The sequence below is a fragment of the Falco peregrinus genome, chromosome W (assembly GCF_023634155.1).
Source record: "Falco peregrinus isolate bFalPer1 chromosome W, bFalPer1.pri, whole genome shotgun sequence".
In the NCBI taxonomy this organism is placed as follows: Eukaryota; Metazoa; Chordata; class Aves; order Falconiformes; family Falconidae; genus Falco; species Falco peregrinus.
In genome coordinates, this window is record NC_073743.1 from 26,912,964 (window position 1) to 27,173,253 (window position 260,290).

The 260,290-nt window shown below is 40.5% G+C and overlaps 1 protein-coding gene and 1 long non-coding RNA gene across 7 annotated transcripts; both read left to right on the forward strand.

Moving 5' to 3' along the window:
• Nucleotides 1-80,317: 80,317 nt before the first annotated feature.
• LOC129783015 (single-stranded DNA-binding protein 2-like) lies at nucleotides 80,318-240,071 on the forward strand. 6 transcript variants are annotated; one of them, XM_055792629.1, is made up of 9 exons: nucleotides 80,318-80,439; nucleotides 98,182-98,254; nucleotides 122,472-122,533; nucleotides 124,295-124,379; nucleotides 204,952-205,041; nucleotides 232,535-232,594; nucleotides 235,794-235,860; nucleotides 236,052-236,122; nucleotides 239,690-240,071. In XM_055792629.1, exons 1-9 carry the CDS (start codon nucleotides 80,381-80,383, stop codon nucleotides 239,783-239,785), a joined length of 663 nt encoding a protein of 220 aa, XP_055648604.1. In that variant the 5' UTR covers nucleotides 80,318-80,380; the 3' UTR covers nucleotides 239,786-240,071. The 6 variants fall into 6 exon arrangements, with proteins under 6 accessions (XP_055648604.1, XP_055648605.1, XP_055648606.1 ...); XM_055792630.1 differs by having other exon boundaries at nucleotides 239,714-240,071; XM_055792631.1 differs by lacking the exon at nucleotides 239,690-240,071 and adding an exon at nucleotides 238,874-238,979.
• Nucleotides 105,381-106,509, forward strand: LOC129783016 (uncharacterized). Its single transcript, XR_008745048.1, has 3 exons — nucleotides 105,381-105,867; nucleotides 105,965-106,061; nucleotides 106,388-106,509. It is a non-coding gene; the product is annotated as an uncharacterized LOC129783016 (long non-coding RNA).
• Nucleotides 240,072-260,290: the final 20,219 nt, after the last annotated feature.

Below are 260,290 nucleotides of genomic sequence, written 5' to 3' on the forward strand. Positions count from 1 at the left end.
ATATCATCACTTATCCCTGATCTCTTTATTCGTTTTAATTCTAGATTCCCTAGAGATCCTTTAAATGGTGATTTCTTCCAAATCAGACACAATGTTGGCATGCCCAATGTGATTTGTTTCACCTTACCATCTAATGGTAGGTGTGTTGTCCAGGTTCCATCACTTAATGCCCAAACTAAATGTCCTGGACTTCGAATAGAAGATTTTCTACAACTAAACAAAGTTCCTCTTCTGACTGTAAAGGCGCTGATTAAATTGAGAGTATTCTTAAGACCTCGACAAAAACAACCATATTTCAAAGCAGCAGCCAACGGAGGAATTCTTTGAATTACTAAGTCTGCATTATTACAATCATACACTTTTTCACATTTCCACCATGGCACTATTTTATTTTCCTTCTCTCCCGATGTAGTTGACCTATCATCTACCCAGGGTAATACTGAAAAAACCTTTCCATCCCAAGTAAAACACCAAGAAATTCTTGCCATATACTAAAAATGGGAAAATATGGACATAGACCATATAGAGTCCCACTGGTCTACTAACTGGGTGCTCTGGCCAGTTTCGTTACACTTCCATTCCATAACACTTTTGCTCACGTTGATTTTAAATTGTTCATCATAAGAACACCATCCCACAGTCTTAAATCTTCCTATTTTGGTAAAAACATAATTTAACAATTTTTCACAATCCGCCAGATTACCTGGAGTTTTCCACTGTTTTCTAGTGACTTTTACTTGCTCATACCATTGAGTCACTGGCCTCTGTTCACAATAATTGGTTTCATTTTTATGTTCCAGGTTAGTCAAATTCATAGTTAAAATTCCCCATGGAATAGATTCACCTACTGCCTTCGGTATTGGCAAACAAGCAGTAATCTGCGTGATGTTTTGTAAATTGGCAAATTCTTTAATCAATCCTACCATCAAATTTTCCTCAGCCATCTGTTTGGGAATGTCAATTACTTGTTCTGTTTCTATTTGTCTTTTGTTCCTGTCCACCAAGTCAGCCCATGATCCCACCAACACTACCAACCAAAAGAAAATCCAAAAACCAATCATAACCTGATATGCAAAATTAAACATGTTTCAAAGTCAATTTTAAGTCTCTGAGTTACGTTTCACAATCTTCCACGGAATAGATGCTTTCTTCACGGTGCTTTCTTCACTCGAGTATAATGTATCCAAGCATCCGATTCTGCAATTCTGATAGCTGTAAAGGTGGTTAGCAGTATCTGGAAGGGTCCTCTCCAACGCTCCTGCAAAGGTTTGGAGGTCCAATTCTTCACATAAACATAGTCTCCCGGCTGGAAATCATGCACTGAATTTTCCAGAGATAAAGGTCTATTCCAAATTACTGCACTCCGAATTGCAGTCAAAGTTTTTCCTAGAGAAAGCAAATAGTTATATACATCCTGCTTTCCTTTCACGTGTATGTTCGGATTTGGTTCTGGAGACTCATATGGTTTTCCATATAATAACTCATAAGGACTGACTGAGGTTCCACTCTTTGGTTGTACTCTGATTCGTAATAACGCCAATGGAAGTGCCTGAGGCCACTTTAAACTGGTTTCTTGACAAATTTTACTTATTTGTCGTTTTAACGTTTGATTCATCTTTTCCACTTTCCCACTAGATTGTGGCCTCCAAGATGAATGTAAATCCCAATTAATACCCAATGCTTTGCTAACACTTTGGACTACTTCAGCAACAAAGTGTGGACTTCTGTCAGAGGAAATTCCAATAGGAACACCAAATCTCAGAATTATTTCTTGTAATAACCATTTTACAACCTCTTTTGCTTGTGTAGTGCGACAGGGAAGGGCTTCTGGCCATCCTGTAAAAGTATCAACCCCTACCAAGATGTACCAGTACCCATTGTATCTAGGCAACTCTGAAAAATCTACTTGCCAGTAATCTCCAGGTTCTGTACCAGATTTCAGCCTACCCATTTGAACCTTTTTCTTAATCACTGGATTATTTTTCAAACATACTTTACACTTTGCAGTTACCATTTTGGCTATTCCTAACATCTTAACTGATATTACTTGCTTTCGTAAAAATGTTACTAAGGCTTCTGCCCCCCAATGACATTCTTGATGTCTCATTTGAATTATCTCTCTCATCAAAGGAGGTGGAATTACTACTTGCCCGTTAGGAGTTATCCACCATCCAGCTAAGTTTTTCTTAGCATTTAATAACTGACCCAATTTGTCATCTTCTTCTGAATATCTCGGTTTTTCCCTGGGAAGGGTTACTGTTCTAGAAGGAATTATTGCCATTTGCAATGCTTGTTTCTTTGCTACCCTTTTTGCAGTCTTATCAGCTAAATTATTCCCAGCTATTATTTTTGTATTCCCACTCTGATGTGCCTTACAGTGCATGATTGCTACTTGGTCTGGCTTTTGAACTGCTTGCAATAATCGTAAAATCTCTGCTTGATGCTTAATATTTGATCCTTGAGAGGACAATAACCCCCTCTCTTTCCACAAAGCTCCATGGACATGCACTACCCCAAAGGCATATTTCGAATCAGTCCAGATATTTACTCTCTTGTCTTTGCTTAATTCTAAGGCTCGAATTAAAGCGATGAGTTCTGCCTTTTGGGCTGATGTGGTACTCGCCAATGCTCCCGCTTCTATAACTGTAGTCTCTGTTGTTACCGCATATCCAGCGTATCGAACTCCTTGTTCCATAAAGCTGCTTCCATCAGTATACAGTTCCCAATCTGGTCGTTCCAATATCACATCCTTCAGATCTTCACGACTGGAATAAACATACTCGATGGCAGCCAAGCAATCATGTTCCAGTCGTCCTTCTTCCTGTATGGAACTTAAAAACACTGCAGGATTTACCAGGTTAGTTGTCTTTAGAATCACATCATCTTGTTCAGTCAATACCACCTGGTATTTCATCATTCGGCTGGGGGACAGCCAATGTCCCCCCTTCTGTTCTAGGACAGTTATCACCATGTGTGGAACATAGACTGTTATTGTTCTTCCCAAAGTCAATTTCCGAGCTTCTTGTATGAGCATCACTATTGCGGCCACTGCTCAAAGGCAGTTTGGCCACCCTTTACTCACTGTGTCCAGTTGTTTAGAGAAATATCCGACTGGTCGTTTCCAGCTTCCTATCCTCTGGGTTAACACGCCCAGTGCAAGGTGTTGTCTTTCATGAACGAACAACTGGAAATCTTTGGTTAGATCCGGCAGTCCCAAGGCAGGTGCAGACATTAAGGCACGTTTCAACTCTACAAAAGCCTTTTGTTGTTGTGGGCCCCATACAAAGGGAGAGTTCTTTTGGGCCTCATACAGCGGTTTAGCTATTAGCGCATAGTTCATGATCCAAAGGCGACACCACCCAGTCATTCCTAAAAATGCTCTGAGTTCATGGATATTTCTCGGCTCAGGTATACCACAAATAGCTTCTTTGCGATTTTTCCTAATTGTCGTTGTCCTTTTAAAATCTCAAAGCCGAGATATATCACAGTCTGGCAGGCTATTTGGGCTTTCTTCCTGGATACCTTATACCCATTTAGTCCCAGGAAATTCAAAAGGTCAATAGTCACCTGTATACAAATAAATCTTTCTTCTGTAGCAATCAATATATCATCCACATATTACAAAAATAAATGTCCAGGTATTGGTTTGTCCTGTTTCCAGATTTCAAATTCCTTTGCTAATTGATTTCCAAAAATAGTTGGACTGTTTTTAAATCCTTGGGGTAATCTAGTCCATGTCAGCTGCATCTTTTGCCTGGTTTGAGGATTTTCCCATTCAAAAGCAAACAGTTTTCTGCTTCCCTTTTCCAAAGGTATACAAAAGAAAGCATCTTTTAGATCAAGCACTGTAAACCACTGATAATTCTCCCTCAGTGCTGTTAACAATGTATAAGGGTTTGCTACTACAGGATAAATATCCTTAACTATTTGATTTACTGCTCTCAAGTCTTGTACCAGTCTATATTCACTCGAAGGTTTTCTGACTGGTAAAATAGGAGTATTATACTCAGATTCACATTCTTCCAAAATTTTATACTCCAAAAATTTATCAATCAATTTCTTCAATTCCTGTCTCACTTCTGGTTTGATTGAATATTGTTTAATTCTCACTGTTCCTGCGCCTTCCTTCAAATCTATTTTAACAGGTTCTGCTAGTTTCGATTTGCCAGGAATATTTGTTTCCCATACAGTAGGGGTCACTGCCAAATCCACCTCGAGTGGAGTTTCTTGTTCCTTTACCTTTTCTTGTATCATCAGGATTTCTCCCATTTGTGACTCAGGTATTTTCAAGAAAAGTTCTCCTTCGCCAAAAACAATCTGTGCATTTAATTTAGATAACAAATCTCTTCCTAAGAAGGGTACCAGACATACTGGTACATACAAAAATTCATGTGTAATTATCTTATTTCCAAATTTCAAATCCAGGGGTTGCAGGAATGGCCTGTTTTTGTTCCAGTTTTTCCTTTACAGGTATTTAATAATAAAATGTTGCTCCTGTATCCACTCCCAACCTCACAAGTTAAACAACATTTTTTTTCCACTTTCTTATTATCAGAAGTTATAGCTATTACCAAAATATCTCTAATAGTTAGCTTACATTCATCCTGCCAATCCTTTCTTTGTCTTAAATAAAAAAAACAAATCCACATCTGGCATTTTATTCCATTTCCCTTCTCTTTTACAATACAGCATTAACTGCAAAATAGTGTTATAATTCAGTGTCCCGTTCATGGGCCACTTTTCCTGATCTTCTAATATATATAGTGGCCACCAATTATTACAATATTCAATCATCTGGCTCTTTGGCAAATCCTCATATAAATCCCCCCAATGCGCCAATAAACATCCCAATGGAGAATTTTTCGGGATTTTATCATTTAACACAAGATTACCCAAGCTTTTACTTTTAAACAACCGAGTTAACTTAGTTGCCATGGTGTAATTACCCACAGTACAATACACAATTATTCAACTCTATCACTCCGATCCGCGGATCCACACTCCACAGTCTCACTCTTACAGCCACACTCACACTTTCCCACAGTTACTTTAAACAAACATATAACACAATATTATACCTCTTAATTTTCTTCTCAATACACAAACTCACAAAACAACAAAGAACACCAAAAACTTCTAACATCTTGTTAGAGGCACTACCTTAGAGAACACTATAGCATATAGTTTCTCTTGTCTACACTTTTGTCCAACCCTGCAATAGCTTTCGCTTATGTCTTACAGGCAGACGCCTAGGCTTCCACTTCCACAAGGATCCTTTTAGTCCAACCCTGCAATAGCTTTCGCTTATGTCTTACGGGCAGACTCCTAGTCCTACCCTGTGCAGCTCTTTCACCGCGTCTGACAGGTAGACTTACTCAGTGGGACTCCAACCCACTGGTGGGACTCCCTCCCACTCTTTCCCATACAATTATTATAGTGGGACTCCCCCCCACTTTCTCCAGTGCACGCACTTACTTACTTTAGTGGGACTCCCACCCACTTACTACAATTACAAAAAGAAGTGTCTTATCAAATATCCAGGGAACGTCGCGAAGAGCCTTACGGATGGGGGATCGATGGGTGTCCCCGAGAAATCCTCGGTGCCGGCCGGAACCGATCAGGTCCCCGACTCCTCCGGTCTCCTTCAGCGAGGTCCCATCTGGGTCGCCAAAACTGTTACCGAAATCTTGGACTGAAGAACTTATCGACACCAATGTGATGTAGATAAGCAGACACTTCTTTATTGACGGCCGGGTGCGTGAGCGAGTCCTCTCACGATCAACGCACACCAGGTCCCAAAATCAGATTCCATATATAGAACTTATTCATACATATTCATTAATTATTCATACATAATCATAACATTTCCAGTAAATCATTTACATACTCTCCTCCTATATCCGATTATGTGCAGCAAAGCTTAGAAAGGTCTGGAAATGGGTCTGGGGTACGATTTGGGTAGGTGGTATATGAGTCGGTGGTCGCGATCTCCCCCTGCCGGAATTACCTTTTACTAAAGTTCACAGTTTCTTGGCAGGCACCTACAAGCTGTTCCAGTCGACTCTCCCCAGTTCCCATTAATCTCATATTCTGACATTTCAATACACCTCTGCGTACAGAAGACTGGTTAAATACAATGGAACCTTCCAACCCTAGAGTTATTGCAATAGTTCCAGGCCCTTCTTCTAGTCTTGGTACAAGACGTACAAAAGATTCCATAACGTCTCTTATTGCGTAGATGCAAGTTTCCTATACATTTTTTTTTCCTTAGCCTTCTACATTTTAATTCTATTAAATGATTTTATAAAATCAATTAATTAATCAAATAGAATCAATCAATTTTAACTTATTAACTAATCGGTAACAGTATGGTTTGAACGCCCGGGAATTTTGTAAATAGTCTTTGTTTTGTATGAGTGTGCCATGTTTTAATAGTGTATGAATGAATTAATGTCTCTTTATGCTGATAACGGGACAAGACAAAGAGAATCACTCCTCCATTGGTTTGGGTTGGAACCCTGGGAATAATTGAACAAGGGAGGACATTGGATAAATAGGGGGAACGAACGATATTATTTAAAAGGAGCTGTGATTCCCTGTCTGGTGTGCGGTAATATAAGAAGCTGTAATAATAGGTACAATGGTTGGCACCCAGACTGGGTCTTACTGAAGTGCTGTCTTGTGAAAGGTGCTGGTATTGTAGCTCTAAAAGGCAGAAAGTAGAGTGCTCGAAGTGCTCTGGGTATCATCACCTAACCCTACCACCAGTCCTACAAAACTTCTAAATAATTTAGTGTGTGGAAGAGAAAATTTAATTTTGGAAATTTGGGACATTTGGGAAGAGGATTGGGACAAAATTATAGAGAAGTGCAAGAAGCGGTTTATGTGGAAACTTATTAGAAGAGTAGCTGGAATCTGAGTAAAAAATAATTAATAAAAGGTTGCAATATGGGTAACACTCAAGGAGAAATTTTGAAAAAGAGTCCCTTGGGTTGTGTGCTTGCTCATTGGAAAGATATTGTCAGGGCTGGAAGTACAGAAAATAAAAAGACCCTTATTAAATACTGCATTGGAAATCTTATGTATATGCAACATTTGATTGTATAAATTGAGGCAAGCTGTTGCCCCAGCTATCCACCCCCCCTCCCCACCCCCCACCCCCCATGCTGAGTCTGATTCCGCACGTCAAAGATTGGTGGCAGCCTGGGCTGCAGTGATCATGCCCTGGTGGAATTCACAACCTTGAGGGATATGGGCCAGGTGATGAGTAAAATAAGAATCCTGAATTTTAGGACAGCAAATTTTCAGTTGTTTAAGGAATTAGTGGATGGGACCCCCTGGGAATAAAACAGCATAACAGAGCTGGCAGCACTTTAAGGATGTTTTTCTTAGAGCTCTTGAGCTCTCGAGTCCCATGCGTAAGAAATCAGGCAAGGAAGGCAAGAGACCAGCATGGCTGAGTAAGGACATCCTGGTCAAACTAAAGTGTAAGAAGGAAATGCACAGGAAGTAGAACCAGGTACAGGTATCCTGAGAAGAATATAGGGATGCTGCCCAGGTATGTAGGGATGGGAGTAGGAAAGCTAAGGGACACCTGGACCTGAATTTGGCAAGGAATGCAAAGAACAATAATAAGGGCTTCTAAAGGTCAGAAAAGAAAGATTAAAGAAAATATAATCCCCTGATAAATAAGATAGAACTGGTGACAAGTGACATGGAGAAGGCTGAGTTAACTTTTTTTTCCTCAGTTTTCACAGGCAATCTTTCTTCCCACATCTCTCAAGTCCCTGAACCTCAAGGCAGGGACTGGGTAAATTAAGTCTCTCCAATTGTAGAAGATCAGGTTCAAGACCATTTGAGGAACCTGAACATACACAAGTCATGGGACCTGACAAGATGCATCCCAGAGTCCTAATGAAATTGGCTGATGTAGTTTCCATGCCACTTTCCATTATATTTGAAAAGTTGTGGCAGTCAGGCAAAGTCCCCAGTAACTGGAAAAAGGAAAACATCACACACATTTTGAAAAAGAACTGTAAAAAGGAGGACCCTGGGATCTACCGACCTGTCAGCCTTACCTCCATGCCCAGTAATATCATGGAATAGATCCTCCTGGAAGTTCTGTCAAAGCATATGGAAGACAGGGAGTTGATTAGGGACAGCCAACAAGGGCTTCACCAAGGGTAAATCTAGCCTGACCAATTTAGCGGCCTTCTATGATAGAGGGACTGCATCAGTAGACAAGGGAAGAGCAACTGATACCATCTACCTGGACTTCTGTAATGCCTTTGATACAGTCCCCCACAGCATTATTGCCTCTGAATTGTAGAGCTATGGGTTTGATGGATGTGTAGTCAACCGGCTTGCAGATATGTGGTTAATAGGTCAGTCTGTTATTTAACTTGAAATTTAGACAAAATATGTTACAAATACTTAACAAAACATGGCCTTTGGAGAAGGAATGGACACCATAAATATGTCAAGCTGAGGCACAAGATAAACTCAAGGAGAACCAAATGATTAATGAGACCAAGCAGAAAATTACTGGAACTATGTGTGAACTATCCTAACTAGCATACTAAAAGATCCACCCTCCAGCAAAGAAAGGCTCCTACTAACAAAGCCCCCTCCCCACAGAATATCTGAGGTGAAAAAAAAGAATATTGTACCTCTTAATGGAGATGAGGCTCTTAAGAACCAATGAGAATTAAGTGTGACTAAATGTAATTATAAACAATTGCTCAAAGTGTATAAAATATTTTACTATGTGTTAAGAGGTGTGCTAGCTTTGTGGATTCACCACCTAACATCCATCTCTGCACAGACATGCAATAAATGATATCTCAGCTCTGTGTGTGAGATTGGTTTTTTGCACACCAGGTAACAAACTCCATTTGTGAGACAACAGATAGACTGTTAGATGGATAAGGAACTGGCTGGATGTTTGCGTCCAAAGAGTTACAGTCAAGGGCTCAATATCCAAGTGGAAACCACTAACGAGTGGTGTCCCTCAAGGGTCTGTACTGGGACCAATACTATTTAATATCTTCATCAATGACATAGACAATGGGATTGAGTGCACCCTCAGCAAGTTTTCAGATAGAATTATAGAATCATTTAGGTTGGACAAGAACCTTAAGATCTTCAAGTCCAACTGCCAACCTAGCACTGCCAAGTCCACCATTAAACCATATCCCTAAGTGCCACAGAGTGGTGCAGTTGATATGCTTGAGGGAAGGGATGCCACCTAGAGGGTCCTGGACAGTCTTGAGGAGCGGGCTCATGTGAACATCATGAAGTTCAACAAGGTCCTGCACCTGGATCAGGGCAATCCCGAATATCAATATGGACTGGGGGATGAATGGATTGAGAGCAGCCCTGAGGAGAACTCAGGGATACTGGTAGATGAAAAGATGGACATGAACTGGCAACGTGTGTGTGCAGCTCTGAAAGCCAGTCCCATCCTGGGCTGAATCAAAAGAAGCATGGCCAGCAGGTTGAGAGAGATGATTCTTCCCCTCTACTCTGCTCTCGTGAGACCCCACCTGGAGTACCACATTCAGCTCTGGAGTCCACAGTACAAGAAAGACACGGACCTATTAGAGCGAGTCCAGAGGAGGGCCACAAAAATGGTCAGATGTCTGCAACACCTCTCCTCTGAAGAAAGGTTGAGACAGTTGGGGTTGTTCAGCCTGGAGAAGAGAAGGCTCTGGGGAGACATTATTGCAGTGTTTCAGTACTTAAAGGGGACTTACAAGAAACACAGTGTCACGTTAAGAGGGGGAGTTTCCTCAAACCATTTATATTTGATCAACCTGTCAGTTTCCCAAGAAAGACAAGACCCTTGTGTCCAACCAGCTTGTCCACTACCTGTGTTTTGACAGCCCACTGTATTAGAGGGTGATTCGACCAACCTATTCAGGCAACCCCACTGACAGCATCACTGAGTCAAATCCCTTATAACAACTACTCAGATCTCCAGAGACTTATACAAAATGAACTTCACCTGAAAATTTTTATTATACAAAATGCAAGTTTGTGACAGAATAAGGTTCAAAGATTGCCAGTGATAATAAACTGACTGCAAAACAAGCTTAAAGCAATGCGCCTAATAACAGCTAGCATGAGTTAGTCATAGAATAAAGTCCTTCCCAATAGGCATCCCTATGGGAGAAAAGACAGGTTCAGTCCATTAACTGATCCCAGAAGTTACAATGGAGTCTTCCCTAACTTCTCCCTTCCTTGGTTCACTTTTTATACTTCATAGTACATTGCATATTCATTATCATACACAGGATTAGTTACAAGTTTCTTGCTTCTAATGCAAATTAGTGTGCATCCTCAGATAGCACTACTGAAGTTTTTCACTAACTATGCATGCTCCTCAAGTAGGGTTTTGCCCTCTTTCAGGGGGGCTATTTGAGTTGGAGGTTGTGAACTCTACTACCACAATTACCTTTGTCCCATTTTCAAATAATTTTCTGTGGATTACAACACCTTATCAACTTGGCCAGAACTTCTCACTTGGAGGCTTCTTTCTGCATAATTTTGATAACGGTTTTCTTTTCCTCATCTGTTCTTTGTTTCCCAAGATTCACTTCCTTGATTAGAAGTAATTTCATTCATTAATTTTGATGACTTGAAAGGGTGGGTCAGCTTGACCCAAACTTTGTGCACAGATGTGTTTAACATATAGTTAAACACTAAATCAGAGTTTGGTAATTCAGGAGTTTAGACAACAATTCCCCCCTTTTAGACTTATTTCAGTCCAAGAACAGTTCATTTTCTTTACATTTAGGTGGAGCTTGAGTGATTCTAGTCATACACATTTTTGTTACTGACTGGTATTGTGTGCCCAGTGAGGTGTAGTAGTACCTTGGAGGCAGGCAACTTTGGGATGGAGGTGTACGTTAGTAGTACGAGATCATCTCATCCGAGGAAAGTAATTTCTCCACAGTTGTTGGCTCAGCAGTGGACATCTCATCTTATCAGCTGTGTGGTGCCTTCAAGTTCCCATTCCTGCAGGGAGTATAACAGAGCTTGATTGCAGTGTCCCCACTCTGCTCCACCCTCTATTACTCCTATCAGCATGTGCTAAGATGGCGGGATGTATTACTTAAGGAGCCATGGTAAAGTAGATTTTGTGCATGTCAACCATCTTGAAAGTGATAACTATATTTTATCATAAAAAGCTTTCTGTAACACTACGCTTCTATTAGGTCCCAGTTTTCTCTAATATCCCCCCCGAGTAATTTTCCCACACACGGAGAAAGACTTTTTACCAGGGCCTGCAGTGACAGGACAAGAGCAAAGGTTTAAACTGAAAGAGGGTGGTTTGGATTGGAAATAAGGAAGAATTTTTTTATGATGAGGGTTATTGGGGTCTGCAGTGGGTCTGCAGATGAGTTAGTTGACTTCAAAGACTTAGCCGTGTACCTTTAAGACAGCCACAAATTGTCGGGTATGTAAACAGGATGTGAAGAATCGGAACTTAGAACCGCAGCATACGGGCACCTACAGCAACAGCAAATAGCAAGCAAGAAGAACACAAAAGCCTATCAGGGTCTGACACATGTACTGTCTAAGATATGTAAGCAATTTGTATAAACAATAAAGGCCATTTTGCCAGAACCCAGCCATGCAGATATAGTGTTTTTCAGTCTGCCTCGACTTGCATCACCACATTTGGTGACCCTGACATGCAGATGTGATCCCAGAAAAGGGTATCAAAAAGAGACCCTGAGACTGTGCTGACGTGACCCCGGTAAGGGGTGTCAGGAGCAGATCCTGAGAATGACCAGCAGGTTGCTGGGGAGGCGGAGCCTGGTGAAGCAGAATAGCGCAGTGGGCGGCTGCAAGATCCCAGGAGAAGGTAACACTGGTAAGGTGAGCCACCAGGGACAACATGGGGGCTAAGTTATCTAAAGAAGATACCATGGTGCTATCAATGTGGAAATTAGTATTAGAGAAGCGTGGAATTACTTTAGATGGGCTCTGGTTAAAAAATATGTTATTATGGGCCAAAACACATGGAGTAGAAGCATCCCCCACGACTGCTCTTACCTGGAACAATTTAGGATCAATACTGTCAGAAGTTCTGGAGATGTCACCGAAATCGGGAATCAAACCTTTTAACACCAATGTAGCATTAAGAAGCAGGCACTCCTTTATTGCAGCACTGGGTGCTCGGTGGCATCTCAACAAATCAAGCACACCTGTGTAGATTTTACCATTACATTTATACACAAAATTACAAAGTCGTACACTCCCAATTACAATGATTGGTTAGAAATTTGCATAGAATTGTAATATTTGCTGTATCATCCTTTTCTGTTACTACGCTTGCGCAGGGGAAGGGTCTTCACCTGGGCAAGGGTCTTCTTGACCTGTGAGCATGATTTTTAGTATTATAATGAAGGTAGTTCACTTCAGGACACCTTAAAAGTTAGTTTTGTTGCCAAGTTGGACGGCTGGATATTGGCCTTGCCAAGCTGTCCAATAACTCATCCTATACACAATAGAACCTGGTTGCACTGGTTATGGTCTAGAGAGTAAAGACTAAGGGTATTATGGTCTATAGCATAGGGATTTCATATAACAGTCTTGGATAACAAGCAGCACAGTGATTCATACGTCATTGGTTAATGTGTTAACATAATTCTATCATGAAGGTTAATTCCTTAGAATCATAATGTTCTTATAACTAGCTGTTACATAAACACAAAATATAGGAAGATTCAGTAAAATTTTAAGATAATCTGCAACAGAGAAAGGGGACAAAGAGGCGTCGGGGCTTTTGCCTACATGGGGACTGCTTAGACATGTTGTAGGGGGCTTCAAAAATCAAGATGTGAGTGGGGGCTTGCAAAATCAGCAAAATGCGAGTGGGGGCTTACAAAGTCAGCAAAATGCGAATGGGGGTGTATCATTAAAACCTCCCCTGCATCCCCCTCCAGAATACAGACAAAAAGATGAGGGGGTGGGGGAGGGGGAGAGTCTGTGCCCCTTACCAGACGCCACTCCCCAATGCCCCGAATCCCCTACATCTTTCCAACTGCATCGGCCTATACTCGATACCGATTCCGATTCCGAGAACGACAAGCAGAAACCTCAGCAGATCGATCCCAGCCCCCCTCACTCCCCCCGACATTTGTGCCAGCCCATACTCCTCTCTCCTCTGGCTCCTCCTCCTCTCCCTCCCACCCCCTCTGCTCCTCCCCTGCCTATGCCAAAAACCCAGAATCGTGTCCAGCTACGACAAGGTCACAGGAAATGAAGAAGGTGGAGGTGGTAAAAATCCAGTTTGCAGTGGTATGGTAATGCCACGCGAACCTCAACGATTTTGGCAGGCTGTAAGAGATGGGGCACTAAAAGAGGGAAACTGGAATTTAGTAGAACAGATAGGTGGATCACTCCTTGATCTTACTACTCCTTCCACCACTGCGCCGCATGCATATCCTATTGTAATGGGAGATGCGGCTGCTGGTAATCCTAATGTTCATACACCATTTGCTTGGAAAGTAGCGCAGGACTTGGAAAAAATCGTTTCTTAGTACGGGGTGACTGTGTTCTGTCACGCAGAAAAGCTGTTTATAATCTACTGTATTACAGCAGTTGAAATATATTTTGTATTAGAAAAAAAAAAAAGAAAGAAAAAAAGACAAAAAGAAAAAAATAGGAGGAAAAAAAACACCGGGGGGGGGGGGGGGGGGGGGGGAATGAAGGGAATGATCCCAGAGGCACGATTAGAGAAAGCATGTTATGTTTTGAACTTTCTGAAAATCCCTGCCGACCATCCAATTGTGTGGCACTTTGTGTCAATTGGTGATAAGCAGCAAAAGCACAAAGGCATCTTAGTACGCATGAAAGACCCTCGTACCGGGCATTGGTCGGGACCGCATGAATTGTTAACTTGGGGGAGAGGTTTTGCTTGTGTCTCTACAGATGAAGGTCCACAATGGATACCTGCTCACTGTGTACGGCCTGAGCTTAGCATGCCAGATCATAGGAGCACTGCTGCCGCCAATCAACCCAGTAACTAATGTGTGGCCTCCTTACTGAACCAGTCCTTGTTTGGTGTGCCCTTCCTTGAAACTGACTTGCAGACATTATTGCAAAAAAGTGAATGTACGATTTTGACAAAGAGTTTGGGGAATGAAGTATTTTACTGAAAGCTTTGATATTTGGGATAATTGGTTATCTCTGTATAATGTTAATTCACAAGAAGTTGATATTGTTTGCACTTTGAATGTCGATAGTTGTCTTTATGTAGATGCTAATGTAGTAGGAGGCTATGATGGGACCATGACACCCGCATAAATCAACACGTGAACATGTTGATAAGCATAATGCACTTAAACGCAATATAATTTTGGATGAAGCATGTAATGATGTAGTTGATTTATGGAACTGATGGGAACGTACTGCAGTGGTTCTTCTCTTATCCAGAGCAGCAGCAGGGAAAGCATTAAAGAGTTAAATCACCTTGTTTGTTAGGCAGTTAAGAACGTGAGTCAAATTTCTAGTGTTTTGGGATTGTTAGCTGATGATTTGCCACTATTACATACAAAACAGAGCAACTATTGGCTTTTTGTTGTTGGCTCAAGGACATGGCTGTGAGGATTTTGTTGGTATGTGCTGCATGGATTTTAGGCGCCCCATTGCAGCAACATGTTACCAAAATCTGAGAAAATGTCAGCCTTTTTGGCATTAATTCACTCAATTGGCAGTATTGTTTGTTTGCTATTGCCTTGTTTGCTGTTGTGTTTGCAAGGGCCCTGCAGCACTCAGCAAACCTGGTACTAGTTGTTCAAAAACAAAAAGGGGAATTGTTGGGGTGTGCAGCAGGTCTGCAGACAAGTTAGTTGACTTCAAAGACTTAGCTGTGTACCTTTAAGACAGCCACAAATTGTCAGGTATGTAAACAGGATGTGAAGAACTGGAACTTAGAACCACAGCATACGGGCATCTACAGCAACAGCAAATAGCAAGCAAGAAGAACACAGAAAGCCTTTCAGGGTCTGACACATACTATCTAAGATATATATACAATTTGTATAAACAATAAAGGCCATTTTGCCCGAACCCAGCCACTCAGACATAGTGCTTTTTCAGTCTGCCTTGGCTTGCATCACCACAGATGGTGGTGACACTGGAACAGATTGCTCAGAGAAGTTGTGGATTCCTCATCACTGGAAGTATTCAAGGTCAGGTTGGACAGAGCTTTGAGCAACCTGATCTAGTGAAAAATGTCCCTGTCCATGGCAGGGGGGGTGGACTAGATGCTCTTTAAAGGTTCCTTCCAATCTGAACCATTCTATGATTCTATGACTAATTTTGTTTGGAACTTGGAGCCTTCTGATCATACAAATTTACTGCTGTCACCAAAATCGGGAATAAGAAAACTCCTTAACACCAATGTAGCATTAAGAAGCAGGCATTCTTTATTGCAGTGCTGGATGTACGGGGGATAATTCCACCTAATGTGCATGCCATATGTTCCATTCAAACAAAATTATATAGTCCACACTTATGATTATGCATACATATTCATTTAACAGGTGGCACCATGTTGTGTCGTGCATGCTCTTTACAGGTATCTCAGAGTCTTCTAAGGGGTCTCAAACAATAGTCGACCCTATAGTTAGAACTGACCGATCACTCAACCTTAATTTGCTTCCCTTATATGGAGAGTCCAAGGAGAGTCCAAATTTGTTTCATTAGTTACTTATACAGCAGTCTCCTCAGTGATCCTAAGTTTTAAATGGCTCTTATATAACCAGGGTTGGTTAGCAATCTCTCCATAGTGATTACACTGAAACAAACAATATAGTTGCAAAGCTAAAACAGAATATATAAGAAAATCAGTTACACAGCTAAACGAGACTAAACTACATGGTAACACTACTCTATATTAAAATAACTTTTAATCAAAACAGTTGAAATTTTATGGTTTTTTTAAATGTTACCAATAAGGAGTCAGAAAAAATATTTGAAATCCAATTAAAACATACATTTTTAAAATACAATGGGCATAGGCAGAAAAAAGAGAAGTTCTGACTAGATATCAGGAAAAACTTTTTTCATCCTGTCGAGAGTTAAGCATTGAAGTTGGTTGCCTGGAGTGGTTTTGCAGTCTCCAGACTTGGAGGTTTTCAGGACCTGACCAGAAATATTCCTGAGCCTGGTCTGATCTCATAGTTGGCCCTGCTTTGGGCAGGAGGTTGGACTAGATACCTCCTGCAATCCCTTCCAGCCTGAGTTATCTTATGAGGCTATGAATAATTTTGGGTATCTATCTGAAATGGTTGCTAACGGTGTAAATGTCAGCACTCAGCGATAGATATGTGTTACAGTTCTGAACAACTACCAGAATAGTGAGACATCTTAAGTCTTTTGTCACAAATAGAGCTCAGTTCATCCGTACAGTTATATTAAGCAATTAAAACATACTTCATCAAAAAGGATCCAACTTTCAATATTATATTAAATCAATGCATCTGTCTTACTAAAACTTGACATATAACCACAAAATCAGCTTCATAACTTTTGCATTATCTGTATCTTCATATTTTTTCTGATCTTACATAAAGATACATTAAGATATTCTTATTATAAGGGACTGGGTAGTTTCTGCTTCCTGTCTGAATTCTTTCACTCCTTCCTCCAATTTCTTTGTTGAAGGACCAGCCTCTTGATCAAAACTTTCCTCTTCTTCCTCCTCCCTTACTAATCGATGATATGGACCTGTTCTCCTTGTCCACTGTTTCTTTTTCACTACTGGGGCAATTACTCTAGTTGTTGTTGTTTGGGTCCCTATCTCAATCATGGTATTCTCATATGTAGTTTGGGTCCCTGCCTCAACCCCAGTCCTCTGAGAGTACTGAACTGTGGCTCAATAGGCACAGTCCAGGCCCCAGTACAGTGCTAGAAGCTGCTGGTTTTCATTGGGGTAGGCAAGGCACCCTTCTATCAGGTGGTGCATCAGTGTGCCAGGGTTGCTTGCCTGTTCAGTTATAAAGTCCCAGGTTATGGGAGGTGATGACTGTCCTAGTAATCTGCCCAAATCCTTCCACACACCCTGCCACCCCAGGACCAGCTGCCTCAGGGTACATTTCAGTATTACCTCACCCAAAAGTTCTCTTCTTTTACACCAGGACAAGACCAGATTCCACAAAATCCATAGTATGCCAACAGTATTAATTAGTAGTATTAAACAGTTCACATAAGAGTGAACAAGGACCTGAGGAGCCTGCATAATAAAACCATCCATATCAATCCTGGGCAGGGAGAGGGAGATGCATTTCCTCACCTTCTATACAAGATAGCTCCCCCAGCGCAGCAAGGCCATCAATGCCAGAGCAAAGCACATAGCCATTATTTGAATTAACATGTTCCCACCAAGCTCAGCAAAATAGAGATAAGCAGTTCAGCCAACAAACTCCATGACCCACACAGGAGCTTGCCACTTAACAACTACTATAGCTATAGCGCACACAATACAAAACTGCTGTTGTCTCAAGCCCCACGTTGGGTGCCAAAAAGGGCTGTGAAGGTTTGACCTTGGCTGGATGCCAGGTGCTCACCAAGTTGCGCTATCGCTCCCCTCTTCAGCAGGACAGGGGGAGAGAAAAGAAGATTTAAAAAACCTCATGGGTCAAGATAAAGGCAGTTTAATAAAGCAATAGCAAAGGTCAAGCACAGAAACAAAGGCAAACAAAAGATGTTCTCTACTTCCCATCAGTAGGCAATGTCCAGACACTTCCTGGGAAGCAGGGCTTCAGTACACATAGTGGTTGCTCCAGAAGACAAACATCATAAATAATGAATGCTCTTAGCTTTTCTATCTGAGCAGATGTCATATGGTATGGAATATCCCATTGGTCAGTTTGGGTCAGCTGTCCTGGATATGTCCCCTCCCAAGATCTTCCCCACACCCAGCCTACTGGTGAGGTTGGGGGCAGGTTGGAGAGACAGCCTTAATGCGGTGGGAGCACTGCTCACCAGTAGCCAAACCACTGGTGTGTTATCACCACCTTTCTAGCTACCAATACAATGCACAGCACTATGAGGGATGCTATGGGGGAAAATTAACTCCATCTCAGGCAGACCCAATATATCATCCCACTGTGGGGGGACTGAGCAAGCTGCTGTGTGGTATTGAGCTGTCTACTGGGGTTAACCCACAACAGGAGGCTTCTTATAAACCTGAGCAGTCAAGGACAAGTATTCTTATTCACTCTATTGAATAGAGAAAGTATTCTTTGCTACTGTAAGATAAATATCCTTTGATCAACTTTGACATATGCGTTCAATATTTTTTTGTCTAGTATAGAAAATATAATATATAAATATTAATTCATTCAAAAAGTTCATGGTTCATAGCACAGCAAATGAAGCTGATTATCTTGCTCTCACCCTCATGAACTAGTGTCCCTCAGATAGTCCTCATAATACTTCTCCTTACACCTTCTTCCTCAATGCATAAACACCCATAGGCATTTTCATTTCAATATTCATCTTCTAGTTCCATTTCCCTTATTAGTGATGCTGGGGAGAAATGAACCACTGCTGTGTCCTTATTAGATACCAAGAGACTGCTGTAGACAGATTCTTAGTTTAGGCTGAAAATATAAATCATATTTCAGGCACTAGTACACTGAGATTAACATGGTTAATACAGAGAATACTGGTATTCTTTCAGGACCGCATCCTGCCAGGCACTGAGCCCTTCCAAAGTAACTAGGACTGCTCACTAGGGAAAATGTAAATGTGTCCTTTGAGCACTTAGCATGAGCTGCACTAATAACCAGCACTTCACAGTCCAAAGCTTTTTAGGTTTTAGATTTTTCTCTTTATGGATCAGGACACTGGTACAGGTATGCTTGCATGCTTTCTGGTCAGAGGTATTCTGATGCCGTAAAATATAAAATATAAGGTGAATGGGAGGCAAAAAAGAGGAGTTGCCAGTAGTTTTAGGTGTTAACACACAGTTTTGTGTTTTCTGTTTTGCTTCCTCTCTTTAGTCATGACCTTTATGTATGTTCAGGTTATGGCTTTGCTAAATAGGCCTATTATTTTTAAGAGGACAGCACTGCAAATGTCTGTGTGTGCATAACATGCATTGTGAGCCATAAAAGAGTTAATTGTCCTTTCAAGAAGTCTTCAGAGGACTCAGAGGGCATGAAGCAAATAAAAAACCCCGCCACTTCCCTGAAAACGACAAACCCTAAAGATGATGTAGAAGCAATTTCAAGCAACCTTGGTTCAATGTAAGGAAAAAGAATTAACTCAAGTTTTCACTGCATGACAATAAAGGTATCAAAATATCTGTTCATACATAGATATTTGTATGCATGTTTTTATATATAAAATTTCCACTCAGTATTTCTCAATGTAATCAGTTTCAAGAGACAAGGACTGACGCTTTTTGAGTCTCTGTTTAAAGGATGGACACTACAAGAGCAGAAGTCTCTGTGTGAACACTGTCCCTGACTTTGCCAAGCTGTTGTTTCCAAGTAACCTCTGTAAGACTATAGAAAGCCAAGTCACTCACTTTCCTGCCATATTAAAAAAAAACCACACCAAACAACCCAAAACATGTAGCACAACATACAGGGCAAAACTGGCATCCCTGCATTCCCCTGCAGCCACTGTTTCCATCGGCTGTCTCTGGCCTGGGAATGCTCACCAGTTGTCTTCCCCACTCACTGCCCCCGGTACTGGGGGAGTGGTGAGGCGAATGTATCCATGGCATAGCTGGTGGTTGTTTACTGGTCCCTGTTGGCAGTAGATGTGCAAATAGCACACAAGGCAAGTTTGATGTAGATAAACTACTTGTGGTAGTGAAAATATGTCAGCACAACTTCCAGGAGGAAAGAGCAGCTCCTCTCAGGGCTGGCAGGAGGCAGCTGCAGCGACAGAACAGCAAATGCTATTCAGCCCGAGCAGTTTCAAGCCACCCATGTTGGGGAATTACTGTAGTCTAGTTACTGCGCTTAGTGTAGGCACTGGCTGTGTGTGTCTGCATGCACCAGGAAGAGCAGAGGAGCTGCAGACCAGGGAGCCAGGTGGGAGTTTGCGAATTGAGCGGAGGCCAGTGGCAGCAGGGCGGGAGGGGGAGGTACGCTGGGCCCTGCGGGCACCCAGTTTCCCCAAACCCCAAAACTCCCTCTTTGTTCCCCAATAGGACTCTCCATAAAACCATCATCTTAGGCAGACTGACAACTGGGGTCAGGAAACAGCTGCTGAAGATAATGATTCTTCCTCCCATTTCATCTGATGGAGGTGCCCTATCAAAACAAAGTGGGGGCGGGCAGCGCTGCTAGTTCCTTCCTGGGCTGCAGCAGGAGCCTGAAGCACTTCAGCACACACAGTTTGTTCTGTGAGACAGCAGCAGCCTGGATGGTGCGGTTTCCACAGCACAGGCTGGATCTTGAACCCAGGTGTGGGGGCGGGAGGGAGAAGGGATCATGGGACAGAGACATATGCAGGAAAAAATTAAATCTATATGTTTAGAGGTGCCTTTTTTTTTTTCCTTTCTCTCCTCTCCTCCAAAAATCTGACATAGGAAAACAATGCATTTATCTGTAAGGGTCGATTCATGCTGCAGATCATTACCCAGAAAGGGCTGCCAAAGAATTAGCTTGTTTTTTGGACTGAGCTGGACCAAGCTAAAGAGTTCCTGCCTGAATCCTGATCTGTGCCATTGCAAAGTTTGCAGCAGTTGGATCTGGGCTTTGAAGGTGGCTGCCTGCCTGTGGCCCTTTGACTGACCCCGGCCTACTGCACACCTCCCTACCTCACCTGTGCCAGACTGGGGCTGCTCCATCCCTTGTGGCCATGCTCTCTGCAGGCAGCATCATCTCAGCAGCCCCTGTGGACTTGCTCTTGTTGCCATAGCCTCCCACCTTCCCTGGCTTGTGTTCTACCTTTCTGTTATAAATACCTGACCCGCCAAAGGTAGGTTCAGAAATCTTTTATTGTGAGGCAAAGTCAAAGAGCAAAAAAATGCAGCGCTGGGCATGTGACTCTAGTCAGAGACATGCCAAACAAGTTCAAATATGATCTACTTATACCATTGAGGTTGCATCAGCCATATACATATTCCTTGAAATGATTTAAATAACTCCACCCTCACTGCGCTTGCGCTTTTCAGTCCTCGGGGTCCTCTGGTAGTCGTGCAGGGATGAAGTCAGATATCTTCCTCATGGTGAACTTCGGACCTGAGGAGGGCAGCTTGTTATCTGACTAGCATAGCACTTAGTGAAAAGCCAATCTCTGTTTGTTTCTCACAATCCCTCCCTTTTGATTTTTTTATAGTTTATTTGGCTTGAGCTATTCTATACAGTCTGTTGTTTTGTTCATAAATGAGATTCGCTTTCTCCAGATTCTCATCTTTAATTGTTTTTCTCAATACCATCACCTTAGAGGTAGTCCTGGATATTGCTTATTTTGGATCTGTAGGTGTGGCTACTACATACATGCCTTGCACAACACTGGTTATTAGTCGGATAAAACAAGGTATTAGACAAGGGAGAAAGAGCAACCCAGTAACTGCACACAGCAAGAAGAAAACCACCTTCTTCCACCAAGCCATTCCTATCAAATTGTGCCACCAGTTCGCATCTAACATGGATTTCCATTTCTGTACAGAAATTTTCCTTATTTCTTGTGCTATATCCAGCACTGCCTCTCGTTATCATCGATTTTTAGACAGCAATCTGATGTATTCCATTTTCCACATACCCCACCTTCTTCAGCTAATAGATAATCCAGGGCCAATCTATTCTGGTATACAGCAGCCCTGGTTTGTTTTTGTTGTCTAACAATCAATTCTAAAGCAGTTGAAGTTTTGTTAGTTATTACTTCTACTACAGCCTGTAGTCTGATAATCTGGTTTAACATATAAATAGGGGTCTGATATCCCCAACTTCCATCTTGTGCCCAAGTGGCTGGCCCATAGATCTGTATAATCCTTTCAGGGGGCCATTCGTTCTCACCCCATCGTTGAGTTCCCCCTATATAATTTCTTTTTTTTGTTGTCTCAGTTCATCATATACTGGGACTTCAAGTTCTTCCCCCTTTTTATCAGGTAGAAGAAAGAACCCGGGTTGTATTATTCCCAACGAGCAACTACCCTTCCAGTCAGGAGGCAATCCTGAATATGCCCTTTTCCCACATATCCAAAATAATCCTTCAGGGGCCTTCCAGAACTCCTGTGCTGTATTATTTAAGTTTTCCCAATATCGGGAGATATCTGGTATCCCTTTATAGGGACCTTCCTTTCCTGTGCAATTATACAATTTGGTGAAATTATTATATTCACGAGTCACCTGTTTTATTCCAGTACCACGTAGGCTTATCTGGGAACCACCATTCATGAGTTCCATTATGGACCTTATATCTTGTGCAAGGTGAATCACCCACTCGTGTTTTCCACTGTTTTCCTTTTTGCCACAAACATTAATCCCCGATGGTTTCAGCACTTAATATCCATCCTTCTGGTCTATATGCCTTGGTTACTTTAGTACGATTCCAGAATAACAATATCTCGGGTCCTAAGAAACTCCCTTTCCATGGCCACTCTTCTGTTGTTAACGGCCCTCCACAAACCCAACAATTGGTCACATTCAACTCCCGACTTATCCGCTCTCCTAGGTCTACAAATAAGTTCTTTCCAAATTTTGGTAACTCTATTACATTCTCTAGTTGTTTTATGAGATTCTCATACAATTGCCCCGGCAGAAATTTTGATAACGGGGCAGGTTTCATTAGCGTCTTAATTCTGTTCTGTACTAACTCCCTCTTTACCTGGTCTTGAAGGCCTCCTCCATCTGATATGTCCCAATGTCCAGCCTTGGAAAAACATATCCATTCATCCCCTTTGGGGCATGTTAACCCATTTTTGTATCCTGTTCTTCCCAAATTCTTAGCTGCCCAATATTGCTGGTTCCCTACCATACAGGTGTCAGCCTGGTTTGACTTGTAACATGCAGCATTTTCAAAGGTATGAGTTGCAAGAACCAGCTGTCTTCTCCCGCGGAGAAACACATTTTGCATACATCGACTTTATGAACTTTCTCCGAGCACAAGTATATTCAGGAGAAGAATCACTATTAGAAATTCGAAGCAAAACATACCTTCGCCCACTTTCCTTGGCCTGTGAGGTTGCTTTTCATAGCTGGTATGCAGTGTCTTCATGGCGGCAAGTATGGTGATCGCTTAAATTTCTATTTTTCACTTGTTTCATCCTTGTGGTTTTTGAGCAAAATGCTGACAGCACTTGCTTATTACTGCATTCCAGTGTTCCTCAGTCACCTCCCATAACTGAGGAACCAGCAATTCCTACCTGCAGAGTCTCTATTCTACACTGGTCCCACCCTGCTCCTTCTAGTCGGTGGTTAAAGCGCTAGCACCTAGGGCAGAAACGACTTCTTTTGGTAGCGTGGAAATACCAGCGTTGACTACAATCTATACAGATACATCTTGTCCATGGCCCATGCTAAGCGTTTGGATGTAACAGGCAGGGTATAAAAGCAGGATGTGGAAAAGGGGCCAGTTCTTCCCGCAAATCAGGATACAGTGGGTGATGCACCTTATACAAGTCACAAGCAAGTGCAAACATTTGATTTCCTACTGCATATAATCCAGACCCCCCCGACTGTAAAGGTATCCTCCCCCCCCATGGGGAATGTCACAGCCTGGAAAGCTCTCCCACTTCTTTTTGAAACCAGTGGCAAATTCAAAACTCTATTTCATTAGGTTCTTCAATCTGTAAGTTTCCCAGATTGTTTTGATTCATCAATTGATCCTTCGTTTGAGGGTCACCTTGGTGTCACCAGGTGGGGATGTCACAACCCAATGATCAGGTGCAGCCACCGGTCCTTTTATGCGGCTAATGTGTGTCCATCCTTTTTCTCTCTTTCGTACTGCAACTTCAGTGGTCAGTAGAACCTGGAAAGTACCCTCCCATTGAGGGGTTAATGAATGTTCTTTCCAAGTTTTGACCAATACCAAGTCCTCCAAATTTATTTTGTGGATTTTAAAATCTAGTGGTGTGGATTGAGATATCAGCCCCTTTTCCCTCAAGTTTTCCAGATTCTTTGATATGCTTTCAATATATTTGCGGATTTCTAAACTTCCTCCTTCATAATTGGCCATCTCTTGCTGTGAGATCAGGAAGGGAAGTCTAAACATAATGGGAGACCCCTAAATCAGTCCTGGGCTGCATTCTGACCCTCAACAAAGCCAAGGGTAAACATTTCACCCAAGATAGTTGTGTTTACACCATTAATTTAGTAAGTGCTCATTTTAATGTCTGGTTCATCCTCTCTACTCGTCCTGAACTTTGAGGATGCCATGGGGTGTGCAGTTCCCACTTGATGCCTAAGGCCTGAATCACTTGTAATATTATCTTGGAAGTAAAGTGTTCCCCTGTCTGAATCAATTTGTTGTATTATCCCATATCTAGGAACTATTTGTTCTAATAAAATTTTTGATACTGCATTTGCAGTGGCCCTTACACTTGGAACTGCTTCCACCCAATGTGTTAAATGGTCCACTATCACTAACAAATACCTCCACCTCTGGACTTGAGGAAGCTCAGTAAAATCTACTTGGATACTTTGAAAGGAACGTAATGCCAAACTTCTTCCCCCTGTTGGGGTTCTCCTCATGGCCTTCTTATTGATGTTTTGGCAGATTATACATCCTTCAGTTATCTGTTTGGCTATCGTGAAAACCCCTATACACCCAAAATATATTAAAAAGTGATCACATAAGGCTTGAGTTCCCCAGTGAGTTTGTTGGTGTAATTCCCTTATCATTTCTCACATTATTTCTTTGTTTAGTATCTGTCTTCCATCGGGAAGGAACCACTTTCTGCAGGGGTCCTTTGCTCCCCCAGTTTTTATCAACTCCTTTTCATCCTCCTGTCCAAACCCAGGAATTCGGGTGAGTTGAATAGGTTCATGGGTTATTGCAAGCACTTTGATATTCCCGTGCTCAGCAGCATCCCTAGCTTCCTGGTCAGCTAGATTATTCCCCTTTATCTCAGGAGTATTTCCCTTTTGGTTTCCTTTAATGTGGACTACTGAAATTTCGGCAGGTAACTTTAGAGCTTCTAATATTTCTAAAATCAAGATCTCGTGTATCAACCCTTTTCCTTTTGAATTTAATAATCCTCTTTCTTCCCAAATTTTCCCAAATGTGTGTACCACCCCATAAGTGTAACGAGAATCAGTATATATTGTTCCTATTTTTCCAGTCAAGAGCCTAAGTGCTCAGTTTAGAGCATAAAGTTCACAACACTGGGCGGACCAGGATCTGGGGAGTTTTCCTTTTTCCATTGTTCTCATCAATTTCCCGTCGACTACGGCATATCCTGATAACTTTTTTCCCTGGATACATCGAGAATATCCATCTATGTATATTTGCTCTCCCTCAGGGAGTGCATAATCTTCTAAGTTCTCTCAGACTCTAGTTTGATAGTTAATCAGTTCCATACAATTGTGTATTAATTCCTCCTTTGGTTCCCCATATAAGAACTGAGCAGGGTTTAAAATCTTACTGGTCACCAATGTCAAATCCTCCTGATTGAGTAAGATGGCTTCATATTTTAACATCCTACTATCAGTAAGCCATTTTTCCGCCTTTTGATTAAGTATATTTCTGATAGAATGCGGGGTATGTACCATCAATTTTCCCCCAAATGTAAGTTTTCGACTTTCCTCTACTAAAATTGATGTGGCAGCTACTGCTTGAATGCATATCGGCCAACCTCTATTGATGGGATCCAACATTTTGGATCAGAAGGCCACAGGCTTTTTAATCCCTCCCCAGTCCTGAGCCAGTACCCCATGTGCCACACCACCTTCCACATTTACATATAAATAGAAAGGCTTATCCAAGGAAGGGAGGCTCAACACAGGTACTCGTGTCAATTTGGTCTTTAGTTGTTCCAAACTAGCCTTGTCTTCCTTTGTCCATGTATGATTTTCCTCAATGAGTTTGTCATACAAGAATCTTACTACCTGAGTGTATCCCTCAATCCACAACCTACAATATCCCAATAGCCCCCAAAGGTTCCTTATCTCAGTCTCTCAGTCTTATTTTGAGGGGGGGGGGGGGGCAGGGAAAGTATGCCATTTATTCTTTCTGGGTTCAGTCTACGACTTCCCTGACTAATGATGTGCCCTAAATATTTGACCTCAGGTTCCACAAACTGAAGTTTCTGCTTGGATACTCTCAGTCCCTCCTGTCCTAAAAAGTTCAACAGTCGTATGGTCATTTCCCGTACTTTTTCCTCTTCTACCCCTGAGACTAATAGGTCATCCACATATTGTATTAGCTGCAATCCTTCGGGGGTTTGGAATTGCTGGAGGACTTGCTCCAAAGCTTGTCCAAATAAGTTTGGGGATTCGGTAAACCCCTGGGGTAATTTTGTCCATCTATATGTTGTCTATGTCTGTTGTAGGGATTTTCCCATTCAAAGGCGAAGACATCTCTGCTCCGCTCATCCAGTGGGCAAGCCCAAAACACATCCTTGAGATCAATTACACTAAAGCACTTATTTTGGGGTGATACTTTGCTTAAAAAGGTATATGGGTTGGGTACTACAGGATGTCGAGTTATGGTTCTTTTATTTACTTCTCGAAGGTCCTGGACCAGCCAGTATGTCCCGTCGGATTTCTTAACAGGCAGAATGGGAGTATTATGAGGAGACATTACAGGGTTCTAGAGTGCTCTCTTTTACCAGAGCATCAATTATTGGTTGAGGCCCTTTTTGTCCTTCTAGTGATATGGGATATTGCTGAATCCTTATCAGATGCCCTTCATCCTGGATAGAAATGACAATGGGTTCTATACCCAGGCTTCCTCGGTTTCCAACCCCAGCCCACACTTTAGGGTCTATTCTCAACTCATCCTTCTGACTCAACCTCAAAATTTTTACCACCATCCTTCCATCAGTGGGAACAACTCCTATCCCTAGTTGAACTTGTAGGTCTCTTCCCAGTAAATTGCATCCTGCCCCTGGGACAAATAAAATGTTTCTTTTCCCCCTTTGGTTATTCCCTTTCATCTCTATTTGTCTAATTATTGGAGCTCTAAACCCCTTCCCTTTTGCTCGGATTATTTTTATGGTATCTTTGCTCTACTTCACACCCCAGAGGTACTTGACACACACATGTTTGTTCCGCTCCAGTGTCCACTACAAATTCTAATGTTTCCTCCTGGGGTCCTACTTGTAGATTTATCAAGGGCTCTAGGTGGGATCCTTCCCCCAGGAGGAAGAGCCCCTGACACCCCTAGTCCTATGCAATTTCTTCCTGGGTCATTTTAAAGACCTTAAGGTCTTTATTTTGTTTTGGACACTCTCTTTTAAAATGTCCTTCTTTCCCACAGTAAAAGCAGTTGCTCCTCTTCCCCCCCCCCCCCCCCACTTTTTGGGAATCCCTCTATTTCTCTGAAGGTCCCCGTTCCTCATGGTGGCAATCATTATCTTTGCTTTAACTTTAGCCTTTTCCTCATCCCATCTCACATACACTTTTTGTGCTTCCCTTAGTAGCTCATTTAGTCCTTTTTCTTGCTAATCTTCTAACTTTTCCAGCTTCCTATGGATGTCTGGCCAGGCATGGGTAACAGTGTACTTCCAAAAGGGTCTGCCCCGCTGTACTCTCAGGATCTACTCCCGAATATTGTTGCATGTTTTTCCGGAGCTTGGTTAACCATCCGGTAGGAGTTTCGTCCTTATCCTGTCGCCCATCTAAAGCCTCTGCGACATTCTGTCCCCGGGAAGTAGCCTCCTTAATACCTTTAATGATCAGGCTACGGTAATATGACATATTTCTCCTGTTAGCCATATTATTATGATCCCAGTTGGGATTTGTTAGGGGCATCTTCTGATCTCTGGGTGGTCCTTGTTGATTTTCCCTTGCCCAAACTCTCATGCCTGCTACCCTAATCATTTGCCTTTCTTCTGAGGAAAAGATAACGCTCAGTATGGACTGCATTTCTTCCCACGTGTAGATACTGGGCCCCAGAAACTGATCAAATTGTTCAGCAAGCCTCAGAGGATCCTCTAATAAGCCCTTAATCTCCTTCTTAAAGTTCCTCAGTTCAGTAGAAGTCAAAGGGGTGTTCACAAGCCCAATACCTCCCTGTGCCCCTCCCAATGGTACTTCTCTAAGTGGAAAAAACTCTGACTTCCTGCTCTTCACCTGGTGCTATCACTTTTAACAGTTTGTTTCCATCTCATTCTGGGAGTCCTGTCGGGTCAGGGTATACTTCCTCTTTCATCAGGCCCTCCTGTGTCCTCACTTGGAGGGGCATTAGGAACTACCGGGTATGGAGAGGGCAAGGACTCAAGGGGGTCCCATTTACGAGGTGATTCCTCTACCTCCTTTGCTCTGAACATTCCCACTGATCCCGGTCAAATTTTCCCTTTCCAGCAAGCAGCATATTCATTCTCCTCTGGATTAGGGGATTCTCGAGCATTCACATAGAGGTTTAATGCTTGACAACGCCAACCCTCAAATGACCCATAACGGGGCCAATACACATGATTTGGTCTCATCTCTTCCTTGGTCCACTCTAACATACAATATTTTATCATTTTCTTCTTATCTTTATCCTTAGGTCTCTCAGTACTTTCCTAATTTGCTAACATCAACCCCAGTGGACTGTCTGGGGGTATTTCATTCGGTATTCTCTGGCTCCCCTTTTTCCCGGGACTCGTTTTACTACTTCCCTGTCCCATATTTTCCCTGGGGCTGTCTTCCACACGGCTTTCCACTTGCTTCGTCTCCTCACCAGCCAAGTCCCTCACGGGATATTGTAACCATGGTTAGAAAGATTCCACACTCGCTTCCTGGAACGGGGCTACCCCGTCAGGTCTCACTCAGTCATGCAGTCAAGCCCCCACTTCCTGCCCAACCAAGTAATACTTACAGTCCTTCTTCTTACTCAAGTCTTCGTGCACATGAATTACAGGCAACCGCGGTTTTACTTCCCGGGGAGCTCCAGGTGGTTTTTGCTCTAAGAGTCTCTCTCTCTCCCGGGTGTTCGGCCAACAGTCCCAGTGGTCAGAGGCGTGCCGTCAGAGAGTTCACTGAAATCAGTGAGGCGCACTTCCTATCTGACGGTCACCAAAGATCCGGGGGCCAGGCAAACTAGTTATCCCGGACGACCCCCCAAATTTGTTATAAATACCTGACCCGCCAAAGGTAGGTTCAGAAATCTTTTATTGTGAGGCAAAGTCAAAGAGCAAAAACTGCAGCGCTGGGCATGTGACTCTAGTCAGAGACATGCCAAACAAGTTCAAATATGATCTACTTATACCATTGAGGTTGCATCAGCCATATACATATTCCTTGAAATGATTTAAATAACTCCACCCCCACTGTGCCTGCGCTTTTCAGTCATTGGGGTCCTCTGGTAGTCGTGCAGGGATGAAATCAGATATCTTCCTCATGGTGAGCTTTGGACCTGAGGAGGGCAGCTTGTTATCTGACTAGCATAGCACTTAGTGAAAAGCCAGTCTCTGTTCATTTCTCACACTTTGCCCCCTGCCTGCGTAGTCCAGGGGTCATACTACCTGGGACAGGTGCCACCAATGCTCCGTCAGCAAGCTTGTTTCACTCCTGCAACTCCCAACAGGACTGTGGGAGGAAGAGGATGCAGGGTTTTTTTCCTAAAGGATGGTGGAGGATTTGTTCTCACACACAGACTTTGTGAGGACATGGGTCCTCAGTGATGTCCCAGCATATGCTAAACTTCTGTCCTAGTGAGGTCCAGAGGCCAACTTCTCACACTCGCCCCTACCGCTGACTTAAACTGTAAACTCTGCCCTGCTCAGAGGTACAGCTGAAATGAGTCTGAAGAGCAATTGCCTTAAGCTTTGCTTTGCCAAGGAGCAGATCCTACACCTGAGCAAGTCAGTGAAGTATTTCTGAATTTGGTGGACCTGAAGATGGTTTCTGTTCAGATGTACTACTGGGTTGGTCCTCCTTGAAAGCATAGTAGTTCAGGTTTCAAAAATAATTTTCTAAATACTCAGAGGTATGTATTTGAATTTTAAAAATGTTCAGTACCTAGCCATTCCCACTCACTCAACTGCTCAGCACTTTTGAAAACCTGGCTTCTAAATAAGGACATAAGAACTTATGTTTGAGCATCCATTTTTAAATAAGTAGAGTGGCATTTGGCCAGTGATTAGTAATATTGAGTCATGTTTTTCCGACTAAACGCTAGGCTACCCCTCTGCTCACATTTTATGCATCTCATCTTGTCCTGGTTTCAGCTGGGATGGAGTTAACTTTCTTCTTAGTAGATAGTACAGTGATGTGTTTTGGCTATGATGTGAGAACAATGCTGATAACCGCACTGATGTTTTTAGTTGTTGCTGGGTAATGTTTATACTAAGTCAAGGATTTTTCGGTTTCTTGGGCCTTGCCAGCCAGAGTGCTGGAGGGGCATAAGAGACTGGGAAGAGGCACAGCCAGGTCAGCTGACCTGAACCAGTCAAAGAGGTATTCCATACCATGGGACGTCATGCTTGGTATATAAACTTGGAGGGTTAGCTGGCAGGGGAGATCATTGTTCAGGGACTGGCTGGGCATCGGTCTGCGGGTGGTGAGCAGTTGTACTGTGAATCACTTGTTTTCCTTTTTCCCTTCTCCTTTGGATTTTACCCTTTTCCCCACCTTTCCGTTATAATTGTTATTATTGTTATTGTTGTTATTATTATTATTATTGATGTTCTTACCTTTTTATTCTGTTTAAATTATTAAATTGTTCTTATCTTAACCCTCGAGTTTTACATTCCTTTCTGATTTTCCTCCCCACCCCTCCGGGTGGGGGGCACTGAGAAAGCAGCTGTGTGATGCTTGATTGTCAGCTGGGGTTAAAACACAACAGTCCATTTTGGTGCCCAACATGAGGCATGAAGGGTTGAGATAATGACAGGTCTAATCAGACTGTGTTAGATTGTTTGCAGTATTCATTGTATTAAATTAATAATAATTGGCTACAATACTGGCTTCTCTGCTTTCAGATTTGCTGCCCATGGTCCCAGGGTTGAATTGTCTTGTTTATTTACAGTATGTGCTCCCTTTTCTGTTGTTTGTTTATATTGGGACCTGGGCTAAAGTTATTGTAGTGTTGTACTATATAGTACTAGTCTATAATATGATGGGCTCATTGGTTATGAAACTAATCTGGTCTGTGCACTTGATATTGTCGCCTCTGTGTGTCTGGTGGCCACTGCGGGGGAATGCCAACAACTGTACCTTTGGCTTTGTTTTCCCAGAGAGTCAGCCTATGGGTGGGGTCTACACCTCCCCTTTCTTCTCAGAGCTAATTAATGAAAAATTTAGTATTCTAGAAGGCCTTGAGTATCTTTGGTCCAATGGCAGCTCCATTGTGTCAGTCCTGAACCTAGTGATAAGAATACTGAATGAGGTTTTCATGTCCTGGAACTGGTGGAATTCCAAGCGACAATCTGTAACTACTGCTCTAGCCCCTGCAGCAGCTGCTGCTCCACTCCAGCTGCTGCTCCACCCTCTGCTCCAGCTCCTGTGGCAGGTGCTGTGGCTGCTCCAGCCCCTGCTCCAGCCCCTTCAGCCAGCACTGTAGCTACTCTAGCCCCTGTGGCAGGCATTCCAGCTACTTTGGTCCCTGAAATGAGTGATGCAGAAGACCGACTGGTGTCAGTGTTAGTGGCCCCTGTAGATAAAAAGAAATGGAAACAGAAAGCAGCTTGTTTGGTAAAGGAAGATGAAGGAGCAGGCCCATCACGTGAACAAGATGAAGAAAGCAAACAAAAGGTAACCTCTCCATCCCTATCTCTGAGTGAACTGTGGGATATACAAAAAGTTTATGCCCGTCAACCAGGTGAACACATTATCACCTGGTTGCTTTGATGCTGGCATAATGGGGCTTATAGTATAGACTTGGAGGGTAGGGAAGCCAAGCAGCTGGGATCACTTGCTAAAGGAAGGGGCATTGATATGGCAATTGGAAAAGGAGTGCAAATCATCAGCCTCTGGAAGCAATTCCTGTCAAGCGTGAAGGAAAGGTATCCCTATAAGGAGGATAGTACATGTCGCCCAACCAAGTAGACTGCAATAGAGAAGGGTATTCAGTACTTGAGGAAATTAACTGTGAAAGAGATGATCTATTATAACCTGAATGATCCACAGTCACCCATGGATCCTGATGAAGTCCTATGCACATGACCTACGTGGCGGAAATTGGTACTGAGCGCATCATCAGCATATGCCAACTCATTGGCAGTAATGGGTTGGTCGGACACTGTAGAGGGATTTTTAAAGGACCGAGGACATATGTTACCATTGTCTGGGTTAGACAACCCAGGCCTGTTAGTTGAAACTGCAGAGCAACTTTAAATTGTCCTTGGAACAAGCAGTGAGAGAAAGAAAACAAGCTATGCACAAACAAGAAGCCAGGTGCAGAGCAAGTCCTGGGAATTGTTGAATCAACATACTCTCATCGGCACACACTTATCAGGCGCCTGCAGCATGCTCACCAGTCAGCGACACGGACACCTGCGTGCCCAGAAACATTTATCAAATCACCTGTGTGTAGAGTCATGTGAGCGGTTGGTTTAAGTTATAAATATGACCAGTTTGTTTAATAAAGTGAGCGCGATATGTAGCCATATTGGTGTGATTGTCGTGACTTGGCCGACTCTCCACGGGGGACCCTCTTCGAGGCACTGCACCACCAACAGTGGATGAAGCGATTCATCAGCTCTGAGACTATGAAGATAGTGTCTCTACCTCCATCATCTCAGCTGTAGAAAAACTGGTCCAGCAACTTGATGAGGATATATCCTACTCTCCACCAACATGGACCCGCATTTCAGCTATCAACCATAGACGCATATCTGTTTTGGAGGGAGAATATAGGAGATACATATCATGGGGTACTCCGTCCCTAGACCAGGATTAGAGGGACCCTGCCTCCAGCCAGGTGGAGGCCAGGGATAATCGGGTTTATTGGACTGTGTGGATTCGATGGCCTGGCACATGGGACCCACAGGAATATAAAGCTCTAGTAGATACAGGTGCACAGTGTACTTTAATGTCATCAAGCTATGGAGGGGCAGAACCAATCAGTATTTTGGGAGTGACAGGGGGATCGCAACAGCTAACTGTATTGGAAGCTGAAATAAGCTTGACTGGGAATGAGTGGCAAAAACATCCCATTGTGACTGGCCCAGAAGCTCCATGTATCCTTGGCATAGACTATGTCAGGAGAGGGTATTTCAAGGATCCAAAAAGGTATCGTTGGGCTTTTGGTATAGCTGCCCTGGAAACAGAGGAAATTAAGCAGCTGTCTACTTTGCCTGGTCTTTCATAAGACCCTTCTGTGGTGGGGTTACTGAAAGTGGAGGAACAGCAGGTGCCTATTGCTATTACCACTGTGCACCGGCAGCAATACCATACCAACCGAGACTCCCTGATTCCCATCCAGGAGCTGATTCACCAACTAGAGATCCAAGGAGTGATCAGCAGAACCCATTCACCCTTTAATAGCCCCATATGGCCAGTGTGAAAGTCTAATGGAGAATGGAGACTAACAGTGGACTATCATGGCCTGAATGAAGTCACGCCGCTGTTGAGTGCTGCCGTACCAGACATGCTGGAACTTCAATATGAACTGGAATCAAAGGCAGCAAAGTGGTATGCCACTATTGATATTGCAAATGCGTTTTTCTCAATCCCTTTGCCTGCAGAGTGCAGGCCACAGTTTCCCTTCACTTGGAGGGTCATCCAATACACCTGGAATCGACTGCCCAAGGGGTAGAAACACAGCCCTACCATCTGCCACAGACTGATCCAGGCTGCGCTGTAACATGGTGAAGCTCCAGAACACCTGTAATACATTGATGACATCATTGTAGGGGGCAATACAGCAGAAGAATTTTTCAAGAAATGGAAGAAAATAGTCCAAATCCTTCTGAAAGCCGGTTTTGCCATAAAACAGAGTAAAGTCAAGGGACCTGCACAGGAGATCCAGTTTTTGGGAATAAAATGGCAAGATGGACATTGTCAGATCCCAATAGATATGATCAACAAAATAACAGCACTGTCTCCACCATCTCATAAGAAAGAAACTCAGGCTTTCTTAGGTGTCATCGGGTTTTGGAGAATGCGCATTCCAAACTACAGTCTGATTGTAAGCCCTCTTTATCACGTGACCCAAAAGAAGAATGATTTTAAATGGGGTCCTGAGCAACGACAAGCCTTTGAACAAATTAAACGGGAGATAGTTCAAGCAGTAGCCATTGGGCCAGTTCGGACTGGGCAAGATAGAAAGAATGTGCTCTACACCACAGCCAGGGAGAATGGCCTTACCTGGAGCCTCTGGCAGAAAACACCAGGGGAAACTCAAGGACGACCTTTGGGCTTTTGGAGTCGAGGATATAAAGGATCTGAGGTCTGCTATACTCCAACTGAAAAAGAGATATTGGTAGCTTATGAAGGGGTTTGAGCTGCTTCGGAAGTGACTGGTACCGAAGCGCAGCTCCTCTTGGCGCTCCGGTTACCAGTGCTAGGCTGGATGTTTAAAGGGAGGGTTTCTTCTACACATCACTCAACTGATGCTACATGGAGTAAGTGGATCGTGCTGATTACACAACGAGCTTGGATAGGAAATGCCAATCGTCCAGGAATTTTGGAAATTATTATGGATTGGCCAGAAGGTGAAGATTTTTTGGGATGTCACCAGAGGAAGAGGTGACACGTGCTGAAGAAGCCCCTTTGTTTAATGAACTGCCAGAACATGAGAAGAAATATGCCTTGTTTACTGATGGGTCCTGCCATATTGTAGTAAAGCATCGGAGGTTGAAGGCGGCTGTATGGAGTCCCCTACAACAAGTTGCAGAAACTGCTGAAGGACAAGGTGAATCGAGCCAGTTTGCAGAAGTGAAAGCTATCCAGCTGGCTTTAGATGTTGCTGAACGGGAAGGTGGCCGATACTTTACCTCTATACTGACTCATGGATGGTGGCAAATGCCCGGTGGGGGTGGTTACAGCGGTGGAAGCAGAGTCATTGGCAACGCAGAGGTAAACCCATCTGGGCTGCTACATTATGGCAAATATCGCCGCTCGGTTGGAGAACCTGGTTGTAAAGGTACGTCATGTAGATGCTCATGTACCCAAGAGTCAGGCCACTGAAGAACATTTAAACAACCAGCAGGTAGATCAAGCAGCCAAGATTGAAGTGGCTCATGTAGATCTGGATTGGCAACATAAAGGTGAATTATTTATATCTCGGTGGGCCCATAACACCTCAAGCCATCAAGGATGAGATGCAACATATAGATGGGCCTGAGATCGAGGGGTGGACTTAACCATGGACACTATTCCACAGGTAATCCATGAATGTGAAACGTGCTGCAATTAATCAACCCAAGCGGTTAAATCCTCTCTGGTCTGGAGAACGATGGCTGAAATATAAATATGGATATGGTGAGGCTTGGCAAATTGACTATATCACACTCCCACAGGCCTGCCAAGGCAAGCGCCATGTGCTTACAATGGTGGAAGCAACCACCGGATGGCTGGAAACATACCCTGTACCCCATGCCACTGCCCAGAACACTATTCTGGGCCTTGAAAGACAGGCACCCCAGAAAGAAATGAATCAGACAATGGAACTAATTTCTGAAACAACCTCATAGACACTTGGGTCAAAGAGCATGGTATTGAGTGGGTATATCACATTCCTTATCATGCACCAGCCTCTGAGAAAACTGAACGATGCAATGGACTGTTAAAGACTACACTGAAAGCAATGGGTGGTGGACCTTTCAAACATTGGGATAAACATTTAGCAAAGGCTACCTGGTTGGTTAATACCAGAGGATCTGCTATCCCAGCTGGTCCTGCCTAGTCAAAGCTTTTGCATAGTGTAGAAGGGGATAAAGTTCCTGTACTGCACCTTAAAAATATGCTTGGGAAAACAGTCTGGGTCATTCCTGCCTCAGGCAAAGGCAAACCCATTCATGGGATTGCTTTTGCTCAAGGGCCTGGGAGCACTTGGTGGGTAAAGTGGGAAGATGGGGAAGTTCGATGTGTGCCTCAAGGGGATTTGATTTTGGGTGAAAAAAAGGCAATAAACTGAGTCATGTTAATTGTTACATAATACTATATATTGTCTGTTGCGACGGAGGGAAGACACAGTCACTCAATATGAGTGATCAGCAGACTTCGTTTATTGTCTCTTACAGTCACCTTTTATGCCTTCTTATAATTAGCTCATACATATTACAAATGTTAAGCTCATTATTGGTTAGTTGCCTAAATACCAAGCCCGCCCCTAGTTTCTCTTCTGTAGTTATCTGTTCCCACCTGCAACATTCTTTTCCCACCACGATCTTCCTGTTATTGTGTAACAAGGACAGCCAAAGACAGTGTATTTTGCTTTACTTCAGATAAGCTGAGAGCGATGTGCATTTTTGTCCAGCCAGCTGGACTATGTCTATGTGACCCTTTTCAGCTAGCCAGTTATCCACAATTGTCTTTGGTGGTGATGGTAGAATTTGAACCCTTGCCCCTGGAGAGACTGGATAATCATGTGGCACTATTTCTACCATTTTTAGATTTGAAGATTTGAACCTTATTTCTCTCCAACTGCCACACCAACAAAGATTGACTGGTGAAGCCAGATCAGCACAGCTGTAATAGGATTGGAACTGGCTTCAACATGGAACAGTCCAACACCTCGTACCGTCCTCCTTGCCCAGAGTGACAGTTATAACAGATGGAACCCAGCATCATGGATTAAATGAACTCAATGGATTTTAGAGAAATGGTCCATAGACTAAGGGTATGATATCTTTGTATTTATATAAAGGACAGGAGAGGTGATGATGATGTATTGGATAACGTAGAATGACATAAATGGTATGCAATAAGGGGTGGATACTCTCCTGGTTTCAGCTGGGATGGAGTTAACTTTCATCTTAGTAGATAGTACAGTGCTGTGTTTTGGCTATGATGTGAGAACAATATTGATAACCACACTGATGTTTTTAGTTGTTGCTGGGTAATGTTTATACTAAGTCAAGGATTTTTCGGTTTCTTGGGCCTTGCCAGCCAGAGGGCTGGAGGGGCACAAGAGACTGGGAAGGGACACAGTCAGGTCAACTGACCTCAACTAGCCAAAGAGGTATTCCATACCATGGGACGTCATGCTTGGTATATAAACTTGGAGGGTTAGCTGGCAGGGGATCATTGCTCGGGGACTGAGTGGGCATCGGTCAGCGGGTTCTCCTTTTTCCCTTCTCCTTTGGATTTTACCCTTTTCCCCACCTTTCCATTATAATTGTTGTTGTTATTATTATTGCTATTGTTGTTGTTCTTACCTCTTTATTCTGTTTAAATTATTAAATTTTTCTTATCTCGATCCTCGAGTTTTACATTCCTTTCTGATTCTCCTCCCCACCCCTCTGGGTGAGCAAAACAGACTCAATTCAGGGAAATTTAATTTATTGCCAGTCAAAAGTCAGAGTAGGATAATGAGGAATAAGAACAAGTCTAAAAACACCTTCTCCCCATTCCTCCCTTCTTCCTGGGCTCAACTTCACTCCTAACTTCTCTACCTCCTCCCTCTGACTGGTGCAGGAGGACAGGGAATGGGGATTGCTGTCAGTTCATAATGCTTTGCCTCTGCTGCTCCTTCCTCCTCACGCTCTTCTCCAGCGTAGGTCCTTCCCACATACTGCAGTTCTTCATGAACTGCTCCATCATGGGTCCTTTCCATGGGGTGCAGCCCTTCAGGAACAGACTGCTTCAGCATGGATCCCCCATGGGGTCACAAGTCTTGCTAGTAAATCTGCTCCAGCATGGGGCTCCTCTCCAGAGGCTGTAGTCCCTGCCAGGAGCCTGCTGCAGAGCAGGGTCTCCACAGGGTCACAGCTTCCTTCAGGACACATCCACCTACTCTAGTGTGGGGTCCTCCACAGGCTGCAAGGTGGATATCTGCTCTGACACGGTCGTCCATGGGCCACAGGGTGACAACTTGCATCATCATGGTCTTTACCACAGGCTGCAGGGGAATCTCTGCTCTGGCGCCTGGAGGACCTCCTCCCCCTCCTTCTGCACTGACCTTGGTGTCTGCAGGGCTGTTTCTCTCACATATTCTCAGTCATATCCCTCCCAGATGCTTTTGCACCACAGTTTTTCCCCCTTCTTAAATATGTTATCACAGAGTCGCTACCACCGTCGCTGATTGGCTCAGCTTTGGCCAGTAGCAGGTTCATCTTGGAGCCAGTTGGAACTGGCTCTGTCTGACAAGAGGGAAGTTTCTGGCATCTTCTGACAAGAGCTACCCCTGCAGCCCCCCACTACCAAAACCTTGCCACATAAACCCAATACAGGAGCTTCAGTTATCCAGGGAATTTTAATATTATTAAATTGCAAAGTTTACACATTTTTAATTATTTCCTCAAAATAGAACATTATTTTAACAGGTATTTCAAAAAACACCTTTCAAGTTAACCCCAAGGTCAGCTTCCATTTTTTCAGTTTTTTTCAGTAGAATTCTGATTAATTCTGGTAAAATTACATTATGTCGAACAAAAATCCCTATGATCAGTCAACAAAGTAATTAATATCAATGATAAAAGGGTAAGAACTGAGACCAAAATCAGGAGGACAAAAATATTGGCTACTTAAATAGCATTAGATGTATTCAAATGATCTGGGTCTGATGAAATACTGCCTGAGATATTTAGACATCCACCTGTAGCAGTTGCAGAATTATTACTGATTATTTCTGAAAATGCATGAAGGACGGTTGAGGTTCCAGAACACTAAAGGGCAAACAAGTGAGAGAGGAGAAACTCTTCAAAAGATCAGCCATCTTAACTTCAATCTTGGATGAATTAGTTAAACTATTTATATGCCTCTAGAAGACAACAAAGAGATAAGTAGCAGCCAACATGAATTTATCGAAAGCAAATTATATCAGATCAATCTAATTTTCTTCCATGATAGAGTAATGGGCATTAAGACTAGGAGGAAGTGATAGACATCATACATATTCAACTTCAGTGGGGTTTTGGCACTATATCATATAATTATCATATGCAAGGTAAAGAAACACATTAAACTACTAATGTGGTAAACAACTGACAGAAAATATATTTTCAGAGTATTATCATTATCAAATTAGAGATGTTGTATTGAGTCTGGCTGAGCCCCATAGCATTCCTCATAGTGCTATGCCTTGTATTTGTATCTAGAAAGGTGGTGATAACACACCAGTGTTTTGGCTACTGGTGAGCAGTGCTCCCACAGCATCAAGGCTCTCTCCAACCTTCCCCACACCTCCCTCTCACCAGTAGGCTGGGTGTGGGGAAGATCTTGGGAGGGGACATAGCAAGGACAGCTGACCCAAAGTGACCAATTCCATACCATATGACGTCTGCTCAGATAGAAAAGCTAAGAGAAAGGAGGAGGAAGGGGTGGGGCTGGGGCATTCATTATTTATGATGTTTGTCTTCTGGAGCAACCACTATGTGTACTGAAGCCCTGCTTCCTGGGAAGCAGCTGGACATCACCTGCTGATGGGAAGTAGAGAATAACATCTTTTGTTTTCCTTTTCTTCTGCGTGTGTGACTTCTTTTGCTATTGCTTCATTAAACTGCTTTTATCTTGACCCACAAGGGGGGTTTTTGCATCTTATTTTCTCCCCCCTGCCCCCCCTACCCCCGATTCTGCTGAGGAGGGGAGTGATAGAGCAGCTTGATGGGCATCTGGCATCCAGCCAAGGTCAACCCACCACAGATGCATATCATATGGGGTTTCACATAGGTCTTTTCTGGTCCAATGTTATTTAACAGTTTTAGTAATCAGTTAGATAACAGAATAGAAAAAGTTTCTTAAATAATAGCAGGCGGAGAAGGGCTGTAGTAATTTTCAAGGACAGGTTTAGAATTAAAAATGTTCTTGACAAATTCAAAAAGTTGTCTGAAAAACAGGATGAAAATTCAACAAGGGCAACTGCAAAGTTTTACTCCCAGGTGGTAGTAACCAGCTGCACATGGGAAGGAAAGACTTTGTACTGCAGAAATAAATACTAGAGTTGTAGTTTCACAAGACTCAACAACATCAGACTCTCACAAAAAAGACAGACATTATTCAGGGATGTATAATTGGTAGTGTCATCTATAAGACTTGCAAATTAATCCTTTTGCTTTACCCAGTGCTGATAAAGCCTCTACTGATACACTCTATATAGACTTGTGCTGTACAATTCAAGAACTAATTAGAGAGAATAAAGAGAAGCACACTGAAAATGAGGCCTAGAAAGCATCATCTCTGAGGGATGAGTGAAGGAGATAGGGTTTTATAATTACATAGAAAAGATGGAGAAATATGATAAGGGACTTAAAATGCTTAAAACATAGCTGCAAAAGAAAGGCAATGAATTATTTTCCATGTTTTCTGTTGGATTAAATTGCAGTTAGGAAAATATAGTTCCAGGAGAATCTTTCTAACAGTAAGGCTAGTGAAATACTGGAATAGATAGCCTAGGACCAAATCTTCATCACTAGAGTTTTCTAAGATCAGGTCAGACAAACATCTATACAGAATGATAGGTCTAGAAGTGAATCTGCACTGAAGCAGTAGTATGGTATATATAGTAGTATATATAGTAGTATAGTAGCATGTACTAGAAGATATTTCAGATATTTCCTATGATTTGTCTGATTTAACTTTAAAGTATTATAGGAGAGGTGGAGTTAGTCAATACAATTTACCTTCAGCTGCTTATTTCTTCAGTCATTTTCCTTTGAGTTAAATATTACTATTAAATATTAATTTAATAGTATAAACATGTTTATATTATGATATTATATTATATTTTAATATCATAAAATATTGCAGTAAGCAGATCAACATACAAGAACTACTGCAAAGCCTCTCCAAATCTGTCACAGCCCAACGAGTGATGCAAATTAAAATTTAAGTTTTATACTCATTTTGCCCCATACATGGGTTCTGAGGTTTTGATAGATTTACCTGAACAAATTCAGTACAGTTCTATATAATTTTGGCATATTAGTCTCATATCAGCGCTGTAGATCTCTACAGCTACTTCTTATTGACTGTGGTACATGTATTAAGGAATAAAAAGCTATAGGCCTTCTTCCTTGCTTCTTTTCCCCCTTCCTGTCAATGACTCAGCCAATGAGCTCATAGAAACTCTACTGGGAAACAGAAGCCTTCATGGAGGTAACTGCCAGTTAATTTTTAATATTCATTATTTGCGACACTCAACTCGGGTTCAGTGGAAGCCAGTATTAAAATAAATTTAATCACCAGTGTCTACAAAACAACATATGACTTACATTATATGTGCAAAGCCATTAGCCAGAAATATTTAGTTTGTTGCCTTTCTTGATTCAGGTAGTAGCTAAAGTTTAGAATCCTGCAAGTTTTGTCTATGAGGAGAGAAACATATGAGGGAGCTGGTAGCTATGACACTATCCAGTTTGTTTACCAAGAATGTATACAAGATTAAATGGAAAAAAGAAAGATTGCTGATTCACTTTGCCTTTGCAAGTACTCCTGATACTGTGCCTAGTGCTTTCTCACTCTTAGCTTCTCTGCTTTTTACCCATTGAATTCATAGACATGAAAACAAACATCAGAGATTTCTAACTTGGTTAATGTCTAACCTCCATGCCCCCTTGTATTTTTTATATATATTTATATATATATATATAAAAGCCACAATAGATGACACAATATAGCCTTATTATGTACCCGTGTTCTCCATAGTGTCCTCTATTAGTTAAATTATCATGTTGCACAGTGAACTCAACATCTTATTTACATTTATACTGCATGGAAGATGCCTGTTAAACTGACCAATTTTAACTACATTTAAAATAACCAATAACATCATGTATTATCTGTATTTGGATGTGTCTAACAACTATTCATGACACTGAGGAAAAAAATGTTGTGCAGGTTTGGGCAAATATACTTACACTGTTCACTAGGCCTGATCTAAAACTCACTGAAGTCAATGGACATGTTGCCATTGATGTCACTGGGCTTTGGATCAGGACCAAGGCTGCTTCAGTGTTTACTCAGATCTTGCTCTGGCAATTCTCCCATTGAAGTCAACGGGATTATACCCTGATATAATAGAATTCACAGCCAGGAAGATTTTAATGATATTCACTCTATATTTTCCATGTCTTAATATTGCCCCTTTAATCCTTGTTATATCACTATTTTCTTTTCAGGGACACAATCCTAACCTCCCTAGTGAGACAAAACACCCGCTGACTTCAATTAAGGAAGTAAGATCTCACTGTGATCTTTACTATATGGAAGCTGCTGTCATGTGCCCTCATGATGTCATATAGGCAAACCCTGCATGTTTTTTCTGCTTGCAAAGACTGCAGTATTGAGCTTATGGTAATACTGAAGAGGAGAGAAAGATTAAAAGACTTGTCAGTACATTTTCAAGACATACAGCAATATGAATTTTTAAATAACATTCTATCATTTTTCTATTGCACATCCTCACAACTTTTTAAAAATCTGTAGTAAAATTATTGTAAGTAGTTTCTTTGATTAAGAACTCAACATTTGTGGTTTAGAATAGCTTTGTAATTTGCTGTGGACCAGACAGATAATGTGAGATCTCTTTCTGAAAAATCATTTATTATGTATAATTTGGCCTTTTCAGATAGTTGGATTGAAATGTATCCTAAATTACCAGAAGTTAAAAATTTCTTATACATCCTAAAAAAGTTCATTTTCTATAAATTTGTATTAAAAGCTTGGATTTTATTTAGAATTAAGACATCATATATCTCTGATGTTTTTCATGCATATAAACTTTTGCACACTTATAATTCTATTAGTTTAAAAGGTTAAACTCAGGTAGTAGAATTTCATTAGTTTCTCTTCTGTCTGTGATGTGCCAGAGCTGTACTCTGAGAAAAGTATAGAGACCCTTCCCCTCCATCCAGTCACTAATCAAAAGAGTAGCAAGACAGCAGACACCACCAAGGCAACCTGGTTAACAAGGTACCTATGGCTAATAGGCTAAAACAATATAGCATGTCAGAACACTGCAACATCAAGCCCCTGGACAGATGTCATGGACAGTAATATCTTTGCCAGTTTTTTAAGTCCTGTAACAAGAACCCTCTTTTTGTCTGTGTTTGTACAGCAGTGGGCACTGAATGACTGGGATTTTATGGTAGTATAGTAACACTAATGATAACATTGATAATAAAATAATGAATACTACTTCTAATTAAAAGAAAGAGGGTGTGGACATTATACAGCACACAACAAATACTCTGAAATATGTTCCCATTCCTGATACTGTGTGCTTCCTTACTCTGTTCTAGAGAAACAGTATGAATTCTTCCAGAATGGATACATGGGACTCTCTAGTAAGGACATGATTTTGCCCATTAGGGATATCAATTATGCCCAACAGCTATGACAAATCACTTTTTCTCTACAAGCTAGATCTGCACTTTACTATCACATACTAGTAATTACTTGTAGATTTACGTATGTATTCCCTTTGCTATCAGTCATCATATACATTAAGTTTAAAAATGGAAAACATTATTGCATGTTCTGTGTTCAGCACTGCTATCCTTATTTGCTCCACCCACTCCCCTTGCTGGTTTACAGCAAATGGAGATACAGCTCTCAGGTGACAATTCAAGTCTATTTCTTTAATAAGATAAATACAAACACTCCGATGTTTGTGCAATTATGTAATTCTTCAGAAATGTTACACTGAAAATCAGCATATTCAAGAGATGTTTACTCATGATGCCGAAAAATCTTGGAGTGAAGAAAACTGCTAAGAGACTTTTTGTACTTTTAGCAGGAAGGTATTTATTATCTGCACAGGGGAGGAGGTGGTTTGCACCACAGAAACTCGCTCTGAAGCACAGGTGCAAAACAGGTCAATTTATACATTTGACATACATGATTGCAACAGCTCTTCACACATTATTCATGTAATTACAACATCTCATTGCATATTAATGATAGGCAGAGTCTAGGTGGAGCCTGGGCGGAGTTTAGGCAGTCTTCTCTTGGTATCAATTTTGAGAGGGTCGTTCCGGCCTTTGGCCCTGCTCAGGTAGTCATCCTCAGGGTTGAACTTTTCAGCTTTCTTTCATAAGTAACCCTGCCAGAATCTCGTACAAAAATCTTGGCTTGCTACCATTTTCTTCTATTGATGTGTCTAACTTTACTTAATTTATGATTTCTAGTACCTGCTACAGCAATTTCCAACAATGGCTTAGACTTGGGTACAGTGAGCAAGAACAGGGCGATTCATCACTACATGCTATGGTTCCTCAGTAACAAAAGTTGAGCAATTTTGCAAGGCAGAATGGGGCTTTTACAGAGCTGAGACTTCTCAGGTGAATCTTTAGGTTTTTAGGCCTTATTCCTTTTCACTCAGCAGCTGAACAAGTTTATTTCTTTATTTTAGTCCATATATTTTCAGATATGAGGAAGCACAAATAATTAAGATGAGAAAACGTATGTGAAAGAATGATTTGAAGGGATCGTTTACATTGTCATGTTTAGTTCAGAGCAGTTTGCTCCCAGTTATCCTAACTTACCATTCTTTTGTTTGCATTATGCAGCGTGCAAATTAGATTCCTTTCAAATTAAGCTAAATCAAAAGATGCACTATAAGAGCCCATCTAATTTGATTCAAAGGAGCATTCAGTCCATGGGACCAAACTGGAGTTACTCTAAAGTAAACCCCTCAAAATATATAGTGTGGTCCTCAGCACCAGCTCTGTCACTCTGTAGATCTGTAGATCTGATTCATTGCACTGCACTAATGGAGACATACTCTAATTTGCGTTTCAGAGAACAGTCCCTCTATGTGTCCTTTCTATTTTTTGTTTTCCTCCTAGTCTCCTGGTATCTAACCCAATCCTTCTTTGGCCATATACTGATGGTGCAGCTTTTCAATAAAAAAAATAGATAAAAAAATAGTAGATAAGGAAAAAATACTTGTCCCCAGAGTCCAGACAGTGTCTTAGCTTGTTTAAAGAACCTTCCTAGAAAGAGAATGGAGATCAAATTCACCCCTCAAACTTAGATATCCTGTATGAGAAGGACGTTAGCTTCTTCAGAAAAAGCGTCAGCTTGACCTCTTTCTGATGTTTAATTATAACTAGTGAAATTATACAGTTATAAAATAATAGAATCATAGAATCATAGAGACCTTAAAGATCATTTAGTTCTAACTCCCTTGCCATGAGCAGGGACACCTTCCACTAGACCAGGTTGTTCAAAGCCCCATCCAACCTGACCTTGAACACTTCCAGGGATGGGGCACCCACAGTTTCGTTGGGCAAGTATTGTGGTGAATGAAGTTACATCCAGTTGGTGGCCAGTCACAAGTGGTGTTCCCCGTGGCTCAGTATTGGGGCCAGTTCTGTTTAATATCTTAATCGATAATCGGGATGAGGTTATCAAGTGCACCCTCAGTAAGTTTGCAGATGACACCAAGTTGGGGAGGGAGTGTTGATCTGCTTGAGGGTAGGAAGGCTCTGCAGAGGGATCTGAACAGGCTGGATTGATGGGCCAAGGCCAATTGGATGAAGTACAACAAGGAGAAGTTCCGGGTCCTCCATTTGGGTCACAACAATGCCACGCAATGCTACAGGATTGGGGAAGAGTGGCTGGAAAGCTGCCCAATGGAAAAGGACCGGGAGATGTTGGTCAACAGCTGGCTGAATATGAACTGGCAGTGTGCCCAAGTGGCCAAGGCAGCCAACAGCATCCCAGTTTGTATCAGAAATAGCGTGGCCAGCAGGACTAGGGAAGTGATTGTCCCCCTGTACTCGGCCCTGGTGAGGCCACACCTCAAATACTGTTTTCATTTTTGGGCTCCTCACCTCAAGAGGGATGTAGGGGTGCTGGAGCATGTGCAAAGAAGGGCGATGAAGCTGGTGAAGGGTCTAGAGAACAAGTCTTACGAGGAGCAGCTGAGGGAAGTGGGGTGGTTTAATTTGTAGAAAAGGAGATTCAGGGGGGAACTTAGCACTCTCTACAACTACCTGAAAGGAGGTTATAGACAGGTGGGTGTTGGTCACTTCTCCCAAGTAACAAGTGATAGGACAAGAGGAAATGGCCTCAAGTTGCACCAGGGGAGGTTTAGATTGGATATTAGGAAAACTTTCTTCACCAAAAGGGTTGTAAAGCATTGGAACAGGCTGCCCAGGGAAGCAGTTGAGTCACCATCCCTGGAGGTATTTAATATGTGCAGATGTGGCACTTAGGGACATGATTTAGTGGTGGGCTTGGCAGTGTTAGGTTTATGGTTGGTTTCTATGATCTTAAAGGTCTTTTCCAACCTAAATGATTCTATGATAATAGGATTTTGTAATCAAAATGATATGAGTAATATTTTTTAGCTGATACTATATGGGTATGACAGAAAGATAGATGTTGGGCAGTCAGCACCTCTTATTTCCATTAACCTTCTTTTCTTCATTAATAACTGACCTAGGTCAGTAAGACCCAGTCATGAATTCAAGCAAGTAAAACTGTCAACTTTTCTAGGCTGTCGTGGTTTAACCCCAGCTAGCAACTAAGCATCACACAGCCACTCGCTCACTCCCTGCCCCAGGGGGATGAAGGGAAGGAATCGGAAGAGTAGAAGTGAAAAAACTCTTGGGTTGAGATAAAAACAGTTTAATTATTGAAATAAAATATAATAATGAGAATGAATTTTAATGAAAAGGAAAATAATAAAGAAAGAGAAATAAAACCCAAGGAAGAGAAGCAATGCAAATTAAAACAATTGCCCACCACCAACCGATCAATGCCCAGTCAGTCTCTGAGCAGCGACTCCCCTGACAACCTCCCCCCTAGTTTTATTGCTGAGCATGACATTATATGGTATGAAATATCTCTTTGGTCAGTTGGGGTCAGCTGTCTGGGCTGTGTCCCATCCCAACATCTTGTTCATCCCCAGCCTACTTGCTGGTGGGGCAGTGTGAGGAGCAGAAAAGGACTTGACTCTGTGTAAGTACTGCTCAGCAATAACTACGATGTGGTTACAGCTTTGGTGGATAAGGGAAGAACAAATGATGCCATCTACCTGGACTTGTGAAAAACATTTGACACTGTCCCACACGACATCCTTGTCTCTGCACTGGAGAGACATGGATTTGACAGATGGACTGTTAGATCAATGAAGAATTGGCTGGATGGTTGCACTCAAAGAGTTGTGGTCAGTGGTTCAATGTCCAAGTGGAGACCAGTGACGAGTGGCATTACTCAGGGTTTGGTATTGGGACTGGCACTGTTTAACATATTTTTTGGCAACATGGACAGTGGTATTGAGTGCACCCTCATCAAGTTTGCAGATGACACCAAGCTGAGTGGTGCAGTTGATTACTTGAGGGAAGGAATGCCATTCAGAGGGACCTTAACAGGCTTGAGGAGTGGGGTCATGTGAGCTTAATGAAATTCAACAAACCCAAATGCAAGGCCCTGCACCTGGATCAGGACAATCCCCAGTGTCACTACAGACTGGGGAATGGATGGATTGAGAGCAGCCCTGTAGAGAAGAACTTAGGGGTACTGGTAGATGAAAAGATGGACATAAGTGGGCAATGTACGCATGCAGCCCAGAAAGCCAATCATATCCTGAGATGCATCAAAAGAAGCAGGTCAAGGGGGGTGATTCTCCCCCTCTACTCCCTTCTTGGGAGACCCCACCTGGAGTACCACATTTAGGTCTGGGGTCCCCAGTACAAGAAGGACATGGACCTGTTGGAGCAGGTTCAGAGGAGGGCCATGAAAATGATCAAAGGGCTGGAGCACCTCTCCTCTGAAGAAAGGATAAGAGAGTTGGGGTTGTTGAGCCTGGAGAAGAGAAGGCTCTGGGGAGACCTTATAGCAGCCTTCCAGTACCTAAAAGAGGCCTACAAGACAGCTGGAGAGGGACTTTTTACAAGGGCATGTAGTGATAGGACAAGGGGGAATGGCTTTAAACTGAAAGAGGGTAGACTTAGATTAGATATTAGGAAGAAATACTTTCCTGTGAGGGTGGTGAGACACTGGTACAGGTTGCCCAGATAATTTGTGGATGCCTCATCATTGGAAATATTCAAGGTCAGGTTGGATGGGGCTTTGAGCAACCTGGCCTAATGGAAGGTGTCCCTGCTCATGGCTGGGATGTTGGACTAGATGATCTTTAAAGGTCCCTTCCAACCCAAATCATTTTATGATTCTGCAAAAACCTTAGACCTTTTAATTACCTTAGATCATGCCCTTTGCATAAGCTAATCTTAAAGTCTTAAATTTTTAATTTGTGATATTGTTAAGTAGATCAAAGGGCACAAGAAAATTAGACACTGCACAATTTCTAAAGAAGACAGAGAATCTTAAAGCTGGATCATGACATATGTAACAGAGATTTTTTTTTCTAATAATTTGGATTTTCACATATATTTCAATGTAATTTTTCATAATTTCTCTTATGGGTTTGAAATCTTACCTAAAAAAAAATCTTGTTTTTTAAAACCTCTTCTTTTACCTTTTAGAAAAGAAATAATATTTGTTTCTCTCTAAAATAAACATAATTAAAATCAGTGTTATATGAAATAATTTTTGTCTGTAAGGATAACTTCACAATTTAATCATAGATTTGCTACGGTGGAGTTTGATAATTTGAGTTTTGCTTACAAACAGTAGGTTTACACTCTATATTCGATAGATTCTCATTATATGTCTTGTGTCAGCAAAATTATATTAGACAATCTCACTATTGCATCAGATCATTTAATATTATTTATAAGACAAAATCATCCTTGATGTTAAGCTTCTACTCATTTTCAGAAATAATTTTGCTCTAGCATATTAATATTAAAGTTTATATATGATAACATTAAAAAAAATATTTCCCAATAACAACACCTACTGTTTTAGTGACTCATTTTACTTTCTTGTATTTCCTGGAAAGTATTCCCTTTCTTTTTAAGAAATACAAAAATAACTTGTTTACAACTCAACTCAGAAGTTGATTCTATAGGCTGTGCTTAGTGAAGGCTTCCTTTTAAACCACTGCCCTGGACAGGACATACAGGATTGGGTATCTTTCATCAGCTTCTAAACTATGCTCTTTTGTACTGAAACTTTATAAAACAACATTAATTAAAACTTCAAATATAATGGAAAACTAATTGAGAAATAAAAGAGAGCAAGGAAGAGAGAAAGGGGTAGAACACAGTCAGTCCCTTCTGTAACATGCCATATCAACTTCAACCTACAAAATGATAGATGCTTTGTCACGCAACACTACCCTAGAAATGCATTACCTAGAAAAATATTAAGCAATAACTACATATGTACAATATGCTACCAATTGCAGGTTTACTTCTCAAGGATAATTATAAAGAATAAAAAGTTCATATTTCATTTTGACAAAATTAAAGATACTTCAATTTCAAATTCAACAATAAATTTACTGTCCTTGAATAGCTAAAGCTCTCAGTGAATATAATGCATATGTATTGCCAGATCATTCTAAACTGCATATTTGAAATATTGAAGCCTACTTACAAAACAGGAAATAATGGAACATGTAGTTGTGTTGATGTATTTGGGGAAATAGAGTAACTTTTATTAATGTAAAAATGTAAACCTCATTATAAAAATATATTTCTTATTACCATCTCATCAAAAATATTTTAACCAAAGATTGAATTTCGGACCTTTGTAAATTATTTGTGGCCAGTTCAACATATTTGTTATTGGTCATTGTGGTTTAGTATAGTAAAGATTTTCACTATTACCTGTTTGTTTCAGTAATCTGCTTTGGCTAGTCTTCAGTTTATAATTCCACCTAAAAGGGCCAAATTCTACACTCATTTAGATCCACCCAACCCCATCAACCTCAACCATATTTTTATTCTGATTTACAGCTTCATTAGGATTGTGATGATGTAAATGAGAATGGAATTTGGTCCTAAACCTTCATTCAGAATTAAAGAGCATATTCATATTTCAGTACAGGATGTAGGAGTGTGTCTCAAACAGAGAATACACAGCTAAAACTTGACAGGCAAGGTCTCAGGTAGAGTGTAAAGGACAGAGACAGTGAGTTTGACATTGATAATGTGCAGCTGTGATCCTGCAGCAAAGAGGTAAATAACTTTGAGGGAGTATGAGAAGAAACCTGGATGAAGCAGAGACAAAAGAGGAATATGATCTCACCTCTAGAAGATAAGGAAACAGTATGAACAGCAGAGAGTAGCCTATAGTGAACAGCGGCTGGGCATGGACAGTAGAGTTTGACCAATAATAAAGCTTTTAGCAGTGTGTGTGCAGAGTATAAACTTATAAAAGCTGTAACTAACAATAAATGTCTTTGCCTCACAATCCTTGCAAAGTCCGTGCCTCATATGCCACAATAGAGGGCAGATTTTTTTTAATGTTAAGCTCATTTCTTTCCTTAAATAAGTAGGCACACATTCCCGTGTATTTTGTAAAATCAGTAACAATTTTGCACATGCATGTACAAGTGTAGTGCTGCTTTTACAAGTTACACAGCAATTCTTACTCATATATCTTTCTGATGAAAGAATCAGGTCAACAGTCTAAATATATTTGGTTTTACTTAAGTTGCAGGATTACAGAAAGAAGAGATGTTTACCAGCTCTTGGTACTTTCTTTGAGTACCTCTACTACAGCACCAAAGGTTTAGATGTAAAAATCTCTAATTTAGGTGGGCAGTGAGTGAGAAAGTACCTTTTAGAAGAAGTCTTTTTTTGGGGGGGAAATTTATAAATCTTAGTCTTCAAGCCTGATCCAAAGCTCACAGAAGTCAGAGGAAAAATACCCATTAACTTCAGTGGCCTGGATCAGGTTCCAAAAAAGGAAATACCATGTATCACTTTCAGTATCTTCTATAAAATTAAGCCAGAAAACCTCAACTGCTTCTAAACCATCATATATTAAAGAGTAACTCTGAAGAAGTTATTTTATTATTTATTGAAAGAATATATTATGCAAATCTCATTATATTTAAATTCATTTTATAGCACGTGGACTGAGAAGTACAATAAGTGACATATTTACTCTGACCTTATGCTGTTTGTAGCTTGGATGTATGTGTAACTCATAGCAGAGACACACATTATCCAAAATCATTCTGTTCTTACCCACAAATTGCACCTATCATGAAAAAAGATATTTGGCAGAACTTACTCCATAAGCATGATTTCCATATAGTCTTCTCTTAAAATCAAAATACCAGAATGTCAGGAGACTAGAATGACCCAGGGCAGCTGATTTTATATGCTAACCCTAGAATTCATTCAGCCATTGCTATCTCAATGCCAGTAAATTGTATACAGTGTCACATAAATAATACATCACTAATGGAGCATGATGGTGTGGCCAGTAATAACAATACCAATTTTGGGGATACTTGAATACGCACACAGATTCACAATTCCCAGCAAGATCACTAGTGCAAGAGCAGGTTGCATGTCACATGGACAGGTTTGAATACTTATGCACAAAAGGAAGAAGTTAAGAATTTCTTGCTTATGTTAAATTTATGCTGTTTGGTTTTGAGTTTATTTTAAAGTGTATTGAAGCTTGATTACTTTTAGTAATAGGTGAAGTACTATAGAGTCAAGGAGCAGAAGAATTTTTAAAGACCTTACATAAATCTAGTGATATTTTTAAACATATTAATCGGCAGGTGCTTCTCACAAATGAGGTGACTTTCTGAAAATATATCTGCCTCGAATATAGAATGACTTATTTTGTAGCTTTTATCAACAATAGTATTCACCACCTGTAAAAATGAAAAATATAGCGCACATTTTAGAATGCAATAATCAAGAGGAAGCTTTCCTCCCCAAAACAAAGTGAAGCAACAAATAGTCTGAAGAGACGGGACGCAGCTTGATGCAAGCAAATGTGAATTTATTGTACAGAAGCACGACTTTATATACACTTTCAAAAGCTGCGCGTTTTAAACTAATTGGTTCTTGAAGCTAAGCCTTGCATACTAGGCAATCCCTGATCGGTGGTTAACTACCAGCAATTAACAGCAAGGTGTTACCTTTCCTTGGCGCCATCCGTCTCCCACTCCCCTGTGCTCTGTAAACATGTCTCATCATGTTAATTGTTGTCTAGACAAGCTCGAGCACATTCCCCTCAGCTAACTGATTGCCACGCATGGTCCTAGTTTCCAGCCCGCTCCTGCATCTCCCCCTTCCTGTTGCACAAAAAGAACCCCTGAAATCGAACGAGTAAAAACAAGGTATAAGTAATAGAACAAATAAAAAACCAACTGAGACATATTATCAGAGTCAAAATAACCCACTGTCTCTGTTCCATACAATTTTACAATTTCCCCTTTTTGTTTTTGAACAGCTAGTACCAGGTTTGTCATGTTCTGCAGGGCCCTTGCAAACATGACAGCAACCAAGGTAATAGCAAACAAACAATACTGCCAATTGAGTGAATGGATGCCAAAAAGGCTGACATTTTCTCAGATTTTGATAACATGTTGCTGCAATGGGGCGCCTAAAATCCACGCAGCACATACCATCAAAATCCTCACAGCCATGTCCTTGAACCAACAACAAAAAGCAGTGGCAATTTTGACTCACATTCTGAACTGCCTACCAAACAAGGTGATTTAACTCTTTAATGCTTTCCCTGCTGTTACTCTGGATAAGAGGAGAACCACTGCGACACGTACCCATCATAGCCTCCTACTACATTAGCATCCACAGAAAGACAATTATTGACATTCAAAGTGTAAACAATATCAGCTTCTTTTGGATTAACATTATACATAGGTGGAAGGGCACACTAAACAAGAACGGGTTCAGTCAAAAAGTTCGAAACATAGCATGCCTTCTTTGAACATACCTCGGGGTCATTCCCTTCATTCCTTCTCTTTTTTATGCAAAGAGAAACACTTTTACCATAACAGAGAAGCCCCTATTTACATCTCTGAGCCCAGACACAAACTGCAGCTGTATGCTCCACCAGGCTCAGGGCAGAAATCATTCATGTAGTTACATAGCTATATATCACTACAAGCATGCAGACACCTATTAGACACTAGATAACCATGTTTATCTTTCCTAGTCTCCTTCACAATACCCAGCTGTTCTCTCATCTCTTCTTAGGTCAAATATGCTCCAGCTTCCTCTCCTATATCTCTCTTCAGACATTCTCTATCCTCCCCTTTTTTGCTTGTTAATTGCGACAAAGCAAAGGGGGTGTGTAGCTGGGTGACCATGACCTGCTTTATGTTACAATCAACTAAACACTGAATACAGGAAAAAAAAAAAAAAAAAAAAAGGCATGGGAGACATAAGGCAAACATCAATAAGGTGGTTAAAGATAATTATAATAAATCCTGTAATACTTTTGAGTCATGGCCCAAAGTTTCCCAGCCGTGAGAAGAGACCAAAGGCATCCCGCCCCTGGCTCTGTTGCAGATCTTTGTTTTAAGGCTTTTAAGTTTTGTATACTTTTGTAAATTAATTCACAGTGGTCACTCAGATTCACGTAACACATCCTATCAAAGTCTTCACACTTGTGTCCCTGTGCTAATAATAAAAATCAATAGCAACTCGGTTCTGTAGCAACATATGATGGACAGAATCAACATCTGTTAATAAGCCAGAAAAAAAATAGTATTTGTAGTATTACTTTGTTTAGCAAGCTAGCAGCCTAATTTACTAAGCAAGTTAAGAGCGTGTACTATTCTTACAGAAGAGATTAGAGAAGCAAAAATCTGTTATGCTGCATTCCAGAACTCAGCCTGAGAATTACAGTCTGCTGTGAGTTCTGCGTTACAATCATTTGACACATGCTGGGGTTGCGATTGTGAAAGTTGCCCGTTTACAATTTTCATTGCCATTATCACAGCTAGTTGTTTTAAAAGCAACCCTTGAGCTTCCTGATGTTCGACTTGTTGCAAAATATTCTGAAGCCAATCAATCAAGTTAGTATTAAAGTTAGTGACTCTCTAGGACCCTGCAAGACTGTGGCAAGACTCCCGCATCCTGACTGCTTTAATAGCCATCTCCTTCATTTGCAAACAGTTGTCCCTGGGATACCTTGCCTGAGTCACAGAATCAGCACAATTAATTTTCTCCAGCCAACTGCTCATAGTTAACAGCAATTCCCCGATTAAGGTTTTCAGTCAAGGCCACTACACATAGCTCACAAAAATCAAATAACCACATCATATACTGTATCAGTTAGTACCATACAAAGCAATAACTTCCAATCATGCAGTGTGAGTGTATAAGGCTCTGCCATCACTTCAAGAAGGGACATAGCAAATGTATTATGAATCCTCCCTTCCCGCACTGCTTTGCTTAACCCTTTAACAGCCTCGTATTGCACAGGCTGACACTCTGCAGGTTGATTTGTCTGACAAAATACTGAACATGCCATAGCGACTCCCAAAACCCATCACTGAAGTGTTTCCCACTTGCATTCCTGTCACCAATCCCTCAGACCCCCTTTCACCCTCCCCAAAAATACAATCAATGCATCAGGAGAGACAAGGGGATGGGGGGGAAAGGTCTAGCTCCTTTTCCAGATCTATAGGACCTGGATCAAAAGGTTTATCAGAGTCAATGAAATCATTGTCCGAGTTGTCCTGTTCCCGTGCTTGCTCCTGTGTTGTGAGGGTCGCTGCAATCAGTGACAGAAGCTTTGGGGGCAGAGGAGGTGTGGACAGAATCGCCATCGCTGACAGTGTCTTGAGAAGAGTCACGCTGTCGGTGGAATTTACAGCTTCCTCTGGTTTAGCACCGTTAGTAGAATTAGTCCACACTTGGCAAAGAGTAGTCAGAATTTGCCACCAAGATGTTAAATGCATTCCCGACACGGAGCTCCCCTCCGCGGCAGCATCACACAATTGGCTGCTGTATGTACACACTTTCATTCTTTCCAAGTCTCTAAAGTTTCTTGGCTGCTCACCTGTCTCGATGAATACAGGTGTTATCCTCGGGGTTTAGGTTGTCCGCCTGGTCCAGACAGCAAGACGATCGTTCAGCCAAGCCGTCTCCTCCGGAACGCAGCCCTCTTCCACGAGCTGTCTTTTTTCCGTCCTTATTCTTCCAAGGCTTCGGAACACCACCATAGGGGTCATCGTTTGAGGAGATTGAGGCACGGACTCCCTGATCTGACTAGAAGACCCTTTATGAGTCCATATACGTCTCTTTCTGGGGACGAAGCCTGATTCCCCGTTACGGATTTCCCACAGCTCACCTCTCAACTCCGGAGGGATTTCAGGCCAGCTCCTGCTTCCTTTCAGCAGATCATTCAAAGTTCTGTGGGATTCGCTGCATGTCGCTCAGATAGGCGATTCGAGAGCCTTTCACGTTAGATCCTTAAACGTATCACGTCGGGGTCACCAATTTGCGGCAAATGAAGAGACGGGATGTAGCTTGATGCAAGCAAGATGTCGATTTACTGTACAGAAGCACAACTTTATATACACTTTCAAAAGCTGCGCGTTTTAAACTAATTGGTTCTTGAAGCTAAGCCTTGCATACTAGGCAATCCCTGATCGGTGGTTAACTACCAGCAATTAACAGCAAGGTGTTACCTTTCCTTGGCGCCATCCTTGGCGCCATCTGTCTCCCAGTCCCTTGTGCTCTGTAAACATGCCTCATCATGTTAATTGTTGTCTAGACAAGCTCGAGCACATTCCCCTCAGCTAACCGATTGCCACGCATGGTCCTAGTTTCCAGCCCGCTCCTGCATCTCCCTCTGCTGCCTTGCCCTCACCTCATCCAGAGTATGTGTTCTATCTTCTCTTGCTTCCTCCTCAGCTGCTCCCTCTTCATTGGCTGCCCAACCACTTAACCAGCCACACCTGCACCTTATCTACATCAGCCAACCCACCGCCCCTGAAGCCAACCCACAGTTGTATATTATCCATGCTAGTTAACCCAGCTTCATTCTTCTACGATATGGTATGGAATATCCCATTCGTCGCTTTGGGTCAGCTGTCCTGGCTATGTCCCCTCCCAAGATTTTCCCCACATCCAGCCTGCTGGTAGTGGTGGGGAAGGTTGGAGAGACAGCCTTGATGCTGTGGGAGCACTGCTCACCAGTAGCCAAACCACTGGTGTGTTATCACCACCTTTCTAGCTACCAATATATGCACAGCACTATGAGGGCTGCTACGGGGAAAATTAATTCCATCTCAGTCAGACCCAATACAATTATAAGACTTTATACAATTATAAATTTTGATTTCAGAGATCAAAAACAATAAAAGAAATCTGTTTTAAATAACATGGTTCCCCTGAAATTTTAGGCTTCTTTGCAGCTATCCTAGGAAACGGAGATACTACCATGCCAGTCAGACTATCAGCAGTAAATATGTGAAGATTTCAACAGGAGAGAAAGGGATGGGAGGAGTACCTATTTCTAACGCAGCCCTAAGACATATCTATTCCCTTTTTCAGGACTCCATTTTGTAACCATCCCTGTTCCAGCTACTCAGACCATGACTTGATTGTCCTCACAGACACAATACTACCCTTCACTGGACAGAAAGGCCACTTGCAGAGAAAGCAAGTAGCTTCACTCATGGGAAACATTCTGTCTGAGTAAACAGATCTCTCACTGGCCAAAACAAGAGGTTAGAATAGCTCAATCGTTTCAGCTTCCTAATTATATCAGCAGATTTGAACATGGGAAGCATAATTCAAGAAACCAGCAGAGAACACAGGATGAACAGGTTGTACTTGGTTTCTCTAGTGTAATTGTGTTTGAAATACACAGTTGTAACAGGGACTGAATTTCCTTATAGAACTGTTCTTCATATCTCCCAGTTACACTTGAAGAGCCAAGTATATAGACTAGGTAAGTTCTGCAGTGCATATTAACTGAAACTGAGAAATAAAAAAATTCCACACACTTTTGGTTCAGTGAAATCCTGTGTAAGCAATAGGTGATATTATCTTCTCTTATTATCATTATTACATACACTATTGAGCATTTAAAATAATTTTTCCTTGTTATTTGCTGGGGTTTTTGGTAGGTTCTGAGGATTATATTCCATAATGCTTCTCTTTATATATGAAACTGTGATCTGTTGGAAGGTTAAGAGAAACAAAACATATATAAGTACAAATCTCTTCAAGTATTTTATACATCAATAAGTTTCTGAATGAATAATATTGTGGTTTTCTTTTTTACTTTTAACACTGCTATTGGCAAACTGTTAAACAGTCAGTCAGATCTGGTATACCTTTGATTTAATATGTGCCTGTGTTTTCTAATCATCATCACCCTTTTCCTGGGCCTGAGGCCCAAACCAGCATGAAATCTTAGCCAGTTTTCAATATATATATTCTTAACTGAACATGAAAACTTAAAATAATTTCTAAAAGTAGAAGCAGCAAATACTCAAATGTTGGTGTTAAAAACAAATGAAATTGTCCTGGTTTTGGCTAGGATAGAGTTAATTTTCTTCTTAGCTGGTACAGTGCTGTATTTTGGATTTAGTATGAGAATAATGTTGATAACACACTGATGGTTTAGTTGTTGCTAAGTAGTGCTTACCCTAAATCAGGGGTCCTCAAACTTTTTAAACACGGGGCTGGCATGCAGATGAAGTGGCAGGAAGTCATCTGCGGCTGCTTGGTTTCCCCCCCCAACCCCCGGCGGGGCGGGGGTGTTCTGTAAATACCAGGGGCTGGACTGAGGACCCTGGGGGGCCGTATCTGACCCGCGGGCCGTAGTTTGAGGATCCCTGTGCCTAAATCAAGGACTTTTCAAGCTTCCCATGCTCTGCCAGTGAGCAGGTGCACAAGAAGTCAGGAGGGAGCAGTCAGGACAGCTGACCTGAACTAGCCAAAGGGCTATTCCATACCACAGAATGTCATGCTCAGCAATATAAAGCTGAGGGAAGAAGAAGGAAGAGGGGGACATTTGGAGTTGCAGTGTTTGTCTTCCCAAGTCACTGTTATGTGTGATGGAGCCCTGCTCTCCTGGAGATGGCTAAACCTGCCTGCTGATGGGAAGTGGTGAATGAATTCCTTGTTTTGATTTGCTTGTGTGCACAGCTTCTGCTTTACTTATTAAGCTGTCTTTATCTCAACTCACGAGTTTTCTCACTTTTACTCTTCCGATTCTCTCCCTCATCCCACTGGAGGGGAGTCAGTGAGCAACTGTGTGGGGCTTAGTTGCCGACTGGGGTTAAAACATGTTTATTTAAACATTCAGATATTAGAGTTCACTTGCATACTTTGTACTTCTCAAAAAGAAGAAGCTCAAAGATGATGATTTTATTTTTCTGTGATTTTTGAGATCTAGAGAAATTAGCTCCTTTGCATAAAAGCCCATAATGCGGGCTGAAATTATCCCCATTTTTCCCAGATTATACACATCAAAGAAGGCAGAAAAGCTCCACAAAGCTACTGTATGTTTGAATGTGTTGATATGACATGGATGATGTGGTATACCACTGGCATGATATTTAATTTACCAATATGCACTAAATATGTGGACCATTTTATTCATAAAGTATGAACATTTAATGTTAAAGAACTACCCAGGAAATAGAACATCAAATGTATTTGTTTCATAGAACTGTGTAAAAGTTTGCCAAAGCTGTCACAGTATGATAGCTTTGGCTATTTATTTCCCAGATCTTCACCTTGAGCACTACTGCTTGCTTTAGAATCTTTTTTATGAACAGAGATTAACAAATGTAAAAATGTTGAGAGTTCTGAAGAGGTTAGTTGTCCTAGTCATGTTTAATTACTGGCAAAAGTAAAACTTTTCCATCTGATACACCTATGCAACCCCAGGCCCATGATATGTAACCTCATTGGTATAGCCTCACAAAATTACATCTTGACTAATCCCAATACCAAAAGAAACAAATGGCTATCATGTTAAATAAGCCTGTTGAAGTCACCAGCAGTCTGCATATGTCAAACTAACTCAGGAATTACCAGCTATTCCATATTGGGTTCGTCCTTTCTCTGTAACACTGCTGAGTGCAGGGATTCTGAACACAAAAGCAATTTTGATTCTGCTAAAAGCAGGTTAGATTCTACTAATGTAATTTCTGTTTGTTTGGCGGTGGTTTTTTTTTTTAGTATAGCACTACTGGGAGCTAAGGCATCATAGCAGTAAAGTACTTACCCACAAATCCTTGTATCTACATGATGCAAAGATAGATCTGCCCATGTAAAGCTTTGTGTAGGATTAGGGTCCAATTTAAAATCACATCCTCTTGATGAAGCGCCTATATTCCCCGTTTTCAAGCTGGGGTGTTTTGTTTTGTTTTTTTTTTTTTTCTCTAGTCCTTGGCACAGACAGTGCACATAATTGTGGATAACTGGCTAGCTGAAAAAGGTCTCATAGACATAGTCCAGCTGGCTGGACAAAAATGCACATCGCTCTCAGCTTATCTGAAGTAAAGCAAAAATACACTATCCTTGGCTGTTCTTGTTACACAATAACAGGAAGATCGTGGTGGGAAAAGAATGTTGCAGGTGGGAACAGATAACTACAGAAGAGAAACTAGGGGTGGGCTTGGTATTTAGGCAACTAACCAATAATGAGCTTAACTTTTGTAATATGTATGAGCTAATTATAACAAGGCATAAAAGTTGACTGTAAGGGACAATAAACGAAGTCTGCTGATCACTCATATTGAGTGACTGTGTCTTCCCTCCGTCGCGACACATAATCACATTCCTTATGTGACACAGCATTAAACCACCAATGATGTCTATCATTTATCCTTCCAATGATTAATAACTGAGGCTGACCTACTATTTTTTCACAAACTGGGTTGTCTGGTAACATACGGTTTCAGTCAGAGAGCTTAAAACACTCAAACCAGTTGGACAGAGCCAGGTCCAGCTGGCTCCAAGATGGACCTGCCACTTGCCAAAGCTGAGCCAGTCAGTGACACTGGTGGCTCCTTTGTGATAACGTATTTAAGAAAGGGTAAAAAAGGTGCAAAACAGCAGCTGGGAGAGAGGAGTGAGAATATGTAAGAGAAACAACCCTGCAGACACCAAGGTCAGTGAAGAAGGAAGGGGAGGTGGTGCTCCAGGATCCAGAGCAAAGATTCCCCTGCAACCCATGGAGGTCCACAGTGGAGCAGATATCCACCCTGCAGCTCGTGGAGGACCCCACACTGGAGCAGGTGGATGTGCCCTGAAGGAAGCTCTGACCCTGTGGAGAACCCACATTGGAGCAGGTTCCTGGCAAGACCTATGACCTCATGGGGAGGCCACGCTGGAGCACTTTTCCTGAAGGACTGCACCCTGTGTAAAGGACCCATGCTAGAGCAGTTCTTGAAGAACTGCAGCCCATAGGAAGGACCCACACTGGAGAAGTTCATGAAGGACTGCATCCTGTGGGAGGGACCCCACATTAGAGCAGGGTAAAAGTGTAAGGAGGAAGGAGCAGCAGAGATGAAGTGTTATGAGCTGACTGCAACCCTCGTTCCCCATTTTCCCTGTGCTGCTCAGTGGGAAGATGCAGAAGAGTCTTGAGTGAAGTTGAATCTGAGAAGAATGGAGGGGTGGGGGGAAGATGTTTTAGGTTTTTGTTTCTCACTATCCTACTAAATTTGTAATTGGCAATAAATTAAATTAATTTTCCCCATGTCGAATATGTTTTCCCTGTGATGAGAATTGGTGAATGATCTCCCTGTTTTTGTCACATATCATTGTCAATGAGATTAATAAACCAATTATGGTTTTATTCTAACTAAGTTGTTGTGGTTTAACCCTGGTCATCACCACACAGCCAATTGCTGATTCCCCCCCCCAGTGGGATGGGGGGGAGAATTGGAAGAGTAAAAGTGAAAAAACCTCATGGGTTGAGATAAAGGCAGATTAATAATAATAAAAAATACATTAATAAAAAGTAAAGAAAAAAGCAACAAAGAGAGAGGAAAATAAACCCCAAGAAAAACAAGCGATGCAAATGAAAACAATTGCTCACCTCCAATTGACCAATGCCTAGCCAGTCCCCAAGCAGCGCCCCCCCCTGCCAATCTCCACCCCTCTAGTTTTATTGCTGAGCATGACGTCATAAGGTATGGAATATCCCTTTGGTCAGTTGGGGTCAGCTGTCCTGGCTGTGTCCCCTCCCAACTTCTTGTGCACCCCCAGCCTACTCACTGGCCAGGCAGTTTGCGAAGCAGAAAAGGCCTTGACTCTGTGTAAGCACTGCTCAGCAATAGCTAAAACATGGGTGTGTTATCAACACTGTTTTCACCACAAATCCAAAACATAGCCCCATACAATTTAACTCTATCCCAGCCAAAACCAGTATACAAGTTTTATTTCTAAGCTAAATTTATTCAGATTCTATCTGGCCCTTTCATGGATGAACTATGTAACAGGAGGCTGCAAAGTACCCCTGCTTCCTTTCCAAAGATGGAAGGAAGTTTTAGACATGGTTCTCATTGGAAAAAGAAAATGTAAATAGGAAGCAGGGCCATAACTTAAGTTTCATAGGAGAATGAGAGTGAGAAAGCAAGGACAGACTGTGTTCCAGAAGGAACTGTAGCAGGTTGCAAATTCTTCCAGTTTCAGGGTATAGAAATACTTCTCTTCAACCTGTCCTGTAGCTTTGTGCTGAAAGATGTCCCCATCTCCCTTCACTGGACGACTCTGCATCTCACAGGACAAGTGTTCTTTAGCAGGAAAGAGTTCAGGCAACCAAACACTGCAGAGCAGTATTAACTATCTGTGTTGGTGGAGATCCCTTCCAGTGGTATTGCAGAAACACCTATAGAAAATACCATGGAGTAAAGAGAGCACCATGCTGACAGGAGATCTTTGAGACAAACTGGTTATTAATGAGACTTTGAGACTTCTCTTACTATACTGCTCTCACTAACACTGAGCTGTATTTACCAGGCCTTTATTTCCTCCCAACTGGAAGACAGGGACAAATAAAACTTTTGTTTTACACTTCTGAACAAAGCATTTCTCCTCTCTTCATTCTTCAGTAATGATTTAGGACTCATCTCACTCACCTAAGCAATTCTTATCCATCTTACCTGTAGAAGAATGGCTGCAGAAGCATGGCCTTAGAACTCTGAAGATCTGCACAATCCAGGCCTGGTATTAGAATAGGCCTGTAATCAGAACTGTACTGAAGTTGCTGTGCTGAAGTTAACAAGAAAGGTGGCCTTGAGCTATTCTTGAATCCTGAGACCAAGTAATTATGTTGTGCCAACAGGCCGTGGCTGTAACAAGATACAGCTGCTGGGAAAGCAGGTGCAGGGCCAAGAAAGGTAGGGAGCAGTATGGGAATATAGGGAGTAACAAACTACAAGGCTGAAGCATAGCAACACAATTAGCTACATGGATAGAATGCTTATTTTAGTCATGATAATTAGGGGTGTGAGAACCGCGCGCATTTAGAGACTACTAACCAATTATATTTCTGCTTTACGAATATGCATGTGTATCGGTTCTATATAAGTAGTGTTAGAAACTAATAAAGTTGAGCAAGATGCATAACTCATATTGAGCGTCTTCTTGAACTCCGGCGAACCCTTCTTCCAACAATTGGTGCCCGAACGACGGGAAAGCTGGCAATTGCTGGAAAAACTCTGCCTTTGCATCGCAACGGTGGGCTTTGCAAAATTGAGAGTCGCTGTGAAGAGTTCGAGCAGGAAGATGTCCGTAAGGAGTAAAGGCGTCTGAATCTGGCATTGATGTCGTGCGCGGGCCTGCAATGGTAAGACCGCTTTTTCCTCGATGATGGAAAGAGGAGCGGCACTCACGCTATTAACTGATGTTCTTGCTAAGCAAGAGGCTAGCGTGAGCACTAAGAAGCTCCATGAGCTCTGTAGGTGGGCGGCTGAAAACGGACACTTAAAAGACCTGCAACTGCTGTTTAGTGTGACTGAGTGGCGAGCGGTCGGGGATTCCCTTTGCGATGCGATCCTTAGCGGCAGCAAGTCGGCCAAGGACTTGGGGACTGCCTGCCGGGAGGTCATAAACCATTTACGATCCCTGGTTGAGGAGAAAAAAAATGGCTATGGCTGCCTCAGACCTCCTCGGTCGGGAAGCCGAGTCGGAGTCTACCCAATTATTTGGTCAAGGCGCTCCGTCTGCAAAAGGCATAATTGTGCCTATTAAAAATCTGCGACAGAGCTATTACACCCGACACTGCCTCCGGAGGGTGCCGCTGCAACGGGTGCTCCACGCCGACCTGAAAGCTACCGAGAGCCGCCCCCCCTGCTAGATGAGGACGAGGGTGTTAAAGCAGGTCCAAGCGCGCCTCTGAATGAGAGCACAGAGTCCGATAAAGAAAATGAGCCCACCCCACCTGCACCTGCCCCGATGCCCCGTCCCTGAACAAAACCCTCCGACCGGACTCTAAACTGCTTGCAGCAGCAATTGACTGAATGCCATCTGCCTACTGCCGGTCGTGATGTTCAGATCCTGACCCAGGAAGGTGTTATCCTCCACCCTGCCGCTCCCCAAAGTCGTTGGTCTGGGGTTGTAAGAGACGCTATATTGGAGGGAGAGTGGGAAGCTGCTTCTGTTGTTGCTTGTCCGGTGCGGACTACTGCTTTACCTACTGGTTCAGCAGCCACTGTGTGGAAACCTTTTGATTGGAAATTTATGCAGCAGCTGCGACAAGCTGTTACACAATATGGATTACAATCTGAACCAGTCAAACACTTGTTGAATTATTTGTTTGACTCTGAAATCATGACACCCAGTGACTGTACTTAGCTAGCCAGATTGCTTCTTACACCAGCACAGTTCCCCGCGACCCGCCAGCTTGCCGTGCCGTGCCGTGCCCCGCAGCTCCCCCCGCTCGCCTGCCCACCCACCACCACGGATCCCCCCAGCTGCTGGCGAAAAGCGGAGTCCAGAGTTCGGTGTGGAGCTGCAGATTGCACCCCCGATGGTGGTAAGACCGCGTAGAGTAAATTGCGGCAGGACTCTATGCTAAATTCCTCTCTGTGAGGGGGGGGGGGGCACTACGGAAGGCCGCGACGAGTAAATTGCGGCAGGGCTTCTCTGCACTGATATCCTTTCTGTGAAAGGGGAGAGCTCTGAGAAGACCGCGATGGAATTAGACGCGGCAATTAAACTGTTAACTGGCATCCTCCTTAAGAGAGGGGAGGGCGTTAAAGAGACAGAAGTGGAGACCTTAGTTCGCTGGGCATGAAAAAAGAATAAGATCCCCGAGCCCGCATTATTGTTTAGCATTGCAGAATGAAATGAGAAGTGGAAAATTGCCTCTGGCCTGGCGGTCGATAGTTAACACTCTGGAAATTATGAAAGCAAAAAAAAAAAAAAAAAAAAAAAAAAAGAAAAGTAGCGCGGCAGCCATAGAAGAGTTGGGGAGAGATGTGTAGAAAAGCCGGTGGAGCAGAAGCGTGATTCACCTAAGCCTTCTCTCTTGGTTACACTTTTCGCAGTTGGGCATACTTGCCCTATGAAGGGTACGTCCGCCCCTGCGTATTCGACAGTGCCGGAGCTTTTAGATAAGACAGCAGACAAACCAAAGTTCCTCCTCGTCCTGAAACATCATCGGACGGGTTTGAGGAAGAAGGCAGGGAGAAACCTTGTGATAACAATACAGGGAAATCCTTACAGGAGGTAATAGATAAATTAAGAAACCTGGTAAAGCGAGTTAAAATGAACCTGCCTACTACTTCAATACCTGTAATTCCTCCAGTTAGCCCAACTACCCCACCGATGCTGAACTCGAGAAAAGATCTGTGGATAACTGGCTAGCTGAAAAGGGTCTCATAGACATAGTCCAGCTGGCTGGACAAAAATGCACATCGCTCTCAGCTTATCTGAAGTAAAGCAAAATACACTGTCTTTGGCAGTCCTTGTTACACAATAACAGGAAGATTTTGGTGGGAAAAGAATGTTGCAGGTGGGAACAGATAACTACAGAAGAGAAACTAGGGGCGGGCTTGGTATTTAGGCAACTAACCAATAATGAGCTTAACTTTTGTAATATGTATGAGCTAATTATAACAAGGCATAAAAGGTGACTGTAAGAGACAATAAACGAAGTCTGCTGATCACTCATATTGAGCGACTGTGTCTTCCCTCCGTCGCGACAAATGGCGCCCGAACAGGGACCCTAGAGAGGGCTGAACCTGCGAGCCACGGTTCGACGGAGATTCGGGTACCGGTCCTGAAAGCAGCGCAGGAGGCGGAAGGGCACAGTCCCCGCGCCCGGGAGCACCTACAGAGGGTCCCGCCGGCCACGCGTCGCCGAAGTCTCGCAAAGGCTGCAACAGCGCTGACGAAGGTATGGAGAGACAAGCGACGTACGATTCGCTCATATGCTTTTTAGAAAAGCGGAGCATTCGGGGCATAGATTGTAAAAAGGAATTACTCGGGTTATTAGCGTATGGGATAGCGTCCGGGTCCCCCGCGGCAGCGGCGAGCGGCGGCGCAGCCCGGCAGGCCCCTTCCCGGCCGCGGTTTCTCTCCATAGGCGGCACCCCACCCCCCACCCCCCCCCTCCGATCGGCGCCATGGCGATGCAAGCGGCCAAGCGAGCTGACATCTGGCTGCCCCCAGAGGTCAATCGGGTCCTTTATATTCGGAACCTGCCGTATAAAATCACAGCGGAGGAAATGTATGATTTATTTGGGAAATACGGACCTATTCGACAAATCAGAGCTGGAAACACTCCTGAAACAAGAGGAACAGCTTAAGCTCCTCAAGGAAAAATACGGACTTGATTACAAACCCACCAAAAAAAAAAAAAAAAAAAGTGCTTCAGATGTCCCCTACAAGAAATGGGTTTCTGCCTTGACCTAGCAAACATCTCTGTGCTTAAAGAGAAGCCTTTTTGCCTTGATGGAGATAATTTATTCTGTATTCTGTATTTATGCTGTATTCTGAATGTGGAAATTGGTTGGGACTAGGAGGCTGGCTTAAAGGCATTTTGCAAACGGGATTATTATTTTTGATCGTTATTGTAATAATAGTTTCTTGATCAAAACCAGCCAAAATTATTTGTAAGCATTAGGCATATCTGAAGAGAATGCCTTTATTTGAATCAGCAGTTAAGGTGTAGTTTAGTCTGATGCTGTGGTTTTATCTGCTTCTGGTGAATTTTTGAAGTGATGAAATCAGAGATACTAAGAGTTATGAGGTAATAAGGTAATAATCTAAGTAAGGGTGCTGTCTTTTATATCTACAAGTGCAATATGCTTTTATGTAGCAGAGAGAAACTTTGACAATAATGTTGCTTGAGCGAGATGTGCATGTGACAACTTGGGAAAAGGGCTATCACAACTGGAGTGCAACAGTGTTTCTATGTCTGGCACAGTGAAATCTTTCAAGACCTGAGTTTAGACAGTCTAAAATAAATTGTTAGTATTCAGAAAACCCATCTTAAGCCTCTTTTGCTTACATAGTGTTATGGAAGTCAACTGCTATTGTAGAGAATTAATGATTTTTAATACATATTAACAAATACTACTATTTTAACTTGAGGCAGTTGAGTGAAAAATACTCACGTGTAGCATTTGAGGGAATGTCAGCATAAATCGCACTTACATTAAGACTGCATTTTTAATTACTGTACTCGTTAAGATTCGATGATGCCATAAGGCTAAGGCCTTATATCACAGATTGGTTCTGAACTAAAAGGTGTGTGCACATGTAGATATGCACATTTGTGTTATTTTCCTTAATTGGCTACAAAATAATATAATTAGGTTGGGGACTAGATCTTGGGAATTTGTCTATTATACTTCTGTTTGTTAAGGAACGTGCATAACACAGCACCCATGTAGGCTTGGCTTGTGGCACAGTTGTCAAATTTAGCATAGACATTCAGACAGATAAGCAACGTACTCTTCTTGTGTGTATCACCTACAAGGCATTATGGCTTAGTGTGTAAATCTGTATGTAACTATTGAAAAAAACACTTATGAATGTATATAGCTTAGAACTAATTTTTCCCCTTTGTTAATTCTTTGATATCAATGAGGTATTCTTCAGAAATTGTATGGACTGGTTGGTTGCATAAGGGCAGTTGTTATTTGGACAGAAAATTGTTAATGGTCAGGGATTTTCCACTAAAATATTTGCAAATATTCCTAGTCAAACATCAGTTTGGTTTCTTTTTGGGTTTTGAGCTTGCATTAGTCCAGGTTCAGAACTTTAAAATTACCTTTGAATTTTTTAAACTTTTTATATCACTGGAACAGAAAGAGCATCTAAATTAAAGCTTCAAGCTAACTTTATTTTTCAAGTATTTCAGGAATTATACTTCTGAACTGAGATTTTATAAGTTGGCTGTGTATGTTCCTGTGTTAAAACGCTGTTATTGAAAATGGTCAACCAGGCCTGTGTCGCCCAAAATAAAAACGGGGGAATTGTGGATAACTGGCTAGCTGAAAAGGGTCTCATAGACATAGTCCAGCTGGCTGGACAAAAATGCACATCGCTCTCAGCTTATCTGAAGTAAAGCAAAATACACTGTCTTTGGCAGTCCTTGTTACACAATAACAGGAAGATTTTGGTGGGAAAAGAATGTTGCAGGTGGGAACAGATAACTACAGAAGAGAAACTAGGGGCGGGCTTGGTATTTAGGCAACTAACCAATAATGAGCTTAACTTTTGTAATATGTATGAGCTAATTATAACAAGGCATAAAAGGTGACTGTAAGGTACAATAAACGAAGTCTGCTGATCACTCATATTGAGGGACTGCGTCTTCCCTCCGTCGCGACAAAGATCCAATTCTACAGCACTGGTCTGGTGTTATTCGTGATGCTATTTTAGAGGGAGAATGGCAGGTGACCAGCTCGTTAGCTTGTCCAGTACTGATTAATAATCTTGATGCACATAACTGGGACATGATTTATGGAAGATTAATGATCAGATTTTAGCGATGGGAGTGTTGCAACCTGCTCTTCCACCTTTTATGATGATGCCTCAGATTTGGCAAATTGTTGTGATAGACTTGAAAGACTGTTCTGTCTTTTTCATGATTCCCTTACACCCTGATGACACACAAAGAGACTCACTAATGATGATTTGCAACCATTCCAATCCTGGTTGCATGGCACCGAAGCCAACAGTCCTCAAACTTGTTCACCAGAACAGCGGGCTGCCCTGAAAGTGGTGTCCCCCAAGATTCAGACTGGCTGGTGTGGTCACCAAATGGCGAATCATCCATTATCTTTCTTGGTTTGTAATGTTGCCACTTCACCTTTTGCCCTTATTCTACAATGGCAAAAGAAAAAGGGGGAAAATACAGCGATCGTTTCAGACTGGTTGTTTTTGCCATTGCAACCCAGACATCATATTTTAAGACGCCCTGAAGCAGTAGCGGCCTTGGTGAGAAAAGGAAGAGACGGGATTGTTGAAATTGATGGGACTGAACTGGCAGATATCAGTATTCCAGTCCGGGATGATGATTATGAGTGGCTCCTGAGACATTCAACAGCCATACAGGAAGCCTTGATGGGCTATACAGATGTTGTACACAACAACCGGCCAAAAGGGCCTCTCTGGAAGATGTTAGAACATTACCAGTGGATTGCGAGACCGTTACGCTCAAAAAGACCAGCTGAAGGGCCAACGGTGTTTACAGGTGCAGGACAAAAGATGAAGAAGGCTGCGTGTGTTTGGCAATCTGATAATCAGTGGCAGAAACACATGATCACCGGTGAACCACGGGACAACCTTCAAACCTTAGAACTGAAAGCAGTTGTTGAAAGGGCAAACCGTACCCTGAAGGATTATCTTCAGAGACAGAAAGTATCGCAGGACATAGACGTAACTAAACGGTTGACTAAGGTGTTCTTTGCCTTAAACTATCTCTCCCTTACGGAGGATAGAGAGGGACCTCCTGCTGTTATACATCACCAAACGGCGTGAGAGAACCAAACAACTACAGTTCCTGGTTTGAATGTTCTGTATAAAAATATGGCTTCAGGTGTATGGGGAGGACCTAATCCAGTGTTATTTATCGGTAGAGGTTATTTTTGTATCTCCACAGATAAAGGACCTATATGGGTCCCTAGCAAGTTTGTGCGACCTGTATGTCAAGATCAGAAGACAGAAGGGAAGACTCAGAGCGCGCAGACGGAATAAAATGTCTATGTTGTAAGGGATGTAACCCGTGGGTATTGTGCCGATGTATGCTATGTGGGGTAAAACGGTTCTGTAAGCCAAAGCCTAAATGTAAATGGTGTAAAGAGTGTATGTGTTTGATTTGTAACCGGGCATGAAGCAAGAGAAAGCATACAACTAGTGTAATACCATGCTGATTGGAGACAGTATACATCATCAGAATCTGTGAAAGCACAGATTTGTGGGGTGGAATGAAAAAAAAAAAAAAAAAAGGTGGAAACTGTAGGACTAAACATGTTTAAGTGGAGGTCTTGGTTTACGGTCTTGATGAATTTTTTACCCATTGACCAAGGTATTTTTTGACATCTTGCCTAGAACAAACATATGGGTGACATGGGCAAATATCACGGGGGTAACAGACTTTTGTTTAAGTTTGCAGCAAGCAGACAACCCCTTTAGAACTTGTTTAATTGGTATTCCCCTGCAAGAGAATGAAACAAATTTTGATGGTTTTTTGAAATGTTAAAACAGTGGATCTGACTTCCAATCAGAATGTTACATGTATGAGTCCGAATGGGCAATTTGTTTGGCCTTCTATGTGTAATGCAGCGTGGCAGAAAACGGTTATTGAGAATTTGAATCGACCATATCATTTGCCATTGCAGGAGTTAGACCTATTAGGTAGCATTACGCCCGTTAAATACGTTAACATGACTGCAACGGGAATGCCAGAATGCAAGGACACGGTACCACCACTTCAACCTGTAAATGGCACTAGAGTAATTTGGTTTGGTGAACCGTGGCGATTGTGGCTAGCACGACAAGGTGAATTGGAGTTTGATACAAAGTTTCAAAATTTAACCGGTTTACCTAAACGGGGTGAACTGAAAGCTGGAGGCTTACATATAAATGTATCAGGGGGCTATCAGTTGCCACCGGGAGTCTTTTTGATATGTGGAGATAGAGCATGGCCAGGGATTCCTTTGAATCCTGTCAGTGGACCATGTTATTTAGGGCGTTTAACTTTGTTTGTTCCATGTATGAAAGACTTATTGAAAATGACTCCACAATCTCATAGATCACAGAGGGCACTGCACACCTTTGATGAAACATGTAATGACCGAGTCGATCTGCAGCCTGTAACAACAAATGTCTTAGCCTCCATATTTATGCCAGGAGCAATGACTGCATGCAGGAGTGGGCTGGAAACTAGGACCATGCGTGGCAATCAGTTAGCTGAGGGGAATATGCTCGAGCTTGTCTAGACAACAATTAACATGATGAGACATGTTTACAGAGCACAGGGGAGTGGGAGACGGATGGCGCCAAGAAAAGGCAACCCCTTGCTGTTAATTGATGGTAGTTAACCACCAATCAGGGATTGCCTAGTATGCAAGGCTTAGCTTCAAGAACCAATCTGTTTAAAACGCGCAGCTTCTGAAAGTGTGTATAAAAACTCGTGCTTCTGTACAATAAATTGACATTTGCTTGCATCAAGCTGCGTCCCGTCTCTTCATTCGCCGCAAATTGGTGACCCCGACGTGATCCGTTTAAGGATCTAACGTGAAAGGCTCTCGAATCGCCTATCTGAGCGACATGCAGCGAATCCCACAGAACTTTGAATGATCTGCTGAAAGGAAGCAGGAGCCGGCCTGAAATCCCTCCGGAGTTGAGAGGTGAGCTGTGGGAAACCCGTAATGGGGAATCAGGCTTCGTCCCCAGAAAGAGACGTATATGGACTCATAAAAGGTCTTCTAGTCAGATCTGGGAGTCCGTGCCTCCATCTCCTCAAACGATGACCCCTATGGTGGTGTTCCGAAGCCTTAGAAGAATAAGGACGGAACTGGTCGATAAAAAAGAAAGCTCGTGGAAGAGGGCTGCGTTCCGGAGGAGATGTCTTGGCTGAACGATCGTCTTGCTGGCTGGCCGCACCAGGCGGACAACCTGCATCGAGACAGGTGAGCAGCCAAGAAACTTTAGAGACTTTGAAGCTGTAAATTCCATGGACAGCATGACTCTTCTCAAGACACCGTCAGTGATGGCGATTCCGTCCACACCTCCTCTGCCCCCAAAGCTTCTGTCACTGATTGCAGTGACCCTCAAAACACAGGACCAAGCACGGGAACAGGACAACTCGGACAATGATTTCATTGACACTGATAAACCTTTTGATCCAGGTCCTATAGATCTGGAAAAGGAGCTAGACCTTTCCCCCACCCCCTCGTCTCTCCCGATGCATTGATTGTATTTTTGGGGAGGGTGAAAGGGAGTCTGAGGGATTGGTGGCAGGAATGCAAGTGGGAAACACTTCAGTGATGGGTTTTGGGAGTCGCTATGGCATGTTCAGTATTTTGTCAGACAAATCAACCTGCAGAGTGGCAGCCTGTGCAATACGAGGTTGTTAAAGAGTTAAGCAAAGCAGTGCGGGAAGGGAGGATTCATAATGAGAGAACAACTAGGTATTATGAAGGAGTATAGGAAAGATAAACATGGTTATCTAGTGTTTAATCGGTGTCTGCATGCTTGTAGAGATATATAGCTATGTAACTACATGAATGATTTCTGCCCTGAGCCTGGTGGTGCATGCAGCTGCGGTTTGTGTCCGGGCTCAGAGATGTAAATAGGGGCTTCTCTGTTATGGTAAAAGTGTTTCTGTTTGCATAAAAAAAGAGGGAATGAAGGGAATGACCCCAGAGGCATGTTCAGAGAAGGCATGCTATGTTTCGAACTTTTGACTGAACCAGTTCTTGTTTGGTGTGCCCTTCCACCTATGTATAATGTTAATCCAAAAGAAGATGATACTGTTTACACTTCGAATGTTGATAATTGTCTTTCTGTAGATGCTAATGTAGTAGGAGGCTATGATGGGTACGTGTCGCAGCGGTTCTTCTCTTATCCAGAGTAACAGCAGGGAAAGCATTAAAGAGTTAAATCACCTTGTTTGGTAGGCAGTTCAGAATGTGAGTCAAAATTGCCACTGCTTTTTGTTGTTGGTTCAAGGACATGGCTGTGAGGATTTTGATGGTATGTGCTGCGTGGATTTTAGGCGCCCCATTGCAGCAACATGTTATCAAAATCTGAGAAAATGTCAGCCTTTTTTGGCATCCATTCACTCAACTGGCAGTATTGTTTGTTTGCTATTACCTTGGTTGCTGTCATGTTTGCAAGGGCCCTGCAGAACATGACAAACCTGGTACTAGCTGTTCAAAAACAAAAAGGGGAAATTGTAAAATTGTATGGAACAGAGACAGTGGGTTATTTTGACTCTGATAATATGTCTCAGTTGGTTTTTTATTTGTTCTATTACTTATACCTTGTTTTTACTCGTTCGATTTCAGGGGTTCTTTTTGTGCAACAGGAAGGGGGAGATAGATGCAGGAGCGGGCTGGAAACTAGGACCATGCGTGGCAATCAGTTAGCTGAGGGGAATGTGCTCGAGCTTGTCTAGACAACAATTAACATGATGAGACATGTTTACAGAGCACAGGGGAGTGGGAGACGGATGGCGCCAAGGAAAGGTAACACCTTGCTGTTAATTGCTGGTAGTTAACCACCGATCAGGGATTGCCTAGTATGCAAGGCTTAGCTTCAAGAACCAATTAGTTTAAAACGCGCAGCTTTTGAAAGTGTATATAAAGTCGTGCTTCTGTACAATAAATTCACATTTGCTTGCATCAAGCTGCGTCCCGTCTCTTCATTTGCCGCAGTTAACCACCAGTCGGGGATTGCCTAGTATGCAATGCTTAGCTTCAAGAACCAATCTGTTTAAAGCGCGCAGCTTCTGAAAGTGTATATAAACTTGTGCTTCTGCACAATAAATTGACATTTGCTTGCATCAAGCTGCGTCCCGTCTCTTCATTCGCCGCAACTGCATTAAACACTAAGAATATACGAAGGTTAGCGTGTTGGGGAGAAAAGCAATTTAATCTTACATCACAGATTTTAAGTTTGTTATCGCTTGACGTAGATAGTGTTAGGCATGCTACATTACAAAATAGAGCTGCAGTAGATTTTTTGTTATCAGGACATGGACACGGTTGTGAGGATTTTGAAGGGACGTGTTGTGTGAACCTTTCCGATCATTCCATATCTATCCACAAGAAGTTGTCACAACTGCAGGGAAACATGAAGCATATTCTTGTTGATGATAATCCCTTTGATGAATGGTTGAGAGGATTGGGTATAACCGGTTGGTTAAAGACATTATTGATGGAAGGAATACGCTTTGTTATAATCATTATTGTAATGCTTTTAGTTTTTAGCTGTGTTTTTTCTTGTTTAAAGAGAGTAGTTTTTAACATAACCAATCAGGCCTGGCTTGTGCAAAAGAAAAAGGGGGAATTGTAGAAGAATGGCTGCAGAAGCATGGCCTTAGAATCTCTGAAGATCTGCACAATCCAGGCCTGGTATTAGAATAGGCCTGTAATCAGAACTGTACTGAAATTGCTGTGCTGAAGTTAACAAGAAAGGTGGCCTTGAGCTATTCTTGAATCCTGAGACCAAGTAATTATGTTGTGCCAACAGGCCGTGGCTGTAACAAGATACAGCTGCTGGGAAAGCAGGTGCAGGGCCAAGAAAGGTAGGGAGCAGTATGGGAATATAGGGAGTAACAAACTACAAGGCTGAAGCATAGCAACACAATTAGCTACATGGATAGAATGCTTATTTTAGTCATGATAATTAGGGGTGTGAGAACCGCGCGCATTTAGAGACTACTAACCAATTATATTTCTGCTTTACGAATATGCATGTGTATCGGTTCTATATAAGTAGTGTTAGAAACTAATAAAGTTGAGCAAGATGCATAACTCATATTGAGCGTCTTCTTGACTCCGCTTATCTCCACAGCATCAGAATAAAAATTGCAGAATGAGGTTCATAGTTAGAAACACCATACAAATATTAAGCATCCACTCCATAGAAATATTAAACATGCCATAGAAGGATTCTTGGGAAGATCTTCAAATCTGCCTAGTCACATACCTGTTGAAAAAGACCAAGCAAAAGCTTCTCTTTTCCATGATATCATGTCCAGTAATCTTTCCAGTTACACAACAATAACTATATATAACTAGAATTAAAATAAGGGAGTACCATTTCATGACATAAATTCCTGAACACACATTTGTTAAAAGCTGTCAGAAATCTGACAGTTATATTAATTTATGATTTTCAAAATCAACATAATGGGCAGAACCCTATATTGATTGTATATATTACTTTAAGTATATGAGGAAGGTCATGATCCTATATTATGTTACATTGTTTAAGTAATTGTTATACAGCTATGCAAGTAATGTTTCACTACAGACATTCTTAACATGAATGCATAATGTAACTAGCTACAGGAAGAGAAAATACAACCAGTTTGTAGCTATCCTATATCTCAAGCAGGGTAATAATAACATTTGTTTTACAATGATAAAGACTTTCAAGAATAAGATGCAGTATCCAGAAAAATATTCATTGACACCCAAACAAAAGCAAAAATCTTGTAATAACTAAATAATTGCAGCTTCCTGTACTAAGAAGTTATTTCAAAAAATAAAACCCATAAATAATATATTATAAAAATTATACAAACCACAGTTCTGTAATCTTCCTGCAAAGGCAGACCTCGCTTCCAGATATCGTACAATTTCTTTTTCCTCTTGAGCTCCACGAGGAGTTCACTGTTCAGTCAAGCTCGTCTTCTACCCTGCTTGCTTGACTTTTGACACAATGGAATTGCCTGCCCCTGTGCTTCTAAAAGGTGGTTCTTAATAACTGACCAGCACTCATAGACTCCTAAGCCTTCAAAAGCAGATTCCCAGGGGATTCTGCTAAATAGTTCCCTGAATAGCTTAAAGTTTGCTCTCTTGAAATCCAGGGAAGCAACTCTGCTGACCTTTTTTCTCATTACACTGAAAATGTTAATCTCAGACATTTCATGATCACTGTGGCCAAGACAGCCACCTGCCATCACATCCCCCATGATTCCTTCTCTATTCACAAACAGCAAGTCTAGGAGGGCATCTTTCCTAGTTGGCTCACAGAGTACCTATGACAAGAAGTTATCGTCTCCTACAAACTTCAGGAATTTCCCAGACTTGTTCGTCACAGCAGTATGGCATTCCCACCTGTTGTCTGGGAAGTTGAAATCTCCCATAAGGACAAGGGCTACCAATCCTGAAAATTCTCCTAATTGCCTGAAAAATAACTCATCAATGCTTGCATCCTGGCGGGGCACTCGTTAGTAGACACCCACTACAACATCTCCTTTGTTTTCCGCCACCCTCATCCTTACCCAGAGGCTCTCAACCACATCATCGCTAACTGCAAGGGCTGTACAGTCAAGCCTCTCCCTTACATACAGTGCAACTTCTCCACCTCACCTGCCCTGCCTATCCCTCCTGAACAGCCTGTACTCCTCCATCCCAGCACCCCAATCGTGGGACTCATTCTGCCAAGTCTCATTAATACCAATGACGTCGTAGCTCTGGGAGTTGACCAATGCTTCCAGTTCATCCTGTTTGTTTCTCATACTGCATGTGTTGGTGTGCAAGCATTTAAAACCTCAGTGTTTTGGTGATCCTGTACTGATATGTGTCAACTATCCTTCTAGCATTTCCCTAGGAATATCCATGCTCACTCTTTTTCTTCACTCAGCTACTCCTATATTTTACTCAAAACTCAAGTCCTTTGTTTTCTGTCCTGATTCTTTCTCTGCCTTTCTTTCTATAATTTTTTGCTACCCATATTCACATTGAATAAAATCAGTCACATGACTAGCACTCATGTGAACTCCATGGTACAATATACATAAATATTATTTAGTATGAATGAGGACATAATATGTCCCTTTAGTTCACTCTTCACTCTTTATCGCTTAAATTCATTGTGCATTATTCCTGGACTTTGCTTCCTTTTTTCTATTCTCACCTATAGTAATTTGCACTTATGTTTTTTCCTTTGTTAGCTGATCTTATCCTTCCTTTCCATGTTCTTGCTCATTTTCTTCTACCATTTTCCGCTTCTTTCTACCTCCACCATAACTCTTTGTTTCCACCTTGCTTGTCATTCTTTCTCTGGTTTCAGTGGTGTAACTTGCAAGTAAGCAGGAGCCTGGTCCTGCAAAGATATGGAGATCAGGGGTTAATACTGTTGGCTCATTTAACAGACAGCTTAATACACTTCTTTCAACTACTCTTTCCCACTGACCTGTTAATATAAAATAAAATATAATATATAAAATAAAATATAGTGGAGCAAAAGCCTAGGACAGACAAATCAATTTCACCTGACCAATTGTTGCTGTCATTCTAGCAGCTCAAAATCCAGAGGATATTTTTTTTTTGCAGCTCTAACAATGATAAGCAGATGCTGATGGTCTATGTCTTATACAATTTCCCTCCTCAAAGTTTGTGTGGCAATTGCTTTTAGAGACCTTTGCCTGTAAGCACAATGGGGAGGTGGGTATATATTGTCACAAAAATTTTGCAACTGGCCCATGCTAACCAAGGAGACAGGCTAGGATGCAAAGTATAGAATTACAAGAGTAATTATTTATTCCTGCACGTGAGGTGTCCCATTCAAATTGAGGCACACTGAATGTGGTTTTACTCATGGTTCTTATACCTTTCAAGTGTTCAGATGCAACATGATTTGACCAGTCACTACTCAAAACACACACACTACCATTTTGCAAAGCAACTATAATTCTGTGGCATCATCATCCATCTGCTTCTTTCTTGATCTAGATATCGTTGGAGTTGGTTTTGCTAAAGTTATTTATCTATGATGCCAGATAATGGGAGGCTTTCACAGAGGTGTTAGAGGGGCTAGAATGCTGGCATTATCTCAGTAGTTGGAGGGTATCCTTTTTTATTCAGGATGGGTGCTGTCATCCTCCTTGCAATGAGCTGGAGTCCTTTGGTCATGCTTACTTAACCATGACTATGCAGTATAAAATGTAAACTATATATATATGTATATGTCTTAAGAAAGTTCATACAATTTTATGCTATAAAGACTAACTGGTACAATAGTGAGGGAATGAGTTTTTCCTAACAATTTAAAATGTGGCTCAACTAAGAAGCACTATGAATGCTTGACATTAAACACTAAAAGCCCTCTTGGGTTACACAAATTAGTAGATTTCTTTGCATGACATCCTTGTGTCTACACTGGAGAGACATGGATTTGACAGATGGACCACTTGGTGAATGAGGAATTGGCTGGATGGTTGCACTCAAAGAGTTGCAGTCAACAGCTTGATGTCTGCATGGAGATCAGTGATGAGTGGCATTCCTCAGGGGTCGGTATTGGGACTGGTGCTGTTCAACATTGTCCTGGTTTCATCTGGGATAGAGTTAATTTTCTTCTTAGTAGCTGGCACAGTGCTGTATTTTGGATTTGGTGTCAGAACAATGTTGATAACACACTGATGTTGTTAGTTGTTGCTAGGTAATGTTTATACTGTCAAGGAGCTTTCAGTTTCTCAGGCTCTGCCAGCGAGAGGGCTGGGGGGGCACAGGAAATTGGGAGGGGACACAGCCAGGACAGGTGACCCTAGCTAGCCAAAGAGGTATTCTATACCATATGACATCATGCTGAGTATATAAACTGGGGGAAGAAGTAAGGGGGGAACATCTGGCATCATGGTGTTTGTCTTCCTGAGTAACCATCATGCGCGATGGAGCCCTGCTTTCCTGGAGATGGCTGAACACCTGCCTGCCAATGGAAAGTAGTGAATGAATTCCTTGTTTTGCTTTGCTTGCATGCATGGATTTTGCTTTCCCTATCAAACTGTCTTTATCGCAACCCACAAGTTTTCTCACTTTTATTTTTTCAATCTTCTCCCTCATCCCACTGTGGGGGGAGTGAGTGAGCGGCTGCATGGTGCTTGGTTGTCTGCTGGGGTTAAACCAGAACAAACATCTTTGTCAGTGACATGAACAGTGGGATCAAGTGCACCTTCAGCAAGTTTGCAAAAGACACCAAGCTGTGTGGTATGTTCAACATGCTGGAGGGAAGAGATGCCATCCAGAGGGACCTTGACAGGCTTGAGAGGTGGGCCTGTGCAAACCTCATGAATCTCAACAATGCTAAGTGCCAGGTCCTGCACCTAGATCAGGGCAATCCCCGGTACCAATACAGGCTGGGTGAAGAATGGATTGAGATTAGCCCTGAGGAGAAGGATTTATGGGTGCTGGTGGATTAAAAGCTCAATGTGACCTGTCAATGGGCTGTACAGCCCAGAAAGCCAACTGAATCCTGGGCTGCCTCAAAATAAGCATGGCCAGCAGGTCGAGGCAGGTGATTCTGTCCCTCTACTCCATTCTCATGACAGCCCACCTGGAGTACCACATTTAGGTCTGGGGTCCCCAGTACACGAAAGACATGGACCTGTTGGAGTGAGTCCAGAGGAGGGCCACAAAGATGATCAGAGGGCTGGAGCACCTCTCCTATGAAGAAAGGATAAGAGAGTTGGGGTTGTTGAGCCTGGAGAAGAGAAGGCTCCGGGGAGAACTTATAGCAGCCTTCCTATACCTAAAGGGGGCCTACAAGACAGCTGGAGAGGGGCATTTTACAAGGGCATGTAGTGATAGGACAAGGGGGAATGGCTTTAAACTGAAAGAGGGTAGATTTAGATTAGATATTAGGAAGAAATTCTTTTCTGCGAGGGTGGTGAGACACTGGTAAAGGTTGCCCAGAGAGACTGGATGCCCCATCCCTGGAAGTATTCAAGGCCAGGTTGGATGGGGCTTTGAGCAACTTGGCCTAGTGGAAGGTGTCCCTGCCCATAGCAGGGGGGTTGGAACTAGATGATCTTTAAGGTCCCTTCCAACCCAAACCATTCTATGATTCTATGATTTACAGGATTAACGATATTTTAATAAATATAAACATGTATCAAAATCTGAAAAATTTGGGATTATGCTTGAGTAGCAACAACAAAAGTCTTGAAACTTTGGGATACTTAAAAAGATCCCAAGGAATAAATGGTAGTAGTGGTTTCTCTCTTCCTATCACCTCTCAGGAGCATGCAATTATTTGAAATGTAACTTTAAAAAAAATCTTTTGGTTTTGGTGTTGGTTTTTTTTTTTAGCTTTTCTAAGACATACTGTTTTGATTCAGTATCCCTACTGTGATAAGGAACACACTCTCAGAACTGTTCCTACACTTCCTAGCTGTGGTAGAAGAAGGTTTCAAGCTTTGGTGGTCAAGGAATGTAGGAGCTGAGCAGATCTCTGTGGGAGGGCAGACAGAAGTAACTCAAGTAGTTTTGGGCCTGACAAAACCAGCATGTGTCATAGCTTGGGGGGTACTTGTGGGTATTAAAAGAGGATTTGAAGCCCAGCATGAAGGGGTCTAGGTGGAAGGGCCCATGAATTGGCCTCTGAGGTGCTCAGGGGAAAGGATGTTGCAGTGCCAAGGCTTGGTTCAGGCCCCCACATAGTGCAGGGTGTGTGGAGCATCTCCAGTGGGCCAGAAGAGTTACAAAAGGGGTGGCAGACCCTAAGGTAGTTTGGGACTGGGTGTCAGGGCCCTGCAGCTGCTGAGGGGACTTCTGCAAGGAGTGGGGTCACCGTGGACGCCGAGGGCAGTTGAGGTGGTGCGGAGGAGGGGGACAGAGGCAGCCACAGGGCTGCTCTAGATCCCAGGGGGACGGCAGAGGCAACTCCGTGCCGGCTGCGCCCCCAGCCTGCGGGGAATGGGAGGCTCAGAGCACTCCACAGCTAGTTGAATGGGCTAGGGGCAGGGAAGGGGTGCCGGGGAGGGCGGCAGTGCACGGTGGCCTGTGCAGATGGCTGAACAACGGGGACATTGGGCGCTATCTGGTGGTGCTAGCTGCGAAATCCAGTCCGCACTTTCCATCTCTCCTTCGTGCTCTCCCTTGCCGGTAGCAACGGAGGGCGGGCAGCGCGCGCTCGGAACAGCGAGTTGTTTGAAATCCTTCTAGAACCGTTTCTAATTCCCCTTTGCACCGGGGAAGGGAGAGCGCAAGAGGGGAAGGGGAGGGAGGAAGAAGAAGGAGGAGCCAAGAGGGTGGGGGGAGAGAGAGGGAGAAAGAGGAAGCAGTCTGTCCTGTTCTTTGCCTGTCAATCGCCGCGCGTGGGGTGTGCCCTCCTGCGCGGCGGGCCAATGGTGTGTGTGTGTGTGGGGGGGCGTCTCCATGGTGACGGGGCTGTTCCCGGGGAGGTTGTGATGGGTTGACAGGTGCGTGACAGTCGGAGCTCTCTGCAGACATGTATGGCAAAGGCAAGAGCAACATCAGCGTCCCGTCCGACAGTCAGGCCAGGGAGAAGTGAGTAAAACCTGCCTGACCGGGTGCCTACACACCCACATACCTTGCACAATGTAGCTTTCCTGCTCGCGGGTGATATGGCCGATTGCGCACTCCAGGAAAGCAAGGGGGAGTCCGTGGGGAGCGGAAGGGACCGGGAGGGACCGGGACGGGACGGTGGGAGGCAGGAAGGAGTTGGGTCGCGGGGGCACTGGCTCTCGCACCGCGGTGGGAAGGGAGACCCGACACGGGGGCTGGGGGCGATGTGGAGGGAAGCGATCGAGGTTGTCCTCTGCTCTGTGGGCGAGAAGGGTCCGGGAAGGGGTCCCTCAGCGCCCCGCGGCGGGATACGTGGCGGGACAGGAGGGGCCGGCAGGGACTGAGTGAGCGGGAAGAAGGGAAGCTGGTCGTGCTGGCGGGACCGTCGCCCGCCCCGCCTACCCCTTTCCTCAGCGCGGCGGGACGTGGGGTCATGGAGGGCGATCGTTGAGCCATCGGCGCGCTAGGGCGAGGGCGGAGGAGTGCACTTGGGCGCCCCTTCCTCCTGGCCACAGCGGGGCCAGAGGGTGTTTGTGGCAGTGCAAGGTTTTGGGACAAATTTGATAACAAAGAGCTTCAGCCTGGCTGCTGGGGACGGTGCTGCCGCCGGGTGGGGGCGGGGACATCGTTAGCTAACAACTGACCTACTGCTGCTTATTTGCCCACTATAGCATGCTTACCATAAATATAATATATTCATACAGCAACCTTGATTATTTTTCCAAATCAAAACTTTTACATGTAGAATGTGTCAAGCTGTGAGCACATGTAAATAATAGTCTGTTTATTGAAAGAACATGTAAACTTCAAGCTGCATCAGGAAAAGTAATTACAGAATCCATGACACTACTGTAGTATCACCACATCTCTTGAGCATAAACATATTTTTAGATTTATTCAAACGTACATCTTTGAGTCCTGATGACAACACAGCTACAAATTATTGTCACAGTTTCAGAAGGAGCTTCACAAAAAGTGATCTTCAGCAGACAGACATATCACCAAATAAATCAATAGAGCTGGCACAAGGATCTCATTGCAAAAAGAGGACTTATAATCTGAATGGCTATCCACTAGAGCTTGGGCTGAGAATGCCTTTTAAAAAAGCCAAGAACAGGTGAGCAGTAGCAAACAACAATTTCTATTAATATAGGCTAGATCTGAGTTAGAAAACTAAACATGTAGCTCTTCTTGTTCTGCAACTGATTCTCTAGAGATGTTCCTGTCCCTGCAATTTTCAAGTCTTTCAAAATGAAATCTCATTTATTGAGATTTTCATCGGTTTAAAATAATGATTTAATAATAATGCTTAGAAATTGTCTATAAAATATTTCAGTCCAAGAAAGAAAAGAAAGTCACATTGCACTTTTTAAAAAACTGCTAGCTGAACTGTTTTTAAGAACCAAAATCTATGAGTGTATTTTGTGATATACTGCTATTTACTATTTAAGCATATGATTGGTTTTAGTTTGAACCTTGAAGGGACCATACCCACTTTTTAATTCTAGCATTTTACAAAACAGTTGTCTATTAGTTTCTATTAAGCCATGAGTGTGATAAGGAGAAAGCACTTAATTTATTCTAATGGAGCATGGTACCATTCATTGCTCAAATGCCGAACAGCTCAGAGATGATACAGTGATTTGCTTTTTCTAAGTACTGTGAAGAGAGATGATCACTTATTCTAGCCTCTCATCTCAAAAGCACAACTGGATCTTTAAAAAAAAAAAAAGTCAAGTCAAATCTTGTTGACTTAATACTTTCCAGTTGAACTATGATTCAATTTTAAGCAATAAATGGTTACAGACAAAATCTAAGATCAGACAGATGTAAAAGGCAGAGGAAGAACTCTATATAATAACCAAGATGACTTACATACATAGTAACACTTTAAAATATTTAATTTGTCTTCCAAGGTGCACATTTTTCTTTTCTTATCAAAACATGAAGCCTGCAGTCCAGATAAAAGGATTTGTGTGGTCATATCCTTTCTATGCTGCAAAAGAAAGCAAAAAAGCACCAGAACCAGGCATTTATTGAAGATGCACACCTTCATAAGTCTGCCATGTATTAAAAACTTTAGCGAATACTGCACTATGATGCTCAAATTGACAGCACAATATTTTAATATCATATAAGATTTGTATCATCTAAGGACTCCTGGATTCTATCTGCAAAACACAGCACATGCCAGCAATGTTCCAGTTGGTCAGCATCTAAAAAAATCCAAGTTTTTTTAACAAAACAAAAAAGACAGCCCTAGAGGTTTGATATAAGCATATGGAATGTGCTAATTAAACTGTAATTAAAATTATGAAGTCTCCTACACTTTGACAAACATTATTACATCTTGATCTAAATATACTAATTATGAAATGAAATGGTGAAAAAACTTTGGTTTTAAGCAGAGGTTCGGAGGAGACAGATTTCAGGAAAAGATAAAAAATGTCACATTTTAGGCTTCCAAGATGATTCAACAGTGATAAATTAAGAGTGGAACCACATTAGCAAAGGGACTGCATAAATCTTCTAACAGAAAAGCCAGGACCATCTTCCACGAACAGATGTGACACAGAAGGCAAAGTATAAACTAATCTGATTGGCTCATTTTAAATCCAAATTCTTCCCCCATCCTAGTTATTATTCTGTAAGGAAATCTTTAAAGTTAACAACATTATCATTCCATTCAAAAATAAATGCATTTGCCACAAAGATCAAAAAAGATACTAATGTTTTACTGCATTAATCACAGCAAAAAGATCACTGAAAACTGATGGACTGAAGAAAGATAGCAAGGTATCAAAAAAGATTCAACACAGTGTAACAAGTAGGATTAAGGGTTATAGTGACTTTAACTATGACATAAAAAAGACTAGAATATAAAAAAAATGGCCACACTGCGAGTATGTAAAATTAGACTAGAACAAAACAGACCAGAACAAAACAGACCAGAACAAAACAGACCATTTCAGTTGGAAGAGACCTACAATGATCATCTAGTCCAACTGCCTGGCCACTTCAGGGCTGACCACAAGTTAAAGCATGTTATTAAGGACATTGTCCAAATGCCTCTTGAACACTGACAGGCTTGGGGCATTGACCACATTTCAGCTGCTCTCTTACAATTTCAGTGTCCACAAATGGAAAGTCACTGTTCCCACACTTGTGTTCCTCTGACTCAGGGGACCAGGCAGGAAAAGGTCTGTCAGTATTATTAAGGGCTGAGGGAAAAAAAGCATTGACTGACCCTGCTTTTTCTTCATCCCTATTAGTCAGATGACTGTCTGCAGCAAGTATTGGTCCAATGCCTTCTTTAGACCTCCTCTTGCTATTAACATACTTTAAAAAAAAGCAATTCTTGTTATCTGATAAAGCACTGGCCAGTTTTAACTCTAATCGAGCTTTGGCCTTTCGTGTCTTCTCCCTCATATATGAACCATGGCTCTGTAATCTTCCTGCAAAGGCAGACCTCGCTTCCAGAGATCGTACAATTTCTTTTTCCTCTTGAGCTCCACGAGGAGTTCACTGTTCAGCCAAGCTCCTCTTCTACCCTGCTTGCTTGACTTTTGACACAATGGAATTGCCTGCCCCTGTGCTTCTAAAAGGTGGTTCTTAAATAACTGACCAGCACTCATGGACTCCTAAGCCTTCAAAAGCAGATTCCCAGGGGATTCTGCTAAATAGCTCCCCGAATAGCTTAAAGTTTGCTCTCTTGAAATCCAGGGAAGCAACTCTGCTGACCTTTTTTCTCATTACACTGAAAATGTTAATCTCAGACATTTCATGATCACTGTGGCCAAGACAGCCACCTGCCATCACATCCCCCATGATTCCTTCTCTATTCACAAACAGCAAGTCTAGGAGGGCATCTTTCCTAGTTGGCTCACTGAGTACCTGTGACAAGAAATAATACTGGTTCCAGTACAAACCCCTGGGGGACACCATTCATCATTGGTCTCCACCCAGGCATCGAGCCATTGATCTCAATTCTTTGAGTGCAACCATGCAATCAATTCGTTATCCACCAAGTGGTCCATCCATCAAACCTATGTCTCTCGATTTTAGAGACAAGGATGTTGCATGGGACAGTATCAAATGCTTTCAAGGAGTCCAGGTAGATGACATCAGTCACTCTTCCCTTATCCACCAATACTGTAACCCGGTTGTAGAAGTGTCATGGTTTAACCCTGGCCAGCAACCAAACACCATGCAGCCACTCCCTCACTTCCCCTCACCCAGAAGGATGGGGAGGAGATTTGGAAAATAATGTAAAACTTGAGGTTTGAGATAAGAACAATTTAATAGGTAAAGCAAAATCCATGCATGCAAGCAAAGCAAAACAAGGAATTCATTCACTACTTTCCATCGGCAGGCAGGTGTTCAGCCATCCCCAGGAAAGCAGGGCTCCATCACGCATAATGGTTACTCAGGAAGACAAACACCATGATGCCAGATGTTCCCCCCTTACTTCTTCCCCCAGTTTATATACTCAGCATGATGTCATATGGTATAGAATACCTCTTTGGCTAGCTAGGGTCACCTGTCCTGGCTGTGACCCCTCCCAATTTCCTGTGCCCCTCAAGCCCTCTCACTGGTAGGGCCCAAGAAACTGCAAATTCCTTGACTTAGTATAAGCATTACCTAGCACCAACTAAAAACATCAGTGTCCTATCAGCATTATTCTCACATCAGAGCCACAGCACTGCATCAGCCACTAATAATAAAATTAACTCTATCCCAGCTGAAACCAGGATAAGAAAGCTACCAAATTTATCAGGCATGATTTACCCTTAGTAAAGCCATACTGACTGTCACGAATCACCTCCCTGTTTTCTATGTGCCTTAGCATAGCTTGCAGGAAGATCTACTCCATGATCTTGTTGGGCATAGAGGTGAGACTGACCAGCCCATAGTTCACCATGTCTTCCTTCTTTCCCTTTTTAAAAATGGGGCTATATTTCCCCTTTTCCAGTCCATGGGAATTTCACTGGTCTGCCATGACTTTTCAAATATGATGGATAGTGGCTTAGCAACTTCACCTGACAGTTCCCTCAGGACCCTTGGATGCATCTCATCAAGTCCCATGGACTTGTGCACCTTCGGGTTCCTTAAGAGATCAGGTTTGAGACCATCTACAGTGGGCAGTACTTCACTCTCCCAGTCCTTGCCTTAGGATTCTGTGAGTTGAGCAGCATGGCTAGAACACTTGCTGGTGAAGATCGAGGAAAAAAGTTGTTGAGCACCTTAGTCTTCTCCATGTCAGTCCTTCTCCAGGTCTCCCATTCAGCTCATGAGAGGGGGATACAGTTTCTTTCATCTTCCTTTGTTGTACTCTGTACCTAAAGAAGCCCTTCTTGTTATTGGGTAAGAATCGGGGTAGAGGACAACAAGGCAGATATCAAGGTGGGAGTCTGTTATAGACCACCCAAACAGGATGAAGAGGCAACTGGGAGAAGTCTCATGATTGCTAGCCCTTGTACTCATGGGGGGGACTTCAACTTATCAGATGTCTGCTGGAAATACAATACAGCAGAGAGGAAACAGTCTAGGAGATTCCTTGAGTGCACAGAAGATATCCTGACACAGCTGGTGAGTGAGCCAACTAGGAAAAGGGCCCTGCTGGACCTGTTGTTTGCTAACAGAGGAGGACTTGTGGGTAATGTGATGCTTGGAGGTCATCTTGGGCATCATGATCATGAAATGATAGTTTTCAATACTTGACGAAGTACGGAGGGGGGTCAGCAAAACTGCTTCCTTGGACTTCCGGAGGGCAGACTTTGGCCTGGTTATGAGACTGGTTTGACATAGTCCTTTGGGAGGCAGTCCTGAAGGGCAAAGGAGTCCAGGAAGGCTGGACATTCTTCAAGAAGGAAATCTTAAACATGCAGGAGTAAGTTGTCCCCATATGCTGAAAGACAAGCCAGTGGGTAGGAAGACCGGTCTAGCTGAACCGAGAGCTTTGGCTGGAACTCAGAAAAAAAGAGAATTTACCACCTTTGGAAGAAGGGGCAGGCAACTCAGGAGGACTGTAAAGATGTTATGAGGTTAAGCAGGGAAAAAATTAGAAAGGCAGAAGGTCAGCTAGAACTCCAGTTGCCCACTGCCATGAAAGATAACAAAAAATGTTTCTACAAATGCCTAAGAAATAAAAGAAAGGCCAAGGATAATCTTCATCCTTTATTGGATGCAGCAGGGAACATTGTCACATAGGATGAGGGAAAGGCTGAGGTATTTAATGCCTTCTTTGCCTCAGTCTTTAATAGTCAGACCTGCTACACTTAAGGTATTCAGCACCCTGAGCTGGAAGACAGGGATGAGGAGCAGAATTAAGTCTCCACAGTCCAGGAAGAAATGGTTAGTGACCTGCTGCTCCTCTTAGACATGCACAAGTCTATGGGGCCAGATGGGATCCACTCAAGGGTACTGAGGGAGCTGGTGGAAGAGCTCACCAAGCCACTCTCCATCATTTATCAACAGTTTTGGCTAAGCAGAGAGGTCCCAGTTGACTGGAGGTTAGCAAATGTGATGCCCATCTACAAAAAGGGCAGGAAGGAGTGTCCAAGGAATGTCAGACCTGTCAACCTGTCCACAGTACCAGGGAAGCTTATGGAGTAGATCATCTTGAGTGCCAGCATGTGACATGTAGAGGACAACCATGGGATCAGGCCCAGCCAGCATGGGTTTATGAAAGGCAGGTCCTGCTTGAGAAACCTGATCTCCTTCTACAACAAGATGACCTGCCTAGTGGATGAGAGAAAGGCTGTGGATGTTGTCTATCTGGACCTTAGTAAAGCCTTTGACACTCCCACAGCATTCTCCTGGAGAAAGTGGCTGCTCATGGCTTGGACGGGTATACTTTACACTGGATAAAAAGCTGGCTGGCTGGCTGAGCCCAAAGAGTGATGGTGAATGAAGTTACATCCAGTTGGTAGCCAGTCACAAGTGGTGTTCCCCAGGGCTCAGTAGTGGGACCAGTTCTGCTTAATATCTTTACCAACAATCTGGATGAGGGGACTGAGTGCACCCTCAGTAACTTTGCAGATGACACCAAGTTGGGGAGGGAGTGTTGATCTGCTTGAGGGTAGGAAGGCTCTGCAGAGGGATCTGGACAGGCTGGATCGATAGGCCAAGGCCAATTGTATGAAGTTCAATAAGGAGAAGTTCCAGGTCCTGCACTTGGGTCACAATAACTCCATGCAACGCTACAGGCTTGGAGAAGAGTGGCTGGAAAGCTGCCTGGGAGAAAATGACCTGTTCTGTTGATTGACAGCTGGCTGAACATGAGCTAACAGTGTGCCCAGGTGGCCAAGGCAGCCAACAGCACCCTGGCCTGTATCAGAAATAGTGTGACCAGCAGGACTAGGGAAGTGATTGTCCCCCTGTACTTGGCACTGGTGAGTCTGCACCTCAAATCCTGTGTTCAGCTTTGGGCCCCTCACCACATGAAAGACATTGAGGTGCTGGAGAGTATCCAGAGAAGGGCAACGAAGCTGGTGAAGGGTCTAGAGCACAAGTCTTATGAGGAATGGCTGAGGCAAGTGGGGTGGTTTAGTCTGGAGAGAAGGAGGATCAGGGGAGACCTTATCTCTCTGTACAACTGCCTGAAAGGAGGTTGTAGACAGGTGGGTGTCAGTCTCTTCTCCCAAGTAACAAGTGATAGGGCAAGAGGAAACAGCCTCAAGTTGTACCAGGAAAGGTTTAGATTGGACATTAGGGAAACTTTCTTAATGGAAAGGGTTGTAAAGCATTTGAACAGGCTGCCCAGGGAGGTGGTTGAGTCACCATCCCTGAAGGTATTTAAAGATGCATAGATGTGGCACTTAGGGACATGGTTTAGTAGTGGATTTGGCAGTGTTAGATTTAAGGTTGGACTTAATTATCTTAAAGGTATTTTCCAACCTAAATGATTCTATGATTTTTAAGTCCCTTACCAAGTTCAGCTACAGCTGTGCCTTGGCTTTCCTGACTGATCCCCTCCCTGCATTTCCAGACCATATCCCTACAATCTCCCCAGGATGTGTATCCTTGTCTCCACTGCCTATGCATTTTGGTTTTGTGTTTTACTGTGGCTAAGAGGTCTTGGCTTAGCCATGCTGGCCTCCTGCCTCACCTGCCCAACTTCTTGCATGTCAAGATTGAGAGCTCTTGTGTTCTAACAAATATGTCAGCAGTACTCTGGAAGAAAAGTCATCTAAAAAAAAAAACCAACTGAAAATATTTTAACGTTTCAGCCTGTCATGGTTTAACACCAGCTGGCAACTTAGCACTACACAGCTGCTTGCTCCCCCCACAATGGGATGGAGGAGGGAATCAGTAGGATAAAAGTGAGAAAACTTGTGGGTTGAGATAAAGACTGTTTAATAGGGAAAGCAAAAGTCATGTGCACAAGCAGAGCAAAACAAGGAATTCATTCACTACTGCCCATCAGCAGGCATGTGTTGAGCCATCTCCAGGAGAGCAGGGCTCCATCACATGTAATGGTTACTTGGGAAGATAAACACCATAATTCTGAAAGTCCCTCCCTTCCTTCTTCTTTCCCCAGCTTTATATTGCTGAGCATGATGTCATACGGTATGGAATATCCCTTTGGTCAGTTGGGGTCGGCTGTCCTGGATGTGTCCCCTCCCAACTTCTTGTGCACCCCTAGCCTACTTGCTGGTGGAGCAGTGTGAGAAGCAGAAAAGGCCTTGACTCTGTGTAAGCACTGCTCAGCAATAACTAAAACATCCCTGTATTATCAACACTGTTTTCAGCACAAATCCAAAACAGCCTGATACTAGCTTCTATGAAGAAAATTAACTCTATCCCAGCCAAAACCAGCACATTCTCTACCACTTATTCCATACCATTTACATCATGCTTGGATCCCACACTATCCAATACATCCTCATTAAGCACCACCACCCTTCCCATCCTTTGATATAATACAGTAGCTACTGTGAAGAAATTTAACTCTATCCCAGACAAAAGCAGCACATCACTGTTTTGTGTATGGCTTATATCAGGTAGACTTTTCAAAGTGGAATGAAAATAAACCTATAGGGCTAATGTTTATCCAGTCTGATGAATCTCATGTTCTCTTATTTAGTCCCTAAAATACTGTAGCAAAACCCACCTCTCCCAAAACAAAAAACAACAGCAACAAAAACCAGCAACAAAATGAAAATAAAATCCAACCCCAAAACACCTCTAGTTGAATATTCAAGACAAAGTGCCTGAATGAAAACCCATCACTTATGTCTGAACTATTCATTGTCACGTTAAATGCAATTCTGAAGCAATACTATTTTTGCAGAAGAGACATGAAAACATATTTTCGGTTAGAGGTCACCTGACCCTCTCAACAGCCTCTCTCAACCTTCTACAGGCTGCAGCAGACTGACTCGGTAGCCTTGACCAGGCTAAAGTCACTTATACACTTGCTGTATTCAGCTTTTCCTCCTTCACAGCCATCACCTCCTGCCTGTGCTAAACCAATCTCAGTAATGCAAAGCAAAGCTGCAACTACAGCGAACTTAAAGAGACACTACTCTGAAGTAATTTTTCCTTCCAATTACTCTGCACCTACTATATCTGCAAGTAACGTATAACATCATAATATCTGAAGGAAATAATCCTAAAATTCCACTCAACCAAACAACACTGTTTATTATCCCACCACTGCCACTATATTTACTGTGGGCATTTGACTGCATGTGCTGTGTTGTCAGTTTTTAGCATTTCTCATGTGCACTTTCTCCCAGTCTTAAGTCTTTTATTTTTTTCCTCTTGTATATGTTTAAATAAAGAAATACTTACATGATTTTAATAGATTGTATTTATATTTTTCATATCACAGTGCTTACACCTAAAAAGTAGCTCTTGCAGACTATTTCAGCATTAGCCAATTTTGACAAAGTTCTAGCGTTTGGTGTCCCTTTTACACACACATACACGACGACTGTTTGCTTCCTTCTAACACCTTTGCTGTTATTATTTTTTTAATGCACGAAAGATAAATGAAACTATGAACACACCACTGCTTTCCCCTGTATCTAGAAACACAATATTCCTCGCAGGTAATCAAGTAACACAACACACATACACACCCCCACTTGCAATAACCCCGGTTTAACTCCCGGAGAACAATGCACTTCACTCCGTGCCCCCTCCCCGGTCAGGGGAGGCAGGCAGGGACAGCCAGGCGGAGAAGAGGAAGACAAACGGGGAGGGGACAGGAAGATACGCGGTCCCGATTAAAAGTTGAGAGCCAGAGAGTTATAAAGCAGCGGTGGGAGTGAGTGAGCCAACTAGGAAAAGGGCCCTGCTGGACCTGTTGTTTGCTAACAGAGGAGGACTTGTGGGTAATGTGATGCTTGGAGGTCATCTTGGGCATCATGATCATGAAATGATAGTTTTCAATACTTGACGAAGTACGGAGGGGGGTCAGCAAAACTGCTGTACAACTGCCTGAAAGGAGGTTGTAGTAAGGTGGGTGTCAGTCTCTTCTCCCAAGTAACAAGTGATAGGGCAAGAGGAAACAGCCTCAAGTTGCACCAGGAAAGGTTTAGATTGGACAATAGGAAAACTTTCTTCACGGAGTTGCCTGCCCCTTCTTCCAAAGTTGGTAAATTCTCCCTTTTCCGCTGAGTTCGAGGCAAAGCTCTCTTTTCAGCCAGGCTGGTCTTCTTCCCTGCCAACTCGTCTTTTTACAGCACATGGGGATGGCCTGCTCCTGTACCTTTAAGACTTCCTTCTTGAAGAATGTCCAGCCTTCCTGGACCCCTTGGCCCTTCAGGACTGCCTCCCAAGGGACCCTGTCAACCAGGCTCCTAAATAGGCCAAAGTTGGCTCTCTGGAAGTCCAAGATTATACTGTCTCCCCTTCTTACTTCTCCAAGAATCAAAAACTCTATCATCTCATGATCGCTATGCCCAAGATGTCCTCTGACCACCACATCACCCACCAGTCCTTCCCTGTTTGTAAACAACAGGTCCAGTGGGGCATCTCCCCTGGTTGGCTCACTGACCAGCTGTGTCAGGAAGTTATCTTCCACACACTCCAGGAACCTCCTAGATGGTTTCCTGTCTGCTGTCTTGTATTTCCAGCAGACATCTGGTAAGTTGAAGTCCCCCATGAGAACAAGGGCTAGATATCATGAGACTTCTCCCAGCTGCTTGTAGAATGTTTCATCTGCCTCTTCATCCTGGTTGGGTGGTCTATTACAGACTTCCACCAGGATATCCGCCTTGTTGGCCCTCCCTTGATCCTTAATCATAAATTTGTACTTGCAGTACTTACTTTGGTTTTAATTTGAGGAATATGCTTCACCAATTTGGTTGACCTTAACACCTCAGTGGATGGGAAACTTCCTCATAATTTTCTTCCTAACTTCTCTCTCATACATTTTTTTCATTGATTATGAGTAATCAATGCATCATAGACACTACTGTGCAGAACTATCCAAGCTCCTCTACCAGTCAGCCTCAAAATCTAACCACCAAGGACAGGGTATTAATGTCTCATTAGTCTATAAGTAAAATATGCTTAACAGTTCTGATTGTGTTAATGGTGCATTTGTAACATAGTCTGATACCTACAAAGAAGGCAAGATCACCATTATTCTTACCCATAAAACACTTTACCCTATTGTCACCATCATTCAGTTGAAACACTCCCTGACATACAGGGCTACCACACTGCCTCTCTTTCCTTTGGGTACAAACTCTTCAGAGGAAGAGTTTGTAGCCATCCAAAATTAGTAAATGTACGTGAAATTATCCCCAGAAAAAGAATTTTTGAGTTTAAGTTTATGGATAAACTGGAAAAAAACCCCAACTCTAATAATATCTAAGTAAAAGTGCACTTACTAGGTTACAACTGGTTTTAGCACTTGAAGCAGTATATACAAATTAAGAGAGTATATACTATCAAGGGGATACCAAAATTACTGAGGCATAGTTTCAGGATATCTTCCAAGCAATCAGGTATAATAGAGGACATACATGAAAGTACCTCTGCAGAATCATGCTACTAGAAGTATTTTCCTCTCTAAAACCAGAATAAATGAAGAGGAGGATCAGCTAATTCCTTTTGTACCATAAGCCTAATCAAAGTCACTGAGTCTATTGTTTATTATAACACTGGCTATAATCCCCAAGTAGTTAAATATGTACAGGGAGAACATTTTTTTGCTGTCTACAAAGAGAGAAAGAAATTATGGATTATGTCAAATACATATATTTTTATGCTGCCTGTGTTTGTAGGCTTGTGATAGGAGATCTCTGAAAAAGCAGTGCACATATTTGAATAAATATTTCGTATCACTTTTGGGATGTACTATTTCCTTATATCAATGCTTGTTTTTTGTTTAATGCTCAAGTGTTTCACAGAAAACCAATCACATTGTTGATAGGATAAGGAATACTAACATTAACATAAATGATGAAGATACAGATAAACTGTCTGAGCAGCCAGGGATCAGGTTAGGAAAGCTAAAGCCCTGATAGAATTTAATCTGGCCAGGAATGTCAAGGACAACAAGAAAAGCTTCTATAGGTACATCAGTGATAAAAGGAAGACTAGGGAAAATGTGGGCCCTCTCGGGAAGGAAACAGGAGACATCATTACCCAACACATGAAGAAGGCTGAGGTACTCAATGACTTTTTCGCTTTGGTCTTCACCGGCAAGTACTCCAGCCACACTGCCCAAGTCGCAGAAGGCAAAGGCAGGGACTGGGAGAATGAAGAACCACCCACTGTAGGTGAAGATCAGGTTTGAGACCATCTAAGGAACCTGAAGGCACACAAGACCATGGGACCTGAGGAAACTGGTGGATGAAGTGGCTAAGCCACTATCCATCATATTTGAGAAGTTGCGGCAGACCAGTGAAATTCCCATGGACTGGAAAAGGGGAAATGTAACTCCCATTTTTAAAAAAGGAAAGAAAGACCCAGGAAACTACAGGCCAGTCACTCTCACCTCTGTGCTTAGCAAGGTCATGGAGCAGATCCTCCTGGAAACTATGCTAAGGCACATGGAAATTAAGGCGGTGACTGGTGACAGTCAACATGACTTCACTAAGGGCAAATCATGACTGACAGATTTCATGGCCTTTTACGATGCGGTTACAGCATTAATGGATGAGGGAAGAGCAACTGATGTCATCTACTTGGACTTGTGCAAAGCTTTTGACACTGTCCCATATGGCATCCTTGTCTCTACACTGGAGAGACATAGATTTGACAGATGGACCACTCAGTGGATAAGGAATTGACTGGATGGTCGTACTCAAACAGTTGCAGTCAACAGCTCGATGTCTAAAAGGAGACCAGTGACGAGTGGCATTCCTCAGGGGTTTGTACTGGGACTGGCACTGTTAAACATCTTTGTCAGTGACATAGATGGTGGGATCGAGTGCACCCTCAGCAAGTTTGCTGATGATACCAAGCTGTGTGGTATGTTCGACATGCTGGAGGGAAGAGATGCCATCCAGAGGGACCTTGACAGGCTTAGGAGGTGAGCCCATGCAAACCTCATGAAGTTCAACAATGCTAAGTACAAGATCCTGAACCTGGGTCAGGGCAACCCTGAGAATCAATACAGGTTGGGTGGAGAATGGATTGAGACCAGCCCTGAGGAGAAAGACTTATGAATGCTCGAAGAAGGTCCCCCGTGGAGAGTCAGCCAAATCACGACAATCACACCAATATGCCTACATGCCGTGCTCCCTTTATTAAACAAACAGGTCATATTTATAACTTAAACCGACCGCTCACACGACTCTACACACAGGTGATTGGATAAAAGTCTCTGGCCATGTGGAAGTCTGTGTCGCTGATTGGTGAGCATGCTGCAGGCGCCTGATCAGAGTGTGCCGATGAGAGTGTGTTGATTCAAGGATTCCCAGGACTTGCTCTGCACCTGGCTTCTTGTTTGTGCATAGCTTGTTTTCTTTCTCACACTGCTTGTTCCAAGGACAATTTAAAGTTGCTCTGCAGCTTCAACTATCAGGCCTGGGTTGTCCAACCCAGACAATGGTGACATATGTGCTCGGTCCTTAAAAAATCCCTCTACATATCCCCCTTTTTCTTTTTGGACAACCCATGTCTGTTTCACAGTAGATGTTAAACCTTTCTTCACACAAGAAAATAAACAGCTAAAAACTAAAAACGTTACAACAATGATTATAACAAAGCGTATTCCTTCCATCAATAACATCTTTAACCAACCTGTTATCCCCAAATCTCTCAATCATTCATCAAAGGGATTATCAGCAGCAAGAATATGCTTCATGTTTCCCTGCAGTTGTGAACAACTTCTTGTGCACCAATATGGAATGATCGGAAAGGTTCATAAAACACATCCCTTCAAAATCCTCACAACCGTGTCCATGTGCTAATAACAAAAAATCTATTGCAGCTCTATTATGTAAGGTAGCATGCCTAACACTATCTACATCAAGCAATAATGAACTTAAAATCTGCGATGTAAGATTAAAATGTTTCTCTCCCCAGCACGCTAACCTTCGTATATTCTTAGCACTCAATGCTGCCATTGCCCCCGGCATAAATATGGAGGCTAGGACATTTGCTGTTACTGACTGTAGATCGACTCGGTCATTACATGTTTCATCAAAGGTGCGCAGTGCCCTCCGTGATCTATGAGATTGTTGAGTCATTTTTAATAAGTCTTTCATATGTGGAGCAAAGAAAGTTAAATGCCCTAAATAACATGGTCCACCGACAGGATACAAAGGAAGCCCTGGCCACGCTCTGTCCCCACATATCAGAAAGACTCCCGGTGGCAACTGATAACCCCCTGATACATCTATATGGAAACCTCCAGTTTTCAATTCACCCCAAATAGGTGAACCTGTTAGATTTTGAAACATTGTATAAAACCCCCATTCACCTTGATGTGTTAGCCATAACTGCCACGGGTCACCAAACCAAATTACTCCAGTGCCATTCACGGGTTGAAGTGGTGATGACATGTGGGTACAGTTTGCCATATCAGTTGCAGTAACATTAACATATTCAACAGCTACAACGCTAGCCAATAGGTCTAACTCCTGCAAAGGTAAATGATGTGGCTGATTTAAATTCTCAATAACCGTCTTCTGCCACGCTGCATTACACATAGAAGGCCAAACATATTGCCTATTTGGACTCATACATGTACCATTCTGATTGGAAGTCAGATCCACTGTTTTATCATTCCAAAAACCATCAAAATTTGTTTAATTCTCCTGCAAGGGAATACCAATTAAACAAGTTCTAAAGGGGTTGTCTGCTTGTTGCAGACTCAAACAAAAGTCTGTTACTCCTGTGATATTTGCCCATGTCACCCATATGTTTGTCCTAGGCAAGATGTCAAAAATACTTTGGCCAATGGGTAAAAAATTCATCAAGACCATAAACCCAAGTCCACCACTGAAACATGTTTAGTCCTACAATTTCCACTTTTTTATTATTTTTTTTCTTTTACATTCCACCCCACAAATCTGTGCTTTCACAGATTCTGATGATGTATACTGTCTCCAATCAGCATGGTATTACACTAATCGTATGTTTTCTCTTGCTTCATGCCTGGTTACTAATCAAACACATACACTCTTTACACCATTTACAATTAAGCTTTGGCTTACAGAACCATTTTACCCCACATAGCATACATTGGCATAATACCCATGGTTTACATCCCTTACAACATAGACATTTTATTCCGTCTGCTCGCTCCGAGTCTTCTCTCATAAACCTAGCGACTCGTTGAGTACTATACGCCGGACAATTGTCCGTCTTTATTTCTACAGGTACTCCCATGACAGCAAAACAAGACATTAAGTGTCTCTCCACATGTAATGCCTTTTCACTGGTTTGTGCAGTGGCCCATATAAAATGAGAATAGATGTCAATTGTGACATGCACATACTTAAGCTTCCCAAAGTCAGGTACATGCGTTACATCCATTTGCCAAACCTGAAGTGCCTTCAGACCTTTTGGGTTAGTGCCCACCCCTAAACTAGGTCCATGATGACTACATTGAGGACAGGATTGAACAATACCCTTTGCATCTGCTATGGGTATTTGATACTGTCGATGTAAAGACTTTGCATTCTGATGAAACATCTCGTGGCTGTTACAAGCTTCTTCAAACTTATTTGTTGGAGGAGTTATTGCCGGACAGCTGACTGCTTCATCAGCTCTAGCGTTACCTTCACCCAAACCAATGGTCCACTGATGACTTCTAATATGCATAATACAAAATTCATGTTTTCTCTGTCGAAGAGTACTATGCAGTTATAGAAACATTTCACCAAGATGTTGATTCTTTGTCTCTCTCAACAAGGCATCTTCAATGCGCTGTACTACACCAACTACGTACAATGAGTGATACTATGTTTACAGGTGTTTTGTTCCAGCTTCCCAATGCCCAACACACTGCTTTCAGTTCTAAGGTTGGAAGGTTGTCCCGTGGTTCACCGGTGATCATGTGTTTCTGCCTCTGATTATTGGATTGCCAAACAGACGCAGCCTTCTTCATCTTTTGTCCTGCATCTGTAAACACTGTTGGCCCTTCAACTGGTCTTTTTGAGCGTAACGGTCTCGCAATCCACTGGTAATGTTCTAACATCTTCCAGAGGCGCCCTTTTGGCCGGTTGTTGTGTACAACATCTGTATAGCCCATCAAGGCTTCCTGTATGGCTGTTGAATGTCTCAGGAGCCACTCATAATCATCATCCCGGACTGGAATACTGATATCTGCCGGTTCAGTCCCATCAATTTCAACAATCCCGTCTCTTCCTTTTCTCACCAAGGCCGCTACTGCTTCAGGACAACTTAAAATACGATGTCTGGGTTGCAATGGCAAAAACAACCAGTCTGAAACGATCGCTGTATTTTCCCCCTTTTTCTTTTGCCATTGTAGAATAAGGGCAAAAGGTGAAGTGGCAACATTACAAACCAAGAAAGATAATGGATGATTCGCCATTTGGTGACCACACCAGCCAGTCTGAATCTTGGGGGACACAACTTTCAGGGCAGCCCGCTGTTCTGGTGAACAAGTTTCAGGACTGTTGGCTTCGGTGCCATGCAACCAGGATTGGAACGGTTGCAAATCATCGTTAGTGAGGCCAACTATATTACGAACCCATTGTAGATCTCCTAAAAGCCTTTGAGCATCATGCCGATTAGCTATTTGTGTAGTAAGAGTTACCTTCTGTGGTCGGATCTGAGCATCCAAGATGAGCCAGCCCAAATATTTCCATGGGGCTGAACGCTGAACCTTCTCAGGCGCCACAATCAAACCACATGATAGAAGGTGGTCAACAATCCATTTCAATTGATCATCTGAAATCCCTTGTTCAGCGGCCAATAACATATCGTCCATATAATGGTAGATCAGGACGTGAGGCCAACGCTGTCGTACTGGAACAAATGCCCAATCTACAAAAGTCTGACACATCATAGGAGAGTTCTTCATTCCTTGTGGTAAGACAACCCATTCATACCGTTTGGATGGAGCGGCACGGTTTATTGACGGTAGAGTGAATGCAAATTTTTGTGTGTCGTCAGGATGTAAGGGAATCGTGAAGAAACAGTGTTTCAAGTCTATTACAACAATTTGCCAAATCTGAGGGATCATCATAGGAAGCTATTTAGCAGAATCCCCTGGGAATCTGCTTTTGAAGGCTTAGGAGTCTTAGATGTACAATACTAAATATTGTCTTGTTTATTTTTCAGATTAGCACTGTATGTATATGAATATCTACTCCATGTAGGAGCACAGAAATCAGCCCAGACATTTTTATCAGAGGTATGTTTTCCCCATCTTTTTTTTCTTCCATAACATAATCATGTGCAAGTGAAATAAATGTCAGTTTAAAATGAAAAACAGTGAAAACCTTGAGTATCAGTTTACATTGATCAGCATAGATTTCTGATCCTACAAATGCCAGTTTGTTATGTCATTTTACATGCTTTAATATAATTACTTTTTCTATGATTTGTTACCCCCTGTTCTCTGATTTGCTGCTACACTGAGAAAGATCCCCCTATTTTTTCTAATAAATATGCATGTTAGAGAATGAAATGATGGTGCTCCTTTTTGATAATCTTGTAACTTATTGTTGATACCCTCAATTGTGAATAATGGAGCCATCCGAAATACACAGCATTCAAGTCTTTTACATCCTACTGTTATATACTTGCAGTTCTCATTCTCTTAAGCATTGTTAATTGCCATACATAGTTGTCCTGGTTTCAGCTGGGATTGAGTTAATTTTCTTCCTAGTAGCTGGTGCAGTGCTGTGTTTTGGATTTGATGTGAGAACAATGTTGATAGCACACTGATGGTTTTGGTTGTTGCTAGGTAATGTTTATACTAAATCAAGGACTTTTCAGTTTCTCAAGCCCTGCCAGCGAGAAGGCTGGAGGAGCAGATGAATTCAGGAGGGAGCAGAGCCAGGACAGCTGATCCTAACTGGCCAAAGGGATATTCCATACTATATGACATGATACTCAGTATATAAACCGGGGGGAAAGCTGGCTGGGGGCTGCTGCTCAGGAACTGGCTGGGCATCGATTGGTGGGTGGTGAGCAATTGCATTGTGCATTACTTGCTTTATATATTCTAATTATTTTATCATTACTATTATATTTATTATTATTTTATTCATTTTCTGTCCCATTAAACTGTCTTTATCTCAACCCACGCGTTTTCTCACTGTTACCTTTCTGATTCTCTCCCCAATCCCACTGGGGGGGTAAGTGAGTGAGCACCTTTGTGGTGCTTAGTTGCTGGCTGGGGTTAAATCACGACAATAGTCTTACCATGCTTCTAACCACTTATTTTCATCTGGTGAATCAATTATGACTATAACCATTTAGGTCCTGTTTCTCAAATACTCTTTAACTGCTAGTAGAATTTTTACTGTTACATAATAGTTAGTATTTTTCATAGCCTTTTAAGGACTTGTATATAACTGTTGAAGATTGGAGTAAATGATATCTCTTTAGCATGTTGTTTATTCTGGAATACAAAACCACCTCTGTACCAAACATACTGAAGTCTTTTCACAATATAGTTTTTAATAAACCTTTATTTGATGAGAATAATTAAGATAACAATAATAATAATAACTGAGAAGTGAGCAGAAGTGAGAAAAAAATGGCAGAATGCTGTACTGGGATAATTTGCTGCTTCAAATGATACTTTTTGTATTGGGTTTACATGGCAAAGTTTTGGTAGTGGAGGGGCTGCAGGGGTGGCCTCTATGAGAAGAGATCAGGAGCTGCCCCCATGTCAGACAGAGCCAGTTCCAGCTGGCTCTAAGATGAACCACTGCTGGCCAAAGCTGAGCCAATCAGCGAAGCTGGTGGTACTGCTGTGATAACGTATTTAAGGGAGGGGTGAAAACACTGTGCAGCAGCTGTGAGGGAGGGGAGTAATAAAAATATGTGAAACAACCCTGTACACACCAAGGTCAGTGCAGAAGGAGGGGGAGGAGGTGGAGGTGCTCCAGACACCAAAGCAGAGATTCCCCTGAAGCTCTCTCATGGTTTAACCTCAGTAGGCAGCTAAGCCCCATGCAGCCGCTCACTCATTCCCCCACAGAGGGGTGGGGGAGAGAATCGGAAGGGTAAAAGTGTGGCAACTTGTGGGTTGAGATAAAGACAGTTTAATATGGAAAGCAAAAGCCACACACACAAGCAAAACAAAACAAGGAATTCATTCACTACTTTCCATTGGCAGGCAGGTGTTCAGCCATCTCCAGGAAAGCAGGGCTCCATCACAGGAAACAGTGAGAAGACAAATGCCATCACTCCAAATGTCCCTCCCTTCCTTCTTCCCCCAGCTTTATATTACTGAGTGTATACATCATATGGTATGGAATATCCCTTTGGTCAGTTGGGGTCAGCTGCCCCATAAAGGAAGCTGCAACTTGTGGAGACTCCATGCTGGAGCAGGCTCCTGGCAGGAATTATGGCCCATGGAGAAGAGCCCATGCTGGAGCAGTGTTTTTCTGAAGGACCATGGAAAAGACCCATGCTGGAGAAATTTATGAAGGACTGTATCCTGTGGGAGGGACCCCACGCTGGAGGAGGGGAAAGCTGTGAGGAGGAAGGAGTGGCAGAGACAAAGTATTATGAACTGACCTCAACCCCCATTCCCTATCCCCCCATGCCACTCGACATGGGTGGAAGAGGTAGAAGAGTCAGGATCACAGGGGTGAAATTAAGCCTGGGAAGAAGGGGGAGTTGAGGGGAAGATGGTTTTAATTTTGTCTTTTTTTCTCCCCATCTCACTCTATTTTTAATTGGCAATAAACTAGTTTTCCCCAAGTTAAGTTTGTTTTGTCCATGACGGTAATTGGCAAGTGATCTCCCTGTCCTCATCCCAACACATGAGCTTTTTCATCTTGTTTTCTCCACTGTCCTGTTGAGAAGAGGAAGTGAGAGAGTGGCTTGTTAGGTGTCTGGCAGCCAAGCCAGAAACCTGGAAAACCCCTGATATTTGGTCTGAAAGTCATAAAATGAGGTTCAGATTGAGAAAACTACACTAATACAAATTGGAGGTAATAATCTAAGACACAAGTAAAATGGCAAGTAGTAAAAGCAGCATTTGTGGGCTGTAAACCACAAAATAATAGCTCTACCCCTTCTCTCTACCCTATGTGAGTCAGCTGTAGTTATTAGAAAATCATTATTGGTGTACAGGATGAAAATGAGAGAACAGTAGTTGAGAGAAGTCCTAAAAAAGTCTTCTAGACAAATAATTTCTGATATTATGACAGTTACGATTTTCCATCTGTCTTTGTACTTTTCTGACTTATGCCTGTTGAGAAGCAACTGCCCTATTGCAGTGAATTAGCTGTGAGAATGCTTGTTTTAGGAGATATCTGGGTGGCATAGGAGGAAATGGATATTGTTTTGGTCGCTCCTGAAAAAGCATGGCTAGCTAGGCTCAATGTCCTCTAAGATCTGGCAGTCCATACCTGCCAGAACAGTTTGGGTGGATTTTTTAAAAGAAGAAATAGCTCAGAGTAGCTTTAAAACGGACTATTAGAGCATAAAAGAAGTAAGCATATATTATCCGAGCTGTCTGTGATATCTAAAGAGTATAAATGATAGAGATGAATATCCCTTCCTTGTAGCTCTACCAGGGAAATTGACTAAGAGTAATGGAATAAAATTAAGAAAAAGAAAATTTAAGTTGGATATCATGAAATTTTCTGATATTAGATAACTTAGAAATGGTTGTATTAAGCATTTCTACATTTTTGTGATGCACTGTGTCTAGTTTAAATTTCATAGAACTAATTCACAGTTCAGTAAGTTCCAGAAGCCCTCTGCTTTTTCACTTACAGGATGCACTGTGATTTCCATGTCTTTGTGGTCCCTATTGAGTACATCCTTCAAAGCTTTGTTGCCTTCATCTCTAAAATGTAAGATCTCATGTTCAACTAGCCTTTTCCTAGATTTCTGGATTGCAGAGACCTCTAGTTTATTAACTGTAGCTCTAGTCTCTTGGTCTGCAAATTACTTCCTTTCTAGAGATATGGTGTGAAGTAATTGATTCGACTAACTCAACAGCTGTTTCATTCCAAAATATGTAGCTATTATGCAATTAGCAAAATGGCAAGGAGCCAGCACAACTAGATTTCATGTAAAGAATGTCATATTCTTATGAGGATTAAAAAAAGGCTATTCAGATGAGATATCCAAATTTTTGAAAAAGAAGAAGCTGCTCTGCTCCAGAATCTTTCCTCTGATGTTCAAGCTGCTACATTTTCCTTCAAGAGTTGATCCTTAGCCCACATATTTTAATGTTTTAGAAATTAGGTTCCAACCCTGAAGAATAATTCCATTTCTTTGGCTGGACCAGGAATGTAGGCATTCCTGGTTAACAGATCATCAGTTATGAACTTAATTGGTACAGTTGACAATGTGGAGGTCTTTTTAATTAATAATTCTTCATAATTCTTTTTAAGATTAATTCTTTTTATAGTTAGAAAGACTGACATCTACCAGATGAAATAGAATGCATATTAAAAAACCACAAAACAACAAACAAAAACAAACAAAGAAAAGAAAACCCTCAAACTTCCATATTCCCTTCAGGTTCCTTCTTTGAATACATTTATCAAGATGAAATGTGTCCCAATAAAAAGGACCAGTGTAAGACCTGTGAATCAGGTAATTTCCTTGTCAAACCCTGCTTTGAAGAGTTCAAATACTGTGTAGGCATTGTGAGGACTTTCTACACAGGCATAATTTTTACTCTTAACGGAATAGTTTTCCAACTTCAGAAACAGGTGGGGTTTTTTGACTATATATTGCATCTCTTCTTCACCATGTTGCTTTTGAAACATCCCAGAAATACTGTGTATTCCTGGTGATAAACACAAGTCCTTCCAAGCAATTCCCAATGGATGTGAGGAGCACTCATGCCTCAGAGGAATGCATTTGAAGAGTGTGAAATACCTTTTTAGTAGCTTTGGGTTTTATTTATATTTTTCATTTTAATTAATATTTCTTTCTGGCAGAGTTTAGGCAAGATTTCCACATTTTAAAAAGTCCTTTTTCTTTTTATATCTTAACTGTTGTTACATGGTGGATGGTATATGTGTGTATGAAGCTCCATGCAGTTGGCTCATTCTGCTGACTTTTGAATAGTGAATGCTGTACCACTTATCTAAAGGATGATGCACCTATGTTTAGTTAAAAGTCGGGAAATGTCCAAGGACCCTTATTGCCACGTGATGGATGTACAGACTGCTAAGTCCTTGGGTTGGTTATCTTTAGAAGGGACATTTTGTCTTAGATTCCTGTTGTACATGCAACATGGCGAAGACGAAGAATTTAAACATGGCCACTAAGGAATAGAGTCTGCGCAGAGACAAATCCTCAAGGACGTAGCGCAGGCATGAGATATGTAAATGAATTCTCAGAATTGTAAAGAATATGTAAACAATTTCTTGGAAAACTAATGAATAGGTATGAATAGCTTGTATAAAGGGGGGACTGAAAAGTCCCCTCGGTCTGCATGACTTTGGTGGAGCTTACGTACGGAATTAAACTCTATAACTCAAAAGTTATAAAGTAGGTATGTTTATTGCGCGCAGATGCACGGGGGATCGCTCCTCCGCAAGCATGCATGCCCGAAATGATGAACCATCTCACATTTATACAATAAAACAAATGAATATTCAATTAATGCCTATACATATTCGTTACCTAAACCCACTTACTCTCGCTTCGTATGTTAATTAGCTTATCAGTCCTTTGCCTGGAATGTGGTGGTCTTGCAGGTTTGTAGGTGATTCATGTCCTTGTGACCATCCAATCTTCTCCAGCAAGGAGACTTAGCACTCCCTCCCTCTAGATAGCATTGGAATATCTCTCATCCTTTTCTCATTCTTTTTAAATAGCCCCTTTGTTAGAGGAAGAAGGGCAGGTGTCTCCCCTTTGTTAGAGGAAGAATCTCCCCTTTGTTAGAGGAAGAAGGGCAGGCGTCTCCTCAAAACTGTAGGCGTCTCCTCAAGGCTGTGTGCTTATGTGACCAGACATCGCACCCATGACTAGTCACCATACCCACATTCCTGGGCAGACATATACAATCACAATCGATGTCCATTGTCCCCATTTCACACTATTTCTCTATATCAGGGTAAGAAAGAGTTAAAACAGAAGTGCTGTTGCAGAGGCAGGCTTGTGTAACCTGCAGAGCAGGAAGAGCATCTCCTGCCCCGAATCCTTCTGCTGGTAAGGAGGAGGGGGTTGCTATTGCTGACAATTGAGCAGAAGGACCTGACAATGTCACCCCAATTGCTGCAGCATTTGCAGTACAACAGGACCGGTAACGGCCCCTTTAGGGCAGGCAATGGGTCTGAGGAGAATAAAGGTGAATCTTTGATGTGTAAGAGGAGCTGGGAAACCGCATAAAAGAGCCTACGTGCCAGAACAAGCAGAAACAGAAATCTTCCCAGTAAACAATTGTTAACCAATCATATTATTATACGCTTGTAAAATAGCCAATCACATTATTGCACGCTTATAGAATGCCTTATAAAAGTCTACCTGGTTTGTACAATAAACGGATCAGATCTTGAACTCTGTGAGTATTTGAATCTGACTCCCGCTCGCCCGAAATGCCCGCAGCAGATGTGAAATTTAGATGTTTGAAAGTCGGTTATGAAAGACTTGTCCGGATGATCTAATAGGACTAGATAAAGGTTCGAGTTACTAGGTAAGCCTGATTATAGAAAAGTTGATAGAAGGAACAGGGAACGTGTACAGAAGGTAAGAGAAGAAGAGCTGGGTCGTGCTAAACTGGTAGAGGAGATGAGGCAGAGACAGGAGGAGTGTCAGGCAGAAGTGAAAGAGTGAATCCCTCTCCTATGGGACCGGATCACTGTGCATATTGTAGGGAAAGTGGACACTGGAAGCGAGATTGCCCTAAGCTAAAGAACCATCAAGGGGTTCTGGTGAACTAGGGACTAGGAAAAATGAGGTGGAATTTTAGTGATTACAAAACACACTTATTTGTTAAACTTCAGTAAAAAAAAATAAAAAATAATTTGTTACAGTTGTGGGAGCTGCTGGCCACCAGGAAAACATCCTGAAACCTTTAAAGTACAAACTAAAAAAACAAATAAGAATGCCAAATTCACCAAAATCTTTGTTGGGATGAGATTTATTAGAACATCTAGACGTTTAAAGAAGGAGAAATGAAACTAAAAGTTAAAAATGATCAAGTAATTGAAATCTTGAGCTTATCTTTAATTCAACAGAAAAGAGGAAAAGAGGACCTCCCTGAAGTAAAAGAAATTTTTAACCAGGTGTATCTGAAAATAAATTCCAGGAAAGGTGAAAAATGCTTTACCTGTTACAGTAAAAATATAAGGGGGAGGCTTGCCCAGGCAGGTCAGATAAAAACAATATCCCTTGGTCAGCAAGGCTGTGGGGATATTGGCAGAAAAAGTGAAATAAAATACACTCTGTAGTAGTTCTACTAATGTAAATCTGTGTGTTTTGCCATGACAGTGACTTGTTATGGGATGTGCAGATGAAACTCTGCATTGACAACAAAGTACAAGGAATAAGGTTGGTCAGGTGCCTCCTACCATAGTCAAGGGCAAGACTGGGTTGGCCTCTGTGTTTGCCACCAAGAAGAATCTTGAGCTCTGCTGTTGGCTGCAACCCAGTAGGCGTTGAGTGGTGGGAACATATGCCATGCCAGACCTTGATGTGAGGAATGGCCCACTCTGAGGCACTGATTTGGAAATTGGAAACTGCCTGGCCGACCATGAGGCCAGACGAGTAACAGAGGAGGTAGGAAAGGAGGAATTATCCTTAATACCAGACGATAAAATCCAAACTGTAAGTACAGATCAGGAGCCAAACTATTCTAAAGAAAACTTAAAGGTAATTCAGGACATGAATGATAAAATAAAAATAAATAAGTGGACTTATTTAAAGGATGGTCGTATAGTGGTACCATCCAATTTAATATGGACCACAGCCCTATTATTAATAAGACGCATTGGGGAGCTGATACTTTATATAAAAGTCTAAATCAGAAATTGATAGGGCGAAACTTTTATACTGTAATAAAACAGGTGTTATAAATTGAGACCACAATAGATCATAATCCAATTAAAATTTTTATTAATTATAGCAAGTAGAATATGAGCAAAAACAGCGCTGGACGACAGGGGAGTCTGCGCTCCACCAACTGCCGTCCTGAGCAGTTCAAACAGTCCCTTTTTATACCTTTTTTTTACTTTCGTGTTCATGAAGTAGTGGAGGTGTTGACCCTTCATTCATATGCACAAGCGGCATCCTGGACACCTGGCGGTTATCTTATCTTTTGTTGCCTAATCTTTACATTGGGCTTAACATAAATCTTAATATACAATACCCTAGTCCATAGTTTCTTACACAGGTGACTCAGCAATGTGAAATGTCTTTACGCAATAATCCCAATACAGCAAATAAAATAAAACTAGGGAACATTAGTAGAGGAAATGTTCCAGGGCAACACTGGCAGATCGATTTCTCGGAACTTCCTAGAAAAGGGGGTATCGATATTGGTACTAACAGATACTTTTTCAGGTTGGCCAGAAGCCTTCCCGTGCAGAACTGCTAAAGCCCGGGAAGTGACCAAAATACTACTCCAAGAGATAATACCTAGGTTTGGAGTCCCAGCGGTAATGTCCTTGGATAGAGGACCACATTTTGTGTCCAGAATAGTACAACAGATCAGCCACCATCTAGGAATAGATTGGCAATTACATACCCCATACCGACCACAATCGAGTGGCCAGGTGGAAAAGATGAATCATCTAATCAAACAACAGATTGTCAAGTTAGGTCAAGAAACAAATCTAACTTGGCCCCAGTCTTTGCCATTAGCTCTTACACGAATTCGAACTAGACCAAGAACAAAAGAGGGGCTTAGCCCATTTGAAATTTTATATGGACGACCCTATGGGGTACAAAAGGGGACGTCTTCACAGATTGGTGAAGAAACAATGACTTCCTATATGGTGGCACTAAACAAACAATTAATAAGAATTGAGAAGCATGTGATGGGAACACGCAGTAGGGGTCTGGATGGACCTGTTCACGATATACAACCAGGGGACTATGTATACGTTAAGTGTTTTACAGATAAAACCCTGGAACCACAGTGGACAGGACCTTTTCAAGTCCTGCTCACCACCTACACTGCAATCAAGGTTGAGGGACAGAATTCTTGGATTCACCATACCCGGATTAAGAAAGCCCCTGCAACTTCGTGGAAAGTAACCCCAGTTAAAAAAGAACTGAAACTCAAATTTACTCGGACAAATGGGAACAATGTGGGTGGCAAGTAAGTGAACCTGAGCGGTTGTGGATCCACCATATGGGAAGGGCACCACAACAAACAATATAGAACAAAAGAGTCTGGGACTGAGCCAGTGGCCAGTCTTGCCCAACTTGTTATCAGTAAGCCCCAACTCAAACAAAGATATTTTTGATCAAAACAGACTTTATATGTATATATGAGGAACGTTTAGATTCTTAAAATGATCAATAGTGGGTTTAAACCATTTGTGTTTTTTTGTACCCTCTCTCTTGCCTACAACCAAGAGCCTGATAATTGGCCTTGGAATCATGCCCAGAAAAAACACACTGGAATAATGGGAAAGGTGGACTCAAAGACGAAACTAGCTATGGTGTTTTTTTCTGAAAATGAGGTGTACCAAAGGAATCAATGGGATCGGGAGGATGTACACAAAGTCGACCGATTATGGGGAAAATTAGGAGATAGGATAAAAGTAGGGTGTCAAACATATAATGAAAAGGATAACAGCAAGATTTCGGGAGACACCCAGATTAATGTCAGAAAGGTAGATAAGGAATTTACCCTTCTAAATACAACCATGTGCTTTAATTCACGGGAATGTTGGCACAATTTTACCTTAACCGAGCCCATCTTTATAATATGCCTAGGAAAGGAATCCCCAAGAACAGCTCTGACTTATAAGATCAAAATAGCAATCATGCTAACCACTGTTCCTACCACCACCACAGTTACAACAACCCCATTAACGCTTGATCTTAAATTAACTAAACCAGATCCAAAAATTTATACAATTGGACCATATGTAATCAGAAATACAGGTCAGCAACAAATGTTGTTTAACCCAGAATGGTCTCTTTGACGTGCGGAATGCCTGGCTCGCCAAACTGACGTGCGGAATTAGACTCTATAACTCGAAAGTTATAAAGTAGGTATGTTTATTGCGCGCAGATGCACGGGGGATCGCTCCTCCACAAGCGTGCATACCCAAAGTGACGAACCATCTCACATTTATACAATGAACAAATGAATATTCAATTAACGCCTATACATATTTGTTACATAAACCCCGCTTCGTATGTTAATTAGCTTATCAGTCCTTTGCCTGGAATGTGGTGGTCTTGCAGGTTTGTAGGTGATTCGTGTTCTTGTGACCATCCGATCTTCTTCAGGTGATTCATGTCCTTGTGACCACCCGATCTTCTTCAGGTGATTGTGACCACCCAATCTTTTCCAGCAAGGAGACTTAGCACTCCCTCCCTCTAGATAGCATTTGAATGTCTCTCATCTTTTCTTATTCTCTTTTAAATAGCCCCTTTGTTAGAGGAAGAAGGGCAGGCGTCTCCCCTTTGTTAGAGGAAGAGGGGCAGGCGTCTCCCCCGTCTCCCCTTTGTTAGAGGAAGAGGGGCAGGCATCTCCTCAAAACTGTGGTTGTCACCGCACCCATGACTAGTCACCATACCCACATTCCTTAAGCAGACACATACAATCACAATCCATGTCCATTATCCCCATTTCACATTATTTCTCCATATCAATCCCCCCTTTTCTATTAAATTAAGTAAATTCTTTTACTTAAGCAGCCTTCCCGAATGATATAAAGCATCATACATAAGTGTTACCCTTTTAAACATTCTCCAAACCCACAAATATAACATAATGGTTAGTATTAAGGAAATTCCTCAACTGATCAATAAGATCACAATGGGGTGTACCAGAGTGTTAAGAATTCCTGTTGCAGAGAGTGACCAGCCAAAGAGAGTATCCCACCAATTATGGTTTCCATCCTGTTCTACCTTTTTTAAAACTTTCTTGATCCCCTCTACATCATGATGGATCATAAGAAGAGTTTCATGTCCCTTTTCTTTGGTTTCTTCCAGTATACGTTGTAAATCTGCATGTTTTAATAGTTCTTTTATACTGCTTATATTTAGTCCTATGGGGGTAGTAATTATTATCTGTGATAGGGTAAAACTGGATTTTAAGAATTGATGAGACACTACTGGGGCTGAGTAACTAAAATCGCATCCTGTGATAGTAGTAAAATTACAAATACAATAATTTGAATACTGTGCAGTCTCTTTTACCTCCCCATCTATGGTTATTGTGTTACACTTAGTTCTCAAACACGCACATCCCTTCCCTGCATATATAATTACTGTTTTCAAGTTTGCATTTGGTCGGGCCTCGAAATGACATATTTTCTGATCTGTATCTAAACAAGTATCCTGAGCCATTATAGTATTGCTTTCACAGAGGAAGCCCTGCTGCTCTCGCATAATACAAGATTCTAAATCTACTGTTTGCCACTTGTCGCCTATCTTTCTGGCCCATGTTCTATGTTCAAAAGGGTATAGGAGCACCCCATTATGGTTAATTCCAAGGGCTACAATGGGGTGTATGGTAATTATTACTGCATTATGTATGGTTAACACAAAAGTTGTGATGGTGTATGTGTTGGGGTCATAGGTAAAGTTCACCATATTCCACCATGACTGGAGTTTTCTACCTCCGTAGCACTGTCCCAAACCATCTTTCGAATTTCTGTAGGAAATATGCCTTCCTCTCCTTCTCTTATTATGGATGCAGCTATTGATTGCATCCACATTTGGGCTTGGATGCAACTTAGAGCCAGGGCGACGTCATCCTGTAAACCACCTAATGCCTTAGTGATGAGTTGATGATCTTCCATGTTTATTTGTTCCCACCTGGGGAGTACCTTCGATATCAACCATTGATGTGCCCCTAATGCCAATAATGAAGATTTTAGTGGTTGTTGTAGTTTTGATAGATCGGCCGTGGTGGCGGCTAGTTTATTCATTATCACCTCTGAGTCTATGGAATTTAATACTCCGAGTCCTGTTCCCAACATTCCAGTTACATCTCTCACTATTCTGTTTCGATAAATATTTCCCCTTTTTCTTAACCAAGTTGTCCATCCCTCATAAGAGGTTCGTAAGAAGGGGGAACAGGATGGCTTAACATCAGAAACATTGACTTGTATTTTTAACTCTATTCTTTTCAGAGACCATTCTGGGTTAAACAACATTTGTTGCTGACCTGTATTTCTGATTACATATGGTCCAATTGTATAAATCTTTGGAACTGGTTTAGTTAATTTAAGATCAAGTGTTAATGGGGTTGTTGTAACTGTGGTGGTGGTAGGAACAGTGGTTAGCATGATTGCTATTTTGATCTTATAAGTCAGAGCTGTTCTTGGGGATTCCTTTCCTAGGCATATTATAAAGATGGGCTCGGTTAAGGTAAAATTGTGCCAACATTCCCGTGAATTAAAGCACATGGTTGTATTTAGAAGGGTAAATTCCTTATCTACCTTTCTGACATTAATCTGGGTGTCTCCCGAAATCTTGCTGTTATCCTTTTCATTATATGTTTGACACCCTACTTTTATCCTATCTCCTAATTTTCCCCATAATCGGTCGACTTTGTGTACATCCTCCCGATCCCATTGATTCCTTTGGTACACCTCATTTTCAGAAAAAAACACCATAGCTAGTTTCGTCTTTGAGTCCACCTTTCCCATTATTCCAGTGTGTTTTTTCTGGGCATGATTCCAAGGCCAATTATCAGGCTCTTGGTTGTAGGCAAGAGAGAGGGTACAAAAAAACACAAATGGTTTAAACCCACTATTGATCATTTTAAGAATCTAAACGTTAAAATCTGTTTTGATCAAAAATATCTTTGTTTGAGTTGGGGCTTACTAATAACAAGTTGGGCAAGACTGGCCACTGGCTCAGTCCCAGACTCTTGTTCTATATTGTTTGTTGTGGTGCCCTTCCCATATGGTGGATCCGCAACCGCTCAGGTTCACTTACTTGCCACCCACATTGTTCCCATTTGTCCGAGTAAATTTGAGTTTCAGTTCTTTTTTAACTGGGGTTACTTTCCACGAAGTTGCAGGGGCTTTCTTAATCCGGGTATGGTGAATCCAAGAATTCTGTCCCTCAACCTTGATTGCAGTGTAGGTGGTGAGTAGGACTTGAAAAGGTCCGGTCCACTGTGGTTCCAGGGTTTTATCTGCAAAACACTTAACGTATACATAGTCCCCTGGTTGTATATTGTGAACAGGTCCATCCAGACCCCTACTGCGTGTTCCCATCACATGCTTCTCAATTCTTATTAATTGTTTGTTTAGTGCCACCATATAGGAAGTCATTGTTTCTTCACCAGTCTGTGAAGACATCCCCTTTTGTACCCCATAGGGTCGTCCATATAAAATTTCGAATGGGCTAAGCCCCTCTTTTGCTCTCGGTCTAGTTCGAATTCGTGTAAGAGCTAATGGCAAAGACTGGGGCCAAGTTAGATTTGTTTCTTGGCCTAACTTGACAATCTGTTGTTTGATTAGATGATTCATCTTTTCCACCTGGCCACTCGATTGTGGTCGGTATGGGGTATGTAATTGCCAATCTATTCCTAGATGGTGGCTAATTTGTTGCACTATTCTGGACACAAAATGTGGTCCTCTATCCGAGGACATTACCGCTGGGACTCCAAACCTAGGTATTATCTCTTGGAGTAGTATTTTGGTCACTTCCCGGGCTTTAGCAGTTCTGCACGGGAAGGCTTCTGGCCAACCTGAAAAGGTATCCATTAGTACCAATATCGATACCCCCCTTTTCTAGGAAGTTCCGAGAAATCGATCTGCCAATGTTGCCCTGCATAATTCCCTCTGCTAATGTTCCCTAGTTTTATTTTATTTGCTGTATTGGGATTATTGTGTAAACACATTTCACATTGCTGAGTCACCTGTTTTATTACAGTATACAAGTTTCGCCCTTTCAATTTCTGATTTAGACTTTTATATAAAGTATCAGCTCCCCAATGAGTCTTATTAATAATAGGGCTGTGGTCCATATTAAATTGGATGGTACCACTATACAACCATCCCTTAAATAAATCCACTTACTTAATTTTATTTTATAATTCATGTCCTGAATTACCTTTAAGTTTTCTTTAGAATAGTTTGGCTCTTGATCTGTACTTACAGTTTGGATTTTATCATCTGGTATTAAGGATAATTCCTCCTTTCCTACCTCCTCTGTTACTTGTCTGGCCTCATGGTCGGCCAGGCAGTTTCCAATTTCCAAATCAGTGCCTCAGAGTGGGCCATTCCACACATCAAGGTCTGTCATGGCATATGTTCCCACCGCTCAACGCCTACTGGGTTGCAGCCAACAGCGGAGCTCAAGATTCTTCTTGGTGGCAAACACAGAGGCCAACCCAGTCTTGCCCTTGACTATGGTAGGAGGCACCTGACCAACCTTATTCCTTGTACTTCGTTGTCAATGCAGTTTCATCTGCACATCCCATAACAAGTCACTGTCATGGCAAAACACACAGATTTACATTAGTAGAACTACTACAGAGTGTATTTTATTTCACTTTTTCTGCCAATATCCCCACAGCCTTGCTGACCAAGGGATATTGTTTTTATCTGAACTGAGCAAGCCTCCCCCTTATCATTTTACTGTATCAGGTAAAGCATTTTTCACCTTTCCTGGAATTTATTTTCAGATACACCTGGTTAAAAATTTCTCTTACTTCTGGGAGGTCCTCTTTTCCTCTTTTCTGCTGAATTAAAGATAAGCTCAATATTTCAATTACTTGATCATATTTAACTTTTAATTTCATTTCCCCTTCTTTAAACGTCTAGATGTTCTAATAAATCTCATCCCAACAAAGATTTTAGTGAATTTGGCATTCTTATTTGTTTTTTTTTTTTAGTTTGTACTTTAAAGGTTTCAGGATGTTTTCCTGGTGGCCAGCAGCTCCCACAACTGTAACAATTTTTTTTTTTTTTTTTTTTTTTTTTTACTGAAGTTTAACAAGTAAGTTGGTTTTGTATTCACTAAAATTCCACCTCATACCCATTCCCTGCCCTAGAAGGGCCGTTACCGGTCCTGTTGTACTGCAAATGCTGCAGCAATTGGGGTGACATTGTCAGGTCCTTCTGCTCAATTGTCAGCAAGAGCAACCCCTCCTCCTCACCAGCAGAAGGGTTCGGGGCAGGAGATGCTCTTCCTGCTCTGCAGGTTACACAAGCCTGCCTCTGCAGCAGCACTTCTGTTTTAACTCTTTCTGACCCTGAATGCAAATCTGCTACTTGTTGCTTTAAGTCTGTGTTCTTACATATCATGCCTTTGCAAGCAAACAGAAAACATCCTGCCATGCATCCCAGCATGATTCAGTTGCACCTTCGAGGGGGTATGGGGGTTTGTACAAACTCACCCCAACACTTTCACAAGGTCTTTGATTCTTCACACACACACGCATGCCTCAGGTTTTACATACATCAGTATAAGTTTTTATATCTTACAACGTGTTTCATTCTGGTTGCTCCACAGAAGGAACCGCAACCTGAGCTTTTTAACACAAAATTTCAACAAGAACATCTTTCTAGTTTAGGTCTCAGTTTTTTCCTATCCTTTTCTAGAGCCACAATCAAAGATCAGGTGATGTTAATCCCGCACTCTTTCTAGTGCTAGTACCATAGGATCCCGAGGGGGTACTAATCCACAGTCCTTTTGCCACTCAGGTTTGTCCTGGAGGACGAAGAACATGTCTGCATACGATACTTCGTCCCATTTTCCTTCTCTTCTCAGACACAACATTAATTGCAGGAGAGTGTTATAATCTAACGTTCCTCCCTCCTGAGGCCATTTCGCATCACTCCCCAATTTATACAAAGGCCACCACTGATTACAATATTTAACCAATTTCCTTCTATTTTCGGTACCACCCTGTCCTACGGTATCACTCCAATGTTTTAATATACAACCCAAAGGCGATTTTTCACAGGGCTTACTCCTTCCATTTCCCATTTTGCAATTTTAATTACTTTGTTTTTCTCCGGCCGCCTTAGCCACCCAAGGTCGGAAACGCGGATAGAGCTTTTTACTCGTTTTGCACTCAAACGCCTGTCTCAAGCACTCTTGCACTCACACTTAGTCAAAATAATTAAGCTATACACGGAAAATCAAAATGCGCATCTCAATCACACCATTCACACTCTCCGGGCAGCCCGCAGTCACACAAGCAGTATGTTATACGGTACCGTGCACTTATGTACAAACTCTTAGGAACACTAACAGTTCACAAAGTATGCATTTCAATGAACAATTGCCAATAAACAAACAACAAACAAAAACCAATTTTTCCTGGTCTTAAGCAGAGTGTTAAGTTTTCCGCTATTTGCCACGAATTACCAGAATGTTAATATTTTTCAACATACGTTTCATAACTCCGAGTTTTGAACATATAACAAGACAACACATAGAACAAACAAGACACAGAGCGCTATTTCAGTTGTTACATTCCAGGAATTCCCCAATTCTTAAAACAACCTAAAGGAAGTTTTTAGCTTCCTCTTTTTCCTACGCAAAAGTTTCCCTTTTACTTTTGCCGTGAGGTCCCTCTTGTTCCTGTGAGACTCCGCCTTATTCCGTCCCGCCCCCCGCTTTCCGTCACGAGGCCTCCGGGCTTTTAGGAATGGCAGTAACCTCGGGTTTGCTCGATCTGCCCTCAAGATCGCTAGCGGCCACCCCTTGGTCAGCAAACCCCCTCCCAAGGTACCTTTCCTCCTGGGGACTACGCTGCGCGCCGGACGTCTCCGTGCGTCTCACCAGCCGCCCCGTTACTAAACATACCGTTTTATCCGCGGATCCAGGGGTTTCTCTTCTGCTCCCGGGTGAACAGCTGAGAAGAGGAGGCTCCTCCGAGGAAATCTCCCGGGGCGCGCCTAGGAGCGTCCGCTCCGCAGCTGGTCCCTCAGCCGAGCAGAAATCCTCCTGCCTGGCTCGCCAAACTGACGTGCGGAATTAGACTCTATAACTCGAAAGTTATAAAGTAGGTATGTTTATTGCGCGCAGATGCACGGGGGATCGCTCCTCCACAAGCGTGCATACCCAAAGTGACGAACCATCTCACATTTATACAATGAACAAATGAATATTCAATTAACGCCTATACATATTTGTTACATAAACCCCGCTTCGTATGTAATTAGCTTATCAGTCCTTTGCCTGGAATGTGGTGGTCTTGCAGGTTTGTAGGTGATTCGTGTTCTTGTGACCATCCGATCTTCTTCAGGTGATTCATGTCCTTGTGACCACCCGATCTTCTTCAGGTGATTGTGACCACCCAATCTTTTCCAGCAAGGAGACTTAGCACTCCCTCCCTCTAGATAGCATTTGAATGTCTCTCATCTTTTCTTATTCTCTTTTAAATAGCCCCTTTGTTAGAGGAAGAAGGGCAGGCGTCTCCCCTTTGTTAGAGGAAGAGGGGCAGGCGTCTCCCCCGTCTCCCCTTTGTTAGAGGAAGAGGGGCAGGCATCTCCTCAAAACTGTGGTTGTCACCGCACCCATGACTAGTCACCATACCCACATTCCTTAAGCAGACACATACAATCACAATCCATGTCCATTATCCCCATTTCACATTATTTCTCCATATCATCTTAAAAGAATAGAGTTAAAAATACAAGTCAATGTTTCTGATGTTAAGCCATCCTGTTCCCCCTTCTTACGAACCTCTTATGAGGGATGGACAACTTGGTTAAGAAAAAGGGGAAATATTTATCGAAACAGAATAATGAGAGATGTAACTGGAATGTTGGGAACAGGACTCGGAGTATTAAATTCCATAGACTCAGAGGTGATAATGAATAAACTAGCCGCCACCACGGCCGATCTATCAAAACTACAACAACCACTAAAATCTTCATTATTGGCATTAGGGGCACATCAATGGTTGATATCGAAGGTACTCCCCAGGTGGGAACAAATAAACATGGAAGATCATCAACTCATCACTAAGGCATTAGGTGGTTTACAGGATGACGTCGCCCTGGCTCTAAGTTGTATCCAAGCCCAAATGTGGATGCAATCAATAGCTGCATCCATAATAAGAGAAGGAGAGGAAGGCATATTTCCTACGGAAATTCGAAAGATGGTTTGGGACAATGCTACGGAGGTAGAAAGAAAACTCCAGTCATGGTGGAATATGGTGAACTTTACCTACGACCCCAACACATACACCATCACAACTTTTGTGTTAACCATACATAATGCAGTAATAATTACCATACACCCCATTGTAGCCCTTGGAATTAACCATAATGGGGTGCTCCTATACCCTTTTGAACATAGAACATGGGCCAGAAAGACAGGCGACAAGTGGCAAACAGTAGATTTAGAATCTTGTATTATGTGAGAACAGCAGGGCTTCCTCTGTGAAAGCAATACTATAATGGCTCAGGATACTTGTTTAGATACAGATCAGAAAATATGTCATTTCGAGGCCCGACCAAATGCAAACTTGAAAACAGTAATTATATATGCAGGGAAGGGATGTGCGTGTTTGAGAACTAAGTGTAACACAATAACCATAGATGGGGAGGTAAAAGAGACTGCACAGTATTCAAATTATTGTATTTGTAATTTTACTACTATCACAGGATGCGATTTTAGTTACTCAGCCCCAGTAGTGTCTCATCCATTCTTAAAATCCAACTTTACCCTATCACAGATGATAATTCCTACCCCCATAGGACTAAATATAAGCAGTATAAAAGAACTATTAAAACATGCAGATTTACTACGTATACTGGAAGAAACCAAAGAAAAGGGACATGAAACTCTTCTTATGATCCATCATGATGTAGAGGGGATCAAGAAAGTTTTAAAAAAGGTAGAACAGGATGGAAACCATAATTGGTGGGATACTCTCTTTGGCTGGTCACCTTCTGCAACAGGAATTCTTAACACTATGGTACACCCCATTGTGATCTTATTGATCAGTTTAGGAATTTCCTTAATACTAACCATTATGTTATATTTGTGGGTTTGGAGAATGTTTAAAAGGGTAACACTTATGTATGATGCTTTATATCATTCGGGAAGACTGCTTAAGTAAAAGAATTTACTTAGTTTAATAGAAAAGGGGGGATTGATATGGAGAAATAGTGTGAAATGGGGATAATGGACATCGATTGTGATTGTATATGTCTGCTCAAGGAATGTGGGTATGGTGACTAGTCATGGGTGCGGTGTCTGGTCACATAGGCACACAGCTCTGAGGAGAGGACTACAGTTTTGAGGAGACGCCTGCCCCTCCTCCTCTAACAAAGGGGAGAGGGGGAGATGGGGAGATGTCTGCCCCTCTTCCTCTAACAAAAGGGGAGAAGCCTGCCCTTCTTTCTCTAACAAAGGGGCTATTTAAAAGAGAATGAGAAAAAGATGAGAGACATTCAAATGCTATCTAGAGGGAGGGAGTTGTTGCAGAATGGCTGTGTGATCATGGCCATGACTCCCTTAAAGATCTTTGTGAAACAAAGTTAGGGTAAGTTAGCTGAAGCAGGCCTTGCAGCTATGCTGAGGCATGCTGATAAGGAAGCTGAGAAAAACACTGACCTTGTGCCTAATGTTGTAAATAACTTTGAGGAATTCGCGTAGACAAGAGAGGAAAAAAAAATATGTAGCTAGCTATCCGCAGAAACCGCAAGTAGGACGTATGAAAATGTAACCCTTTAGAGCTTAGCCAATCAGCAGATGACTAGTAGGCATAATTAACTGGAACTGTATATAAGACATAATCGCGCCGTTATAAATCAAAGCTTGCTTTATCACTCACATTGAGTCGGCTGCTTGCTTTCCCTCGCTCGTCGCAGGGAGTGCTAAGTCTCCTTGCTGGAGAAGACTGGATGGTCACAAGGACATGAATCACCTGAAGAAGATCGGATGGTCACAAGAACATGAATCACCTACAAACCTGCAAGACCACCACATTCCAGGCAAAGGACTGATAAGCTAATTAACATACGAAGCGTGAGTAAGTGGGTTTAGGTAACTAATATGTATAGGCATTAATTGAATATTCATTTGTTTTATTGTATAAATGTGAGATGGTTCGTCACTTCGGGCATGCACGCTTGCGGAGGAGCGATCCCCCGTGCATCTGCGCGCAATAAACATACCTACTTTATAACTTTCAAGTTATAGAGTTTAATTCTGTACGTCACACCCAGCGCTGCCAAATAAAGATAGCCTCCGCTTGCCTGCATATTGCTGACTGATTCTTGAAATCACTTTGCTGACAGAAATGATAGTGCCTCTAGGTTATCTCTTAAAATATTTTTTAAAAAGCAGAATGATTTTTGAATAGTTGTGCCTGTTTACATAATACATCAAAATTACATTAGGTAACTTCATGTGAGAGCGAAGAAAACTTTTTAGTTGTACTAATTATATATACCTCTCCTGCAAGCTATTGACAGAAAATATATATGCTTAACTTTCTTAAGAGTTGAGTGCAGAAATCAAGTTGAAGTTGAGAATAAAAGTTTTATTTTCTTTTGGAAAATCCTAGGTTTACCAGTGGCTAGCAGTATGAATACTGTTAGGTTTTATGATAAAAGCTTGTCTGCACACCCACATAAGAGCCCAGAAAGACAAGGTGGGGGGGGAAGCCCAAATAATAATAATACTCTGCTCCAGCTCCTCCCAGGTCCATCACAGGAGCTAACAGCCTTATCAAAGGTCAATTTTCACAAGCCCAGAGGAACACAGAGGTCCCAAAGGCAGGCAAGAACCCAAATTAAGGACTTGGAGGAACAGATAGCCTGCCTGGGCCTCTCCCAGGAAACCCTTAGTCCCATTGTCCAGATGTGACACCCATCAAGATGAGTCAACACTAGATCACTTTTTTGACTGAGAGAGGTTACTACCTAGAGGTATGGGACACATTGTGGGATGCAGGGGAAGAGTATTTTGGGACTGCACAGGATTTATTATGGTATGTTTAGGGGAGGAGCCAAAGATGAGAAAGGGGAAGGATTTAGGTGATTTGGGGAGGAACAAATGTGGGGAAAATAGAGGGGCAAGGGGATAAAAAGGCTGATTGCATGTAAATAGGTGCTGATTGGTGCATTTGTTTGGTCATTCCCTGCACCTGATCAGTGCAGTCTGTCCTATCTTCTTACTAAATTCCTTTCTTCTTTCCTGGGTGATGGATTCTCTCTCTCTCCCTCTTCCCACCCACCCCCCGGGGGCTGAGTGCCAGCAACTGGAGTCAAACCATGAGTAGGAGGGCCTTTGTAGCTGTGGTGCCAGTGATTGGAGAGACCTGAGTGACTTGACTTCACAGCCAGCAACTGGAGTGAGACCTTGGGTCATAGCAGCCTGTGTGTCTGTAGTGAGTGAGGGTCTGGGTGCCAGCAACTGGGCAGGGACTGCAGGTTGGAGGGCCTGGGTGCCAGTGACTGGAAAGACCAGGGTGAGTGAAACCAAGTGTCAGCCACTGGGGTGGGACCAGGGGTCAGAGGCCCATATGTCTGTGATGATAACAACTGGAGTGAGTGTGGGTGTGCAAGTGAATGCCTGAGCGCTAGCAAAGATCAAGCTGGACTAGCTGGCAAGTAGGTGAAGTGGACTGGGAGCCAGGTGTGTGTGTCTAAGGGTCAGACCACTGGGGATTGGCTACTGGAGGACCAGGGGAGTCCCAGCTAGCTCTGGATATGCATGTGAGACAATCAGCAACTGGAGTGGGGCTATGGCCTAGGGGGTTCATATGTCCAGGTGCCAGCAACTGGGGAGACTGGGGTCCAGGGGCAGCTACTGGGCAGTTTGAGTGTCTGAGCCCAGCTGCTGGAAGGATCCACATTATACATATGTATAGATAGTCTCACTAGTGGGCCTCCATCCTGCTCAGCCAGAGAGGGGAGCAGGATGAGGCTGTTGGTGCTGTCTGTGTTCATGTGTGTGCTCTGAATGTCTCTGATTTGTATGGCCTGCCATGTATAAATGTGTATATGTGTGCTCTGTGTGCATATTCCTACTAGGAATACATTTTCAGACTCACTCACTACTGGTTAGACCTGGGGATGTGGAGCTGCAGCAGCCTTGTCTCTCTTGGGCTGTTGGATCCAGTGTGGAAATCAAGTTGGAGTTGAGGATCAAAGGGTGGGGTTTTTTTTCTTTTGAAAAAATCCCAGCTTTACCAGTGCCTCTTACATACAGTGTGAACACTGTCTACCTTTTATATTAAGCATTTATATAACTTTATATCTATCCTTATATACATTTCATGTTAAAGCTGTTTAAGCATTTCATTAAAATAATGCTCCTTTCATCTGCCATTACTGTCATGTTTAAAGCAGAATATGGTATGTATTTAAACAATTATTTTTATCAATTTTTTCAGGAAATAATGCTATGTGTGGTTGTAACTGGAGGAATTTGGATATAGATTTGAAGAATAGAATTAGAATTTTGAATATTGGAACAGTATGCCCTGGTTTCCACCTTGTTTTAAGATGAGCTGGCCTTCCTAACAGTTTTGTTATGGATTTCTACAGAATCCTTGTATAAAGTTATTTATGATAGAGTCCCTTAAACAATCACACTGGCTTTATTATAGTTACTTTTTAGTTTTGTAGTAAAGGACAAGCTGATGACTATGTCATCAATAAATTGTGTGGTAATGGTTAAGATACAACACTTGTAAAGAATTGCAGAGAGCCAGAATACTTTCACAGTGTGTTTATGTTGTCCAATGTGTTTGTTGATCAGTAATAAAAGTGTGAAGTCAAAGGTAAGAATTCTTAAACTGCATTTCCTTTGAAAACAGTGTAAACCAGAGTTCTCAGGTAGGAAAGCAAGCATAGATAGTATATCTCTATTCAACAGTTTCCCAGTGCAGACAAATCAAGTTAAACTAGTTTTACATTTTCATTGCATGGTGATAGAATGGGTTATATCTCTGTTGTTACTCTGATGTTAGTCAGATTTATCACATTACCTCTAACAGTACTCCTTGAGGATTCTAAAACATTTGCTCACTTCAGATGTGGAGAGAACAGAGCCACCTGCTGAATCAGTAACATTAGTTCTGTATCCTGTATGTTTTTCTTAGGAATTATTCTTGGAAAATATTTTAGATAACTTTAAGGGTGTTTTTTAACACTTTTTTGTTATGCATTTTTGAACTTAAATAAACCCGTCTTAATGGTGGAGTGATACAAAATATACCCTTAATTGTATTCAAAATATTTAAAAAATAAATCTAAAACATGCTTTGCTAAAATGAGAGGCATCAGCTAAATTAATAAGCATGTGTATTGGTCATACATGGCGAGGTTTTGATAGCAGTGGCAGGGGCTGCAGGGGTGGCCTCTGTGAGAAGAGTTCAGGGGCTGCTCTGTGCTGGACACAGCTGGTTCCAGCTGGCTCCACAACATCCTCACTGCAGACCAAAGCTGAGCCCATCAGCAAAGTTGGTGGCACCCCTGTGAAAATATATTTAAGAAAGGACACAAATGCCAGATGAGGAGTGAAGAAAAAAGTGAGAAACAACTGTACAAACACCAAGGTCAGAGAATAAGGATGAGCAGGAGATGCTCCATGGTGCTGGAGCAGATATTCCCCTGCAGCCTGTGGAAGAGACCATAGTGGAGCAGATATCCACACTGCAGCCTTTGGAGGACCCCATGTCAGAGCAGTTGGATATTTCCTGAAAGAAACTGTGGCCCATGGAGAACCCATGCTCTAGCAGATTTTTTCCTGAAGGAGTTCAGCCCATGTAACGATCCATGCTGGAGCAGAGGAAAAGTTTGATGAAGAAGGAGTGGCAGAGAGGAATTGTTATGTACTGACTGTAACCCCCCAGAGGCTCAGGGACAATGGAGGGGGGGGGGAGGTAGGGAGGTAGAGGGAGTCAGGAATGAAGGAGCAAAGGTGAGCCTGGGAAAAAGGAGTGGGGGAAAAGGTGTTTTTTTATTTATATTTTTTATTTTGTTTCTCATTATCCTACTCTATTTTTAATTGTCAATAAATTTAATTAATTTTCTCCAAGTCAAATCTGTTTTGCCCATGATAGTAATTGGTAAGCAATCTGTCTTTATTTTAACCTATCCTATTTTCTCCCCCTGTCCTGCTGAGGAGGGGGAGTGAGAGTGAGCTGCTGGATTGGCATTTGGCCCTTAGCCAAGGTCAACCCACCAAAGTGTGATAAAGTAATATGGCCACTCAGACTGATGATGATAAAGCCTTCTATAACTACAAAATCTTTTATTCTTCCTTTTTTACTCCCTGAATAAATTATGTAATGCTTTTTAGTCACAGTGATCACAAAAAGAGTACAGACTGTTTTTACTGTTTCCCTTTAGATAAGGTGGAAAAAAACCATCACACTAGGGGAGCCCCCAGGATTCTTGCACTCCTGGTGGTGGTAAGTGTCAATTTTCTATTCCTCTGATTTTTAGAATATGTTCATTGTGAATTCCAACGTCTGGAGGCAAGAAATTCAGGTGAATGAATATTGTAAAAAGGGAATATTTTCTTGTAAAGTGTTGAAAGAACGGAAAATTAGATATAGGAAAGTATATAGATATTAAATATAGGAAAAGAAATGTTGAATAATGGATTGATAAGGCAGCATCTTTGAAAGAAGATGGCCTGCATTTCTTTGTTTACCATCTTTTATTAAATTGTGTATTTAAGAGATCATTCCCTATATCCTGAATAACTACATTTGAAATAAATATGTACAGAGACTCTGCAAATAGATGTGAGCTTCCTCAGTCTTTAGTGCACATTTTAGTCATGGGAATAGCATATGAAAGCCATTAGCTGAACCCAAGCTACCAGCATTTTTGAGAGGCAGTTTATGTTAGCATGAGCTTACAGTTGTAGTAGCTGCTTTTGCAATTTCTTTCAGCTCAGAATATGGGTAGGACACAGAGATGACTTGTAATTTTTTATGCATGATGCTCCTTACTTATATATATATTGGTGTTTAGAGAAAATAAACACATTTTACATATATGTATACACATTTGTATATATAAAATTCCCAAGGCAAAAAGAAACATTTAGCAGTGATTTGAATATATATGATATGGCTACATTTGCAAGAATTCAAAATTATGGAGAATATGGACAACCATCTATACAAGAAATTTTTACAAGAATTAAGCTATAAGTTGTAAAGTAGTCTGACTTGAATATAAAAACCCATGTGATTTGTACAGCTGTGTGGAAGATGACATGTTCTTTATTGACTTCTCTGTTTTTAAGTAAGTGATGGAAGCCTGACAAGGAGAATTTGTTCCTTATATCTCTGATGTCTGCATGATCCTTAATTTTGACCATCTGCAGCAGAGTGGTCAAATTTTCCACAATTCTGAATTATGGTGCTGGGCTAAGCTAGAGGGTTAAATCTAAAACAATAAAGAAACAAAATGAAACTTACAAATTTTATTCTTTTAATTGTTCTAGCATATAGATAATTTCATTCTAGAAACTTTGAGGCTAACATTCCTGCCATAATGAAATATCTTCTGTATTGTTTCTTAACAGTTCAGAGATACTTATAGTGTGTTAGAATCAATTCATGAATAACTCCATTTGAGGCAGGGAAAGACTTATTGGAGTATCATAATTTCGTTTTACTCTTTCATTCTTTATCAACCAAGGGTTATAGGATAGGATACCCTTCTATTTCCTACTCTTATCCATACATTTGTTTCTCTAGGAAATTTTGTTTAAAGGACAGTATTGGAACTTGGAAGAACTCCAAATTTTCTCTTAATTTTTTTCCATTTTCACAACATCACGGTATTACTGTATGAATCTGTGCCTTCCAGTGCTTTGTGGTAGTAAATTGCAGAAGTTGAAGAGGTATGAGGTTAAATGCAGAGTTTTATTAATTTTCTTTATATCCTGAAAGCTTGTGTATTAGACTAGCTTCTTGGTTTATACTACAGTGGTTTTAAAGAAATACAAGCACTGCTTGCTTCAGAGAATCAGATAACAGGACTTGATTCCTCACAGATGTTTCACAAAGCTGAATTCTTTCATATAGATAAGTGTTTTCAGCTCTTGGCTACAAAGTGATATGTCTATTTCACACGTGTGGTGTATGCACACCATGAAATCTATGAGAATTACAATGATTTTCTCACCATATCTGTTACTTCTTAACTTGCAGTGTATTTTGGGATCTCTACTGTGCAGCTCCAGAAAGACGAGAAACATGTGAAAATTCAAGTGAAGCAAAAGCCTTTCATGAATATGTAAGTTGTATATGTCTTTACAATGTTTTTATTAATCACAGGTATGAATGTGACAGAGAAATATTTCTGCAGGACAATGACTCAAAAATGCAGAAGCCCATCATATATAAGTAGCTCTCATTTGCTTTCCAGGGATGCCTTAGAATTAAGACTGTCTAATCCTGTGATTACCCAGTGTCACATGGGAAAATCCTGGAATCTATCTCACAGGTGAAAGTACTGTCCCATATATTAATACAGAATGAAGGGTGTCCCTCTCTCTCTCCCACATGGACACATCAGCCTGGTCTCAGTCACAAAGGCCCAGGCCAAATAGAAGCACAGATATGTGCTGTCCAAATAACCATATCCTGTCAACACTAAATAAAAGACAGTTCAGTAGATGGAATTAATCCCATGGCTTCTGGAAGGACCATACTGACTTAACATGTGACTATTCTTTAGATATTTTGGTATACTGAAATAAGTATTTTTTGTTGCAATGGTAAACACTTATGCATCATAGAAAAAAAAAATATAAATCACTTAATCTACTAGAGCAAAAGAAAAAGAGGACAAAATATTATGCCAATTTTGATGTCACTGAGTTCCAGTTCGAAACACAGCAAGAAATTTGGTGGTGTTTTGCCTGAAAGGGCCAAAATGTTATAGAAACTAGCAACAAAAAAACTTACAGTTTTCCATTCCTTTTTTTATATTCTCATAATGTAAATAGAAAACTCCAGCACTCTGGAACTGCATTCCAAAGTTGCAATGGAATTTGGTTTATATTTACTATGACAGCTCTTCAACTGTTGATTTCTTTTTTACCAACAAAATCCTCAGGAGGCTGACTGAGCTGGGTTTATCATTCCTTTAGGCCATTCATATAATATAAAAAAAGAATAAAATGCTCCCCTGATTATATAATTCTGAAAACTCTTTCCTTGAGTGTTTTCTAGGTCTGTCTTAAAAATATTTTTTAATTATTACAGAAAAATATTACTACGCATGAAATTAAAAGTAGGCTGTCATACCACAATACCTTATGAATAGAAAATCATAAAATATTAGACAAATCAACTAAGTTATCATTTTCCACTGTCTTAAATTTCAAGATACTGACACAAATTGTCATAATCTGATGATGGCTCAGCATCCTATAATATGTGAACTAATGGTGATCTTGCCTTCTTTGTAGGTATCAAAGACTATGTTACAAATGCACCATTAACACAATCAGAACTGTTAAGCATATTTTACTTATAGACTAATGAGACATTAATACCCTGTCCTTGGTGGTTAGATTTTGAGGCTGACTGGTAGAGGAGCTTGGATAGTTCTGCACAGTAGTGTCTATGATGCATTGATTACTCATAATCAATGAAAAAAATGTATGAGAGAGAGGTTAGGAAGAAAATTATGAGGAAGTTTCCCATCCACTGAGGTGTTAAGGTCAACCAAATTGGTGAAGCATATTCCTCAAATTAAAACCAAAGTAAGTATTGCAAGTACAAATTTATGATTAAGGATCAAGGGAGGGCCAACAAGGCGGATATCCTGGTGGAAGTCTGTAATAGACCACTCAACCAGGATGAAGAGGCAGATGAAACATTCTACAAGCAGCTGGGAGAAGTCTCATGATATCTAGCCCTTGTTCTCATGGGGGACTTCAACTTACCAGATGTCTGCTGGAAATACAAGACAGCAGACAGGAAACCATCTAGGAGGTTCCTGGAGTGTGTGGAAGATAACTTCCTGACACAGCTGGTCAGTGAGCCAACCAGGGGAGATGCCCCACTGGACCTGTTGTTTACAAACAGGGAAGGACTGGTGGGTGATGTGGTGGTCAGAGGACATCTTGGGCATAGCGATCATGAGATGATAGAGTTTTTGATTCTTGGAGAAGTAAGAAGGGGAGACAGTATAATCTTGGACTTCCAGAGAGCCAACTTTGGCCTATTTAGGAGCCTGGTTGACAGGGTCCCTTGGGAGGCAGTCCTGAAGGGCCAAGGGGTCCAGGAAGGCTGGACATTCTTCAAGAAGGAAGTCTTAAAGGTACAGGAGCAGGCCATCCCCATGTGCTGTAAAAAGACGAGTTGGCAGGGAAGAAGACCAGCCTGGCTGAAAAGAGAGCTTTGCCTCGAACTCAGCGGAAAAGGGAGAATTTACCAACTTTGGAAGAAGGGGCAGGCAACTCAGGAGTACTATAAGGATGTCATGAGGTTATGCAGGGTGAAGATTAGAGAGGCGAAAGGCCAGCTATAACTCAGGCTGGCCACTACTGCTGTGAAAGATAACAAAAAATGTTTCTACAAATGCCTAAGAAATAAAAGAAGGGCCAAGGATAATCTGCATCCTTTATTGGATGCAGGGGGGAACATTGCCACAAATGATGAAGAAAAGGCTGAGGTATTCAATGCCTTCTTTGCCTCAGTCTTTAATAGCAAGACCAGTTACCCTCAGGGTATTCAGCACCCTGAGCTGGAAGACAGGAATAAGGAGCAGAATGAAGTTCCCACAGTCCGGGAAGAAATGGCTAGTGACCTGCTGCTCCACTTAGACACGCACAAGTCTATGGGGCTGGATGGGATCCACCCAAGGGTACTGAGGGAACCAGTCGAAGAGATCACCAAGCCACTCTCCATCATTTATGATGATGATTTATGATCTGGATGAGGGGATTGAGTGCACCCTCAGTAAGTTTGCAGAGAAAACAAAGTTGGCGGGCGATTGTTGATCTGCTTGAGGGTAGTAAGGCTCTGCAGAGGGATCTGGATAGGCTGGAACAATGGGCTGAGGCCAATTGTATGAAGCTCAACAAGAAGTGCTGGGTCCTGCACTTGGGTCACAACAACCCCATGCAATGCCACAGGCTTGGGGAAGAGTGGCTGGAGAGCTGCCTGGGGGAAAAGGACCTGGGGGTGCTGATTGACACCTGGCTGAACATGAGCCAGCAGTGTGCCCAGGTGGCCAAGGCAGCCAACAGCACCCTGGCCTGTATCAGAAATAGTGTGACCAGCAGGACTAGGGAAGTGATTGTCCCCCTGTACTTGGCACAGGTGAGGCCACACCTTGAATATTTTGTTCTTTTTTGGGGCCCTCATTACAAGGAAGACATTGAGGTACTGGAGCGTGCCCAAATAAGGGCAACGAAGCTTGTGTAGGGTCTAGAGAACAAGTCTTATGAGGAGTGACTAAGTGAAGTGAGGTGGTTTAGTCTGTAGAAAAGGAGACTCAGGGGGGCCCTTATTGCTCTCTACAACTACCTCATATGAGGCTGTAGGCAGGTGGGGGTAGGTCTCTTCTCCACGATAACCAGCGACAGGACAAGAGGAAATGGCCTCAAGTTGTGCCAGGGGAGGTTTTGATTGAATATTAGGAAAAATTTCTTCATCGAAAGTGTGGTCAAGCATTGGAACAAGCTGCCCAGGGAGGTGGTTGAATCACTATCCCTGGAGGTATTTAAAAGATGTGTAGATGCAGTGCTTAGGGATATGGTTTAGTGGTGGACTTGGCAGTCCTGGGTTAATGGTTGGACTTGATGATCCTAAAGATCTTTTCCAACCTAAATGATTCTATGATTCTATGAAATTTCTGCCATCTTTTTTACCTTTTCTTTTTTAAATATACAGTGGTTGAAAAAAAATATAAATATTGCAATAGCTTCATTGTTATGAATTCTTGCTATTAGAACAATGTTTAATTCCCCACTGAAGGAGGAATAATTTTACAGGAATAGATTATGACAGTAAAGAATGACTATAGTGAAGTAAATTTGTGAGATCAGAATCCCCAGTATGACAGTTGACTTCAGTGGGCCATTGTGCGCTCACAATATACTGTGCATATCAAAAGTCAGTGTAGTGGGTTGGCCATGAATATCAGCCAAGCACCTGCACAACTTCTCATTCACCCCTGCCCCCCTTTGATTCAGGTGGTAGGGGGTGATTGAGATAGAAAGAACAGATGCAAGAAAATTCATGGGTTGAAATAAAAACTGGGAAATCACTCAGCAGTTACTGTTGGGGGCAAACCAGACTCAACTTGGGGAAGTTAACCTAATATATTTCCAATGTATATAACCTAAACATTTTAATTACTGATCTGTGTATTGGGAAACAAAGACAAACATTTAGACACTTAGGGAAAGCATCTTTTCTCCCCCTTTTCCCAGGCTAAACTTCACTCCAGACACTTTTCTTCCCCCCACGTTATCACCGTGGGTTACACTCAGTCCTTTCAGAGAGACAATGAGCAGTGCAGGAGATTGGGGTCAGTGTTAGGAAGTTTCTCTCTGCTGCTCATTTTTTCTCACTCTGTTCTTCCTGCTGTTCCTTCCTTCTTACTTGTTCATTTCCTGTGCTCCAGTGTGGGTCCTCCACAGGCTGCAGTCCCATCAGGGTGGTGGTGGGGGTGGTGGGGGGTGTGTGTGTGCCTATTCTGCCATGGAGCATTTCTTACTTCTCTGACCTTGTTGTTCCCTCCATTGTTCCCTCCTCCTCAGCATTTTCTGCCCTTTCTTAAATACGTTATCACAGAGGGACCACAAACTTCCAGACTTCGCTGATGGGCTCAGCTTTAGCCTGTAGTGGGGCCATTGCAGAGCCAGCTGGAACTGACTGTGGTCTAGCACAGGGCAGCCCCTGACCTCTTCCTACAGTAGCTACCCCTACTGGCCGCTCTCCAAAAAACCTTGCCATTTACACCCAAAAACGTATTAAACCTATAAAAGTTGTGAAATGATTTTGAAATTAAATAACAAAGTTCTTGGAGATTGAAAAAGGAGTGGAATCTACAGTTCTTTGAACTCATGAGAATTTCAATGATCAGTAAGTTAACTATTGAATCTAAAATTTGAGGTATACTAAGAATTTGAGTAGCTGAATCAAAATTCAAATAAAAAATGTCTTAGCATCAACTTCATAGCATTTATGACTTCTACAAGTCTTGGTTTATTACATGGTCTTATTGTTCAGTTCTGTGTGTTATTTATTATAATTTTAAAAGTTAAAATAATTGAATGTTGTGTATGATACAATTCTGTGCTTGTGTAAATGCTTAAGTTACTGTATAAAGTCTTGTGTGATAAAATAAATGAGATCATGGTATGCTTCTGTATGTACATCAATCTGCATAAGAGAGGATGAATGTTTATTTTAGACACAAATGGGTTTATTTTATAAATACATTCACCAGGTATTTCTGTAACCCACTCTTAATCTTTTAAGGTGACAGGAAAAGCTAGCTGTTGCGTTATTTTTGTCACAGTTGAGATGAACTTGTCTGATATCTAGCAAAACTGATGCTGCTCCTTTGTGTCATGTGCTTTTTGTTTAGTAAAATAATCTGCATTGTGACAAATTGATATGTAAGGGTTAAAAGAACAAGAGATCAGTCAACTTCGGTGAGTTGGCAGGGGTTTACTAGCGTCTGTAGGATGTAGGGAATATACTCAGTTGCTACGTCTTTGTGGTCTGGGAGTTTAGGTAAGGGGAAGTAGAACCATAAGGGTATGTCATAAATAATCTTGGACAATGATAAACGAGTACTACAAAGGAAGATATACATTTTCTTTAACTAAAGAACAGGATGGTGTGTGTCAGAACAATAACATAAGTTTTAAGTCAGCAGAAATGAACTGCTATGCGTGGAGGTGGAAAAATATGTAAAACATTTTGGCAAATAGTTTAAATATATATTAGTTTTCCAGGAAATATTATGCATATGTATTAGGTTGTAGCATAAAAATAGTGAGAACCAGAGCTGAGGTGTGCATACTAGGAGGAGCGATCCCCTATGCACCCGGCGCCGCAAAAAAAGAATACCTGCTTAACAACGACTCTGTTGAGTTTTATCTCAGAATCCTGGCCCAGCCACACCTAGCCTCCCGCTTCAGCGAGGAGTGCTAGAAAGCAAGGGGGCTCAGAAACTCCGAATTTTGATATCAAAATGCATACTTTTGAAATCGTTTATATATTTAATATTTTATGAGTGTCTTGTATATTCATATTAAAGCACACAACATGGTTATAAAATACAGTAAAGCATATTTCTTAGTAGTTGAAGATAAACATTTATTAAATGCTCTGTGAAATACTGACCCATGTAGAGTTTAGCCACTGACTCAAGAGGAATCAAATTTCCATCATCAATGAAGTCTGTCATAAAGCCAGTGACTGAATTCTAGCTTCTGAGTCAGGTCAAGGGGTTTGATAATATCAAAACCCTGTTGTTAGATTACAGGTCAAGTAGTAGAGTTGCACTGTCATATCTAAAAACTGTAATTGTCAAGTACAAAAATTACAGAAGGCTCATTTATTAATTCATATTAGCAATTTAAATTTTTTAATTTGGTATGTGTTGTTCTTGTTCTAAGAAAATTATTCTTGCTGTAGGCGTGTGTGGCCTAATACACCAGACAAGTCATGTTTAATGCTAAGTAGGTTGCATTACCAGGCCTAATATTTTTTCTGTCTTTGCTTCTGTAAAAAAAGAGAAAGATTTAAAATTTTTTGATGGAGAAGTACTTGGGCATGATTTAATGATTTCTGAAGTACTGCTGTCTTGGTAAACTTAGTTGATAGTCATTCTGAAACACACAGGTCGACTCATAAAATTATTAGATACAGAACATTTTGATTACTTTAAGTCTCACGGTTTCTAATTGCAGTAGCAAAAAATGTCATTTTTTAGACAATTTTTCAGGTGATGAGGATTATTTCATTATTTGATTTTTCATAAAATTTCAGCATGTGCTTTGCTTGTTCTTGAATATGACTAAATATATCACAGAATCATTGACTCGTAGAATATCTCAAGTTGGAAGGGACCCATAAGGACCATCAACTCCCTGCTCCTTGCAGGACTACCTAAAACTAAACCATATGACTAGGAGCATTGTCCACATGCTCCTTGAACTCTGACAGGCTTGGTGCCATGACCACTTCCCTGGGGAGCCTGTTCCAGTGACCAGCCACCCTCTCAGTGAAGAACCTTTTCCTAATGTCTAATCTGAACTTCCCCTGACACAACTTCATTCCATTTCCTCATGTCCTATGGCTGCTCACCAGAGAGAGATCAGCACCTCCCCCTCCGCTGCCCCCTTGAGGAAGTTGTAGACTGCAATGAGGTTACCTCTCAGTCTTCTCCAAGCTGAACAAGCCAAGTGACCTCAGCCACTCCTCAGAAGTCTTGCCCTCAAGACCTTTCACCATCTTGGTCGTCCTCCTCTGGACACACTCTAATAGTTTGATGTCCTTCTTATACTGAGGTGCCCAAAACTGCATGCAGTACTCGAGGTGGGGCCACAAAAGTATAGAGTTGGACAATCACCTCCATCACCTGGCTAGCTATGCTGTGCTTGATGCACCCCAGGACACGGCTGGCCCTTTTGGCTGCCAGGGCACACTGTTGACTCATATTAAATTTGCCATCAACCCAAACCCCCAGAGCTTTTTCCACGGGGCTGCTCTCCAGCCTCTCGTCCCCTAATTTGTATGTATAACCAGGATTTTCCAGTCCCGGGCGGAGAATCTGGCACTTGCTCTTGTTAAATTTCATATGGTTGGTGATTGCCCAGCTCTCTAGTCTATCCAAATCTCTCTGTAAGGCTTCTCTACCCTCGAGAGAGTCCACAGCTCCTCCTAGTTTAGTATTGTCAGCAAACTTCTATGCAGCTGGACTTCATACATCTGCAATATACTGGGGAGAAAAAGACTAAAAGAGGATCCTTAGATTCTATATATAGTGCTATCCTGAAAAACAGTGCATATTAAGTTTTGTCTAACATCAACTCTAATCAAGCAAACTGAGTCTTGTCTGTATGTGCATATCGGTCTGTTCTTGACTGTTTAAAAGAACAGTAAAACCAAACCTCCTTTAGATTAGTTATATTTTCTGTTCTGTGTTGTGGTGGATTGACTCCAGCTAGCAGCTAAGTACCACTCAACTGCTTGCTCACTCCCCCTGCCCAGTGGGACAAGAGAGAGAAAAGGAAGAGCAAAAGTGAGAAAACTTGTGGGTTGATGTAAAGATAGTTTAATAAGTGAAGGAAAAAAGAAGAAAAAAACCCCAACAAAACAAGTGATGCAAAGGCAATCACTCACTATCTCCCACAAGTAGACCGATGCCCAGCCAATCTCTGAGCAACGGCTACCCTCCTCCCTTCTATTTTTATTGCTGAGCACAATGTTATATGGCATGGAATATCCCTTTGGTCAATTTGGGTCAGCTTTCCAGGCTGTCTCCCCTCCCAAGTTCTTGGCCACCCTCAATCTACTCGCTGTGTGGGATAGAGTAGAAAAAAGATAAAACCTTGATGCTGCTGTGTGAGTACTGTTTAGCAATAGCCAAAACATCTGTGTGTTACCATCACTGCTTTACCAAGAAATCTAAAACACAGCACCATACAGGCTGCTATGGGGAAAGTTAACTCCATTCCAGACACACCCAATACATATATGTATATATTTTTGTATATATTGCATATATATTTTTATCAAGCTAGTGAGAGAAGAATCTTTCATGGCTGATAGCAGGAACATGAAATGACTCTCTCAAGGAGGATGCTGTAACTGTTTGCAATACTAACAATGTTCATCTTCGTAAAGATTAAATAAATGGAAAAGTAGAGGCCTATTTGGACTTTTAAAAGATTATGTACATTCATACTAAGTGTAAATTTTTACAACATCTCCATATTATGTAAAATGGATTCTATTTTTATTTTCTACTGAGATTTGCAATTAGAGTGAACAAGTTTCTGAATGCAGGTATATTTACATAATATATTTCAGGCCTGAAAAGACAAACGTATGTCATGAAAGTGTGTATGCTGGCCCAGAGAAATAGGTTCTGTCCTTGAAGTTTAATATAAATATTTTAGAACTAGAATTAGAAAGACTTTGTTTATGTTTCATTTAAGGGAAAAAAACCAAACCAACCACCACCACTGGTGCTAGCTTATTAATATTGCAGACACTTCAGTAAGAATGGCTTATTTGAAGCAGAAAAGCCTCCATGTTTCTTTTCCAGTTATCTATTACTTTTGCTGGAGGAAAGCTTCTATGTGCTTTGCAGTCTTGTGAAATGAGTAATCATTTATATGGATGGTCTGAGTCAAAATTTAGTCTTTGCTGTAGAATGTTTTTTTTTTTTCTTCACAGTGTCCTAAGAAGATCTCTTAATCTTTCTAGTTAAGGTCTTGCTTCTCTGAGTTTTGAACTGAGTTCTTCTGTTGAGAGAAGCATGTTCCAATGGGCATATCATTCCTGCCTCTTTTCCATTTCTTTATAAGCTAAAAACTTACCGGGGTTAAAAGGAAAATAAAATGTAAATCTTGTGATTCCTCAGAGAAGGCTGTTAGGTTTTAGAGCCATCCCTACCAATGAGCTTTTGATTGCCAGGAGTGGCCATTTTCCTATTCCACAGACTTGACCATTTGTTTGCATCCGGGTTTGGAAGGCCAGTACCTAAAATGTTCTTTCTTGTAAATTTATTTCTTTACATAATAGTTAAGATCTTTTTACAGTCCAGAAGTTCTTATGCCTCCCACCCTTATTATAGTGGAAATTGTTCCACATGTTGATATAAAGAGGGATCTATTAATTCTCACAAGTAGCTATAGCAAAATCTTGATTATTTTCCAGGTTAGGTTTTATTGGTATATATTCCACAGCTCTTTGAAAGATAACTTTTGATATAAGTAATGGTCTCTTGTTTATTTTTATGGCTCCTAAAAGACTGGGGTAGTAATTTACAGGATAAGAAAAAGACACATTGACTGCCCCAAAAACTGTACAGTCTCATAAACAAGTATCACACTTCCACCTGCTAGTATGTTTTAACAGTAAACTATATGGCAGGGTGCTTAGCTTTACCTGAAGGTTGTAGGTTATATCAAAGACTATGCTATAATCAGTTCTCTAGAGACTTTTCCTTTTGAAAATCTTAGTGATATAAACCAAATTTCTCTAGAGGCTATTGGGCATAGTGTTTGGGCATTTGAGATGGCTGTTCGATCTCTTTATGTTACTACTTCATAACAAGTTGGGTCTCTGGATTTATTCTGATATTTTAAGGGGGGAAAAAAACCACCCACTTTTTCCCGCTCTTCTCTGTGTCCAGCTTCCTTCAGTAGAACTAAGAGGCAGTTCCTTGCCCTAGATACCCAAAAGACCATAATTTGTCATCAGTAGTACAGAGAATGTGAAGGTTTATGAATATTTGTACATCTTTTTTTGAAGACTGAAGATTACCATGAAAGGTCTATGAGAAAATATTCTCAGAATGCATCAGTGAATGTTAGAAGTGACCATAAATTTGAAGACTTTTGTTACACAGCTCAATGAAACTATTCTGCAATGAGGCCTGCTTTATTCTAATTTCATAAACCTACTTTTTTTTTAATACTGAAATTCACACAAAACTGTCTTTTAGGTGAAGTTTTCTCTTGACCTAAACACATGGAATTTTATTCTATTTCAGGATAATTTTTGAAAATTAGTTTTCTCGTTGTGTTCTTCAGGTGGTCCAAGTCCATGGTTAACAGCAGTCATGTTTTCCAGGCAGTCAGGCACAGAACCTCGTTCTCTGTCACTCATGCATATCAGGGAAGGAGGAATTCATAGCCAACTTAAGCTGTTCATTTTCTTGAATTCCCCAGCTCTTGCTATTGCAATCTTCTGCAGAGAGCCTAGATAGACTGCATGTACTTCTGGCTCCTCCCAGCTTTCTTGCTGAAAATTGATTTCTAGATCTGGTTTCTGGTTGTCTAGTTCATGGAACAGGGCATAGAAAATGCATTTTTACTCCTTTTGATTATAAAACAACAGAATTAAGAGCAAGTGGCAAGTACAGGCAGAGACAGAGAGGCGGAGAGAGACAGAGAGTCAGAGAGAATGTACAAAATGCTGAATTCAGTTTTATTCATGAGGAGAATGTCAGATTCTGTCACCATGGAATTGTGAAATACATAGATCCATGACTGAGATGAAAAGAACAATTTGCAGCTCTCTGAGCTATTAGTTAGCCTTCCTGCAAACTCACAAGAACCTCTCTCCATGGCTTTATTCACTGCTTATGTTTTCAAGTTTCTCCACATTTCCATGGTCTGTAATTAATATCTTTATCAATGATCTGGACCAGGTGATCGAGTGCACCCTCAGTAAATTTGCAAACAACACCAAATTGGGCAGGAGTGTTGATCTGCTTGAGAGTAGGAAGGCTCTGAAGAGGGATCTGGACAGGCTGGATGGATAGGCTGAGGCCAAGTGTATGAGGTTCAACAAGAAGTGCTGGGTCCTGCACTTGGGTCACAACAACCCTGAGTGGCTGGAAAGCTGCCTGGTGGAAAAATGACCTGTTGCTGTTGGTTGACAGCTGGCTGAACATGAGCCAGCGGTGTGCCCAGGTGGCCAAGAAGGCAAATAGTATCCTGGCCTGTATTCAAAACAGTGTGGCCAGCAGGACTAGGGAAGTGATTGTCCCCCTGTACTCAGCACTGGTGAGCCCACACCTTGAATACTGTGTTCAGCTTTGGGCCCCACACTACAAGAAAGACACTGAGGTGCTGGAGAGTGTCCAAAGGAGGGCAACAAAGCTGGTGAAGGGTCTAGAGCACAAGTCTTATGAGGAGCAGCTGAGGCAAGTGGGGTGGTTTAGTCTGTAGAAAAGGAGACTCAGGTGGGCCCTTATTGTTCCCTACAACTGCCTGAAAGGAGGTTGTAGACAGGTGGGTGTCAGTCTCTTCTCCCAAGTAACAAGCGATAGGATGAAGGGAAAGAGCCTCAAGTTGTGCCAGGGGAGGTTTAGATTGGATATTAGGAAAAATTTCTTCATTGAAAGGGTGGTCAAGCATTGGAACAGGCTGCCCAGGGAGGTGGTTGAGTCACCTCCCCTGGAGGTGTTTAAACAACGCATAGATGCAGTGCTTAGGGACATAGTTTATTGATGAACTTGGCAGTCCTGGGTTAACAGTTGCACTCAATGATCTCAAAGGTCTTTTTCAACCTAAATGATTCTGTGATTCTAATTGAAATCCACAGGTAGGGGGAGATTAAATGTTACCATAGCTATTTCCAGCAACACATTAACTTGTGCTCCTGTATCCAACTAAAATTTAAATAAGTATCTGGTGTTCACTGATCATTTGAAAAAATCAGAGTTATATGGTGTGGTGGTGTCTGTGGTTTCTCCCAGAAACATTTAATTGACTGTGGTTCTACATATTCTCATCTGCTAAGGATGTCTTGGTTTGTGCTAAAATGTCACAAAGTGCATTGCTCCACATGTTATTTTCATTTGATTCTGACCAAGTTTCAAATTAGTTTTTGTCTCAGGTCTCAGCTTGTAGAAATTACTACAGATCCAAAGTACTGCAATATTAAAACATTCTTTCTGTATACCTTATTCTGAATGGGATAATTTTCATTGATTCCCAAATTCTAAATGCTTCGTAAAAAGGTTGAGTTTCTTGATGACCTTTAAGGTTTCACAATGTTTTGCACATATATTCCTCAAAAAGTATACCAGTAGAATTTCACAGACTTCTTAGTCCATCATTAAAAGAGAAGGCTTATATACCTGGAAATTTGTCTGCTTTTCCCAGCTATATTTGCTAGTGTAACAAAATAGAGTATATTTTCCTACAAACCTTGTTCTCTTAGGCCATTACAGGCATATCGTTATTCCTACAATATAACTATGTGAAATTTTTAAGCATCAAGTTCATCAACAGTTGCAATTGTCAGAAATAGGGCTACCTTTAATTTCATTTGCAAATGACAGATGCAATGAAAAGTGAAACGTGTCAGAATTAACTCTAGTATTTTTCAAAGTGTTTATTATGTAGCTTTCAACTGTCTTGTTCTTTCAGTTTATTCAGTTGTCAGTACCTCTGCTGAACAGATTATGTATTTATGCAGCTTCCTCTCTCACCTTCTTGCCTTCCCCAATCGTCCTGGTTTCTGCTGGGATAGAATTCATTTTCTTCTTAGAAATTAGTACAGTGCTGTGTTTTGGCTATAGCATCAGAACAATGTTAATAGCACACTGATGTTGTTAGTTGTTGCTGGGTGATGTTTATACTAAATCAAGGACTTTTCAATTCCGTGGGCCCTGCCAGCGAAAGGTCTGGAGGGGCACAGGAAATTGGGAGGGGACACAGCCAGGACAGCTGACCCAAGCTAGCCACAGAGGTATTCCATACCATATGACGTCATGCAGAGTCTATTAACTGGGGTAAGAAGAAGGAAGGGGGGGGGGCATTTGGCATCATGGCATCTGTCTTCCCGAGTAACCGTTACACATGATGGAGCCCTGCTTTCCTGGGGATGGCCGAACACCTGCCTGCCCAGGGGAAGTAGTGAATGAATTCTTTGCTTTGCTTTGCTTTGCTTGCGTGTGTGGCTTTTGCTTTACCTATTAAACTGTTCTTATCTCAACCCCTGAGTTTTACATTCCTTGCCGATTCTCCTCCCCATTCCTCTGGGTGAGGGGGAGCAAGCAAGCAGCTGCATGGTGCTGGGCTGCCGGCCAGGCTTAAACCATGACACCAATCTAATGTCACCAGTCTAGAAAAATCTAAATCTTTGAGATATATCATTCCTGAAGTCACATTACAAATAGTTCTTTAGTCTCTGTACTGGCTGAAAGACTGTCCTTTTCCTTTTGTCTTGGGCCCAAAGGGCAGGAAACGGAGGTTTATTCTAGACTAGCCAAACTATTACTGTTGGAAATCTTTTGTCATCAAGGATTACTTTGCTGTACCAGAGGAAGCAAGTCAAGGTCTTTCGGCGCTCAGGTGACTTGCTGGGACCATGCATATGAGTTGTCTTTATCTCATAATTCTCAGGGCTGTGCAACACTAAGCTAGTCTGCTGATGATGTGGCCTTTGTCCTTTATGCTTTTCCTCTGTGAGGGATTGCTGTTTACACTGAAATAGGCCTATTTCTTCCTGTAAGGTCAGGAAAGAAGGCTGAGTTAATCCAACCACTCACTGACACTGAGGAGCAAATCTCTTTTTCCCACTACTCCCTCATTTTGTCTCCCATCCCCAGCTAAAGTGTTTAGAAAACTAACCCAACAAAAAAAGTAAAGAGTTTTCTGCTTGATTAGTGAGCAGAATCAGCCTGTTGAGGGTCAGACAAATGCCAGAGCAGTTACAAAATGCTTTTAATTCTTTCTTGTGGCTAGCATCTCAGACTTGTCATTTTATGAGAACAAATGTATTTTTAAGGTAACGTTTAAGTAGTTCTTTCGGCAAACATTTTTCCTTTATCCATGTTCCAGTTTAACCATATAAACTATTCAACTTATCATAACTATAAAATTTGTTAAATGTCAGATAAAAATGTTAAACAACAAAACATGTTTTAAAAAGAAAGTTGAGAAAATTCAACACCTTTATAAATATAGGAGGGTCCACCTCTTCCTGGTAATAAAGGTGATAACTTTGATCTTCCCTGCTTCTTTCAAATGGGATAGTAACAAATTTTTACATGCTATTTTCCCCTACTATGTAATTTACTATCATTAAAGAGTTTAATGAAATGCATCCTGCCCCAATAGTAAGAAGAGCTAACAGCATGGAACTATTCTTTCAGGAGAAAGTATTCTCTTTTTTCAGCAGTACCAGGAAAAGGCGGAGAAAAAGGAGGAAGCATGAATGTATACAGCCAGTTCCCCAAGAATGTATTCGATTAATCTCAAATCAGTGCCAACTGGAAGCTGCAATGTGAATCAGCTCCACTTACTACACAAGGCAAGTAGGATATACATTTATTTCATTCATATCAGGAAAACAGTATTTCTGAATATCTGGCTACTAGAAGGATCCACGTTTTTGCCAGTTTCCTTAGCTCTTCTCAGAAAGTATAGGTTTAATATCTTTATTAAACATGGTGATTCCACAACAATAAGGACTACCAGGAATCACTGCCACTGAAACCTCAACTCCCCTCTTCAAAGGTGTACAGTGAGACAGCAGGAGACTATCTAAGTTGTCACAATATGGAGTGAAGAAATGGAAGACAAGGACTCTGGATGGGAATACAGGCAGGGACATAGGAGTCACTGCCTATCTCCTTTTTAAGGGTCATAGTTAATGTTGGGCAAATAATTGGGGTTTTCTCTTCTTTTAGAGTATATCATGGCTAATCCTGCTGTAGGCAACTAGCAAGTAGCATACTTCTCGTACAACAGCATGAGAAGTCACAGACAATTAGTCAAATAAAGACTGCATTGTTCTTTCCCACTCACTGCCTGCTCCAGCTGACATGTCAAAAATATGTTCTTCTTTGGTAGTTGCTTAGATGCTTTAAAGAGTTCTTTTTAAGTATCAAAAACTGGCAAATTACTGAAGCAGCTTGAGGTCAGTGTACCTACAGACTTACATGGCAGCCAACTGGTAACAGGTGGAAATCCACAGTCATCTACTATTTGGAGAGCTTCTGAGTTGATCATGTTTAGCTTTTCAGCATACCCATGCAGTAACTAATAAATAGGAAAGAGCTGAAGAACTTGGGTTCAGATAGCAGCATTCAGCTGTAGAGATTTCTAAAACAGATTCTCCTCTACTAAGCACAATGTTTTGGAAAGAACACTTCTAAGTTTACTGACTGGTTTAGATGAAATTGCATCTCAGCAATATATTAGAAAACTACTTCCTGAATTGCATCACAAAGTTTCCTTTTAGAACCAGATAGACAGATTGACTCTTATTAACGGTCCTGGCTGGCAGTTTATCTCAATGGCAAGCTGAAATAATGGTCATTATCACAAAAGAATAAAACAGTAAACTGCCAGGAGCCACAAAAGAATCATGAAATGGAGTCAGTCTCAAAAGGGAGAGGGAGAAAAAAGGAGGAAGAGACAAGCAAGAATGTGTTCATATCATCAATCTTATGGGAATCATATGGGATGATTTCCCTGTGTATCTATCGAAAAAGTAATGGTGGAAAGCAATTTGTGTGAATGATTATGAAATGATAGCATTCCCTTCTAGAGAGAGGAAGTCCTGAAAGCATCAGAATAAGGCTAACAGACAACTTTCAGCCTGTTTGAATTTGTCAAACAAATTCAGGGCATTGGTGGAAAGAATTTCTTGAATAAATAAATAACCGGAAGAAAAGAGTGAAAAGACATCTTAAGTGATTCAGACTATATTTGAAAGAAGCAAACACCAAACAACTCAATGACAAATATCACATGGGAGAAAAATAGGAAATAATATGAGGTTATTTTGGCTGTATCACAAATTCCTCAATGATAGAAGAAAAAGGTGCAACAATAAAAAAAGAAAACAAAGACATAAGAGTATTTAGGAACACCAGAAGCATTTAGTGACAAAATCAGAAAGACAGAAGTCCAAAATGAGTTTAAATTAGCAAGGACGTTAATAAGGCAGCAAGAACACATTTTATACCACCAAAGAGTTAGAGTTCTACTATTAAATGGAAAAGGAGCATAAAGGAAAGAATGTCAAGTATGAAGTCTTAATGCCTACTTTGTTCCCACCATCACAAAACAAGAAAAGACATCATTATTATTATTTAAATACAACAACAGCAATACACATGTAGCCATCTGTTTGGATTAATACCTAGGTTACAGTAATCAATAGCTTCATTGTGCTAGCCTGGTTACTTTGTATAAATAATGCATGCCTTACTAACGAATATGCCCCTGAAGAAAAACTAGAAGTCTGATAAGAGGGGAACATCTTGTCCCAGAAGGTGTCAACAGCCGGTTAATCGAAAAAAAGACAAGAAGTCGGCAGAATGAGACTGAAACTAGGGGAAAGATAAAGGCAGCAAGGGGAGATCTGGACCACTGACTCAATTTAAGACTGGAAAGACACCACTCGTTACTGGTTTCTGCCTCGATATTGAGCCCTTGACTGTAATATTTGGATGTGGCCATCCAGCCAATTCCTTATCCATCTAACAGTCCATCCATCAAACCCATCTCTCCATTTCAGAGGGAGGAGAACTGTGACAAATTCATATCGAAGGCATTACAGAAGTCCAGACAGATGACAACCTTAGTTCTTCCCATGTCCACAGATGCAGTCACTCCATCTTAGAAAGCCACTAGGTTAGATAGTGCATATATTGGAGTATCATGTTAAACTTCATAAATCAATTTTACATTAATAAGATTTGCAGTAAGGCTTGTAAATGCAGATACTTGAATCCCTGTTGAGTATAACCTCACTGACTTTATCACAGATCTATACAGATATTGCAATCTGCCTGTAGAGATCTGGTATCAGGAATGGATCTTTTGCCCTAATGTAGTAAAAAATTTCATGATTGAGTAGCAATGTATGTGTGAATATTCTCATTAAACTCCCATATATGCTTGCAGTAGCAGGATCATATGAATTGATACAACAGCAATGGATCATTCTTGTTTACTGTCCATTCTTACTTATTTCTCAATATAGAAACCAACCCTTCAGTTATTTTTAATGTTTTTTCTTCTTGAATATTCATGTGCAAAGAGATATTTTTCTGTTTCACTCTGTTGTGAAGAAAACCACTAAATTTCTGTTTATAAGGACATAATTCTGTTGAGGAGCAATCCCTTGGAGAACTCTCATGTATCTTTGAAGAAGGCTTTTTACTCAGTCCCAACAGTTCATTTATCACATTTTATTTTCTCACTATTTTTATGGCTTTACATTATTCCATTCTGTGTACACCAACACGGTGTTTTCTGACTCCAGTTGCCAACTGTTTTATATTTCTTGCTTCAGTTGTTTTCCCCCCTTGTTATATGGAGGACATTTGATGGGTTAGTATAGCTCCTACCACTCCTAAGTCAGATAAAATTGCTATCTTGGCTTTCACTCATTTAGAATAGTTTAATTTCTGCTAGTTGAAGAGTTTAATTTAGCATTTCCGGTAACTACCCTCCTCCCTTGAAAAATAAACAAAAATAAAACTAAACAGCCTCCTACCAACAGTTCTTTTTCTTTTTGTGTGATGGCCATCTCTTGAGGCTTTGTGGAATTGTGTTTTCCTTGGTCCTGGAGAGAAAGGTTTGCTTTCAATATATTTTGAGATTTTTTTTTTCTTCAATATTAAAAAGGAAGTTACTGATCAGTCAGCATCTCAGGTTTCTGTGTTCCCTTTGGCAGTGGACTTTCTTGATGTTTGGCTGTGTTGTTCTCTTGGAACTTGGCTTCTTCTTCTTACTACTTAATAATAATAATTATTAGATAGTTAAAACTGTGCATTTTCTATACCACCATAAATATTTAGTCCAGGCTTTGAAAAAAAGCTTCTTCCAGTTTCCTCAAATTTGAAATTTAATCCTATGCCTTTTCAACAGAGACACATAGGAAAATTGCCATTTCCCTTTCCTCTAAATAGGAAAAAGGAAGCTCGTTTACATCCCTGCTTTATTTCCTGATAATTTGCAAAATAAAATTGATATTGTAAGTTCTTTTTTGCAGCTCTATAGTGGGTGTGGGTGTGTGTGTTTTAGGTTGAAGCCTCTGCTCCCTAAATAATTTTCCTTAAATGTATATGAGCAACTCAAATTTTCATTATTTTTTAAAAATATCTTTCTTAGCCTGATTGATTGCTTCAAAAATATAACCTGAATGAAAGATGGAAAATGATTGGACACACAAAAAAAAGAATCCCTAATAAAGATGTTATTGCTTATATTCTGTTTCTTGAAATCCAAAGTACCATAAGAAAATGGTATTAAAGGTGTATCCAAAAGGGTGATTTCAAAAGAGGGCTTTACACTGTTTATTAATGCTTTACTATGTTATTGGATGTCATCTCATATCATAGTGGTAATTATAGAACCTTTATAATTAATAAATATACATCTTTTTATTGCCACTGAAAGAAGTACACCAACAAATGTAACTTTTAGTTTTCTTACAATATGTATAATTTTATGAAGTGGAATCTATAGATTAAGATTCTTTAAAAAGTCTGGTTTTATTTGCTTACAATTTTGTTAAACTTCAGCAATTCCATCTGAATTGTCTATTCTAGGTGTCTGCTTCATAATAAATTCTTTTATCCTTAGTAACTTTTAGCAAAAGTAGTTCTTAGAGGGTTTATAGAGATATCTCTCAACCAAACAAACGAATTGACACAACTGTTCTTCCTTTTGGTGGAACCATTTTGTTTTGCTGAGGGAGAAAGAAAGGAATGAGGTAACTCACTCACCATGGCCAAAATAGTCTATGACAATATGATGTTTGTACATACTGAAAGGATTATCTGTCACTGGCATCATTGTTTTGTAAATGTTCTAAATATTATATTTGTAAATATTGTCTTTGTACCCAGTATGCTTCTCCCTTCCCATCTTCATGTGCTACAAAATTGAAGATGGAGGAATGTGCAGTGAAGCCTATCCTGTGAAGCATTGGTCCCACAGAAAAAAAACTATGCATGATCATGTAATTGAAGACTGTGTCACCATGCTTAGAGGCATGGGGCTAGAATTAAATTTAGAAGTCAGGGCAGTCTTCTTGGAAGTGGGAGATCATAGAATCATAGAACAGTTTGGGTTGGAAGGGACCTTTAAAGGTCATCTAGTCCAACCCCCCTGCAATGAGCAGGGACATCTTCGACCAGATGGGGTTGCTCAGAGCCCCGTCCACCTTGACCTTGAATGTTTCCTGGGATGAGGCATCTACCACCTCTCTGGGCAACTTGCTCCAGTGTTTCACCACCCTCATAAAGAATTTCTTCCTTACATCTAGTCTGAATCTGCCCTCTTTTAGTTTAAAACCATTAACCCTTGTCCTGTCTCAACAGGCCCTACTAAAGTCTTTCCCCATCTTTCTTATAAGCCCCCTTTAATGCTGTGATGCTAATTGGTGGTTTGATTTTGTTCTTTTTAAAGGGTGTGGGAGGGAGTGGGGATGTTACATCACCAAGCAGTAGTTTGAGAAAACAGTGGTCACCATTACACTTTCCATAAAGTACAGTCCTGAGTATGAGTGTTTGTCTAAAGGAAGGTGAGGGGCTGTGATGGCAGTTAAACATCTGTGAAGTTAGATGGTATGAAAGTTGGGTTTTTCTGGAAGGTATTTTTTATTAAATAGCTATGTTCTATTGAAATCCTATGTTAAGTATGCAAATTCTTTTGGATGGAACCAACACATTCTACTACAAGATCCTCTTCCACTCTATAGCAGAGTATTTAAAGTGTCCTTCTATGACAGTTTGGGCTAGTCCACATTTTTGTAGATTAGACATCCCTAACAACTGGTATATTTACTGTTGACAGATCTGTGAATTAAAAACTTCAAAATACATGGAAGAGAAAAAATTGTCATCTTGATATGTTTATTTTGCTGTATCTTTTTAATTTGTCAGCTACCCAAAATGCAAAATAAATCGATCTCAAAGAAAAGTGTAGCTGAATGATACTATGCACATTGCAATGTATTGCAAGTATCTTAGCTATTCTGTTCTTGTGAACCAGCAGGATTTTTATATTAAGGAGATTCCTGTTCTCCAGTTCTTGAAGAGTAGAGCTTTTGTGTAGCTCAGTCCCTCACTGATCCAAAATAGGGCTGGCAGAAAGAGCAGAGGACTATTTGTTTAATAATGTTAGCTGGGAATGGCCTGGTTGTCAGAGTCCAGTGCTCTCTGACCAGGTTCTTTTAGACATTCCACACAAGGAAGATTTAATGTTTTAATACCAAATTTATCTATTTGAAGACATTTGACATTACACAGGATTTTGATTTAGCAGAGCGATATTGAAATCACAATAATTCAATAAGATTGGCTCCAAAGTTCATGCCAATATAGTTAGCGTGATTACTTTTTTTTTTTCAAAACCTCTGAGTATACAGCAGCTTTTATTGAAGCCAGATGAATTCCAGAGGTGTTGCAAATGTCATAAATCAGGCTACCTATTTAGAAGGCTGAGTGCACATACAGTACTAGGATACTTATTCTTTTAAATCTTGGGGTTTATTGTTTCAAACTGTGGTTCAATTTATATGTTTCAATAGTAATATCTTTGGGTTTTTAAAAAACATTTCTTGATACATGGGTAATACTGCATGAATTGAAGGGATTTGATAAATTGGTCACATAAAAGTTTTAGTATATCCTGGTTCTGTAAAAAAATTCCTGGTTTAAAAAATTATAGTAAAACATAATAATGTGAATACCTGGTCTATTTTGTTTTCAGATTACTCACAGTTTTCAGAGTTTTAGGGTAAGATCAAAGGAAATATTTTAAGAAATAGATTTTAAAGCACTTATGTATTGGATTTCATATTTGTGACTAGAAACTGTGTCAGAAAACATTTTCGAACTTTATTAAATGGGGCCTGACAAATGTTGCATCAGTTGAGATAACTGCCTTGATAACAGTAAAACTCAAATTATTATTTTTGTGCTTATTGTAAGCAATTACACACCACCATTACCTAAACATGTATATTATGTATGTATTCTCCTGGAAGAAGAATTATGTCAGTAATATTGGGTTTTTTAATAGTAATTTCTATGTTATGTTTTTTTGCTGGATACACCTATTGAAGCAGCAAAACCATAAAAAGCCTCCATTTTTATAGTGTGGAGAACATGCCTTATTTGAACTTTTTAAAACATCATGTAGTCCCACAGTCCTGATATAATTCTCCTAACTTCTTGCTATTTTTATTTCTTATGACACTGAAGCTGTCAATCCTTAAACTTTCTTTTGGATGAGCTCTAACTCTTCCTTGGCCAAAAGATTGTTACCTAGTACTCTCTACTTTTTCATAGACATGAGGCCTTATAGTTCAGGTCCCTTTTGCTCTTATGCTGAAACTTTCTATTTTTCACTGTCAGAAGCAGTTTTCAATAGAAATTTCTTCTTGCATTTCAAAGTACTTTCTTAATATGGAGGAAAAGGAGGTTTTGAATCTGCCATTATGATAGCTCTGTGATTCACTGGAACTTAAATAGGCATTTGCCTGCTCTGTAAAAAATGTTTCTATACTAGGTAATTGGTACTGTACAAATTGCAAGAGTAAATTGGAATAATTTAATTGTTGAATATCTAAACCTGATGCACTGGTGTTTAAATATTTTATGTTTTTATAATATTTTATAACAACTTAGCCAGAATCTCACTCTGAATAACTTTTGAGAATGAATGCTTAGCTGACGCTCTGTAGACCAGTAGTCTCCAAAGTGGGATGGGTGCACAGAGTGTGGGAAGAAAATATTTTTTGTACCATTAATAAATAAAATAATATTTTTAAAAATAGTGTTTATTTAATCTTTATCTCATTGTTTTTAAAATTCTATTTTTGTGTATGTTTTATAATGTACTTAATATATTAGTACAGTCATATGTATATAATTTTAAAATAATTATACATATATTGGAGGTGCATGCTCAAAAAATTTTACTAATAGTCATGCATGATCAAAAAAGTTTGGAGATCGCTTCTGTGGACCATCTAACTGTACTCCAAAAGTGGTCTGAGTCTTGAGAAAACAGCACAGAGCCCTCTATAACATAGCTAGTGAATGACTTGGTTTGACATCAGGAGATTTGATTGAAGAAAGAGAGGAGCTAAGGGGTTGTAATTATTTATCATGTATCAATTTTCTCTGTTTACCTTTTTCTACGTGTAGCTTTTGGAAGTATCTAATCTGCAAGGTCATTAAAGAAATAAAGAAGAAAAATTCTGAAATATTCTATTTAAGACATTTTATACTAATTTTTTTCTTTGGCTATTACCTATTAATGTAGAATTGGAGGTGTTTCATTATCTAATGTTTCCTTTCCTGGTGCAAATTAGTGAGCTCATGGCCTAGTTACTTAACCTAACCCATGAACCTTTCCTTACCAGGGGAATTCTTTGTCTGCTAGACTTGCATACTATATCAGAGTGTAGTTTTTAGTCTTCCATTGACAACTACTCCCACTTTGACATTCTGTTTGGAAAATCAGTCAAATATGTCTGTCTCTAGAGCAGGCAATTTTGTGTTGTTTTATGGATCAGGTAGCAGAAGGTGGTAAAAATCACAAATAGCTTTTACCTTTAGATTAATAAAATATACCATTTTAAATAGCCTGGGAATCTGTCAGCTTCTGACCTCCAGATGTGTGGACAAAGAAAAGGTATTATTGAGAAGTGCCAGTCCAGTGCCAGTGCAGTTTTCTGTTAACTACTCACTTCAGCTTGATTTGCTTTTCATTGCATCATTGTGTCTTCAGGAAAAAAAATAATTATATGATTAATTGCATCAATGTAAGCATGCATACACATTTTCACATTAAAATATGTTGATATTTTTTTAAAAAGTTCATAATGTTCTGCAAAGATTAAGAATTAAACTAACAGTTCTGATTTAACTATCACAAGTTATTTATTCCAGAGTTTAGTGAAATACTGAAACATAATAATTTCATCTGTATGTTATTTGAATGAAAAAGATATTTTAAATAATGCTTGGAATTATAAAGAACATGTGATCACTCTGAGCATTCTTTCTGTGTGTATCTACTACATTAGCCAAGGCACAGAAATTTTTTAACTGCATTTCCATATTTAACAGTATCATATGTCTGCGTTTATTTACATTTAACCTATATCTTAATTTTGATACCTCTGAAACTATTTTAAAACAAGTCAATTAATACTTCATGGTAGTTTTTCCTGTGTGTGGACAGATGTATCATCATGCTGTTGAGTGACATAACCAACCTTTTTTTAGTAAGTCATCTAGTATCAGCTATATGATACCAGTTTGCTGGCACAATTAACATTCTGCAAACTGAATCTATGCTCTTGGGGCTGTGTCACAGTCCATTTGGATCTCTCAAATTTACAGGACAATATACTCTGTAAATTAAATTGTATTTCATGAGCCCATAAAGTAAAAAAAAAATCAAACAAGGGATCAATCCTTTTTGTACAGACTAGTCTAACACATGAAATCTCAAATTCATTACTTCATTACTTCATTAATTCTCTAGCTTGCAAATTCTCTCACTTACAAATTTTCTAACTTCTAACTTGCATGACCGTGAGCAAAATATTTACCTAGCTGATGACAAGAGCACTCATTCTTCCTCCTCCATCATGGTGCGGGTGTTCCCTGTATCACACCAGGAAGCATGAAAGCCTCAGCAGTCTGGCTGCTGTTGGATCTGCTTCAAAAACTTTTTGGGTTTTTATACCTTCCAGCTTGGAAGTTTGGTCTATACCATTTCCATAAGTTAGTGGATTCTGAAGAAAATGCCAAACAATTACTATGCAAAAATGCAGGAGATGATGGCTGCAGGAGACAGCAAACTGCAGGTGATAACCATGGCAGAACGGCCCTTATCCCTTCCATTCCATTGTGTCCTGCATATGAGTTGCTCTTGCTTTGACCTAATGGCACTGCTCCCAGCATACATCAGACCTTACCATGAGCTGTGTGTTAGGCCAAAACCTGAGCAGGAATTGAATGAACCGTCACAAGCTGTGCACAACAGAAAAAAACCCTTGATCTCTTTGATTCTGTATTTAAAATTATATTTTCATTTTCTGTATGGGTATTTAGTACTCTATTAAAAAAAGATAAAAACAAGACTGAAATACTTCTCTCCAGCAGTTTTCAGTTTCCATCTCAAAACTGGCTATTAGCCTTGATGATGTATACAATTTTTTCTTGCTTGTCTCATCTCTTTTTCTCAACTGTCACCATTGTTCTGATAATTCCCCACTGGTAAGTGATTTTTTTTCTCAATTTTCTCCCTTAACATTCCCTTTTATTTCACACCTGATGTAGGCAAAGATGTAATCCTGCATATTTCTTCATGAAAGACCTTGTGAAGAGTTATGCCTTCCCTGTGAACCCCTTCTAGCATTACTGTTTCAGAAAACAGTTTCAATTCCTGACATACCAAGACCTCTGCTTTAATTTTTTTATTCTGACCTGACAGATATTCAGATTCATTGCCTGTAACTGCACTAGAATTAATATATTATTGCGTATGTTTGATGAACTATAGAACTGGTTCAAGATTCATTTTCAGTTACTTGGTTTCTGAATGTAACACTATTGTCAATATTCTTTGTTCTGGTTGCTCAGCAGTTTTCAGTTTAATATTGTTGAGGGACAGTTGTATTATGGCAAAATGTTTTTCTTCTCATTTCTATGTGGGGTAAAGTTTAAATAAACCCACATTCCTTACACCTTGTTTTTATCTGTGAACATTTTTGTGGCTTTGTAATTAAACAAGCCAAAAATTACTCGATTCACCATGAAATTGTATCTGCTTTTTTTTTCTATTTAAGTTCTTGCAGTGGGTTTTTTTCTTCTTTTATTTTTGAAGATATACAGTTAGCATATACTTTGTCTCTATGGTACTTTTTTTTTAAGATACAAAATGTAATATTAAATTGTGTCAAGTAGTTCAGATGCTGCATTACTTATGTACTGAGTTCTAGAACCAAGCTTTCATCTACTGTTTAGTATAAAACCCTCTTTTGTTTGCTAAACTGTACTCTATATGTACCTAAGTCTGAAACAGTTTCTCTAATGAAATCTATCATGTAAAAATGTTTAAATCAGTTGCTCTCCAGCAAAATTTGATTTTCTGTTACTCTGACAAAATTCTTAGGAATTTTAGGGGGATTAGGGAGTAAATAAGGACTGAAGTTGTCAGAACATAGTTTTAATTTGCATATCTGCTAATTTAATACTACTGCGATGGGGATTCAGGGATAGTTCTGCAAGTTTCTTTGAGGGTTGGGAGGATTCAGAAAAGAATGTGGTTTAGACTCCCAGTACAGTTTGTTACCGATTAGTTAATAAGTTAAAATCGATTGATTCTATTTGATTAATTAATTGATTTTATAAAATCATTTAATAGAATTGAAATGTAGAAGGTTAAGGAAAAAATTTATAGGAAACTTGCATCTACGCAATAAGAGACGTTATGGAATCTTTTGTACGTCTTGTACCAAGGCTAGAAGAAGGGCCTGGAACTATTGCAATAACTCTAGGGTTGGAAGGTTCCATTGTATTTAACCAGTCTTCTGTACGCAGAGGTGTATTGAAGTGTCAGAATATGAGATTAATGGGAACTGGAGAGAGTCGACTGGAACAGCTTGTAGGTGCCTGCCAAGAAACTGTGAACTTTAGTAAAAGGTAATTCCGGCAGGGGGAGATCGCGACCACCGACTCATATACCACCTACCCAAATCGTACCCTAGACCCATTTCTAGACCTTTCTAAGCTTTACTGCGCACAATCGGATATAGGAGGAGAGTATGTAAATGATTTACGGGAGATGTTATGATTATGTATGAATAATTAATGAATACGTATGAATAAGTTTTATATATGGAATCTGATTTTGGGACCTGGTGTGCGTTGATCGTGAGAGGACTCGCTCACGCACCCGGCCGTCAATAAAGAAGTGTCTGCTTATCTACATCACATTGGTGTCGATAAGTTCTTCAGTCCGAGATTTCGGTAACAGTTTTGGCGACCCAGATGGGACCTCGCTGAAGGAGACCGGAGGAGTCGGGGACCTGATCGGTTCCGGCCAGCACCGAGGATTTCTCGGGGATACCCATCGATCCCCGATCCGTAAGGCTCTTCGCTACGTTCCCTGGATATTTGGTAAGACACTTCTTTTTTTAATTGTAGTAAGTAAGTGCACTAGAGGAAGTGGGTAGGAGTCCCACTATAATAAGTGTATGGTAAGGAGTGGGATGGAGTCCCACCAGTGGGTTGGAGTCCCACTGAGTAAGTCTACCTGTCAGACGCGGTGAAAGAGCTGCGCAGGGTAGGACTAGGAGTCTGCCCGTAAGACATAAGCGAAAGCTATTGCAGGGTTGGACTAAAAGGATCCTTGTGGAAGTGGAAGCCTAAGCGTCTGCCCGTAAGACATAAGCGAAAGCTATTGCAGGGTTGGACAAAAGTGTAGACAAGAGAAACTATATGCTATAGTGTTCTCTAAGGTAGTGCCTCTAACAAGAAGTTAGAAGAAGTTTTTGGTGTTCTTTGTTGTATTGTGAGTTTGTGTATTAAGAAGAAAATTAAGAGGTATAATATTGTGTTATATGTTTGTTTTCTTTGTTGTTCTGTGAGTTTGTGTATTAAGAAGAGAAATTAAGAGGTATAATATTGTGTTATATGTTTGTTTAAAGTAACTGTGGGAAAGTGTGAGTGTGGCTGTAAGAGTGAGACTGTGGAGTGTGGATCCGCGGATCGGAGTGATAGAGTTGAATAATTGTGTATTGTACTGTGGGTAATTACACCATGGCAACTAAGTTAACTCGGTTGTTTAAAAGTAAAAGCTTGGGTAATCTTGTGTTAAATGATAAAATCCCAAAAAATTCTCCATTGGGATGTTTACTGGCGCATTGGGGGGATTTGTATGAGGATTTGCCAAAGAGCCAGATGATTGAATATTGTAATAATTGGTGGCCACTATATATATTAGAAGATCAGGAAAAGTGGCCCATGAACAGGACACTGAATTATAACATTATTTTGCAGTTAATGCTGTATTGTAAAAGAGAAGGGAAATGGAATAAAATGCCAGATGTGGATTTGTTCTTTTACTTGAGACAAAGAAAAGATTGGCAGGAGGAATGTAAGTTAACTATTGGAGATAATTTAGTAATGGCTGTAACCGCTGATAATAAGAAAGTGAAAAAGTGTTGTTCAACTTGTGAAATTGGGAAAGGTTGTTTGAAGAAAAGGATTGTTATTGAGAATGACGATGGACCAGAGTTAGATATATCCCCTCCTAGGAGAGAAATGAATCAGGGTCGAGAATTAAGGATACAAGAACCAGTGAGTGAACCGGATAGCAGTGGAACGGGAGATGTGGGAGAAAGATTATCGGAGATTGTAATTCATACTCCTGTTTCACGGAGAACGGCAACAGACCCATACAATAGCTCCCCTGCGACAGGGAGTTGGCAGTGACGGACCGGTCTATGTGAAAATACCTTTTACAGCTACGGATTTGATGACTTGGAAACAGGCAGCAGGAAACTATAGAGAAGATCCTGAAAAAGTGCACAAGGTGGTAGATACTATAATTAGAACACAGAATCCGGACTGGAGTGATTTACAGGTGATTTTGGATAATTTGTTAGATGATACAGAGAAACAAATGGTATTAAAAGCTGGCAAAACACAAGCAGAGTTGGATGTAATGAGTGGCATAACAGGTGGAACATTAGAACAGAATTTTCCATCTGGGGATCCGCAGTGGGATCCAAATAATGTGGCACATAGAGAAAGACTGAGACGGTATCAAAAATGGGTTTTATATGGAATTAGACATGCCATGCCTAAATCCTTGAATTGGTCTAAATTATATGAAGTAAGACAAGATAAAAATGAATCTCCCTCAGCATTTTTGGAAAGATTAAAGGAAGCTGCTAGAAAATACACTGATTTGAGAGTGGAAACAGAGGCAGCACAGATACAATTGGCTTTGATCTTTATGGGACAATCAGCACCAGATATAAGGAAAAAACTCCAGAAACTGGAGGGAGAGAATTCAAGGAGTTTAAATGCAATGTTGGAAGTGGCATGGAAGGTATATAATGACAGAGAAAAGGAAGAAAGAAGATCAAGGAGAATAGATTTATTGGCAGTAATGGCAGGAACAACAGATAGAGGAAGGGGCAGAGGAAGAGGACGAGGATTTAATGGCAGAGGAGGGTATATGAATTGTGGTGATCGGAAATTTAATACCCTCTTAGGAATAAATCAGTGTGCCTTGTGTAAAGAGGAAGGACATTGGAAAAAAGACTGCCCCAGAAACAGGAGTGCTTCTCACGACCTTGCCAAACTAATGGTTTTAGATGATTGAAGGGGACCGGAGGGGAACCCAGCTGAACCTCTGGTTAAAGTTAAGCTGGGAGATAAAGAAGTTAAATTTTTAGTAGATACGGGAGCGACATTTTCAGTATTAAATACTTGTAAAGGAAAAATTGGAACAAAAACAGACAATATAAAAGGAGCAACAGGGAAAGAAGAAAACAGGCCATTCCTATAACCCATAGATTTGAAATTTGGAAATAAAATAATTACACATGAATTTTTGTATGTACCAGAATGTCCGGTACCCTTGTTAGGAAGAGATTTATTTTCTAAATTAAATGCACAAATTGTTTTTGACGAAGGAGAACTCTTTTTGAAGATACCCGAGTCAAAAACGGGAGAAGTTTTGATGATACAAGAAAAGGTAAAGGAACAAGAAATTCCACCAGAGGTGGATTTGGCAGTGATCCCTACTGTATGGGAGACAGATATTCCTGGCAAATCGAAACTAGCAGAACCTGTTAAAATAGATTTGAAGGAAGGCGCAGGAGCCGTGAGAATTAAACAATATCCAATCAAACCGGAAGTGAGACAGGAATTGAAGAAATTGATTGATAAATTCTTGGAGTATAAAATTTTGGAAGAATGTGAATCTGAGTATAATACTCCTATTTTACCAGTCAGAAAACCTTCGGGTGAATATAGACTGGTACAAGACTTGAGAGCAGTAAATCAAATAGTTAAGGATATTTATCCTGTGGTAGCAAACCCTTATACACTGTTAACAGCATTGAGGGAGAATTATCAGTGGTTTACAGTGCTTGATTTAAAAGATGCTTTCTTTTGTATACCTTTGGAAAAAGGAAGCAGAAAACTGTTTGCTTTTGAATGGGAAAATCCTCAAACCAGGCAAAAGATGCAGCTGACATGGACTAGATTACCCCAAGGATTTAAAAACAGTCCAACTATTTTTGGAAATCAATTAGCAAAGGAACTTGAAATCTGGAAACAGGATAAATCAAGGCCTGGACATTTACTCCTACAATATGTGGATGACATACTGATAGCTACAGAAGAAAGACTTACCTGTATACAGGTGACTATTGACCTCTTGAATTTCCTGGGACTAAATGGATATAAAGTGTCCAGAAAGAAAGCCCAGATAGCCTGCCAGACTGTGATATATCTGGGCTTTGAGATTTCAAAAGGACAACGACAATTAGGAAAAAATCGCAAAGAAGCTATTTGTGGTATACCTGAGCAGAGAAATATTCATGAACTCAGAGCATTTTTGGGAATGACTGGGTGGTGTCGCCTTTGGATCATGAACTATGGGCTAATAGCTGAATGGCTGTACGAGGCCCAAAAGAACTCTCCCTTTGTATAGGGCCCACAACAACAAAAGGCTTTCATAGAGTTGAAACGTGCCTTAATGTCTGCACCTGCCTTGGGACTGCCAGATCTAACCAAAGATTTCCAGTTGTTTGTACATGAAAGACAACACCTTGCACTGGGTGTGTTAACCCAGAGGATAGGAAGCTGGAAACGACCAGTCGGATATTTCTCTAAACAACTGGACACAGTGAGTAAAGGGTGGCCAAACTGCCTTCGAGCAGTGGCCACAACAGTGATGCTCATACAAGAAGCTCGGAAATTGACTTTGGGAAGAACAATAACAGTCTATGTTCCACAGATGGTGATAACTGTCCTAGAACAGAAGGAGGGACATTGGCTGTCCCCCAGCCGAATGATGAAATACCAGGTGGTATTGACTGAACAAGATGATGTGATTCTAAAGACAACTAACCTGGTAAATCCTGCAGTGTTTTTAAGTTCCATACAGGAAGAAGGACGACTGGAACATGATTGCTTGACTACCATCGAGTATGTTTATTCCAGCCGTGAAGATCTGAAGGATGTGCCATTGGAGCGACCAGATTGGGAACTGTATACTGATGGAAGCAGCTTTATGGAACAAGGAGTTCGATACGCTGGATATGCGGTAACAACAGAGACTACAGTTATAGAAGCAGGAGCATTGGCGAGTACCACATCAGCCCAAAAGGCAGAACTCATCGCTTTAATATTCCATTGTTTAAAAATAAGGACTAATCCATATAATACTTAACTGTCATAGCAAACCAGAACAATGGAGGAAAGGATTTCGACCATTGTAGGTAGTAGAGTGAAGACCTCTGTAATTGTGGACCAGAAAACTGATCAAGATAAAATTAAAACCAGAAGGGAATATTAGATGGATTAATCTGAATTCCTGTCTATATCAAACCATAAAGTTTCACCCAAGATCTCTGTATCAAGTCAAAAAACTTTAGCTAGCCTACATGTTTTGTCCCTATAATAAGAGTATAGGTCACAGAAGAAACCAGGGGACCTCTAGTGTTACCGATTAGTTAATAAGTTAAAATTGATTGATTTTATTTGATTAATTAATTGATTTTATAAAATCATTTAATAGAATTAAAATGTAGAAGGCTAAGGAAAAAAAAAATTATAGGAAACTTGCATCTACGCAATAAGAGACGTTATGGAATCTTTTGTACGTCTTGTACCAAGGCTAGAAGAAGGGCCTGGAACTATTGCAATAACTCTAGGGTTGGAAGGTTCCATTGTATTTAACCAGTCTTCTGTACGCAGAGGTGTATTGAAGTGTCAGAATATGAGATTAATGGGAACTGGAGAGAGTCGACTGGAACAGCTTGTAGGTGCCTGCCAAGAAACTGTGAACTTTAGTAAAAGGTAATTCCGGCAGGGGGAGATCGCGACCACCGACTCATATACCACCTACCCAAATCGTACCCTAGACCCATTTCTAGACCTTTCTAAGCTTTACTGCGCACAATTGGATATAGGAGGAGAGTATGTAAATGATTTACGGGAGATGTTATGATTATGTATGAATAATTAATGAATATGTATGAATAAGTTTTATATATGGAATCTGATTTTGGGACCTGGTGTGCGTTGATCGTGAGAGGACTCGCTCACGCACCCGGCCGTCAATAAAGAAGTGTCTGCTTATCTACATCACATTGGTGTCGATAAGTTCTTCAGTCCGAGATTTCGGTAACAAGTTGATGAAAATCTAAGATAATAATTTCCACAGAATGGATAAAAATAATGTATAGCCTTCTTGAAAAAAATAGCATTGTGCATATTTTTTCAAGGTACAGCAGATGATTACTGAAAGATTTTTTTGGGGTTAGTTCTTTAGAAACATTTTTTTATTTTTTAAGGTAGAGCTAACTGCTGGATTGTACTGCAGTGAAATTGGCACCAGATTTGCAAGATGTATAAACACATGCATGTAGATATACCTGATGAATATAGGCATTATAATCCGTATTTCTCAAAATGAAGCTGTATCTAATTTCAAGACTTAATTGGTGAAAATAACATCATGTATATATTTTTCAGCATTAATATTTGTGTTAAAATCAATTACGTGTTGCAGAGTTCATATTATACTACTGCTCCCATCTCTTAGTGAAGAAGGAGTCATATCTTTAAGACTGCAACTATGTTGTTGATATAAGCAGGACCTACTTGAATGTTGACATGCTGGTATGTAAAACTGAAGACTGAAAAGTCTAGTCATGCTGAGAACTTGTTATAATAAATACAGAATCTAAACCATTTCTAAATCAAGGGACCAGTAACTTAGGCATGCAATAATCTCTCATAAACCTTCAGTTCTGCACATAGCTGTTGGGAAGCTGGGATTCTCCAAATCAAAGGGAGATTTCCTGGAGATAAATAATCTATTTTAAAGTAATTAAAATTTCAGTTTTCTGCATGCTCACCAATCATTTCCATATTTTTCAGTCTGAAAGAGAAACTAAACCTGTAAGACAGCCTGTCAGGATTTTAGGTAGCCCCTGCAAATTCTGTTCTGCAGGAGCAAACACTGCAGGTCCTGACCTCTGTTCTAACTTCTGAGTTTTTCCTGGTCTAACCATATATCTGAAAAGAGATTTTAGGTAAACTAGATACTCCTCTCTTTCCCCCAACACCTGGCCCTGGCTGTCTCTCAGCATCCACTTCCTCCAAACCTCCTGTCACGTACACAGTATCTCAGTTCACTGAAGGAGTCAGGGGGCCTCAAACTACGGCCCGTGGGCCGGATACAGTCCCCCAGGGTCCTCAATCTGACCCCCCGGTATCTACAGAACCCCCCCGCCCCCCCCCCCCCCCCCCCCCCGCCGGGGGTTGGGGGGTTGGCAGGGGAAACCAAGCAGCCGCAGATGACCTCCTGCCACTTCATCTGCGCGCTGGCCCCCTGTTTAAAAAGTTTGAGGACCCCTGAATTAGGTCTTCTGTGAAATTCATTCTGTGACCAGCCTGACTTTCTTTTGGCTATAGTTTGATTTCCTTTTTTTCAGCTGTCATATTTGTAGCAGAAGAACATTATACTTAGACATAATCAGATTCCATACTTGCAATCTCAGTTGCCACTTCTCTGTGTTGTGGTTTAACCCCAATCAGTAACTAAGTACCACACAGCCCCTCCCTCATCCCCTGCCCCCCCCCCCCCCCCCCCCAAGGGATAGGGAGAAGAATCAGGAAAAAGATAAAATTCAAGGGTTGAGATAAGAACAATTTAATAATTGAAACAAAATAAAATTAATAACTACAACAACAATTGTAATGAAAAGGAGGGAGAAGGGGAGAGGAATAAAATCCAAAGGGAAGGAGGGGAAAAGAAAAAGTGATGCACAATGCAATTGCTCACAACCCACTGTCCGATGCCGAGCCAGTCCCTGAGCAACAATCAGCCCCTCCCAGGCACACTCCCCACAGTTTATATACTCAGCATGACGCCATATGGTATGAAATATCCCTTTGGCTAGTTCGGGTCAGTTGTCCTGGCTGTGTCCCCTCCCAATTTCTTGTACCCCTCCAGCCCTCTTGCTGGCAGGGCCTGAGAAAGTGAAAAGCCCTTGATTAGTATAAACACTACTTGGCAACAACTGAAAACTTCATTGTGTTATCAACATTGTTCTCACACCAAATCTAAAAAAGCACTGTACCAGCTACTAAGATGAAAATTAACTCTATCTCAGCTGAAACCAGGACAGAGCTTTTGAACCACTGCTCAAATCTTTGATTCCTCCCTCTGTTCTTTCTCCACGTAGGATCTCAATGATTTCTTAAAAAGAAAAATAAACAATAACATAATAACATCATGTGACCTTTCCCCTTCCCTGGTTTGTCTTTCCCCCTTTTCCTTGTTCAGTTTTCTTCTGTCACAGATTTGAAAAGGGCTTTTAACTCCCCTTCAGTTATCCTTCTCACTTGCTCCATTGTTTCAATCCTTCTCATCTCTTACTTTCTTTCTATAAATTCTTTCCCTTTCTTTTTTCTTAATCTCCATTCCCATCTGATGTTTACCTTTGAAAAGAAGTTTTTCAGTCCCTCTCATCTTTAAAAACAAGGCAAAAAATCTTTTTACTCCATTTTCCTTTAGGCACACACTCTCCCACCAGCTTTTAATCTCTCAGGTGGCTGAATACACTGTCTACATACAAAGTGCCTCTTCTTCAAAGATGTCAGAGACCTTCCTCAATACAGATTCCACCTGTTATATTAAAATGGAAGAGACCTCCTGACTTTTTTTTTATTTCTTCCTTTTTTCCTTCCTTATGTGATTAGTTTTAGCTGTTGCTCAATATGCTGTTTGTGTTAGGAAGCTATTTACCTATTTAATGATGTATGATATGCAGTTCAAATATGGTAGCAAAATTGTTTTGGAACTTTAGATTAATTTCTGTTGATAGTTTAACCACTTTAGTTTTCCCTTCTTAATAAAATGTTAAATATTTTCAGATTTCTCAGAGAAAGCCTTATTAGTTATGCTTAACATTGCTATTACAGAATACAAAGTTTACTATTAAACTTATTAGTTGACTTTCTGTAATTTATTGCATTTAAATTCAACTGTCGTCTTTCACTTCATTCTTTGCAGTTTAGAATGCCTCAATTAGAAGGCAGACCAATTGGTCTTACTCTAGAGGAAATAACTGTCTGTCTTCTCATTCTCTGAATCTTTGTCTACCACTTTTATACCAATTCCACATAGAGGAAACAATCCAATTCCCTTATTTCCTGAGAATGCAAACAACCTCCCAATCAACCTATGTTGTCTTTCTTCAAACTAAACTTCAGTGTGCCCCAAACCCCACTGTGTTTAAGAAATGCAACACAACTTTTATTTGATTTGTTCTTATCTCCCAGCAAGGATGTTGATAACAAGACTAATCCCTGTTACTTAGAAAGGCAAATCTGGAAAAGACACAAAGTAACATTGCATATTTTCTTTAATAGAAGAACAGGGGAAATAAAACCAGACAGTAAATAACGGAATTGAAAATTATCACTGTTTTTATAAGTAGTTTAAGTATCAGTTTCACTAAGTTATTGTGGCAAAATAATAAATGTTATAAATCTTTTAAAGGAGGTTGCTGAACTGTTGCTACACATTATTTTCAATTCTTATATATGTTAATGACTCATTTCCCATCAGTCTAACATATTAATGAAAGACAAACTCATTGTCTGCATTAAGGTATCATATGCATACCTGTATTGTGCTTTATGACTTTTTTTTTTTTGGCATTTCTTTTCTTCTACCTAATATACCCAGTATATTAGCAAAATGCAGTAAAAAATACCACAAACAATTATTACTTATTTAACAAAGGAAGTAAACATACTTAACTTTTTACATACAGGAAATCCATTTTTCTTATTTTTATGACAGATAGTCATAGAGCATTAAACCACTCAGTACACAAAAGTCAGAGGGAGGACTTTCAACCATTTCCTATTATTGCCTCCCTTCAAATCCAGAAAGGATAATCTTGTAGTTAAAAATATTTATATATGTACATATTGTATTAACTGGGAAGGACTGAGGAAAATGGCCAGCTTTAAGGTAGACATCCTATAAGAACACTGAATTTCTCTGCCTCAATTCTTCAGCTGTAAACTGTAGTACATAATTGTAGTCCTCTTCTTAGATCTTCTGCCTCTTTTAAAACTTTAAATTATATCTGGTAATGGTTATATCTTGCTTTTTGTTTATACATCTGCCATAATCAAATTCTGACTTGGCTGAGTCTTTTTCATTAAAGTACAAACAATAAGTAATAATAGGCAGGGGATCTCATTGCAAATTAAAAAAAAAAAACTTAGGGTAGGCTGAAATTTATCAGCCACTGGAGACAAAGATTGACAGTATACTGTGTTTGGGCTATATTTTCAGATGTGATGTGTATTTGCGTGTGAAAGTAAAAAATGAGGGATGACAGTCAGTAGTATAGCTCTGACAGTACTTATTTCATTTATTCTTTTACACAGATATTGTTAGCTGGTTTAAAGCCAGTTTTGGGGGTTTTGTACCCAACTGCAAGAAACTAAAAATGCTGTATAATCAAGCATCAGTCAAGAAAAGGATACTGATAGTGAATTCACAACAGAGGGAGCTGACATGTCTGTGAAATCTGAATAAATTACAACACAGGACTTAAGTTAGAACTAAATTGATTAAATAGCACAAAATTTTAGGTATACTTTAGCACATTAAAGAACTGTTTTTTCAGAACAGTTAGTTGGAGAGCCCACATTATTCTCAATTTAATATTAGTGAATTTAAGTTAATTTAAGACAGGATAACTGAAGAGATGATCTGGATGCTACTTAAGAGAATGACAACAGTTTCTTAGAAGCCAGTGTGCTACTGAATGGGAAGGTAAGGTAAACTGGGATGGTTCACCAGTACAGTTTGAAATCCTGTTTGAACTAAACAAAAACCCATGGAAATTTGGAAAAATTTAGTGAAGAGCAAATATAAAGGATCATAAATTTCAGCAAGCAATATTTAAGGGGAAATGAAAAGGCTGAAAAATGCATTTACAGGACTGTGGGCAAAAGTGCAAAACCAAACCAATTCTTAATGTTTATTAAAAGCAGAAAACAGTTAAGAAAGCTAAATTGAGAAATATTCCATTGTTTAAAAATAAGGACTAATCCATATAATACTTAACTGTCATAGCAAACCAGAACAATGGAGGAAAGGATTTCGACCATTGTAGGTAGTAGAGTGAAGACCTCTGTAATTGTGGACCAGAAAACTGATCAAGATAAAATTAAAACCAGAAGGGAATATTAGATGGATTAATCTGAATTCCTGTCTATATCAAACCATAAAGTTTCACCCAAGATCTCTGTATCAAGTCAAAAAACTTTAGCTAGCCTACATGTTTTGTCCCTATAATAAGAGTATAGGTCACAGAAGAAACCAGGGGACCTCTAGTGTTACCGATTAGTTAATAAGTTAAAATTGATTGATTTTATTTGATTAATTAATTGATTTTATAAAATCATTTAATAGAATTAAAATGTAGAAGGCTAAGGAAAAAAAAAATTATAGGAAACTTGCATCTACGCAATAAGAGACGTTATGGAATCTTTTGTACGTCTTGTACCAAGGCTAGAAGAAGGGCCTGGAACTATTGCAATAACTCTAGGGTTGGAAGGTTCCATTGTATTTAACCAGTCTTCTGTACGCAGAGGTGTATTGAAGTGTCAGAATATGAGATTAATGGGAACTGGAGAGAGTCGACTGGAACAGCTTGTAGGTGCCTGCCAAGAAACTGAACTTTAGTAAAAGGTAATTCCGGCAGGGGGAGATCGCGACCACCGACTCATATACCACCTACCCAAATCGTACCCTAGACCCATTTCTAGACCTTTCTAAGCTTTACTGCGCACAATCGGATATAGGAGGAGAGTATGTAAATGATTTACGGGAGATGTTATGATTATGTATGAATAATTAATGAATACGTATGAATAAGTTTTATATATGGAATCTGATTTTGGGACCTGGTGTGCGTTGATCGTGAGAGGACTCGCTCACGCACCCGGCCATCAATAAAGAAGTGTCTGCTTATCTACATCACATTGGTGTCGATAAGTTCTTCAGTCCGAGATTTCGGTAACAGTTTTGGCGACCCAGATGGGACCTCGCTGAAGGAGACCGGAGGAGTCGGGGACCTGATCGGTTCCGGCCAGCACCGAGGATTTCTCGGGGACACCCATCGATCCCCGATCCGTAAGGCTCTTCGCTACGTTCCCTGGATATTTGGTAAGACACTTCTTTTTTTAATTGTAGTAAGTAAGTGCACTAGAGGAAGTGGGTAGGAGTCCCACTATAATAAGTGTATGGTAAGGAGTGGGATGGAGTCCCACCAGTGGGTTGGAGTCCCACTGAGTAAGTCTACCTGTCAGACGCGGTGAAAGAGCTGCGCAGGGTAGGACTAGGAGTCTGCCCGTAAGACATAAGCGAAAGCTATTGCAGGGTTGGACTAAAAGGATCCTTGTGGAAGTGGAAGCCTAGGCGTCTGCCCGTAAGACATAAGCGAAAGCTATTGCAGGGTTGGACTAAAAGGATCCTTGTGGAAGTGGAAGCCTAGGCATCTGCCCGTAAGACATAAGCGAAAGCTATTGCAGGGCTGGACAAAAGTGTAGACAAGAGAAACTATATGCTATAGTGTTCTCTAAGGTAGTGCCTCTAACAAGAAGTTAGAAGAAGTTTTTGGTGTTTTTTGTTGTATTGTGAGTTTGTGTATTAAGAAGAAAATTAAGAGGTATAATATTGTGTTATATGTTTGTTTTCTTTGTTGTTCTGTGAGTTTGTGTATTAAGAAGAGAAATTAAGAGGTATAATATTGTGTTATATGTTTGTTTAAAGTAACTGTGGGAAAGTGTGAGTGTGGCTGTAAGAGTGAGACTGTGGAGTGTGGATCCGCGGATCGGAGTGATAGAGTTGAATAATTGTGTATTGTACTGTGGGTAATTACACCATGGCAACTAAGTTAACTCGGTTGTTTAAAAGTAAAAGCTTGGGTAATCTTGTGTTAAATGATAAAATCCCAAAAAATTCTCCATTGGGATGTTTACTGGCGCATTGGGGGGATTTGTATGAGGATTTGCCAAAGAGCCAGATGATTGAATATTGTAATAATTGGTGGCCACTATATATATTAGAAGATCAGGAAAAGTGGCCCATGAACGGGACACTGAATTATAACACTATTTTGCAGTTAATGCTGTATTGTAAAAGAGAAGGGAAATGGAATAAAATGCCAGATGTGGATTTGGTTTTTTTTACTTAAGACAAAGAAAGGATTGGCAGGGTGAATGTAAGCTAACTTTTAGAGATAATTTGGTAATAGCTATTACTTCTGATAATAAGAAAGTGGGAAAAAAAAATGTTGCTTAAATTGTGAGGTTGGGAGTGGATACAGGAGCGACATTTTTTTATTAAATACCTGTAAAGGAGAAACTGGAACAAAAACAGGCCATTCCTGCAACCCCTGGATTTGAAATTTAGAAATAAGATAATTACACATGATTTTTTGTATGTATCAGAATGTCCGATACCCTTCTTAGGAAGAGATTTGTTATCTAAATTAAATGCACAAATTGTTTTTGATGAATGAGAACTCTTTTTGAAGATACCCGAGTCAAAAACGGGAGAAGTTTTGATGATACAAGAAAAGGTAAAGGAACAAGAAATTCCACCAGACGTGGATTTGGCAGTGATCCCTACTGTATGGGAAACAAATATTCCTGGTAAATTGAAACTAGCAGAACCAGTTAAAATAGATTTGAAGGAAGGCGCAGGAGCCGTGAAAATTAAACAATATCCAATCAAACCGGAAGTGAGACAGGAATTGAAGAAATTGATTGATAAATTTTTTGAGTATAAAATTTTGGAAGAATGTGAATCTGAGTATAATACTCCTATTTTACCAGTCAGAAAACCTTCGGGTGAATATAGACTGGTACAAGACTTGAGAGCAGTAAATCAAATAGTTAAGGATATTTATCCTGTGGTAGCAAACCCTTATACACTGTTAACAGCATTGAGGGAGAATTATCAGTGGTTTACAGTGCTTGATTTAAAAGATGCTTTCTTTTGTATACCTTTGGAAAAGGGAAGCAGAAAACTGTTTGCTTTTGAATGGGAAAATCCTCAAACCAGGCAAAAGATGCAGCTGACATGGACTAGATTACCCCAAGGATTTAAAAACAGTCCAACTATTTTTGGAAATCAATTAGCAAAGGAACTTGAAATCTGGAAACAGGATAAATCAAGGCCTGGACATTTACTCCTACAATATGTGGATGACATACTGATAGCTACAGAAGAAAGACTTACCTGTATACAGGTGACTATTGACCTCTTGAATTTCTTGGGACTAAATGGGTATAAAGTATCCAGGAAGAAAGCCCAAATAGCCTGCCAGACTGTGATATATCTCGGCTTTGAGATTTCAAAAGGACAACGACAATTAGGAAAAGTTCGCAAAGAAGCTATTTGTGGTATACCTGAGCAGAGAAATATTCATGAACTCAGAGCATTTTTGGGAATGACTGGGTGGTGTCGCCTTTGGATCATGAACTATGGGCTAATAGCTGAACGGCTGTACGAGGCCCAAAAGAACTCTCCCTTTGTATGGGGCCCACAACAACAAAAGGCTTTCATAGAGTTGAAACGTGCCTTAATGTCTGCACCTGCCTTGGGACTGCCGGATCTAACCAAAGATTTCCAGTTGTTCGTTCATGAAAGACAACACCTTGCACTGGGCGTGTTAACCCAGAGGATAGGAAGCTGGAAACGACCAGTCGGATATTTCTCTAAACAACTGGACACAGTGAGTAAAGGGTGGCCAAACTGCCTTTGAGCAGTGGCCGCAATAGTGATGCTCATACAAGAAGCTCGGAAATTGACTTTGGGAAGAACAATAACAGTCTATGTTCCACACATGGTGATAACTGTCCTAGAACAGAAGGGGGGACATTGGCTGTCCCCCAGCCGAATGATGAAATGCCAGATAGTATTGACTGAAGAAGATGATGTGATTCTAAAGACAACTAACCTGGTAAATCCTGCAGTGTTTTTAAGTTCCATACAGGAAGAAGGACGACTGGAACATGATTGCTTGGCTGCCTTCGAGTATGTTTATTCCAGTCGTGAAGATCTGAAGGATGTGCCATTGGAGCGACCTGATTGGGAACTGTATACTGATGGAAGCAGCTTTATGGAACAAGGAGTTCGATACGCTGGATATGCGGTAACAACAGAGACTACAGTTATAGAAGCAGGAGCATTGGCGAGTACCACATCAGCCCAAAAGGCAGAACTAATCGCTTTAATTCGAGCCTTAGAATTAAGCAAAGACAAGAGAGTAAATATCTGGACTGATTTGAAATATGCCTTTGGGGTAGTGCATGTCCATGGAGCTTTGTGGAAAGAGAGGGGGTTATTGTCCTCTCAAGGATCAAATATTAAGCATCAAGCAGAGATTTTACGATTATTGCAAGCAGTTCAAAAGCCAGACCAAGTAGCAATCATGCACTGTAAGGCACATCAGAGTGGGAATACAAAAATAATAGCTGGGAATAATTTAGCTGATAAGACTGCAAAAAGGGTAGCAAAGAAACAAGCATTGCAAATGGCAATAATTCCTTCTAAAACAGTAACCCTTCCCAGGGAAAAACCGAGATATTCAGAAGAAGATGACAAATTGGGTCAGTTATTAAATGCTAAGAAAAGCTTAGCTGGATGGTGGATAACTCCTAACGGGCAAGTAGTAATTCCACCTCCTTTGATGAGAGAGATAATTCAAATGAGACATCAAGAATGTCATTGGGGGGCAGAAGCCTTAGTAACATTTTTACGAAAGCAAGTAATATCAGTTAAGATGTTAGGAATAGCCAAAATGGTAACTGCAAAGTGTAAAGTATGTTTGAAAAATAATCCAGTGATTAAGAAAAAGGTTCAAATGGGTAGGCTGAAATCTGGTACAGAACCTGGAGATTACTGGCAAGTAGATTTTTCAGAGTTGCCTAGATACAATGGGTACCGGTACATCTTAGTAGGGGTTGATACTTTTACAGGATGGCCAGAAGCCCTTTCCTGTCGCACTACACAAGCAAAAGAGGTTGTAAAATGGTTATTACAAGAAATAATTCCGAGATTTGGAGTTCCTATTGGAATTTCCTCTGACAGAGGTCCACACTTTGTGGCTGAAGTAGTCCAAAGTGTTAGCAAAGCATTGGGTATTAATTGGGATTTACATTCATCTTGGAGGCCACAATCTAGTAGAAAAGTGGAGAGGATGAATCAAACTTTGAAACGACAAATAAGAAAAATTTGTCAAGAAACCAGTCTAAAGTGGCCTCAGGCACTTTCATTGGCATTATTATGAATCAGGGTACAACCAAAGAGTGGAACCTCAGTCAGTCCTTATGAATTATAATATGGAAAACCATATGAGTCTCTAGAACCAAATCTAAAAATACATGTAAAAGGAAAACAAGATGTGTATAACTATTTGCTTTTTCTAAGGAAAACTTTGGCTGTGATTTGGAGTGTAGTAATTTGGAATAGACCTGTACCCCTGGAAAATTCAGTGCATGATTTCCAACCAGGAGACTATGTCTATGTGAAGAATTGGACCTCCGAACCTTTGCAGGAGCACTGGAGAGGACCCTTCCAGATACTGCTAACCACCTTTACAGCTATCAAAATTGCAGAATCGTATGCTTGGATACATTATACTCGAGTGAAGAAAGCACCGTGAAGAAAGCATCTATTCCATGGAAGATTGTGAAACGTAACTCAGAGACTTTAAAATTGACTTTGAAACATGTTTAATTTTGCATATCAGGTTATGATTGGTTTTTGGATTTTCTTTTGGTTGGTAGTGTTGGTGGGATCATGGGCTGACTTGGTGGACAGGAACAAAAGACAAATAGAAACAGAACAAGTGATTGACATTCCCAAACAAATGGCTGAGGAAAATTTGATGGTAGGATTGATTAAAGAATTTGCCAATTTACAAAACATCACGCAGATTACTGCTTGTTTGCCAATACCGAAGGCAGTAGGTGAATCTATTCCATGGGGAATTTTAACTATGAATTTGACTAACCTGGAACATAAAAATGAAACCAATTATTGTGAACAGAGGCCAGTGACTCAATGGTATGAGCAAGTAAAAGTCACTAGAAAACAGTGGAAAACTCCAGGTAATCTGGCGGATTGTGAAAAATTGTTAAATTATGTTTTTACCAAAATAGGAAGATTTAAGACTGTGGGATGGTGTTCTTATGATGAGCAATTTAAAATCAACGTGAGCAAAAGTATTATGGAATGGAAGTGTAACGAAACTGGCCAGAGCACCCAGTTAGTAGACCAGTGGGACTCTATATGGTCTATGTCCATATTTTCCCATTTTTAGTATATGGCAAGAACTTTTTGGTGTTTTACCTGGGATGGGAAAGTTTTTTTTCAGTATTACCCTGGGTAGATGATAGGTCAACTACATCGGGAGAGAAGGAAAATAAAATAGTGCCATGGTGGAAATGTGAAAAAGTGTATGATTGTAGTAATGCAGACTTAGTAATTAATTCAAGGAGTTCCTCCGTTGGCTGCTGCTTTGAAATATGGTTATTTTTTGTCGAGGTCTTAAGAACACTCTCAATTTAATCAGCACTTTTACAGTTAGGAAAGGAACTTTGTTTAGTTGTAGTAAAACTACTATTTGAAGTCCAGGACATTTAGTTTGGGCATTAAGTGATGGAACCTGGACAACACACCTACCATTAGATGGTAAGGTGAAACAAATCACATTGGGCATGCCAACATTGTGTCCGATTTGGAAGAAATCACCATTTAAAGGGTCTCTAGAGAATCTAGAATTAAAACGAATAAAGAGATCAGGGATAAGTGATGATATTTGGAATGAACCATCTACAGGAGTGAAAATTAGCTGGGCACTGGAATCACTTTTAAATCCTATAGCTTCATATAGAAACAGAGCATGGCTCTATCAGTTAACTGGTCAAGTGGAAAAATTGGCAAACGTTACCAAGAAGGGGTTTAAGGAATTGAATATACAATTACAGGCGACCTCCAGAATGACTTTATAAATAAAATGGCACTAGATATGCTCCTACTTAAAGAACATGGAGTATGTGGATATCTCAAGGATAAACTGGACCACTGTTGCATCCACATTCCAAATGTCACTCAGGATGTGGAACATGATCTAGATCTATTGGGAAAAATTGAAAAAGAAACTGAAACAATTCAAAAGGATATGTCAGAAGATTGGCTTGGAAAAATTTTTAACAAACTGGGATGGAATTTGAGCTCTTGGATACAATCTATAATTAAGACTGTTTCTGTTATTAGTTGTCTTTTTGATGAGCATGCTAATATATGCATGTTTGAAGAAACAGTTTACCAATAGAATTGCGGTGAGTCGTATGATTATGAGAGAAGTACCAACTATTTCACCAAGACATGATCCATTACCCAAATATGTTGAAACAAAAGATATATGAATAAAGTGAAAGTATTGAAATAATGATTTTCAACACTTTCAAAGGGGGGAAATGTTACCGATTAGTTAATAAGTTAAAATTGATTGATTTTATTTGATTAATTAATTGATTTTATAAAATCATTTAATAGAATTAAAATGTAGAAGGCTAAGGAAAAAAAAAATTTATAGGAAACTTGCATCTACGCAATAAGAGACGTTATGGAATCTTTTGTACGTCTTGTACCAAGGCTAGAAGAAGGGCCTGGAACTATTGCAATAACTCTAGGGTTGGAAGGTTCCATTGTATTTAACCAGTCTTCTGTACGCAGAGGTGTATTGAAGTGTCAGAATATGAGATTAATGGGAACTGGAGAGAGTCGACTGGAACAGCTTGTAGGTGCCTGCCAAGAAACTGTGAACTTTAGTAAAAGGTAATTCCGGCAGGGGGAGATCGCGACCACCGACTCATATACCACCTACCCAAATCGTACCCTAGACCCATTTCTAGACCTTTCTAAGCTTTACTGCGCACAATCGGATATAGGAGGAGAGTATGTAAATGATTTACTGGAAATGTTATGATTATGTATGAATAATTAATGAATATGTATGAATAAGTTTTATATATGGAATCTGATTTTGGGACCTGGTGTGCGTTGATCGTGAGAGGACTCGCTCACGCACCCGGCCATCAATAAAGAAGTGTCTGCTTATCTACATCACATTGGTGTCGATAAGTTCTTCAGTCCAAGATTTCGGTAACACTAGTGCTGAAGGATATTGATTAGCTAAGACATTCTCAGAAGACTGCAGCAGACAAATCTTGTCCTGTGCTTCAGAAGAGTGAAAAATACTCTTGGTCCCTGTCATTGTAGCGGTCATGGTCATGACCTATGAGGGTTACCTGACCAGTGGGTATGTAAAGGTTGTAAATGGGGTTTTCAGGATTCCGCAATACACAAGGACACTCAGGTCTGGGATTCTGAGAATTTCTTTATTACAAATTATTACAGAAACTACTTGTAGTAAAACCAAATATACACACACCCCCAAAATTACTGCTAAGAAAACAAGTGTGTATATATATTACAAGAGTACAGCAAATATATGTCTATTACAAGTTATTACAGAATTCCAGGTAGTGAAGAAAGTATATACTTATGAACCTTTACCTCTGTGTGTGCCTATAAATATATTATGTGAGGTGTTACTGGTGTGATACTCACCAAACTGCTCCCAGGAGCGGGGCTAATCAACAACAGAAAAGTCTCACTTCAAAGATGATCCGTGTCACAGAGTCCAGAGTCAGCCAGGTGTTCCCAACAAGGGTCTGGTCTGTCTGGGAGATCATGTACAGGGAAGCTCTTGCAGAAAGGCTCATTTTGGGTAGGTAGCAAGTTACTTTTTATACCTTTTTTTGGTATAGATTTGTAAGTGGGCATAGGACATCAGTTCCCGAAATAGTTGTTGCTGACATGTTTTCCTGGAAACTCAGTTCTTTATCACAGTTTATTTGTCCTGCACCCATCAACAAGTTATACAAAATTGGTTTAGTTAAAAGTGTTATACATAGTGTTTTGATACAAGTTATACAAAAAAGCACAATTGCAACAGCTAAAATGAGAGCTAATATAATTAAACCGCCTGTGTCCATGTTCTGTGACCTGGTAGCCAAGACCATAGCCATGACGAGTCAGTTGACAGACCTCTGAGCAGAGATTGTTCTCGAGCTATTTGGTGAAAGGTACACACACGTTGTTGAATGATATTTACATTGTATTCAATTTGTTTAGTTTTGTTAGCATAAAAACAACAGGTAGTATTTATTTAAATACAAACACGTCTTTGTGAGGCTTGCCAAATAGTCTTTATTGTTTACTCTCTGTGTTTGAGATTTATGCTATTAAAAAAGTTTGTGTCCCACAATTCTCATATATATGTATGTATAAGCTCTCTCTTTTTGAAGACATAAATTATGCTTTCAAACATATATAATAGTTTGGTCAAAGGTGATGACAAGGATCCTAAAAAGTGATGGATTTTTGCTGCTACAGATTTTCAGTGTTCATGATTAGGGATTTTTTCAGATGAGTCCTAAAACTTTCTGAAAATCCAGTCTATTTTCAGGTGTCTCCAGTTATACATTAGAAAGAGAGTAAAGAAAATTTTAAGTCTTTTTTTTTTCTTTTAATGTTTGGTGGTTTTTTTAAGGTATACCATTTCAACAATGATAATTATTTCCAGGTTACTTACCTAATTTTCCTCTAATTAGTTTAATGCTAAAATGGTAGTTACTCTTCTTTCTTGTATTTCTATAGAGAGAAAGAAGTCTATAGACTATATATAGAGAGAAGTCTAATCCCAATAATGTTACTGCTTGAGATGATGCTTCCATAATGGATAAATCACTGAGCTTGGTATTGAATAAAATTTATTTTTCTATTCCAAAATCTGGAGCTTAGACTGTGAAATGACATTTCTGAATGCAGAAAGAGTGTATTTCTATTTTATTTTCATTATGGGTACTTCTCAAGATAGTCGAGTTTTAAGTGTGATCAGAACTTTATAGCAATTCTACTTAAGAGTGTTGTAGAGATTCACTGCTTAGTCATAGTGTGCTGGCTATATTCTCATCTTTGCTAGTTCTTCCTGCCCTCTTTTGAGGTAGCAAGAATTTCTTGCTATGTCTTGCTCTGTGAATTTTCTGCCTGTAGGCCTTATTTACATTTATGGAAATCAGTAGAAAATAAACATGACTTAAGTGCTGTCTGCTTTCACTAAAGTAGGCTGAATAACAACATATTTATCCTTCTGTGACTCTAGGTCAAATTGCACATTAGCTGACTGCATCTTCTAGAATATGAGAAAGGATATTTCTCATGGTGATCAACCAGAATCAGGTTTTGGTAAAATCCTGCTAGTTCTTCCTATTTTTTTCATCATAATCCTTGAAGTTTATCCCTTAATCCTCTCACATAAGGCTACTTCAAGTTTCTTTAACAAAAAACTGAAGATGCCTCTGTAGGATATGCAGTGTCTTTAATACTTAAAGTCCTTCATTTCTCATTGATTCCAAAGGGCGAACCCTTAAGGGTTGATGGTTCTTAAAGCAAGGAATGGTCACAGGCTTTGGTCTATAAAACTGAAGGTAAGATTTTATGGTGTAAAGTTACATGGTACAACGATTTTATTCTTTTCATGAACAAAGACTTCAAGCAAATGTCTTTGAAACAAATATGATCTTTAAAGTTCTCTTGAAATTCAGGAGCCTGTTCTGAAAGGAGATCTGTCTGAACTGGCTATGAAATCACCACAGGAAAGACCTATTGCTTAGAGGCCTATGAAGGTCTGACAAACAAATTATTGTTTGTCCTGGTTTCAGCGGGGATGGAGTTAATTATCTTCTTAGGAGCTAGTGAAGTGCATTGTTTGGGCTTTGATGTGAGACTTTTCAGTTCCTCAGGCCTTGCTAGCAAAATGACTGGAGGGGCACAAGGAACTGGGAGGGGACACAGCCAGGTCAGCTGACCTGAACTAGCCAAAGAGGTATTCCATACCATGGAATGTCATGCCTGGTATATATACCTGTGGGTTGGCCAGGGTGGGCAGATCGTTGCTCGGAGACTGGCTGGGCATCAGTCAGGGACTGGTTGGGCATCGGTCAGTGGGTGGTGAGTGATTGCATTGTGCACCACTTATTCCTTTATTCCTTTCCCTCTGGATGTTATTCTTTTTCTTACCCTTTTCATTATAACTGTAATTGTCATCATTGTTATTATTGTTCTTTCATTTTTATTCTATTTTAATTATTAAATTCTTCTTATCTCAACCCTCAAGTTTTACATTCCTTTCTGATCCTCCTCCCCATCCCTCTGGGTGAGGGAGGAGTGAGCAAGCGGCTGCGTAGTACTTAATTACCAGCTAGGGTTAAACCACAACATTGTTAAAGCTAGAAGAAAAGTTAAATCATGAAATGAACTTGCTGAGCAGAAAATGTTTCTCTAAGAGAATATATTCACTTTTTAGACCTTTCTAAAATTACCTCTTAAAAGCTAATACTTTCACTGACTCCAGCGAAAATATAATAATTTAGTCTGACTGAGGATTGGTTGCTCTATATTGTCAGCTTTGATGGCAACAAAGATTGCAGTAACAGACCACAGTAATGAAGTGACTTGTAACCCATAAATAAAATTATTTTAGGGTAAGAAGTTCCTTTTCCAATATAACTTAATTTGGAATTAAATTGACTTAAATCACATTGAGAGATTTACCTGGCACAGATGTAAGGACAGATGTCGTGGTTTAACCCCAGCCGGCAACCAAGCACCGTGCAGCCAGTTGCTCACTCCCCCTCACTCTGAGGGGTGGGGAGGAGAATCGGAAAAGGAATATAAAAGTCAAGGGTAGAAATAAGAATAATTTAATAATTTAAACAGAATAAAAAGGTAAGAACAACAATAATAACAATAATACCAACAATAACAATAATAATAGCAAAATGGAAAGGTGGGGAAAAAGGGTATAGCAAAAGCTGTGCACGCAAGCAAAGCAAAGCAAGGAATTCATTCACTATTTCCCCTGGGCAGGCAGGTGTTCAGCCATCCCCAGGACAGCAGGGCTCCATCATGCGTAACGGTTACTCGGGAAGACAAATGCCATAACGCCAAATGCCCCCCCCTTCCTTCTGATTACCCCAGTTTATATACTCAGCATGACGTCATATGGTATGGAATACCTCTTTGGCTAGTTTGGGTCACCTGTCCTGGTTGTTTCCCCTCCCAATTTCCTGTGCCTCCCCAGCCCTCTGGCTGGCAGGGCCCACGGAACTGAAAAGTCCTTGATTTAGTATAAACATCACCCAGCAACTACTAACAACATCAGTGTGCTATTAACATTGTTCTGACGTCATAGCCAAAACACAGCACTGTACTAACTACTAAGAAGAAAATTAACTCTATCCCAGCTGAAACCAGGATAACTTACTATTTACAGAACACTGTACTGTGTTCAGTTTTGGGCCCCACATTACAAGAAAGACACTGAGGTGCTGAAGTGTGTCCAGAGAAGGGCAAAGAAGCTGGTGAAGTACCGACGGCGAGGGAAGTCAAGCAGGCAAACTCAATATGAGTGGTAAAGCAAGCTTCGATTTATTACGGCGCAATTATGTCTTATATACAGTTCCAGTTAATTATGCCTACTAGTCATCTGCTGATTGGTTAAGCTCTAAAGGGTTACATTTTCATACGTCCTCCTACTTGCGGTTTCTGCGGATAGCTAGCTACATTTTTTTTTTTCCTCTCTTGTCTACTCGAATTCCTCAAAGTTATTTACAACATTAGGCACAAGGTCAGTGTGTTTTTCTCAGCTTCCTTGTCAGCATGCCTCAGCACAGCTGCAAGGCCTGCTTCAGCTAACTTACGCTAACTTTGTTTCACAAAGATCTTCAAGGGAGTCATGGCCGTGATCACACAGCCATTCTGCAACAGTGAAGTGTCTAGAGAACAAGTCTTATGAGGAGCGGCTGAGGGAAGTGGGTTTGTTTAGTCTATAGAAAAGGAGACTCAGGGGAGCCCTTATTGCTCTCTACAACTACCTCATATGAGGCTGTAGGCAGGTGGGGGTAGGTCTCTTCTCCCAGATAACTAGCGACAGGACAAGAGGAAATGGCCTCAAGTTGTGCCAGGCGAGGTTTAGATTGGATATTAGGAAAAAATTCTTCATTGAAAGGGTGGTCAAGCATAGGAACAGGCTGCCCAGGGAGGTGGTAGAGTCACCATCCCTGCAGGTATTTAATAGATGTGTAGATGTGGTATGAACATGGGACATGGTTTAGCGATGGACTTGGCAGCGTTAGGCTTATGGCTGCACTCAAAGATCTTAAAGGTCTTTTCCAATCTAAATGATTCTATGAAACTATGACTATGGGTGGGAGTAATTGAATTATTTTCCCTCAAATGCTAGAAAGGTTTTAAGTTTTCAAGTTGTTCCATTTCTCAGGAAGAACTTTATCTTAAGGTGGATTTCCCCCCCCCCCCCCCCCTTTTTGTTAGCTACCAGGCAGAACAAAAACTCCATTCTTATATATTTACATTTATATAGTGTATGCATTTACCTGTCTCCTACTGTGTCAGGTAGCAAGACAATAATTACAGCATTCTTATTTTTCTTTCTGCTGGATAAAATATTTTTGTCTATGGTATCGATTTTATTTTGCCAACTCTGTGATACCTAACATTTTTTGTAAGACATTTAGGTAGTGTCCCACCATTCATGCTTTCTTTTCTTATGCTAAGTGGAGAGGAAGGAGTTGAGACACAAAGCTTCCTTGGTCTCTAGAGAAGTTATATCCTGCTATGCCTAGATTTTTTTGCAAGTACAGACTCCTGATTTACATTAAGATGCTTCTCATTATTACTACACTAAACGGACAGTTATTTCTTTAAATTCGTAATAGGTGCATAAGACTTTAGTTTTTAAAAACATAATTACAAGGTGAATTCTCAGGGAAGCTCGGTTTACTATTTTTTTAAAGCGTTTCTTGACATATGAGTGTGTTCAATTCAGTTTGGTTATAGGTTTTTTTTTAAAAAAAATTTTAGCATGCCATTGGTATTACATGTTACTGCCTCATAGTACTGTAATGGATTTAACTTCAAAACAATCCTTAAAAATAGACAATATTAGTTTTGAATGTTTAGATTTTCTGTTTCAATAATGTTATTTAAAGTCTTGACTGCAGTAGTTAGGTTAAATTCGACTCAGTTTTCTCAGGACTGTTACATTTCTTGGTTTTAGAAATTTAATTCAAAATGTTTTTGCTGAATCATATGAATATGAAAGAGTAATTTAGTGCTACATAAATTTCTTGTTTATGCTTTATAAAGCAGTTAAAGTACTATAGAAGAGGTGAGTCTGCCCTTGAGATAGAGCTAGAAGTATGAGGCTAGTGTGGTGCGAAAATCCTTTTAAATAAGGGTTAAAAATATTTTCTGAGCTTTGATGAAATCATCCAAAACTGCCAGCTCTGGAGTTCAAAATATACAATGTGAATTAAACATTACTATCTTTAGGCTTGATGTGGGAGGCATTCTTTGACAATTTGAATCTTAATTTCAAAGATGTTGAGTACCTAAAAGATAAACAGGGTTCTGTGCCCAGCAATTAGGAGATCTCCAGTTAAAGAGAAAGTTGCTCTTTATAAGGTTATTAAGTGATAGTGTCAGTAAAACAGGCCAAATACTGAAAAATCTTATTGAAATCAAATGGATTTTGCAGTAATTGTTGGGGGAGGGGGTGTTGTTTTGTTTTGTGGGGGAGGGTTGCATACTGGAGCAACTTTCTCAATAAAATGCATGATAGGGCATGTAAAAGAAATTATAATATAAGAGTGTGAGAATAATTACTGCTTCATTAGTACATTATTAGGAAAAAATATAGTATTTTCACAATAAAGTTTTCTCACTATCTTTGGTTCTCATATTTGAAATACTTACAATTTCTCTGTATTTAGAGCCCCAGACTTTGCTTGAGCTTACTTTTACATGTCTAACAGACAAATAAGTATAAAATATTTTGGAAGAGGTGGTACATGTAAAATATGAGCTCATTCTGACCCATTTCCATATGTCTGCTGCTACCGTTTGCTCATGGAGTGTCCTTCAGTCTTTTCTTCACATGTCCATATATATAGAGAAAATGCACATAACTTTTCCAATCTTAATTTTTTTTTTTAAAAAAAAAAAGTTCATTATGCTATTAGAAAAGCTCCAAATAAATGAGTGGATCCTTTTACCCTCACAGGTTTTAGTAGTTTTATCTCATTTTCTTTTAAACTTGTAGTTCCATTAACCAAGTTCTCTGGACTCAGTAGTCCTGTTGCCCTTTGTAGGGGTTCCAACTGGGGCCTTCCTAGTTGTGTCGCCACTGTATTGTGCTCCTTGCTTTCTGTGAAGCTTTACTTGGCTACATTTTCTTTGCCAGCAACCACTTAAATTCTAAGAAAATTCATAACATCTTGGAACTATTCCAGTTTCCTAAATACCACATTGCTCACAAGGCAACCTTTCTCTGAAGAGAAAGAGCTACTCTTGCATGAACTTGGGTTACCAGGCTCAGAGCAGTCCCAGCTAGCTGCACCTAACCTACCTGTGGGAGAGGAATACCCTCTAGAGAATACAGTAGCTTTAAAATGCCTATGTCATTTAAATGCCTTTCTTGGGATGATCTTTAGTCCCTTTTGCTGACTTTGCAATATAATGTTAGGAAAAAAACCCTCAAAGACATGGACTGTTTTAATACTTTAATGTTTTAATGGAGTGTTTATTGGACTTTCAATGAAAAATATATGATAGTTAAGTAGTGGTGTAACGATTTTTGGAGTTGTGTGAGGTTTGGGTGTTGTTTTCCATAGATACAACTGATAAAGAAAAATAGTGGCAATATGTAGTTTTCTGTGTATTTACAATTCACATTGGTGTTAAGATAATATACTGGTATCAGAATCCACAGGTGTAATTAGTATTATATAAGAAGTTATAAACTGTTAGTCGTATGGCAGATGATTAATGACAAACTTTCTGGAGAGTATAAAAAACATGACCAACTAAGTATTGTCATGCACAAAACAAAGTTTGAGTATATAATATTTTGAGTACTGCAAACATAAAATAGGCAATCTTTTTTGGGGGGGAGGGTGGGGTGTAGGGAGTCATTTATACTTTCAGGTTAATTTAGCATTAATTCATGGTAGAGATGTGCTGCTTTTCCCTGGAATTAACAACTGCTAAAATTTAACAGTTCACTAAAATTAAATTTGTGGAGAGTAAGAGAAATGAAAGGCTCTATACACATATGTACTTTTCTTTTGCCTGGAGTGATTTATTGATTCTTTCTGTCTACATTGCAGTGTCTGCAGACATTCTTGTCTGAAAGGCTTAAGCTTAGGTAGAGTAATTGCAAACAAAATCTAGTTAAAACTGGCTAGTAGTTCTGGCCTGAGTCTAGACTGTCTTTCTGTTTTCTTCAATATAAATTTTGATTTATTGTTCACAGTGCTGTTTACATATGTTCTGAATTATTATAGGCAAAGGCTGCTGGTTTTGGCTTGGAATAACAACTGTATTTTTTGGATGGGTAAACAAATAGAAAAGGAAGATTGTATTTATTTTGCCTTTTGAGTATTTCACATGAGCATCAATAACAGTGTTTCTCTAGAATGAGTAGCAAGGGAATTTAATCAATATATATTAAATGACACATTTTCATTGTTTTAAATATGGTATGGAGACTTGCTATGGTTTCTTTTTTTAAAAATAAGGTTCTGTAATTAAATCTTTAGATTCAATGAGCACTGTGTTATATTGGCATATTGGCATGTCTAAATTTCCTTGGAAAAATAAAGTCCAAGTGTCTCAGCTACTCGTGAAATGTTAAGAACCTGGTATGAGACATGCTCTGAAATATCTTAGTGTGATGGAATTATTTTATGATATAAATACAATAAAATAATGCATGTATTGTAACACCATGAAAATTATGTGTAAAATTAAAATGATGTAAGTTAAGCTCTTAATTATTTTGTTTTCTTGCTTTTACATCTTGTTTGAAATTAAAACTAACTAAATGGCATTTAAAATAATTCTGAGTCAGCTTTTAAATACAGAAGAAGTCATAAAATGTAAATACTAGGAGAAGCTATGACAAGCAGTTGGTGACTCTATTAATTTTTTTTTTTCTTACAAGGAGTGTGCTGTTTCGTGTATGACATAGACAATGTACTAGTAGGGGCACTTGTCTTCCCCATTCTTTTTTCTCCAGTAAAAGTTAAACTAAAAAATATGATTAAGTTTTTTAGTAACATATCAAATCTCAAAACTAAATCGGAAGAGGTAAAAGGTAGTAGTGGATCAGGGAATGGGGAGAAATTTAAACAAAGAAGGCAAAGAAACAAGCAACTTATCAGAGAGAGAAAAGAAAAAGAAGTGAGAACAGAAAGAATACACAAAAGCACAAAAAGTGGATTTTGCAGGTTTTGTCTTGAAAATTTTTTTTAGGGGGAAAATTTTTGGGGACAAAATGCTATTGTACAATTGGCCCCAGCCAATATGTCATTCTACATAATATGAAATGCCATACAGTATGTAGGCCTTAATCATATAAACACATGCATAACTTTCATGAGTGGTCTTACTGAATAGTCAAAAAATTAGTGATGTGATTAGCTATAAACATGCATATTTTATGTGCATGTGATCAAATCATTAGTGAAAGACTACTTTTCTCTGCAGCAAAGATTTGAGGAGTAAAGGCATGAAGATTTTAAACAAGTGCCATACTTCAACCTTGTATATTTTATTCACTTTAGAATGTATTTGGTTACAGTTTTGCAGAATCACACCTTAAATTGCTTACAGCAACCAGATTTAAAAAAAAAAATACTAATAATGAATTAAAGTAATAACAATCCAAAATGTTATACAGACTAACTACATTAAAAACTTGATGATTTTGAGTTAATTCTTAATATAATTTCTTTAACATAGATCAACATAAAAATGTTTATATTCTGTTCACTGAAAAAGTTACTGCATTTTTAAAGCTGAATAATACTGAATGTTAATAATATTGTACAACTAATTTGCTTCCTCAGGGTCAGTCACTTTTGGTTATCATTCTGCTATACAAATTGAATCTTTTTTTGAGGGTTTTTTTTAAGAAGTAGTAAATTGAGTGGTTAGAAAGTAAAAGCTACCTTCCTTGCATATAAACTTCATTAGTCAAATATTAATTATAACAGTAATCACAGAAATGTTCAATATAGCTAATAGAAACCAAAGAATGAGACTGTTTTCTAAAAAAAATTCTGAAAAGTCACTAGCCATTTACTGTATGCACAACTGTTTACAATTTGAGTTCCCTAACTAATTTAATGAAGCTAACATATATTAATACATTGCATCACTGGAGAATGTTATTCAGAAGGAAAATTAAACACAGAAGCTCTTCATTTTATATGAACTAATGGGAATGAAGGACTTCAGGCAGGCAGGTTAGGATGTTTAAGCTTTGCTGTATGGGGTGGGTTGACCCCAGCCAACAGCCAAACACCCACGCAGTAACTTATTCACTCCCTTCTCCCATGAGATGGAGAAAAAAATGAAGGAAGATAAGAAGACTCATGGACTGAGATAATAACAGTTTAATAGGGAAAGCAAAAGCTGTGCATGCAAGGAAAGCAAAAAAAGGAATTAATTCAGTACTTCCCATTGGCAGGCAGATGTTGAACCATTTCCAGGAAAGCAGGGCCTCAGCACATTAACAGTTACTTGGGAAGATAAATGCCATAACCACGAACATCCCCACTTCCTCCAGATTTCCTCCAGCTTTCATTCCTGAGCATGACATCATATAGTCTGGAATATCCCTTTGGTCAGTTTGGATCAGCTGTCCTGGCCGTGTCTCCTCCCAACCTCTTGCTCAGCCACAGCCTACTCACTAGCTCACAAGGTTAAATATCCTCAAGGTACACATCAGATTTCCCCATCCTTTTGCATTACCTGCAAAGTGCATCTGGGTTCTTGAGTGAAAAAAATCCCATGAATGGATTTGCCTTTTCCCAAGGGAGGGGAAATATGCCTTTACCAGATGCTTCCAGCCACTATGGGAGCCTCAGTTTCTACCACAGTATATAGGGGCTTTGTTTGAGCAGGACCAGAAACATTCCTCTGCTATGTTGCCCCACATAATATCGTCAATGTACTGCAGATGTTCAGGGGCTTTGCCCTGTTCCACTGCAGCCTGTGTCAGTCCATGACAAATGGTAGGACTGTGTCTCTACCCCTGAGGCAGATGATTCCGGGTGTACTGGATATCTGAGAGAGCAGTTGGAGTGTGTAGAGCTCTGCCTAGGGATGGGTGATGAGCCAACTGAGAGCTTATGGGTAGAGATTAAAGACAAGACAGCTAAGGGTCACATTGTAGTAGGTGTCTGCTATAGGCTGCCTGACTGGGAAGAACAAATGGATGAGGCCTTCTACAGGCAGCTAGGAGCAGTCTCACATTTGCAGGCCCTCATCCTCCTGGGGGGTTTCAACCACCCCAATATCTGCTGGAGGGACAACACAGCAAGGCATAAGCAATCTGGAAGGTTCCTGGAGAGCATCAATGGCAACTTCCTCACCCAAGTGACAGAAGAGCCAATGGGGACAGGTGCTCTGCTGGACCTCCTGCTCACCAGCAAGGAGGAGCTTGTTGGGGATGTAAAGATCAAAGGCAGCCTTGGCTGTAGTGACCATGTGATGGGGAAGTTGAGGATCCTGAGGGGAAGGAGGGAGGAAGGTGAAAAGCAAGCTCACAACCCTGGACTTCAGGAGAGCAGACTTTGGCCTTTTCAAGGATCTGCTTGGAAGAGTGCCTTGTGATAGGTTCCTGGAGGGAAAAGAGGATGAAGAAAGCTGATTAATATTCAAGGATCACCTCCTCCAAGCTCAAGAGAGGTCCATCCCAACAAACAGGAAGTTGGGCAAAGATCCCATGAGGCTTGTGTGGATGAACAGGGAGCTCCTGGCCAAACTCAAACACAAAAAGGAAGCATAAAGAGGGTGGAATCAGGGATGGGTAACCTGGGAGGAATACAAAGATACTGTCTGAGCATGCAGAGATGCAGTTAGGAAAGCCAAAGCCCACCTAGAACTGAATCTGGTCAGGGATGTCAAAGGCACCAAGAAGGACTTCTTTAAGTACATAGGAGACACACAGAAGTCTAGGGAAAATGTGGACACACAGCTGAATAAGACAGAGAACCTGGTGACACAGAACATGGAAAAGGCTGAGATACTGAATGCTGCCTTTGCCTCAGTCTACTAGGAAGACCAGCTTTCAGGAATCCCAGGTCCCAGAGGCTAGAGCAAAGGCTGGAGCAAGGAAGATGTACCCTCGGTGGAAGAGGATCAGTTTGGGGAATACTTAAGCAAACTGGACATACATAAGCCCATGGGCTCTGATGGGATATACCCATGAGTGCTGAGGAAGCTGGCAGATATCATTGCAAGGCCACTCTAGATAATCCTTGATCGATCATGACAGCTGGGAGAAGTTCCTGAGGACTGAAGAAAAGCAAATATCACTCCTATCTTCAGGAAGGGCAAGAAGGAAGATCCAGGGAAGTACAGGCCAGTCAGCCTCACCTCGATCCCTGGGAAGGTGATGGAGCAGCCAGTCCTGTGAACCATTTCCAGGCACATGAAAGAAAGAAAAGCATCAGGAAAAGTCAGCATGGGTTCACTAAGAGGAATTCATGCTTAACCAACTTGACAAACTTCTATGATGACATGTCTGGCTTGGTAGATGAGGGGAGATCAGTCAATATTGTTGACCTAGCCTTCAGGAAGGCTTTTGAAACTTTGCCATAAGATCCTCATAGAGAAGATTAATGAAATACAGGCAAAAGTGAGGTGGATTGAAACTGGCTGAACGACTAGTCCCAGAGGGTAGTGATCAGTGAAATCTAGATGGAGGCCAGTGATTAGCAGTGTACCCCAGTGGTCAATATTGCGTCAAGTCCTGTTCAACATCTTCATTAATGATCTAGATGAAGGGGCAGAGCATACCTTCAGCAAGGTTGCTGATGATACAAAACTGGGAGGAGTAACTGATAGGCCAGGGGGTTGTGCTGCCATCCAGAGGGACCTTGACAAGCTGGAGAAATGGGCTGACAGGAACCTAATGAAGTTCAACAAGGAGAAGTGCCAAGTTCTGCACCTGGGGAGGAACAACCCCAGGCAGCAATACATAATGGGGGCCACCCAGATGGAAAGCAGCTTGGCAGAAAAGGCCCTGGTGCTCCTGGTGGACACCAAGTTGAACATGAGCCAGCAATGTGCCCTTGCCACAAAGAAGACTAATGGTATCCTGGGCTTCATTAAGAGGAGTGTTGCGAGTAAGTTGAGGGAGGTGATACTTCCCCTTTATTCAGCACTACTGAGGCCGCACGTGGAGTCTTGTGGCCAGTTCTGTGCTCCTCAGTACAAGAGAGACATGGACATACTGGAGAGTTATGTAAAGGGTCACAAAGATGATAAAGGGACTGGAGCCAGGCTCTTTTCAGTGGTGGCCGGAACAAGAGGCAATGTGCACAAATAAAACATAGGAGGTTCTGACTGTATATCAGGAAACACTTTTTTTACTGTAAAGGTGACCAAGCACTTGAATAGGTTGCATAAAGAGCTTATGGAGTCTCTCGCTTGGGGGAAGAAAAGCTTTCTAGACATTGTTGGACCATATGACCTCCTGAGAGCCCTTCCAACCTCAGTAATTTTATGATTCTTTATTTCTGTGTGTGGTGGGTTGACCTTGGCTGGACATCAGGTGCCCTCCAAGCCACTCTATCACTCCCCCTCTTCAGCTGGACAGAGGAAGAAAAATATGATGAAAGACTTGTGGGTGGAGATAAGGACAGGGAGACATCACTCACCAGTTACCATCATGGACAAAATAGACTAGACACAGGGAAATTAATTTCTTGCCAATCAAATCATGGTAGAATGTCATGTTAAGAAGGGGAGTTTCCTCAAACCCTTTATATTTGATCAGCCTGTCAGTTTCCCAAGAAAGACAAGACCCTTGTGTCCAACCAGCCTGTCCACTACCTGCATTTTGACAGCCCACTGTATCGGAGGGTGATTCGACCAACCTGCTGACCCCTGCTGACAGCATCACTGAGTCAAATCCCTTATAACAACTACTCAAATCTCCAGAGACTTATACAAAATGAATTTCAGCTGAAGATTTTTATTATACAAAATGCAAGTTTGTGACAGAATAAGGTTTGAAGATTGCCAGTGATAATACACTGACTGCAAAGCAAGCTTAAAACAATGCACCTAATAGCAGATAGCATGAGTTAGTCATAAAGTTCGTACCCAGTAGGTGTCCCTATGGGGGAGAAGACAGGTTCAGCCCGTCGATTGATCCCAGAAGTTACAATGGAGTCTTCCCTAACTTCTCCCCTCCTTTGCTTACTTTTTATACTAAATAGTACATTGCATATTTATTATCATACACAGGATTGGTTACAAGTTTCTCACTTCTAATGCAAATTAGTGTGCATCCACAGATAGCACTACTGAAGTTTTTCACTAACTATGCATGCTCCTCAAGTGGGGTTTTGCCCTCTTTCAGGGGGGCTATTTGAGTTGGAGGTCATGATCTCCCACTACCACAATTACCTTTGTCCTACTTTCCACTAATTTTCTGTTGATGTATGGGGATTGTAGCACCTTATCAGATTGTCTTCTCCTGCAGCCAGAACTTCCTTGTTTGAATGCTCCTTTCTTAGGTAACTGTGTTCTTTTCACCATCTGTTCTTTGTCACTCATCCTTCCCAAGGGTGACTACCTTGATTAAAGTCCCTTCATTTGTAGAGTGGGTCAGCTTGACCTAACTTTGTGCACAAATATGTTTAACATATAGTTATCAGTGTGGTAATTTGGGAGTTTAGACAACAATACACACACACACACACACTTTGGATTTATTTCAGTCCAGGAGTCCAGGACTTGTCCGTTTTCTTTACATTTAGGTGGAACTCAAGTGATTCTAGTCATACATATTTTTGTTACTGACTGGCATCACATTCCCAGTGAGGTGTAATAGTACCTTGGAGGCAGGTAACTTTGAGATGGGAGGTGTGTGTTAGTATTACAAGGAGATCATCTCATCTGAGGAAAGTCATTTCGCCAAAGTGGTTGGCTCAGCCACAGACACCTCATAGATTCTTCATGTGATAACTGGTATTCGGCTTATCAGCTGTGTGGTGCCATGAAGTTCCCATTCCTGCAGGGAGCACAACAGAGCCTGGCCATGGTGTCTCCACTCCACTCCATCCTCCATCATGCCTATCAGCATGTGCTGAGCTGGCAGGGTGTGTTGCTTAGGGAACTGTGGTGATGTAGATTCTGTGCATGCCAACCATCCTGAAGGTGATAGCTGTATTTTACCCTAAAAAGCTTTCTGTAATACTACATTCTTCTATTAGGTCCCAGTTTTCTCTAATTCCCCCCTTCTCCCTCCCCCCAAGTAGTTTTCCTACATAGGGCAATGAAAAATAAAATAAAATCTTAAAACCCACATTCTCTCCACCCCTCCTTTCTTCCCAGGCTCAGCTTCACTCCTGATTTTCTCTAACTCCTCCCCCTGGGTGGCTCAGAGGGACAGAGAATGGGGATTGCAATAAGTTCATCAAACACTGTCTCTGCTACTCTTTCCTCCTCACACTCTTCCCCTGCTCCAGCATGGGGTCCCTCTCATGGGACACAGTTCTCCACAAACTTCAACGTGAGTCCATTCCACAGGGTGCAGTCCTTCAGGAATAGGCTGCTCCAGCGTGGGTCCTCCACAGGGTCACAAGTCCTGCCAGAAAAACTGCTCTAGTGTGGGCTCCTGTCGCGACAGAGGGAAGACACAGTCACTCAAAATGAGTGATCAGCAGACTTCGTTTATTGTCCCTTACAGTCACCTTTTATGCCTTGTTATAATTAGCTCATACATATTACTAATGTTAAGCTCATTATTGGTTAGTTGCCTAAACACCAAGCCTGCCCCTAGTTTCTCTTCTGTAGTTATCTGTTCCCACCTGCAACATTCTTTTCCCACCACGATCTTCCTGTTATTGTGTAACAAGGACAGCCAAGGATAGTGTATTTTTGCTTTACTTCAGATAAGCTGAGAGCGATGTGCATTTTTGTCCAGCCAGCTGGACTATGTCTATGTGACCCTTTTCAGCTAGCCAGTTATCCACAATTCCCCCGTTTTTATTTTGGGCGACATAGGCTTGGTTGACCATTTTCAATAACAGCGTTTTAACACAGGAAAATACACAGCCAACTTATAAAATCTCAGTTCAGAAGTATAATTCCTGAAATACTAGAAAAATAATGTTAGCTTGAAGCTTTAATTTAGATGCTCTTTCTGTTCCAGTGATATAAAAAGTTTAAAAAATTCAAAGGTAATTTTAAAGTTCTGAACATGGACTAATGCAAGCTCAAAACCCAAAAAGAAAACAAACTGATGTTTGACTAGGAATATTTGCAAATATTTTAGTGGAAAATCCCTGACCATTAACAATTTTCTGTCCAAATAACAACTGCCCTTATGCAACCAACCAGTCCATACATTTTCTGAAGAATACCTCATTGATATCAAAGAATTAACAAAGGGGAAAAATTAGTTCTAAGCTATATACATTCATAAGTGGATTTTTCAATAGTTACGTACAGATTTACACACTAAGCCATAATGCCTTGTAGGTGATACACACAAGAAGAGTACGTTGCTTATCTGTCTGAATGTCTATGCTAAATTTGACAACTATGCCACAAGCCAAGCCTACATGGGTGCTGTATGTTATGCACGTTCCTTAACAAACAGAAGTATAATAGACAAATTCCCAAGATCTAGTCCCCAACCTAATTATGTTATTTTGTAGCCAGTTAAGGAAAATAACACAAATGTGCATATCTACATGTGCACACACCTTTTAGTTCAGAACCAATCTGTGATAAAAGGCCTTAGCCTTATGGCATCATCGAATCTTAACGAGTACAGTAATTAAAAATGCAGTCTTACTGTAAGTGCGATTTATGCTGACATCCCCTCAGATGCTACACGTGAGTATTTTTCACTCAACTGCCTCAAGTTAAAATAGTAGTATTTGTTAATATGTATTAAAAAATCATTAATTCTCTACAATAGCAGTTGACTTCCATAACACTATGTAAGCAAAAGAGGCTTAAGATGGGTTTTCTGAATACTAACAATTTATTTTAGACTGTCTAAACTCAGGTCTTGAAAGATTTCACTCTGCCAGACGTAGAAACACTGTTGCACTCCAGTTGTGATATCCCTTTTCCCAAGTTGTCACATGCACATCTTGCTCAAGCAACATTATTGTTAAAGTTTCTCTCTGCTATATAAAAGCATATTGCACTTGTAGATATAAAAGACAGTGCGACGAGCGAGGGGAAGCACGCGGCCGACTCAATATGAGTGATAAAGCAAGCTTCGATTTATTACGGCACGATTATGTCTTATATACAGTTCCAGTTAATTATGCCTACTAGTCATCTGCTGATTGGCTAAGCTCTAAAGGGTTACATTTTCATACGTCCTCCTACTTGCGGTTTCTGCGGATAGCTAGCTACATTTTTTTTTTCCTCTCTTGTCTACTCGAATTCCTCAAAGTTATTTACAACATTAGGCACAAGGTCAGTGTTTTTCTCAGCTTCCTTATCAGCATGCCTCAGCATAGCTGCAAGGCCTGCTTCAGCTAACTTACGCTAACTTTGTTTCACAAAGATCTTTAAGGGAGTCATGGCCATGATCACACAGCCATTCTGCAACATTTCCCCCTTTTTCTCTTTGCGCAAGCAAAACTTGTGCAGTTACACGCTTGAGTAATTTTTGAATACAAGAGAGAGCACAGCTTAAACATACAAGTGCAATGATAACAATTATTACTATAAGCAACACACTTTACAACAGCCCTTTTAAACTACCAGAAGACTGCCCTAATAATAGAGCACCATAACTTTGTCCATTAATTATCAGAGGTCCTCGGACACGAGTTGCGATTTTTTGTGGTCGATTGTCAATTAATGTTGTATCTACTGCTGTTGCCAGGTCCAGGCCGAGGCTCCTTCGGGTGGCGGGTTGTAACACGGTGTCTGCCGATAAGAGTTGGTCATGTCTCCTGGAGGGGGTGTCGTGAAGGTGACAGGAGTCGCGATTGGGGTCGACGCGCTGTGGCTCCTCGCGCTCGGTTTCTCGTTTCCCATCTGCCGACAGACGTTGGTGCTGTGGGTCCCTCGCTGACAATTTTGGCACCACACTTGACGTTGTCGACATCGGTCACGGGTATGTCCTGGCTTCCCGCATCGATAGCAGGGGAAGTTTCGGCGCGTGGTGGTCGCTGGCTTTGGGGGCGCGGTAGCCCCAGGGGGGCGCAGAGGCGCAAGCGCTGCAAAAGCCTGACTTTGAGCTTGCACTAAATCTCTCCCTACTGCTTGGATTGCTTCCACTAGCAAGGCTTGCTGACCTACTGGCACCCAACTCATTTGCTCTAGCATTGTTTCTACAGAAGAATCTAAGGGCAGGGTTACTAAAATGCCTTTGGTGTAACTGTTACTATTCTCCAGAATACACTGGCACAATAACGGCCCTTTCATAAAGTTAGGTATATCTGATGGGCTCACTGTGGAGGCCTGACTCATTCACTGTACTACGTAACTGACTTAATATTTTCCAATCAAAGCCTCCCAGGTTCCCTGTCTTTGGTTAGCGGCATTTATCTGATACGTTACAGGGAAAGCTTGTGGGGGGTTGACTTGCTCAGCAATATCAAATATTCCCTGAGCAGCTGCTTCTTGTGCTATTTTTTGCCAATTAATGTGCGTAGAATGCACCAGTTAGTTTACTGTATTTTTTTTTTTTTTTTTTTTTTTTTTTTTAGAATTTTGTATTGACTGCCCACTGCTATTTTCTTCCTCAGCAGCACATTCGTCAGATGTGTCCCCGCCCTCTGGCCCCCCCGAGGCTACTTTGCCGGAGGGGGGGGCGGAGGACACGAAGGGTCTGGAGGTGGTGCAGTGGGCTCTATAGGTGGTACAGAGGGCACTGTTTGTGATAAAGGGGGTATTGGAATGTGATTTTCACATGGCATAATTTTTCCTGCATTAGGATCTGCGCTTGCAAGTCGGCTTGTTACTGCTGCAGCAAGGCGCTTTTCTGCTTGATATCTTTTTATACAATTAGTTACTTCATGCCATGATTTCATCAATTTTTTTGCTGCCTTATCATCATCTATTACTAAATCCCATAAACAATCCCCATAATTACGCCATTCTTCTACTTCAAACATATGCTCAGGATCTGCAAAATATCCTTTAGCGCTACCTCTTTTTCCATTGTGCACTCGTTAAAGTCCTCTTTGTTGCAGCCTTTTCCCTTGGGTAGCAGCTCACGGACGGCAAACCCCTTCTTTAATTATCCTGGGCTCAAGCATGGATCAGGTACGATGCCAGCATCAGCCGATCTTCTGCTCTCTGGTTGCTGCTACCAGTGCTTCTCCGTCCTCGCTGTCCGGTGAAGAACAAGGTTAGGGGTCCCTGTTCGGGCGCCACTTGCGACGAGCGAGGGGAAGCACGCGGCCGACTCAATATGAGTGATAAAGCAAGCTTCGATTTATTACGGCACGATTATGTCTTATATACAGTTCCAGTTAATTATGCCTACTAGTCATCTGCTGATTGGCTAAGCTCTAAAGGGTTACATTTTCATACGTCCTCCTACTTGCGGTTTCTGCGGATAGCTAGCTACATTTTTTTTTTCCTCTCTTGTCTACTCGAATTCCTCAAAGTTATTTACAACATTAGGCACAAGGTCAGTGTTTTTCTCAGCTTCCTTATCAGCATGCCTCAGCATAGCTGCAAGGCCTGCTTCAGCTAACTTACGCTAACTTTGTTTCACAAAGATCTTTAAGGGAGTCATGGCCGTGATCACACAGTCATTCTGCAACAAGACAGCACCCTTACTTAGATTATTACCTTATTACCTCATAACTCTTAGTATACCTTGTATCTCTGATTTCATCACTTCAAAAATTCACCAGAAGCAGATAAAACCACAGCATCAGACTAAACTACACCTTAACTGCTGATTCAAATAAAGGCATTCTCTTCAGATATGCCTAATGCTTACAAATAGTGTTGGCTGGTTTTGATCAAGAAACTATTATTACAATAACGATCAAAAATAATAATCCCGTTTGCAAAATGCCTTTAAGCCAGCCTCCTAGTCCCAACCAATTTCCACATTCAGAATTCAGCATAAATACAGAATACAGAATAAATTATATCCATCAAGGCAAAAAGGCTTCTCTTTAGGCACAGAGATGTTTGCTAGTTCAAGGCAGAAACCCATTTCTTGTAGGGGACACCTGAAGCACTTTTTTTGGTGGGTTTGTAATGAAGTCCGTATTTTTCCTTGAGAAGCTTAAGCTGTTCCTCTTGTTTCCGGAGCGTTTCCAACTCTGATTTGTCGAATAGGTCCGTATTTCCCAAGCATATCATACATTTCCTCCGCTGTGATTTTATACGGCAGGTTCCGAATATAAAGGATCCGATTGACCTCTGGGGGCAGCCGGATGTTAGCTCGCTTGGCCGCTTGCATCGCCATGGCGCCGATCGGAGGGGGGTGGGGGGGTGGGGGTGCCGCCTTGGAGAGAAACCGCGGCCGGGAAGGGGCCTGCCGGGCTGCGCGCCGCTGCTCGCGCTGCCGCGGGGGACCCGGATGCTATCCCATACGCTAATAACCCGAGTCATTCCTTTTTACAATCTATGACCTGAACGCTCCGCTTTTCTAAAAAGCATATGAGCGAATTGTACGTCGCTTGTCTCTCCATACCTTCGTGAGCGCTGTTGCAGCCTTTGCGAGACTTCGGCGACGCGTGGCCGGCGGGACCCTCTGTAGGTACTCCCAGGCGCGGGGACTGTGCCCTTCCGCCTCCTGCGCTGCTTTCAGGACCGGTACCCGAATCTCCGTCGAACCGTGGCTCGCAGGTTCAGCCCTCTCTAGGGTCCCTGTTCGGGGCGCCATTTGTCGCGACGGAGGGAAGACACAGTCACTCAAAATGAGTGATCAGCAGACTTCGTTTATTGTCCCTTACAGTCACCTTTTATGCCTTGTTATAATTAGCTCATACATATTACAAAAGTTAAGCTCATTATTGGTTAGTTGCCTAAATACCAAGCCCGCCCCTAGTTTCTCTTCTGTAGTTATCTGTTCCCACCTGCGACATTCTTTTCCCACCGAAATCTTCCTGTTATTGTGTAACAAGAACAGCCAAGGATAGTGTATTTTTGCTTTACTTCAGATAAGCTGAGAGCGATGTGCATTTTTGTCCAGCCAGCTGGACTATGTCTATGTGAACTTTTTCAGCTAGCCAGTTATCCACAGGCTCCTGTCTCCATGGGGCCACAGCTCTTTTCAGGAACCTGCTCTAGTGTGGGCTCTCCATGGGGGTCACAGCCTTCTTCAGGTGCATTCACCTGATCTGGTGTGGGGTCTTCCACAGGCTGCAGGTGGGTGCTCCATTGTTAACCTCCATGGGCTGCAGGGGGACAGCCTCCCTCACCCTGGTCTTTACCACGGACTGCAGGGGAATCTCTGCTCCAGTGTCTGGAGCACCTCTTCCCCATTCTTCTGCTCTGACCTTGTTGTCTGCAGAGTTGTTTCTCTCACATATTCTCTCTCCTGCTGCAGTTGTGTAGGTTCCACCCCCCTTCTTAAATATGTTATCACAGAGGGTCTACCACCATTGCTGATTGGCTCAGCTTTGGCCAGGGTAGGTCCACGTTAGAGCTGGCTGGCATTGGCTCTGTTGGACATGGAGGAAGCTTCTAGCAGCTTCTCATAGAAGCCACCCCTGTAGCTCCCTTGCTACCAAAACCTTGCCATGCAAACCCAATACAGTGTAACACCCCTCCATGTGACTGTAAATTGGCTTGTACTCTGCTGCTAAAGGAATCAAGAACACATTGGGAATATCAGTAGTGGCATATCACTTGGCCGCTTTCAACTCCAGTTCATGTACAGCAGCACTGAATGGTGGTGTGACTTCGTTCGGGCCATGATAGTTCAGTTAACCTCTACCCTCTGTGAGACTTTCACACTGGTGTCATGGTTTAACCCCAGCCAGCAACTAAGTACCATGCAGCCACTTGCTCACTCCCCCCCTCCCCTGGTGGGATGGAAAGGAGAATCAGAAAAAGGTAAAACCCGTGGGTTGAGATAAGAACAATTTAATAATTGATATAAAGTACTATATAATACTAATACTGCTAAAAACAATCATAATGGAAAGGGAGATAATGGAAAGAGAAAGAGAAATAAAACTCAAGGGAAATAAACCCCAACAAAACAAGTGATGCACAATACAATTGCTCACCACCCACTGACTGATGCCCAGCTAGTTCCTGAGCAGCAATTGGCAGGTCCTGACCAACTCCTCCCAGTTTATATACTTACCGTTACATCCTATGGTATGGAATACCTCTTTGGCCAGTTTGGGTCTGCTGTCCTAGACGTGTCCCTTCCTAATTTCCCGTGCCCCTCCAGCCCTCTTGCTGGTAAGGCCTGAGAAACTGAAAAGTCCTTGACTTAGTATGAACACTACTTGGCAAAAACTAAAAACGTCAGTGTTATCAACATTGTTCTCATACTAAATCCAAAACACAGCATGCACAAGCTACTAGGAAGAAAATTAACTCTATCCCAGCTGAAACCAGGTCAACTGGCCATATGTGACTAATTAAAGGGTGAAAGAGTCTTGCTGATCACTGCTTGGCTGTCAAACTGATTAATCAACTTAAAAGTGGTAACCCAGGAGTCTTGGTGCAATACTGCTGTCAGTGCACCACCGTGGTAGCAGTCAGTACCTGCTGTTCAACACACAGCAATCTCACAAGAGAGGGATCATGCAAGAGGCCAGGCAAGGTAGACAACTGTTTAATCTTCTATGTATCCAGGGCAGCTACATGAAAGATCCACTGGTATGCTTTAGAGTCCTTGAAGTACCATCTCCTGAGACAGCCTATGCCAAGGATACACATGGCCTCTGTGTCAGTTACAATAGGATGCTTCTGCCACTTGTTCTGTTAGGCTCATTTGGGGCTCCCTTTTCCTCCAGCAGGGAGAGGCTGGCTCTGTGGGGCACCCTTGACAGCTGAGATGCTGGCCCGTGGAGATGAGAAGGAAGAGAGATTCTCTTTGAAATGCTGGAACCAGTGGGACATTCTCTCCACAGTTGGTAGCTTGAGGTCTGGCTTGTCTGTCATTGTCAGTGTGTTGACATACAACACTAGTGCATTTTGCACAAACCTCCTCCATATGGTCCATGTGCACTGGGAACCATCCGGATCTTTGGAGGCCTGGTTGTTGTCCAGGTCACTGTAGACCACCATTGCTAATTCTCTCAGACACTGGCCACCTTCCTCAACAGTGATCCACTTACCTCAGTAGTTTACAAGCCCTTCCTTGAGGGGATACCTTGCCCTGTGCTCAGCAGGAGCCACCTCCAGAGCCTGTGTATTGTCAGCTCTCATTCAATTTCTTTTTCTATTTCCCTTCCTAGTCCCTAGCTAGGGATCCCAGCTGCTGGTCTTCTCTACCCTCTAAGTCCTGACTGTTATCCCCAGTATCCCAGCATTGGAGCAACCAGGTAGCAATCTGCTCCTCTGGCTGGCAGCTCTAATCTTTCTGCATACCTTGAAGTTTGCTCAGGGTTAAGACCCAGGTGTTTTCCACCTCCTGGGTTACTTCTATCACTGAAGATAGAAGTTTTGCTATACAATTTTGCTATATAGAAGAAGGCAGCTTGCTGGGGCAGGGCAGGGCAGAGCTGGAAAGCAAGCAAGCTATGATTCTCTGCAAGCATTATTCAACAATAGACAAAATGTGTGTGTTACCAACAGTTTTAGCCACAAACCCAAAGCACAACATCATACTGGCTGCTATGAAGAAAGTTATCTCCATCCCAGTCAGACCCAATATACTGTAACAGTGAAATAATTTGCAAAAGAAACTGACCTTACAGTCCTGTAAATCTAGGTCCTTTTCCTTTTATCAGCTATTACTACCTAAAGATCAGGCTGCTACTAGTTTAAATTAAACAATTGAATATAGTACTGTTTCTATGGTGTAGAAGAATGGCTGCAGAAGCATGGCCTTAGAATCTCTGAAGATCTGCACAATCCAGGCCTGGTATTAGAACAGGCCTGTAATCAGAATTGTACTGAAGTTGCTGTGCTGAAGTTAACAAGAAAGGTAGCCTTGAGCTATTCTTGAAACCTGAGACCAAGTAATTATGTTGTGCCAACAGGCCGTGGCTGTAACAAGATACAGCTGCTGGGAAAGCAGGTGCAGGGCCAAGAAAGATAGGGAGCAGTATGGGAAAATAGGGAGTAACAAACTACAAGGCTGAAGCATAGCAACACAATTAGCTACATGGATAGAATGCTTATTTTAGTCATGATAATTAGGGGTGTGAGAACCGTGCGTGTTTAGAGACTACTAACCAATTATATTTCTGCTTTACGAATATGCATGTGTATCGGTTCTATATAAGTAGTGTTAGAAACTAATAAAGTTGAGCAAGATGCATAACTCGTATTGAGCGTCTTCTTGACTCCGGCGAACCCTTCTTCCAACACTATAGTACTTAATTATCTATTGTAATCTTATACTTTGCAGTTTTGTCAGCTTTTCCTTTGTGCTAAATATGATATCCCTCCCTTGGGAACTTTGTAGTGTCTGTGCAGACACTCTACCCACAGAAATTTGGTAATTTTTGAAAAAACAGCAGAACTTCCTGGAGAACAAAAAACCTAGAGTTGTTTCCAGGGATTTGAAAACTTAGAAATGGAAGCAAAGAAAAATAAATTATAGGATAGACTAGCTTTATATTTCTTTATCTTGGCCATTGCTCAAAGGAAATCCCAATAAATGTTGCATCTCCCTCATTCCTTTAACAAATATCACTGTAAGATGTAAACTTGCTATCTGGCAGCTCAGCTGCTGTCTTTTAGAAGTGGGTCTTATTTTGTCAAACTACCCCAATTTAAGATTCAGATAAGAATGTCAGCTTTCCAATACTTTATTGATGTGAATCTTATCAACAGATAGCAAGAGATTTATAATTCCCAGTCAAAAGTCTGTATTACCATTGCTAGCTTCCCCAGTGTAATATAGGCTAATTACCTGATGGTAGGGGACACGGCTAGAATGCTCATTTGGTTTAGCCATTTATAGTTTGTATTATGCCCCTGTAGCACAGCACTTTGGGGTCAGACAGCTCTCACCAATTAACCAACCTGGCTGGGAAATTATTAGGTTTTCTCTAATATGAAGAAAAATGGTATCATAGAAATATAGGCTGTGGTCAGGAGGATGAAAGGGAAAATACCTCTGGTTGTCATAGTTTAGGCAGTTTAAGATAAAGAGAAAGCTTTATTTTTTATTTTATTTTCTTTTTAGTGGGGGTGCCTGAGTTTTGACTTTAGATACTTCACCTGCCTCAGAAAAGACCTGGGTCTGTAGTTCTTTCTCAGCTGAGGAAGTCAGCCAGCTATCTTATGTTCCAATAGGCAGCACATTACAAACACTCTGCTACCAGCCTGTACATCATATAGTGCTTAGGCTGCTGTAGTTTAACCTGGTCTTAAAGTAACTTTTAACAGCTTTATGTAGTGGGAATTATTAAGGTGACACATTGGTGAGTTTTGTTGCTCTCTTCTGCATGAGCAGAGCTAGGCCAGATCTGTATTTTGCTTCCTACAAGCTTCTCAGTGTTAGATGAGAGGAGGAAACCAGTTTTTTATGTATAGAGAAATATGGATTATTCCAACTAGTTATCACTTGTATTTATCACTAGTCTTTTAGATTATCTTGGTCACTGTCCAGAAGTGAAGCTGACTATGACAGTTAGGTTTGTACTAATATACTTAGGGAGCTTGGAAGAACATGCTTTTTTTTTTTTTTAATTGGTATTATGTGACCTGACATTTATATAAATAATAAAAAATGGGGTTTATACCTGTGTATAATTCTGCCAGTTTGCGATGGAGTTTTTTCATGCCATACTCCTGGTTTTGGTTGATCTTTTTTCATGGTGTGCAATGAAGGACTATATGGTGAAGGAGGTTTGGCAATCTTAATTATGGCAATAAGGGATCAGTGTGCGTGAATCACCATTCTTACAAAAAAGGAGGTACCTTGACTCCACTTTATATGTCTATAGAGTTTGCTGGCAGTGTAGAGGAATGGCCATAACTACCCTGAGCATTAGAGTCATGGTGGAACCAGCTCTTTGAGTATGTCTCCTTCTTTCAGATGACTGTGGATGTGATGCCACTGTGAGATTTTGAGATTTCCCCTAATTCAGAGATTGGAGAAGCAATGCATAATTTAAATTTGTTTACTCTCACATTAATGTTTTAAAAGTCTTTAAAATTGAGAGCAAAGGGCTGTGCCTTTTCCTGCATTCTACTACATCATTGTCTGTACATTACTTAAAAGAATCTTAATAATAAAATAAGAAAAATCTACATAAAGATTAAGGTTTTAAAATTATATTTAAGAGCTTTAATAGCTAGTTAACCCTAAAATACTCAAGTTCTCATTATCACAGGTATTCAGTCACTATAAGGTGCAAAATAATTAGTTCCATGAAGAGAAGCATCTCAATGTTGTCCCAAATCTGGGTTCTTCATCCGATGTGCAAGAGCCAATCCACAGACAGAGCCGAGTTATTTATCACATGTTTGCGCAGAGATGGGTGTGTAAATTCACAAAACTAGCACACCTCAACACAAAATGAAACACTTTATACACTTTGAACAATTGTTTACAATTACATTTAGTCACACTTAATTTTCATTGGTTCTTACAAGCCTCATCTCCATTTAAACGTACAGTATTCTTTCTTTTCACCACACCTTCTGTGGAGAGGGGGCTTTGTTAGTAGGGGGCTTGCTTTGCTTGAGGGTGGGTCTCTTAGTATGCTAATTATGACAGTTCACACATAGTTCAAGTATTTTTCTGTTTAGTCTCATTAACCATTTGGTTCTCCTTGAGCTTACCTTGTTATGCCCCAGTTTGACATATTTATGGTGTCTATTTCTTCACCCAAGGCCATGTCTTGTTAACTATTTGTAACATCCTCTGGTTTTCAAATTCTTTCTTGTTTTTCATTATAGATATTTAAATATTTTGTCTAAATTTCATGTTTAGTAACAGACTGACCTTCTATTAACCACGTATGTGCATCTGTTTGATCTAATACTGAGCCAGTCTACAACTGGACTAGTTTTGCATGGTAGCCATTCATAAAGGCTTCATTCAGTGTTATATGTAAATTGAGATTTTCCAGCATATATCTATTTTTCAGATGCTTGTTATTTTTCTGAAAATGTTGGTCTTGTGCTGACACTTCTGCTTGTGAAATTAACTGCAGGAAGTTTATAGAACAGCTTGATGCTTAAGAAAAATAATGAAATCTCTTTGCAAGAATAATATAGGTAGGTTTTTTTAAAGTCCAGTTGCTCAAAGCCTTAAAATTACTACATACTTGCTATGGAATTAAGAATTTATTGTTCAACACCCATATACATGAGAAATACCACTGATTTTAAATTTGCAAAATTCAAGGTTGAGGCTTTAAAGAAAACTATGTATTGCGTTACATACCGCTATTGAGAATAGAGCTAATGTTCAAAAAAACAAATGGTTTCTTCAGCATGTTCTATCTACAAAAATTTAGTGTCAGTATTAAAATAACTGTAATTCACACATTTTTGGTTTTTTGGACAGAGCAATATTTACAACATGGTCTTAAAAAGACAGAGATATATCTGTAGTTAGTATTTTAATAGCAGTTATTAAAAAGTAATACATAATGAGATATGAAGGTCCAAACAAGAACACCTGAATGTTCTCTTTCTTGACAAGAGGAACAGTTTCTATCATGATTTGAATTCTGCAGATCAACTTATTCTGGAATAGCATTTGGGTTTCTATTTGTATGCTTTCTTTTTCAGCCTACTACCTATAGAAACAAAAATTCAGTTTGGATAGAGGAGGGATTTGTGAGGTTGGCTCTTTTCAGTGGTGCTCCATGACAGGACCAGAGTCAATGGACACAAACTGAAACACAGGAGGTTCCATCTGAACAGCAGGAAACACTTATTCTATGAAAGTGACTGAGCACTCAAATAGTTTGCCCAGGATGGTAGTGCAGTCTCCCTTCTTAGATATATTCAAAAAGCATCTAGACATGGCCCTGGGCAACTGGCTTTAGGTGGCCCCTGCAGGGGGAACATGGTATCTAGCTTGTCCATGCCTGGAGTCCAGCATGGACTTTTACTGCTTGGTCTTCATAGCACAACTCACATATAACATGCTCATGCCTTGCCACAGAGGACAAGGGCACTGCCTCCAAATAAACCAGTAGCAGTGTCACCGAAATCAGGAATCAAGCCTCTTAACACCAATGTAGTATTAAGCAGCAGGCACTCCTTTATTGCAGCGCTGGGTGCTTGGTGGCATCTCCACAAATCAAGCACACCTGTGTAGGTTTTTACCGTTAAATTTATACACAAAATTACACGGTCATACACTTCCAATTACAATGATTGGTTAGAAATTTTCATATAATTGTAATATTTGCTGTGTCACCCTTCTCTGTTACTACGCTTGCGCAGGGGAAGGGTCTTCACCTGGGCAAGGGTCTTCTTGACCTGTGGGCGTGATTTTTAGTATTATAATGAAGGTAGTTTACTTCAGGTCATCTTAAAAGTTAGTTTTGTTGCCAAGTTGGAAGGCTGAAAATTGGTCTTGCCAAGCCATCCTATACACAATAGAACCTAGGTGCTCTGGTTATGGTCTAGAGAGTAAAGACTAAGGGTATTATAGTCTATAGCATAGGGACTTCAAGTAACAGTCTCAGATAATAAGCAGTACAGCGATTCATACATCATTGGTTAATAAGTGCTAACATGATTCCACCATGGAGGTTAACTCTTTAGAATCAAAATGTTCTTCTAACTAACTGTTACATAAACACAGAATATAGAAAGATTCAGTAAGATCTTAAGTAATTTGCCACAGCAGGAGCAGTTTGCTTGATGCAGCTGAGGAAGAAGTGGGTATCAACCACCTCTAGGAAATCATCAGGAACTAGTATTGTCTAGCTTAAGGTGCAGAATTAGAAGTGATGTGGAAGACATTTGTGAAGGAGGCTTGGGTGATGAGGGAATTGAGTTGGTAACAGTGGCCATAGGTCTGCCTTATATGTGAGATCCAACTTCTCTTATTCATTCCAAATAGTCTTCTAAAATAATGGAGATTGCCTTTTTGTGGAAAAATTTAGTAACACACTAAATTCTTACTTTTAAATAAAAAAAAGGATGTCTTGCTCTAAGCAAAATACTTGAAATGAAATGGCCAGATTAGTGAATGAGAGAGATTATGATTTTTATGGATAAACTCAATTCCTTTCTTTGTAGAATATTTTGATCACATATAGAATTCAACCTGTGAGCTTCTGTCACAAACCACTTTTTGTGATAGCTTCAGAAAATGACCTGTGTATTGCAAGTTGCTCTAATGATTTTTATATGTGGTTTCAATATTTGCAGATACTGAATTAATGGAACAACTAATCCATTTGCATTTTTATTTTTCATTTACTTTGTAATTTCTTTATTGGTAAAAATTAGTCTAAACCATGGCTATCAACAACTACTGATTAGACACTAATTTTAATTCTTTTATATAATCATCCATTTTTACATTGTCTAGTGTTGCTTGAGTAGATCAATGAATGCTCACAGTAGTTGTTATTCAAGTAGACCATTTTAGTTAATAATTGTAAAAGAATACCATAATTTCAGTATTTTAGATAGAAAAAAAAATAGTTTTCCATTTTAAGGAGGCAAAATATATGAAGAAATTAAAAAATTTAAATTTTCTTTTTATGAAAAGCGTGGAAAGCAAATTTCAAAAATTTCAAATATTTTTAAATTTGGAAATGGAATGGAAATACAAATTATGAACAACCTGTAATGCATGCAAAAAGAAGCCATGGTTTGTAGTGAGACTGAAAGGAGAACTGAATAATTCATGAGAACAGGCTAAATAAGAATATTTCAGTGCAGCTACTTCAGGTTTGTTTACTGATAAATATTAATACCTGATATAAGTTTTTTAAATGTTTGTCGTATAGTGCAGGCTAGAAAAAATATAATACCTAAAGCACTGAAAATGCTTTATTTCTGGTTTTGAGACTTGATTGTCCTTTGGGGGAAAAACCCACCCAATCAAACATGAAAACGGAAAGAAACTCGAGTACATTACATAATGAAAGATAGAAATTTTAATTTCACAAACACCTAAGCCTAAATTACTGTGGAATGCCTATAACTATAAAATCCTTACAATTATAAAGCAGCACGCACTTACCATTATTTAGCAAGGAGTGATAAAACTGACATACTGTTGTAGCCACTCACACTTTGCATCATTCTGTCCTCCTTCCCACTCCCAGAAATATAGAGGTGAAATGGTTTTACGTAGTGTCCATAAACTACACAATGTAATGAAGTCTCAAATAATTTAGGACAATTAAAACCAACATTTTGAATACCTCCCTGTAACATCATGGTCCACAAACAAAAAATGAGCAACGTTAACAGAGTAAATTAAACTAATTTTTAGTAACTAGCATGAAGCAAAGAGCTAGTTCCCTTCTAGGTGAGAACTTTTTCTCCAGAAACCATTAGAACTGAGACTAATTAATTCAGTCTCGATCACTTGTGGTGTAATCACTTCCACAAAATGTTATTTTCCTTTTCCCTTCATCATCACAAAGAATTCCCTTTTGCCAACCTCTGTTTTATTACTGTATGATAGCATTGTTCAGATCTTTTGGCCATCCTCAGAGAAGCTTTCCAAAATGGGGCTTCAGTCCTCAAACAAATAACTTTCTGAGGAGGCTGTAGAAACTGTCCAACCCATATATTTACTTTGTCATGCTCCTTTCTATATGTCTTCTCCATTAACAAAGGTGTAAAAAAATGGCTCCTCCTAAAATGTGTTCACTTTAGAGCCATATCTCCTTCATAGGAATCAGTAGCGTCAGCATCTCCAAAAGTAATACATTTCTTTACATCTAAAAATGTGTGAGATAGATAGACTTATGTCGCTATGTGAACATTGCTATGTCTGTAGCTCAGTAGACAAAGAATTGTTCTGCATGGCTGCTACTATTACAGCAGCCATTTTATCAGGCCTTGAAAATTGTGTACTATTCCCTCAGGTTGAATGAATGGAGCTGGATTCCTCTGGTATCATTGCTAATTCAGCTTACAAAATTATAATCAAAATATATTTTTAAAAAAACTATTCAGACTTAATTAGATAAATGTTATCTTTAGGCATATTTTAAAATAAAGCTTTGTTAGGAAAGTTTAATGGTTAATAGAAATCCTAACAGATACAATTTTAAACTTTTTTTCCACCCTGTTTTGGAATAGTCTTTTTTTCTTTTTTTTTTTTTTTTTTTTTTTTTTTTTTACCTGTTAAGTATAACTTACCATTTTTTCTTTTGCTCTGTTCTGTGTTAAAGTGATTTTTGAAGTGTGGAAAAGAGTGAACTCTGCTGGGGCAGATAACCATATCCATATAGGAACACTGTACCATGTGAAGTCACTCTCTCCTTTTACATTGTTTCATAACCAGGATAGTCTGGCACACATAGCAATTGAGAAGGACATCTAAGACCCATTTTCCATTGTTCATTAAGGCACTCTGACATGCATTAATGCCTCTCATATCATTTAGTTTAAATAATGCGAGCAAATGTGGAACTTGTGGTGAGACCCTTCAGAAAACCAGTCATATATCAAAGGAGGTGCTACATGGTTCTTTTTTTGAGATCACTGACAGGATTTTCAATAATTGACTTAATACTGTTGACATATGTTTGCCCAGTGATTTATTTTAGTTTGCTCAAATGCTTTATTCTGTAACATCAACTCTGTTGGACATATTACAGTGCTTCACACATGACCACTAAAGACAGACACTTCTAAGGTAGCATGGGATAATAAGGCATTAGTATGCAAGGAGGGATGATATTGTAATCAGGTTCATAATTATTAATACCCTTTTAATAGGCTACTCCCTCTTAGTTTGAGGCTGCAGTGCAGGGTATTTTGGATATTTTAGGTTGTTCAAGCTTTTAACATCATCAGTTTTCTCCATCACTGATGTTACTGTTGTCATTCTTAAGCTAGAAAACCTGTACATCTGGAAATTGTACATCTGTTCATGATTTTACTTGACATTACGACCTGATGCTCAGTTTAACCAAGTCCATTTTTTGCCTAAAAAAATCCCCAGAACTTTCTTGTCTGTTCTTTTTTGAAAATATAGATAATCTGAGAGGAATTAGCGTACGCACACAGATGCCATGCAAAAGAAAAGAAGGATAACAAGTTTACATTGTTATTCAGCAGTGTCATGGTTTAACCTCATCCAGCAACTAAGCACTATGCAGCCACTCACTCACTTCCTCTGTGCCCCCCTGCTCCCCCCAAGGGATAGGGAGGAGAATTGGGAAAAAGGTAAAACTTGAGGGTTGAGATAAGAACAATTTAATAGCTGAAATGAAATAATAATAATAACAACAGCAACAACAATATCAATAACAATCGTAATGAAAAGAAAAGAGGAGAGGAAAAAAATCTAAAGGGAAAAGAAAAAACTCCAAGCGATGCACAATACCATTGCTTACCACCAATGCTGACAATTGCTGACTGATGCCCAGCCAGTCCCCATGCAGAGATTCCCCCAGCCCTCGCCAACTCCCTCAGTTTATATTGCTGAGCATGACGTTCTATGGTATGGAATATCCATTTGGCTAGTTCAGGTCACCTGTCCTGGCTGTATTCCCTCCCAGTTTCTTGTGCCCCTCCAGCTTTCTTCCTGGCAAGGCCTGAGAAACTGAAAAGTCCTTGACTTAGTGTCATGGTTTAACCCTGGCCAGCAACCAAGCACCACACACCCACTCGCTCACTCCCCCTCACCCAGAGGAATGTGGAGGAGAATCAGAAAGGAATGCAAACCTCAAGGATTCAGATAAGAACAATTTAATAGGTAAACCAAAAGCCGTACACACATGTAGAGGAATTATAGAGGACTGTATGAAAAATTTATTTGTAAAGAGGTTGTAATGATTGTTAAAAACATAAGGTATGAAATGTTAAAAAAAGGGGGGGGGAAGTGTAGAGGAATGAAGCTGGGTTAATTAGCATTGATAATATACAACTGTGGGGTGGTGGGTTGGCTGATGTAGATAAATTGCAGGTGTGGCTGGTTCTGTTAAGTGGTTGAGCAGCCAATGAAGAGAGAGCAGCCAAGGAAGAGAGAGGAGAAAGAAACAGAGAGAAGAGGGAGAAGTGTACCCTGGGTGAGGAGAGATAAGGAGAAAGCAGCAGAGGGACTGGCATGAAGAGTATGTTGGTATGAGGTGGTAAAAGACCTTGTTGCAGCTGGCTAGTTTTGAGAGTGCTGTGACGCACACAAGCAAAACAAGGATTTAATTCCCTGCTTCCCATCAGCAGGCAGGTGTTCAGCCATCTCCAGGAATGCAGGGCTCCTTCATGTGTAATGGTTACTTGGGAAAACAAATGCCATAATGCCAGATGTTGTCCCCTTCCTTTTCCTTTCCCCCAGTTCATATACTCAGCGTGATGTCATATGCCATGGAATACCTCTGTGGCTAGTTCAGGTCAGCTGTCCTGGCTGTGTCCCTTCCCAATTTCCCATGCCCCTCCAGCCCTCTTGCTGGCAGGGCCTGAGAAACCAAAAAGTCCTTGACTTAGTATAAACATTACCCAGCAACAACTAAAAACGTTAGCGTGCTATCAACATTGTTCTCACTTCATAGCCAAAACACAGTGCGCCAGCTACTGAAAAGAAAATTAACTCTATCCTGGTGGAAACCAGGACAAGGAGTTATTTCTGTGCATTCACACCACTTGCTTATTTTCCTCTCTAGGAGTCCAAGATAGTGCCACAGGCCTGAAAGAAGGACCTGAGATGTTCCAATGAGTAGTATGCTTTTCCATGCATCTAAGCAGCCTCGTACTCCAGTCCCAGACAGTGTTCAAAGAATGGCCATTACTAGCAGATAATAATCTTTATTTGCTGAAGCTTTATAGAATAAATTGATAGGTTTATGTTAGTCCTTCACAAAAAGATATTATGATTCAAATGTGGTTGCTACTTCAAATTCACGTTACTGATATTTTTTGTTAATTGCAATTAATATTTTAACTTTTAATATTTTAATTGATGCTACAAACCAGATCTTTGCATAAGTAAGAATGGCCTTTATTACAGGGTTTTCTAGGGAATCAAAAGTCTTTTACTCAGTTCTGAAGCCAGTTGTTATTACAATCTCTATGCTTTAATAACATGTTCTAGACTTGTTTGAGAAGAACATAAAGCTTATGCTAAATATGTTACTTGTAGTTGTTAAAAAAATTATTTTAAAGCACAGCTTAGGCTAATGAAAAATCTTTGGTAATTAACTGAATATTTCCTTTTTGCTTGGTTTAAAAAGATCAGTCCATCTTTGTTCCAGTTTTCAAATCTTTCCAGAATTATTCTTTAATTTCCTGGACAGTATGCTTAACACCTGGAAATATAATTTACAGGTCTGCACCTTTTTGATAGCAAGTGTGAGAGTACGTGGAGTAATAAGTTAATAAATGTCATGCATATTCTGTAGGGAAGAAATTAGCAGATCATTAGTGAACTGCAAGCGTCTCACTTTGCATTGTATGTGCATGTGTACTTTTGTAAAAGACTTATAGTCTTTATAGGTGATTCAGTCTTGTACCCTAACAGAAACATATTGCAGGAAGAAAGACTGCTGGAAATTAAAAGGCTCAGGTTCCAATACATGACAACTATAATGATTTGGCTTTCCTTTTTGTGATGATCTCCTGCTTATAAATTGCCAGAAGCAATATTCTTTACTTGCTTCTTCCATCTGAAGGATTTGCAAAGGTAATTAATTTCATTCTTTGATTCACTTCTTAGAAATACCTTATTTTTTTCTTTTCCTTTCCAAAAATGTAACCTGAATTCTTCTAATTTATCATGGTGGTTATTTTGAGGGTTGATAAAATCATGAATATTACTAGTAGTATTGTGAGCATTCCTTCTTGTACTGTTTGTAAAAGAATCATGTTTTGAAGCTTGATATAATTCTGAAAGAATATTAGAGTCTGCTGAAATTATCTTTAAAGTGCTTGGAAATTGCTCATAAAATGCATAAATTAATTTCCTTATGCTACATATGTATCTGTATGCATGCGTGGGAATATTTATAAACATAATACCAAAAAAAAGTGTGCAAGTTGCATTCTCACTTGTGTATATATAGGCACACTGAGATATATTAAAAAAAAATCTAGTCAAGATCTATCTAGTCAATACATATTTGTATGTTCAAACAGTCTGTAGCATCCTTCCCCTCAACATACACTTGTAATCTTTAACAAATCATTCTGCTAGTATAAAATAAGACTAAACTCTAAGCAATTTTAATTTACCTTTAGATGAAACAATAACATAATGACATATCTGGAGTATTACTTTCTGCATTTTGGTCACGGCAGGGTTTTTGGGGATTTTTGGTTTGTATTTTTTTATGTCTACCATACAATGACAAAGGTTTATTTTCCCTTTGTTCTTTTCAGAGTGCTGCAGCAGCTCCCAGTCCAGTGCTAGGAAACATTCCCCCAGGAGATGGCATACCAGTAGGTCCTGTACCACCGGTTTTTTTTCAGGTATTCAGAAAAATTATGATTATAGGAACTTTAGGATAGAAAATCCTCCATAATACTGTTTAAAAGTTTGTATAAAGGGTCCTCTTCTAAACTATATGCCATTATACAGTACAATACTTGAGAGGATCTTTTTAACAAAAGTAAATAGATGGAAAGGAAAGGATCTTTCTAACCGACAAATATTCAATTTGTGAAATGGTACAGCGCAACTCATTTCAGAATTTCAGGAATAAGAAATGGTGCCAGCTGGTTGGAGCTTGAAAATGCTTGAATATAATTTTATAACAATTTGTTATGAAAAAATATTAGAATTGAATAATGAAATAAGAACTTTGTTGGTCATGCCACAAGCCAAACATTTAAGATGTTCAAATTTCAATGAAATTTAGACCTAGACAATTAAGAATATACTACTGAGCATCTGTTGGCATTGAGGATCTCAACCCAAAGGCCTAAAAACAAGCCAAGGAATTAGAGCATATGTTGCCTCTCATAAGATTTGTCATAAATGAAATTAAATAGCCAGTTACCACTTTGGATACTAGCAGTACAGAATACAAGGATGGAAAAATTTGCAACTTATAGCGTAAGGCCAAACTACAATGGTAGTCAAAGATTGGATTGCTCATATAAGTGAGCTTGCATCTCCTGGTCACCAAAGCTCAGTTCTTTTTCTCTTCACTGGCAAACTCTGCAGCAGTAGGAGCAAATGCCACCCTGGAATTGAAACAGTGCTTTAAGATGCAGCACAATAGAGATTTCCACTTCACATACTTGAGCTCATAGAATCATAGAATCATTTAGGTTGGAAAAGACCTTTAAAATCAAGTCTAACCATTAACCTAGCACTGCAAGTTCACCACTAAACCATACCCCTAAGTGCCACACCCTTTCATGATGTGAAAGGAACAATTCAGATTTCCAGGACCATGATCTGAGGAGATCATCATGACAGAAAGCTTCTGTTCCATAAAAACCAAGTGTTGAAATCCAGGTAGAGATACAAGCTAGCATCATTTTCCTTCTTCCATGAGATACATAGACAAAAGAAGCTATTTAATCTGAAAAAAAAAAAGTGATGTTTTACTTTCTTACATCTTTACAACTCTTTATTCTCTTAGCAAAATGGTGATTGTAAAAAATGGCAGGATAGTAGCAGTCTTTATTTCATTTTTTTTGTTCTGTAAGTAAGTGACAGTGGATTATTTGTGTGGCGTTCCTTTTCCCAGAGTCATGGGGGAAAGAGCGCTATGTTGCAGTATTGATACCTGTCTAGAAAAATACAAAACCTGGCATGAGCATGTTGTTTCCTTGATTGACTCAGAATCTGAAATGCAGGTTTTAGAATCATAGAATCATAGAATAGTTTGGGTTGGAAGGAACCTTTGAAGGTCATCTAGTCCACCCCCCCCTGAAATCAACAGGGACATCTTCAACCAGATGAGGTTTCTCAGAACCCTATCCAACCTGACCTTGAATGATTCCAGGGATGGGGCATCTATAACCTCTCTGGGCAACCTATGCCAGTCTTTCATTTTACTCATCATAAAAAATGACTTCCCTATATCTAGTCTAAATCTACCCTCTTTTAGTTTACAACCATTACCCCTTGTCCTATTGCAACAGGCCCTACCAAAAAGCCTGTCTCCATCTTTCTTATAAGCTCCCTTTAAGTATTGAAAGGCTGCAATAAGGTCTTCTTGGAGTCTTCTCTTCTCCAGGCTGAATAACCCCAACTCTCTCGACCTTTCTTCAGAGGAGAGGTGTTCCAGCCCTCTTATCACCTTTGTGGCCCTTCTTTGGACCCGCTCTAACAGGTACATGTCTTTCCTGTGCTGGGGGGCCCAGAGCTGGATGCAGTACTCCAGGTGGGGTCCCACCAGAACAGAGTAGAGGGGGAGAATCACCTCCCTTGACCTGCTGGCCACACTGCTTTTGATGGAGCCCAGCATATGGTTGGCTTTCTGGGCAGGAAGTGCACATTACCTGCTCATGTCCAGCTTTTCATCCACCAACACCCCCTAGTCCTTCTCCACAGGGCTGCTCTCAGTCCATTCATCCCTCAGACTGTATTGATATCGGGGATTGCCCTGATCCAAGTGCAGGACCTTGCACTTGGATTTGTTGAACCTCACGAGGTTCGCATGGGCCCATTCCTTAAACTTGTTAAGGTCCCTCTGGATGGCATCCCTTCCCTCAAGTGAATCAACTGCACCACTCATCTTGGTGTCATCTGCAAACTTGCTGAGGGTGCACTCAATCCCACTGTCTCTATCATTGATGAAGATATTAAATAGTACTGGTCCCAATACAGACCCCTGAGAGGCACCACTCATCACTGATTTCCATCCAGACATTGAGCTGTTGACCACTACCCTCTGGTTGTGACCACCCAACAAATTCTTCATCCACTGAACAGGTCACCCATCAGATCCATATCTCTCCAATTTAGAGAGAAGGATGTTGTCAAAGGCCTTACAGAAGTCCAGATAGATGACATCTGTAGCTATTCCCTTGTCTATTGATGCAGTCCCTCCATCAATACTTTTAATACATGAATTAAAAATACTTGAAATTTCAAAATATCTGAAAGTTTCCAGTCACAAAATCTTCAGGAGTTGGCAGAAGTGAGTCCAATATACAGGAAAAATTTGTGTTGTTTAAGTTTCCTCCATAGCGGAAAGTCTTTCCTTTTCTGTTCCACTAAAGCTTCCATTCTCTTCCACAAAAAGCCTCAGTACTGGCTTCATATCTCAGAAGAAAAAGATTCTTGTTTGTCAGTATCTGAGTTTAGTCTTATTTAAAGCCTCACAGACAGCCTACTCTTTTTCCAAGACCTGGGACTAAAAATAAACTGAGAAAGATCTATTTTCACTGTAACATTTTGTAACATTAATTAGAGCTATAATCAACTCAAAAATATGTCATTAATTTTTTGCAAGGCAAGTTTCAAGAACTGATCTATGCAGTCCAATTTGTTTGGACTTCTCCAGAGATTACCATTCACCAATTCTTAAAATTGCTGAGTCCTTTTCATCAAGTATCTCTGTAACATGCAAGACCTGAAATGAGTCCTTTGTAGTTTTAGTTGCCAGAAATCTACTTTCTTCAGTTGAATAGCTTAGTTAAAAAAAAAAAAACAAAACACATTTTCCAAGAGAGTATTAGTTTTCTCTGTAGTTAAATGTTTAAGAATATATATAAAGAAATAACATTTTAGTTAGAAAATCCAACTGTAGGTTTGATAGCAAATATATTAATATGGTTGGGAGCAATCCTGAAAAAAGTATGTTAAGCCAAAATTAAGTCAGTGTACGGAAACTATAATGTCTGTATAAAGTAAATACACGTACAGTCCATGATAACGTGCTGTGGTGTTGGGATGAGTGTCTATTGTCAAGAAGCAGTTAATATCTGGTTGTAATGCCTCCAGAGCTGAATCTTACTGATATAAATTTATCTGAGGACAAGAAAATATATTGGCAGACATCAGCCAATAATAACGTGGACCTTGAAAACTGAGGGACATCATCTGTTTCTTAAAAAGTAGGTGAAAAGAAAAAATAAGAAAGACAAACTCAAGGGCAAAACATCCTGCTTTAACTACTGCCTTTCTAGTACATCTTTAAGTAGTAAATGAACTTCCATATACTCTTCTGCAGCTCCACTAATCGTGACATCACAAGAGTAAACCAAACCACAGAAAATATGTTCACCTGTCTTAGCCTGAATACTGAGGAACTCCAGTCCCTTTCTTATGAATTACCAGTCTTCTTCCACTGAAGGATGAAAATTTACACTTGGACCTGCAATTCACTCCTAGATTATGGAAATGAACAATTCTGGTCTTTTTAAGAGTGGGAAGATTATAGAAATAGTGGTAGAATGGTACTTATATATATATATATATAGTTCAGTAAGACTATATTTAGTTTAGTAAGACTTTCTATTACAAAAACATTGTAACACTTCAATGTTTTGCAAACTACAATTTATTTGGAGGATTATCCTGAAATGATAAAACTGCCTTTTGTTGCATTCATGAAAATGTTTGGATTGGTCTAAGTTATAGCTGTCAACAACCACTATCTTCCAGCTCTACTTGGCTAACTCTGAATTGCTAGGTCACTTAAAATCATTTCATTTTTCATCAGTACTGGCTCTTAGTTTTGCACTGGAACTTGATTTCAGTGTGTGGTGCAAACTACTAAGACACAAGCAAAATGCATTCTCTTGCTACAGCAGTTGCTTCTCATCAGACAGTTCAGAGAAAGGTGGAAATTAGGTAGGGACTGTGCTAGGAACCAAGAAACCTTACATGAGTTCACTGGAACTGCTGCCCACTGCTGTTAATTCTGTCCTTTATTTTTTATAAAAGAAAAAGAAACCAGTACATTAGTATGACACAGTAATTGCTCCTATAGTCAAACACTGGAAGCTTTTCTAAATGTGGTGAGTTGACCCTGGCCAACAGCCAAACACCTACACAACCTTTCACTAACTTCCCTCTCCTGTGGAACAGGGAGAAAATAGAAGGAAGACAAGGAGACTCATGGTTGAGAAATTCACAGTTTATTAGGGAAAGTAAAAGCTGTGTGTGTAAGGAAAGCAAAAAAGGAAATAATTCACTATTTCCCCTTGTCAATCAGATGTTTAGTCATGGCCAGGAAAGTAGGGCCTAGTAGAAGAATGGCTGCAGAAGCATGGCCTTAGAATCTCTGAAGATCTGCACAATCCAGGCCTGGTATTAGAATAGGCCTGCAATTAGAATTGTGCTGAAGTTGCTGTGCTGAAGACAACAAGAAAGGTAGCCTTGAGATATTCTTGAATCCTGAGACCAAGTAATTATGTTGTGCCAACAGGCCGTGGCTGTAACAAGATACAGCTGCTGGGAAAGCAGGTGCAAGGCCAAGAAAGATAGGGAGCAGTATGGGAAAATAGGGAGTAGCAAACTACAAGGCTGAAGCACAGCAACACAATTAGCTACATGGATAGAATGCTTATTTTAGTCATGATAATTAGGGGTGTGAGAATCGCACATGTTTAGAGACTACTAACCAATTATATTTCTGCTTTACGAATATGCATGTGTATCGGTTCTATATAAGTAGTGTTAGAAACTAATAAAGTTGAGCAAGATGCATAACTCGTATTGAGCGTCTTCTTGACTCCGGCGAACCCTTCTTCCAACAGGGCCTCATCACACATTAACAGTTACTTATGCCATAACAAATAACATAACAGACAAATGCCATAACCACAAACATCTCTGCTTCCTCCTCTTTTCCCTGAGCTTTTATTGCTGAGCATGACATCATATGGTATGGAATATCCCTTTGGTCAGTTGGGGTCAGCTGTCTTGGCTGTGTCCCCTCCCAACTTCTTGCACACCCCCAAGCCACTGGGGGTGGGGTGGGGGGTGGGGGTACAGAGTGGGAAAAAAGAGAAAACCTCGATGCTGTGCAAACACTGTTCATCAACAGCTCAAACACTGGTGTGTTGTTAACACTGGTTTAGTCACAAATCCAAAACACAGCACCCTACAGGCTTCTATGAAGAAAATTAACTCTGTCCCAGCCAGACCAGTACACAACTATAGCATGCTCAAATCAAAACTTGTTATCTTGGGCCTCATGTTGAGTGCCAAAAGGACGGTGGTGGGTTGACCCCAGCCAACAACCAAACACCCAGATAGCTGCTCACTCTATACCCTCTCCCACAGGATGGGGAGAAAATGGAAGGAAGAAGACTCACGGATTGGGATAACGACAGTTTAATAGGGAAAGCAAAACCTGTTGTGCAAGCAAAGGAAAAGGAGGAATTAATTTACTACTTTCCATCAGCAGGCAGATGTTTAGCCACTTCCTGGAAAGCAGGGCCTCAGCACACATAATGGTTACTTAGAAGACAAATGCGATAATCACAAATGTCTCCACTTCCTCCTCCTTTCCCTGACCTTTTATTGCTGAGCATGACATCATATGGTATGGAATATCCCTTTGGTCAATCTGGGTCAGCTGTCCTGGTTGTGTTTCCTCCCAGCTTCTTACATACCCCTGTTTTGCACCTTTGCACCAGGAGGTGCTGGTCCGTGATGATCCAGCAAGAAAGGTACTCAGACTCTGTAAGGTAACATTTAAAATGCTATTTATTAGAGTTAACACTATAAGAAGAGAAAAACATAGATAATCTTATGCCCCTTTAGATGCTGGGAACCCCAAGCACTGAACATGACCCACATGCAGCATACTGTGCAGACCCAGTCCATAGAGGAGACTCCCACATTTAGGTCATTCAAACTATTATAGGCTTTTTTTTGCAAGGAAACAACTCTATTCATTATTTCTGCTGGCAAACAGAAAGGATGCTGTCATGAGAACTTCTTGCTGCACTGTTAGATAAAGACAAGGCCATGCAGGTGACATAATCGAAGTGAAAGGGAGTTGTCTGCAGGATCCTCTGGTACAATGAGCTGATCAAGTTTATCCTGCAGCCAAAGGATTTATGCAGCACAGCACAGACCTGGGCCTACTCAGTTTAACTGTTATGTGGATCACTGAATCCTCGACATACAGTGGTCTCCCGGTCAGGATTACTACATTCCACCCCTTGATGCACATACAGTTTACCTTTCTTAAATATAAGTTACAGATTATATTAGTAAGCAGTTCAGCTAATAGAAAGTTTCTTATACATAAGCTAGTCACTACAAATAATAATAGTACAAGGATAATGACAAATAAAACAAATACTGGTTGTGAAAATAAGTGTAGAAGAGGAATGATATTAGGCTAGCATAGTAAAGCACAGCACTGACCTGGGCTTGCTCAGGTTGTTACATGCATGCCTAACTCCTCGATGTAAAATGGTCTTGTCAGGACCACTACAACTTCCAGCCTACTCACTGACTGGTATAGTGAGAAAGAGAAGGCCTTGATGCTGTGCAAGCACTGATCAGCAACAGCCAAAACATTGGTGTGTTATCAATGCTGTTTTAGTCACAAATGCAAAGCACAACACCATACCAGATGCTATGAAGAAAGTTAACTCCATCCCAGCCAGACCCAGTACAGTATGTATTTTAATATAGATTTTAATTTCAGAGCTACATATTTTTTATCTACAGGACCTTGTCTTCTTTCAGTACATAGGATAGGTTATTCTCTGGAAATAAATAGGTGTTAAACAGTAACTGAATCTGTTCCTGCTTCATTAGCTGCAAAACTCAATGTGTGGGACTACTGGAAGAGAGAACAGTTTTGTGATATGAAGCTCTTAAATCCCAAATAGCAGAACCTAAAAAATAATTAATTGACTTTGTATCTGGCTGTAATGGTGGGTCAAATGCAGTTCAATGACTGGGATTTCTGGAGAGTCAACATATCCGAAAGTTCCTTTCTTAGATAAGGAGCCTCAGAGAAAGCTAATGGCTAGAAATTAGAGTGCTAGAGTAGATCTTAAAACTATGTGATTCAAAGAAATCACCTCACAGTCCGCAACTGTAAAAGACACCTTTATTGGCGCTGGGAGAACGTAGGGGTTAGCACCTCCCTGTACGTGTCTGACAATTTTTGAAATTACAGGTCAATTATACCTTTTGGCTATCTGATAATAGTTATCACATGCGATGCATACTAATGGCAGAGGTTCCTGTCTCTAGGGTCCATATAGGGTGGACCTCTGGTACTTAGGCAGAGGTCCTCCCTTCACCCGGGCCCTGCTCGCCTCGAACGTGGCAGTAAGTATTCTCTTATTGTTTGTTTGCTTTTATCTTATGAATACCATCCCTGCTTATAAGCTTATTTACAGAAGCAGAAGCATCGGCGCCTAATATGTTTTCAAAACAGGCCCCTACTTGCAAAGTCATGCTAGCATGTCATGCCTATCTATCTCACTCCACTCACACTGTATTTCAACTGTTTAGGCAATTGTTACTGAACTAACAAGCAATGCCTGAACTCCCGTTTCAATCCCCCCTTTTCTGTGGTAATGCAAATTCTTTTGCATGGACCACACCTTCCATAGATTAATAACTTGTTGAACTAAAGAGCAAATCTGGTACCACATCCAGATATTAATTACAGTCAATAGGATGGCTATTAATATAGGGTGAACTAAGGTGTGGAAAACTTGGGTGGCTGTAGGTGACTTAGTCCAAGTAGTGAAGATGTTCCACCAATGATGTTCTCCTTCCTTTTCAATCTCAGTAATGACTTCTTTAATTTCTTCTACATTATGTCTCACAGTCCAGACCACCTTTCGGATTGTTTCGTTAACTTTCTGGATTAGTACTTTGACATCCGGGTGGTAAAACATTTTTCGCAAGAGTCCAATATCCATTCCAATGGTAAGTTTTGGTATCTCATGACAGAGAACATACACATCCTAAATTAATTGGTTTGTTGTTACCGGGACAGAATAATTGAAGTCACATCCACTAATCTTAGTAAAATTACAAACACAAAAGTTAGTTCCCTTAGTTGTTTCAAGGCACTCTTCAATTGTTACATTAGGACATACAGTTCATATGCATGCGCACCCTTGTCCTACATAATAGACTTGTGATTTGGCGTGTCCCACAGGGGTCATTTCAAAAATACAAATACTATTATCGGTGTCTAAACAGAGATCTTCCTTTTTGATAGCTGCATTTTTACAAACAAACCCTAATTGATTCCACTGGGTGCAAGGTTCGGTGCTAATAGTTTGCTAATTCTGAGTCTGATTGTTATAAGTGGCCCACACATTATATCTAATGAGCCTTATGACTCCATCTTGATGAACAGTCCCTAGTGCCAAAATTGGTGAAACTTTAATTTCCATGGCCTCTTGGATAGTTAGGACAAAGAACACAATCACGCTTGCATGGGAGTTATAAGTAAAATTCACTAATTTCCACCACGCATTATACTGTATCTCAAATTCTTTTGTAGTACCATTCTTTAATATGATCATCCGTATCTCTTTAGATAAAATTCCATTTTCTGCTTCCCTGATTATAGCTGTTGTTGCATCTTGTAACCAAAGTTGTGACTGTACACATTGTAAAGCTAAAGATGTGTTCTCTTGCAGTGTATCTACAAATTGGATGGTATACCTAAAATCCTCTGTAGCATGCTTGGCCAAGGTTATGGTGAGATCACTCAACAGTTGTTGCATCTCAACTAACGTTAAAAGGGAGGATCTTAGTGGGACCTCCATTTTACCTAGATGTGAGGTATCTGTCCCAAGTTTGTTTAGTAATATTTCTTGATCTACTGAGTTTAGAACCCCCATTCCCATGACAAGCCACCCCATTAAATTTCTTTTATTTTGGACATGGGATATTCTAGAATGCAACAAAGCCTTCCATCCTACCATACTTTGATCAATAAAAGGTCTGCATTCTTCCTTAACTTGGAGTATGTCTGCTTGGACCTTTATTTGTACTTTCTTTAAAGTATATCTGGGGTCCAGTAGTAGTTTCTGTTGATTTGGTTGTCTAACAACATAAGGTCCTACAAAGGAAAGATTATGAGACTTTATACACAATGGCCCTGTCTTGGAAGTCATTGTTGATGTAATGGGGGTCTGCATGGTAGGGGAGTTTGGGATAATTGTAATAGAACGATTCTGTCTGCTAATTCTATTATAACATGCCATTTCTACGGTCCAATTAATCCATATCCTCACATAACATGGTTGGTAACCTCCATCAGGACCAAACCCACATTCTAGCATATAGCCATCATTAATGTGTAGGGTTGAGTTCAGTGAGTCTACACAGGAGACTTTTAAATGGCCACCAGGGGATACTACAATGTTTTTATCTGGTTTAGTTATATTACTCCTTATAACCTTGATTATTCGTTCATCACGTATACTTGGGCAGGAGATTACATTTTCTGCTGGTAGCAGATCATCAAATTTTGTGCTTTTAACTTGTACTCTTCTATATGCCTGTCTCCAGTATTTGTTATCTAGAATGACTGCAAGACATGTCAGGGTGCTTGAGTCTAGGGGCTTAACAGTGTATTTGCATTCCTGTCCCAGGCATGGTTAGTGTTTTGGCACTCTGCGTGAGAAACCGGACTTATGATGAGGTTAACCATAAATATTTGTTTCCCCCTACTTCAAATTTACAGGCTAACGTTACATTATATACAGTTTCTTCTTGGTTTATGATTGTAGTATCATGCAAGCTGTCCCGTTCCTCCCAAGTAATGTTAAGGTTATTGATTTCCAAGAAGATATGCACAACATCTGCTATTTTTTCCTTGGAATCCAAATTATTGAGGCCCACCTCTCCTGTATATACCGATGGGTCTTCCCACACCCGATTATAAGAATAGCTTATGACTTCTTGGGAGTTACTTGATGAGTGAGTGATGGGAATCCAAAGGAAAATTATACTTATTGCCATAAGCATATGGAGGTTGGTCCAATTTGTTCTATTTTCCATCTCCTACTTGTTGCTTGAGGAGGAGGAGCAGGCACTTTCTTAACTTTTGAGTAATGAAACCAGAGAATATTTCCATTGACCTTTACAGCAGTGTGGGTTGTGAGAAGTGTCTGGAAAGGTCCTTTTCACTTTTCTTCTAGAGGTTGACCTACGAAAGACTTTGCATAAACCCAGTCTCCAGGTTTAATATTGTGTAGGGAGTAATCTAAACCTTTAACCCTGGTCTGCATTACTCGTTAATGTCCAATAATTGTTTTCCTAACTGTACGATATATTCCTTTACATATCCTTCCCCTATTTCATGTAAGTCTTCCCCTGTATATGTCATGTCATACGGTCTTCCATAGATCATTTCAAAATTACTTTAGTTTATCTTTTATTCTCAGCTTTACTCATATCCTCAACAAGGCTAGGGGTAACACCTGGTCCCATTGCAAATTAGTTTCTTGACAGATTTTAGCAAGTTGCAATTTAATCAGGTGATTCATCTTCTCTACCTGTCTACTGACTTGTGGTCAATATGGAGTGTGCAGTTGCCAATCAATGTGCAACAGTAAGTAGGCTAATTTATGCATATGATTTGTGCACAAAAGTATGTCCCTCGATCTGATGAGATAGTTGTTGGTACCCCAAACCTGGGGATAATTTCATTAAGTAGTGTGTTTATTACCTCTCAGGCTTTGTTGCTATGGGTAGGAAAAGCTTCTGACCAGCCAGAGAAAGTATCTGTTAAGACCAAGAGGTACCACTACCCCCCTTTTCTTGGCAATTCTGAAAAATCAATTTGCCAGTGTTGTCCAGGACTATTGTCCTTGCCAGTTGTTCCCAATCCAGTCTTAATTTTGGTCAGGGGATCATTTCAAAGACATATTGTACACTGGTAACATGTATTATCACGGTGTACAAATTTTGCCCCACTATTTGCTCCTTTAGACTATTATATAAGGTGTCAGCCCCCCCAATGTATTTTGCTGTGTTCTTCCTGTATTATTTTCCACAAGGCTCTCTCCGGTATTAATGTTTGCCCTTCAGGGAGAATATACACTTCAAGGTGGCATTCAGATCGCATGCTAATTTCTGGTCCTCTTTCAAATATAAAAATTTAGAACTTGTACTTACTAGGTTCCCATCAGGTATAAGTGCGGCGAATGAAGAGACGGGACGCAGCTTGATGCAAGCAAGTTGTCCCTTTATTAGTGATTTTCTTACAATTATATACGTTTCTACCTTCTACATATTACACACTGATTGGTTAAATCTTAAGCGTAAAAAACACTGATTGGTTGATATTTAAGGCACACCGTTAGAACAGTAGGAACTTACTAGTTTATCTTGACATAGCAATAATTTCTATTCCAAGGTTAGGGAGTTTCTTTCTACGCGGCTTTCTTGATTACATATTGGCGCCATCCGTTCCCTTATCTGGCTACTTGTTTCTCTGTCCGTCTGGTTGCCTCCTCAACTGTAACGGCTCAGGGGTCTGCAGTTAGCTTGTTCCTTTGTTCCCAGGGCTTGTGCCCTACAAGTTCTAACAAGTCTCTATTCACCAGGCTATCAGTACTTGGACTCTTGTCCTTGAGGCCTTGTCCTACATATAAGAGCTGACAATTTTACCTCCCCTTCTTCTTCTGCTTCCCTTTTTGCCATTATATCTGCAAGTCAGTTCCCTTTTTCTTGGTCCGTGTTACCCCTTTTGTTTCCTTGACAATGCATTACTGCTACTCGTGTGGGAAGTTTTATAGCTTCTAATAATTGTAAGATTTCCGTTGAATGCTTGATCTGTTTTCCATGGGATGTTAATAGCCCACACTCTTTCCATATAGCTCCATGAGCATGTACTACCCCAAAAGCATATTTTGAGTCAGCCCATATATTGTCTTTCCCATTTGCTAGTTCCAGCACTCTGGTCAGGTTGATAATTTCAGCTTTCTGTGCAGAGGTTCCGGCTGGCAGTGCCTGGGCCTTGATAACATCTCGTGTTGTTGTTATGGCATATCCTGCTTTTCAATGTCTATTTCTAACAAAACTGCTTCCATCTGTAAACCAATTTTCCACTCCTGGTTTGGGTTCTTCTTTAAGATCCAGTATACTCAAATAAGTTGCTTCAATTGTTTCTAGACAATCATGGGCTATCGGTTCCCATGTTGCTGCAGTGTCACTGAGAAAAGAGGCTGGGTTGACAATATTAGTAGTAATGATGCTTATATCATCTTGTTCTACCAATACTGCCTGGTATTTGAGAAACCGAGAAAGGGATAGCCAGTGTCCTCCTTTCTGCTCTAATATTGCAGAAACAGCGTGAGAGACTAGGACAGTTATCTTCTGTCCTAAGGTGAATTTACGAGCCTCCTGTATATTCAATATCACCGCTACCATGGCCCGTAAACATCCCTTGCTTTCTTCATCCAGTTGTTTAGAAAAGTAGGCAACCACCCTCTTATAAGGCCCAAGGTTCTGGGCCAGGACTCCCAGGGTGACCCCTTGTCTCTCATGTGAAAACAACAGAAAGGGTTTAGTAATGTCAGGAAGTCCCAAAGCCGGCGCTTTCATTAGTTCCCTTTTCAGGGTTTTGAAGGCCTTCTCTGCCTCTCCGTTCCACTGTAATACCTTCACCTTGTCTTTTAAGAGTTCATATAGGGATTTCACTAGAAGTCCATAGTTACGTATCTAAAGATGGCACCAACCTATCATTCCAAGGAACGTCCACAGTTCCTTATGTGTCTTAGGTCGGGGGTGTGCATCTTACATATTGTTTTTCTGTTGCTTCCCCAACTTCCACATTCCTCCCACAATTTCATACCCAAGGTAGGTAACTTCTTGTTTTCTTACTTGGGCTTTCTGCAGAGAGATTTTATATCCCCTTAGCCCCACAAAATTTAATAGGCTTACCGTCCATTCTGTGCAATCCTCTGCTGTGTTTGTAGCAATTAAAAGATCATCTACGTATTGAAGCAGGACACCACTGTCGTCTGGGGTAGTCTATTCTTTGAGTTCCTTTGCCAGTTGATTACCAAACAGAGTGGGGCTGTTTTTAAACCCCTGAGGTAACACAGTCCAGGTTAGTTGGGTCTTCCAACCTGACTGGATTTTCCCACTCAAAAGCGAGTAACTTCTGACTCTCTGGCTCCAAGGGCAAGCAGAAGAAGGCATCTTTCAAATCTATGACTGTAAACCAAACTAAATCCCCTCTTAACTTTGTTAGGAGGGTATAAGGGTTAGCCACAACTGGGTGTAGATCTACTATTTGGTTAATTGCTCTCAAATCTTGTACTAATCTATTCTGAATAGGTAAAATGGGGGTATTATATTCTCATTCACATTCTATCAACAAACCAAATTTTCAGAATGAGTCAATGATCGGTTTAATTCCTTTCTGATTCTCTGTCTTTAGGGGGTATTGTTTAATCCTTACTGGTTTAGTGTCTGATTTGAGTCTTATTTGTATGGGTCTCACGTACTTAGTCCTACCTGGGGTTCCATTGGCCCATATTCCTGGATACTCTTGATCCCATACATCCAGAGGAATTTTGTTTTCCTTCTTTGGCTGTATCAAAAATAAGCTTAATAATTCAATTAATTGCTCACCTTTTACTTTAAATCTCACTTCATTGTTTATAAATTTAATTTCTGCTCCCAACTTTTCTAACAAGTCTCTCCCCAGTAATGATTTTGGTGCATTGGGCATATATAAAAATTTATGTGTTCCTATAAGTTTCCCAATCTTATACGATAGGGGTTGTAAATATGATACTTTCTGTTGCCAGCTGGTTGCTCCTATTACATTTAAAGAATCATCAACTACGGCTAATTGCTGATTTAATACCGAATAAGTTTCCCCCATATCTATCAAAAATTCAACCTTTGTATCCTTTTTCTCCAGCTCCATTATAAACAAGGGATCTACTGGGGATTGATTCTGCAGTCTTCCCTAATCCGTATTTAATTCTGCTAGGAGAGGAGGAGATTGAGGTTTGCCCTTTCTTAGCTGGGGACACTCTTGCTTCCAGTGTCCCTCCTTCCTACAAAAGGCACATTGATTATTTCCCAATCTAGCAGGTGGTTGACTAAAGGGTCCTCTCTGTCCTCCTCCCCTTCTCTGATCCACTCCTCATGAACCATCCTTGTGCAGGACCACAAGGGCAGCGTGGGTTATGGCTCTACCCAGCTTTCTCCAATCTACACTATCCCAATTACAGTACACCCGCCAGGCCTCCTCAAGGAGTTTCTCAATGTCTCTTTGGTCTTCTGCTTTAAGTTTTGTAACTTCCTCTGAATATCATCTGAAGACTGCCCAAGAAAAAGGGAAATTAACTGTAATTTTCCCTGGTCTTCAGAAGGGTCGATTGTGGTATATTTTCACATAGCCTCCCACAGTCTGCCATGAAATTCAGTGGGCATTTCAGTGCTGTTTTGTTTCATCGCATAGAGCGCTCCCCAGTTTACACACTTCAGCATAGCATTTTGTAGTCCAAATTCAATCCAAGTTTGATCTCTCTTAATATTTTGATAATCTTGTGGGTCACTAGGATTCCACAGGGGTTTGTTGAGGGGAACATAGTCATCTATATTTCCCCTCAAGGTCCGTATGTTTATTAAAGCTTGAACGTGTTCTGGCAGCCTTGAGTACTAGTTTCTTTTTGGTTTCAGTAAGTTGATCCAACATCAAGTCCATATCTTCCCAGTCAGGGTCCAAGGCCTTGGTAAATGCCTTAAATTTCTTGGCTACCCCTTCTGGGTCATCTCTCTATGTTTTGGCTGTTAATTTCCAATTTTCAAGAACCCCCATAAAGAAATTTATTTTCAGACTTATGGCCCCCCTGGGTCCAGTGGCTTCACAAAGAGGAGTTTGTATCACTTCCCCTTTTCTGGCAGAGGGGGGATTGACCTAGCCTGCGTCCTAGCTCGAGTTCTCCCACTCAGTGGTAAGAATGGCAGGGAGGGGGTTCCTGACATCCTGCCCCACTTTTGCTGCTTTCCCCTCTGAGCCTCCAAGGAGGTATGTTCCTCTTCCAAAGAGCTTCCTCTTTACCCCGCCCCTTCCCTTATAGGGGAGACAAAATCCTCTAGTCTTTCTTTTGACTCCTCTTTATATTTTAAACACCTCTGTCCTATAGAACACGATGAACAACACCTTTTTAACTTCCTGATTTCCTGCTTCTTGTTATCTTTTTCCAAAGCTAAGAGAAGGGGGTCTTGAGGGGTCATATTAATTCCGCATGCTTTCTGCCACTCAGGAGTATTCCTCAGTGTAAAGAACATATCCACATACATTACCTCGTCCCATTTTCCTTCTCTCTGGAGTGTTGTAGCTCATGACGTGTCCAAACCTCAGCGCAGCACCTGAGGGACCATCAGCACTCAGACTCTCATAGAGAGGAAGGCAAAATGGCAGTTTATTGAAAGACACAGGCACTTATATACTAGTAGCAGAGCCAGCCCCTTTGTGGGCAGTTTTCTACTTAGTTCCTACGTTTCCGTCACAACATGTGATCTTCTGCATTGCCACATCCCTATGCTACTACAATTCCCCCCTTCTATGCTACTACAATTCCCCCCTTCCATGCTACTACACTGGAGGAAAAACATTAACTGTAAAATAGTATTATAATTAAAGGTCCCATTTAGGGGCCATTTCTCCTCATCCTCCAATTTATATAAAGGCCACCATTGATTACAATACTTAATTAAGGTTTTCTTGCTGATACTTCCTCCGGACCCTCTCCCTAAGTCCTTCCAGTGGCTTAAAATGCACCCTAATGGGCTTCATGCTGGGATTTCAGTACTTTGTTGTGCCCCCATCCCCACAAACTACACACCTATAAAAACACTTCGTGACACAATACAACAAAAATATAATGGTCGATAACAAGTTTCAATTGGTGTTGTCCTGTGCCACCACAAGCACAGCGGGCTGAGAGTATCTTCTACTCGTTTCAAAAACATGCTTGAATTATGTTGGCAGTGACCACACTGTGCCACAATTAATGTCTGACACTGTTTACAATCCAGGCACAAGAACATTCTGCTCTGTTCTTGACCCAAATCAGGTGCTGTCTGCCTACTTTGACCTCCCATATAATAACAGTGTTTCTTGGTACAGCTATGTGCCTCACTGACCAAGCCCTGTTAATACGGGGGGGGGTCTCTGTGTGTGTGTCTGTGTGTGTGTATGTGTGTTCTGCAGCAATATTCTCTTGATATTTGCACTCAGGGAGTCCCGCTCTCGTTACCCATGCCAATATTCAACTTTTGCCCTGGTCTAACGGGTTCCCCTTTAGACCCTTAATTAACAAACACACAGTGGCCCCGAGAGTGACCTCCAAATACAATATATTATGAAACTTAGTATGATGGCTATAATAACCCCAATAACAAAATCAATTCCTATTTGCATCCACTTTGTCCCTTCACTGGCCGACCTCCTCATGGAGGGGCAGAAATCCAGTTAGAAGGACTTCACACTTGCTTCATGCATAATTGCATGTCTCAAACACACTTGCAGTCATTTGGGCCAAGTTACTTTCATTTCATCCATCTCCGGCCATTTCCCTTGCGGGAGAATGGAACCGCAGATCGGGACTCCACACTTGTTTCGCAGAGAACTCCTCATCTCAGGCATTCTCCCTCACATCTTTGTTGATATCACACTCACACTTTTTAGGGTTCTTCCCAATCGTGCAAGTCAGATAGATTACGAGGATAAGAGTGATACCAAAGGCAGTCCCAATCCCAAAGGAAATACTGACCTTAGTTGTCAAGAGCGATTCTAGCTTACAATCTATGATCTTTATACAAAGAGCAGAACAACAGTTTGTCCCACTGACAGGGCAGATACTCCTGTCCCAATCTCCCAATGAAGGGAACAAGCCTCCAGTCCCAGAACATCCTGAATCCCACCAACAGGGAGACTATTCCTGTCTCAATCTCCCAATAAAGTGAGCGAGCCCCAATCTCCCAAGTACCGCTAGCAGGTCAGGAGCTACTTATCCTGTGTATGTCTTATGGCAAGTACAACCCAAAAGACCAGTTACCTTGACCCAATTCCAATTATTACTGAGGGGTGCTTTAAGTTGCGTACCTCTCTCAGGATCTTGTCCATTCCTGTGATGACCCAGGGGAGATGGGGAACCTCTCTGGAGAAATCTCCAGCAGGCGCCCCAAGGGTCCCCACTTCCAGTGCATCTCACAGCCGAATGGAGAGTCTCCTGGTTGGCTCGCCAACTTGATTCAAAGAAATCACCTCACAGTCCGCAATTGTAAAGTAAAGAACACCTTTATTGGCACTGGGAGAACGTAGGGGTTAGCACCTCCCTGTACGTGTCTGACAATTTTTGAAATTACAGGTCAATTATACCTTTTGGCTATCTGATAATAGTTATCACATGCAATACATACTAATGGCAGAGGTTCCTATCTCTAGGGTCCATATAGGGTGGACCTCTGGTACTTAGGCGGAGGTCCTCCCTTTACCTGGGCCCTGCTCACCTCGAACGTGGCAGTAGGTATTCTCTTATTGTTTGTTTGCTTTTATCTTATGAATACCATCCCTGCTTATAAGCTTATTTACAGAAGCAGAAGCATCGGCGCCTAATATGTTTTCAAAGCAGGGTCATGCTAGCATGTCATGCCTATCTATCTCACTCCACTCACACTGTATTTCAACTGTTTAGGCAATTGTTACTGAACTAACAAGCAATGCCCGAACTCCCGTTTCACGTGTGCAGTTCATTCCTAAGTTAGCTACATTTCTCCTGAGTAATCAAAGATAAGTAATTTCTTTTATCTTTTTTCTTGTTTTTCCACAAATAAAAAGGAATGCCATAAGACAAAAATTGTTTTTAAAGATTATGAATTACTTTGGCAATAGAAATTATAAAACTATCTCAGATTCGATAAGGATAAGATGACTATATACATGTCTGAAATTCTCATCTAAAATAGTCTTGCTTCCAGTCACATTTCCTCTCAGGTATGTCTGTTCCAGAGTGAGCTCCTCCATGGGCTGCAGGGAATATCTGCTCCAGTCCCAATGAACACCTCCTCCCCTTCCTTCTCTTACCTTGGTGTTCCCTCTGCTGTTTCTCACTTTCTCCCCCTCCTTCTGTCTCTGTCCAGCATTTTTGCCTTTTCTTAAATATGTTTTCACAGAGGCACCACCAACTCCACTGATGGGCTCAACTGTGGCCTGGAGTGGGGCCATTGTGGAACCAGCTGGAACTGGCTGTGTCCGGCACAGGGCAGCCCCTGACCTCTTCCCACAGAGGCCACCCCTGCAGCCCTCCTGCTACCAAGACCTTGCCACCTGCACTCAATACAGCCACATTCATTACATTGATGATCTGTGCTGTATATGGAGTTACAATGTGAGGGAAGCACTTAGCTACTATGTTAACACAATAATTTAGGACATTTTCAAACATCAGAGTTAGTAATTTGCAAATGTCTCAGTATACCTGTCTACAGAGATCAACACGACCTAGTCTTCATCCCTAATTTTGCAGCCCTATCTGATACTGAAATAGTAGGAGTGCAGTAGGAGTGAAATAAGAGTGTAGCAATTATTTACCTTCAAGTCTAGATATTAAAGGATGCATATAATATCTGCAGTCAGTTTTACACAAGGTTCTAATAGAACAGCAGCAGTTGTTGTTGCCGTGTGTTGAGAGGAGTGCAAGGCTTATAAGGTACCTGGGGGTGTCTGAGGGGTTTTCTGGGCCCCCGGCACCCTTGGCCTGTGTGTGTGGAGGGATCGTCCGGCAGATCTCATGAGAGGGGCCAGAGAGAGGTGGTGCTGGCGGTCCCCGCAGCTATTTCAAACCGCTAGGGAGCGTCAGCGACCAGGGCATAGCGTGGTAGTTCACGTGCAAACAGGGAGCAGTGCCTGAGGAGACCCGTGCAGCAGTTTGCTCAGTAGGGCGGCACACTCTACCAGTTGGGCTGCTGCCTGCTCTGCTCACCAGCAGGCTTAGGCTACAGCACCCATGGTCTCCCCAGCTAGCTGGTGTCTGTGTATGCCTACCGAGCACGTTGAGGCCTCCAGGGAATTAGAAAGGCATATTAAGCAGTGCTTTGAGATCATTGGAAGCATGGTGGCAGAGATCAGGTGAGGGCTGTGCTCTGCAGCAACTGGGAACCATCTACCTAGCCAGGCTAGCCTGCGATGAGTGGAGGCAGCCATCCAGACAGAGATTCCTATCAAGGAAGCTGCTGTCCAGGTGGAGGGCTTTAAAGTCTGTACCCCACACTCCTGGGTGGAGGAGGGTGGAAGTTCCACCTGTGGGAGGTGTGCTCTGGTGGAGGCACTCAGGCAGCAGGTAGAGGAGCTGCAGGAGGAAATCAGTTATGCTGTATTAGACGTGGGGAGCAAGAAATAGAGTACTGAGGCATTGCAAGAAGAAATACTAGGGCCTTGTGGCACTGACCTCCAAGGACTACCAGACAAGGAGCATCAACAGCAAACATATAGCACCTTGAAGAAGGAGGTGCCATAGTCTGTGGTGACCCATGAGAACAGGATATCACTTCACCCTATTTCCTCATATATACCAACCAGCAACAGATGCAAAATCTTAGCAGTGGATGAAACCAATGAGCAAGACTCACAGGGAGAAACTGCACCAGTTGCACACATTAAAAGCTGCAAAAGGAAGCAGTGAGTGCTAGTAGTGGGTGACTCTGCTGAGAAGCATGGAGACATCCATCTGCCAGCCTGGTATAGAGTCAAGGGAAGTTTGCTGCTTGCCAAGAACCAAGATCCAGGATGTCACAGAGAGACTGCCACAAGCGGTAAAAAGCACAGACTACTGTCCCTTACTTCTTTTCCATGTGGACACCAATGACATGGTAAAGCATAACCTAGGCAAGATCAAGCAGGACTTCAGAGCCCTGTGGGCACAAGTGAAGGGGACAGGAGCTCAAGTGATCTCCTCTTCTATCTTGCCAGTCAGGGATAGAAGTGTAAGCAGAAGTTGACTCATCATGCAGATCAACACCTGGGTTTGTGGCTGGTGTCGTCACCAGAGCTTTGGTTTGTACAATCATGGGATGTCATTCAATGAATACAGATTATTGGGGATAGATGAGATCCACTTATCTAGAAAAGGAAGGAGAATCTTTGCTGGCAGATTGGCTGACTTAGTGAATCACATTTTAAACTAATGAACTTGGGGGATGATGTTCAAAGCTGTGACACTTGTGTACTCACAAGCAACAGGGTGGATAAGCACACCTAGTAGATGAATGAGGAATGCCCCTCAACCCTCCAAAAAGGTTCCGCCAAAAAGGTGAAACAGTTGGCGGTCCAACTGAAGTGTCTCTATACCAGTGCATGCAGCATGGGTAACAAGCAGGAGGAGCTGGAAGCCACTGTGTAGCTGGAAAGCTATGATCTGATTGCTATCACTGAAACTTGGTGGGATGAATCACATGGCTGGAGTTCTGCAATTGATGGCTATAAACTGTTCAGGAGGGACAGGCAAGGAAGGGGGGGGGGGGGGGAAGTGTTGTTCTCTGCATTAAAAAAATGGATTGATTGCACAAAGCTGTCCTTGAAAAACAACAGTGTACAGGTTGAGAGCTTACGGGTGAAAATTAGTGACCAAGCCAACAAAAGAAACCTTGTGGTTGGTGTTTACTACAGGCTGCCTGATCAAAGGGAGCCTGTTGATGAAGTGTTCTTACTTCAGCTACAGGAAGCATCATACTCACAGGCCCTGATCCTGCTGGGGGACTTCAATCACCCTGACATCTGCTGGAAAAGCAGCACAGCAAGCTGCAAGCAGTCCAGGGGACTCTTGGACTTCATAGAGGATAGCTTCCTAATTCAGGTGATAGACATTCCAACCAGAGGCAAAGCATTACTGAACCTGTTGCTAACTAATGCAGAGGAACTTACTGTAGAGGACAAGAGTGGCTGTAGCATGCCCTGGTGGAATTCATGGTCTTGAGGAATATAGGCCAGGTGAGAAGTATAGTCAGGACCCTAAAACTTAGGAAAGTGAACTTTCAGTTAAGGAATTAGTGGGTATAAACCCCTGGGAAACTGCCCTCATGGATAAAGGAGCAGAATAGAGCTGGCAACTCTTTAAGGACATTTTTCTTAGTGCACAAGAGCTCTCAATTCCCATGTGCAAATCAGGCAAGGCAGGCAGGAGACAAGCATGGCTGAGTAAGGACATCCTGGTCAAACTAAAGTGTAAGAAGGAAATGCACAGGCAGTTGAACCAGGGAAATATATCCTGTGAAGAATACAGGGATGCTGCCCAGGTGTACAGAGGTGGGCTCAGGAAAGCTAAGGCACAGCTGGAGCTGAATTTGGCAGGGAATGTGAAGAATCATAAGAAGGGCTTCTACAGGTACATTGGTCAGAAAAGGAAGGAAAAAAAATTGTAAACACACTCCCCCCACCCCCAATAAATGAGACAGGAGATCTGGTGACAGTGGACATGGAGAAGGCTGAGGTACTCAACAACTTTTTTGATTCTGTTTTCACTGGCAGTCTCTCTTCCCACATCTCTCAATCCCCTGAACCTCAGGGCAGGGACTGGGGAAATGAAGTCCCTCCCATCATAGGAGAAGATCAGGTTTGAGACCACCTGAGGAACCTGAACATACACAAGTCCATGGGACCTGATAAGATGCATTCCAGGGTCCTGAGGGAATTGGCTGATGTAATTGTCAATCCACTCTCCATCATTTTTGAAAAGTTGTGACAGTCAAATGAAGTCCCTAGTGACTGGGAAAAAAACATCACACCCATTTTAAAAAGGTTTAAAAAGGAGGACTTTGGGAATGACCCACCAATCAGCCTTACCTCCGTGCCTAGTAAGATCATGGAACAGATCCTTCTGGAAGACATATGAAGACATATGGGTGACAGGAAGGTGATTAGAGACAGCCAACATGACCCCCCCAAGGGCAAATAGTGCCTGACTAATCTAGTGGCCTTCTATGATGGAGTGACTGTGCTGGTGGACAAGGGAAGAGCAAAGAATGTCATCTACCAGAACTTCTGTAATGCCTTTGATATGGTCCCCCACAATATTCTTGCCTCTAAATTGGAGAGATAGGGGTTTGATTGACGGACTGTTGGATAAGTATTGGCTGGATGACCACATCCAAAGAGTCAACAGCTCAGTGTCCAAGCAGAAACCAGTAACGAGTGGTGTCCCTCAAGGGTCCGTACTGGGACCAATACTATTCAGTATCTTCATCAATGATATGGACACTGGGATTGAATGCATTCTCAGCAAGTTTGCAGATGACACCAAGATGAGTGGTGCAGTTGATTCACTTGAGGGAAGGGATGCCATCCAGAGGGACCTTAACAAGTTTAAAGAATGGGCCCATGCGAACCTCATGAAGTTCAACAAAGCCAAGTATAAGGTCCTGTACCTGGGTCGGGGCAATCCCTGATATCAATACAGTCTGAGGGATGAATGCATTGAGAGCAGCCCTGCGGAGAAGGACTTGGGGATATACTGGTGGATGAAAAATTGGACATGAGCCAGCAATGTGCACTTGCTGCCCAGAAAGCCAACCATATGCTGGGCTGCATCAAAAGCAGCATGGCCAGCAGGCCGAGGGAGGTGGTTGTCCCCCTCCACTCCGCACTTGTGAGACCCCACCTGGAGTACTGCATTCAGCTCTGGAGCCCCCAGCACAAGATGTGGACCTGTTGGAGTGGGTCCAGAGGAGGGCTACAAAAGTGGTCAGATCACTGTAACACCTCCCCTCTGAAGAAAGGCTGAGGTTCAGCCTGGAGAATGCTCCAAGGAGACCTTATTGTGGCCTTTCAATATATAAAGTGCTTATAAAAAAGATGGGGAGAGATTTTTTTACCACTGACAGGACAAGGGATAACAGTTTTAAACTGAAAGAAGGTAGATTTAGATTGGACATAAGGAAAAAATTCTTCACTATGAGGGTGGTGAGACACTGGAACCCATTGTCCAGAGAAGCTGTGGATGCTCCATCATTGGAAGTGTTCAAGGCCAGGTTGGATGGGGCTTTGAGCAACCTGATCTAGTGAAAGATGTCTCTGCCCATGGCAGGGGGATTGGAGCTAGATGATCTTTAAACATCCCTTCCAACGCAAACTATTCTATGATTCTATGAAAATAATATGAGGTGAGGTAAACTCATTCAATTGTGATCAGAAGGGAATAGTTCATAGAATTAAAAAAAATTAACAAATAATCTTATTTGCAGATTCTGGTGTGAGGACAGATTTTTTCACAACAGTTGTACTTATCCTTTATTGGAAGCATCAGGGAACATTGCCACAAAGGATGAGGAAAAGGCTGGGGTACTCAATGCTTTCTTTGCCTCAGTCTTTAATAGCAAGACCAGTTACCCTCAGGGTACTCAGCCCCCTGAGCTAGAAGGCAGGGACAGGGAGCAGAATGAAGTCCCCACAGTCCAGGAAGAAACAGTTAGTGACCTGCTGCTCCACTTAGACATGCACAAGTCTATGGGGCCAGATGGGATCCACCCAAGGGTACCAAGGGAGCTGGTGGAAGAGCTCACCAAACCACAGTCCACCATTTATCAACAGTCCTGGATAACTGGGGAGGTCCCATTTGAATGGAGGTTAGCCAATGTGACGCCCATCTACAAGAAGGGCAGGAAGGAGGAACCGGGGAACTACAGACCTGTCAGCCTCAGTACTAGGGAAGGTTTTGGAGCAGATCATCCTGAGTGCCATCACGTGGCATGTGCAGGACAACCAGATGATCAGGCCCAGTCAGCATGGGTTTATGAAAGGCAAGTCCTGCTTGACAAACCTGTTCTCCTTCTATGACAAGGTGACCAACTTAGTGGATGAGGGAAAGGCTGTGGATGTTGTCTATCTGGACCTTAGTAAAGCCTTTGACACTGTCTCCCACAGCATTCTCCTAGATAAACTGGCTGCTCATGGCTTGGATGGGTGTACTCTAAGCTGGGTAAAAAAATGGCTGGCTGGCTGAGCCCAAAGAGTGATGGTGAATGAAGATACATCCAGTTGGTGTCTGGTCACAAGTGGTGTTCCCCAAGGCTCAGTAGTGGGGCCAGTTCTGTTTAATATCTTTATCGATGATCTGGACAAAGGGATTGGGTGCACCCTCAGTAAGTTTGCAGAAGACACCAAGTTGGGGAGGGAGTGTTGATCTGCTTGAGGGTAGGAAGGCTCTGCAGAGGGATCTGGACAGGCTGGATTGATGGGCTGAGGCCAGTTGTATGAGATTCAACAAGGAGAGCTGCTGGGCCCTGCACTTGGGTCACAATAACTCCATGCAATGCCACAGGCTTGGGGAAGAGTGGCTGGAAAGCTGCCTCGTGGAAAAATGACCTGTTACTGTTGATTGACAGCTGGCTGAACATGAGCCAACAGTGTGCCCAGGTGGCCAAGAAGGCCATTAGCATCCTGGCTTGTATTCAAAACAGTGTGGCCAGCAGGACTAGGGCAGTGATTGTCCCCCTGTGCTCAGCACTGGTGAGGCTGCACCTCTAATCCTGTATTCAGGTTTTGGGCCTCTCACTACAAGACACTGAGGTGCTGGAGAGTGTCCAAAGAAGGGCAACAAAGCTGGTGAAGGGTCTAGAGCACAAGTCTTATGAGGAGCAGCTGAGGCAAGTGGGGTGGTTTCATCTGTAGAAAAGGAGACTCAGGGGGGCCTTTGTTCCTTACAACTGCCTGAAAGGAGGTTGTAGACAGGTGGGTGTCAGTCTCTTCTCCCGAGTAACTAGCGATAGGATGAAGGGAAAGAGCCTCAAGTTGTGCCAGGGGAAGTTTAGACTGGATATTAGGAAAAATTTCTTCACTGAAAGGGTGGTCAAGCATTGGAACAGGCTGCCCAGGGAGGTGGTGGAATCACCTCCCCTGGAGGTGTTTAAACAACGCATAGATGCGGTGCTTAGGGACATGGTTTATTGATGAACTTGGCAGTCCTGGGTTAACAGTTGGACTCAATGATCTCAAAGGTCTTTTCCAACCTAAATGATTCTAAAAGTATCCTTAAAAAACCCCAATTGCTCACCACCAACCAACCAATGCCCAGCCAATCCACAAGCAGCAGTCCCCTCGCCAACCTTCAGCCTAATTTTATTGCTGAGTGTGACATCATATGGTCTGGAATATCCCTTTGGTCAGTTGGGGTCAGCTGTCCTGGCTGCGTCCCCTCCCAACTTCTTGTGTACCGCCAGCCTACTTGCTGGCAGGGTGGTGTAAGAAGCAGAAAAGGCTTTGACACTGTATAAGCACTGCTCAGCAATAACTAAAACATCCCTGGGTTTCACACTGATTCCAGCACAAATCCAAAACATAGCCCCATGCAAGCTACTATGAAGATATTTAACTCTATCCCAGCCAAAACCAGCAGACAAATGTAATCTTTTCACAACTGTCATTAAACATTTATTCTCCAGTTTGTAAAACCTCTGTATTTTAAATTTCTTTCTAGTATCTTTTTGGAACATGTGATTATATAGAAGATTATTATTACAACTTTCATCTGATTTTGACATGTGAAAGGTTCAGTTATTTTTTTCCTGAAAATCATGTTAAAAATATTACTAATTATGTTGCCAGTTATTACTAATATTTTTGCATGTATAATGCAAATAATGATGGTAACTGAGATTTTAGTTTATGACACTGTACAGCTGACAGAGCCCAAATATGCCATTCACTCATGAAGCAATGGTGTTGACCACAGAGTTTTAGTGACCTGTTTGTGTTCCTTAGTTATAGCAGAGAAGATGGCTTCTGGTTCGGTACATTTGTTTTATTTGCAAGAGATCCCAAAGAGTGGGTTTCTGCAATAGCCCATTTGTCATATAAGATTCCTCTTGGGAAGTTCTATGAGACACCTTTGTTTTATATCTCTCATTTCTCCTATGACTGGTAGGCAGTTTCATGAATGGAAGTGAGCTTCTGTTTCATAATATAAAGGTTTATGGCATTTTTGCTTTCCCAGTGCTCAGCAATTTAGGCACAGGAGAGAAGATGATAGTGTATTAGTAGAAGGTTTGAGAAGAAAACTCATGGAAAGGTGTTTTTTTTCCCCTCAAGCACTTAAAGAAACAGTCTTTTTGTCCCTGTATTCACAGTCAAAGTGTACATTTAGTCTCCATTTTCTTCTGGAATTATAGGTATGATTGTTTGGCAAAATAATCCTCTTCATCATATGTTTAGTCAGATGTTTCTGCCTTTTTCCTTAAACTTGCCACTAATCTCCTTGCTTTTTAGATTTCTAGATTGCTGTCGCACTTTGAGATAGAACAAGTAGAGATGTTAAAGCTATTTGCTGATGCTACCATTTGTTTATCATTTATTTCTGGAATTAGTTTAAGGAATTGAACTTTTTTCTAGGCTACAAAGTAGTATAGTAGTAGTGAAGAGCCACTAGAATCTCACAGAATGCAGGATGGTATGAGAATTGAGAGCGAATATTTGGTTTTGAGAGAGGAAGAGTTGTAATGAACATGGAGCTATGTATGGAGGGATGGAAGGAGTACAGTACTGACTTAATACACTTCACCACGACCAAAAGTTCTAGTTCTATCACCAACAAAGTTCTAGATATTTATGTCATAAACTTGAAATCCATGCCCTTGAAGGTTACATCTTATATTGTATTTTAATGTATTATTAAAAAAAGTGAAAGGAAAGTATTTGCTAATTATTATGCTGTTATTTACCTCTTGAGTCTTCCAAGAACATTTTTCTTTTGTATTCCCCCTTATCCAGTCAAAAACTTAGATGTGAATATATGATCTAAATGGTTTCCTATTCTTCATAGTTGATGCATTAAGTTGTTTATATCTGCCTTCACAACAGCTGTAGCAAAATTTTATATTTTAAAATAATGAATCTTAGTAGATAGATACATTAAGAATCTTTAAATTTATTTAGTTATAGCTAAACATTGCAGAATAATGTACTGGATGCTCTGTGGAAGCATGTGAATTGAATTCCTGAGGTTTGAGCATAACAAGCCATATATCAAATGACTCAACACAGTATTTACAAGCTAACTTGAATTATTCATCACTACTTTTTTTTTTCCATAGCCTTTCATGTCCCCTAGATACCCTGGAGGTCCAAGGCCACCTTTAAGAATACCCAATCAGGTAAGAATTTATCACTGATGCACATTTGTTTTCCAGGGGCATGGTGCCCTATTGAGAACAGGGAATGTTCTCATTAGCTACCAATTTCTCTGACATACAAAACTCACTTAGTTTCTCTCTACCCCATTTTGTCTGACCATTAAATGGTTATTTAGTTTTGTTGTGTGATAAGACAAACCACTCTCAGCTCACTTTCCTATGCTTAGTGTCTACACCTCAAAATTTATTGTGCATTAAGCCTGTCTACAGAGGGATAATATAGTTGTCTTGTGCAGTGCTTCATTAACCTTAACTAATCAGTGCTGTCTCCTCTGAGAAGGTAGCAGAATGTCTCCATGGTTGTTATATTCTGTAAACTTTCCTAACCACATTAAGCAGTTAGCAATGAATTTTTTTTTACTTAATTATGCATAAAATGCACCACTCCCTCCTATACCTTTTTAGATGTGTAAAGTATTTTTACTTTGCAGTTATGGAGATTATTGGTGAGGTAAAGATATCATAAAGTACACTGTGCCTCTTACAGAATGAGTAATGAGCTGCTGCTTGTCAGCAGAAACCTTTATTGGCCTATCTGTGAAAAGATGGTTCTAGAAGCAGATAACTTCTGCATTTTTACAAATTTTTAGTTTTGTTCTTGGTGTAGATAGATGAGGAGAACACAGTAGTTAGCAGATGAAAAGGTAGAGATAAGCAGATGAAAATTATCAGTTGAGCTCGGAAAGTGAAACTGAGTCAATTAAAAGATTGGGAAAGGTTGATAGGATAGCTGGAATAGGGGCTTTTTGTGCAGCTTAGACTTTCAGGACTACTTTTCTTGTGGTCACAGCTTGATGAGGACACTCTTCTGCTCAAACCTCAATTCTGGCTATTGTTTATGTCTGTATGGCACAATATCAACAAAATGATCTTGAGCACTGGCACAACATTGCCAGAAAGTTGAAGTTTAAATTTTAGTGAGCTGGACACTTCAGGTTGCAAGACTTTTTCAAATGTTCCTCTTGATGATGTTTGAGAGCAGGTTAAGTTATCTATAGCATAGCTACGTTCTCACAAGGGAAACAGGTGACAACATTCCTGAAGTGATCATCAAGGGACAATATAAGAATGCATTATTAGGGCTTTAGTTAAATATTTGGTATAGATATACTGTAGCTCAGTATCGGGTATCTTCCTGCTTTTTGTACCTTTCAACAACGTCAGCCAAAGATACACAAGCATTTGGCTTTCACTTTTTTTTATTTCTCTTTCTACATTTCTGAATTGTATAAATACTGGCAAGTAAAAACTGGATGTGGTAAATGCTATAAAAGTGCTACCAACCTGCAGTTTTAGTTTCAGAACTATTTTTCAGCTATTTTTGTCTGTACATTACATTATTTTCAGATTAGAGCTGTAACATAATCTTAGTGAATTACAGCTCTTGCAATTCATTTACATTGTGCTGCATTCATGAATTACTGCTTTTGGCAATTCTGCCATACTGTAAGTTACAGTATATATGGGCAGTGTGTGGAAGTAATAAACTATTGTAATGCAGCTTTAAGGTTAAAATTTTGATTACATGGAAGTCAGTAAAAATCAGAGTTAAAGTTCCCACTGTAACTATAATTCTATCCCTTAATGCATTGCAGTAGGGATTATAGTTCTTATGCAGGGTAGTGTAGACAAAGGGCATGCGTACACAGCACACTGCAATGCTGTGTAAGGATTTCTGAGCTAGTTTTACACTTTTTAGCAAGGAAAGTTAGTATATACTGCGTATCACACCAATGCACCTAAAAGTGCCTCTAGTATTTGCTCATCTAATCCTATAAGAGCAGTTGCTCTTGTCAAGTAATATGATACAGTGGAAAGAGACTAGTCTTTTATGTAACTATCCACACTAATTACTGCATGAGTTAAGTCTTCAGTCAAATGGGCTTACAGCAGTTCCTCCCTCCTTATTTATCACTTGTCACCTCTGACAGAAATGAACAGTTCCTGCTTCACTAGTATTTGGCACTTCTCTGTATTTCATGTGGTGTTCTTGCATATTGTCCTGACTTGGAGCCACTGAAGTAAATATAAAACTGATTTAAATTATGTATTCTCAGTTTAATATATATTCCATAAATACTACAATAGAATACCTTTTGAGTAGGTGTTAAAATGAGGTAACAATGTGGATCTTAATTTTGAATTTCCTACCTCCTGTGAAAATAAACCTTGGAGTATTTGTAGATGGTTCCCCTTTGTATATATCCAAAACTACCACAGTATTTCCAAGTTAAGAGTAACTGAAACGTTCCCTCAGTAAGCAATAACTGCTTTGCCTGAGTATATATACTTTCATAATACCAGATTTATTTACTCCAGATACATTTTTACTGAAAATGTGTTGTTGTTCTGAAATGTTAAATAGCACTTTATGTGTCAGCTACAAAGATCCATTTACAACATTTTTCTAGTTGACTAAACTATAGGTAAAAGACTGTAGAAATTAGCCTTAAACCTAAAGGTTTCTATAAAATCAAAGGGCAGATAAAAAACTGGGGATTTAAAAATGTTTAATTTGGACCAGAGGTAGAGGTAACAACACAATATAACTTCATACTTGAAGGCAAGATTTAGGAACAAGTTTTGTGACTCTTGTACTACTCTCCTGTAGATGGATAATAAGCTTATTTTAACACTGATGTCCTTCAAGAGTAAGGCAGAGTGGAAGCTAAAATATCACTCACATCACAGTCCTAATTTACCCTTTGAATGCTGTGAAGTTGGCTCATTTATGACTCATCCTCAGAGAAGATCACAGTCTTCACATTCTGGCCTCTTAAAGGAAGATGTTAAAATAATGGTTAAAAAGGAAAACTACAAAAATTTAAGCTTAGGATAAATTACCAGGTAACCAAGAAATGGGTAATGTTCTGAGGTTAAAAAATAGGTAAGGTAAATTAAAGGAAGAATTGGGGGAAAAAAAGAGAAAATTAGGCAAGAGTATATTTTGGAGATTATTTATACATAATTCCATGGAAGCCCAAGATTTTGTCTGTGCAAATCCATAATCAGGGTCTTAGTCATTTAGGAGAGTTAACTCTTCCAGATTGATCTTGATTCAGAAGAAACATTTGAGAATTAAGAACAAAATACCTGTATTATATGTTTATCACAAATTATAGTGTATTATCTCCTTTTAATACTGTTTCTATGTCTGCAGGCACTTGGAGGTGTCCCAGGAAGTCAGCCATTATTGCCCAGTGGGATGGACCCAACACGGCAGCAAGGTGAATTGTGAAATAGTTATTTGGAATGTTCAAAAGTACTATGATCTCAAACTTGTGTCTTTCTTGTTATGTTTCAAAGCTTACTGCAAATTTGTAAGCTCTTCCTCAAACTAAGGGATTATTTGTTAAAGTTGTTTTAGAAGGTGCTTGTATATTGCATAGCTGTTCAAGTTGCATAATTTTCTTTCCAGGGCATCCAAACATGGGTGGGCCAATGCAGAGAATGACTCCTCCAAGAGGAATGGTTTCTTTAGTACCACAGGTACCTTCCATGTATATATATATCTCTTTATTTACAAGATCTGTACTTACAATATATATTACTCTGGCTTTCTGTGAGTTGAAGATGTGTCAGGACCTGTTCTTCTAAACCCATTTTAAAATAAAACTTATATCTTTTATAGAATTAATTATGAGTTGCAGCTGTACAAAGTCTAAAATTCAAGAATAAATTATTTTAATTAACAGTTGTAATTAAAACTTACATAAATAAGTAACTTGCTTATTTCAGAAAAGTTATGTTTGTCCCCCAGACAGTGTATAACTAAAGGCTTGTAAAGGAGCTCAAGGACTGAGTAGATGTTTCCTTATCCTCCCAACCTAATTGATTGCACTGTTTAAGAGGGAAGAATTAATCTAATAAAATTGTTAGTCAAACTTTGTAGTAAAAAATCCCAAAAATATTCTTTAAAGATTTTTCTTCATCTGCTATTGATCTAGATTTTTGTTGAATGCCAGAGAGATTTTAATGTAAAATTTGAAGTTCATGCTGCCGTTTCTCCTCCTTATCAATCATAAGCATCTCTCTAGCTCTGTTTTCAAGGAGTGAAGCAACCTTGAATTGCAAGAATCAGCCTGCTGCCTTCCTGCACAGGCAGTAAATGTGAAACCCTAAATGTGTTGGTATAGAAACGCTTATATCAAGTATAGCATTTATATGTTTGTTTCCCAACTGATATAAACTATTACCAGTAGAAATGCTTTGATGTCTTTATGATTGTGTCATATACTTATGTCAGTATAAACCTGTTGGAAGAAGGGTTCGCCAGAGTCAAGAAGACGCTCAATATGAGTTATGCATCTTGCTCAACTTTATTAGTTTCTAACACTACTTATATAGAACCGATACACATGCATATTCGTAAAGCAGAAATATAATTGGTTAGTAGTCTCTAAACGCACGCGGTTCTCACACCCCTAATTATCATGACTAAAATAAGCATTCTATCCATGTAGCTAATTGTGTTGCTATGCTTCAGCCTTGTAGTTTGTTACTCCCTATTTTCCCATACCGCTCCCTATTTCTCTTGGCCCTGCACTGCTTTCCCAGCAGCTGTATCTTGTTACAGCCACGGCCTGTTGGCACAACATAATTACTTGGTCTCAGGATTCAAGAATAGCTCAAGGCTACCTTTCTTGTTAACTTCAGCACAGCAACTTCAGTACAATTCTGATTACAGGCCTATTCTAATACCAGGCCTGGATTGTGCAGATCTTCAGAGTTCTAAGGCCATGCTTCTGCAGCCATTCTTCTACATAAACCATGACTAAACAACTTTTTTCAGTGTAAAGACACACATAGTGTTAGTTAAGTCCTCTAAAATCAGAAGTTACCTCTATTTTATACTTTATGATTCTAGACTGTTTCAAACTAAATAACTTCAAGCAAAAAGTGGTATACACTTGTAAAGCCTTGAGTCTTTGAAAAACTCCAAAGGCTTTGTTTCAGGCTTTTTCAAGCTGCAGTTATGCCAGCTGAACAGGCTGCTACCTATAATCTGTGACTTGCTACTTATTCCAAGTCCCCTCTGTTGGTGAGCTTCTCACATGCTCCCTAATGAATTCTAGTAAAAAACAATTGGGTTGTCTTAAATATTTAAAAAATAAATCTTGGCTAATCTGGCTCATTTTGACCACCAGAAGTTAGGGAGCACTTTTATGAACAACTCAACCACCAGATAAACAGTGGAGATGGTGACTTTGTTTAAAAAATTGTAAGGAACAAATTAGGGAAATAACTTCTGCAGAGAGCATAGCTGCAGCTGAAGGAACCTATGTATGTATTAATTAAAACATTTTATGACCAAGAAGTATGTTTGAGTAGAATTCTTCTAGCCCTGCAGGATTCCATAAAGATCTTTAACCCACGTCCACACAAATGATTCTTGAATTAAAGAGGGAAGATACCAGACAGACCAAACAAAGAAAATGGCTCAGCTCTCCAAATTAAGATGTGAAAATGAAATAAAATAGATACAAGAACTACTTTTTTGTTACAGTAAAACTGTGTTCTCTTCCAGATCCAGTAGTGCCAACTGAGGATGTTACTGTGCCTAGCTGCTTTGGCTACTCACCAGTTACTGCCCTACAGTTCTGACAGAGTTGTTACTGTAAGCATCCTCTAATCTGTCAGGCAAAATTATCTAGGATAACTCAGATTAAACAGGTAGTTTGAGTTAATCTGGCTGACTTTGGCCTGAGCATGCACACCAATAAGTCTGCCAGCATTATAAAAAAAGGCAGGAATGAGTAGTACTTGATGACTAGCCACTATGAATAATACTATCTTCAGATGTCACAGTTGGATCTAGAAGAAGACATCGGTTTGCAGCCTTTGGACCTATTATTGCAAACCAGCTATCTATGGGACACTTTTGGGAGTTTCTAATAATGAAGGAAATTATAAGTGTGGGGGTTTTGTTTGCAACAACAGAACAACCTCTTGTAGTTCTAGATCAGTTCCAGATAACCGATGTCTCGTATCACTCAACATATATACAGTACCAGGCCAATACTTTGAATCTTTGGATTTCTCCCAGGTCTTCATGACTTCATTTTGACATGGATTTTTGAATCTGACCAATATGGAGAACACACATAAACTTGAGTCATATAGTTTATAGTATAATATTTTATAGTATAAGTAGAGGATATTAGATCTAGTATTGGAAAATAGCAACAATGATTTATGATTAGGATTTTCTTAAAGTAAATCATTTCCCCCTCCTTCAAGGTGCACAACTGTTCATTTTAGAGAATATGCTATTATCCATTCCTTTGGAATATCAAAAAAAATTAGCAGGATTAACAGAGATTACAGAGTGAATTATGCTTGTGAGGTAAGATACATTGCTCTGCATTCTTTTAAATAAAAATAGATATAATTTAGTTTTTCATATCAATAGTACAGTTGTTACCATTTTTCCATAATATTATTAAAGCACAAACTCTGATTTTATAGTCCTTGGGCAATATGTTTATTGGGATTGTTATGACATTCATTATCATATTAAATAATTTTTATATTAGTTACCTTAGATTTATTAGAATAGACTGACTAGAATATAAATGTAATGGTTATTTTATATGTTATAGAAGTGATATCATGTGGTGTAATTTAATATAAGCATTTATTGTTACACTTTTCATTAACAAAATCTAATTAAAAATAATTTTATTTAGATTTTATAATGTAGAAATCTCAGAACAGTCCAAATTTCTTATTTTGTTTGAGCTACCTTGGTATAAAAGCTGAATACATTATAAAACCTGCCCCTCACTGGTCATTGACTTGATCTCTATATGTGTAAATAATTCCTCCTGAAACAACTGACATTTAAAGTATTCTTTCTGTGTTTACATCATTTGAGTAGTATATGTAATTCTTTTTCTTTGGGGATAACAATATTATTTTTTTAAGTCAACAATGGAAACTCCCGAGAGAATGAATTACATTGTCCTATCTAGTTAGCAGTTATGTAGGGATATCATTAACCTGCTGTCCTTTCTTTCCCCCTCTTTGGTTTTGTTTTTTTTTGTTTTGTGGTAGTCTGACCCTTGGTTATCATTGCAGAACTATGGAGGTGCAACGAGAACCCTGCTGAATGCTTTAGGTGGCCCAGGAATGCCTGGAATGAACATGTAAGCATAATGATAAAATCTTATAATACTTAGAAAAAAACATTTCATTGTAGAAGTAACATTTGATACACATAAGACAAGGGAGAACATGCTTTGGTTAGTAAACATGATTTGATGGATAATAACTGCAATTTGAAAAGTGAACCTACAGCAATTCTGCACACATCTATTACAAGCTCTTTTGCTTTCTTTCCAAGCCTGTACAAATACTGAGTTTCCTTTACAGGTCAAAATTCAAATATTGAAATAGTGTCAGTATAGTCACTGATATTTGCTTGTGTGTATTTTTTAATGACACAGGGTTTTTTCTGATTATTTTGCCAAGAATAGTACAAGTATGCTTCTTTTTTGCAAAATAAATAAATTGTTTTAGCAAAATAAACCCATTGTCTATAACTATAAAAATTATACTTATTTGAAAAAAAGTGTGGATGATTCTCCCACTGTTGCTGTTTTTATTTCTGTTACTACATTTATTTCCACTCTAACTGGATAGAACAGTAATACAGATATAGGTTCTTCAGTATTTCTGTGTACTTCTCAGACTGGTTTGACATTTAGTGTAAATTGACTGAGTTCATTTAAGCTATATTAGTTTATTCCAGGTATGGATTTGGTCACTGGAATGCATTATTCCTTTTACACCTGTAAATACACACACCCTTCCTAAACATGTAGAAAAACTTCAGATGTAAAATTACTGTATCTACAATAGACTAGATCTAAACTAAGGATTTTAGCATAGCAAATAGCCCAAAATGAGGAATCTTCTGCACTTATGATAAATCCTTTGCTCACTAAGAGATGTTTCTATGACCAGCAAGCCTGGGAAAAAATAAGGTGTTCCTTGCATTATTTAGATTTCTCTCTTAAGAGATTCAGAAATTTTAAGGTGCTGTTATAATTACATTCAACATAACACAGGCCAGAGATTATCAAGTGATTCTTGTATCTTGGCCCTACCTCTACATAAATTACTACAGTTTTTTAACTAGCATTTTTGCAGTCCCTGGGTGGTCACAGAAGGCAGCATGGCAGTCAGGATATCAAGACACTAAAATTATATTACAATCTAAAGCAGAGAAATCCTTTTACACCTTTGTCTTTCAAGAATGAGTTTGCAGCAAATTGACACTGAAAACACAATCAAGTTTTAAACATGCTTGTTATCATTGTATCATAGATACTAATTTTTACTCTTATTTTAAAGTTTTATTTTATGTCTATAGGAAACATAAGCAAGAGAGGATAATTTTAATTTCAAATAGTTACCAACCTGAAAAAGTAAAAGAGGTACTGAGTTTTACAAAAATATCTAACCCAACATATCCCTAATTTATTCCGATTTCCAGATAAAACTTGAATTCTTGAAGCAAATAAAATCTAAAGTTGGTTGTTACTTTATGATAGACAGCATATATTAGACTCAAGACAATTCTAGAAACCTTCCCAAGGGTAGGCATTTCTTCTTTTAAATAGAGTAGATGTAGAAAAAATATTTAGATATTTGATATTCAGTGTGAGTATATAAGCAGTACATAGATTGTCCTCAGAAGGAGATTTAATGATAAGAAAAGGAATACAACTTTCTAAAATAATATGTTCTATAAGTAAAATTCAGGATAGGTAAGATATTTTGAGGGTAGTTATCCACATAAATCAGTATTTACATAAAAAAGATTGGCAAATGGGTTCCTGGATGAAAAAAAGAACTTTCTCTGCCAGAAAGAATACGGTTATGGGTTGAAATACTAATATTTGATTATTGCAATATTTAAGAAGCACATTTCATCTGGCGTTGAGTCAGTAAATATACATAGATTGTGTTCTTTTAATTCACTGATGTGGGAAATGCATTCTTTGAACTTGTGTGTTCTGTTGAAAGGAATACCATGAACTGCAGTCCTTTACTCAGGGAATTCATGAACTTTGAGACAGTGTATGATTTCTTCTGAGTGCAACATTATATAAAGTAGTAATTATGAAGTAGATAACCATAGTTATCTCTGTGTCTATCAATCAGGCATATGCTGCACACTTTTATATTTCTTACAAACTCATCTTGACTCCAGTTCAGCTGAAAGTGGGAACAGAATGCTGTTTCTTGATTTTGAACAAGGCTTCACACTGTCCCTTACCATATAACGCACATTAAAGGCTTAAAGAGTCCAAAGTGCTAATGCTGGAATATTATGCTGTAGTATATATTGATCTGTGTTATATACTAAATTACAGACCTTTGTAAGGAGTTCCATTATTGCATGCCTTGTAGGTGAATAATTTTTTAGAACTTTTTTTTTTTACTGTCAAACAATAATTTTTTTCTCTTTCAAATGGAGTAACATACGTTTTGGTTTGGGTTTCCTTTAACTGCAATTCCAGGACATCAGGCTGTTTTCTTACTGTAAAGTTATTGCTGTCAAATTTATCTGAAATATGATAGTACTGAAGTCCTTATACTGTGAAAACTTAGTAAAGACTTTTCTGATCAATTCCAATATTCAAAATCAGTCAGAGTGCATCTAAGGATAAACCATGGGCAGTAGCAATAAATGTACCCAAATGTGTTAGAATCCATAATTTGTACATCAAATAAATTGTAAGGGATAATATAATGCTAAGAAATATCAGTGTCACACAGTACTTCCATATCTATAAAAGATAATTTCCATATTGCCTGATGTATAGTGTATATTCATTTACATTTGTCTTCACATAGACATATCTTTTTCTTACATTAAAATTTTCCTGTTTTGTATTCAATGTTTTTGGATTTCTGTCTATGTTAAAATATAAAAATATGTGTACTCTACAAAAATTTGTCTTTTTAAAATACAGCTTTTTCTCCCATCAAAGCTCAAAAGGAAGCTGTTCTGGTTAAGAGAAAAATATCTGTCACATATAAATATAATTTTACATTTTTCTGGATGAAAAAGTATCCTTTATTGTTAAAAACGGCAACAACCAGACTGAGAGGTCATAGACAGTATTTCAGTCCAAGAGCATATACATCATAAATTTAGTTGCATTAGGTGTATGTGGCAAGGTTTCAGTAGCGGGAAGGGAGCTGCAGAAGGAGGGCTGCAGGGGTGGCCTCTGTGGGAAGAGGTCAGGGGCTGCCCTGTGCCGGACACAGCCAGTTCCACCCGGCTCCACAACAGCCCCACTTCAGGCCACAGTTGAGCCCATCAGTGGAGTTGGTGGCACCTCTGTAAAAACATATTTACAAAAGGGCAAAACCACCACACAGCTGGGGGGTGGGGGGGAAGAGGAGGACAAGAAGAAGAAGACGACAAAGAAGATGAAGACAAAGAAGAAGAAGGACTGAGAAGCATCAGAGGGAACACCAAGGTAAGAGAAGAAGGAAAGGGAGGAGGTACTCCATGGCACCAGAGCAGATATGCACCCTGCAGCCTGTAGAGGACCCCACAGCAGAGCAGGTGGACATTTCCTGAAGGAATTGTGTCCTGTTAAGAACCCACGCTGGAGCTGGAGAAAAGTACGAGGAGGAAGGAGCAGCAGAGAGAAACTGTCATGTACTGACCATAGTCGTCCATCTGTCGTCATCATTGTGTGTCATTGTCATCCGTTGTCCCCCCCATTCATTGTTGTGTGTCATCCCCCCCCATTCCCTATTCCCCCTAAGCCACTTGGGTAGGAGAATAGAGGAGTCAGGAAGAAAGGAGTGAAGTTTGAGCTTGGGAAAGGGGAAGGAGATGTTGTTTTAATTTTTGTCTTTGTTTCTCACTACCCAAATCTATTTTGATTGGCAATAAATTAAATTAATTTTCCCAAGTTTAATCTGTTTTTCCTATGACAGTAACTGGTAAGCAATCTCCCTGTCTTTATCTCAACCCAAGAGCTTTTTCATACTATTTGAAGCAAATACAAAAGCAAATTGATGCCCAGACAGTTTTTATTGCTGAGCATGACATTATATGACATGGACCAATTTGGGTCAGCTGTCCTGGCTATGTCCCCTTTCAACTGCTTGCCCATCCCCAGCCTACTCACTGGGGGGTAGAGTGGGAAGAAAAAGTGAAAGCCTTGATGCTGTGTAAGCAGTGTTCAGCGATAACCAGAACATGGGTGTGTTATCAACACTGTTTAGCCACAAATGCAAAGCGTGACATATTACAGGCTGCTATGAAGAAAGCTAACTCCATCCTGGTCAGACCCAGTACACACAAAAAGACTTCCACATTTCTGTCTTTCCAACCTTCCAAAAATAATGCCAACTGTATTGGATGTACATGGCAAGGTTTTGGTAGCAGGGTGGGCGGGTTGCAGGGGTGGCCTCTGTGGGAAGTGGTCAGAGGCTGCCCTGTGCTGGACATGGCCAGTTCCAGTCAGCTCCACAATGGCCCCACTGCAAGCCAAAGTTGATTTAATCAGCAAAGCCTGTGGCACCTCTGTGAAAACATATTTAAGAAAAGGCAAAAATGCCACAGAGAGAACAGAGGAGGGAACAAAAAGAGTGAGAAACAACAAAGGGAACACCAAAATCAGACCTTCATAGTGGAGCAGACTGCAACTCATGGAGGACCCATACCAGAGCAGATGGATATTCTTAAAGAAACTGCAGCCTATGGAAAACCCATGCTGGAGCAGATTTTTCTAAAGGTGTTCACCCTGTGGAGAACCCACACCAGAGCAGAGGAAATGTGAGAAGGAAGGAATGGCAGAGAGAAATCATTATGTACTGACCATAACCCCCAATCCCCCATCCCCTCTGTGTAGCTTGGGTGGGGCAGGTAGAGTGCCTGGAGTGAAGTTGAGCCTGAGAAAGGGGGAGAAAAGGTGGTGTTTTAATTTCTGTCTTTTTGTTTCTCACTACCCAAACCAGTATCTATTTTAATTGTCAATAAATTAAGTTAAATTTCCCCAAGTCAAATCTGTTTTGCTCACTACAGTAATTGGTAAGCAATCTCCCTGTCTTTATCTTGACCCACAATCTTTCTCTTTCCTGTTCTTCTGATTTTCTCCCCTATCCCACTGAGGAGGGGGAATGAGTGAGCAGCTGGGTAGGAGCTTGGCTGTTAGTCAAGGCTAACCCACCACAGCAACATAAAATGAAATTATTCACTTAATTTTCACTTTATTTCAGTTGATTGCTTTAGCCAACTTCTTTATAGTTTTATCAGCAATGAAATAAAAGAGAGTTTCAATATTAAAACCCTGAAGCAATATATATACTTAATAGTTTTTAGTTCTGCAACACTTTAAAATATTAGAAAACTTCCTTAACTCATTAATAAAGCCTACTTTTTGCAGTGTATTTAAATCATTTTCCCATGTCTAGTAAGCTGTGGTGGCTAATGTAGCTTTTCTAAAGCCCATGAGGCCAGAGTACAATTTTAAATGCAGAAATCTTGTCATCTGCTCTGCCTTTATGTTTTCAGGGCCTTCAAAAGGTACTTTTATCTTGTTATTAAATAAATAGGAGTGCTAGTGCTACCAGGAATAATTGTAGTTATTCATATTCATATAGTTATTCAAGCATTGGAACACGCTGCACAGGGAGGTGGTGGAATCACCATCCCTGGAGGTGTTTAAAAAGCACATAGATGCGTTGCTTAGGGACATGGTTTAGTGATGGACTTGGCAGTCCTGGGTTAACTGTTGGACTTGATGATCTCAAAGATCTTTTCCAACCTAAATGATTCTATGATTTTATGATACATTATGACTGTAAACACTGAGATTTTACCTTCCATATGGTTTAGTTCCCTCAAGACTTTTAAAGAAAGAAGCCTAACCACTGAACTACTCAGAGCTCAGATAAGATTAAGAAAGTTAATATAACAGCAAGAGTTGTGAGAAAAACCTGCTCTGTCAGGAAAGGAGTTTTTTTCCTTTTTCTTTCCCTTTCCCTCATTTTGCTTTTAATATCTGTCTGATGTTTACTCTAAGTTAGCTTTATCAAAAACTTCTTTTGCCTGTTGTATTCGCCTCCCACCTGCTAGGAAATTGTCACTTAATCATAAATATACCATTTGGTCAAAGTGTAATAAAAGAATGTCTGAAAAGTCTGAAATTTCCATTTTCCCTGCCGTATGGTAAATTTCATGTTTATGTAATTTCTGTGGAGATAATGTAGCCTAAATCAAGTAGCAAACTAATTTTAGAAATGTATCTAAATATATGCTTTAAATGTATGTATACAATGGCATGTTTTCAATTTTTAATATGTAAATATATCCATATATAAATATAGTTGCTATTCTTCTTAGATACATATTACAGCAAATGGCTTGTTTTTCTAAAAAATAGTTTTAAGCAAAACATTTATAAGGAACTAGCATTTTTTTTTACTAATGAAACCTTACTATATTTGCAGTATTCGAGACCCATACTCAATAAATGTTTGCTACAGTCTTTCAGGAAGGTATTTAATTATGTAAGCAAGAGTACATTTCTATGGCTGAAATTGCACTTACAGTTTAGTACCTTTCTGCTTTGGTCTATATTGCAAATAGACTTTTGCAGAATGTGTAATACTTCCTTCAAATATTTTTTAAATTGTGAACAAAGTCCAAAAAAACCCACTCCTCATGGGAACTTAAAGAATCTTGCAACTCCCAAATCTCCCCCCAAATACATTATAAATATTAATCCATTTATTCTTGGAGCAATGGGACAGATTTCCATGTACTAGGGTTACTTCTGCCCCCGCATCCAGCAGGGCCATAACCCATTGCTTATCATGCCAGCTCCAATGTATTACAAGCAGAATGTGCGGGGCAATGGTCCTCCCAGCTAGCTCCCTTTATTATCTGTACTGGAGAGGGACCACACATTTCCTATTCTGGTTTCCAAGGAGAAAGGTCAGGGTATTTAGAGGCAGCTGAGGAGGATGCATCTTCACTGTCTACAGAGGGTGATGTGGGCGGGACTGATGTCCCGAGCTCCACACTTCCCTTCACACTTTCCTCTTTTCTTTTGCTTTCTTACGCAAACTCCACAAATAAGGAGTTGATTTGCTATCTATCTGCTCCCTAGGCACTCATGCTTGCATTAGTGCCAGAAACATTTCTTTCTTCATAACCTTTCACTTCAGCTGTTGCATTTGAAATGTGTCAGACTCCATCTCCTCTTTTTCAGTCTGATAATCACCAAACTGTCCTAGTGATAGGATAACATCCCTCACTGGTCTTCCCACAGCAGCCCTTAGCAAGGGAATTATTGGTCCTTTCAAGGCAAATGGGTGCCTTCTAACATGCAGGTTTACATGCTGGGTGCAAAAGGTTCCATATCAGGACTTTACAAGTTATGCAAATACATGCCATGTGGCTGATTCCCATAAATACTGATCAGCTTCAGGTGTACTTTTCCAAGATTCTGCTTTATTGTCCCAAATGGTAGTTGATCTCTACTTTTAAAGCTTCCTAGTGCCATACTCGCAGGGAATGGGATACATTACACTACGCTCCTCTCAGCTGCTGGGTAATCATAGGGTTTTGCGAAATGACACCCAAACACTTAAATTCTTTAGGATTTAAATTTATACTATCTCCTCAAAAGTCCCATACTCGCAATAACCAGTGCAACAGCCTTTCTCCCAGCTTTTGCCAGTATGCTTTTATTACCCCAAATCTGGGTTCTTCACCCAGTGTGCAAGAGCTGATCCACACATAGAGTCCAGATATGTTTATTGCATGTCTTCCCAGAGATGTGTGCTAGGTGGTGAATCCACAAAGCTAGCACACCTCTTCACAGATAGTAAAACACTTCATACACTTTGAACAATTGTATACAATTATGTTTAGTAACACTTAATTCTCATTGGTTCTTATGAGCCTCCCCTCCATTTAAAGTTACAGTAGTCTCTTTTCTCCACATGTTCTGTGGGGAGGGGCCTTTGTTAGCAGGGGGCTTCCTTTGCTTGAGGGTAGATCTTTTTGTATGCTAATTAGGACAGTTCACTCATAGTTCCAGTAATTTTCTGTTTGATCTCATTAACCATTTGATTCTCCTCGAGCTTATTTTGTTATGCTCCAAGGGTATCTATCACTTCTCCCAAGGCCATGTCTTGTTAACTGTTTGTAATATCCGTTGTTTTTCAAATTCTTTCTTGGTTTTCATTATAGATATTTACATATTTTTTCTAAATTTCAAGTTAAATAACAGACTGGCCTTCTGTTAATCACGTATCTGCAAGCTGGTCAACTACACTAACATTCATCCCTTTGGCAAATAGCTCATACCTCAGCACTGCCCTTCCTGGGCTGCTCCGTGTACCCCTCCCTGCACAGCGGGCACATGCACCACCATTTGCTACCCCGGGGCTGCCATGAGGAGCTGCGCCTGCAGCTCATGCAATTCGTTTTGCATCAGGTCTAAACGCACCCATGTCCATATCAAGCATGTTAGTAACAACCAAACATAGCGTAAATATTCCTTTCCGTTTCCTTTCCCCAGCCCCTGCTTTCTAAGACAAGAGAATACTTCAGCTGGGATGGGGCATGCAGACAATTACTCCTCACTTTCCCAACCCATTGGTTAAGCTACCTGGCCTAAATACCTTGCAAATGCAAACAACTCTATCCATCATTTCTACTGGCAAACAGGAAGGATGTTTGCCTGAGAACTTGTTGCGGTTTTAGATAAAGGCAAAGCCTAACCGGGTACCAAGCAGGAGCTGCCTGCAGGCTCCTCTTGGATAAAGAGCTGGTTGAGTTTACTCTGCAGCTAAATGATTTGTGCAGCGCAACAGAGGCCTGAAGGCCAAGGTGTAGGTGCAGCACAGAACAGCACAGGCCTGGGGGCTACTTGGGTTAACTGTTATGTGGATCACTAATTCCTTGATGTACAGTGGTCTTCCAGTCAGGATGGCTACATAAGCTTAGTGCACAAGTACATGGATAAAAGGACAAAATTTTCCAGAAATTTGGAATGTGTAATTTAAAGATCCCTTTGAATTTAGAGTCTGTAGCTCTACAATGAAAATGGGAAATTTTTTTGTTGCTGAGGTCTGAATAAGCATTTCAAACACTTTTGGCAAGGCCAGTCTTAACACATTCATTTCTGATTCAATTATAATTTGGAGGGAAAAAAAGCTATGGGTCTGATAGCAGCATGAAATTGTGATTATGCCTTGATCTGTATAACCTGACCTGTGGGTTTCACACTTTATAAAAGATGTCCTGTGTCCTTGCTTACTTTTATTGTAAAGGGACTCACAAGATAAACTGGTAGGTGGTGTTATATATAAGGCCATAGAGGTATATAAATGTTGTTTGACTGTAGGAACATGCTGCTACTTCTGGGTAAAAGTTTTCTCCTTAATCTACAATTAACTGAGAGTTAATCGCTGATTAGAAGAGATGCTTCCCACTGAAGTGTTAACTGTTTTACTTCAATGAACCTGGGGAGGAGTGCCATCAGTCAGAAAGCTGCTACATTACTGATTTTGACTATCTGGAAACTGTTCACTAATTTATTACTGCTAAATGTTTTGTAAGAAATGTTATTTTTAGCAGGCCAGTGAGTAATTGTGTTGTTTTAATTCCAGAACTTTTTGCCTCATTTCAAAGTATTTCAGTGAATTTTAGCAAACCTCAGCAATGTCCTTTTCAGCAGATAGGAACAATCAAGCCTTTATATTCAGTGCTATTGAAAAAAAAGTCTCTGTTTGGAACAGTATATCTACTATTTTAAAGTATAAGAAATGATAAAAAATAGCCCATATGTTGCTGGTTTGGACTTGTGGCTAAAACAGTGTTGATAACAGACCAATGTTATGGCTATTGCTGAACAGTGCTTGCACAGCAGCATCAGGGCTTTCTCTGTTTCTCACTCTGTTCCCCCAGCAAGTAGGCTGGGAGGGGACACAGCCAGGACAGCTGATGTGAAGTGGCCAAAAGGATATTCCATGCCATGTATCAACCTGCTCAGCAATAAAAACTGAGGGTAGGGGAAGAATGGAGGGTTGGTTTTTTTGTCTTCCAAGGTGGCTGTTGCTCAGAGACTGGCTGGGCATTGTTTTGCTTGTGGAAGGTGGTGAGCGATTGCCTTTGCATCACTTGGTCTTTTCCTCTTTCCTTCACTTATTAAACTGTCTTTATCTCAACCCATGAGTTTTCATTATATTTGAGTATTTAATTTTATTTTTATCAAATATAAGCTTGTTAGCAGCAGACAGCAACAAAACTGAAATCTAAGATTCAATAGTTTCTCTACGTTTTAATGTGGAGGTGCAGCCTGTAGAGTCTGTACATCCCAGCCAAGACTGCATAAAGGTTAGGTTTCTTGATCTAGACAGAAAGCTATGGATAAGGGGCTGCAATATCCACAGACCACACCTTTTGTTACAGATGAGCAAAGTACAAGTACCCTTTCAGCAGATGTCAAATTCCATCTCTAACAAGAACGCATAGAATGTTGAAAAGTTTAGCAAAAAAAAAAAGCAGATTTTGTTAAAGTGTTGTCTAGAAACATGACATTCAAAAGTGATTGTAAGCTGTTCCCAGATGTAGTCTCATTTATCTAAAGTCCTAGTTTTGCTTTGATTTACAATTTACACTGTTTGTTAAGGGAGAGTAATACAAACACCTAAACAAGGCCTGAAATACAGACTTGAACAGTGGCATGAGCAAAGTGGAAGCTGGAGCTTTATATTATTTTAGAATCAGAAACATATTTTTTTTTTAGGACAAAAAGAATCCTTACAAGAAACTTCCTTAACCTTGTATTGTTTATTTAAGAAGTATAAATCAATATGCTGTATATGTTTACTAAATGTGAGGGTGCTTTTTTGTGGCAAGTATCCCCTTGCAGAAATATTGCAGTGCATCTGTTTTGTGCATGTTTCTCTAAAACCACAAAAATAACTTTTTATGGATTGTGGATTGCCATAAATGCATTTGGCAAACACTCAGTTCTGGTGGGGAAAGGAAGAAGATTTAATAGCTGGTGGGTTATCATATTTATCTGAATTACTTAAAGCATTGGTACACTATTGTCAACTCTGTACACATTGCATAACATATTCTATGTAGAGATTTACTTTTTACTTTACTGCTGGCATTATAACCTCAGTGACCCATGCATATTTTGTAAATTCTTGTAGGTTTTGTGTAAGAAACCTTGTCACCATTGCTGTAAATACTGTAAATTCTTGTTTTGAAGCAAGAGGTGGATTGACTATATTATATACCACAATAGTACTTGTTCTGTCCTCAAAACTTGCTGTTCATGTATAGTTAAAGCCTTGTTAAGCACACTTAGTGGTTCTGCAATTCATTTCAAACAACAAATATATAAGACATTTACAGGAATATTAAAACAAATGTAACATAAGAAAATTCAACCCAGTTCATCTCCTTTTTGAGACCTTGGGGTTAGATTTTAGCAGATGATAGGCAACTGCAGTTCGGCACATTTCATGGCCCAGTGCAACATGTGCAGTGTATGCTTTCAAGCTGCAGCTGCCTATGTAAAGCCTGAGTAATCAGGCTGTGCAGGGAATTACACAACAAGGAAAGTCTTTTTCCTACTGTCCCCTGCCCAAGGCAAGCTATAGAACTTCAGTAGACTGTCTCAGAGAAATTTTCCAACCTACAGGCTTCCTTGCACTAAGTAAGCATAGATATACTAGCTTTTCTTCTGTCATCTCTTTTTTGCACTTCTACATTGGTGCCAGAACAGAAACTCAACTCTGGGGTATGCAGGAGGCAAGGAAGCAATTTATCCATGTTGTGCCCTTGTCTCCAGTTACCACAGACTTTCTGTGAGGCAGTCTTAAGGAGAATTTCATTATTTATCCATTTACTCAGAAAGAAAAGGGCTCTAACGATGAATTCATTTATCCTGCTTTTTTTTATGATATACAACAAAGACCTGAAAATATGAGTTCTTTGCTTGTTTCTAATATCAGAAATTCAAATTCCATTTAGACTGAAAGACTTTATAATGACTGGAAAAGAGTGAGAAGCTGACAACGGAACCCACAAAAGTTGAAAGGGATTCTTACTTGGATCATTTGAAGTTCTGTGGCTTATTTGTTTTTCTTGATAGTTTAAATGACTAGGTTAACCTTTTGAATAAAGACAGTCTTTGTTAGTGACTTTGCACCTTCACCCTTTCACATGAAACTTTGGGTACTTACAATAAATATTCCTCACACCTCCAAGACAAACTGTAGATAAATTCTTGTATAGCTAAGGTAAAAAAAAGTTCTTATGCATTACTTGAGCCCTTTATGGAGAACAACAGGGCATAATCCCAATTAAAGAGAAGTATTTGCAGATCACACAAACAATTAGGTGTATTTTAGACAAAGAATGACTTTTACCATTATAAGTGAAACTAATGTACAAATCAAGTCTTTAAAAGTAAAGAAAACCTCAGTAATATTCCAAATCAGCACAAATTAAATTTTTCAATATAAAAATTAATGTATAAAAATCTTGATGCTGCCTCTGACCTTAAGCAATAATATTGAGGAAGTCTTATAAACTTTATTTCAGAACAATTGTTACCTGTCCTTTGTGAGTACTTCATTATGGACAACTACAGCAAAGAGCCAATCCATGCCATACCAAAAAAGTTTAAAAGCATGGCAATACAAAATTCCCACAACTTCATAAATATGCCAAAATGATGAGTAATTATTCCAACTGCAAAATTCTCCAGACCATGTTTGTAACAGCCTCTTAAATCATTTCAGAAGGTCAGCAGTCTGTATTGATGAGAGATCCAACAAGCTGCTTGACAACAATCACGTTCCAAATGACTTTTTGACACTATGCCAGCTGCAAACCCTGGAAGGAATTGTACCATCTTTATTTGAAGCCCTTTGACTGTGTCAGAAAACAGACCTTCCACTGAAGGCTTCCCTTTTCTAAGCATTCTTTTCCAAATATACAGCTTTTTTCCACAGCTATGAAAGTGCTGAGAGGTTTGGTGATGCTAGTTCTGTTTTACTAAAATACAAAACTGATGTTGCATTTGTATATTCAGAGAGTATCCCAGCAGAAAGTGCTTCTGAAGTCCAGTATAGCACAACACTTGGGAAGCTCTGGTGTTCAAAGAAACCTCCTTATCTAAGGACTAAACAAGGGAAACAAGGTCATAAAATCAAACTTCAGTGGTTTATCTTTAAAATGTTCCTGGTACGACTGGGGACTGGTTTCCTTTGTTGGCTTGGCCCCTAATTTTTGCCCATAAGCTCTCAACCTGCCCATCACTGTTTTTCAAAGACAGCTCTTTGTAATCAATCCATTCTTTTACAAGGAGGGCAACCCCCCTGCCCCTCCTTCCCTGTCTGTCCCTCCTAAACAGTTTATAGCCATCGATTGCAGTGCTCCAGTAATGCAATCCATCCCACTATGTTTCAGTGATTTCAGTTACATCAAGCTTTCCAGCTGCACAGTGCCTTCTAGCTCTTGCCTGTTAACCATGCTGTGTGCCTTGGTATAGAGGCAGTTCAGCTGGGATCTCAACCGTGGCACATTTTTGGAGGTGAAGCCCTAATTCACAGATTCACAGAATGGTTGGGGTTGGAAGGGACCTCTGGAGATCATCTTGTCCAATCCTCCCTGCTAAATCAGGCTCACCTAGAGCAGGTTGCACAAATTCTGAGTTCTTTTTGGAATGTAAGACTGGAAAAGATCTCCTGCATTTAGTTCCATGCTGTAGTAGGCAGTATATGAAATCTAGACCTCCCCTACTGCAACTTGAGGTGGTTTCGTCTCATTGTATTGCTTGTGTACTTGTGAAAAGAGATGACACCCACCTCTCTAGAACCTCATTTCAGGTAGTTGTAGAGAGCGATAAGTCTCCCCTTAGCCTCATTTTCTCCAGACTAAGCAACCCCACTTGTCTCAGCCACTTCTCATAAGACTTGTGCTCTAGACCCTTCACCAGTTTTGTTGCTCTTCTCTGGACATGCTCCAGCACCTCAATGTCTTTCTTGGAGTGAAGAACCCAAAGCTGAACACAGTATTCCAGGTGTGGCCTCACCAGTGCTGAGTACAGAGGCACAATCACTGCCCTAGTCCTGCTGGCCACACTTTTTTGGGTACAAGCCAGGATGTTGTTGGCCTTCTTGGCCACTTGGGTGCATTGCTGGCTCATATTCAGCTGGGTGCTGACCAACACCCAGGTCCTTTTCTGCTGGGCAGCTTTCCAGCCACTCTTCTCCAAGCCTGTGTCATTGCATGAGGTTGTTGTTACCCAAGTACAGGACCCAGAACTTATTGAATCTCATTCAATTGGTCTTGGCCCATTGATTCAGCCTATATATATATATGTACGTACACACACACTCATACACATGTATTTATATATACAGATGTTATTAAAAAAGGATTGTGGAATATTACGCAGATTGAATTAAGATTGATGTGATACTGATACCAAGTCTGCCTCAAAAAGAAAGCTTTCTTCAGGTGATTAGTCTCTTCTGTCCCCAAAAAGGATCCCCATATTTTGTGCTTAGCAAACATTGGTTACTCTGGCTTTGGAGATGTACTGAGAGTAATGAAAGAGAAATTCCAGTTGGAAAACTGGTGGTAACAGAAGTAGGTTGAGGGAATTAAATATAATTGTCTTAGGTCCTGATCTAAGTATCCGTCTTGTCTGACCCACAGCATGGTTCAGAGTTTTTGACTAATGGATCTTCTTGTATTCATAGATCTACATATATTAGAACTCTGTGCCAGAGCCTGCTGACCAATGATGTTGTCTTAATGAGCTATTTTGCTATCTTATCAGAAAATGTGCGTGTTTTTACCAGAGTAACTCATGACATTCATGATACTTTTTTTCTTTTGTACCATATTCATTCTTGACTGTGGTATGTTTTTCCTTTCATGCTAACTGTTATTTTCTACCCTCTCTAGGGTCCTCCAGGAGGAGGAGGGCCACCAGGAACACCTATTATGCCTAGTCCAGCAGGTATTAAAATCTACTCAGGAAAAAATGAAAGAAAATTATAAGGGATTTTAGGAAGTACAAAAATTCTTTTTTTTTCAGATTTTTCTATGCTATTAATGCAGACAAACTGATACATCCAATTGATACATTTTTCATAAAGGATCAGCTAATGAGAAGGTATTAGTTTTGTACTTTCTGTATCAGGTGTTGGGGTTTTTTTTTCTGCTCTTTCCCTCTCTTTTTCTCCCTGCTGTGTTGCAGAGATACAAAGCCTTGTATCTGTGCAGTTCAAAGCAATTAATTACTCAGGACTTTGAGGCCATCTTTTCTTGCATGATTTTAGCAATAGCAAGAAAAAAAAGGAAGAAGATAGAATGTGTATTTGATTTTGCTAACATTGATCAAGGCAATTCTTCCAGTTCTGAAATCAGGAGACTTTTGAATCCCGTGAAACTTCATCTATAGTACCTTATGTGATAAACCTTACCGATATATGGCTCTCTAGCTATGCACAACTCAGAAGCATGGCTGCATCACATGGTTATATCATCTGACCGACAGCATGGTTATGCTGGACAGACTGCTTTCCTCCATTCTGCAATGAAGGAGTAAGGCCCCAAAGGTACCACTGCCATGTCCTATTTGTGATCTGTTCCCGGAACTTCACTGTCCCATTGTTTGTCCAATTTACACGATTTGTATCTTGGAATTATGACCACATGGAGATTTTGGCCACACAGGCCACCATTCCTATTAAGGTTTAAAGAACTGAGGAGGAGGAGGATGGGAGCATTCAGGACAGCTAGCTAGCTTCTCAAGGCTTAAATTGGTCAACTAGATTGAAGTATTTCCCTCCATGGATATTCAGCAAAGTATCTGACATGAAGGATTCTCTCCTCCCGTGGATATTTTTAGATATCTGCTAAAAAGAAACTAATTACTTTTTGTGTAACCCAATATTCAGCAGATATTCAGACTCTTTTTGGCCAATATCTGGATTTGTAACCCACTTTGACCAGCTAAGACGAACCTGTTCACCTTGATGATGCTATAGCATCCTCAGTCCTCATGTACTACATATTTTTGCTGTCCTCTACAGCACAAGAGGGTAGGGAAGTTTTCTAATTTCCCATGAAAACTTACTGCACTGATGTAAAATCTTAATTAAATACAATTCCAGGGCTTTAAAACGTGACCCAAAATAAAAAGTAGGGCTTCCTTGTTCATATAATTATTGGAAAAGATAAATAACATGAGCTGGCAGTTATAAGGTAGAATCTCTTTTAACATAAAACAAACCCACAGACAGCCTGCACTTTTAAAAGTAGTCAGCACTGTAGTTATGACGTGTTAAGCTATCTGTGTGCACTTAAAATAAAGCATCTATTGAGGAATTGTTTCTATTTTTAATTAAAGAGACTCTAAGGTGTTTTAAGGCCTCTGCTTTCCAAAGTATAAAACCACTTAGACGTTGGCCACCTGAGAATTTTGCAAAGGTATTCACTCACCTCTGAAAAAACCCTTCCATCTCTGAATGTTCCTGTGGCCCAATCAATTTCTGTGTTTTTACAAGATGCAGTAGAACTTAAGGTGAGCAAGGCATGTATGTTTCAAAAGGATCTGGTGGTTCAATAATTTGCCTACCTCCTTGAACATTAAAAATAACTTTTTATATGATAATTTTACTTTTGCTATCTTTATGATAAAAGCTTTTATTTTCCCTCTTTTTTTAAACAATATATTTGAATGCCCTAGTGCTGCATAGTTCTTTGTATATAATGAAATTATTTACTCACCAAGGTTACATTAATTAATGCTTGAAAACTGTATCAGAAAGATAAAGGAATAGACAAAGACTTTGATTTTAACTGTCCTGAGTATGTACAAATATATTCTTGCACAAGGTCAGGCTACATTCTCAGTTTCAACACACATCAGTCTGGTATAGGTTTTCTTGCTTTCACTACTTTTGTCTGAAAAGGCCCTTGTTTTGGAAAAAGATTTACACCTCAGCAGTGGCTTTTTGTGTCTGCTATTAAGTTCAAAACTCATGGTTCAAAGAGATGGAATAGTGTTTTGGAGAAACTAGGTATAGAGCTACTTAGCTATTATTTTACTCTTTTTGTAGATACTATAGAGGGTAGTGTTTTTCCAGAGTTGCCTATATTTTTATAAAGATATGCTGTTCCCTTCAGGAATTATTTAGACTTTTCTGAGGTCATTCTCCTCTCAGTAAACTTTTTTGTTACGTGGCCTGTCTCTTTTCAAGTTCCTTTGTGAAAGGCTTTTTCCTAATTTGTCTATCAATCTGATGCATTTTTTTCCTTCTTCTTCTTACAAATATTGATGAGGGGTTTTAAGACTTTGTGTGTGTTAGCAGTAGGGATAAATTGGAGTTGGGAATGAATAATTTGTATCTACTAGTAGTTTTCAGGCATTGATTTCCTAAGTTCAACCAGAAGAGTTATCTGGGTTGTATTCCATATGTCATTATTTAAATCTGCATTTCGTCTCTGGAGGTGCTCCAGTTTGAAGGTTCATGTACATTAATCAGAGGGAAAGGGTATATCTGTCCTCTGGTTATGTATGAAGTAATCCTAGACTGAGAAGCAGTATAGCTGTGTCAACTTCTGGCAAGGCCCAGTGAAGCTCTTGGCAGAATTTATAGTTTAGGCATCACACTGTGCAAACATGGGTTTGTTGTTTTTGGATTCAGGTTGGTTTTGAAGCATTGCACCACTCTATACTATGAAGATATATTAGCTAATGCTGTCCTTAGAGAGGGGATGTTTGCACAATATTCCACTGAATCATTAGATATAGTCAAAATCTAATAGACTGACACAAATGAGAATAAAATATTTTCAATCACTACACTAACCTGAAGGATATCTAAAAGAAGCTATTTATTGGTTATTACAGATGGAAAACAAATTACAGAAAGTGTTGATAAGCGAGAAACCTCTGTTTTATAGAGTACTGAAGATGAGCGAAGTAATTTTGAACTCCAGGAAAAAGGGTTTAAGGAATTAAATAGTTACAGATACTTGCTGATTTATAAAACTTTTAACAGTCATGCATAAAAGTAGAATCTAGAAATAGTAATGTAGGATCAATTGCAATTATTTCTTTTGATAGCTTTATTGTGTGGTAGAAACAGATAAAAAGGGAATTAGATTTTCCATTATATTGCCACTGTGTATCAGTGATTCAGGAATAGAAATAATATGAGCTAAAAGACAAGAAATATATTAGGTGAGTAGTTTTATTGAAAGGTATATATTAACACTTAAAATAATCTCTTACTATAGATTCAACCAACTCTGGAGACAACATGTACACTTTAATGAATGCAGTACCACCTGGACCTAGCAGACCTAATGTAAATATGAATCTAGTTATAGTATTTTAAATTATACAGCCTTGTTTTATCCAAAGCACTACATTTCCATTATACCATGTCCATTTTAGATTTAATGTTTTGCAAATTGATCATGTTAGTACGTGCAAAATAATGATTTGGGCCTATTTTTCTATACAGAAAAGACCTGAGAAGCATGTGCATGTGGATATTGGGGATGACTTTGTCATGCTACAGTGCAATAGATTTCTGTACCATATGACACCATCCTAGGAGCTTCCACCAAGCATTAGTTTCTGCTGGCTTTAAACTTTCATTATAAAAAAGTCTCTATGGCTGAAGAGGGAGAACAACACTGTTGAAAGTGGTCCAGTATTATATTTCCCTGCTATTCTGTAAAAAAGGATAAAACCAATAACTTTAGGAAGAAACAAACTTCCCCATTTAAGGTGTCAAGAATGAAAGACAATGATAACATTCAGGTATTTGTCTCCTTAACTACTGGACTAGTGACTATTTTAGCCCAAACTTCAGTAGTTCTAGAACTGACAAAAATTGGAATTCTTAGATAGAACTTGTTTCTTTTCTGATCTCTATCTATGCCTTCAATTTTGTTGTACGTATCTGATTACAACCATATTTCATCTAATTACAGTCCATATTGTGGGCCTTCTGAAAAAAAGGGCAATAAAACTTCAGAATATAAATATTTAGATATTGCTAAATCAGTATGCATTGAATTTTAGAAAATGTTCTGTAATGCTAATGCCTTTAAGTTTCTGAAGGACTGAATGTATGGTTAATATCTTAAATCTGTAAGAAACTGATCATATTGCAAAGGTAATGCAGAATAGTCTGACTGTCAGTATAGATAGGGTGGGGTTTGAAAACTGTTAATCACCTACTAATTTAAGTGAATAATAAAATTTTCTCTAACATCAATGGGAGTAGAGTTAATTCAGCACGTGCAGGTTTGAAAATCATGAACAAAGCATTAAAGTACTAAAGCCAGTCTACAGAAATTAGTTTCTCAAAAAATGATGAAGGTAGCATTGGGAAAAGTTAAAAAAAGCACTGATACTTTTTGCAATCATCACATGGAAGACTTTCACATTCATAGATGGGACTGTGCATTTTTCCTTTATCTTTTTTTTTCCTGAGGAATTTTTTTTTATTAGATTATCTTAAAAAAATTGTGCAGTAATATTTTTTAATGTCTGAACCTTTTATACTTTCCAATGGGGCCAGGGTTAGATGGACCTATGAGTGGACTGGGTGGAATGGATTCACATCATATAAATGGATCATTAGGTAATAATAGTAAATGTTATGGACAGTGTGAATTTACAGTGACCAGTGTCATTTTCTATGACTAGTTCTCTAAGCTATGTAGGAGACTGTATGTTAAAATCTTTTAAAAACTAAAATAGCTGTATATACATTAATAATAAATATTAAAATACTTTTAAAGCATATGAATTGGATTATATAATGCATCTCAAAGAAAAATGCTGTATGGTATTTATATGACTAATCATAATTTTAATCCAGTATTTTCAAATCACTCTATAAGAATAACACCACAGTAATATAGAACTGATGGCATAAGACCAATTTTTCTTTTACCTCTCTTTCTCTTTCAAAAACTTGAGAAGGTGTCATTATGACATGCTGGTCTGAGTTCTTATCAAGTACGTGGAAGTTTTTATATATATTAATGTATGTGTTAAACTGGATTTATCCCATATTTTGATATCCTTATTTGTTCTATAATTAGTATTGTTTGTTAAGTATAAGTTTTATTATTCCATCCCCATAAGTAGCTTCATACAGTTGCCATTTTAGTGCACCAAGAAAGAACATGCATTCTTGTCAGGGCATGCAGAGGCAGGAAGAATAGAGTACTTCATGTCTGTTGAAACTATGGGTTTTGAAAGACTGTTATCTAAAGGAAGAAGCCTTACACAATTCTATAAAACATGCACTGCTTTATCCCCTGACTATCACAGAATCACAGAATCATTTAGGTTAGAAAAGACCTTTGAGATCATCAAGTTCAGCTGTTAACCCAGGACTACCAAGTTCACCACTAAAACATGTCCCTAAGCACCACATCTATGCATTGTTTAAACACTTCCAGGGGAGGTGATTCCACCACCTCCCTGGGCAGCCTGTTCCAATGGTTGACCACTCTTTTAGTGAAGAATTTTTTTCTAATATCCAGTCTAAACAATCCTAGCAAACTCTGCTCTTACTCTTTGCTGGATG

Excerpts from the sequence above, each read along its gene's own strand:
- LOC129783015 (XM_055792629.1), top strand. The coding sequence starts at position 80,381 with ATGTATGGCAAAGGCAAGAGCAACATCAGCGTCCCGTCCGACAGTCAG. Across the intron at positions 232,595-235,793 it reads CTTTAAGAATACCCAATCAG|GCACTTGGAGGTGTCCCAGG; the intron begins GTAAGAATTTAT and ends CTATGTCTGCAG. Across the intron at positions 235,861-236,051 it reads GGACCCAACACGGCAGCAAG|GGCATCCAAACATGGGTGGG; the intron begins GTGAATTGTGAA and ends TTTTCTTTCCAG.